General features: G+C 38.4%; 2 protein-coding genes and 1 pseudogene across 2 annotated transcripts; 2 read left to right on the forward strand and 1 right to left on the reverse strand.

Moving 5' to 3' along the window:
* Positions 1 to 25,163: 25,163 nt before the first annotated feature.
* On the forward strand, positions 25,164 to 189,058 carry NOX4 (NADPH oxidase 4). Its single transcript, XM_008153612.3, has 18 exons — positions 25,164 to 25,407; positions 26,040 to 26,135; positions 50,603 to 50,713; positions 52,300 to 52,384; positions 54,998 to 55,095; positions 58,469 to 58,496; positions 68,619 to 68,691; positions 74,104 to 74,184; positions 95,823 to 96,039; positions 99,194 to 99,358; positions 99,763 to 99,825; positions 112,631 to 112,691; positions 139,861 to 139,942; positions 163,366 to 163,485; positions 165,341 to 165,449; positions 171,407 to 171,475; positions 173,015 to 173,115; positions 187,227 to 189,058. Exons 1-18 carry the CDS (start codon positions 25,351 to 25,353, stop codon positions 187,345 to 187,347), a joined length of 1,737 nt encoding a protein of 578 aa, XP_008151834.1. The 5' UTR covers positions 25,164 to 25,350; the 3' UTR covers positions 187,348 to 189,058.
* Positions 183,522 to 184,367, forward strand: LOC103297014 (glutaredoxin-3-like; annotated as a pseudogene).
* Positions 189,059 to 206,455: 17,397 nt separating the features above from the next.
* On the reverse strand, positions 206,456 to 275,578 carry TYR (tyrosinase). The gene is made up of 5 exons (XM_008153615.3): positions 274,745 to 275,578; positions 264,459 to 264,675; positions 240,931 to 241,078; positions 213,162 to 213,343; positions 206,456 to 206,685 (listed from the first exon to the last, which is right to left on the reverse strand). Exons 1-5 carry the CDS (start codon positions 275,561 to 275,563, stop codon positions 206,456 to 206,458), a joined length of 1,596 nt encoding a protein of 531 aa, XP_008151837.2. The 5' UTR covers positions 275,564 to 275,578.
* Between the last annotated feature and the right edge of the window lie 12,780 nt (positions 275,579 to 288,358).

The raw sequence follows: 288,358 nt of genomic DNA on the forward strand, positions 1-288,358 counted from the left end.
TATGCCTCGGCCCCACCACCATAGCTTTGTCCAGAAGGATGTCCAGAAGGAAGGTCTCTTGGTCTAATTAGCATATTACCCTTTTATTAGTATAGATTTTTTAATAAAAAAATCTATACTAATAGATGTCCGACTGCCAGTTTAGGCCCAATCACACAGGCAGTCGGACATCCCCCGAGGGGTCCCAGATTGGAGAGGGTGTAGGCCGGCCTGAAGGACACACACCCCCTCCCAGTTGAAAGTATTGTTGAAAGTATTACATATACCCCTCTTTCCCCCCAGTGATCCCCCCACCCCCAACTCTGCTTTCAGTACCCTATTGTCTGTGTCCATGGGTTAAGCATTTATACATACAAGGTCTTGGGGTGATTACCTCCTACGCACCCACCCTCCCATGCCTTCTTTAAGTAAAGTTTTAGATCATGAACACAGGTGTATCTTTAAGTGGAAAATTATTTGAATAACAAATTAGGAAGTTATAAAAAGTAGAATATGTCTTAGATATCTTCTTGTTGAGTCTTCTTGTCTTCTTACTTAGTCAATGAGAGCACTGAAGTCCTGCAATTTAATGAAATACTTCATGTCACACAATTCATTAAGGACCAATCTCATTTCCTTTTCTGTTGCTCTCTCTATTATACCATACAACTTAGTATTGGATTATCCAATTTGGCAGAGCAGTGATTTTAGATTTTTTTCTTAGTGGTGGGGAGGTGCTACTCCAGGTTCAGAGGTTGGACAAATTCAGTGTTATTTATTTATTCCCTTAGAAACTAAAGAAAGTGGACTACAAACCCAAAGGGAGGCCATTGCTTTTTACTTTGTTTTAGGAATGAACAAAGTTTAAATCCTGAAGTAGAATTTTCACAAATTAGGCATTTTCTGGATCCAAGCCAGTGTTTTTCAAGTAATATGCATAAGAAGCATGTAAGCTAGGTGTATATTATTACTAAGATGTACAAACGACCCTTTTTCAGAAAAAAAAAATGTATTGATACCAATACTTTGAGTTTATAGAAAGTTCTTGTTTGTGTGGTTTTTTTTCTTCTTCATTTTCTCTGACTTTTACATTGGTGCCTGCTATTATGTATCAATACTATTCTCAAGTATAAAATGGCATCTGATTCAGTACAAGTCATATGGTTTGCTACTAAGTAAAATAAAATCTTTCATGTTGTTTTGCAAGAAGCACTGTGACTTTGGGGGCCTCTCCCATGTGCCCAGTTTTGAGAACGGTTGATCTGGAGCAGAAGTAGTTTCTGTCTATGACACTCATTGTCAGGCAGAACAGGATTCCAGGGATATGGAAGAATATCTTGTGGACTTTATATTTTTGCCTAGGGTGAATCTGCCTATCTGTAGTGTAGACAACTAGAAGCTATATCCTGGCACATTTTTTAGACCTCTGAACAGCAAACATAAGTTTCTTTGCTCTGCATGACTTTTGAGGAACTTTATTTTCCTTCTTCCTAGTAAGTAGCTCAAGTTGTCAGGCTGTGTAAAATCTAGACCATGTGGGTGTCTCCTAGGGTAAGTCCAAGGGCAAGATTGGCCATCTCTTTCCTGGCTGAAGGCCCAACAGGTGCTGTGCACAGTGGCCTCTTCATGCCTTCTGATAAAACCAACATCTACTTTCTTCGTTAGAGCCACAGGCTTTGGGGAAGAATGCAGGAAGACGTTTTTACTTACCCCTCTGTGGGTTCTAATTTTCTTAATTATTAAAGGTTGTTCACATTTCTACTACCAACCACCCCCAGGTCATCTCTTTGACTTTTGAGGCCTAGCAGTGTCTGGCAGAAAGGAGGTGGGAAGTTTGAGGCGACATTGTACATCTTTACACAGAGTGACATCAGAGAGATGTTTAGTTGGTTAAAATTGGGAGCCACGGACACACCCATGGTTTAGTTCTCCCTCCAACCCCTGAATGACTGAGTCTGAAATGGTTCACTTTCTGTCCCAGTGGTTCCTTTTGCTGTGCTTTGAAAGCTGACTCCTACTGCTGCCTTGTTTATTTAGCTCTGTTTAAACCTAGTAACAGCGTTTTTGAGGCCATGATGGTTCCTTCAGGTAGTTTTGCACATTTTTTCCCCTGAGTCATTATGTATTCGTTTTACAATTGCTGTTCATTTCTCTGATTTGTAACTTCTCCATGGCCTCCACTTTTATCTCCACCTAGTGCAGTGGTCGGCAAACCGCGGCTCGCGAGCCACATGCGGCTCTTTGGCCCCTTGAGTTTTTAGCAAAGGCCAGCTTAGGAGTACCCTAATTAAGTTAATGACAATGTACCTACCTATATAGTTTAAGTTTAAAAAATTTGGCTCTCAAAAGAAATTTCAATCGTTGTACTGTTGATATTTGGCTCTGTTGACTAATGAGTTTGCCGACCACTGACCTAGTGCAAGTTGGGTTTCCTAGATAGGCAGACCAGGCCTAGACAGAAGGGTTTGTCTGCTTTGTAATTCCAGACAATTGCTGCCCCTAGAAGCACCATTACAAATAGCAGTTGGGGCTGGGCAAGGCAGGCAGCCCAGACAGGCCCCTGCCAGTTTATGACATTGCCCTTTTGTTTCTGTGAAGTAAAATCTCATTCCAGAATGACACTGTTTTCAATTAATTGTGCTGGTTAATGTCTAAGAGACACTGTCAGTTATATTAGTAATCAAGATATATTGTGTCTTTTGTGCTTCCATTATCTTTCGGGCATGTAATTCTGTTGGAAAAAAAATGTAATTAGGTTTGCTCAGAATGATTTATTCTTTACAAATATATTCTGCTTATTGTTTCTGATTCTATTATTTATTTTTCTGTGGAAAAGAATTATGGCATTCATAATTTCAAAAAATGAAAGCAGTATAAGAGACATATTTTTATAAAGTCCTGAATGACGTCATGATCTGAATTTGTATCCGAATTACACTTTTTGAATACTAATTTAAAAAGACATTACTTTTCCTCTGTGTTGGTTCTTCCTGTCTGGGAGACTGTGTATATAATGGAAACCTTATGCAGTCATACAATCATGGGTTTAAATAACTCTATTACTTTGTTGCTTTGACAAGTGGCTTAATGTTTTATAGCCTCAGTTTTTCACTCTGTAAAATGGGGTGAATAATAGCTACCTTTAAGAATGGTGTGAGCATCATATAGTACAGCATCTATAACAGGCCTTCCAGGGTGCCTGGTAAATTGTTGCTATTAGTTTTCTTCTCTCCTGTCCTTTTTTCTGTGACTTTAGCCTCATAAATCTTCCTAAAGAAATGCCCTTATTTGGGCAATCTCTGATCAAGTCTGAGAATATGGGAGTCTATGCCATGTCATTTGTTACATAATTATGTTTTATTTCAGCAGCTAGAATCTGGCTCAGTCCTGGGCACATTACAAACATTATAGTGGGTTTGTTTGTTTTATTTGTGTGTGTGTTTTTTGTAACTCTTGTTATTTTCTCAACATGAATAATTTTAGATAATCTAAAGAAAATATGGTTCAGAAAAAAATGGTGCTAATGCTTAAAGTTACCATCAAGTATATTGGCAAGCTCTGAACAAAGAGTACACGTGTGACCTGGCTGTCTGCCCACAGGCAAGCCAGAGAGCAGCACTCTTCAGAGAGCTAGCACTCACAGGACACATCACATCCTTAGTTCAACATACCAACTGTCGGCCTTGGGCAAGACACTTTTGAGCCTCAGTTTGTTCTTCTACATGATAAAGCTTTGGAGTTGAGTGATTTATATAACTGCTTTTTATTAAGGTTCTGTCCTAGCCGGTTTGGCTCAGTAGATAAAGTGTTGGCCTTCGGACTGAAGGGTCCCAGGTTCGATTCTGGTCAAGGGCACATGTCCAGGTTGCAAGCTCGGTCCCCAGTAGGGGGCACACAGGAGGCAGCCAATCAGTGATTCCCTCTCATTATTGATGTTTCTATCTCTCCCTTCCTTTCTGAAATTAATAAAAACATACTTTTTAAAAAATATTCTTAGATCTAAGGGTATCCTGGGGATCAGGGGAAGGTTAATTTGTATACCAATAGTTACTGCATTATACCATTCTTAAAAGCATGTTTATTTGATCTTCCTGATTGCATGTATTCTAAATGAATGAGTGCTTAGCAGAAAAATAAATCTTCTTCTATATAAACTGACAGACACAAGGTTTAAATTGGTTCAACTGAGAAAGAATGCTTAACTATTTGGATTTTTATTTCCAACTTGTTTAGATTCTTTGACCTTTGAATTAAACTGACTTTTCTAAGGAATCCTTTTTGTTTTTAAAGTCCCATTACTGACATTTTTTGGGGAAAATAATTTCCTCTAGAAGTTTACTTCTCTTGAACTCAACTATGAATTAGGTAGTATTTACTGTGTGCAAAATACTAAGCTGGTCACTGCAGAAAATAGAGAAGAGTAAATGAAAGTAAGTCCATTAAAGCAGAATATTACATAAGAGATATTCTAAAGTGAGATAATCCTAACTCTTTAGGGTACTGAGGCAGCATGGGATAGTTTAAGGATGAATTTTAATGGAAGGTCATTTATATACCTTCATACACACACACACACACACACACACACACACACACACACACATACACACACACGTGCACACGCACTTTTAATTTAAGACTTAAAAGATGAGTTACAGGTAGCAAAGAGTTACTGAGGAAAGAAAGAAGGAATTTCTATTCTTAGCCTGGAGAAAAGAGATTTGCTTTGAAAGCAAGGTGGGGCTTGAAGGAAAGGTGGTATGTGATAGAGCTACTTTGATGTGTTTGAGCTGTTGCCATGTCAAAGAAGAATTAATCATAATCTCTATTGCTTTAGAGTTCAGGATAAGAAGAGAAATTAAGATGATAATTAAAGTCAGGGGATTTTTACACAATATCAGGAAGATCTTTCTAATATCTGGAACTGTCTAAAAATCAATTGTCCTTAAAATGCAGCAAATTCTCTGAAATTGGAGTTGCTCAAATAAAGATTGTATGACCAGTGCTTAAAGTAATAAGTCTGTTTCTGCATTAGTTCAAAATGTAGCATTCTTTTAACAAGTGCCATGAAATCTAATTAATGCTTGGACTTAGACTAGGGATTGAATATATTTTTTCATTTATTCAACAATTATGTAATGAATACCTAGTATACACCAAATTATTATTTAGATACTAAGTGAACAGAGGTGTTTAAATTAGTCCTGGTCCCTATCCTTAAGCTTAAATCTAGGAAATATCAGTCTAGGGAGCAGCAAGACATCATATTAAATACTAGAGGCCTGGTGCACAAAATTTGTGTATGGGTGCGGTCCCTTCTGGCTGGTGATTGAAGTGCAAGCATCTGGCATGGAAGGGCAGGTCCCAGCTGACCTCTGGGCCCTGGGCAGCACTTGGGCCCTGGGGCCCCCGTGCACGCCCCTCCTCCTGAGTCACGATGCCCGAGTCCCCACGTGGAGATGCAGTGAGCACAGCTAGACACCACGGGCCAGGGCACAGCGTTAGCCTCTGGGCAGCCCAGCAGCACCACATGGAAGCCAGGCGGGCAGCACACTCTCTCCCGGCCAGCCTTGCAGACTGGCTCCTCAGTGAACCCATGGGGAGTCCAACCGGCCCCTGCAGTCCCAACAGCTGTAGGCCGGCTCACCTGGAAGAGGCTGCATGGGTGCAGGGTGGGTTCCTTGTGGGCGCCTGGCACTTGAGTGCAGTGGCTTCCCCAGCATGGGAGCCCTGGCGTCCCGGGGGAGGGTAGCAGGGGGAGTGAGAGCAAGCTTGGCAGACACCCTGAACACTTCTGTCCCTGTCACCCCCACCCCCAGGATGCCCACCATGTTCCACATTGCCCCCTGGTGGTCAGCACATGTTATAGCAAGTGGTCGAACTTCCGGTCTCCCGGTCAGAGTCCCAGGGGACAATTTGCATATTAGGGTTTTATTATATAGGATTCCTCATTTGAGCCCAGCCGGCATGGCTCAGTGGTTGACCAGCGACTTATGAGCCAGGAGGTCACAGTTTGATTTTTAGTTGGGGAACATATCTGGGTTGCAGGTTTGATCCCCAGTGTGGGTTGAGCAGGAGGCAGCCAATCAATGATTCTCATTGTTGATGTTTCTCTCTCTCCTCTCTCTCTCTCTCTCTCTCTCTCTCTCTCTCTCTCTCTGAAATCAATAAAAATGTATTTGAGAAAATATTCCTCATTTGAAAACTGTTCTGAGACATCTTTGTGTTCCTTAAGGTGGCTTACAGTACTGAGCTTTCCTTGAATGAAAGAAATAGTTTATGAATGAATACTAGATTTAAATACTTCTTACATGCTTGCTCTTTGGTCTGAAACTTGTCTTTATGCCTCCTCCTTTTACTTTGCTGCCTAGTACTTACCCTATAAGACTTAGCTCAGGTGTCACCTCCTTTAGAAAGTATTCCCCTAGACAACTGATTTTTGTTTGTTTGTTTGTTTTTCTTTAATATATTTTTATTGATTTCAGAGAAGAAGGGTGAGGGAGAGAAATAGAAACATAACGATGAGAGCAAATCATTGATTGGCTGCTTCCTGCACTCCTGCCTACTGGGGATCAAACCTGCAACTTGGGCATGTGCCCTGACCAGAAATTGAACCATGACCTCCTGGTTCATAGGTTGATGCTCAACCACTGAGTCATGCCAGCTAGGCCCCTGGACAACTGTTGATGCTCTTCATAGTTTCATGTTTCCTCCTTGGCCAGTGCTGACCCAAGATGAATAGTTATTCTGTGCAGCATGCTTTGACATTTGTTCAAAATAAACTCTCTAAATTTCTGTTAGTCTTTTATTTGAGAATAGGAGAGGCTGAGGCAAGCGTAGAGACAGATTACCCTTCTCATATCCAGTGACATCCTTCTCGCTTTCATTTCCAGTAACGCCTACATTGGCCACAAATTAGGCATTTAAACTACTCAAAATTGCTCCGATTAAAAAAGCTCTAATTTTGTAATTCTCAGACCACAACCTCCATTGTTTTGGAGATCAGCTTTTGAATTATTTACATTAATAATAATTTTGCCATCCAGAATTCTATAGCATTCAGTTACTATCTCAGCAATTTTCTCTTTATCCAGCAGCATCCTCTTCCTCCCCTCTTAGATATCTGCATACATTATGTAATCCATGGTTTCTAGCACCTTTTTCATCTCTCTGCCCCCTTGCATCTGTGCCCAGCAAAGCATCACTCTTAAGTAAAGACAACTCTCTCTCTGGGTTTCTGGCTGCATGATCCTAAAATTTACTTAAAAAACCCCCGGCACAACAAAGCAGAGAGCTTGCTCTATGATTTATGACTGCCCGTTTTAAGTATCTCAGTAGGGCCTGGCAGTATTTCTGTGTTTCTCTAGTTAGCTATCTTTTTTTATTTCTAAAACTACTATTTTAAGCTTTCTCCATTTTTTTATTAAACTTTTGATCTCTTGCCTCGCTTCCAGCAATTTCATCAGGTGAACCTTTTTCTATTTTGCGGAAAGAAGTGGAAGCCCTCATAATGGGACAGTTTCAACTTCCTGTTTCCAAATGTATAAATCTTCCTGCATCCCCAACATCTTTTTCTCCTTCCATTCTGTTAAAGGATATGTCCCTCCTGCAATTAAACTCTCCCTGTGGATCTCATTCTCTTCTACGTTTTTAGGCAAATTTCCTATCAGCTAGTCCATTTATATCTTATACTTTTTGGTACTATTTACCTTTCTATTGGATCCTTAATAGCAACATTTAAACACATTCGCCCATCATTAAAAAAAAAAAAAGTATCCCTGGGTTTTCTCTTGTCAGATACTATCCAATTATATTCACCCCTTGATAGTGAAACATCTTTTAAAAAATACCCACTTTCATTTCTTATTTCCTATTAATTTCTCAGTCCATTCACTTCTGATTTCTATCCCTCAGTGAAAACTATTTCTGCTAAGCTCTCCGATGACCCCTGTGTCAGTTATACCAGGAGATCCTTGCAGGCCTCACTTTATTTGACTTTTCAGTTGCTTTCCATGTGCTCGATCATATACCCTCTTACCTTGGCTTCTTGACAATAAGTGCTTCTGTCCCATCTCTACTCCCACCGACCTCTGCTACTTGTCTGACTACTTCTCAGTTTCCTTCCTTTTGTGTGCCATATGCTGAATATCTCCAGTGCTTTGTCCTGGGCCTTTTCCTGTTCCCTTTCCCTCCTTCCTCTTCTCTTTTCTTTTTATAGTTTCTTGACAACTTAATCTGCTCCTGTCTTTTTAATTCAATATGCATGTTAACAACTCCTAACATTATAATATATATGAGATGATATATATTATAAATCCCAAATATCTCTATTAAAATTTAGACCTCTGTATCCAAATGCTAGTCAACATTTCCCTAAATTGAAATAATCACCCCCCCCCCCGCCTTCTCTAAAGTGATCACTCCTCCAGTATAACCCAGCTTAGTATGTGTTATCTACATCTATGCCCCAGAATATGGAATGACCTTTGAAATCTCACACTTCTTCAACTCCAGTATCCAATGAATCACAGTTTTGGTTGATCCTAGCTTATATAAATGACAGTGATTTTAATAGGGTTCTCTTAGTTAAAATGGAAATAAATGGACATATATATAAATGCATATATATATATATATATATATATATATATATATATATCCATTTATTTCCATTTTAACTAAAAGAACCCTATTAAAATCACTGTCATTTCTCACCTATCTGCTACAATACTCTGATCTGGGCTCCTTTATATCCACAATTGCTAACAACAGTATTCCTCCATGGTAGAGTAATGTTTTCAAAGCAAAACTGATGACATTGCATCCTTACTTAAAATGCGTATATCTCTTCCTATATATCATTGTACAGAGTCCAAATTCATAATATGTTTGTCTTTAAGGCTTCAAATGAACTGATCTTGCCTACCTCTCCAGTCTCATTTTGTGCCACTGTCTCCCTCATTCTGTGCTACAGCAACACTGGTTTGATTTCAACAACTTCTTTGGGCCAAGGACCCCATTCCACCACAGAGAATTTGCTCATGCTCCCTCCTCTCTCTGGACTTCCCCTCTGCTCTGACTCCTCTTTGCCTGGCTATTGTTCTTTAGGTTTCAGCTTAAACATTTCTGAATCAGAGAAGATTCCCTAGCACTCTAGAGTAGAGTAGGTTTGTTTATTTTAGATCTTAATATCATTGTCTGCCTTTCTAGGTAGCACTTCCCATAAATGCAATTAATTATTTAGTATTATAATTATTAATATAGTCTCTGTCTTTCCACTTGGATGTAATCTCCAGAAGGATAGGGATTTTGTCCGTCTTGTTCATTTATCATTAACGTTGATCTATCATGGTGCCTAACACAAAATATATTGCTCAATTAATATATCTTGGATGATTTTTTAGTGTGATAGAATAGATTGAAAAGAATTTATGGAGTCACAAAACTCTACAACCAGAAAACACCTTTGTAATAATCGAACCCATCCTGCTAATGCTATAAATCAAGAATTTAAAGCTCAGAAAGGTTAAATTGTCTAAAGTAAAAAAAAAAAAAAAAATTTGTGCAGGGTCAGAATGCAGTGGTATCTTCTAACTCCATCTTTATTGCTCTGACCAATATATCACACTGCCTTCCTATTGTAGCATTTTCAGTTTTACCATCTGATTTTTCACTTATTGAGTAAAACAATAGCACATCCAATACTAATGAGCTCAAAGGAAGAAATGCATTGTGATAATCAACAGGAAAATGAGTGGCAGCTTTTCCTTCCATTGTGTTGAATATTGTGGCCCAATTATGCTATTCCCCTTGTTCTTCACACACATTCTTTATTTATATTCTGTTAGTAACCATATCAATGAATATTGCCACTCAATAATTATGAAAAGTAAAATTGCATATTTTCCTTGTTTAGATTAAGTTTGTGTGGAAGAGGTTATTTGAGGATTTATTTCTGTGTGACCTCATAATATTTTGTAATACTGTACTGCAGTATGGAATTTGCCCCTGAAAATTTGGCTGTGGGACAACCAGAAAACATAAAAAGAAAATTTTAACTCTTTTACAAGAAAGCACATCTCCATTCTTACAGACACTTAATCTACTGTTGTTCTAAATTTTCTGTTAAAATAAACAATTAGAATTTTTTAGGACAAATAAATAGGGATCAAGGGCATTTTTTCATTGAGATAGGATAGAAATGATTAGTAATTCAATTCAAATCTTGATGAGAAAGCACAGGCCTAGACCCTAGAGAAACAAGTATAATTAATAGGTAATGCAGGCAGAACTATTGTTCATTAAAAAAGCTATTTAAATCATACAGCCATTCTTACTTTGCTATTGTTATTATGTGAATTATTTGACTAATTTATGAAAGAAATATGCATTGATTACCATGTCAGGCATAGGATAAATATTCAGAATATGAAGATTAAGATATAGTCTACGACTTATCAGTAACTTAAGGTATAATGAAAACTTTTTGGCGAATGTTAATATGGCTATGTTTCTCAATATCAAAAATATTCCTCCATTATCAATTCATATTTTTATAATCTAATTATAATACTTCGGGTATAGCCTAAAATACTGAAACATAAAAACACTAAAAATATAGTGGATCCATCAAGGTGGTAGATATTTGTTCTCTCTCATATAGAAATCCATCCTATCTTGGCTAGCAGGGGGTTTGCTCCAGATAATTCAGGGAGCCAGTTACTTCTATGATGCTCCACTATCCTAGAGTGTGGTCCTAATTCTCCTGCAAAAAGACAGTTCAATGGCCCATCTTTGTTCTAGTTCTGAGAAAGAGGAAAGGGAGAGAAAATGAAATGTAAGCATTTTTTTTTCTATTTAATGGATGTAACTAAAAGATTGAACATACCACATCTACTAACAACTATTTGTCTAGAAATTTGTCATCTCTCTCCTACCTTAAATGTAGGCTAGGAAATGCAATATCTGTCTGAATAATTCTATGAGTTAAAATTCTGGGGCTTCTATTATTAAGTGAACTAGGAGAATGAATATACATGGACAATTAGCAGTCTCTATCACAGTTTTGCCTTCTAGCCACCTAGGTATCTGTTTACCCTTATCTTTTCTCACAAATATACTCTAACCTTCTATAAGGGAGCTGACTTTATCCTATATAATAATAGACAAATATGCAAATTGACCATACCTCCGACACACCCACAAGCCACGCCCACAAGCCACGCCCACCATCCAATCAGAGCGAGCATGCAAATTAACCCAAACCAAGATGGCTACAGCCACAGAGAGCAAGTTTTCCTAGGTAACAGAGGAAGCCAAGCTTTCTGCCAGCCATTGCAGGCCTAAGCCTCCACTCAAGCTACAAAGTTTCAATTATAGAAGGTAAACAAATTCAAACAAATGGCGGCAGGATGGAGCTTGAGAGAGCAGGCCAGGGTTGGTGCCGGCAACAGGGGAAGCAAAGCTTTCCACACACCCTGGCCGGGCCCACCCACTTAAGGCAACAAAGTTTCAATTATAACCTCAACACAAATGGCTTCCGGCCTCGGAGGGAGCCCCAGGCTTGGCTCTGCTCCAGGCTACAAAGTTTCAATTGTAGAAGGAAAATAAATTCCAGATACCAGGGCCTCTGCTTGCATTCCCAGGGGGCGTGGCCGGCCTGCAAACCACCACAGGCCCCTCGCTCAGGCCGCCCCACGCCCCAAGGGTATCCCACCCTGATCAGGGACACCCTTCAGGGCAAACCAGCTGGCCCCCACCCCTGTACCAGGCCTCTAATAAAAGAGTACTATGCAGATTGATCATCACTGCAACACACAATATAGCTGCCCCCATGTGGTCAAAGATCCTGCCCCCATGTGGACACAGGATGGCCACCACAAGATGGCCAGCAGGAGAGGGCAGTTTGGAGGCACCTGGCCTGCAAGGGAGGGCAGTTGAGAGGGACCAAGCCTGCAAGGGAGGGCAGTTGGAGGTGATCAACCCTGCAGGAGAGGGCAGTTAGGGGTGACCAGGCTGGCAGAGGAGGGAAGTTGGGGGCAAACAGGCTGGCAGCAGAGTGATTAGGGGGTGATCAGGCTGGCAGGGAGAAGTGGTTAGGGGCAATCAGGAAGGCAGGCAGGCAGGCAAGCAGTTGGAAGCCAGCAGTCCTGGATTGTGAGAGGCAGGCAGAAGCGGTTAGGGGCAATCAGGAAGGCAGGCAGGCAAGCAGTTGGGAGCCAGCAGTCCTGGATTGTGAGAGGGATGTCCGACTGCCCGTTTAGGCCCGATCCCAGGGCCTAAATGGGCAGTCGGACATCCCTTGAGGGGTCCCAGATTGGAGAGGGTACAGGCTGGGCTGAGGGACAACCCCCCTCCGTGCACGAATTTCGTGCACCGGGCCTCTAGTACTATATAAACCTGGAGGACATGCTAAAAGAAATAAGCCAGATACAAGAGGATACATATTATATAATTTTGCTTATATGAGATCTCTAGAATACTCAAACTCATAGAGAAAGAAAATAGAATGGGGGTTCCAGGGGCTGGGGAGAGGAGGAAATGGGAAATTATTAACTAGTGGTCCAGTGCATGAAATTTGTGCACGGGGGAGGGGGGGTTGGGGGAGGTGTCCCTCAGCCCAGCCTGCACCCTCTCCAATCTGTGACCTCTAAGAGGATGTCCGACTGCCGGTTTATGCCCAATCCCATGGGACATCCCTCTCGCAATCCAGGACAGCTGGTTCCTAACCACTCACCTGCCTGCCTGCCTGATCGCCCCAACCACTCTGCCTGCCAGCCTGCTCACCCCAACTGCCCCCCCCCCGCTAGCCTGCTCGCACCAACTGCCCGCCCCCCGCTGACCTGCTTGCCCCAACTGCCCCCCCCCCCCCCGCCAGCCTGCTCACCACCAACTGCTCCCTCCCCCTCTGGCCTGATAGCCCCCAACTGCCTCCCACTGCCCCCCACTGCCAGCCTGCTCGCCCCAACTGGCCCCCCTGCCAGCCTGATCACCCCCAACTGCTCTCACCTCCTGGCCTGATCACCCCTAATCACCTCTGCCTTGGCCCCGCCACCATGGCTTTGTCCGGAAGGATGTCTGGAAGGTCTCCCAGTCTAATTAGCATATTACCCTTTTATTAGTATAGATAGGTACAGAATTTCAGTTTGGGAAGATGAAAAAGTTCTGGATAGATGTATTGAGGTTGCAAAACAATGTTAATGTACTTAATGCCACTGAACTGCACAATTAAAAAATGGTGAAAATGATAGATTCTAAGTTATGTATATTTTACCACAATGATTTTTAAATAAAAAAGAAAGAAAGAAACATCCTTTCATGAATGTAAAGAATGTGAAGTTCAAAGTAGATTTGGGTCCACAGCACATGTTAAATTCTCCTGGGTGGGAGCTATGAAAGCTTCCTGCTGGTAGAGTAAGTTCCTTAGTTAATTCATCTGCCTAGCTCTCACTTATCTCCCTTGTGCATGTTTCCCTGTGGCTTTGGTTTTGTGTATTTGGAAGATTTCCTCTGTCTACCTTCCACAATAGAAGGGGCAAGAAAGAGCTCATTCTTCTTTGGGAACTTTCGGGAACTATTATGTTAGAAATTTAACAAACATAGGCTCTTGTACACCAGACTTGTGACTTCTTTGGTAATGAAATTCCTTCAAAACTTTAGCAGCCATTTTGTCTGTTTGCTTCTATTCAGGTCCATGTAGATAGCTACATTCAAATACCTTTTTTGGACAAATTTTCTTAAAGCCTGTAGACCAGGGGTAGGGAACATCTGGCCTATGGGCCATATAAGGCCTTAGAGATCATTTGTTCTAGCTGTGCCAAGGCATTAAGCGTGAGTTAATTAAATGTTTGATCAAACATAGCAGGCTAGTTTTTAACTTGATAATTTTGTATGGTCCAAGAATCTATACTAATAAAAGGATAATATGCTAATTAGATCGGATGTCTTCCGGACGTCCTTCTGGACAAAGCCACGGTGTGTGGGGTCGGGGGCGAGGTGAGGCAGAGGCAGTTAGGGGCAATCAGACTGGCAGGAGAGGGCAGTTAGGGGCGATCAGGCCAGCAGGGGAGGGCAGTTAGGGACCATCAGGCTGGCAGGGGAGCAGTTAGGGGGTGATCAGGCTGGCAGGCAGAGACAGTTAGGGGCAATCATGCAGGCAGGCAGGCGAGCAGTTAGGAGCCAGCAGTCGTGGATTGTGAGAGGGATGTCTGATTGCCGGCTTAGGCCCGAATAATCTTATACTGACCTTTGCCTTTAGCCTGGCTCTGATGACAATCTCTTGTCACACTCTTTAGAGAATCTAAGAAGTCAACTTTCCAACCCTCTAAAAGCATTTTAATCCATTAAATTGCATTTCAGAGGCAACAAAACTCAGCATTAATAACACTATGTTCTCTTCCATCTCTTTTTGCAAGAGGGTCACTTCTTGTCTAACTTTATCTCATGTCTCTTACAGCACTTTGATAAAAATTCCAAGTAGCAGCCAACATACAAAAAACTGACTTGCTTTCTTGAGCCTATTCTCCTAGAGCTACCCCTTGGTAGTAATGTGGTCTGTTTCCAAGTTACCATATATTTTTCAGCCCCATGACAAGAGGTACTGACCTCTTTCTAGCCTGAGTATTGTCCTCTCTACCTGCTTCACAACTCACTATACTAATGCCTCATAGTTTGATCTTTATGATGACTGTATCCCACTCACAGGAGCCAATTTCTATAATAATACAGTACAAGTGAAGCATATGTAACCTGAATTGTAGTGCCTCAAATAAAGCAGAATTTTTATTTCTTTCTTGCACAAGTCAAGAAGTAAGCCGGAGGGTAGCTATGATTTACCCACAAAATCATCCAGATTCTTAAGATCTTATTTCTTTCTTATCATTGTAAGTATTGACCTTGCTTTCATGTTGGAAGCATATTTCCAAACTGTGGGAAAGGGAGGGGAAAAAAGAATGTGACAGAGAAACATCGATCAGAACGTCAAACCTCAGGGAAGGTAGGGGAGTGTGGGGGTAAGGGGGAGAGATCAACCAAAGGACTTAATATGCATGCATATAAGCCTAACCAATGGACACAGACAACAGGGGGGTAAGGGCATGAATGGGAGGGTTGAGGGGGGGAAATTGGGGGAATAAGGACACATGTAATACCTTAATCAATAAAGAAATTTAAAAAAAAGAAAAACAAACAAAAAAAAGTATTACCAATAGCAGCTCATTAGTAACTGGAAGATATGCAACAAGGTTAACAGAAGACAGTTAAACACAATAAAATCATTATTTCTGCCAGTAAAAAAAAAAAAAAAAAGAATGTGGAATGCAAGCAACTTCTTTTGTGATAGAATGAGATGTACACATCCTTTCTGCTCACATCCTGTTTGTAGCAACATGGTCAATGCCTACTCCTGGCTGCAAGAGGAGTTAGAATGTGTAATCACTAGCTGGGCAGCTATGATCCAGCTGAAACTCAGGGTGATTTATTACTAAAATGAACAAGAGAATAGTAAGAGATTTGCACACTCTGCCACTCCAAAGAAATCCCATTGATGTAGAGACATTTGTATAGCAAATAATTATGTCATCATGTAATAATTCAACATATGTAAATTTGAACTAAGGAGTATAAAAGATCAGAGGAGGCATAGTGCTGCCTTCTGATTCAAAAGATGCTCCATAAAAATAATTTTTTAAAATATATTTTTCTTGATTTCAAAGAGGAAGGGAGAGGGAAAGAGAGATAGAAATATCAATGATGAGAGAGAATCATTGATGGGCTGCCTCCTGCATGCCCCACACTGGGGATTGAGCCTCCAACCCAAGCATGTGCCCTAATCGGAAATTGAACTGTGATCTCCTGGGAATTGAACTGTGACCTCCTGATTCATAGGTCAATGCTCAACCACTGAGCCATGCTGGCAGGGCCAGAAAAATAAATTTGATGGAACTTGGAGAAAAGGCAAAGAGTAATTAGGATGCAATTTTTTCTCTTAACCCAAAGATTCAATTGTAAAACACAAATATGTAACTCTAAGATATAAGAACATTTCGTTTGTTAACATTTGATACCTTGCTACATTTTTCCAAAATATTGATTATTTCTCATCATAGGCTATATACATAACTCTAAATGTACATGTAAATATTTTAGTTGCTGTGTCAATATAAGAGTGAGTCAATATGGGAGAATGAGAATAAAAACAAAAAATACTTTGAAATGTACAGTCCCAAATTCTTGGAGACTAGGGAAAAGATTTTCTGAAGATTAAATTGCATGGAAAATTATCGAGGAGAAGGTAGACAAGACAACAGTCAGTTTTGTTCTTTTCTTCTTATGTTCCTGAACTTGTTTTCCATCAAACTTAACCTAAAACCTTTGCTACACTCTGAACAATTAGAATAAGATTTGGTGAGTGTTGAGTTTTTCATTTTGAAAATAACCTGATTTGTTATTTCATGCTAGACTTTCATTCATTCATTTATTAATTTGTTAATTAATTATATTTTGAGCACTAACTGTGTGGTAGGTTTTAGGTAATGAAGAAAGGTTTCCAGTCTTCAATGTGCTCACAGCCTCGTTGGAGAAACAACTTAGAAAATACATAAACAAATGCAGCCTGGTAACTGCACAGTGGATAGATGCTCACATGCAAGAGGTTCCTGACCCAGCTGGGAACAATGCACATGGGCCTTTAAGAGGAAATAATACTTGTCTTGAGTTTGGGGACTAAGTGAGTATCACTCGGTAGGATGTGCCAGGAATCGAGAATAGCATGCACACATGGGTGAAGATGTGAGAAAACAGGATCTATTTGGGGAAGAAAAATAATTAAGGTATGGAATGCCATGTCAGTGTAGAAGAGGGGATATCAGTGTTTAAATATTATTGGAGGAGAAGTTGGGAAATCTTTTCCTCCTGGCTTTCATTTCTTTAATTCAAAATAAATACTGAGCTCTTACTCAGGTTCCAAGCCCTAGCCCTGTCTCTGAAGAAATAAAAATAAGCAAATTCAGACATGTACTATCTTGGGGTGTTCCCATTTTATAACAGAGATTGACAATCAAATAAGCTCATGAATGAATATATAAATGCAAGCTACCAGGCTGTGCAAAGGCCTAGTGGTATGGCGGGGAGTGGGGGGAGGAGGGATGGGAGGAGAGAGGTTGATGAAAAAGGACTGAGAAAAGGGCTCCAGCTTCCACTCTAATCAATTAAGTGAAATTTTTAGTGCTCTCCAAAACCTGTTTTATTCTGATGTTTTTATGATTCTAAACTTTATATCATTTAACATGAATTTTAATAGTTACAATTTTTTTTTATGCTCAGAAAGTGAAGTGAGATGAAGGAAGAAGTTCAATCTTATTTCCTCAATATTTCAAAGCTATCTGAGGAGGCAACTAGAAACATGGGTGCAGGTGTTAAGAATATACTATTTTTAAAAATATATATGTTTATTGATTTCAGAGAGGAAGGGAGAGGGAGATAGAAATATCAGTGATGAGAGAGAATCATTGATCGACTGCCTCCTGTACACCCCACACTGGGGATTGACCCTGCAACCTGGGCATGTGCCCTGACTGGGAATTGAATTGTGTGACCTCCTGGTTCATAGCCAGACACTCAACCACTGAGGCACACTGGCTGGGCAGGAACAAACTTCCGGAATACTTCTAGTTCAAATTTTAAGAACAATACAATAACACAAACATCCTAGAATTATTCTGTTAATGAAAATGCCTTACAGTAAAAAGAACAAATAGTATCATGAACAATAGACAGGATAGTCTTTGAGGATATGCGCTGCTTTGACAGTACAAAAGCCCGCTGGTACATCCCTACACACTTCGGATGATTGGAGAGAGTCGAAAACTACAGCTCCATGTGAGGTCTAAAGGATTACAGCTCCGAACACATGGCGGCCCTAGTTCCGAAATGACTACATGGGGAGAGGAGGGAGCCGGGGTACTGGCTTCTGGGCATTACTGCTTAATGCCTTGGTGGCTTGGGCAAGTTAGTTATTCTCTCTGTCCCCAGTTTCCTCATGTCTCGTGTGTGAAAGTAGGGTAAAGATAAGAATGACTCTTCTAGAAGGCCATAGAAGAGATTTGAGGATTGAATAATAAAAAGTCTATATTTTTATTATATGTACGTTGTATAATATAAAGAGAGAGAGAGAGAGAGAGAGAGAGAGAGAGAGAGAGAGAGAGAGATGAATTCCTATGGAAACCATAAGTGGTCAGTATTTATAATTTTTTTATAAAAATGAATTTTCTTTAATAAATATGCCGTGTATGTAATTTTTGGTTTTCATTTAAAATTTTTTCTTTACTTGCAGAAAAATTTGGGTAGGATAGTCTATGTTGGGTTTCATTTTTTTTTTTTTCTTTTTGAAATTTTATTGGTCTATTAAATCCAGAAGTTTGGAAAAGTGTTCTGTTCAAGACAATTCTGAACAAAAGTTCATCATAGTCAGTTTTATTCAAGAAACTTTTATCCAGAGTCTTTATTCTGGCATTCTTAAATTGTCTTCACTTTTGTAAGCATTATTTTCCAACATAGTATCTGATACTTGAGGGCATAAGAGCCTTTCCAGCTGCTTAGTATTTCTCAAGGAGCTGACCTAACTGTGTGAGTACATGGTAGACATTCCTGAATGATTTTGTATAGAACTGACAGTGAGTCACTATCTGGAACTTGTCTTTGGGCCATTTCTCACTGTTCCCCTGGGGGGCCAGCCCCCTTTCCAGTCAAAGATCTCAGGGACTTGCTGCAGTTTCCTTTTCTCTCACTTTCCCTTTTTTAAATCCTCACCAGAGGGATATGTTCTTTATTGACTTTAGAGAAACAGGAAGAGAGAGAGACATGGATGTGAAAGAGAAACATCTGGTTGCCTCCTATATGCACCCCGACTGGGATGGAACTGCAGCCTCTTTAGTGGTGTACTGCATGATGCTGCAACCACTGAGCCACCTGGCCAGGCTTCCTTTTCTCTTTAATGTAGCTGCTAGTTCCTAGACCTCTAGGATTCTCTGTGTACTCCACTGGTTTGCTGGATACTGGGACAGTCTTCCTATTTTCCTCCTTTCTGTTTGTAAGAAAAACATACAGATTCATTTTTTTAGTTCAATACTAACCACTTCTGATAATCAGATATCAGATAATAAAGATAATAAACTCCAGTCAAGTCACAAAGCTTAAGAAATCTTACTGAGTCTTAACAGGCATGGTTCTGTTATAGACAGTTAGACATGAGCAGAGCAAGGACTATAGGCTAGGTACAGAACTCAGGCTTTCTGCCCTGGATGCCTACCAAGGGGCAAAACTGGGAAAACAAGAATTTTCCTGCCAGGGTAACCAACCCTTCCCTAGCAATAACACTGGTCATGCAGTTTGGACCCCCCCTGACCTTTTCCTCCCTAAAGAAAACATCTAGACCTCAGTTGTATTTCAGCTCCAGGCCCAGAAAAGCAGCAAAACTAGACAAGTGACACCATAGCTGCCTCAGGACCGGATGCATTGACTAATGACTCCCCGCCCTGGTGCTGACCAATCAGTGGAGACCAGGACCCTGACAGAGCGCACCTGGACAGCTGAGGAATATTCTATTAATACGCTTCCCTGAGACCTCCCCTAAGATTTCAGCTCGCAAGAGAGAGTACTATGCTCAGAATGAGGGACCCAGTGTGTACTCTTCCCGGTGGAGCATGCCAATGAGTTCCCTTTCTCCCTTCTTTCCTCTCAGGGGCCCCATAAGGCTTGAAACCAGGGGAGCAATGGGCAGTGGCGGCTCATCCCCGGCTAAACCCTAAACCTGTCTCCAGGGGCCCCTTTTCTTTGACTTCTCAGTGAGCCAGAGCAGCCCAGCCTAGGCTCTCCTCTTACTCCTTCTGTGCACCTTCCTTGTTTCAGTATTTTTTTTTTATTGTGGCCAATCAGTTCTTACTTACTTTGCCATACTTTGTCTCTTGATTGAAATCTTTCCTTCAAGAAGACGAGAACGGAGATCTCACGGTCTCCCTGGTAACAGTCTATACTTTTTGACTTCTTAACAGAAACGCTAACTCGGAGTCCTAACTCTTATTTCTTTTCTTTTTATTGAAGTACAGCTGATGTACAATATCCTATTAGTTTCAGGTGTACAACATAGTGATTCTACATGCTTATCCCTTACGATGCAATCACCATAACATGTCTAGTAACCATCTGTCATCAGACAAAGTTATTATGATGTTACTGACTATATTCCCTTTGCTACATATTCCTTCCCCTGACTTGTTCATTTTATAACTGCAAGTTTGTACCTCTTGTTCCCCTTCACCTTTTCCACCCATCCTGCTACCTCCTCTGGCAACCATTAGTTTGTTCTCTGTACCTATGAGTCTGTTTCTGTTTCACTTTTTAAGATTCCACATGTGTGAAATCCCACAGTGTTTGTCTCTCTCTGTCTGACTTGGCCTAATATCCTCGAGGTCCATCTATGTTGTCGCAAATGGCAAGATTACATTATTTTTTATTTTCTAAAAAATCCTACTCTAAGGCTGGCATGTCTAATCATGGAGAGAAAGTTAACATCAGTTAAGTCAATTTAGAGGCTGTAGTAGGCTGCATAAATGACCACCCAAATATATCAGTTCCTATTCCCAGGAACCTGTAAATGCTAGTTTATAAGGAAAAGAGTTTTTTTGTAGGTGTGATTAAGATAAGGATCTTGACCTGGGGAGATTATCTTGGATCATCTGGGTGGACCCTAATGCAGTCAATCACAAGTGTCCTTATAAGAAAGAGGCAGCTGGTGGTTTGATGTGCATACAGACAGAAGAGGAGAAGGCAGTACGACCACTGAGGTGATGTAGCCACAAGCCAAGGTATGCCAGCAGCCCCAGGATCGGGAAGAGGCAAGGCACAGATTCTCCCTTAGACTCTCAGGAGGGAGTGTGGCCCTGTCCACCTTGATTTTGAGCCAGAGGTCTGATTTCAGGCTTCTGGCCTCCAGAACAGTGAGAGAATGCATTTTTGTTGTTTTAAGTCACTCGGTGATAATTAGTTACAGCAGCCGCAGGAAACTAGCATAGGTTCCCACTTGTCTCAAATGCTTATCCTGTGACCTGTGCTGTAGGTGACATCATATCAAGGGGTCCTTTTCTGCTAGGTAAGTGTTATCAAGCTAAGAAGAAACTTTTCTTACATTCCTGGAAAGTTACACTTAAGAAACTAGAGTGTAAGAGGCACAGAAAGAGGGCAATATACTATTCATTCATTTAATAAACATTCTGTAAATTCTTGCTATGTATCAATCATTGGCCTAGATCCTGGATTAAAATTGAATAAGGCAGGATCCTTGTCCTTGAGGAGATCAGTTGATGAGGGAAAGTAGATGCACGTATAGTACAATTAAATTATTATGTGAAAAATGCAGTAGTGATGGTAAAAACGAGGGAGGGTCCTTATGACTTTAAACCTAAGGTCTAGAAATCATCTCTCTCTCTCTCACACACCCTAAGAGGGAGTGTGCCCCCCAAAATGTATCTACACTTTGAATAATTATAAAGACACTGTTAAAATACATTTCATTTTCAAAGTGTAATAGAATCTATAGACATTGTATGTATACATTTTGGGGGGACACCTATGTCCCTCAGAGACCTAGCCTTTCCCTGGATAGTCAGTAACTACCCCCCCCCCCCGTGCCCCCTTCCCCCCCCACACACTCCATTCCCAGCAGGAGACAACAGCTGGTACCTAGACTAAGGGCCATTTAGTGCAGATCATTGGCAGGCTAAAGATAACATCTTGGCCTAAGTTATGTTTCAACTACTGGGCCCTAATGTGGAATGATGACCTGGCTACTTTCTCAGGAAGTGGGGCAGAGGGACCCAGAAAAGACCTCAGAATTGTCTCCAAGACCTGAAGAGATGATTATTACACTTTTATGTCACCTCTGACCCATCAGCTCCCATCACGACCCTGAAACCCTTGTGATTTTGCCCTATATAATCTGTAACCTACACCATCCATCTGGGAGTTTGGGCTTTGGAGTGTAAGCCTCCTGCCCTCCGGAGTAGCACCATTCATAATAAAATAGCCAGTATTTCTCCACTGCATTTCTTCACGTTCGGTGTGTGGCTCTGCCGGCTCCAGGCGGAGGAACTCCTGTTCTGTAGTAATCATGTGTGTAGTGTCTTTTGGACACACTGAAGAATGCAGAGGTGACAGGAAGATTCTGTGTGAGATGGAGGAGAGGTGGCTTAGAAAAAGCTTCATGAGAAAGAGATGTTTCTGAGCTGACAAATAAAGAAGCATAGTAATAAAAGCAGACAAACATCATTTTTTTTCCTCGTGGATTTCATGCGTGGAAGGACACTGTCTACCAAAAACAGAAAGCTTCTGTGTTTATTAAGCGATAAGCAATAGATTAAGAACATCTCTCACTGCCAAAGAGAGTTGATCAGCAGCATAGGATGATTACTATTCTCGTACCATTATTTCAACCAAGAGAAAGGTATTTGTCATTTGATTTTGTTTTTCCTACAAAGTTTTTTTCCGGACAAAATTGTGATATTTTTCATTATGTGTTTTGGAATACTGATATAGCTGCAGAGCTCTCTCCTCATTGCGTTCATGGACAGGCCTTCCCATCTTGGGAAAGACAGCGTTAACTACTTGCACTATACCATCTGGCCTACAGAACATCATATTGGAAAGAAACTCCATAATGAGAGTGCCTATCTAACAAGGCAATAGCTCTGTCTCCTGGGGATACCTTCCAGTATTGTTTCCTTGTAAGGCAACAGAAACAGTCGGATCCTGCGCCCCTCTTACAGACCTCCTATAAAATAATAGGGATACGTATAACAAATCAACATTTGTCTAGCATTCTGTCATTTGACAAAAGGGTTTCACAAAAGTATCTGTTTGGGGTTGTTTGAGATACAAGCAAATACTCTTTTATCATTTCAGGCAAGTGTCTTTCTCTATTTATTTTTTCATCTTTATTGCAATATTATTATTCTAGTGAACATAATATTTTTTCCAGCGTTATTGAGATTATTGACATGCAACATTGTGCTGACTCAATACTTGATACACATATTTGGTGAAATGATTGCCATTCTAGCTTTAGTTAACACTTCCATCATCTCATATTGTCACCATTGCTTTTTTGTGATGAGAACATGGGGGATCTACTGTACTCTCTTCACAATTTTCAAGTATATAATACAGTTATCTATAATCACCGTGCTGTACATTAGATTTGCTGAACTTCTTCATTTTATAACTGGAAGTTTGTACCCTTTGACCAACATCTCCCCCTTTTCCCTACCTCCTCAAGAAAGTTCCTTAATCTCTTTTAGCTTCAGTTTCCTTATCTTTAAAGCTGCTATGGTGAGAATTAAGTGAGATTTTGTATATGAAGTAACAAGGACAGGGCCTGACACTTTGTATACAGTAAGAACTAGATTCTTTTTATTTCCTTTATCCTGGAAGTAGGTGACATTTTTTTTTTTTTTAAATAAGGGTGTTTTGGGTTTTTTTAATATATTTTATTGATTTTTTACAGAGAGGAAGGGAGAGAGATAGAGTCAGAAACATCGATGAGAGAGAAAACATCGATCAGCTGCCTCCTACACACCCCCCACTGGGGATGTGCCCGCAACCAAGGTATATGTCCTTGACTGGAATCGAACCTGGGACCCTTGAGTCCGCAGGCCGATGCTCTATCCACTGAGCTAAACCGGTTTCAGCAGTAGGTGACATTTTAAAATTGTCTTTTATTCTATTCTTCAATTGCTTCACTCCTCTCAACTCATGACAAGAACCAACCCATTTTGTAGACCCTCCCACCTCCTATCTATTGAAATTATGGCCCTGAATGGTTACTCAGGGGTATAATTTGAGGAGCACCAGTGTGTCCCAGAATTTCCTCCAGTGGTGATACCTCTTGGGTTCTGTGTGTGTTGTTTTTCTGGCCCTTGCTTAATAAGAGCAGAATGCTATTTACAAATAATATACTCTCTTACTCCAGGAAGATTTGAGGCAGTTTTCAGGATTTAATTATGTATGACACAAGAAAGCCCTATATCAAAAAGAGAGGACCTACTATTAGAAAGAGAACTTGGTAAAATGTAACTAGGATTTGATATGGATCATTCAAGTTTTGAATTAAATCAGTCATTAATCAGTTCATGGAATTACATGAGATAAGCACATTGCATTTGGCAAAGGAAGTAGGATTTTGTGAAAATTTAGTTTCAATTTTATATTATGCATGTGTTATAAAATGTATTTTGTTTAAAAAAAGAAAAACGCTCGAAAGCCATGGGATTAGGCTACGAATGGTTTACTCCTTCCACCACTTGTTACTGGACCATGTCGGGAAGTTCCCGATGTAACAGACATTTATTGAACACTTATTTTTCACCAGGTATTCTTCTAAATGAATGCTTTCTTCCTCTTCCCTAACACTGATATGCAGTGTAAGACAGATACCCTGTGTCAATCCACACTCTTCTCACCCCTCACCTGGCCGCTGTCTGATACAAGTTTGAGAGGATTCCTGTTACTAAAGTAACTCTGATACTAGGTAGTAAAATGTAAACACCTAAATAGAGTAAATCTGAGCTCCCCTAAAGCCCCTGAGAATCACATCCGCTTTAACCATCCATGCTCTGATTTTTTTTTTTTTTTAATTCAGAATTTTCTTAAAAGCATTGCATCCCTGTGGGTTGGAGTAGGGATGGGGGACAGAGAAGAGAAGGGTGGAGAGAGGCTTTAGGTTTGAGTTGTTGAGCGTGGGCGGGAGAAGGGGGACGCTAAGTACACAAAAGACTTTTTCCGTCCTTAATGTCGTTACCAAGGCTCTTTGAGTTGAACTTTGTTGGAAAACGACCTGTCAAAAAGAAGTAGGTGTGTGTGTGCAGGAGAAGGCAGGCCAGGTCCCCACGTTAAGGAGGACTATCTGTCTCCGCATCTTGTCTTTCAGAACTGGGCAGGCTGGGCTGCGGGCCGCCTCCAGCTCCCAGCTCCCAGCTCCCAGCCGGGACACCCTGAGCAGCAGCAGCCACAGACAAAGGGGCCGAGCGGCGGGCCGGGGAGCGCGCGCTCGGAGCGGGGCCGGGGCCGGGGCCGGGGCCGCCGAGTGGCCCGCGCAGACCCGCTGCGTCTGGAGCCGGAGCCGCGGCGCCCGGAAGACCCGGCTCGGGGCGCAGACCCCGCCCGGGCTGGCTCCGCGCCGGCCTCGCGCTTCCACTCGGTCTTTGACCACCGCCCTCCGCCTCCGGCCCGGCCCGCCCCCGCCCGCGCTCCTGTACCCACGGCCCCGGCCGCCGCCGCTCCTTCCCGGGCCGGCGGGCGGCGAGCTCGGCGCAGCGGGGCGGCATGGCTGTGTCCTGGAGGAGCTGGCTGGACAACGAAGGGGTTAAACACCTCTGCCTGGTAGGATGGCGGGCAGGCTGTCCCCGCGTTTTGTCTCTCGTGGAGAGATTTTGATTCATTCTTCGAGCGTGCGCGGGTGGGAGGCTGGAAGTGGAAGTTTTGCCTCGGATTCGAACATTCTCAACTCAGAAAACTTGCCGCGGTTACTACCTGGAGATCATAAAGATGCCACCCTTTCTCCAAAAGCCGGAGACCTTTCCTCTACCCCGAGGGGAGAGCGGCTGTGGAGGAAGGGAGAAGGGATCACTTTAATGAACTCAGCTCTTTGTTAACCCTTTAAACATCGTCCCTCCTTTGCTCTCTGCCCAGAATGCTTCTGCTTGATGGTGTGTTTTAACAATACACATCGCTGGGGACCTGGTGATATCACTCATTTCCGAGTCCCGTTTTTTTGTCCTGCAAGGGATGTCTGCAGATCATTCAGGAGACCTGTTGACAGCCCAAATGCTTCCTCTTAGGTGCAGGGGCTGAGTGAGGTCAGATGTGTTTTTCTTGGAGTGGTTTTCAGATTGCTTTCCGCAGTTACTAATTGAGGTTCCATTGAAAGTATTGTGTCCAAGGAATGTCCTTAAGGTTTCCCTTCATCAGGTTATGTTTACTTTTTGTTTTCTCTCTCCTTTTGTATGATGTAGCTGATCTGGCTGGCCCTGAACGTCCTGCTTTTCTGGAAAACCTTCCTGCAGTACAACCAAGGGCCAGAGTACCACTACCTCCACCAGATGTTGGGGGTAAGTGGGAGTTGGGTGGCCCAGTACAATGCATTCAATGGAGGCAGCGGACCTTGCTGCAGTCCTTGATCAGTTCTTCCATTCATTAAAGAAACATTGGTGGTTCACTGTGAAATATTTGCTAATCTCTCAAGTGGGTGAAGTTTTCTTGATTTATCATTTATACTTGTCTGGATTAAAATGACTGACTCTTTCAAGTACCAAAGATAATATCTGCTAGAGGGAAGTGGGTGAAGCTGTCAGACAGGCTAGTAGTGCCTAAGAAAAGTTGCTTCTGCTTGGCAGCTAGCTGCAAAGTGCCCTGAAAGATCTGCTTGGCCAGAGGGACCAACCGATGACAGGTTTTACTTTTCACTAATCAAGACTTCAGCCTGCCCATAAGCTCATGCAGAGGATTTCTGTAGTGTTTCCGTTCTAAGTCTCACAAAGTATGTGTCAGTGGCAGTATTCACTGACATTGAGAAGTGGGTAATTCTTAGTAATTTATTTAAACCGATGATAAACCGGGCACTTTATAAATATTTAGTTTGAGCCAGGAAACTATTCTCCCCATTTTACACATGGAGAAATACAGGCTAAGGAAACAGAATGGCTTGCTCAAGTCCCTCAGATTTGAATGAACTGCTGTCTGGCCTTTTGCTTCTTTCTCATACTACACAGATTTTCTAAACCACTTCACTGGCCCATCTCAGATACTTATGCCACTGGTTAGTATTATTATTCTTTATTAGGGCTGCCCAATAGAAATATAGCATGAGTCATAAGTAACTTAAAACTTCCTAGTAGGACATTTAAAAAGTAAGAAGCCAGTGGCATTAACTTTAAGAATATATTTTATTTCTAATAATATATCCAAAGTAGTATAATAAATTGAAGTACTCAACATGTGATCAATATTTGACAAAAAATTGTTAATGAGATATTTTATATTATTTTTGTTTGTTATATTATTTTTGTTTGTTAATTCTTTGAAATATAGCTTTACACATATGCCCGTCACAGTTCAGTCACTAAATTTTCATCAGAAATACTTGACCGATGTTTAGAAATCAGAAACTTTTACAGATGATATAGTGGATTCCCATAATCAAGTTGTTCAAAACCTATTTAAAGCTTTTCAAGTAACACAAATGATTATAAGTTTTTAAATTTTAATTTATGTCAATAACATTTATAATATTAAAAATTTAGTTCCTTGGTGGCTCTACACCAAGCCATCAATCAGTTCAATAAAAAGACATCAGAATATAGGTAGTCCTCTTGCTCCCCCTCTTCAAAATAGGAGCTGATATTGGAGGATAAGTTGTGGGCTTTAATTATTGATATTCTAATATATAAAAACCCAGGGTCCATAATGTCCAAAACGACCAAAGACTGACTGGCATAGAAACCGACCAATCAGAACAAAATCTGGGTGAACTGTGAGGAGCCAATGGTTGCCTAGGAGGTTAGAGCTTTTGACGCTGACTGGCATAGAAACCGACCAATCAGAACCTAATCTGGGTGAACTGCAAAGGCAGAACCTAAGGTGGGGGCTGAGGAGGGGTTTTAAGGGCAACAGCTGTTTGGTGTAAGGTGTAAGAAAGTGGTTTAATTTTTTAATGACTAGTTTGGCAGTATAGTGCATATGGCTGGCTATCAGTCCGAATATAGGGGTTATGTGTTTTTGTCTGCCAAAAGCATCTCCTCCTGCTAAAAACGAAACTGCCCTCCCCTGCAACTTGATCTCGCCCCCAAATGCCCTCCCCCCATTTAAGCAATCCTATCCTATATAATCTATCTATACTAATAAAAGGGTAATATGCTAAAGACCAGGTCAACCAGCCATCTTCCGGACGTCCAATTTCCTTCTGGACAAAGCCATGGTGGTGGGGGCTGAGGCAGAGAGGGCAGTTGGGGGCGAGATCAGGCCAGCAGTGGAAGGCAGTTGGAAGTGAGATCAGGCTGGCATGGAGGGCAGTTGGGGGCTAGATCAGGCCAGCAGGGGAGGGCAGTTAGGGGCAATCAGGCAGGCAGGGGAGGGCAGTTAGGGGCAATCAGGCAGGCAGAGGCAGTTAGGGGCGATCAGGCCGGCAGAGGAGGGCATTTGGGGGCGAGATCAGGCCGGCAGGGGAGGGCAGTTAGGGGCAATCAGGAAGGCAGAGGCAGTTAGGGGCAATCAGGCCGGCAGGGGAGAGCAGTTGGGGACAAGATCAGGCTGGCAGGGGTGGGCAGTTGGGGGCAAGATCAGGCCAACAAGGGAGGGCAGTTGGGGGAAGATCAGGTCTGCAGGGGAGGGCTGTTGGGGGCAAGATCAGGCCAGCAGGGGAGGCAGTTGGGGGTGAGATCAGGCCGGCAGGGGAGGGCAGTTAGGGGCAATCAGGCAGGCAGAGGCAGTTAGGGGTGATCAGGCTGGCAGGGGAGAACAGTTAGGGTCAAAATCAGGCCAGCAAGGGAGGGCAGTTGGGGGCAACCAGGGCGGCAGGGGAGGGCAGTTGGGGGCGAGATAAGGCCAGCAAGGGAGGGCAGTTGGGGGCAAGATCAGGCCTGCAGGGGAGGGCTGTTGGGGGCGAGATCAGGCCAGCAGGGGAGGGCAGTTGGGGGTGATCAGGCAGGCAGAGGCATTTGGGGCCAAGATCAGGCCAGCAGGGGAGGGCAGTTAGGGGCGATCAGGCAGGCAGGCAGGCAGAGGCAGTTAGGGGCAATCAGACAGGCAGTCCAGTGAGTGGTTAGGAGCCAGCGGTCCCAGATTGTGAGAGAGATGTCCGACTGCCGGTTTAGGCCCGATCGCACAAGGATTGGGCCTAAACCAGCAGACGAAAATCCCTCAAGGGGTCCCCGATTGGAGAGGGTGCAGGCTGGGCTGAGGGAACCACCCCGCCCCATACATGAGTTTCGTGCACCGGACCACTAGTGTAACTATAAAAACATCTCTGACTTTTCCCTAATCTGATGATGGAAGCCTTTGAAGAATGAAGGTAAAGGTATTTAATTTTCAGAACTGAGGTATCCATTTTTATTACTAGGGGGCTAAGAGACTGTTCTAACCAAAATTAAAGAGTAAGAACTGACAAGGAGTCCAGATGGTGTGGCTCAGTGCTTGATTCGACCCAGAGGTCACTGTTCGATTCCAGGTCAGGGCACATGCCTGGGTTGCAGGCTCAATCCCTGGTGAAGGGTGTGCAGGAGGCAGCTGATCAATGATTCTCTCTCATCATTGATGTTTCTATCTCTCCCTCTCCCTTCCTCCCTAAAATCAATGCAAATGTAGTTTAAAAAAAAAAAAAAAAGAACTGACAGGGAAAAGAAGATCTTACATGATGGAAGATAAAATAATATTGGAATTAATATGTCTTTGTAGAAGTTTTATCATGATTGTTTTCCCAGACTGATTTGACCCTGTCCTGGAGGCAACTTGGTCACGGCTGGTTTATGCCTGAGTTAATGTGCTAATCAGACTGTGTACTTCCTAGAAGATGTTTAATTATGACATGCTGTGAATATTGGAATCTTATAATTATCTAAGAGGGAAAAACAGTCCTTTGAGGAAAGCCAAAACAATATTCAAACAAATGAAAAAACCAAACAGTAACTTCTTCCATCTTCCTATAGCAACTATTTTAAAAATTCCATTTATTGGGGTAACATTACTTTTTAAATAAAGGACTCCATTGATTACTTAAGATTAAATCTGTTTTTGAGATTTATTTATTTTCAAGTATTGGAAAATGTAGTTGCTCGTACTTTAATGGAAGAACTAATATGTTGTGACCAACTCTAAAAAATTAGTTTCTTAAATTTTTTGAAATATCAAAGCAGTTTAACTGAGAATACTTCCAATAGAAACCTTCACATTTATATTCACCTATTTGAGTTGTATTTCTGACATTTTAACAATTAAAGGATATCATTTAATTGATATAAATATTTTAATTTGAGAAGAGAATGAGTTTTATGGTACCAGATTCAATATGTCTTGGTTTTATATCTTTCCCCCAAAACTAACATATGTGTATGGACTATTCACTTTTAACCTAGTTATCCTTATAATGCCATAATGAGAATGTAAATTTTTTTTTGCTTTGTCTTGCAATTATTATTTTAGATCTTTTACATGGTTATGAAGATCTTTTTTTCTTTTTTAAAGCTCTAATTGAGATACCTATGTTAATTAGAGGAATGTCTTGAGCATTTAGTGTTTTGTTTTGTTTTTCTGATTTCACAATGGTGATCTTTCTCTGGTCAATCATTATCCTTTAAGTGACTTAGAAACATTAACTAATTTACCCTCTCAAGAGACCTAGAAGTTATATCATAATTAACATATTTCAGAGACAGAAATCTGATGTCATGTAAGTTTCTTAAGGTCAGAGAATGGAGTCTATGGACCAATGGACCTCGTATTTTAAGTCAGTATTGTTTTCACTGCTGGCCTAGGCAGCTTTAATTCTGCTGAGAAGGAATACATGCCTTCTATCAATTTCAGAAAAGGCTTGATCATTAACTTTTCCCCCTTTATTGCACAGAGTACTCTTGTTTAAATTTGGGATAGTTTTAACTAAGTGTATTTTTTGTTTCCTTTTATTTTTCAATATTCTGTTGTTTGAAAACAATTTACTTCTATTTATTAACAGGTGAAATAGTTTATATTACTTTGATACCATCATTATATTCTTAATCTGTTTAAAATAGAGACTCATAGTCTAATTTAGGAGAGAGCTTTAATATCTTAGATTTCTTCCTCATTTTCACAAATAGAAAAATGAGGTTGAAGTGATGTACTCACTATCAGCCACTGAATTAGTGGGTTTGTTACCATTTTGATCTGTTCATCCTGTCCGTCCAATATTCAGTCTCTTAACAATGAACAACTCTATGAACCTATGCAAGAACCTATTAAATTATATACTTAATGGACCTCTAGCTTTTCATCTTATGTGAAATGATATTTAAAGATATTTAGTAATTTAAGAAGTTAAGGAAAAGTACTGATTTATCCCTAACATAACATATTTTCAGTATTCCAGTTGTTTCAGACTTGTCTCAGACAAATTATTAAGGAAATATGAGACATTTTTATTTAAATAACTCCAGATTCTACAGTATTTTAGCATGTAATGTTTAACCTCTTTGTTTTATACAGCTAAGTGGCCACTGTATAATCCTCTTTTATCAACACCATCCAAAACAGCATAGAATTGGGTGTTGGAATTAAGTTCAGAGATTTTCAAATGTCCCTTCTTCATTTCATCCTATCTAATAAAAGGGTAATATGCAAATTAACTGTAACTCCGTCGCAAAGATGGCGGCGCCCATAGTGGCCGGGGCGCTGGACGCTGGTGGCATCGCCCCAGCGATGCGCCCCAGCATCCCGCACACCCCAGCCTGTGGAGGGAAGAAGGGTGGGCCTCTGGCCAGAGGCTGGCCGGGGCGCATGGGACCCTGGTGTCATTGCAGGCTGGGTTGAGGGACACACCCCCGTGCACAAATTTCTTGCACTGGGCCTCTAGTTATTAATATCAATAACAGATTACATTCATTGAGAACTAAGTATCAGGCATTAATCTAAAAGTTTTGTGTTGATTAATTTATTTAATCTTTCATCCATCCTATGGAGTAGATATTTTAAATTTTGTAGCTAAGAAACTGAATTAGAAAAGTTCTGTGACTTGCTAATCAGTCACAGAAGTAGGACTCTAGCCCAAACATCCCGGTTCTTAACCACTGTGCTCTCAGTTTCTTTGCAACAATAGGCTAAGCCATGTGGAATTGCCATTTGATAGAACAAAAATAATTAAGTATCAAACATTTCAAGTGGTTCAACCTAATTACAAGTATTATAATTTATTAATCACATTCTATCTGCCACAATTCTTTGTTGTCTTTTTATCATCTAACATTTTAAGGAACCTCTATACTGTTTTCCATAGTGACTGCACCAATTTGCATTCCCACAAACAGTGCACAAGAGTTCTCTGTTTTTATTCTTAAGCTTGAGACAGACTTGCACAGTGAGTAGGTATCCTGATACCTATTGCATTAATTTGCTGGTGCTTCCATAACTACTAGAAGTACTACAGCAGTGGTTCCCAACCTTTCTAATGCCGCGACCCTTTAATACAGTTCCTCATGTTGTGGTGACCCCCAACCATAAAATTATTTTCGTTGCTACTTCATAACTGTAATTTTGCTACTGTTAATGAATCATAATGTAAATATCTGTGTTTTCCGATGGTCTTAGGCGACCCTGCTAGTGGTTCTCAACCTGTGGGTCATGAACCGCTGCTGTAGAGCCTAAGTAACTCCAGTCTGCTGTAGAGCCTAGTAACTACAGTCTGGGTGGCTCAAATAACAAATTTATTTCCTCACAGTTCTGGAGGCTGTATATTATATGCTTTCCCCTGGGGAGCACCTAGTCTAAGGGAGAGGAGCCTGCTGACTTTCAGAATGTTATAGGGACCTTAGGGAAATGTAATAGGGACCTTGGGGATTGTTCTAGTTCATTTCTCATTTGACAGATCAACTTGGTATAGTTAAATGTCTTCTTTATTGACTCACTGGAAAGTTCAATGTGGTTGGTAGGTCTTCTATCTCTAGTCAGTGTTTCTAGTTCATCACACTAAGCATTTCATTGATCACAAAATTGATTTTTAAAGTGCCCAGGTAATTCTGGGGAAGAAAATCAAACAACTCTAATTCCTTTCTGACAAGATCATGGGCTTTGGAACTACACGGGAGTTTGAATCTTGGCTCAGGCATTTATCTTCCTTTATGATTGTGACAAATTATTTCTCTGAGCCTAAGTTTAAATCGTCTATAAAGAAAGTCAAGCTTAAACCTTCCTCTTATGTTAGTGGAGGTGAAATGCTTAGCACTTGGTGCATATGCACTTAGCAAAAGATAGCTATTATTGTAAAGACTAAGTAATATGATTTAGTTTTAATGTTAATAATACTATTAATAGTACTAAATCATAATATTATAAAGTATTTATGTTTATAAGTAAAACATTAAAAGAATTTATAGAAATGTAAAGATGGAAGGAACTTACTCAGCATATAGCAGATGGTAGGACTGGGAAACATTCTTTCCTTTGGCTGATCTCTGGCTGCCTCCCTGACCCTGATATCAGTTATCTGCTAAAATTTGTAACTGGCACACATTTTATGGCAACTTGGTTACGATTGATGGGTGGAATTTCAGTTTGAAGTAGAATGCATTTCATTCAAAGGAACATTTATTAATCTTCATAAAACCTTGGAGACTTCAATATATAAACAAGGGAAATAATGCCTTTCACAAGTTTATCGTGAAACCTAAAGAAAATTAAAATAAATAATAATAATAGTTAGAGTCGACATTCATTAAAATGTTCTCATGGGCTAGACATGGTGTGAAATTTTTTATACATTCAGTGTCAGCGCCTTATCTAATCTACAAGGTAAGTTCTATTACATAAGAGGAAACTAAAACATGGAAATTATAAATAACTTTCTCATGGATTACAATTCCTAGCAAAAAGCCCATTATTTAATAAGAGACCCCTTAATGCTGCTTTTCTTTTTTCTTCTCTCTTCTCTCATCTTGTATAGCCGTATACAGTTCACTTAACATGTCTGTAGCCAGTGAAACGTGATGAAACTAACCCCCTTATCTCAGAGTGCTGTGCTGAGGATTAGAGGACTTAATGGATACAGACCTACTTTGAAGAACTGAAAGCATCACATATGTTTTTTTAAAAAAAAATGGTTGTTATCACATTCTTTTCTGTTTTCTGTTCATTCCTCCCAGATTTTAAGGCTCCAGCCATGGTACCATTACCAGAGCTCATCTAGGAGTCATAAAAGACAGTTTGGACAAAGGAACGAGATTTCATATTCATGACAGAAAAGCGTTACATGGCTCTTAACATCCAATATGCTTTACACTTACAGTGATTACTACTTATGTGGGATCCAGAAGGCCTGTGATGTATTGTAATGAATAATTTTGCAAAGGCATGAACTAAGAGTGAGGCCTTAGTAGAAAGGTAAATTGCCTAGGTGGTAGTGAGCATACTTCACCTCTTCGTTTCCATGTCTTAATGTAATTTTGTAATGTGAATCTTTGCTTAGGCATTTATCTTCCTTTATGATTGTGACAAATTATTTCTCTGAGCCTAAGTTTAAATCGTCTATAAAGAAAATCAGGCTTAAACCTTCCTCTTTTGTTAGTGCAGGTGAAAAGTAGTTGATGAAAAGTAGTTTCTGTTGTATTCTAATAATGGGACTAAAACAAAGTAGATGGAGTAAGGAAAAGATGGACATTTCATGATCACTAGAATTAGTTTACATTTTTAGAAATGGGAAAGTTGAATTTGACAATGACTCTTATCTATGGATAAATAAATCCAATACATTTTCTACAGGGTGGAAAATGCATACTTTTAAGGGTTTCATGGATTTGGAAATTGTTAAAGGTCTCTGTACACATCAAGAATATTAGCGGTCTGATGTAGCTTGAGACAAGAAGAGATGAGGAATGCACACAAAGTGAAAGCATTTTATATATCAGATTTTTTAAAGTGGGTGCATTAACACTATTTAATTAATGAAATGATCTATGGTGAAAGCCTTTCTGACTATATTCCTTTTTCCTATGATAGGATTTTCAAACAGTTGATTTAAAAAATTGCAAGTAGTTGTGTTTAATGTAATCTGGAAAGCTCAGGTCCATTGGAGGATCTGAAGTGGCAGTGATTCAAACAAGCTTCTTTTTCTCCATGCTATAATTTTGATTTTCCTTTTTAACTTCCTGTCCCCCCAAATACACTCTCTTTTACATGCCTTCCAGTTAGCATCTTATCCTGAGTGAACCCCATCTCCTATGGATTCCAAGGTTCATGAGGGTACCCAAAAAGGAGACTGTTGTGGAACAAGAGAATAAGAACCACCTATTGAGAATACAGATGAGATAGGATGATGAGTGCTTTTACCTCCCACTGATTTTCCTTGGCCAAGTTAGTTTAGATAAGTTACTTTGGGTCTCTTTGAGCTTTGTTCATTCTCTTGGTTTGAAAAGCGTGGGCCCAAAAGCACATTTATAAAGCCGACAAAGGTGAAGATACATTTTTCTTTTTCCTTTTTTTTTTTTTTTTTCATAGCTCAGAATATCTAAATGGAAAACCAAGCAAATATCATCAGTGGTCTATATTAATGGATTTCCATTGGAACACAATGACTCATATTAAACCACAGGAATGTAGAACTTCAGTATAAAAGTTCTACTGGACAAATGGCATTTGCTGTTTGGCATTGTTGGAATGACATTTGTTACCTACGTGGAATTTTTCTGGGGGTTGGGCTTTGGCTTGTTCTTTGTGGAACCCATCACTGAACTTTTCAACTATTTTGATCTTGTACATTTTTAAAAATGTAAAACAGCGAGAGAATGACTCAAATGAAAATCTTGGAAGAGTTTAGTTTCCTGGATCATAATGGGTCTACAAGACTTCCTTAGTTTTGGTTTGCCTGAAGAAAACATGTCTTAGATTGTACTGGTTTTAAAGCTTGAGTGTGTCATGCTTAAAGAAGAAAATGGCTTTTTTTAACCTACAGGTTACAGATGTATACAATTTAAATTGTTAAAAGTTTTGAATAACATTCATTCTATTTCTAGTTAAAACCCAGTGTCTACTATTGCTTTTTCCTAAGCATGAAGCAACTATTAGCTTAAATTTCAAATATAGTAATACCTGTGAAAATTCAATGGCAACATTATAATGTCGTGAAAAGAACCTGGATTTTGTACACAAATTGACTTAAGTTGAAATATCGACCTTAACTCTTAGCAACTATGCCTTTAAGTAGTTATTCAAATCTTCAAAGCCTTAGTTTTCTCAATTTTAAATTGAGAATTATATTATTAAATTGAACTATGTGAAAATTACAATATTGAAACATTTTGATTTACCAAAATGGCCATTTTGCATAGTTTCACCTAATTTCTCTCTGGTAGGGTTTTTTTAAAGAAGGGGTTTAAATAGGATGAGGAAAAAGAAATGAGTATGAGCACCTAGAAAAGTGTTACTTTCTATTTTTATTTTATTCATTCATTTATTTTAAATATATTTTTATTATTTTAATAGAGGAAAGGAGAGGGAGGGAGAGAGAGAGAGAGAAATATCAATGATGAAAGAGAATCATTGATTGGCTGCCTTCTGCATGCCTCACAGTGGGGATTGAGCCCACAACCTGGGCAGGTGCCCTGACTGGGAATCAAACCGAGACCTGGTTTATAGGTCTACCCTTAACCCCTGAGCAATACTGGCCAGGCTCATTCTTTTTAAAAATTTTTATTTTTCAATTGTAGTATATATTCATCCTTATTTTGTATTAGTTTCAGGTGTACAGCAATATTATAATATTACTAGAGGCCCGGTGCACAAAAATTCATGCAGTCGGCGGGTGGGGGGGTCCCTCAGCCCAGCCTGCGCCCTTTCACAGTCCAGGACCCCTTGGGGGATGTCCACTTGCCAGCTTAGGCCCACTCCCCAGGGAATCGGGCCTAAGCTGGCGGTCAGACATCCCTCTGGCAGCCTGGGAGCCCTCCAGGGATGTCCCACTGAGGCTTAGGTCTGCTCCCCGAGGGAAACGGGCCTAAGCAGCAGTTGGACATCCTTAGTGCTGCCGAGGAGGCGGGAGAGCCTCCTGCCACCTCTGCTGCATTCGCAGCCATCAGCCCAGCTTGTGGCTGAGCTGTGGGAACACACTGACCACTAGGGGGCAGCTCCTGCATTGAGCATCTGCCCCCTGGTGGTCAGTGCGCATCATAGTGACTGGTCATTCCTAGTCATTCCACTGTTAGGGTCAATTTGCATATTACCCTTTTATTATATAGGATTGACTATATTTTGTAACTACCAATTTGTACTTCTTAATCCCTTCACCTTTTTCACCTATTCCCCCAACTCCTCTCCCCTCTGGCAACCATCAGTCTGTGATGGTTTAGTCTGTGAGTCTGAAGACATATGTTTAAATACTCTATGTTTATGAATCTGTTTCAATTTTGTTTGTTCATTTATTTTGTTCTTTAAATTCCACATTATAATTGAAATCATATTTTATTTGTCTTTCTTTGATTGACTTAATTCACTTAGCATAATATCATCTCTAGGTCCATTCATGTTGTCACAAATGGTAATATTTCATTTTTATTTGTGGCCAAGTAATATTCAATTGCATGTATGTAGCACCACTTTTTTTATCCACTTGTCAACTGATAGGCTTTCGGGTAACTTCTATATCTTGGCTATTGTGAATCTCTGCAATAAGCAAAGGAGTCCATATATTCTTTTGAATTAGTTTTTGGATTTCTTGGGATATATACCCAAAGTGAAATCACTAGGTCATAAGGCAGTTCTATTTTTAATTTTTTGAGTAACCTCTATACTGTTTTCCATAGTGGCTGCACCAGTAGTACACGAGGGTTTCCTATTCTCCACATCCTCCTCAACACTTGTTATTTGTGGATTTATTGATAATAGCCATTTTGATAGGTGCTACAGGGTTAATTAACTCATACAGTTCAATACCAAATTAACAAACAGTCCAATTTAAAAATGGCCACAGGGCCCTAGCTGATTTGGCTCAGTGGATAGAATGTCAGCCTCCAGACTGAAGGGTCCCAGGTGCAATTCCTGTCAAGGGCACATGCCCAGGTTGCATGCTCGATCCCAAGTAGGGAGCGTGCAAGAGGCAGCTGATCAGTGATTCTCTCTCATCATTGATGTTTCTATCTCTCCTCCCTTCCTCTCTGAAATTAATAAAAAAATATATTATAAAAATAAAAAATGGGCAAAGGACCTGAATAGACTCTTTCCAAAGAAGACATACAGTTGACCAATGGACGTATGAAGAGATGCTCACCGTCAATAATCACCAGAGAAATGAAAATTAAAGCAACAATGAGATATCACCTCACACCTGTAAGAATGGCTGTCATCAATAGTTTCCTTCTTTCTAATATAAAGTTGTAGTAAACAAATTTATGATGATGCTAGACTCATTTCTTTCAGAGAACATTGTTGAAATTAAGACTGTTTTTATGTTGAAATCTATTTGTTAATGTTTGCTAATCACCAAAGGTTTCCAGTAACTAAGTTTATTTCTAATTTGGAAAAAATTTGAAAAGATATTTTACCAATGACACTATGATCTTTTTTTCTAATTATAATTTCAAGAATATCTAAGCTCACAATTAATTGCTTTTCATTTTGCATTGGTTTTTAAATTTTAGCTCCAAATTTCTTGGTCTTTTTAAAAATCTTCTGTCAAGCAAACCAAAGATTCAGGTACACATGAGACTAATTTCACAGGACACTAGAGGCCCGTTGTGCACTCTGGGGGTGGGGGGTGTCCCTCAGCCCGGTCTGAGCTCTTTCACAGTCTGGGAGCCCTTGGGGATGTCCAACTGATGACTGATGGGTTAGGCCTAAGCCACAGGTGGACATCCTTAGCGCTGCCACAGAGGTGGGCTGCTGCACGCACCAGCCATCAGCCTGGCTTGTGGCTGAATGGCGCTCCCCCTGTGGGAGAATACTGACCACCAGGGGGCAGTTCCTGTGTTGAGTGTCTGCCCCCCTGGTGGTCAGTGCGCATCATAGCAACCGGTCGTTCCCCCATTCGGTCGATTTGCATATTACCCTTTTATTATATAGGATTAGCAGCAAATCCTCTCTGTAAAAACAAAAGATTTAAAAATACCTAGGTTTTTTATGTTAGGTACAGAGGATTTAAACTTATAACCTCAGTTCATAGCACATTATCTTCATGGGTCTGTTCAAGGCTCCTGTTTACTTTTTTCTTTATTCATTCATTTATTATTTCATTATTTATCACACTCCAGGCTCCAATTCCTTTCGCCCTACATTAGCAACCTTTCTAATAATGTGCTGACATGTCTTCTTCTATTGGTGTTTTATGCACATGTTTCTTTTAATCCAAAAATTTGATATTGTGCATATAACTCATTTTGTTTCTTGCTTCTTTTCACCCAGTATTACGTTTTCAAAATCTATAGCTTTGCTTCTTATAGCCGCCTCATAATCTATGGTTTGTATCTGCTACAATTTCTTATCTATTCTTCGAGAAACTGAACATTTAAATGATCTCAAATTTCCTGCTACTTCAAATAGTGTCATGATAAGAAATATACTCATAGTGTAAGTATTGTAAGGTAGTTTACTGGTTTTATAATGTAAAGACTTTGCCTATCAGGTTTTATTTTTTTTTAATTTTAATTAAATTTGTTGGGGTGACAATGGTTAATAAAATTATAGAGCTTTCAAGTGTACAAGTCTATGATACATCATCTGTATATTGCATTATGTGTTTGCCTCCCAAAGTCAAATCTCCTATGTTACCATATATTTGACAACTTTTATACTTTAACTTCCCCCACCTTCCTTTTTCCTCTGGTAACCACTATACTGTTCTGTGTCTATGAGTTTTTGTTTTTCTGTATTATTTGTTCATTTGTTGCTTTCAGTTTTATATTCTACATGAGTGAAATTATAGGGTTCTTCACTTTTTCTGTCTGACTTATTTCACTTAGCATGATATTCTCAATATCCATCCAAGTTGTTGCAAATGGCAATATTTCGTCCTTTTTTATGACTGAGTAGTATTCCATTGTATATATGTACCATATTTTCTTTATCCAATCATCTATCAAAGGACACTTTGATTTTTTCTATGTGTTGACCACTGTGAATAATGCTGCAATAAACATAGTGATATACACTGAGTTGCCAGATTATTATGCATTCAGAGATCATAATAATCTGGTCACTCAGTATATATATATACTGAGTGTATATCCTATATAATAAAAGGCTAATATGCAAATTGTCCCCTCGACCAGGAGTTTGACCGGCAGGCAGGCGGGCCAATCACCCATGTCCCCTCCCCCTGGCCAAGCTGGATGAACCACACTCATGCATGAATTCATGCACTGGGCCTGCCTGCTGTTTTCCATACTGGCTGTACCAGTTTACATTCCCACCAGTAGTGAAAAGGGTTCCTTTTGCTCCACAATCTCTCCAACATTTATTTGTCCTGTTGATAATAGACATTCTAACAGGCATGAGGTATCTCATTGTAATTTTGATTGCATTTCCCTAACAGCTAGTGAAGTTGATCATCTTTTCATATATCTTTTGCTGTCTGTATGTCTTCTTGGGAGAAGTATTTGTTCAGGTCCTCTGCCCATTTTTTTTGTTGGATTGTTTATATGTTTGATGTTCAGTTGTTTGAGTTCTTTATATGTTTTGGATATTAACACCTTATCAGTGGTTTTGTTTGCAAATTTATTCCATTTAGTTGGTTGCATTTTTGTTTTGTTGATGGTTTCTTTTGCTGTGCAGAAGCTTTTTAGCTTGATATAGTTCCATTTGTTTATTTTGCTTTTAATTCTCTTTATGGTCAAATTCATAAAATCCTCTCTCAGACCAAGGTACATAGTTTAGTACCTATGTTCTAGTCTATGTAATTTATTGTTTCAGGTCTTATATTTAGGTCTTTGATTCATTTTAAGTTGATTTTTGTGTATGGTGATAAGTAGTCTAGTTTCATTCTTTTGCATGTGACGTTACACTGTTTCCCAGCACCATTTATTGAAGAGTCTTTCTTTTCTCCATTGTATGTTTTTGGCTCCTGTGTCAAAAATTATTTGCCCATATACATGTGCATTTATTTCTGGGCTCTCAATTCTATTTCATTGGTCTGTATGTCTGTTTTTCTGCCAATATCATACATTTGGATTATTGTGTCTTTGTAGTAAAATTTGAAGTCAGGGAATGTGATATCTTTAGCTTTTAATTTTTCCTCCCTTAGGATTGCTTTGGGTATTCAGGGTCTTTTGTGGTTCTATACAAATCTTTAAAAAATACCATGAAAATTTTTATAGAGGTTGTATTAAACTTATATATTGCTTTGGGTAATATGGCCATTATTTTTATTATTATGATTTCAAAGTATACTAACCCATTGGTTTTATTTATTGTGTATCTTTATTATTTGTCCAGTTCTTTATGCTTAATTGATAAAATATATTACACTTTAAAAAAGTGTAATATATTTTGGTGATCGGGCCTAAACAGGCAGTCGGACATACCTCTCACAATCCAGGACTGCTGGCTCCCAACTTCGCCTGCCTACCTTCCTGATTTCCCCTAACTGCTTCTGCCTGCTAGCCTGATCACCCCCTAACCATTCCCCTGCCAGCTTGATTGATGCCTAACTGCTCCCCTGCCAGCTTGATTGACCCTAACTGCCCTCCATGCAGGCCTGGTCACCCCTAACTGCCCTCCCCATGAGGCCTGGTCCCCCCCAACTGCCATCCCCTGCAGGCCTGATCCCCCCCACCCCAAATACTATCTCTTGAAGGCCTGAGTCCCCCCAACTGCCCTTCCCTGCAGGCCCAGTCGCCCCCAACTTACCTCCTCTGCTGGCCTGGTCTCCCCTAACTGCCCTCCCCTGCAGGCTTGATCGCCCCCAACTGCCCTCCCTTGCAGGCCTGGTCCCTTCCAACTGCCCTCCCCTGCTGGCCATCTTGTGGCAGCCATCTTGTGTCCACATGGGGGCAGCCATCTTTGACCACATGGAGACAGCCATCTTGTGTGTTGGAGTGATGGTCAATTTGCATATTACTCTTTTATTAGATAGGATATCATCTTACACTTGATTTGCTGTATTGTTTTATCAGGAGTGGAACTAGTGTGAGCCACTGCATGTTGACCAATTAAACTCTGAAGAGTTTGACAGAAGAGTCTAATACTTAAATTCAATTCCCCTCCCCCTCCTTATCTGTAGTTTTGCTTTCCACAATTTCAGTTAACCATGGTCAACTGAGGTCTAAAACTATCAAATAGAGAATTCCAGAAGTAAACATTCTTAAGGCTTAAATGGTACATCCTCCTGAGAAGCATGATAAAATCTCTCTTCTGCTGTGTCTTGCTTGGTATGTGAATCATCCCTTTGTCCAGAGAGTGCACATAGTATACGCTCCCTGCCTGTCAGGCACTTAGTAGCTCTCTAGTCTAGGTTATCAGATCAACTGTTGTGTTATTGCTGTGCTTGTCGTCACACAACCCTATTTTAGTTAACAGTGCTCCATTCACATAATTTTTATTACAGTATATTGTTACAGTCATTCTGTTTTATTATTAGTTATTGTTGTTAAGCTCTTACTATACCTACTATATAAGTTAAACTTTATCATAGGTATGTACATACAATTGTCTCTTGGTATCTGTGGGGGTTTAGTTCAGGACCACTGAGGATACCAAAATCTGCAGATGCTCAAGTTCCTTGGTTAGCCCTCCATATCTGTGGATGCAAAACCCACGGTACAGAGGGCCAACTCTATGGAGAAAAACATGGTATACATAGGATTTGGTACTGTCTGCAGGCTTAGACATCCACAGAGGGTCTTGGGATGTATCTCCTGTAGATAACGGGGACTACTGTATGTGTGCATCATGAAGTTTAGGTAAATTGTCTGTACCTAATGATCCATTCAGTCATTTGGAATGAATTGACCTTTTGCACTCGGATGTCAAGTGTGACTCGACACGGTTAGCATCAGTAGCAGCTCGAGAAAAAAACAAGCGAGTGCAAAGGGTTAAAATGTTTTTTTTTTTTTTTATCTCATGAAGAGACATTCATGAACTTTTGGATATACCCCAAGAGCTGAATTGGTAGTTTATTTTGGGATTAAAAAAAAAAAAGAAATAATTACTCCAGTTATTATTAACTGCTTTCTGGTTGTTCATTACATGTTATTCATTACTGGTTTTATATGAAACCTTATCAAAATAGCTAGGTAATCCACTTTTGAAAAAGTCCTTCATTGAAATGTCATTTTTTAATTCTTAAGTGCAATCTTGTTCTCATGGAATGCCCATTATATTCTAAATTATTCAAATGGGTGTTGCTCAGTTTCATAGAGTAAATCCCATTCTCCAGAATGGTGGGAGGTAGGGAAGTGGAAGCAGAGTTGCTATCCTGGGCAATATGGTATGATGGGGAGAGCAGGTCTTGAGTTCTGATCCTAGATATGAGCTAGATAGGTCTCTAAATAGTCGTCACTTTTTAGTTCTGATTCTTTTTTTTCCTTAGTTTTCAAAATGAGGGCATTGAAGGATCATGTCATAGGCTCATTCATTAATTCATTCGCTTATCATACGTTTTTGAATACCTACCAGCTACTAGAACTTTCTTTGAATTCTTTAGATACATTTGAGTGGAATAAAGCTCAGCTTCCATAGCTACAACTATAGCATCACCCTTTAGAGCTGAGGATGGGAACAATACTGGAAAGAGTGATGTGCAGGAAGCCATGCCAGAAGAGCAATTAAATTCTGGAACTAGGTCTGGTTTGTGGATCACCAGGGACTAGGGTGATGATAATAGCTTCAGTTGATTTGTTACTATATACCAGGCATGCACTAAGTACCATATAAGCTCATCCTATATAATAAAAGCCTAATATGCAAATCGATCGAACTGTGGAATGACTGGTCACTATGATGTGCAAACGTTCAATGCAAGAGCTTCCCCCAGCCTGCAGGCCCTGGCCAGTGAGTGGGTGGCACCAGGCCAGCCAAGGCGGGTGCCAGCGGGGGCCCCCCGATCACCCTGCAGAGGGAGACAACTGGCGGTAGCAGTGGGGGGTGGGGCCGGCAAGTGGGTGGTGTCAGGCCAGCCAAGGTGGGTGCCAGTAAGGGTCCCCTGGTCACCCCGCCAGTCACCCCACAGATTAGCCCTGACCGCTGGCCAGGTCTATGGACCCTACCTGTGCACGAATTTTGTGCACCAGGCCTCTAGTTTAATATAAAAACACTTTGGTGTGGATGCAGTGTCATCTTTTTTTTTTTTATAGATGAGGAAAAAAATGGGCAAGAAAATCACCTAAGGCCACATAGCTAGTAAAGGTGAGTCAAACTCAAATTTGTCTAATGTCAAAATATAAAGAGTGATTGCTAAGCCTGGTTGTACCTCTGGAGGGCTCTGCTCCAGATCTCAGGAATCAGAATTTCAGGAAGTACAGCAGAGGTATGTTTATCTTTACACAGTCCATCAATTGATTTCAGTGTACAGTCAGATTAGGGAAATCTTGGGTAAAGATTTGCCTAAAATTATAGGTAAAGGTGCTTGTGGGGTAAAAGTATGAGAAACTGAATGAGTAAGAAAGTGTTGGAGTTTGGAAAGAACTCCAAACAAGGTGTCTGCATTCACATCTCTGTTTGAGGGAGTGAAGTGCTATTAGGGAAATGATGAAGAGCATGCAGGGAGGCCTGGTTCCAGCCCTTGCTTCTTTATAAACTAGGGATGTAAGTGGAGGCAAAAAGAAGGTTGGACTGGTGACTTGTAAGTCCTCATGAAAGAGCCACAGTTCTGTGATTATAAAATAGGTAAGAATTAGGTATTGTGTAGGCTTCATTTGGATTGAATAAATATATTTTCTTGGGGGAAAAAGAGTCTAAAAATTGACCTTAATGAGTACAAATTTACATAATTTTAGACAAACATGAAATACCAAATCAGAATATAAAAAATATTTTATAAACAAACCTCTATGGTACTTTTTATCCTTATTTTTTCCCTGGAAGTGATTAATTATTGACTTACTAAGAGATATCTAGAAAAAATGACTAATTATTAAAGTTTACTATTAATACTGCTCTGGCCTTTTCAAATCCCTTTAAATAATAATTATGTATTGGTATTTGCATGTAGAATGTCATATTATATTTTCTCCAATTGTTGAGAAAATGCCCAGTTGAAAGAAAAATGTTCACTTAAAAGTTAATTTGCCAGAAAAGGTACTTTGCAACTTCTCTCTAGAGTAAACTATCTCAGTAGGATTTTGTTACATTTTAATAGCTTTGTCAAGAACTTGGATGAGAATGTAGAAAATGTGATTGTAAAATTTTCAGCTAAGGGAAATTAATAAGAAAATACATCAGAATATAGGATTCATAACAAATCCTATATAATAAAAGGGTAATATGCAAATTGACCAAATGGCAGAACGACCAGTCACTATAATGTGCACTGACCACCAGGGGGCAAATGCTCAATGCAGGAGCTGCCCCCTGGTGGTCAGTGCACTTCCACAGGAGGAGCGCTGCTCAGCCAGAAGCCGGACTCATGACTGGCAAGTGCGGTGGTGGTGGCGGGAGCCTCTCCCTTCTCCGGGGCAGCACTATGATGCCCGACTGCTGACTTAGGCCAGCTCCCCATGGGCCTAAACCAGCAGTTGGATATCCCCCGAGGGCTCCCAGACTGCAAGAGGGCGCAGGCCAGACTGAGGGACCTCCCACCGCAGTGCACAAATGTTGTGGACCAGGCCTCTATTCTATAATAATAAAAGGGTAATATGCTAATTAGACCGCACATCCTTCTGGATGTCATTCCTGGATGAAGCCAGGGCCAGAGTGAAACCCGTGTCCTGAGTGCCTGCCAGCAGCCAGAGGGAAGCCACCTAGGTCCTGGGTGCTTGCTGGTAGCTGGAGTAGGGAAGCCCGGGTCCTGGGTGACAGAGGGAAGCCGGTGCTGGCAGCCCGAGGAGGGAAGGGGCAGGAGGGTTAGTGAGGGATGACCAAAGGACTGAACAAGCAGGCTGCGTGGGGCGACCAGGTTGGCAGGGGGGTTAGTGAGGGACGACCAAACGATTGAACAGCAGGCTGTGAGGGGCGACCAGGCAGTCAGGCAGGTGAGCGATTAGGAGCCAGCGGTCCAGGATTGTGAGAGGGATGTCCGACTGGATCCCCAGGATCGGGCCTCAACCGGCAGTTGGACATCCCCCGAGTGGTCCCGGATTGGAGAGGGTGCAGGCTGGGCTGAGGGTACCCCTCCTCCCTGCACGAATTTCGTGCACCAGGCCTCTATTATAATAAAATGGGCTAAAGCTAATAAGTTCTTGCATTTATGTGTGCTCTCTCATACCTCCATTTTTTTCCTATAGGATAGAGGAGGTTATTGCTTAGTAATATTTCCTGTGAGAAAATCTATATGTTGCAAACTCAAGATGAGCCATTATGTGACAGTTACCCCAGACTGAATAAGCAGACCATGTCCTTAGTGAGGGAAATGATGATCTTCAGTGCTGCTGTGTCCATTTAGTCTGCGTAGAGCATGTAGTGTCTTGGGAAAGGACACTGAGATGATAAGGGAGTCTTAAAATTGTCAAGAAATTTATAAGCACCCAATTTGTTTAGCATAAATAAAACAAAATTGGGCTAGGAAATCATTCCACTTTTCTCTTCAATGTTTGAATGTCTGTCTTGGGAATATCTAGAGTAACCTAGTGAGTGGAAGTTACAGGGGCAGATTTCGTCTAAGTGTAGGAAAACAAAATAGAAGATTTGACCGTGGGATAAGCTGCTGTCTCTGGGAAAATGCAACCTTCAGTCAGGGTTGTGGGTAGACACTGGGTGGATAGTGGGATGTGGGCTAGGCTGTTTTGTGTGTGTGTGTTGTGTGTGTGTGTGTGTGTGTGTGTGTGTGTGTGTTTCTCCAACTTTATAAGTATATTTTAGTGAATCAGTTAGCAAAAATAAATTTAGTAAAATATTTAGTCAAAACTGAACCCCCCCTTTTTTAATATCAGACTTAGATATAATCGCCATAAAATGTAGTCCATGTCTCAAACAAGGACTTTTGTGGTGATTACACAAGGTAATATAATTGCCAAAATTACTTACTTCCAATTGGTTCTCCACACTTCATTCAGAGTAATGATTACCAAATACTAGTCTCTTCATACCACCTCCCTGCTTAAGGCACAGTCACTCTGCATTCATTTTAGGATAAAGCTACCCATTCTTAACGTGGCCCACAAAGTCCAGCAAGGTCTACCGCTACCTGCTTCTCCAGTTTTCTGTTGTATCACCCTCCATTTCCAATTCAAACATGTCGGCCTTCTAGTAATTTCTCAAGTGTACACAATGCTCCCATTTGCTACACATCAGTTGTCATGCTGTTGTTTTTTCTGCATGGATGGCCTTCTTATTCCTAGATGACGCCTGCTGTCACCCTCCAGGCCTCAGTTCATTTTTAACTTAAGCAAGGAAGTGTTTCTAACCTTCCTACTGAGATCTCATGTCCCGTCACACATGCTCATACTCTGTATTTCTCATTCACAGCATTGACCACTGTTACAATTTACATTTGATTATGCACTATTTGATTCAATATCTGTTTTTCCTGCTAAAATATAAGCATCCAAAGGCATTTTCTGTTCTTAGTTCACTGTTGAACCCCTGGTACCTTGCAATATGTGCAAATCACACTGAATGTGTTGAGTGAGTAATGTAAGTGGAACACTTCCTATAAAGTACTGAAGAGAACATTTAGAGAAAGAATGGGATATGGTGACCCTAAGGCGATAAATTCATTTTATATAGTGCTTGCATTTTTAAAGACTTTTTTTCACAAAAGTCCTAAGAGCTAAATATATCACATTATATTAACTTTACAGATAAAGACATTTTATCTTTGTCAACTTTACAGATTAGGGTAGTTAACCAGATCAAGACTCATAGTTATTAAATGGAAAATTTAAGAGAAGAAACCATGAGTTTGAGATTTTTAGGAAAATAACCAACCACTTGATATACCCAGGTGTTATATTTATCACTTGCTTCAAATGGCATAGTGTCTTACAATTTTTTTTTTAATAGGACTGTCTTAGTTTGGGCAGCTATAACCAAATACCATAGACTGAGTAGCTTACACAACAAACATTAATTTTTCACGGTTCTGGAGGCTGGGGAGTTCAAGATCAAGGTACCAGCAGATTCACTGTCGGGTGAGGGATCTTTTCTTGGTTTGCAGACAGCCATCTTCTTGCTGTGTCTTCCCATGGAGAAGAGGGAGGAGAGCTCTGGTCTCTTCCTCCTCTTTGCGGGCATTAATCATAACATGGGTTCTACCTTCATGATCTTATCTAACCCTAACTACCTCCCAAAGGCTCTACCTCCACATGCCATTGCATTAGGTTTCCACATGTGAATTTTGGGATACAAACATTCCGTCGATAGCAAGAACTAAGCTATGTTTTATTAATATCTATCTAAATTATAATCATAGTTTTAAAAATTACATATGGTATTCTCCATTATATTTTAGAGACCTTGACAGGTAGGATTTTAAATGTGAAAGTAACACTGCCATCTAGTGACAACTAACCTGAATGAAATTTGAAAACTAGACTAGCTGGTTAAGGTCCCAAGGAATGGTGAAGCAAGTTATTCCCACAGAGTGGGAAGGGCACATAACTTAGGCAGTCATTTCTTTTCAGAAACCATTTGAGGCAGCTTATTCTTAAGGAGGTCATGAATGAATAATAAACAAAGCAGATGCCCTGGTTTGTAGAATGTTACCCAGGTAGTAAGCCGATGATTGTGCCACTTGACTTTGATCTGTCTCCATTTTCCTCACTTTCACCACAGCTTCTGAATGAGGGAATTTGTACTCTGATAACCTAACAAAATGTCTTCATCTTAGTTTAAAGAGCTAAGCACATTCAAGAACAAACATAGATGAGGAAATGAGTCCTTGGTAAAATTTCTGGTTAGATCTTACAGCATCTAAAGGAAGAAGTGGAATGCCAAAATAAACTTCATCTATCCCAAGGGAACACTTAGAGCCACTTTGAATTAAATTGCTGAGTGATTTAATGTAAACAACATAATAAAACACTCCAGACACACAAAAATAGTTAGAAAATGAAGTATAAGAATTTTCTTTAACACATTGAACCACAAAGGAAATTTGGATAACTTATTTATATCTCTTAAGTCCTAAATTTAATATGGTAGATTTTTAGCTGATGTATTTTAAATGAATTATTGTCCTGATACATTAATATTGCCAGCAAAAATATTATCTAAAATTCCTTGAGTTAAAAAATTTTTTTATGTACAGAAGCCAGATCAAAAGATATAAAAATTAATCTATTTCTCTGGAGGCCTAAATAACAAAAACCCATCACTTTCAAAGGATAATTATATTTCTGACTAAGGTGAGAAAATTATATTTAACATTTTTAAAGATAGTCTGTAGAGGATTATTCTATTTGTCCAGTTACTGGTACACGTAATGAACAGTCTCCCTAAGGTGTTCTGACTTATGGTGTAGAAATAGCCTAACTGGAAATATTAAATTTTTTATATAAGTCAATGAAAATTATTGGTTTTCTGACACTACTTATTACCTGGTTTCCCCTTCAGGAATAATATTTCATATACTGACAATAAAGAATGTGTAACAGACTTGCTATTTTGCCAAGAGTTAAGTTGGGAATCTCAGGGCACAAACCATTTTAAGATAAGAAAAACATCTGAGTTGCACTTATTTCTTAGCCAATATCCTTAAAATAATAATTTTATGTTTATTTCTGGACAAGTGTACAGATATGATCTCGTCTCTTGTTTTCATGTGATAAACTGTTCATATGAAGAATGTGGGTAGTACCAGACAATAGCAGATGACAATCTAGCAAGAACTGGATTAAAATTAGTTGCCAAAAAGTATTGCATCAATACCAAAGGGGGGACAGATTTTTTTTTGGAAAAGTGTGTTGTGCAATGTGGTTTTGATTAGCTTTGCATGAGACACAGCTGATCTAGGACCTCTCCTAATTTTGGGTCAGGGTCAAACTCTAGAGTTGTGCTGACGATGAAACCTGAAAGATGGGTAGTTAGTAAGGTAAAGAGCTTACAAGCAGGTGGTGGTGTGGAAGGGGGCTGCGTGGAGGCTCAGAGTATTCTAGAGAGAATATGTCAACTGCAATTGGAAAAAAAAAACCTTAAATATATATAGAAAACATAAACATAAAGCTTGGTTTGAAGTTCTTGGTATCTAATCGATGAACAAAGGATTCAACACTGCAATAGTGTGGAAGTGAAGAATATACGAGGCTCTCTAGGGCCATGGTCGGCAAACTGCGGCTCGCGAGCCACATGCAGCTCTTTGGCCCCTTGAGTGTGGCTCTTCCACAAAATACCACAGCCCGGGCAAGTCTATTTTGAAGAAGTGGCATTAGAAGAAGTTTAAGTTTAAAAATTTTGACTCTCAAAAGAAATTTCAATCGTTGTACTGTTGATATTTGGCTCTGTTGACTAATGAGTTTGCCGACCACTGCTCTAGTGCTCTTGGTACCAGAACAGCATGGTGGGGCAGAACAAGAAATTGACTTTGTGCTGGAAGAATGTACTCAGGCGAGAATAACAGTAGTAGAAATGAGAGGTCTAGCTTTTATGGCAATGCAGAGCAGAAGAAACCAGTTTCTCTTGGGGTTTTGGTGAGGGGAAAGTGGGAGGTTATTCAACACTCTTGGCATTTACCACAATCCTTAAAGGGAGCAGGGTGAGGTCTGCAGCATGTTTGCAGTTTACCTGTGCCTTTGGCTGTGTTTTTACCTTGGCTTTATTTGTTCAGCTAGGATTGTGTCTAAGCAGAGCCTCCGCATCTGTTCTTAACCTCAACTGCAGCCTCATCCTGTTACCCATGTGCCGGACACTCCTGGCTTACCTTCGAGGATCCCAGAAGGTAAGAAACATAGAATTCTAGTCACAGATTGCAGCATACAAATCCAGTGCAGCAGCAGCAGGTTAGTCCTGCTTAGTTCTCCTGGTCTGATTTTCTACTAGAGCCATTGCTTCAAGAATGACAGGAAAGACCATGTCACCTGCCAAGATCATTAGTGAACTATTCCAGAAAACAACACTAAAGGCAGAGGGTCATCGAAAAAGTTACTAATAGTGGCATTAAGTGCTATGCTAAGTACTTCACATATATAACTGTGAAGTTTCACAGTGATTCTGTAATCAGACATTGCAGATGCAGAAGCGGAGGAATAGAGGGTTTAAGTAACTTGAAGATCATGAGACTAATGAAAGGCAGAGCTAAGATCAGTCCTCATTCTGAGCTCTTTCCACAGTACTCTGCCTCACCGCGATCCTGTTTTTCATTTAGTTCAGTCCCCAGGAGCACACTCAAGCCCTGTGGCTTTTGAGCAATGCATAGAATGAGTATTAGTGTTGGTGGCAATTTATCTCTTAAAGTACATACCTGTTTTGAGCCACATAATAGGCTTACACAATGTCTTGATTAAATAGTGGTGTCATGTGTGGATATTTAGTGTTGTAAAATGAAGGATTTAAGAGAACAGACAAGCACTTTGAAATCCTTTTTGTCAATTATCCTTGTGTGAGTGTGTGGTGTATGCTGTGGTTATTCCTTTCTTCTCTAAGGTGGTAAGACACTGCTGCATAGATACTGATATTTTAAAAGGAGTTGTTAATGTGAAGTCACTTTGCTGTCCTTTGAACTTTATATGACTGGATTTACTACAGTAAAACTTCTCAACCTTTCCATGTGATTACATTTGGAAACTCTACTTTCGTGGAAATAACTCTTGGTTGCCTACCATTGTAAAATGCTGGGTTGTGATCTCTGCGGCTGACTTTTGGCTTGGCATGAAGAAAAAGGAGATAAATGGTAGGAGAAGACAATTGCCCAACTAAGACTCTCAGTATTTAATGTCTTAAAGAATTGTCCCTGAGTGTGAAACATAGTTATTCAAAGATGCTTGACATTTTACTTTTCTTAAGATCAAACAGGCATTTAAAACCATAAATGAAATTGCTTTCTTTAAAAAAATAATCTTTCTTTATTTTTACTGCAAAAGGAAATCATATATATCTATAGTGAAATTCAAAAATTCCAGAAATATCCGAAGTAATCAGTGAAGGTTTCCCCTAGCATTTCTCTGCCAGGACAACTGCTGATTACAATTTGGGGTAAATACCTACGGATAAGTTAATATAGAATGCTACTAATTTTAAACAATATAGGATTTTATGTTTTATAACTCTTACCTTAACAATAAATCTTGCACATTTCTCCATATCAATAATAAGTCTGCTCACATTCTGTTTAATGGTTTGAGTGTTCCCTTGATTAGATATATCATAATTTGTCTCACTGATTTTTAACTTGATATTAAGCTTTTTAATAATTACTTCTGTCATGTTTCTAAAACATTGATATTATAAAAATGCTGCAGTGAAAAGCTTTGTACACATACGTTATTCACTGCATCGTTTTTACAATAGCAAATGGTTGTCATTTAGGTTCCAAGCAGGAGAACCAGAAGATTGTTGGATAAAAGCAGAACATTCCATATCATCTGTGGTGTTACTATCTGTATTTTCTCAGGTGAGGAAACCAAAAGCTGTTAAATATTATGTTATAATCATATTTTATAAATGGTATTTTTATTATTCTATAAATTATTTACTGTCACAAACTCGTGATTTTCTTATGCAGCTTAATTTTCTCTTCCATGTTTTTAAAGAAGGTTGTCTATTGGTGCTACAAAAAATACGTGTGTCTTATGCTAAGTTTGACCTCCAAGCTGGTAATGATTGTTTCCTAGAGGTAAATAATTTAATTTAAAAAGATTGAAAGAAGCAAACTAAAAGTTTTTAAGCTCTAAAAGTAATGATATGATAGGAGGGTAACTGCATCAAAATTGGATTGCAAAATGTAAATTCATTGAATATGACACCACCCCAAATTATATTTGATAAATATTTCTTTAAAAATGATACTTACTTAGAGGAGCATATTTCAAAAATTTGTGGAAATTCGTCCTGCTCAATTCTAAGTTAAAATATAAAGTGAGAAACTTTTGTTTTTTAAAAATCATTTTAAAATAAATTTTTATCCTGAGTATTTATATAATACTTTAAATACTTTGGAGCAGAAAGTAATAAATATATGATTAAGTGCATAGACTCTGGAGATGGATTATGTAGGGTTTATCTCCAGCTGCCCTTCTGGCTGGAGAACATGCATATGAAGTTCTTAGGGTAGAATTTGTTATGATAGTTTACAGTCTGAGGGGTAATTATTTCAGTGGCATAGCCCCTGACATTTTCATCTGGTTGTTATTTGTAGAATAGATCTATTTTGGTGCTAGTGACCTTTGGTCTGGATAGTTATGTAAGGCAATTTTGAACCAGGAGTCTTTGGATACAGCTATTACCAAGATATATTAGACTTTAAGCTTTTTAATAATTACCAAGCATTTCTTTACTTTCTCATTCCTGAACATCTGTCTTCCCATTGGTAGTCGCCCCCTTTGGAGGTGAAAGATGGAGAGAGGCTCCGGGATGGGATTAGAACTCCGATACAGCCAAGTCTAGGGATGGAGTATGCATCAGGAAGAGATGAGGGCCGAGGGTGTGATAAGGGTTAGGGATGGATTAGAGCTAGGGAGGGGGATCATGAAACACTGGCACATTCATAGCTTCATTTGTTCTCAACTGTACTTGTATTCAAATATTTGGTTCAGTTGCAGAATAACCACAACTGAGGTGGTGTAGAGTATTGCCATGAATGAGCATGTTTCCCAGGGGGTCTGCATTCTGCCCCTGGCTAGTGGTCTGACCTTAGCTAAATTACCTTTCTAATCTTAGTTTTCTTATCTGTAAAACAGGGATGATTCTACTTACCTCACTGTTTTATTGTTAAAACTAGAAGCCCGATGCATGAAGATTTGTGCTAGAATGGACTTTCCTTTCCCTGGCTGCTGGTACCACATTTCCACTCTGGCCCAGCCCCTTTCCGCTCCGGCCCCGCCTTCCCATGCTGCCCAGAGGCCCTGAGAGACCAGGGGGTGGGACAGAACACCCCCGTCACTTGGTGCCTGTGTATGCAAATTAACCGCCATCTTTGTTGGGTTAATTTGCATATCACTCCTGATTGGCTGGTGGCATAGTGGAGGTATGGTCAATTTACATGTTTGTCTATTATTAGGTAAGATTACATGGAAAATCTATACAAAGTGCCTGGCATAGCTTTCTCCCTGCTGACTAAAATTAGAAGCTTTGAATTCTTTTGACCTAAAAGGCCTTATAAAGAAGGTGAATGTATCTCATACAGCTACCACCTAGAACTTTTATTTAGGAGAATTCAGAAAGAATGGCTATTCCTCAAAGGAAGCCTTTATGTTTTTGACCATTAAGTATGTAGTTAACATATAAATCTTTAATTTTAAATAAAGGGAATTGTTTTACTATTAATTTCTGAAATGCTAAAGCTATAGGTGATAGTTTTGCTTAAATAATGTTTTATACCTGTGCCAAAGTTGAGTCTCACTTAAATGTTCTTTGTTTTATTTATTTGAAACTTTGTCATTGCTTGTTAATTAATCCACTTTAGTTCCCTGGTCACCTTTTTGTTGCTGTTGTTAATCCTCACTCGAGGATATTTTTCCATTGATTTTCAGAAAGAGTGAGTCCCAGATTGGTGAGGGTGCAGGCTGGGCTGAGGGACACCCCCCCACACACCCCCGCATGAATTTCGTGCACTGGACCTCTAGTATATATATATATATATATATATATATATATATATATATAGATAGATAGATAGATAGATAGATATAGATATAGATATAGATATAGATATAGATATAGATATAGATATAGATATAGATATAGATATAGATATAGATATAGATATAGATATAGATATAGATATATATAGATAGATAGATACATAATATATATAATCTTGACTTACAAAGGTTCTTTTATTTTAGCCTTTGAAAATTCAGTTTCTTTACTTGATTTTTAATATTGAAACTGTCTGTAATTAAGATTGCTTGTGTCTTTAAAACTCCCCTTTTAAATTTAAAATTTTATTGCTCATGAAGCTGTCAAAGTTTGATCCTGTATTTACTTAGAGGAAAGAGCTGACTCCTCTTCATAGAACATACCTGAAAATCAACCCCACTGACTTGTGCCTGGTGCAATTCTGTAGGTGTGCACGTGGCTGCCCACCTGGTGAATGTCCTCAGTTTCTCAGAGAACTACCGTGAGGATTTCCTTGAACTGAATGTAGCAAGATACCGAGACGAGGTGGGTGGTGTTTGTCTCCTCATTTTTCTTCCACTCGTCATGAGATGACTGATGAGGGTATGCCATTTTCACAGAAAATTTGTACCTTACTGCTTCTTTTGAGTGCTCTTAAATGCAGTTGTCAACTTGAGTTTTATTCCTTTTCCATTGGAAATATAGGTAATTACTGTTTCACAGTCTCTTCTGCTGGAAATGGGAGTTGGGCGAGTGTCTGCTTTTTATGATGTGCAGTGTTCAGATGGTTGCCACTCAGGCCTGCCTTCTGCCTCCCAACAGCTTTTGTCTAATTCCTGTCATGCAGCGGAGACTGTCCACAGTGCCATTCCAGGGTAACAATCCTTAACTCAGAAACTATGCTTGGGGGAAACAGGGCAGAAAAACAGGTTGATCATTTGAGGGTCCTGGATAATCAGGACATTATTGAGTTTTAATGATTCATTCATTTGTTTTGTTTTTTAATCCTCGAAACAGGTTGACCTTGAGCTGAATTCTGTAGCAGGCAATACCTGTCTTAGGGGTGCCTTTCTCCATGTGCAGCTGCCCATGAAATGAAATTATGTGTGGGAGGGGCCAGGCCACAGCCTGATGAGCAGCATATGCACAGCCCTGGTTGGATCTCTGTTGCTCAGTACTTTCATCCTGTCCTCAGGCTGCCCTTGCTTCATGCCAAGACGGCATTAAAGCCCCACAGCTCCGTTTTCCATTTGACAGAACCCTACCTGTTCTGCTAAGTCTGGTAGTGACTTAATGAGTTATTCTCCTCTCACTCTGTTTTCTCTTCCACATAGCACCAGTTTTAGCTAGATTAATACCGCTCATATGTTTGACCTCCCTCCCAAAACAAAACAAAAAAATAGCAAACATAGAAACAAATCTCAAAACCCAAATCGCAAGCAGCCTTTGATAAATCCTTTGACTATAATAGTGTTTTTGAAGCCACCAGTATGATTTAATTGATCTGGTTTGGGGTCAGGCATTGTTATTTTTTCAAAATATATTTTTTATTGATTTTCAGAGAGGAAGAGAGAGGGAGAGAGAGAAAGATAGAAACATCAATAATGAGTGAGAAGCATTGATTGGCTGCCTCTTGCATGCCCCCTACTGGGGATTGAGCCTGGGCATGTACCTTGATCTCCTGGTTCATAGTTCAACGCTCAACCACTGAGCCACACCAGCCAGACAGGCATTGTTATTTTTAAAGAGTGATTGTAGTGTGCAAGAACCACTGAAAAGTCCAGTTTTATAGCAGGACAATGGAAGCTCTTCCATGTAATGATTTCAGATTAGAGCCACCACTTCCCCATTTACCACTGCATCCATCCATCCCTCTATCCCCTGCAATTTCCCGTTTTAGCTTTGCCTTCTTTGCTTCTCTCTTTTGTTTTATAATTCATATGTCTTTAATAACTATACTGCTTATATTATTTTAAAAATGTAATATAATTTTGTTTAATATTTCAATACTTGTAGTCATTAAATTTATTTTTTATTTTAAAAGGGATATATGCTCAGTGTAAAATACTTTAAAACTCCCAAGTACATGAAAAGTAAAAGTTTTTCCTCCCAAAATAGCCACATTTAATAATTTTATGTTTTCTCTTAAGATATTTTAAATGGTATTTTATGACCCAGATTTCTCAGCAATTTACTTGTTTCCATAAATGTATGTAATGTGGCTTGCTATATCACAAATATATCTTATTCCCTTCTTATTAACAGGCTATTATATCTTTTTAGCCTTTTCCTTATTCACAGATTTTTAGGTTGATTTCTAGTTTTTCTTATGACCCACTCACCAATAATTTTTTTTTTTTTGGTACATTACTGCTAGGCATTTTCATAGAAGTAGCATTTGGTTTCAAAAGCATACTCATTTTTAATTTTTAATGGACATTGCCAAATTTCCTTTCAAAAAGGCTTCACCAGTTGACACACTTCTACCAAGTTTATCAGAATGCTTATTTCTACACCTCACTTTAAAAAAAAAAAAAACATTTTGCCAAACTGATGGATGAAAAAAGGTAACTAATTTTTAAAATTTATATTTCCCCTTTCTTTAGTTCCTTCCTTCCATTGTCCCTTTTTATCTCCCTTTCCTCTTTTTTTAAAATAAATATTTTTGAGTACCTTGTAGATAAAGGCAATGTGTGCTAGATAAAGATGAAAAATACAAACACATATGTTGCATGAATATACAGATATATTCTTCTATGAATTATCTCTGAAAAGGATGGGTTTGTGCCCTTCACCTATTCTTCTTGCCTTGTGCTTCCACTCTGCCTCCTCCAGGTCTTCAGTGACCCATACTTGAACTTGTGATGGTGGCAAATTCTTGGCCTAGTTGAATCTGCTTCATCTTGTCATCTGTGAAACCATCTCTTACTCTCACATTCCATCTTTCTTCTGTGGCCATATTAATTGTCCCATCTTCTGAGTTTCCATAGCTATTTATCCCACTTCATTCAGCTCATCTTCTATTTATAGCAGTTTTTTAAACACTAGGTTGCTCTATGTTACACTTTAGCCAGGTGTAGAAGTCAGTTGACCTAAGCTGGATGAGGAGCTATTCCTAAGCCTGTGATCCGTACTCAGTTCCCCTGAAATTGTATCATACAAAGCCTTCCTACTTTGTGTATACCTGGCCTGATCCCAGACTCAGTGGAAGCATAGGACAAAATTCACAAGTTGAGCAGTATCAAGCACCATTAGACTGAAAAAAATAAATCCACAAATTTACTGGGGATTAATCTAAGTTTCCCAGAAGATAGAAAAGCAGTTGACTAAGATTCATTACACCATGAGATAAGTAGTTTAAATAAAACACAATATTAATGTTTTATATTTCTGAGTAACGGGAATCTTTTTATCCTCACTACCTTTTACGATGTTTGAAACATAAATTCTCAATTAGTAGTCTTTGCACTGAATTTACAGTGTACAACCCTTCCTGGATGTTTTATCACTTTTGATTACCACTGTCTTGACACACTGTAGGGGTAGTTTGGTAATCATGGTATTAATGTTTCCACATTAGAGCCAAAAATATTGAGTTTCAATTTGGTCAAAGAGTGGACTTCAGACCACAGCCCCTGGCTTTTAATTAGCCATCAAGAAGAAAGCTTAAGCCTTCTCATTCCTCATCCTCTCATTTCTCAACTCAGAGATGGATAGACTTCTCTGAGTTGAATTTATACTTGTTATAATCTCATTTAGCATCATGAAACCATTACGAAACTTGAGTCTTATTTCCATTGGGAGAATAGTATTTTAAATACTTAATACATGGATCTTATACCCAGCCCAATTCCTTATAGAATTTGATATTACCAGTGTTTTATCTTTCAGTCAAATATTTTTCCCCCCTTTTTCTCAGGATCCTAGAAAACTTCTCTTCACAAGTGGTAAGTTGTTATTCATTGCTCTTTCTTAAAATTCAGGAAAATTTTTGAAAATAAGCATCATCAAATTGTATGGCAGTTAGATGTATGTTAAAATATAACATATAGATGTTTGCATATCAGAACAAATATTAGGAGGAGTTCAAGCATAAAGTTGCAATGACAACAGAGGGACAAGGCAAATAGTTGGGGTTAGAATGAAGAACAAGAATAAGCAAATACATTTGTTTTTCATATGTTTTCCCAATGAAAGCAATATAATGCCATATGCTTATTGAGGACCTGCTTTGTGCACACTGCTGTGGCAAGTACTGTTGGAGATAATACATGTGGAATAGGTTCCTGGCCTCAAGTTGCTGGAAAGGAACACCAAGCACTCTGAGCATCATTGTAGTTCTGATAATTCAGTAATTTAGTAGGGTATTTTATAACCTTAAAACCCATAAAACAGAGGAGAAACAGTCATTAAAATCAGTTATTTTTCTTGTAATGTGTCCCCTTTTTTATTTGTAATTTACTTTTTCTTCTCAAGCATATTGTCCATGAAATCTCAGTCTAGACTGTTAATTTGTTATTCAAACCACATATGAATATCCAAAAATTTTGTTGTGATATTAGTAAAATTCATTCCAAAATTCTTCTCTTTTCAACCTTACATTTGTACCAATGAAAGGAGAAAACTGTATTTTGGAGGATTTTTAGCACATATTTCAGGGATTAGGACTTGTGGGTAATGGAGATAGTGTATCATAAAGGCTTGGCTATAACATCCTACTAAGGATCAGAGTTGTGTATGGAACTGAGGCATGACCCTGTCAAATGCATTGTTTTTCTTTTCAATAATTTTATGATGAAAAAGAACAAGAAATCAGGTGCTTCCCCATCCATGTCACAATTATATGGATGTTTAGATTTATAAAATACTAGAGGCCTGGTGCAGGTGTTTGTGCACATGTGGGGTCTGGCCCACCCGCTCTGATGGGAGCCCATTGGGCTGGTGGGGGCAAGGAGGGGTCGCAGGTGGTTGGAGGCTGGCCCTGCCCCTGATTGGGGTGTTGGGGGCCGATCGGGGGCCAGGCCAGCCGGGGGCGGGTGGATGGGGGGGGGCGATCAGGGCCCAGATCAGGCTGGTTGGCTGCTGCAGTGTGCGTCATAGCCACCGGTTGTTCCAGTCATTCTGGTCGTTCCACCATTCCGATTGCTGGTCTTTTATATATATAGACTAGAGGCCTGGTGCACAAAATTTGTGCACGGGGTGGCAGGAGGAATCCGCCTCAGCCCAGCCTGCACCCTCTCCAATCAAGGACCCCTTGGGGGAGGTCCGACTGCCAGTTTAGGCCCCATTCACAGGGCAGCAACAGTTAGACATCCCTCTTGCAATCTGGGACTGCTGGCTCCTAACTGTTTGCCTGCCTGCTGGCATAATCGCTATCTAACTGCTCCCCTGATGGCCCCCAATTGTCCTGCTCTGCTGGCCTGATGGCCCCCAACTGCCTTGCCCTGCTGGCCTGATGGCCCCCAACTGCCTTGCCCTGCTGGCCTGATGGCCCCCAACTGCCCTCCCCTGCCCACCTGATTGCCCCTAACCACCTCTGCCTCAGCCCCCACCACTGTGGCTTTGTCTGGAAGGAAGTTAGATGTCCAGAAGATGTCCAGTCACCTAGTCTAAGTAGCATATTACCCTTTTATTAGTATGGATGGTTACTGAGCAGTCCATTCTGGGGAACATGGGGAAGTGGCCTTATGACTCAGAGACCAGGGACTCGACAGGAAGCTGGGAGGTCTGGTCTCACTCAGCAGAGGATGGGCCTGGGATCATGGGTAAGGCCTGGACTGTGTTTAGCTCCGAGGAGCCTCACTTCTCCAGGCACCACTTGCTCAGTGGCCTCCCACACACACCCTGACATGTGTTCAAACACGCAACCTTTCAATGTACAGGACGAAGCTCCAACCAATGAAGCCACCTGGCCAGGGAAGTTATTCTTAGCTTTTATTTTATTTTTATTTTTTACTCTTTTTTATTAAATCTTTATTGTTGAAATGTTTACATAGGTCCCCTTTCCCCCCATTAATCTTTTCCAGCCTATAACCCCCTCTAAGCCCTCACCACCCCATTCTCTGTGTCCAGGGATGATGCATATATGTATGCAGACCATTGGTTGATCTCTTCCCACTCACCCACCATCCCCCGCCTTCCCCGCTGAGGTTCCACAGTCTATTCATGCATCTGTGTCTCTTTTTGTTCATCAGTGTATTTGGCTCATTAGGTGTTAAAAGTGCTCTGGTTGTGATCACTTGGGTTTTCTAAAGATGCAGTCATATCACGTACAAATCTTTTTTCTTTTTCCAAATTTACTTGTGGACACATTGGGAATATAGACACCAGAAACAGAAGTCTGTGAATAAGTTGGGAATAGGATGCTTTTTCTTTCGTTACGTTGTGTATGTGATCCTGTGCTCCCACCGTGTTGAGAACACTGAGTACTCTGGCTGCAGGGAAGCTCTCATTGGCAACTCATCCACATAGAGCCATAGCCTCCCTCTCCATCAGCCGTAGCTCCCAGGACAGACGCATGCACCCCTCAGCAGAGGTGGGGGCACTTGGCCACCTCCCTGCAGGCTTGCCCCCTATCATCACCCGGTTGGGGCCCACCTTCTGCATATCACCCTCTTGTTCCTACTCCCAGGCCATTCCATGCACTTCCTCTCAACCAGCCCCCTCTCTCCTCCCGTCATGTCTGGAGCCCCAGGTGCTGTCCCTGCGAGGTCTGTGACACTCCCTACCAAACCATTTCATCTCATTCTTTCATGGTGTCCAGTGTTTTTTCTGCCTTGTTAACTTGGTTTGAATCTGAACTGAAATGGCTCCATCTTCTATTCCATTTGTGTCCTTTCCACACCTAAGTTAATGCCGTGTCCTTAGTATGTGGCTATGAGATGTCTCTATGACTGAGATAGAAAACCTTTCATGTTTCTCTTTCCTTTTCTTTCATCTCAGGATAACTGAGTTCTGTGGTTTGTGTGGGACCGAAGGCTCTGGGAATTCAATGCTGAGCCCTCTGAACTCATTTTATTCTTTATTGTATCATTTAATTCCTGGGGTTGAATTAAACATGAAAATAGAAGAAAATATACCCTTAGATATACAATCTGAGTTATTACCCGGAGATTTCTGCGGGAGCTGACACTGAGTTATGAGACCCATGTGTTTATTGGTCAGTTTCCTCACCTATGGAATGAAGGTTGAACCTGCCCCTCGGATCCTTTGGAGGTTGGATATGATGCATCAGAGGGATTAACTGGTGGCTCGGAGAGTAAGATCAGAAGTCAACAGACACTTGTTTCCTTTACCTGGACAGAGTTAGAAAAACACAACTCTTTATCATAACACCTGGAAGGGCTATGCCTGTGGGAGGAGGTGCAGGGAACCGGGGCTTCCCCCTTGCTTCTGCCCCGCCCTCCCTCCCTCCATCCCTGCACTGGCCCAGCCGCCATCAGGGAACCACCCATCTCTCAGGAAGGAGCATGTGCAGTTTCTTGCAGACACTGAAGCAGCTGGGGAGTAGGGAGGTGGTGGTTTTTTCCCCCTGAGGAGGCGCTGAAGTCCTTGTTGAAGTCTCTGCTCTGGAGCCTCTCACAGCTGTGAGTCCTCGTCCAGGAAGGCTGTGTAGTGGAGGCTCCACGTGCCTTTCAGAAGAATGTCAGCTGGGGCAGGGTGCAGGAGGTCTGCCTTGCGCCCGCTCGCCAATCCCCAGTCCTGCTTCGATGCCACCCAGCCCGGTTCCCTGTGGCTCTCCATTGGCCATCCAGCCTGATGGGAGCCTGTGGGCCAGGGGTGGGGGAAGTGGAAGGGAGGGACCAAGAGGTGCTCCATCCACTTCCTGATTACCAGTAGGCCTTTCTTGTCATAATGACCCTAGGCTTTTGGCCTGGAGCCAGCGCGGACACCCAGCTACCCACCTCCAGGTCTGTGGCAGCCTCCCTCAGCGGCCGCGGAGGGGCGGGACTCCCGCCCCTCTCAACGGCCAGATAGGCCACCCCGAGTCCCGCCCCCCAGCCTCCCACCACCCAATCGTGGATGTAGAGGAGTGATGGTAATTTACATATTACTCTATTATTAGATAGCATATTTTGTCTCTGGCTTATGATATTTGCCCCTTGCAAAGTATTTCACCTTTTTCTTTTTAGGAATGCAATTTAGTTTTGTTTACAACTTTGCTCATTGAAACATAATTTTATTTAAGTCCTAAGAATTAGATGAGAAATGGAGGGGAGAAAAAGCAGAAAAATAAAACCTTATGTATGAATCAATGTATTTTTTGGTTCATATGGAATAATGTAAAATAAATAAATAAAAACTTTGTTTTGATATTATTTTCTGCAGCACACAGCATAGTTGAAGCCTTGGAACATTTGAAATGTTTTAAAAAGTTTAGTTCACAAAGATATAAAAATGTTCTTATATGATAAAGATGTTACATTAAGACACTTAGTATAATTAATACGTCTATATAAACAGGTGATCTTTCCACCTATGCATGAAACCCCATCACCTCTGCTCTTTCCCAGAGATTTTCATGAGTGATATTGGATTAAGTAGAGATGATACTTAAAAACACAAATTTCCTGGCTCCATCCTAGAGAGTCTGTTGGACTGGGACTTGGCAATGTGCTTTATTAATCTTCCTATTGACCTTGGGAGCTTCTGTTTTACCCTGATGGAGCATCTCAACAGACCTCTTGAGCATAACTTCTCACTGTCACCTATATTTGCCAATTCTCTTAGCTTACTGTCTTTTTATTACCTGATCAACGCCTACTCAATCTTTAAGTCTCAGCTGCCTTGCACAAATTCCTCCCGAATTCCACTAGGCAGAGCTGGCCTTTTCTTGGTCTGGGTTTCTAAAGATACATAGTAAAAATATTATGTTGTCAAATAATTTATTTCCTTACATATGACTGTCTTTTCCACTTGAACATGAGCTTTTTCAGGGTGGGACAGTGCTGTCTCAAGGGCATGCAAGGACCCAGGCAAATATTTTTGTGGAGTTTCTGTCAGTGCAAAACACATGCATCACCCAAAATCAGCATGTCAGCATCATTTGGTGTCTCAGTCCACATCATTTAGTGAAAGCTAGCCATCCACTTCCCAGGGGTTCAGCTTGGAATGAGGGTGGGATCCCCCTAAGCATGAGTCTAGAGCTCCTTGGGCATCTGATTGACCCCACTGAATAGTAGCAGGGAAGAGAACAAGGCAGAATCTAAGGATAGTAATGGGATAAGTGGCATTGCTTTCTACAAATAGGCTTAATCTAGTTTTGTTTTACTAATACATCTCTGTCTAAAACTGTTTTATAGCTATCTTTGAATTTTGTCAGGCATAGCGCCTAGAAAAAATTTAGTTCCTGATGAAGAACTGCATACATGCTTTTAGCTGTTCTAGTGATAAATTTTTTTATTGATTGACATGTTTCTTGGATTTTAATTTGTTTAATGTTACATAGTCTTTTCTCTCTCTGTCTTTAAAACTTTTCAATGTAACCTAGGTCTGAGAAATTAAGGTTATTTTATAGAAAATAAAGGCAGTGCAAGTGACACAAAATATGGTATAGTTAGACTCACTAAATAAAAAAATGTTTAAAATATTCTAATTAAGAATTTAAGAAATAAAATAAATGTAAAAGATTAGATTACTCAAACACTCACTTAAAAATACTACCTATCACCAAATTTGGTAAATGCACAATATGCAATTTCTATTAGAAAAACCCTCATAAACAAATACAATTATGGTTCCAGCTGGAAAGAACAGGATAATAAATACAAGATGGTATATTGCTGACCACATCTGGGTATGAATGAAAATGATCTCTTAGTTTCTTCTAGAAATGGCAGTATAGTGAAATAATTCATTTAAAGGCTACAAATTAATGGATCTAATATGCATAGATAAAAAGCACTAAGAATAAACATTCATGCATGTCTTTTACCAAGGAAACAAGTATAGGTTTTGCTCCATAAGTTGAAGGACTCAAAGAGTTCACAGTGTACTTCCACTTTGGCAAGTAACTTTGCCCAGTGAAGTTATACTAACCCAGTAATTTCCAGCCTGTGCTTCCTGACTGTTGGACTATGTGTAGGAATAGAGGCTAATATTCTCAGCTTTAGCTAAGCTGTCATTTCAGGCTAGGTTACCTCAAAAACACATAATGCTTAGCTCTCTTTTAGCACAAAATGCCCTAGTTGCAATTACCTGTATGACTCGTCTCCCAGACTAGAATGGGATCTCTTGTAGAGAAGGATTCATTTTTTCTCTGGTACACTATAGATGCCCAGAAAATATTCACTGAAAGAATAAAAGCCACTTGTTTAACTCTACTATTTGATGCATAGGCCTTCTCTACAATATCCTAGATAATTTTTTTGCCAGACTCTATTTGTTTAATTCCAGTGACCAAAAAAATCATAATTTCTTAAGATATCACCCCACTCCTTCTTTTGGATCACTCTAATTGCAATATTTTTTTTTTCTTGCTAGCTATAAGTAAGTTTTTCTTCTTCATTGACCTGAAGTAAATTTTACTTTGTAAATTATAAACTCTGGTCTTTTTATACTTCCGGGAGATAGAAAAAAAGATGAATTTTTTGCATAAAAAAGATAACTTCATAAGTCTGAGAGAACATTAAAAAGCATTGAATTGATTCTCCCTAGTTTACAGATGAGATTCAGTGAGATCACAGTTTGGCCTAAGGGACAGTAACAGGGTCCTGATGCCAGAATAAACATACCATCGTTCAAGTTGTCTGGGGTTTCTAGTTCATCTTTAAATGACTGAGGTCAACTGTTTTACCCTCTCTAAGTCTTTTGGATATATTTTTCATCTTCTGTTGTAAAAGGAGTTCTCTAGTTAAATGTTTGAGGAAATATCTGTTCAAATTTAAACTGGTTTCTTGACTTGAGCACTTCTCAGAAACTTTAATACACTAATGTGCCCTGTGACTTCTCAAGGAATGGTTTTAAAATCCTTAAGTAATATATATTAATATCCCAAAGAATTAATGTTCCAATAATACACTTTGGAAATTATGCCTCTATTTTAAACACACTCAGTTTTTTTCAGGTATCCTCTTCATGAAGTGGTTTTCAACATTCCATAATTAATCTTGACATGTTTAGAACCACATAGGAAATCTTGTATGTAGACACAGCAGACATTAATGAATATCTGGAATAATAAAATAATAAATCACTGGAAAGGCCTTCAGCTACAGATTTCACATTATGGAGCCACCTGGGATTCTATCATTTATTTATTCATTTGGTCAAATAAGGATCTATTTTAATTACTTGAAGCTAGAAAGACCTCTTTTTTCTTAAAATTTATTGAGTTATAATTGAAGTACATTAAATTATACATATGTAAATTATGCTACTTTATTGGTTTTGACATATGTTTACACTTGTAAAACCATGACCAAAATTAAGGGAACAAACATATCTATTATTCTAAAAAGTTTTTGTACCCCTTTATAATGTATCCTACCCTCTATCCATCCTAACAACTAATCTGCTTTCTATCTCTAAAGAATGGTTTGAATTTTCTCAAATCCTATCTAGTAAAGAGGTAATATGCAAGTTGACCATCACTCCAACACAGAAGATGGCCGCCCCCATGTGGTCAAAGATGGTCAGCCCCATGTGGACACAAGATGGCCACCACAAGATGGCCAGCAGGGGAGGGCAGTTGGTGGGGGGGACCAGGCCTGCAGAGGAGGGCAGTTGGGGGGGACCAGGCCTGCAAGGGAGGGAAGATGGGAGGGACCAGGCCTGCAGGGGAGGGCAGTTGGGGGGAACCAGGCCTGCAAGCGAGGGCAGTTGGGGGCAATTGGGCTGGCAGGGGAGGGCAGTTTGGGGGGACCAGGCCTGCAAGAGATGGCAGTTGGGAGGGACTAGACCTGCAGGGGAGGGCAGTTGGGGGGGACCATGCCTGCAGGGGAGGGCAGTTAGTGGGAGGACCAGGCCTGCAAGGGAGGGCAGTTGGGGATGATCGGGCTGGCAGGGGAGGGCAGCTGTGGGTGATCAGGCCAGCAGGGGAGGGTAGTTGGGAGGGACCAGGGAGGGCAGTTGGGGGGGACCAGGCTGGCAGGGGAGCAGTTAGGCATCAATCAGGCTGGCAGGGGGGTGGTTAGGGGGTGATCTGGCTGGCAGGCAGAAGTGGTTAGGGGCAATCAGGCAGGCAGGCAGGCGAGCAGTTGGGAGCCAGCTGTTCTGGATTGTGAGAGGGATCCCAGATTGGAGAGGGTACAGGCTGGGCTGAGGGACACTGCCCCCCCTTGCACGAATTTCATGCACTGGGCCTCTAGTGTTATATAAAAGGAATCATAGAGCTTATATTATTTGGGTTTCCTTTTAGGTGGATCTGGCTTTTTTCACTCAGCATAATAGTTTTGTGATTCATCTATGTTGTGTATATATCAACAATTCATGGTTGTTGTTGTTTTTGTGTGTGTATTTTACCACTGATTACTTTTCCAGGTCAGCTAATAATACCGCAATTGTTTATCCATTCATCTGTTGATAAAGATTTATGTTGTTTACAGATCTTAACTATTCAAAATAAAATGCCTATGAACATTTTTGAACATGTCTTTTGTGGATATTTATTTGTTTCCCTTGGGTAAATATCTTCGGAGTGGGAAGACTGGGCCATTTTGTAAGCATGCTGTTCTTTTTAAGTAGTATTTTTCTGAACTATTAGTTTTTTAGTGTAACCTAGTGCGGTTATCTTACCCCTAAGAAGTAAGTCCTCACCTGGGGCGATGGGAAGGTTGATGGGAAAAGAAGTACCCTGGGAAAGAAGTGGAGAGAAGAGATGGTTTGGATTAGGCACATCATCAGGGAAAGGCAAGTGTGGTTTGGCTTCCAACTTTGTGTATTGGGAAGAGTAAGAAAGAGTACTAAAGTATTAAGTATCCAAAGACTAAATCCCTTATTCCTCTTGTGGCCCTTTACATGTAGAAATTTATTTCTACTGAGATTTCTAAATTTTTCAAAGATTCTGACCCTCTGGGATCCTAATACAGTAATGTACTGTATTGCTCTTATTTCGTACCCAGCTTCTCTGCTTCTGCTACAGTCCATGATAGCCTTTCTGTTTCATAGGTGGTTCCTTGGCAAAACAGAGAAGTGGGGAGATGTCTATATTTTTGGAGACAGAATTGTTTCCTTAGCTTTTTTATGAGGATTTAAGATGAAATCTCTCAGCTAGGACAGTTAGAAGTTAGTGTTGCTTATATGATTTTAAGAATAAATAAAGGTAATTTATAGACAGGATTATTTTATTTGGTAGTAAAAAGGTAACATGGAATGAGAATATTTTGGTTTTAGCTCTTTTTGATATAGAATATTGAGCTATTCATTTTAGACATGCTATACGAGCTAACACTGGATTTGTAGTAATCTATCATGTCAATATTAATTTTAAAAACTAACATGTTTGCACATTTAAAAATTGTTATGTCATATCAGAAGGGCTGATTTCAGCATGTTTTCCTACTAGAAGAAATATTTATGCAAGGGTTCTGAAAACAACAGCACTGTTATTCTTTTTCTTGAATTCCAATATTTTTTGTTTTATACTTGAAGTTGTGGTTTTTAGGAATCTTTAGGTTTTCTTTATTTTTTAAAATTCATTCTAGATAAGAAGCCTAAAAGAAATTATTTGAAATTGAAATGGAAGGAGCTCCTAGTTACATAAAAGAGGGGAGGAGAGAGTAGGAGTTTAGTGCCATGATAGGGATAACCAAACCAGTAAGGGTGTTGAATATTAATCATGTACCATGTATTAATTACTAATAGTTATTGTAGTATGTACCTGTAATATTTTTGAAAATACAAAAACAAACCCTCTATTAAAGGTAGAAAGGACTATTTTGTCTTAAGTTCCTTGAAATTGTGCTAATTTTAAAAAGTGCTCTTTTGAGAGAAGACATACAAGGAGGTATCTCATTTGAATCGGGCTTCCCAGAGAGCAGCATAATACTTTGGATATTAAGGCAATGATTTTTGTACTTTTTTTCCTCAGTATAACTTACGTTAAAATGTACTTATGTACATTTTTATAGTTCCTGGCCTGACAGGCGTCTTAATGGTATTGGTGCTGTTCCTGATGATTACAGCTTCTACATATGCTATCCGGTGAGTGTCAGAGCCACAACCTCAATATTTATGGGTCAGTTATTTCATTTTCTTCAGATTATCTTCATTTTCATGTGTAGAAAAACTCTTGATTAACCAGAATGCTTAGCTAGTGTAGTATTCCGATGAATAGACTATTGTGGGTAACTAAGAGTGATGTAAAGACATTTCTATATACATCATTTCCTGTTTTGGAAAAAAGAATCTCTGTTTTGGTCAAATAGTCTAGGTTGGTAAGGAATTGTGTATGGAGACTTTTTAAACTAAGGAAATCTAAGTTCTTCAGGGGCATTCTTCTGGAGAATCATGTGTCTATGAGACATGGAATTGAATTCAACATGTATGCACAGGAACATATCACTTAAAATTGGTTTACAACTCATTTCCTGCTATGTGTTTGTTTTGCTGTAATTTAATGTAATATTCCAAACAAAGCTTTGGAGAAATAGTTAGTTGACATCTGCTAAAATAATCAGAAATATCTGCATTCACAGTATTTTTCTAGTTACGAGATTTTTGAGCAATTGCAGACACACATTTTTATGAACACTTTCACATGTTCTTTCTGGTGAATACATCTGTTTTACACAATATTTTACAGTATCTTATGGTACTGGTGAAACTTCTTGCTTAAGAAAGCAAAAAGAAGAAACAATATATAATCTTTAAAAATAGTCATTCTAATTTTTTTAATATGCATTTTCTTTTTTTTTTACAGAGAGGAAGGGAGAGGGATAGAGAGTTAGAAACATCGATGAGAGAGAAACATCTATCAGCTGCCTCCTGCACACCCTCTACTGGGGATGTGCCACAACCAAGGTACATGCCCTTGACTGGAATTGAACCTGGGACCTTTCAGTCTGCAGGCCAACACTCTATCCACTGAGCCAAATCAGCTAGGGCTCATTCTAATTGTTGAAGTGTGAAATATAATGGAAACACACACACACACACACACACACACACACACACACACTTTGAAAGTAATTGTCCCCCACACCATGCTCAAATGAGCCTCTTTGCACTTCTGAACACATCTATGCTCACAAACGCACACCTCAAAATCTCACAAGCAAACTCACCAATCAGATTAACACTATAAACTTCCTGGTGTTATGTCTGTATACTTCATTCTTCCTGCTTTTGCTCACTCATGCCCCATGTCATACATCTACCAAAATCACTCTTTTTCTCTCCCTTTCACACTCCTGATCTCTGTCTTTTCAAGTCTGCATTTTACTAAAATTGGATCATTTTATTATATGTGCTATTTTAAACCTGCTTTTTTCTTAAATCTTGTTATGAACATTTTTCTCTTTACTAATGGCACACATATTACCATGTAGATATACATTACTCTCTCAGCCCTCTATCATTGTATGTTTCAGATTGATTCCATTTTTTCAGTATTTCAATTGTGATACAAACACACTCTCCATAAGTCTTTGAATACTTTTTAATTATGTCCTATGGAAAAATTTTTAGATGGAGAATGGCTGAGTCAAATGGTAAGCCCATTTTTATGACTTTTTATAAGAATTAAAAATCACCTTACAGAAAGGCAAATCTCTAACATTAGTGCAGCAGGGTGCCAATTTGGTGGGAGAGATTTAATTTTAGTTAGGTCAATAATTCAAAAACTTACTTTTTCAGTCAGGTTTAGGAGTTCTTGAAGAAAAATTAGGGTATCTAACATATTTACTTATAAGATTAAAGTATGTAAATATTCTATATCTATAAAAAGAATCCTTAATTGAGAGATAGTGTTGTAGAAAGGAATATAAAGATCAGCTTCTGTTCTCAACTAAGCCTTTACATAAATAATTTGGTGACTGTGTCTTAATTGTTAATGTTTTCATTTGTTTAAAAGAGATTATAAAACTAACTCTGCTTTTCTTCAAGCTTCTTTGTGAGGATCAGAAATTCTTAAATGGATCATGGAGATAATCTTTTACCTTTTCTCTTTACTAGTAAGGAAATAAAACATTAGAGAAACCAGGTGTATAAATATGACTTCATTATTTGATTTCTGGCATTGAATGTAGTCTAATAATTCACCAAAAGGTTCAATATGGGTCAATTATTAATATAAGTAATATATTCTTCTAACAAAGAACAATAATACAAACATATTTTCTCATCTCAATAGACTCAGAAATGGCAGTTGTTAAATCTGAACTCTCATCAGAGTTAACTAAAAGTCAATTTCCTTTTTAGAATTAAAAATGATAAAGGCCAGAACTGAGTTCATACTTACAGTGAAACATGAGATACATTCCTATGAAAATTATGAAACAACCAAAGTGATGTTTTTAATTTCTTTAAAGGATGGCATTATGATAAGAAATTAAAGATTTAGAATTATTAGAAAGAATGCAACAACAAATTATCATTACTTCTAGAAAGGTAGGTATAATTGCCTAGCCAGAAAACTCAAGAGAATTATGGAAAATTTTATTTATATCAACTAAAAGAGTTGAAATGGGTAAATGATTACAAAACACATATTTTAAAATAGCTCTTATATAATAGCTATTATCAGTTTGAAAATTGAGTAAAATAAAAAGATAGCACTGATAATCCCATCTAATAAAAGAGTAATATGCAAATTGACCGCACCTCTACCACACCCACAAGCCACGCCCAGCAGCCAATCAGGAGCGAGTATGCAAATTAACCCAACCAAGATGGCTGTGGCCACAGAGAGAGCAGGAGGCTTGGGTTTCCCCGGCAATGGAAAACCCTGGTGGGCCCAGGCCTCCACTCAAGGCTACAAAGTTTCAATTATAGACGATAAATAAATCCCAACAAAAATGGCTGCGGCCTTGGAGCAAGCAGGAGGCTTGGCTCCGCTCAAGGTTATAAAGTTTCAATTATAGAAGATAAATAAATCCCAGCTACCAGGGCTTCTGCTTGGGTCACCAGGGGCGTGGCCGGCCTGCAAACCACCACAGGCCCCTCACCCAGGCTGCCCCACGCCCCAAGGGAATCCCCACTCTGATCCGGGACATCCTTCAGGGCAAACCAGCCGGCCCCCACCCGTGCACCAGGCCTCTAGCCTATCTAATAAAAGAGTAATATGCAAATTGACCATCACTCCAACACACAAGATGGCTGCCCCCATGTGGTCAAAGATGGCCACCACAATATGGCCAGCAGGGGAGGGCAGTTGGGAGGGACCAGGCCTGCAAGGGAGGGCAGTTGGGGGTGATCAAGCCTGCAGAGGAGGGCAGTTAGGGGTGACCAGCCCAGCAGAGGAGGGAAGTTGGGGCAACCGGGCCTGCAGGGAAGGGCAGTTGGGGGGGACAAGGCCTGCAGGAGAGGGCAGTTAGGCATCAATCAGGCTGTCAGGGGAGTGGTTAGGGGTGATCAGGCTGGCAGGCAGAAGCAGTTAGGGGCAATCAGGAAGGCAGACAGGCGAGCAGTTGGGAGCCAGCAATCCTGGATTGTGAGAGGGATGTCCGACTGTCCATTTAGGCTCGATCCTACCGGGATCGGGCCTAAACGGGCAGTCAGACATCCCTTAAGGGGTCTCAGATTGGAGAGGGTGCTGGCTGGGCTGAGGGAGAACCCTCCCCCCTTGCACAAATTTCGTGCATCGGGCCTCTAGTTTTAACATAAACATAAACTATCTACAAATAAGTTTATGAAGAAACTAAGTGAAAGTTATATAGAAAAAACACAACCTCACTGAGAGAAATCAGTAGAGATTTGAATAAAGACTATATAATGCAAAGATGCAGTTCTTCCTCAATTACTTTCTAAGTTTGTTGCAATTCCAGTCAAAATCCAAGATAGGTTATGCTGTTTGATTATTGAATTTAACAAAGTGATTCTAAAGTTCATCTGAGGGAATATCTAAGCACGTGTTCCAAAAGAGGAATAAAAGGGGGTATGTGGCTTACTAAACATTAAAATGATAAAGCTTCCATAACTGAAAGCATATAGAACTTGCAAAAATAACCATGACATTGAACAAATGATAGAGATGATAGAAAGCCTTGTTAATAAACTTTGTTGTGTATAAGAACCTACTGAATAATAAAGGTGCCATCACGAACTTAGGATGAAAATAAAGAGTAAGTGAATGAAATTCAACATAATTAAATTAGCTATTAAAAAATCACAACATCAAAATTTTAGAAGAAACTTTAAGTCTCTATCAGATCTCATAATGGACAAGAAAAATATTGAAAATATCTGACTTTCTAAAAATAGGTAAACTAAAACAACATACGTTATAAAAATTGAAATGTAAACATGTTATTTGACAAATTATTACAGTCATGTGGAACTAGTACAGTCTTAAATTTTGAATAGTATACTCTACTCATAACAATTCAGGAAAATTCATTATAGAAATGGATAATTATTATGAATCGATAAGTAATAGAAGAATTAAAAGTGTGTAACACACAAATGAAATAATACCCAATTCCACTTACACAAAATAATGAAAACTTATAAAGTAGAACATGGGTTGGAGGAAAAAGGCACTCCTAAAGTTGGATTTGTAATTAATAACCATGTTTTCAGAGAGCAATGGGCAATGTGTGTCAAAAACATTGCATATGTGTACCCTTTGATCTAGCGATTCCACTCATAGGAGTTTAAATTATAAAAGAATTAGATATGTGCAAAAGGCATATGTGACAAGGTTGTTCGTGACCTTGGTTGTGATAGCAGAAACCGAATTAAGTAAATGTGAATCAATTGGCCATTGCTTAAGTCAAGGGTTCTAAAAGGATCTAGGGGTTGTATCAGAATCCTCTCAGAAGTTTTTACAAATATCTGCCCTCCACCTCTAAGATTCTAATATAGGAATATCTACCCGGACATATGAAATAAAATAACTGTTAGTTGTTTTTTTTTTTACTTGTCTCAAACATTCCATAGATTGTGTTTATCATACTCCTTTATTTTCAGGCTCGTTGTTTTCCTGCAGGACAGTAGCACCAAGGTTATACGTTGTCCAGGAAAAGAATATAAAACTTTAATGAGCATTTACTTAATTTCTCTCAATTTGAATGTTCTTTAAACTACTCTCTAAATATTTATTGGAATAGGAACATTAGTTGTTTTAGAAGTCATTTGAAAATTGAGAATATTTATAGAAAGGACAGCAAATAGATATAGGAGCCGAGTATAACTGCTCCTTAGCCTTACATCATATCTTTAAAGTAAACCTTATTTTAAACTTTTCACGTCTTTATTTCAAATTCAAAAATATGATAGTGTTATGTATAATTTTTGCCAGTTGTCTTTGCATGGTATGTAAATCCTTTGACATAATAGATAAATCTCAGATGAACTCATATTTGAACTTTCAATTGTGACATGTTTGAAATGCACACTCTTCAGTGAGATGGAATATGAAGTGGCATTGAAACTAAGTTATTTGTTTGTTTTCAGAGTTTCTAACTATGACATCTTCTGGTACACTCATAATCTCTTCTTTGTCTTCTACATGCTGCTGATGTTGCATGTGTCAGGGTAAGTTATAAAAAATATTTTTAAAAACCATGTGTGTCTAAAAATGGGGTAATGAAAGATGCATTTGCCGGAATTGTCATTGGGAGTGGTAAATTATTTGGTTACTTAGAATTGAGGGTAGTGTCAAGAATGGAAGAAATACCTTTATTTTTAGCATAGCATGTTTAATGGAACTAGTATAAAACTATATTAAAATTGAGAAACAGAGTTACTTTTCCCTTGGTGTTATAATTTTTAAAGCCCCTGTAGCTATATCATGATAAATTTTTTAAGAAAATAAGAAGTAAAGAGTTTCCAGAAGATATTTTAGTATTAGAATTTCCAGAAATTCCTTATGTCTCACTGCTGTGGAATTTGTAATGATGGAGTTACCAGTTTTTAGTTTTAAAAGGCCTAGAGGCAATAATAGTTGCAGGGAGCCAAAGATTTACAATGACCAAAGACAAGGATGTGTCAAAACACTAGAAAATCACCCAGGGAAAAAGGAAAGTATTCTAAGCTTGTGACAAAGAATATAACCCAACTATTCTGAAAAGTATGTGGACACAAGCAGTGTTCTCAAAAGTGTGGTGCTTGAAATAATCCACTAGGTCAGAGGATGAAAATGATATATTTTTACGTATGTATATGTGTGCATGGTCACCAGAGTGGACTTTGGTTTTGTTTCAACACTCACACCAATATGACACAGTAGGCCATTGTCTGGTGACAGATTCACTTCGTGTAGCAGAAGGCAACACAGAATGTCAACAGGATAATGCCAGGTGCCTTTTCAGTGGGAGTCTCTATTATTGTTCAGAAACCATTTTCCATCTCCTCTCCCTTACCCCCAATGTGGTAACTCTGTTTTAAGATGACAAGACCATATGGATAGACCTGGACTACTTTGCCTTAGATAAGGCTTACATTCCGCAGGAACCAGTATCTTGGTAACAGCCCAGGTCTCCTCAAGGGATGCCTTCAGTTGCTAGAGCACACTGCACATATGAAGCTGAGGTTGTGAGTCCTAAAATGATTTTATAATTCACTCACAGTCCTTCTGGTCCAGATGCATCCCACCAATAATAAATAGTGTTGCCTGGTACACATCTGGCATTCCCCATTTATCTTAATCTCAGATGTTCCCAGGAGAAGTGTTGGAGAATGGTTCAGACCTGCTGTTAATTCTTTCTTCAAAGAATGTTTTATAGTGTACTTTGTCAATATAGGTCATATACATAAATTGTATATTATTTCCAGGGCACATGTTCAAATCCCCCCCGCCTCCTCCTCCCTGATTTTGCAGACCACTGGTTTAGAAAGCAGTATTATATGGATCTCTGCCTCATAGGTCCTGGTTTGATTTGTTCTGTACCATAGATCTAGACTATATAATTGCAGAGCATCAGAAACATAGCCACACATTGTAATCCCGACTTCCAGATAGCCATTTCTGCCACACAGGAATGGCCGATGGGAGCTTTCTCCTTTGTAGGGATAACATTCTGTGGAGAATTTGAATACAAGGAAAGAGCATGGTAGAGAAAATCTGCTTTATATTCTATTCTGTTCTTTAAGTGGTCTGTTTGCCTGCCCAGAGCTATTATCATAAAATAGACTATGAGTAAGCAGATGCTACTGATGAACAGTAATTGAAAACAATTACATAGTACTTACTAGATGCCAAGTATAAATTCAAAATTATTTAGATGCTTTATCTCATTAAAGGACCATGATTTTTTAAGGGTAAATAATAATGCAAACCCTTCTCTTTATGGGGGGGAAACTGAAGTTTAGAGAGAGTAAGTAACTTGTGGAAGTTGACTCAATGACAGATTCTGGTTTCAAATCCTGACATTCTGACCGAATAACTTACGTGTTTTTTTGTTGTTGTTTGTTTTCTCTTCACTATTAGAAGAGCTCAGTACTTCTGAGAATTTGGTCTTAGATTTTTTAAAAAAGGGTTAATATCTTGATTTATCTGAGATTGTGATCTCTTTCTCTCACACACAGATCTATAACAGATTAAGAAAAATGCAGTTATTTGTTATAATTTATGCTATCTTTGGCCTTTATGTTATACTAAGTTAAAACTCTCAAAAAAAACCACCAAAAAACTGTTTCCTTGCAGTTCAAAACAGAGTCCCTTTTTAAAGGCTCAGAAGTTCAGACTTAAGTTTAAATAGATTATATTGCGAGTTCTTTCTCCATTGTTTTTGAAAATTAAAGAAGGCATAGTTAAATTTTGATTTTATTTTTTTTTGTAGAAAAAGGGTCATGAGCATAAAGTGACTTTATACAAAGAAATAATGAAAGGACTCTATAGGCTGAATTAAATGTAATCATACCAAGTGAAGTAATAGTTTTTTACATATTATGGGTAGAAATGAAAAAAATATCCTAATACTAAAATAAGTGTTATGCAATAAAAACACAATACTATGAGCATTCTAGAGTGAAGATTTTTAAATGAAGTTTAATTTTTAAAGTATAATTGACTAATAAAATTATATTATTTACAGTATACAATCTTTAAAGATAAATAAATAAAATATTCAGTTTTATGATATACATATGTGTTCTGAAATTATTACCACAAGCAAATGAATTAACACATTCATCACATCACATAGTTTTTTTTATCTTGTGTATGTGTTTTCTTTTATTTTCTGTTGAGAATGCTTAATATCTGCTCTATTAGAAAACTTCAAGTATACAATATAGTGTTATTAACTATAGTCACCATGCTGTACATTAGATCCTCAGAATTTGTTCTTATTATTAAGAGTTTATAGCCTATAAAGCTTAATTTTGAATAAAAGCTTCTAGTGCATGACAAACTATTGATAAGTTGTGCAGCTTTCTCAAAATGGACATTTCTCAAAACGTTTTTTTCATTGCTAAAGGCTCTCTCTGTAAGTAAATATCTTGAAGTTATTAACATCTGTGCATATTTTGAGGACTTACACGAATCTTTACCTATGAAATGTCGTGATAACTTCATTCTTTAGCTTTTGGTTACATGAGTAAAGTGCAGTTATTCAAAACAGGTTACTTGGATTTATATTGAAATTGCTGTTAAACAGTATAATTTAAATTTAAACAGGAAATCACTGTTTGCTGATCATTTACTCCTTTTTTTTATCAATATGCTCAGTACTATAGTAATATAGAATAACAATTTAATGTGTGATCTTTAGTCTCCCAGCATTGGTAATTAGTTTGAAATTTAAATCAATCAGTTGAAATAGCTAAAGATAACTTTACACTAAATATTTTACACCTGTAAACATTTTATTTTCAAGAATTCTATAATTTAGGGCATTGAAGGATCAATGTGGGTTAGAAATTTTAGAAAACTTTATGCTTTAAGGATGAAGCGATTAGAAATTGTGTGCTGATTTCCCTAAGCAGCAATTGCTTCATATGATCTTCTAAGGTCACTTTTATTTTCAGAGAATCTCAAATTTTGAAGGAAGCTTAAAGGATATCTTGACCAAGACTCTATGAATCTCCCCTACAATATGTCTAAGCAAATATTCTGAAGAGCCCATTCTGTCTTTGGGAAGCTGTAATTTCCACAAAGTTCTTTATATTTTGAACCATAATTTAATTTCTAGATAGATTAAAAAAATTTATGACTCTAGAGGCTATGGAAACTGAATCACTCTCCTCTAAATTCTGTTCATTTGTTTCTTGCATGATGATATTTCAATCTCATCATTATTATAAAGGTGTTCCTTTGAATGTATTAATAGTAAAATTCATTAAGCCCTTATCATATATCTTACTAATGTTTATCTCATTAAATCCTCCCAACAACCCTGGTAAAATCTGCTGCTGTTGCTGCTGTTGTTATTCCTTTGAGAGACCAGGGACAGTGAGAGGTGAAGTAACTTGCTAAAACTCATGGCAATTAGGAAGAGCTTGGGTTTGACCCCAGGTATCTGATTTCTAAGCCCACCTTTCTAACCCACTACATTATGCTGGCTGCAGTTTGCCACGGCTTCCCTGTATTGCTTTTAAATATATATTTTATTGATTTCAGAGATAGGAAGGGAGCGGGTGAGAGAGATAGAAACATCAGTGATAAGAGAGAATGATCATTCAGCTACCTCCTGCATGTGCCCCACTCGGTATGGAGTCCCCAACCCAGGCGTATGCCCTGACTGGGAACCTAAGCATGACCTCCTGGTTCATGGGTTGACACTCAAACACTGAGCCACACTAGCCAGGCCCCTGTATTACTTTTAAAGCTGGGAACAAAACTGAATGCAGGCTCTTTGGGTATGTCATCTGATGTTTGCAAAATGGAAGTCTTACCTTCTTTGTTCCAAATATTGCAATCGGTAATATTTAAGATCCTTGTTCCATGATTATTTGTGCCCTCGGGTTCACCTAGTTTGCATTGCTGTTACTTATGTTTTAGATTTTTTCTTCATTATTTATAAGCCAATCAATTGCATGACACTTGAAAAAAACACATTTTATATGCACTAAACTCAGATGTTACTTTTCAATGTTCAATGGATCTTTTAAAAATACATTAATTTTCTTCAAAAGATTAGAATAGCATGGCCATTAAACAACACAGTACTGAATAGCTGCACGATCTTGACAGATAATGTTTTCTTTTTCTTATCTAGTAGACAGGCTCAATAAAATCACCTACATCACAGGGTTATCTCAGGTTTATATAAGTAAATGAAGAAATGTAGGCAGAATACATACATACTCAATAAATACTAGTAGGAAAATAATTATACTTGTACCAATGCTAATAGCCGTATAAGGGAAGAATCTCCACAGTTAACTGTTTGAAAAATCAGTTTATTTTAATTCTTGAAAAAGACATAATAATTTTTTACATTTCTATTGAATTATTTTGGGTGACATTGGTTAATAAAACCATGCAGGTTTCAAGTGTACAATTCTATAACACATCATCTGCATACTGCATCATGCACTCATCCCCAAAGTCAAGTCTCTTTCCAATACCATTTATCACCCCTTTGCCCACTTTCACCTCTCACTAACCCCCTTTCCCTCTGGCAATCACCATACTTTTGTCTGTGTCAGTTTTATTTATTTTTTCTTAACCCCTTCCATCATTTTCATCCAACTTCCCAGCCCCCTCTCCTCTGACAACTGTCAGTCTGTTCACTGTATCTATGAGTCTGTTTTTATTTTGTTAATTTTGTTGAGTAGATTCCACATATAAGTGAAATGATACGGTATTATCTTTCTCTGACTGGCTTATTTTACTTAGCATAATACTCTCCAGGTCCATCCATGCTGTATGTAGCAAAAGGTAAGATTTCCTTCTTTTTTACACCCGAGTGGTATTCCATTGTGTAAGTGCATTTGGGCTGCTTCCAAATCTTGGCTGTTGTTAAGTGAAATAAGCCAGTCAGACAAAGACAAATACCTTATGATTTCACTTTTAAGTGGAATCTAAAAAAAACAAAGTATACTAACAACTGAAATAGAAATAGACTCATAGATGCAGACAGCAGTCTGACAGCTGTTAGAGGGGAGGGAGGTTGTGGGGCTGGCTGAAAAAAGGTGAAGCAATTAAGCAAAAACCAACAACTTATGGACACAGACAATGTTATGATAATTACCAGAAGGAAAGGAGGAGGCAGATGAAGGCGTGGGGGGATAAATGGTGATGGAAGGAGACTTGACTTGGGGTAGTGAACACGCAATACAATATACAGATGATGTATTATAGAATTGTATACCTGAAACCTATATAATTTTATCAACCAATGCCATCCCAATAAATTCAATAAAAAGAGAAAAAGAAGAATATTCTTTGAAAGAAAAATAATTTGTATAATATTGTTAGGTCTCAAAATTCAGTTGATTTTTAACAATAAATGTTTATCTTGGGATTTGCAAGACAGCTTCCTCCTGAGGAATTTTTTTCTTCTAATTTTTAATACATCTTTCTAAGAGGTTGCTATTTGTTTGCTATATTATAAAGACATTTCAATTCATAAGACATCTGGGGGGAGAGGAGCCAAACTGTTTCCTCTTTCCAGACATGAATATAATTGAATATTTCTTTCTTCATTTTCATTTGAAAAATCTCATCAGGAGGAGTTATATACTGCTATTCTCACATACTGATAAAAAGGATATTGGAGGGAAAAGCAGTGATGAATGTCACAGAGCCTCAGCCTACAGAGCCTAACCCTATTCCTCTCAAAGTCATGTGAAGGGAATGCATTGTAAATGAGATTTGGCACTCTAACCTCGCAATCTTACTGTAATCAACACTCCCACTGGCTTTAGATCTGGAGTGCTTTGTGGGTAGTAACTGTATTTCATTTTTGTATTTACACAGCGAGAAATTATAATGTGATAATTCTGAAAAAGACAAAAGGAAGGCCCTGCTCAAATGTATGAATGGCGGTGAGAGCCAATTAATAGTGTAAATAATCTCTTGTGCCAGATCTGCTGGGCTTCTCATAAATGATTACCTGGACTATTCCTTGAAACAGAACTCTCTGCCATTTGGGATTACTTGCTGGCAAGAGTTTGTTTTAGAGCATGATTTAAATTCTACTTGAATCACTCTGTCTAGGGGAATTTTAAAGGAATCGTTTTCTATGTGCATGTTTCTAAAAAACGTGTTCCTTAAGCCCAGGGAACACTGTGGGCAGCCTTTGTCAACCTTCATGGGCCAGAGGCACTGTCAGCTTCATAGGAGTTGAGCCTCAGGAGTTAACCAGGGTTAGACAAATATTTATGAGGATAGGCTCATTGTAGGCTCTGCATGGCTCCTAGGAGGAGGAAATTAAGAATATACTATTGTAGGGCAGAGGTGTCCATGCAATGTAAGTGTTAACAGTCGCTGATTCCCAAGTATCTTCTCTTTTAGAAGCCATTTGCATTATGGGCTCTTTTCACCCACATGGACATGGCGGGAGAGGCTTGTGTGAGCGTCCTACTGGGAAGAGGCACCTGCTCTTCCTTATAGCATCGAATGGGAACTTGGTGAAGCCCAGGGTTGTGTGTTAAGCAAATTCTATTCTAGTCCTGCGGGAGAAAAATTTCTTTCCCTGTATTTTCTATTCAGTTTTCTTTTCCTTGCCTCCTGATTTGAAGTGACTACATGATTAGTTGTTCAAAGCCAACACTTCTGAGAATGAAATGGGATACTGTTAATTAAGCTGTGGATGTGGATAAACCTGTACCTATGGTTATTCTAGCTATTCCGAGGCATAGAGGAAAGTCCTAGGGAGGTTGGTGGACTGCTTTTAAGTTAGCCCTAGGGCCAGAAACACGAAAGGAGACATTGCCCTGACCGGTTTGGCTCAGTGGATAGAGCGTCAGCCTGTGGACTGAAGGGTCCCAGGTTTGATATCGGTCAAGGGCATGTACCTTGGTTGTGGGCACATCCCCAGTAGTGGGTGTGCAGGAGGCAGCTGATCAATGTTTATCTCTCATCGATGTTTCTAACTCTCTATCCTTCTCCCTTCCTCTCTATAAAAAATCAATAAAATATGTTAAAAAAAAATAAAAAACTTTAAAAAAAAAAAAAAAAGGAGACATTACCTCAAATATTCTACATGGGTATTTGGGAGTCCAGAGCCTTAAAATAATAGACACAGTAGATTTGCCTAGTTTTGTCCTGCTTTAGAGATTTTAATTGGATGTCCTCTAACATGGTAGGCAGAAGGTTGAGGATTTCTGTGCTCATGATTATGGCTAAATCTTTTGTATACCATCCATCATTTACAGATGATCTCTTCTGAATACTTTATAGATGCTTAATTTCTGATACATTGACATAATTATTATAAATTTGATGCCCATTATTTCTACCATGAAGTTCTGTTTCTTCAATAGAGTATGTGCTTTCAACTTGGATTCATAATCTCTGGGAATTATTTAATGGATGCAGGGAATCTATGGATTTATGAAATACAAACACATATACACTACATATACATGTATACCTTTATATGATTAAGATATATTTATATATTCTCAATTAATAATATATATAATCTCAATTCCCAAAGGTGTATGTGGCCCAAAAGAAGTTAAAAAATAATTTAACTGAGTAAAGCTTCTTAAAGATAGATATTTTACTAGACTGCTAAAATATTACATTAACATGTATCTCTAGCTTAAGTTTTATACATAGTTAAAACCAATGGGTTTGTGGGAAAAATAGGAACCACTGGATCAATTTTGTTCTCACATGAAGGCAACTGTAAGAGAACTTAGAGGACAAATATATATATGGACCTGTAAATCATACTGCACCATAATTTTAGAGGATAACAATGATACTATTTATAATAATTTCCAAGGTTTAGATACTAGAGGTCTGGTGCACAAATTCATGCACAGGTGGAGTCCCTTGGCCTGGCCGGCAGTTGGGGCTGTTGGGACCATTTCGCCCAGTCCTGATGGAGCCAAAGGGGCCTGGCCAGCCAGGGAGGGACCATGGGAGGCCCCAGGGCATGTCTGACTCATCTCACCCAGTTCCGATTGGCTGGACCCCAGCAGCAAGCTAACCTACCGGTTGGAGCATCTGCCCCCTGGTGGTCAGTCGACCATTTGGTCAGTCGACCATTTGGTCGGACACTTAGCATATTAGGCTTTTATAAATATGGACTAGAGGCCTGGGGCACGAAATTCAGGCATGGAAGGTGGGGTCCCTCAGACCGCCTGCACCCTCTCGCAATCTGGGACCCATCAGGTAGGGTCCCTAGGCCTGGTCAGCAAACAGGACCTACCAGGGCTTTCCTTCCCCTGGCTGCCGTAAGCTAGCCCCACCCCACCGCTGCCACTGCTTGCCATCTGTGCAGTGCTCCTCCCCCTCCCCCGCCACTGGTCAGCTCTCTCTGCAGATGACAGGCATGGGGTGTGATCACTTGGCTGGCCTGGGCCTCCCTTTGTGGGGCGATTACTGGCCAGCCCCACACACCCACTACAGCATTGCTGGCCGGTGGCCTAGGTCTCCTTCTGTGGGGCGATCGTGGGGTGATGGCAAGTCCCCCGTCCAATCGCATCGCACCCACCTTGGCTGGCCTGGCGTCAGTGCATGTCATAGTGTGGTCATCTGGAAGGTCATCTGGATGGTCTTTCTGCTGTTTGGTCATTCAGTTGATTTGCATATTACACTTTTATTATTATAGACTAGAGGCCCAGTGCATGAATTCATGCACGGACCGGGTCTCTCAGCCTGGCCGGCAATTGGGGCTGATTGGGGCTGTGGGAGGTTGGCTAGCCAGAGGGAGGGGCCGCGAGAGGTTGGCCAGTCGTGGGAGGTTGGCTGTGGGAGCATACTGACCACCAGGAGGCAGCTCCTGCATTGAGCATCTGCCCCCTGGTGGTCAGTGCATGTCATAGTGACTGGTCAACCAGTCGTTTGGTTGTTCAGTTGTTCAGTCTCTTAGGCTTTTATATATAGAGATGTTTCAGGTACTGTTCTTGGCTCTTTATGTATATACATATACATATGTAGACACACACATTTTTATTAAATACAGCACTATGAAGTAAGTATTATTATTGTCCTCATTTTACTGGTGAGAAAAGGAAGCACAGAAGGTTAAATTAGTTACAGAGAACAGACTGATAGCTGTCAGAAGGGATGGGGTAGGGAGGCCTGCATGAAAAGGTGAAGGGATTAAGCAGTGCAAATTGGTAGTTACAGATAGCCACAGATATATGGATTGTAGCATAGGGAATATAGCCAATAATATCAAGATAAATATGTGTAGGGCCAGGTGGCTGCTTGAGATGGCAGGGAGACCACTCTGTGAAATGCATGATTTGTTTGTTTGTTTGTTTAAATATATTTTATTGATTTTTTACAGAGAGGAAGAGAGAGGGATAGAGAGTTAGAAACATCGATGAGAGAGAAACATCGATCAGCTGCCTCTTGCACACCCCCTACTGGGGATGTGCCCACAACCAAGGTACATGCCCTTGACCAGGAATCGAACCTGGGACCCTTGAGTCCTCAGGCCGACGCTCTATCCACTGAGCCAAACTGGTTTCGGCAATGCATGGTTTTCTGGCCACTTTATTGTACATCTGAAACTGGTGCAGAATGGTATTAAATGTGAACTTTGATTGAAAAAAAAAAGTTTTTAATGACTACCCAAAACCACCCAGTTAGTACATGATAGGGCTTTGGATTGAACCCACAATCTGACCTCAAAATATAACCATTTAATTCCTACCATTTTATTGAATTATTAACTCATGGTTTAGAAGGTGTTCTTGTTTACACTGAAATACATTCATGTCATGTGAATATCTAGGCTATCATTCCAATTTATCTATATAAGCTGGTGAGTGTGTATGCTTATGCTTGTGTGCTTTGAGTAAGAAATCAAATTTTGTTACAAGTTATATAGCTTTCAAGATTTTGAAGGTGAAATTTTGTCCTACAAGGAAACAGAGAAGGAAATGCCCTCTTTTTAGTACTGCTTTATAACTATTTATATATGTATTGATTGATTGATTGATTGATTTCAGAGAGGAAGGGGGAGGGAGAGAGAGAGAGAGAGCATCAATGATGAGAGAGAATCATCAATGGGCTGCCTTCTGCATGCCCCCTACTGGGGGTCTAGCCCACAATCCAGACATGTGTCCTGACTGAGAATCGAACCATGACCTCCTCGTCAGCACTCAGCCACTGAGACACACTGGGCAGGCTATAATCATTTCTTAAAATGTACAACCTTGTCATGGCACATAATACATTTATTAATAAAAATAACACTAAAATCACATTGATGTGTTATTTTTTATCTCTATAATTCTTCTTCATAATTTGGAAATAATAATTAAAAGGCTAGATTCTGGGCTAGAGCCAATAAAAATACAGTGGAAGAGCCACTCTTATCAGTATTATTTATTGCCACACTGTGTCTTTGTATCTCTTCATTCAGAGTACAGATTTTCACACCTTTTCAAGTCTATTACAAGCCTCAGAGGGTACTTGCAATGGCTACCAACATAAAATAAGGATAAGAATGGGAATTGCATAAGAAAAAAGAATGAACCTGCCTATATACTCCTTGAAAATGTCCAGAGGAAAGATCAGTTCACATAAACATCATATATCCAGAAGTGAAGAATATTATACACTATATAAAATCTTAGGTAAAAGGGAGAAAGTCAGGTTATAGCTGATGCTGCAATTGAGTAGTGGAAAATTCCAGTGTTCTCTTCTGCCTACTCTCATCATGTATCTGTGAGTTCCAGTGTGGAAGAGAAAACACAGCAGAGTGATGTATCCTAGATGAACTAAAGTGTTTTTGGGATAGGGATGTTTTTGCCTATCTCTATCAGTTGAATCCCTTTTACAAGACATCACTCACTCAGTATTTGCTGACGTGGAATTCTATTAATTGGATCTTAGGTAGGAATGTGTTGTCCTTTTATGCCCTTCCAATTTTCTCCAATTCTTATTGCAGATAGTAATCCTACTTAATAAAAGAGTAATATGCAAATTGGCCCTAACTCTGCTACACCCACAAGCCATGCCCACCAGCCAATCAGAGTGAGTATGCAAATTAACCCAACCAAGATGGCTACAGCCACAGAGAAAGTAGGAGGGAGGCTTGGGTTTCCCCAGTAACAAAGGAAGCCAAGCTTTCCCCTGCCCTGGCTGGCGTAAGCCTCCACTCAAGGCTACAAAGTTTCAGTTATAGAAGGTAAACAAATCCAAACAGAAATGGCTGTCGGCCACAGAGCGAACAGGAGGCTTGGCTCCGCTCCAGGATACAAAGTTTCAATTGTAGAAGGTAAATAAATTCCAGATACCAGGGCCTCCACTTGGGTCGCCAGGGGGCGTGGCCGGCCTGAAACCACCACAGGCCCTTCACCCAGGCTGCCCCACGCCCCAAGGGAACCACCACCCTGATCTGGGACACCCTTCAGGGCAAACCAGCTGGCCCCCACCCGTGCACCAGGCCTCTATCCTATCTAATAAAAGAGTAATATGCAGTTTGACCATCACTCCAACACACAAGATGGCTGCCCCATGTGGTCAAAGATCCTGCCCCCATGTGGACACAAGATGGCCACCACAAGATGGCTAGCAGGGGAGGGCAATTGGGAGGCACCAGGACTTCAAGGCAGGGCAGTTGAGAAGAACCAGGCCTGCAAGGGAGGGCAGTTGGAGGTGATCAACCCTGCAGGGGAGGGCAGTTAAGGGTGACCAGGCCGGCAGAGGAGGGAAGTTGGGGGCAAACAGGCTGGCAGGGGAGCAGTTAGACATCAATCAGGCTGGCATGGGAGTGGTTAGGGGGTGATCAGGCTGGCAGGCAGAAGCGGTTAGGGGTAATCAGGACGGCAGGCAGGTGAGCAGTTGGGAGCCAGCAGTCCTGGATTATGAGAGGGATGTCCGATTGCCTGCTTAGGCCCCATTGGGATCGGGCCTAAATGGGCAGTCAGGCATCCCTCGAGGGGTCCCAGATTGGAAAGGGTACAGGCTGGGCTGAGGGACACTCCCCCGCCCCTGTGCATGAATTTCATGCACCGGGCCTCTAGTCTTACCTAATAATAGGCAAACATGTAAATTGACCATACTTCTGCTGCGCCACCAGCCAATCAGGAGGGATATGCAAATTAACCCAACAAAGATGGCGGTTAATTTGCATACACAGGTGCTGAGTGACGGGTGGGATGCAGGCATTCTGCCCCACTGCCGGTCTCTCAGGTCCTCTGGGCAGTGTGGGAAGGTGGGGCTGGAGTGGAAAGAGGCGGCTTCAGGGCCTGAGCAGAAAGGGGCTGGGCCAGAGTGGAAAGGTGGTGCTGGCAGCCAGGGAAAGGAAAGCCCATTCTAGCATGAATCTTCATGCATCGGGCTCCTAGTAAAAAATAATCTGTGTGTTTTTTAAGTGTAACTTGGATTTCCATTTTGGGACTGTCACTTATATTTAGTGTTATCTAGGTAATGTTATTATGGCAACTAGTATATCAATTCCAATGCTAGAGGAATTAGCTATTAAGTCTTGACTATTTTGGTTGTATTCAGACTGGCACATTTTTGTTGGGGATTTTTCTATACTTCTGTGATTAAGAATTATTTGAATCATAGAAGGAAAAATTAATTTCTCTTTGCTTTCTTTCACATTTTGGTTTTTGAAATTTTCACTTAAATATATATATTGAATTAAATTCCAGAGGAATTGTCTTTCCTATATGAAATTCAAATCCCCTCCCATAATAGTATTTACATATTTCCCATATGTTAATACATATAGTGTTCTAAAACTATGACCTTTTAGACATGTGTGTGTGTTTCCCACTTATAATTTCCTACTCATGGGATTAATTTTTGTTTTTATGTAAAAAAAATGGTTTATTTTTGCTGATATTTTATTCTGAAAGCTAGGTGGGGGTGGGAATTAAGGTTACATGGTATTTTCTTCCTTAATAATACCATATGTATAGCTAGATATACTATATACAGAGCATTTCCATGTACATAAATTCATTTATGCTATAAGCTACATATTCTAATGAATGTTAATCTTCTAAACTGAGTTTACTTTATTCCCACTTTAGGGTAGAAATAGTGAGCTCCAGACCAAATATTTCTTACATAAATTTGACCTCAGTTTTTCTCTTGGGACATTATTTATAATAACAAGTGGTTCCAGCTGGAAGTACAGGATGAGGAAGTTGGGGAGGAAGGAGAAGGAACAAGGTCTACATTTATTTTAAGAAATGTTTTTAGTACATTAGTGTTCTATCTCTCACTGCCATTTTAGTAAAGCCTGAAAGCAGAGGGAATGCTAAGAAATATTGGATCCTTGCCTATTTTTTTTTCTTCCCAAGAGATCAAAATCTTTATTCTTTTATACTAATGAATCAGAGAGTAACGGGTACCCTCTCTCTTTTTCAGCTGAGGAAACTTAGTAAAATGACCAATTTTAATTCAGACATTTCAGGAAGGTTCATGTCTTTATCCTTTGCTCTTATACTGCAAGGTTTAGTTTTGCTGGCTGCCTAGTATCTGTGGCAGACAATTTGCAGGGTTCAGTGCAAAATGAAAATGCGGGGCCTCTTGATAAAAAATTAAGCATTTTAACTTAGTGACAACAGAGTATTGAACCAATCACGGGACCTTTCTAAGAGCTGGGTCTCCGGAGACTGCACAGGCCACACCCATGATGCTGGCCCTGTCTGTGTTGCCCCGTCTTGTATCAGGGTAGTACCATCAGTAAGAACTAGACACAATGCATGTTCAACTCAGGCTGCAGGATACAAACACACTCAGGTGTCAGTAGCAAGAGCCCAGGAAAGAAGGTAGCAGCAAGAGCCAGTGGGGATAAGAGTAAAAGCTTTGGTTTGAGGGGAACCCAAGTGCTTAGGGTTTCCTTGAGGCACTTTAGGTCCCCAGTTTAGGAAATCTCTCTACTTCTAGATGCTGCTCTAAAGGTTGCCAGTTGGTTCCCAGTCAGTACACATACCTAGATTGCTGGTCGATCCCCAGTCCAGGTGTCTGCTGATGTTAGAATTGGCCTAGGGTCAGGGCAGTGTTAAGATCTCAGATTGGACTTGGCAATATTGGAGGGTGAAGAGGAATGATGCATGTTGCAGACTGAATTTTTTAAAAAATACATGTTTTTATTGATTTCAGAGAGGGAGAGAGAGAATCATTGCTTGGCTGCCTCCTGCAGGACCCATACTGGGGATCGAGCCAGCAACCCCGGGCATGTGTCCTGACTGGAAATTGAACCATGACCTCCTGGTTCCTAGGTTGATGTTCAACCACTGAGCCACACCAATCGAGCTGCAGACTGAATTAATGCTATTTCCTTACAAAGGTGAATGAACATACATGTTCCATTTTACTAAATACCATATGCAAAATCTAAACATGTTTAAAGTTAGAATATGAGTTCAAACTCACTTCTGTGTTTGGTATAGCCAGATGACTTGCCAGGCAGAGTGGCTCAGTTGGTTGAGTGTTGTCTTGTGCAGCAAAAGGTTGCCTGTTGATTCCCAGTCAGGGCACATACCTGGGTTGCTGATTCAATCCCCAGTCCAAGTACATACGAAGGCAACCTGTCTATGTTTCCCTCTCACATCGATGTATCAATGTTTCTCTCTCTGCCTCTCTCTGTCTCTTTCTCTCTCTAAGTGTACTAATTAAAACAAACAACAAAAACACACAAAACAGATAACTCCTCAATCATGTGTTTCAACAACAACCATCACAAAATGTCTATACATTCACTAATTCATTAAATGAATATTCATTGAACCATTTCTATAGATTACAGGCACAGTTATAGCACCAGAAAAATAGCAGGGTCACAGGAAAAATTCTTGATCTGAAGTCGTGTACATTCCAGTGGAGTACAGAATCCAGTGAATTCCATTAGGTTTTGAAATATAGAATATGAGTGTATTTTCTTAAGCTCTTTTTTTGTATTTGAAGCAAAGTTAAAAGAACTTTGAGAAACAAGTTATCTTTTTCTGTAAATAATAGAAACATTTTGACTAATAGAAACCAGGTTAAAAACTAGGTTCCTCATGGGACAAGGATTTTTTCTTCACTTTATAAAAGCACCACAAACAAAATAGCGTGAATGACACGGCATTTATTAGAAATTTATACACGCAATTAAAGTAGGAATGATTTTGTGATTCTCCTTTCAGCAGAGGTGGTATTTTGTAATATTCAACTTTTGCCACAACGTATTTTTTATGAGTTATATGCTGTAACCACTAGGGTTTATTCTGAGTACTACATTTTTTATTATTTTTATCACAGCCATGGGAGTATAACTATAATATATCTTCAAAAAAAGGGGAGAAAGAAGAAAAACCTACTTTTGAAACATTGTTGAGTGTTGAAAACATATCTTGAAACCCTTATGTGCAAAAACAATAGCATCCTCAAACTTGTATTTAGTGCACGACAAAATCGTTGATTTCTCCTAATAGAACACCAGGAATTCCAAAGAGACTTCAAAATCTCTCCTTTGGAACATAGTACACTATTACTAAAAATAAGTAATAAGCATTCCTGTTCTCACATGCTCTGTGAGCCTCCTTTCCCTGCCCCCAACTGTATCACTGCCTTTACTTGGCAAGATTTTCTGTTTACCATTCACTACCATCCTTTTTTCTTTCTGTTTTCTACTTTCAAAGTATATATCATTTAATTATGAAAGATACAGTACACATATGCAGGAATGTTTCCTGTATTTTAACTATTAGATATATGTGTTATATTCAAACAAATTATATGGTTATTTCTATTCACTAGAAGTGCATTGAAGGTTTCTCATGTGCAAGAAACTTGCTGGAAGGCTCACAATGTTTTGCAATGAGTATGGACATAGGGGGTTTATATAAATGAATAAGACGTGATCCCCTCTTCTAATTTGGGAATAAGCCACCTGCTTTGTTCATCTTGCTCCCTCATATTGCAATGTGATTCTCCTATTCTCTAACCATTGGAACCTCTACAGCCTTCATTACGTCCTCCAATGAAGCCCTTTCCAGAATGTCATAATCAAAGTTCATTATCTCATTTACCCTTAAGAGGTCACTCTATCTCTATATGGCATTACTCATTTTGCTTTTTTGTTATTGTTGCTGTCATGTCTGATTATACCCATTATAGCTGTGGCTATTCAATTTAAATGAATTAAAATGAAATAATAAGAAACATTCAGTTTTTTGCCTGCACTAGCCACATTTCAGTTGCTCGATACCCACATGTAACTCATGGTTTCCATATGGGACAGCACAGATTTAGACTCTTTTCACCATCACAGGAAGTTCTATTGGAAAGCAGTATGTTAAATCATAAGCTTCTTGAAGCTAGGGGCCATATCATTTAAATTAATAAGGTTCAAAACAATAAAATAATACATGTAAAATATGAATATCTCTGTGTTGATGTGGGGCAAGAAGAAAGATCAGGATTGTTTGGCATGTAGACACAGAGCTGCATGATACTTAAAACTCTGTTGTATTTGAGAAGATAACATTAAACTCAAAAGGAAGACAAGTAAGTTATATCTGCATGAATTATATTATGTAGGTACCAGTTATTCAAAACAATCATAAAAACCACACACATTCAATTTGAACAAATGTGGTCATAATGAAGTAAATGGATTAAAGAGGTATTTGATTTTCATCTACCAATCCAAGTATCCAGAATATCTAGTTTACATTCCTATTCAAATTTCTTCAGAATAAAATTATTGAAATATAATTTTAAAAAAGTAGTATATTTTTAAAAATGTATCCTCTAAGAATTCTAAAAAATTCTGGATTATTACCCCCCCCCCCAAAAAAAAGCACTTCTATTTTTTACTAGTACCATGAAAAAGTAACTTACTGTGTTTAATGAAACCTGAAAAATAACATAAAAGTATTGGTTTGATGGTCATGTATTTCCATACATTTTTGTTCAGTGCATACACTGGTCTTTAATGTCAGAATATTGTCCATAATCAGGATGGGAATTCTGCAGGACGTAGGCCTGTTGCAGGCGCATGGCCTTGGGCTCTGACTTGGCCACTGACTGACAGTGTGGTCTTGGGCAGATCACTTAAGAGCTCCAAAAGTTTTCCCTCATTCAAAGATGGGGCCACTGATCTTTACCACACACATTGGTTGTGAAGTTTATGAAAATAGGCATTGAAGCATCAAGCACCTCTTTGACATGCCCAATGCCTGTCCTTTCAGTGCTGAGCTCAAAATTTGCCAGCGTCCTTCCTTGTGAACCCATCTGTATCTTTACCACCTAATTTAGCCAAATTACCTGCGATTCCATACTTGATTTTTTTTCATTACATTTTTGTTTGTTGTCATTGTCTGTCTATAGACCTTTTCTCTTTTACATGTCAGTTTGATGGCAACAATTACAAACTGAGACAAAGAAAAGAACACTTTAATGGGGTTTTATGACAGAGGTAGCCTATGCCATTTACCTCGAGAGTAGCTTAAAATAGCATAAGTCCCTCAGGATTAAAAGGGATTCTAGAATATTATGGGCCACTTTGTACACCAAGAACAGCAACATTGCTTATTTGACTGAGCTGACCTGAAGAGTTGTACTGCATAGTGGCATTTATCATTCTAAGAACCATTAGCTCACGGGGTCATGTTCACCTGAACAACACTGTTATGACTTTGGAGAAGGAATAAATAACATTCCTTTGCCTGATGTTAATTAGCCCCCATCCAACACACACACATACACACACACACACACACACACACACACACACACATTCTATCTGACCTTATTTCCAGGGTTTTGTTCATTTGAACTCCTTCCTTTGATTATTACTTCTTTAACCAATTTGCTTGGCATGATATGGAGTTAGGGACATGAGGTTTCTGAATCCCATGTTTTGACTACTACTTAGTTAATCTCTTACCAAAATCTCTCATCTGTGTAATAAGAATAAAAATATTTACATTGTATAATAATTTTGTTTTGAAATTTAAGTGAGAAATAGATGTTTAAAAAATTCCTGACATGCTTTCTTAATAAATATTAATAATTCCCTACTTTACCTTTTAAAGAGGGAAGTTGTTATGATCTAATGAGAGAAGAACATAGAATTTGAGTGAGACCTGGATTCAAATCTTGGTTCTGCCACTTATCAGTTGTGTGTCCCTGGGGTATATTTTTATCTATTAAAATAGTATCTCAATTTGTAAAGTGGGAATAATAATTTCTACTTCATGCATAGTTGTGAGAATAAGGTGAAATGTATATAACTGCTCTGTACTAGTCCTGGTGTCTCCCGTACATTAATAAGGTATTACTAAAACACTCTATTCCAATTATTATCTGTGGTCTAACTTAGGTTTAGCTACTTCCAACATATCTTCTACTAGATTATAAGTTTCTGGAGGGTTAGGGGTTAGATTTGACTCTTTTTTGAACTTTATAGAACCACCTAGACTAGTACCAAGTGTGTTACGCCAATGTTTGTTCAACTTCTGGCTAGTAGAATAAATGCCTGAGATTTTTGGCCTGCTCATTCATCAGCCCCCACCCTCAGGATGGCCAATAGGAGCATCAGGTTTTAATAAATCATTATTTGTAATGGAAGCTGAGTCAAATTAATGGGTTTTCCAAGCATAATGACATAACAATTACATGATCTGACTAGAACTCTATGAAGGATTATGTGCTTGGCTCACATTTATATATTATCCACTAATTTATTCTGAACCTAGGCCCTGTCTACTGCCTTACTTTTAAAAATGCATGTGTGGCCTAGTCATGTTTATTATGAAACTAGAGGCCCGGTGCATGAAATTCATGCACGGGGGAGTGTGTCCCTCAGCCCAGCCTGCACCCTCTCCAATCTGGGACCCTTCAAGGGATGTCCAACTACCCATTTAGGCCCGATCCCAGTAGTCGGACATCCCTCTCACAATCCAGGACTGCTGGCTCCCAACTGCTTGCCTGCCTGCCTTCCTGATTGCCTCTAACCACTTCTGCCTGCCAGCCTGATCACCCCCTAACCACTCCCCTGCCAGCCTGATTGATGCCTAACTGCTCCCCTGCCAGCCTGTTTGCCCCTAACTGTCCTCCCCTGCAGGCCTGGTCACCCCTAACTGCCCTCTCCTGAAGGCCTGGTCTCTCCCCAACTACCCTTCCCTGCAGGCCCAGTCACCCCCAACTTCCCACCTCTGCCAGTCTGGTCACCCCTAACTGCCCTCCCCTGCAGGCTTGATTGCCCCCAACTGCCCTCCCTCCAGGCCTGACCCCTCCCAACTGCCCTCCCCTGCTGGCCATCTTGTGGTAGCCATCTTGTGTCCACATGGGGGCAGCCATCTTTGACCACATGGGGGCAGCCATATTGTGTGCTGGAGTGACTGTCAATTTGCATATTACTCTTTTATTAGATAGGATAGAGGCCTGGTGCACGGGTGGGGGCCAGCTGGTTTGTCCTGAAGGGTGTCCTGCGTCAGGGTGGGGATTCCTTTGGGGCATGGGGTGGCCTGGGCGAGGGGCCTGTGGTGGTTTGCAGGCTGGCCATGCCCCCCGGTGTCCTAAGCAGAGGCCATGGTATCTGGGATTTATTTATCTTCTATAATTGAAACTTTGTAGCCTTGAGCAAGGCCAAGGCAGGCCAGGGCTGTGGAAGCTTGGCTTCCTCCATCACCCGGGCAACTCAAGTCTCCTGCTCTCTCCAGCTCCATGGCTGCTGCCATTTTTGTTGGGATTTATTTATCTTCTATAATTGAAACTTTGTAGCCTTTAGTGGAGGCCTGGGCCTGCCAGGGTGTGCAGAAAGCTTGGCTTCCTCCATTGCTGGGGAAACCCAAGCCTCCTGCTTGCTCTGTGGCTGCAGCCATCTTGGTTGGGTTAATTTTCATACTCGCTCCTGATTGGCTGGTGGGTGTGGCTTGTGGGTGTAGCGGATTGATGGTTAATTTGCATATTACTCATTTATTAGATAGGATACAGCCCACTACTTAGATGCTCCTGATATGTACCATGCTCTTTAACAGTGACTAGTTATAAGGAAGAACATAAATGAAAAAGAAGAGAGAAAGAGAATTAAACATAAGCAGAAGGGTAAAAAAGGAGATTGATCAGATAGAATAGGTGGTGCCTTCCACCATGACTGTCTCAGCTATTGCTTTTCTAGCTTTTATATGTGGAGCTATTTAGTATCATTATTTATGATATAGTTTTTGTGGTTTTATAATAGCATCTTCATAAAATCATTATAACTGTGATATACTAAAAATATACTTTATTAATGTACTAAAATTAATTACTTAGGAGCATGAAGGGTAATTTTAAAACATACCCTTGCCAACTAGAAAACATAATTTTAGAAATACAAATTTCATTGTCTTTGAAATAAAATGGCAACACACTGAAAAATTTCCATTGCTTTTCAAAATTGTATCTTTGTGCAAAAAAAAAAAAAAAAGATATTCTGTACAATCTATCATTTGATGCACTACCCCCATGACATAGATCTTACTTTATTCCTTATTGATAAGAAATGCAGAAAACAGAAAGTTGAATATCATATCTTAGAGTGTCTCAAAATGTGGAGCAATCTGAATAGGATTTTAGGATTTTAGCCTGTCTGATTTCTTATTTTGAGCTTTTTATGTGATCTTGTTTATGGAGAAATAAAAAACAAATAAACAGTTTATGGTCTGATTACTATGTATTAATTGTTTTCAGACCATAAGAGATGCAAGCTTCTAGTTTTCTGTCATGTTTACTTAATGTTTCTCTGGAAACCAGTAAGGCCTTATTTTATTCAATCTTAGCCAAACCAAATATGATTCCTGTGTTTTTTCATTTGTGTTTGAAGATATAGCAAAATACCCTTCATTATAGTGTTTATTGAACTGAAACTTGTGATTATATGAATGCCTAATGGATTTGGAAAAAAGGCTGGCAAATTAAAAAATACTTAGAAAGATCAAATGTGTTTGTCCCTTCCATTTATTTGTGGCATTTTGGGTGTGGGAGTTAGAGTTGAGCTAAATTTTCTCTATTGCTCTTAAGTAAGATATATGAGAAACACTTTGGATAGATACTATGTAAAGTTAACAAGAAGAGTTTATTTTCTTATACTGTTTCCTGATTTCAATTATTTTTTTTTCACCTTCCTGTTTTTATTTTTTTCTTAATTTAATTTTAGAGGATTGTTGAAGTATCAAACCAATATAGATACACACCCTCCAGGCTGCATCGATCTTAATGGAACCCGCTACCGGAATACTCACTTACCTGAAAATCTCTCAGAACATGTTCATGAATCTTTTCCTGAAGGGTTTTCAAAACCAGATGAGGTTACCCGGAACACATCTGTGAAGATTTGTCAGGAAGAGCCCAGGTTTCAAGCTAACTTTCCACAGGTCAGATTAATTTTATGTGTTTGATGGTCTCTGCAAAGTCAATATTTCCATAGCAATCGGTCAAACATGTTTTTGAAGGTACATAAATCAATTATTCTTACAGAACATTTTAGAATGTTTCAATAGCAAGTTACTGCATTACATGATAGGCAGCTGACAGTTCAAGGAGTAAGACCTATGGCATTATGGAATATAACCGACCATATGACCTTTGCTTACTATGGCACTGGTGTTTGCCACAAGAAAGATAAAGATATGCTCCCCATCCATTGGGAAAAATAGGTTGAATATTAAAAACAATAGTGAAAGAACTAATACTAATAATATTTATCATAGTATAGTAAACTGTTATGGTACAATATTATGTACAATATTATAAGTAATAAATTAAAAATTTATTGACTGCTTAATATTATCTGCTAGGCAGATATTATCTGTTAAATGCACTGTATACATAATTTTTTCAATAGTCACAATAACTATTACTATAATCCTCAACTATTATCATCCTCAATTTTCTAATGAGGAAATTGCTGCTTGCATATATAAAATACCTTGAGCAAACTCTACAAATGAACCTGCAGCAGAAATAGAGTGCTAAACTAGGTCTTTGAGTAAAATGTTTAGCTCTTGGAATACTTTCCCAAGGGCCATATGTTCCCTCAAGGCTGTGGGAGCTGCCCAGGTGGGAATTATGCCCTGTAATCTTTGTCTGTACCAAGTGGAAGTAGGGGAAATAGTGATGTCGAGTGTCTGTTTTAAGAAGAAGAAAGTAAATTAGAAAATAAAGGCAGTCAAATACAATGTGACAGAAAGACACTAGACTTCTGTGTAAGAGTATAGAGATATTATATTATAAAGTTGCACACCTGAAATTTATATCATGTTATAAACCAGTGTTACCCCCAATAAATTTAATCCTATCTAATAAAAGAGTAATATGCAAATTGACTGTCACTCCAACTCACAAGATGGCTGCCCCCATGTGGACACAAGATGGCTGCCACAAGATGGCCAGCAGGGGAGGGCAGTTGGGAGGGACCAGGCCTGCAAGGGAGGGCAGTTGGGGGCGATCAAGCCTGCAGGGGAGGGCAGTTAGGGGTGACCAGGCCGGCTGATGAGGGAAGTTGGGGGTGAGCGGGCCTGCAGGGAAGGGCAGTTGTGGGGGACCCAGGCCTTCAGGAGAGGGCAGTTAGGGGTGACCAGGCCTGCAGGAGAGGACAGTTAGGGGCAATCAGGCTGGCAGGGGAGCAGTTAGGCAAAAATCAGACTGGCAGGGAGTGGTTAGGGGGTGATCAGGCTGGCAGGCAGAAGCAGTTAGAGGCAATCAGGAAGGCAGGCAGGCAAGCAGTTGGGAGCCAGCAGTCCTGGACTGTGAGAGGGATGTCTGACTGCCCATTTGGGCCCGATCCTACCAGGGTCCCAGATTGGAGAGGGTGCAGGCTGGGCTGAGGGACACGCCCCCCCCCACCATGCACGAATTTTGTGCACTGGATCTCTAGTTTAAAATAAAAGAAGAAAGAGGAGTCAAAAAGTAGAGTGATTTGTTGATGGCTTTGGAATGTGTGTGTTAGTCTTGTGTTTATTATTAATTCTCTAGATTTCTATTAAGCTTTACAATATCCCAAACTTTCTTGCAATATGTTAGGAAGGACAGGTATTGTGACTCCCATTTTACCTATGTGCAACTTGATGCTCAAAGGGTAACTGTCCCAAAGTTGCAAAACCACTGCTGCATTGCAGAGCTTGTCCTGTGATGCTTACACCTGGTGCCAAACTAAATGTCAGGAAAAGGCATGATCTGTCTGCAGGGGGGAGGAAGGTCCGGGGTAACTGTGTAAGTACGTTTTAAAAAGTGACCATTAAGGTAAGTTTGGATTAGGAGTCTGCAAGTGCTGAGGGAAGTATAGTGTGCAGTTGTAGGAGAAAGCTTGGCTACACAGCCTTCTGGACTCCCAAGAGTATGCAGGGCAATCTCTCCAGCACACGTGCAAAATTGTTACGCTTTCCAGATTCTAAATATAATCTTAGATGTTCATGTTAGATTTATTATGTGAAAGTAAGTTGTAAACAACATGCCTCGTCGATACCATATTTAAAAAATATGTTCACATATTTTACATTTTTTGTATGTGCATTATGCATATACATTATGCATTAAAATATCTAATTTTATTTTAACAAACATTGAACTGGTACATATTTTTTTCTAAAATCATCTTCAAATTTATTTGAGCTTTAACTTCCTTTTTAAAAAATGTTTTTTACTGATTTCTAGAGAGAGAGGAAGGGAGAGGAAAAGAGGGATAGAAACATCCATGAGAGAGAATCATTGATCAACTGCCTCCTGCACGCCCCTCACTGGAAATCAAGCCCCCAACCGGATCATGTGCCCTGACTGGGATTAGACAGGTGTCCTCTTGTCTCATGGATTGACACTCAACCACTGATCCACTGTGGCCGGGCTTAACTTCCCTTTTATCTCTCTTTAGAGAAAAGTATTATCTAAATGTATTATATATGAGTTGTGTATATAGAAGGATATAAGAAACAATGTATGATTTACTGTTAATGGTAGTTAGACCCTGAGCAACTGTTTGAGGGTAGGGTCTTGATATTACTATACCTTTTATTTTATACTTTACTTTTATTTGAATAACTTGCTATAAGAATCTGTTATTTGTTTATACTTTATTTAAAACTAGAGGCCCAGAGCACAAAATTTGTGCACAGGAGGGGGTGGTCCCTCAGTCCAGCCTGCACCCTCTCGCAACCCAGGACCCCTCATGGGTGTCTGATTGCCAGTTTAGGCCCAATCCTGCAGGGATCGGGATCAGGCCTAAACTGGCAGTCAGACATCCCTCTCTCAATCCAGGACCGCTGGCTCCTAACCACTCACCTGCCTGCCTGCCTGATCTCCCCTAACCACCTCTGCCTCGGCCCCGGCTGCTGTGGCTTTGTCCAGAAGGACATCAGGAATGACATCTGGAAGGTTGTTCAGCTGTCCGGTCTAATTAGCATAGTATGCTTTTATTACTATAGATAACAGATTACAATATTTTTAATGTAGTGTGTGAAATAAACAATTAGACAAGATATAAAGAGTCTTACAATGCAAGTATTTTTTAAAGTGCATTTCAAAAATTCTCTGTAGACTTGGCTTTGGATTTCTGGACCTTTGTGCCTGTATTGTGCTGAAAGGCTTTACAGGTGCATCCGGAGTAATAAGCCAGTCACCATCATCTCTGTCATCAGTCACCCCTCAGATGTCATGGAAATTCGAATGGTCAAAGAAAATTTTAAAGCAAGACCTGGCCAGGTGAGTCATTGTTCAGCAACTTTTAAAATACCTTTTATTCTTAAATAAAAATTGCTATTCTTGGATATTTTTTCCATTGATTTTTTTAGAGAGAGTGGAAGGATGGGGAATGAGATAAAGAGAGAGCAACATCGATTTGAGAGAGACACATAAATTGGTTGCCTCCTGCAGGTGCCTTGACCAGGACTGGGGATCAAACCTGCAACCCAGGTATATGCACTTGACTGGGAATCAAACTTGAGACCCTTCAGTTTAAGGGCCAACGCTCTAACCACTGAGTGAACCAGCCAGAGCATAAAATACCTTTTATTCTTATGTAATTTTTGAAAATTAGCATTCAAGTACCATATTAGAAAATTAAAACTTCTCTCTTGGTCATTTAAAAATTGTTTGTTGCTTTTCAGTATATCACTCTACATTGCCCCAGTGTGTCTGCATTAGAAAACCATCCGTTTACCCTCACAATGGTAAGAAACTTTTCTTAATTTTTTTAGAATGAAATGCATATCTTACTTTTTTATACTCCACCTCATTCTAAAAGTCATTCAAGGCTGTCACAAGATCCTTTTTAAGGAGGCCATCTTTTTGCAAAGAAATATGATTATCTGTACAGAAACTTTGTAACTATTAATTATTATTTTATGCTATTTTAACATTCAAAGAGTAATATATTTAAAATTTATTAAATCTTTTTTACTCAAAATGCATAATTTTTATATAATTGCACTTTTTCTTTTGTGGATTATGTACCAAAATATAATCTGTGCATGATTTTCTTTAAAGAGACTGAATTTCTTTAAAGAAATTGAGTTGAGGTAGAAGCATAAGAAAACCCAGGCAGTGTTTAGACAAGAAAAAGTCCAGTGTAATTGATACCCATCCTGTATATGGGGGAGAAAAAGGAAAATAAGGTAAAAAAAAAAAAGTAAAATGGAATAATAATGGAGGGGGATAGCTAAATAACAGAATCACCAAATATTTTAGCACATTGATTAACATTATTTTATGCATTCCAAAAATGTCATGAGCCATTATAAAAAAATAAATAATGCACAAATAAATAAAATAGGAACTTTTCCTAATTTTCCCCTTTTCCAATTATTTTCTTTAGAGTTTAACATATATTCTTCTAGACATTTTACTCTATAATTTGGCATATATAGGTGTTTGGCATATTTGATGACTGATTTGTTTTATAATTTTCTCTTTCACTCAACAATATACTATGGGAAACTTTTCATGTTACTTTTTATATGCCTCACTCTTGTTAATGACTACATAATATTTTATAAATTATTTAATATTCCCCATGGATTATAGGGATTAAGATTTTATCCCATTTCTAACTAAGGCAACAGAACAGGGACCGCATGTTTCAGTGTGTGCTTAAGATATGCAAATAAAATTGAACAAATTATAGGGTGGGGAGACAGATAAATAACTGGTTTGACACCAGTGCTGAGATGCAAGGTTGGGTTTACTAGGATGGAAACTGCTATAAATTTGATATGCCTCTTGAGAATAGTACTTGTGGAGAGAGCTAGGTCAGAAAAATCTATATTTAGAGGATAAAAGAAACAGAAAGGGAGTGTCAAATGGTTAGAGAAAAAAGTGAAGTTATTTAAATAAATAATTTCAATTCTTTAAAGGAAAATATTTCATCATTGCTTCAAATTTTGCATTCTGTTTATATGTAATACATTATTTATTAATGATTAAGAGAAAAGCATGGTGGTTACAAAGGGGAGGGAGGTGGGGGGATAGTAAAGGGTAAAAGAGGTCAAATATATGGCAATATAAGATTGACTTTGGGCAGTGGGCACACAATACAATATACAGACGATGTATCATAGAAATGTATACTTAAAACCTATATAATTTTATTGACCAATTTAATTTGAAAAAAAAGAATATGTGGTTTGGCATCTAGTGAAATAACTAACAACATTCTATTATATCAAGAAATATTTAAGTTCAGGAGGGAGTTGGATGAAGGCAAAGAGATTGGATGCTTAGAATTCTATATTCATGAGTTTTTATTTGACCATATGTGCACCTCCTCTATATAGGCTAGGAAATGGTTTGTACCCTTCCCAGATTTGGAGGAATTAATAGCTGGCTCACTTATACTATCCCCCAAGGAACGAATCCTGCTGCTGTCTAGAAAGGAATATGAGTAGAGAAAACATTTTTAAGCTAATTTTTACATTATGCTGTTTTGTTAATTTACTATTGTTGACTTTAAACAGACAGCAACCAGATATTTCTCCAGCAAATTGGATTTATTCAGGAACCACAAAGAACTGCAATTTGGGACATATTCTAATAGTGAACCACATGCATGTTCAAAAAACAAAAGTGATAAACTTTCTTTTACAGAGGAAAAGGGAGTTCAGAGGGGTTATAAACAAAGACTCCATTGAAGGAGACTGGGAGTTTGAAGTGTAGTGGCTTTTCATTGGTGAGTTGTAGCAGTCTTTCATTGGCTGAGTGGTTGCTGGGCAAGGAGAAGATCCTACTTCTTCCTGTTGGACATGGAAAGTATGTCTTTTCCTTTTTGGGGTGATTGGCTATAAGTGGTGAGGAGTGCTCCTCCTTTGGGCCCTCACAACTCAAATTTAAGTGAGGTTTCTGTTTATTAATCACACTCTGTTTTCTTGCCAATTCCCTTCCTTTTGTCCAATTAGTTCTATTTGGCACTTACATGTAAAATGCTTCTTAAACATTTTCACTAGAAAGGGTTCCTTTGAAATAAACAAAGCAAAAAAGTAATTTCCTATGTGCTGATTCTCACTAAAAAGTGTGTACATGCCCCATCTTTGTCAAAGATAATAGTCCCTACTAATTAAATGCTTAAGAAGTTCCTTCATAAACGTTGAAAATATTATATTGTTTAATTCTTACTATATTTCTATGACATGTGTACTACAAACTATATTTTATGTAGAAAACAACGTGACTGCAAGAGATTAAATAAAGTCACACTGCTAGTTGGTGGCACAGGTGAGATACAGACCTGCCTGGCTGAAAGGCGTGTGGTCAGCTATTCTGCACAGTCTCTCTCTTGCCTCACCACTCATTGGTGTTCAGAGCATTCATATTTCTAAAACTCTTATTGGTTTTAGATATACTTGTTGTTGGTGTCAAACAACAAAAAAGAATTACCATTTAGGAGAAAGCTGTACTGAAACTACCAAGAGGCATTTTCAAGAGAAATATGCAATGGAAAGTTTTGGATTTTCTGTAGTACTAAGCTCTTCAAATACTGTGGAGAGTTAACAGTCAAATAAGTTTCCCTGCTAGAAAACTGTGACAGTAGAAGGGAAAATCAAATCTATAAAATATGCAATGATCACAAACTCTGTAGTTTGAACTTCAACTCATTTTTAAAATGGAGATTCAACTTTTAAAACTGAAAATATGAGAAATAAATACAAAAGAAAAGGCACAGAAGCACGAAAGTAATTTTCACAATTTCAGTCATGGGAAAGCTAAGTTTTGAGTACTGATTTAATTAGATACCCAAAGGTTGGAGTTTTAATTACTTCAGGTGCTTCAGCATTTTTACCCTTGACATTTATTTTCCTACACAAAGACATGATACTTTGGTGGGTTTTCCCAGGACATTGTGATTGTTTTCTGCTATTGCACCTACAAATCTCCTAGGGCAGAACCAGCAGGCACATGTTTGGTGACAAGACTGAGGGAGAGAGGAGGTAATCCTATACTATTAGAACATGGATTTTGGAATCCTAGACAGTCTGGGTTGGAGGACTGGAACCCCCACTTATTAGTACTATATCCTTGGGCGAGATAATTAGCATGTTTACCTTTGGTTTGCTTCTTTATAAAGTGTGGGTAATAATAGTGACTTCTCTATGGAGTTACATTGGATAGGAATTTAAAAAAAAAAGATATAATAAGTCCTAATCATGGAGCTTGGCATATAGTAAGTTCTCAGTAAGTTAGAAATTGTTATCCACTGTCTCGTCCACATTTTACCTTTCATAATTTGGTGACACCTCTCCATTTTTGTTACCACTCCCCATGTCACCTTTGCTATTTTGCTTTTTATTTTTATTTGTTATGGTTGTTGTTTTAGATAATGAGTGTAGAACCAAGACAGGATTAAATTGAATTTTTTTGCCTCATTCTGCAGCATGAACTAACTGACCAAGCTCTGGCCACAGTCTGGTTTAGAAGCAGTTATTTCGGGGACGGATGATTTATTTGCCTCTTGTGGTTTACTAGCAGTTAGGATGAAGGATGGACCTTTATTGGCTGAAAACCTGGGTAGAATTTTACGTGTTGTTCTTCAACTATGTATTGGATCTCTAAGTGTTTTCCAGCTATGCTCTGTAATTGCCAAGTTTGGATTTTCTACCAAAACAAATATTCTATTAAAGTATGCTCTCATCTAATTTAGATGTAGGACTCAGATATGATTTTAAAAAGCTCAAACTTAAAACATGAAAACTACTGCTTACTATAAAATGTAGCTTCTCTTAGTATTTAACTGAGACAGACATTTATTATGCTTATTGATATGTTTCATAGATTCTCAAAGAAATAATACACAATCTACTTTTTTTATGGTGGTAATAGATTGAAGCTTACATAAATATATCTATATCCATTCCTTATTATTCTAATTCAGATGTACACATGACTTTCCTGACAGCTGTATTCTAAATTGTGTGACTCATGACTCTTAAGCTTGGATAACCTAATTTCACATATTTTTCCATGAGTCAGAGGCAAGTTTAGCTGTTAGTTTGTTATTGTCTGTACTCTAACATAGCATGCCTTCACTTGCCATCATTGTTCTGCTTTGTGTTTTTAATCTCTCAACCAGTCACTTTGGGAATAGTCTTTCCAGTTTTCAATGAAAACCAGACAAGAATGGCCATGCATGGCTTAAAGATTGAAAATATTTATTTCATTTCATGGATTTAAATATAAGCAGGAAAGCTGCTTTAGTGGTTTGGATCTTGTGTCTTGCTTTCATCTATCTAATTCTTAAAAATTGCTTTCCTCTAGGGCTTTACAAATCTTTTGCTTAGACAGCTTAGAAACTCAACTAGGATAGATGACAGGTTAGCAAGGCAATAAAGTGTCTTAACTATAGACCATGCACAGTGGTGGAAGTTGCCACAGAAGGTCACTAATGTTCATGAAATATAACGGGACATCTGAATTCTCTGAAAGTTAAACATCATCTAATTATCAAGTCTGGCTCTTTTCCAGGGAAAAAGAATATATTTCTTCAGTGCATAATGAGAGCCTGCATGATAAATATGAACTTTAATCAGTCAGTGTATTCAGAGCAAACCTGCTGTTTAATAGTAAACTTGATTTATTCAATTGGTATTTTTGGATGCCTCCTTTAAACTAGGTATCAAAGAGAAAATGATGGATAAAAGCCCTTTCTTGACTCATATCTCCTTCCAACCTCTCCCCCATTTTTCAGTTCTTCAGTTCCTTTTCTCTCATTCTCTCTTAAATTCACCAGTGGCTGCCCACAGCACTACTAAAACATTTCCAAGGTCAGCATGACTATGTTATTGCTAAATCTAATGGTCATTTCCCAGTTCTCAATGGCTTTGACTTCTCAGGAGCACTTGGCACAGCTAATCACTTGCTTTATTAACATGTGTTGTTCATTTTGCTTCCAGTACATCCACTCACCTGGTTTATCTTCTATTTTTTCTGACTCTTTTTTAAAATTTTTTTGCTGTTTCTTGTCATTCCCATGACCTCTAAATATTAGAACACTCCAGTGTCCATTCCCTGAAACCTTTTTCTCTCTGGCTAAACTCACTTCTCTGGTGATCCCATTCAATCTTTTTAATACATCTGTGTGTTATCATCTCCAAAATTTATATTTCCAGCTCAGCTTCAACTCTAAAATTCAAGGTCATATATCCAATTGTCTACCCCAAACTTCCACTTGGATTTCTAAAGAAAATCGTAAGTTAGCATGCCTAAAATTGAATTCTTAATCTTTAGCCTTTCAAATCCATTCCACCCATACTCTTCCAACCCTCTTCAGTTAGTGCCAAATTGTTCAGGCTGAAAATCTGGATGTAAACTTAACTTGTATCCTTTAAAAAAAAACACACACACAAACACACACACACACAAAAAAAAAAAAAAAAACTACAGTCAACAATCTGTCCACAAATTTTCTTGCCTCTACCTTTAAAATATGTCCATAATTTTCATACACCCAATCCACTGCCATCTGCATATCCTCCTAGTTGGTCTCCCTCTGTCTGCCCTTACTCACCTATCAGGTAATCTTAAGAAACAGCCAGGATGATTATTTTACGATGCAAATCAGATTATGTCATTTATTTGTTTAAAAACCTGGTAGTTTTCACCCTGAGTTATACTTGATATATCTTGGCTTGCATCTGTGTGAGTGTGTGTGTGTGTGTATGGAAGAGGTGATGTCAGAGGTCAGTGTGGCTAGAAATACACTAAGAAAAAGGAAGGGTGGTAGGAAATAATGTCAGAGAATTCCTGAGGAGTCAGATTATGTGGGGTTTATAGGACATGGACAGGGTTTGGCTTTTACTTTGAGGAGGGAGCCATTGGAGGGTTCTGAGTAGAGGAATGACATGTCTAGCTTAATTTTTAACAGGATCACTCTGGCGGCTATGTTAATATTAAATGAAGTGAAGCAGGAAGACAGTTAGGAGGCTGTTGCCGTCATCCAGTTGAGGCATGATGATGGCTTGGCCCAGAGTGGAGCTGGTGAGAAGTGTCAGATTCTTAACATATTTTAAAGTTAGAGTTAATAGGATTTCTTGATAGACTGGGTATGGAATGTGAAAGAAATAGAAGACTCAAGCTTATCGTCAAGGTTTTTGGTCTTAGCAACTAGAGCTGTGTTAACCGAGATAGGGAAGGCTGTGTGGAGAGCAGATTATGAGGAGAATATCTAGAGCTCAGTTTTGGACAGGTAAATTTGAGATGGCACTTAGTGTGCCTTTAAAAAATATTTGCTGTGCCCTAACCGGTTTGGCTCAGTGGATAGAGCTTCGGCCCGTGGACTGAAAGGTCCCAGGTTCAATTCTGGTCAAAGGCATTTACCTTGGTTGCGGGCACATCCCTAGTAGGAGGTGTACAGGAGGCAGCTGATCGATGTTTCTCTCTCATCAATTTTTCTAACTCTCTATCCCTCTCCTTTCCTCTCTGTAAAAAAAAAATCAATAAAATATATTTAAAAAAATATTTGCTGAGCTAATGAATAGCAGGCATTTTCGCTCTACTTTCCACAGTACTAGTTATTCCTGCATCTAGAGCCCTTTTTGTCTCACCTCTGCTTATCTTTGGGTTTGTGGATGGGTAATTGCCTGGCTTGTACTTGCAGTGAGGTGGATCTGGGGATCCAGTTAATTCCATTTACAGACATGAACAGTTCTTTTTTTAAATCATGAGCCCATACCCAGCCTCTTTTTGAGACGTAAGATTTCTCATTATCCTGTGGGGAAGATGGGCTTGCTTCTCAAAGTGGATCTCCTTTTTGAAGGTAGACTAGTTAAGTGAGGAAATGAAGGGGCAGGGTCATGTTTTAGTCGATCCATGTTGGTTTAGGTAGATTATTAGAGTGGATCAGGAGAAACATGGAATATAATGTTGGAAAGAAATTGGAACAGATGTGGTTGGCCAGATAGGAAGGAAAATAACTGGGTGTTTATCTATAGGGGGATCACAAAAGGTTAACCAATAGGAGATTGCTATGATCAGACCCTTTCTTTGGTAAGATTATTTGAAAGGACTTGAAAATTGATTGAATGCTGTCAGGAAGAGAAATACCTGATATTACTCTGGGGTTTGAGGCTCTGCTCTGATAAGGATTTATAGGTTCTATGGCCAGACATAGGAGAAGGAGAAGGAGAATATAACTTGAGAAGTAAAACAATTGCAATTTGAGATATATTACATTTAGAGTGAATTTCTGGTGGGAATGTCTAGCAGGAATAGAAAATGTGGAAGAAAGAGCTAACAATAAAGCCCTGACAACAATGATTAAAGAACATTATGTTCTGTGATCATTTCCTCTTATTTAATAAATTTAAAAACAAACACATTGTGGCTTTTAAATTTCTTTTCCATGTTGAGTAAATCCTTGTGCAGTGACATCATTTTTACATTCAGTTCCCAAATGTAAGATAATTACATAATATCTGTTTATATTTTTGAGGGACTGTTATAAAATCTTTTGAGCACATTAAAAACTCAACACCATATTGAGCAAATAATTTGAAGGAAAAGCTTTTTTCCCCATCCAGGATAGCAAAATACACATTTTCTCAGATCTGTTGTTATAAATTTTGTCACTTTATTTTCTTATCCTTAACTAGATGCTGTGTATTCTGGTAGTTATAGTAAGGTCTACAAGAGCCAAAGCCCATTCTCTTCATCTAGGTAACTTACATGAAACTAAAGGAAGACTCAGCAATGTTTTAATGTTTACTTTTAAATTTAACATTTAAAATATTTAAAATTATAGGCATTGTAAAAGTTAATAATAAATTTTAAAAAATAGATGTGTATGAAATGAGTTCTTACTTTCTATCTTTAATTTAATTTCCCAGAAGTTAATGTTGAGTAATAAAGTATTTTATATTCTCTTCAACAAATTTCTATGTATAGAGAAAAAACACTAATATCCATTTTTATTTTAGTGATGCGAACTTAACTACACATACTGTCTTGCAACTTTTTAAACTGAAAGAATTGGCATAAGCATATATTTCTTTATTAATGTTCTGGGAGAAACAAGATAGGCATGGATATTAATACTTTATTATTTCTTTCCTTTGAGAAATTTTCAAAACACTCTTAAAAAGATAGTAAGGCCCTGCTGGCGTTGCTCAGTGGTTGAGCATTGACCAATGAACCAGGAAGTCACAATTCAAATCCTAGTCAGGGCACATGCCTGGATTGTGGGTGGGCTGGATCCCCAGTGTGGGGCATGCAGGAGGCAACTGATCAATAATTTTTCTCTCATCATTGATGTTTCTATCTCTCTCCTTTCTGAAATCAATAAAAATGTATGTAAAAAAACAAATCTTTATCATTTAAAAACAGAAGATAGTAAGAAAACATTAAAGAATCACTACATTGTACCTTAAGCAATGTTAGTGTATATGAACATTATTTTGGCAAAGCTACTAAAATGTGATTCTGAGATCTTTAGTCACTTTCAAACCACACATACTGAAACCCTTCTAAGTTACTCTGTGCAGGCCCCCTTCAGATTGGAGGCTATCTGATTGGCCAAAGTCTCTCTTAAAATCTGTCTTCTTAATTCTTAACTAATCTGAGGAAATTTCTAAAGGCATCATTCCCAAGAATTTGAGAGAAACAATATTGTGTTTTATCTTTTCAAAGCAGATCAGCCTTAAAAGCTATATTAATGCATTTGGCCAGCTCTTAGAAGAAGAAGCTTTATAGGCTCCTACAAGACCTGAGGAGATGTTATATTAAACATCATATGTAATTATCTTTTACAATGTCTGTGCTGAAAGAATAGAACAGGGCTATGAATACGTGGAAAACGTAAATGTTTTCCTTTAGAATAATCCTATATAATAATAGACAAATATGCAAATTGACCATACCTCCGACACACCCACAAAGCCACGCCCACAAGCCACGCCCACCATCCAATCAGAGCGAGCATGCAAATTAACCCAAACCAAGATGGCTACAGCCACAGAGAGCAAGGTTTCCTAGGTAACAGAGGAAGCCAAGCTTTCTGCCAGCCGTTGCAGGCCTAAGCCTCCACTCAAGCTACAAAGTTATAATTATAGAAGGTAAACAAATTCAAACAAATGGCGGCAGAATGGAGCTTGAGAGAGCAGGCCAGGGTTGCCGCTGGCAACAGGGGAAGCAAAGCTTTCCACACACCCTGGCCGGGCCCACCCGCTTAAGGCAACAAAGTTTCAATTATAACCCCAACACAAATGGCTTTGGACCTCGGAGGGAGCCCCAGGCTTGGCTCTGCTCCAGGCTACAAAGTTTCAATTGTAGAAGGAAAATAAATTCCAGATACCAGGGCTTCTGCTTGCGTTGCCAGGGGGCGTGGCTGGCCTGCAAACCACCACAGGCCCCTCACTCAGGCCGCCCCACGCTCCAAGGGTACCCCACCCTGATCAGGCACACCCTTCAGGGCAAACCAGCTGGCCCTCACCCCTGTACAAGGCCTCTATCCTATCTAATAAAAGAGTACTATGCAGATTGATCATCACTGCAACACAATATAGCTGCCCCCATGTGGTCAAAGATCCTGCCCCCATGTGGACACAAGATGGCCACCACAAGATGGCCAGCAGGAGAGGGCAGTTGGGAGGCACCCGGCCTGCAAGGGAGGGCAGTTGAGAGGGACCAATCCTGCAAGGGAGGGCAGTTGGAGGTGATCAACCATGCAGGTGAGGGCAGTTAGGGGTGACCAGGCTGGCAGAGGAGGGAAGTTGAGGGCAAACAGGCTGGCAGCAGAGTGGTTAGGGGGTGATCAGGCTGGCAGGCAGAAGTGGTTAGGGGCAATCAGGAAGGCAGGCAGGCAAGCAGTTGGGAGCCAGCAGTCCTGGATTGTGAGAGGCAGGCAGAAGCGGTTAGGGGCAATCAGGAAGGCAGGCAGGCAAGCAGTTGGGAGCCAGCAGTCCTGGATTGTGAGAGGGATGTCCGACTGCCCGTTTAGGCCCGATCCCAGGGATCGGGCCTAAACGGGCAGTCGGACATCCCTTGAGGGGTCCCAGGTCCCAGATTGGAGAGGGTACAGGCTGGGCTGAGGGACAACCTCCCTCCATGCACGAATTTCGTGCACCGGGCCTCTAGTACATTATAAGATTAAGTCGAGCTAGATGTACACTTAGTCACATGAAGACAGACCTTTTTGCCCCTATTCTATTTTCTTGGCTTAGATCTTTTCATAACCTAAGATAGTGAGTTAAACATCAAGTAACATGTGGACAATCATATTGGTAGCTTGGAACTCTGTTGGGATTCTTGCTTTCTGCAAACTACAACTTTTACTGCATAGATATTTTGGTCAGTCTTAGATAGTATGAAGTAAATAAGCTGGGTGGTTTTTACATATCACATCATTTTATTTGTAGATTTACTAATGACAATACTGATTGAGCTCAAAATTATTAAAAACCAGAATGTAAATTAAATAAATATTAGACTCATAAGTGAAATATTTTAATAGTATATATTTGATTTATTTTAATATTTCATATTACTGCAAGCAGTAACAATCCTATTAGAAACACTAATTGCAGAATTATAGTTTGGAAATCTATGTTACATTAATTCCCAGCTCTGAACATATATTAGATCATGTGCTTTTTAGTTTGTTTGTGATTTGTCATGAGCACATGATTAATACCTACATTTTAATTTATTTTTTTCACTGATATCCAAGCTCCCTTACTTCTGGGATAAATCATTTACATATATCCATGGTATTTTCATCTTCCTTTATTTCTTCTCCTAACAGCCTATCTGATCTGTGTTAATTGGTCACCACAATGAGCTTGAGGATCTTAGACTTGCTTTATGTAACCCATTCTCTCTCACAGGGGCCTTCAGAACCACTGCCATTTTCTTACATCTTTGCTTTAACTTCAGCCCATATTCCCCCTAATATATTGTTGTACATTGGTTCAATTAATCTTCAACCAATATGTTTTTTTTCCTCCTACTCCATTTGATTTCTCAAACAACCCTTATCTTTTGCCACATCTTTTTTTTTAATGGAGATAGTGACCTTTATAGTTAAGAACTATGTAGTTAGATAAATCTGGATCTGAATTCTGCCTTGTCTTTTGACTAGTTCTATGATCTTGAGCAAGTTAATATTTTTAATTTCAATTACTCTATTTCCTTAACTATAAAAGACAACTCTCCAGGGTTATTATGAGATTTTGAAACGGAAGCACTTAGCACTGTCCTTGGCACATGATACTCAATGACCACTGGGTAGTCACACAAAGGTGATCTCTTATCTATAACCTTCAGGTTAGATGTATTTTTAGAATTCAGAATTTTGTGGATTTTAAAGGGTATGCACATTCCTTATATAAGATCTCTAGTAGGATGTGAGGCAGCATTCTTAAACAAATAGACATTTCTGTAGGGAAATACTTCTGTTTGAATTTTTATATAGAAGTATTAGCCTCTCATCATTACCCATCCATCAATTCAAGTCAGTTATTGCCACCGAGCTATAAAAATACTCATTTTTCAGAACTGTTGAATTTTAGAATTGTGAATAAAGGATTGGAATTCTGGAAAATTAAAGGAGATTCTGCATTTTCTTATTGTGAACTATACTATTCTCTCATTTTTACTATCTGGGCATTTTCTAGATTTTATAAACATGGGCCACAGATACATTTTATTATTTTTGTTACCATAACTCACTCCCCTCCCCAGGTGCCCCTGCCTGGGAATATCACTCCAGGTATCTTTTTTTTTTTTTTAATATATTTTATTGATTTTTTACAGAGAGGAAGAGAGAGGGATAGAGAGTTAGAAACATCGATGAGAGAGAATCATCGATCAGCTGCCTCTTGCACACCCCCTACTGGGGATGTGCCCACAACCAAGGCACATGCCCTTGACCGGAATCGAACCTGGGACCCTTGAGTCCGCAGGCCGACGCTCTATCCACTGAGCCAAACCGGTTTCGGCTCCAGGTATCTTCTGAGAATAGCACTCCAGATAGCTTCTGGGAATTAAAGGAATGAAAAAGAAAGAAATGGAATGCTTTCAGTATCAGTTTCCTCTTTGGATATTTAAGTCACATTGAGAATTATATTTTTCTTTTCTCCAAAATTTGTTAGAATGTGAAGCATATGATAAGATCAGAAGAGAAACAGACATCAAAATTTTTAGTGTACATTCTGCCTTTGTAGTAAAAGCTGTGACCTCTTAAATATTTTAACTCAAAAGATATTTAAGCAAGATTTATAGTAATATATAATATACTAGCAGTTTGAGACTATATTAAATTGTTTTATTTAAATACTTATAGGTTTTTAGAGAAATTTATATTGTCATATTGACTAGTTGACATTGCTCTTTATTTCTACTAATGACTATCTCTATACATTTTTATTCCATTGCTTTCTGTTTTATATTGATTTGGGGGACTTGCTATGAGACTAAAAGTTGCAATTCAATCATACCTGATAATACATAATTATTATTCAGAATTGATTCTAGTACTTATTTATTTATTTTTTTTAGTGTCCTACTGAAACCAAAGCAACATTCGGGGTCCACCTTAAAATAGTAGGAGACTGGACAGGTATGTAGAACATATTGTTTTAAGATACATGCTTTGAAAAATAATGAATCATACAATAATTTGTGTTTAAGTAGTAGAATTGCCAGCATATATAGAAATGTATATATGTTCTTAAGCTGTTGTTTGTTTTCTTTACTTATACAGTTTTTATATTTATGTCTTCTTCTTATAAGATGCATTTTAGAATTAGAATATTTCGGATATTAGTAATTTTTATTTTCAAATCTTCACAGCAGCTTTATTTGCAATAGCCAAAACCTGGAAACAACCCTAATATCTACTAACAGCTGAATGGATAAAAAAACAATTGTGGTATACTCATATAATGGAATAATACCTAATAATACTAATGAACAAACTATAAATACATGTAACAAGGTGAATTAATCTCAAAATAGTCATGGTTAATGAAAAAAAGCCAGAGTCCCCACGCCTTAGAAAGTATATTACATAAAATTCTAGAAGATGTAGTACATTTTAATAATGTATTATTCACTGTGTTTGCAAATCACAGGTTTCCGCCTACTTGTCAGATGTACTGGCAATAGTGGGAACACTAAACTATTTTTTTCCTTTGTTTTAGACAGCATTATTTTAAAATTGATGGTTGGTTTAACTCTTAAAATAATTGACACTTGGAATTTATATCACACAAATCTTCCAGTCCTTGCATAACCTTTCCTGTGGTAACCACCTACTACATTTCTGAAATAGTGGTCAATCTTAATAGCAGGCCTATTGGTGGTAGTATTTTACTCATTTGTTCAATAAATATTCTTTTTATTATTTGAGAGGTTATATTAAGAGTTCTATGTAGATAAATGTTCATTCTTAATATTCCCTTGACTGTTTAGGTTGATTCCTCAAAGGAAAAGATGCAGGCACAAACATGAATGCAGATGTAAATAAAGGTATCAGAACATGTAGTCTAGGGCTATAAGAGAAGCTTCACAGAGAAGATACAATTTGAGCTGAACCTGGAAAATCAGGGAAATGAGGGAAGAAGTAGGTCGTTTAAGTGAAATTCACAGCATTGTCAAAAATCAGGGAAGATAATGATTAAACCATATTTAAGAAGGGTAAGTCAATCAGCCTAGCAAAAGCAAAGATTTTGTTCTAGGGAATAGTATAAAAAATCCTCTTAGGGTCAGCTTGGTGAAGATCTTGAATGCCTATACAAGATATTAGAATAACATAGAGATGCTAAGGAACCTTTAAAGAATTTAGAGCATCATAATGAAAATAGTATTAACGTTTTGCACTCAGATGTCGAGTGTGACTCGACACGGTTAGCATCGGTAGCAGCTTGTATGTCGAATTGTATTGAACGTATCAATAATTTGAAATATAAAAAAATCCAAATAAATAAGTTTGTATGAAAAGAAACTCCAGTTTTTTATTCTACTGCCACGCTTTGTAAAATCTGGGGTATTTAAAAAATTAAATCCCGAGTAGAATAAAGGAATCGAGAAAAAAGCAAGCGAGTGCAAAGAGTTAATAACTTGCTAGTTGAATCAGTTAGAATCAAGAGAAGACTATGGTGCTGGAAGCTGGAGAAGAGTCAATGGAGGAGAGGGGATGGAAACTGGGGAGTAGAAGGAATGGATTTGTATGCTCAGGTTGAGAAGTTAACATTGAAAAATTGAAGTAATTTTTGCAAAAATAGGAAAGGACAATATATGTATCCTATATAATAAAAGGCTAATATGCAAATCGACCGAACGGCAGAAAAACTGGTTGCTATGATGTGCCCTGACCACCTGGGGACAGATGCTCAATGCAAGAGCTTCCCCCTAGTGGTCAGGGGGAGCGCCACTCAGCCAGAAGCCGGGCTCATGGCTGGCGAGCACAGGGGTGGTGGTGGGAGCCTCTCCCTCCTCTGCAGCAGTTGAACATCGCCTGAGGGCTCCCGGACTGCGAGAGGGCTCAGGCCAGGCTGAGGGATGCCCCCTGAGTACACAAATTTTGTGCACTGGACCTCCAGTTGTATAATAAAAGAGAAATATTTTAGGAAGAAGAACAATTGAAAAGCTTATATCACACAGTTAAAAAATCCTATCTAATAAAAGAGTAATATGCAAATTGACCATCACTCCAACCCACAAGATGGCTGCCCCCATGTGGTCAAAGATGGCGGCCCCCATGTAGACACAAGATGGCCACCACAAGTTGGCTAGCAGGTGAGGGCAGTTGTGGGTGATCAGGCCATCAGGGGAGGGCAGTTGGGAGAGACCATGCCTGCAAGGGAGAGCAGTTGGGGGTGATCAAACCTGCAGGGGAGGGCAGTTAGGGGTGACCAGGCTGGCAGAGGAGGGAAGTTGGGGGCAACCGGGCCAGCAGGGAAGGGCAGTTGGGGGGAACCCAGGCGTGCAGGGGAGCGCAGTTGGGGGGGACCTGGCCTGCAGGGGAGGGCAGTTAGGGGCAATCAAGCTGTCAGGGGAGCAGTTAGGCATCAATCAGGCTAGGGGTGATCAGGCTGGCAGGCAGAAGTGGTTAGGGACAATCAGGAAGGCAGGCAGGCGAGCAGTTGGGAGCCAGCAGTCCTGGATTGTGAGGGGGATGTCCGACTGCCCGTTTAGGCCCTATCCTACCTGGATTGGGCCTAAACGGGCAGTCGGACATCCCTCGAGGGGTCCCCGATTGGAGAAGGTGCAGGCTGGGCTCAGGGACACAAACCCCCGTGCACGAATTTCGTGCACCAGGCCTCTAGTGATAGTATAAAATTCTTTGTCTATAGAAAGGACAACTGGCTTGGTATTGGAAAGTTGAAGAAAATGGAGAAATATGTAACATAGGATCTCATGGGAAAACAATGAAGTTAATAAAAAGATCTTTGAGCAGTATTGACCTACTTGGAATCATTAAAAACCAGGCTTGGTTCATGTGGTAGTATTCAAAGAGCTCACGATAATACAGGGTTAGAAAAACACTGGTATAGTTTGGAAACAGTAATTCTTATGACAACTACTTGATATAACCACGATTGTTTTGTATCCTTTGACCAAGAATGAGTGAAGTTCTTTTCTGGTTCAAATATCAGTATGGTAAGGATTAATTTCAGTAATGAATGGTAATTGGTAGAATTCTATATCTGAAGGGAAACAAGCAGAATGAAGGTATAATTGAATTCATCAGTGTAAGCAGAAACTTCATGATAGCTTATTACTAATTATTGCTACTGAGTTACTTCATATTTTCTACTAGAGGCCCAGTGCATGACATTTGTGCACTGGGGAAGGGGGTGTCCCTTAGCCCAGCCTGTACCCTCTCCATTCTGGGACTGCTGGCTCCGAACTGCTTGCTTAGCTGCCTGCCTGATTACCCCTAACCACTTCTGCCTGCCAGCCTGATCACCCCCTAACCACTCCTTTGCCTTCCTGATTGACAACCTAACTGCTACCCTGCCGGCTCTATCTCCCCCAACTGTCCTCCCCTGCCAGCCTGGTCACCCCCAACTTCCCTCCCCTGCCAACCCAGTCACCCCCAACTGCCCTCCCCTGCCTGCCCGGTCACCCCCAACTGCCCTCCTCTGCCTGCCCGCTCACCCCTAACTTCCCTCCTCTGCCAGCCTGGTTGCCCCTAACTGCCCTCCCCTGCAGGCCTGGTACCCCCCAACTGCCCTCTCCTGCTGGCCTGGTCACCCCTAACTGCGACCTGCCCTCCCCTGCAGGCCATCTTGTGGTGGCCATCTTGTCACCACATGGGGCTGGCCATCTTGTGTGAGGGTGTGATGGTCAATTTGCATGTTACCTCTTTATTATATAGGGTTGTCAGTAGCTCATTAAAATAAATTCTCTCATCATTTATTTTAATATTTATTAGGAATACTTAATAGTTTAAATTTTATCCTCTTATTTCATGTCCTATGTCATTGAAGGATAAACAAGATCATTTTATTCAGAGTTCATTTCCAGTCAGTTGCTTTTCAATTAATACAGACCTTCTTGGTTGTTGACTTTAAATATTTGTTGTTTTGGAAAAAATGTCAAGCATTCATGCAGAGAACCCCTAAATAATTGTGCCACTATCTGGCCTTAAAGCAATGGAATTATAATTATGGAGCGAAAATGGGAACATTGCTCCTGAGATCAAGGATCACTGGTTTTTATTCTGAAAGAATTGATTAAAACTCAGTTTTAAGTGCAGTAGTTATAGGAAATACTAAGGAGATACTTAAGAATTTGAATGTCAAAGTTTTACTTTTTAAAAATCAGTTAGAGATATTCCACAGTGACTTTTTCTTCCCTGAAATATGTTCTGCCTGGGCAGGTCTATTGAACAGCTTTAAGACCACCACATGCACAATTTTTTCAAGATTAATCAACTACACCCAGCTGTAGAGTGTCCATGAAGCAAATGAAGCAGCTATATAGCACAGTATAAAAGTTTAGTATTTGTTGTTTAGCCTTTTATTTTACCCAGGCCTGTACTTGCATCTCCTAAGTGTGTGACAGACTTATTGAAGTTTAGAAGTCTCTTCAAACCTCTGAAGTAGTTCAGGTTTTTCCCTGAAATGATAATGGTAGAGGAGGTGTAGTGAATTATCCAAGTAGATTTCTCTTTGAATTGAATTAATATTTTGCTGTTCTAGAATCAAAGAAAGATGTATGGTGACAGATTGCCATGTTAGCTTGATCTAACTGTTCAAAATAGCTTAGTACTTACTTCATTAGATATCATTTTTGAATAATGTCTGAAATAATGTTAGACCATAATTATTTTAATCATCTAAATAGCAGCTTACGCTTGAGGGGTCTGAGTTATACTATAAGAGCATTATATACCTAATATCCACATGTAATTAATTAAAAAATATTGTCATTGTTTCATTCAATAATTAGTGTACTGACAATAACTGGATAAAAATGCAACAAAGAACTCATAATAGCTTTTTCTTAAATCTTGGGTATCAATTCCCATATTTTCTATGGGAAAATCTTGCTATAATCAGAAGATATGGTTAACTTTGAGAATTCAAAGTGGGAAAACAGGGCCATATAATATGGATTTGCCTTGATCACATAATACATTGATATTTATAGTACAACTAGTCTTAGATAGAGCTTTAGTTAAAGGGAGGGCCAAAAAGGAGGCGATAACTCTATCTCTACTTACTTCAGTATCACTCTATTAGTCAGGCATGTCTCATACTTCATCTAGCTGATTGTTTCTTAAAAGATTAAAACATGTGTGACGTATTTAAAGTGTTTTGTTTTGTTTTCCATTTTGGGGAACTCCAAATGGAGTTAGTATGCCAGTTAATGACTTATTAAATAATAATAATGTCTTTATTTTATAATGACAGCATATTTTGGAACAGTTATGGCATCCACCTTACACTATTTATGTCTGTGACTAGCTTTTGGTTGCTGCAAAAATGAAAAAATCCAAAGTACTCCTATTGAATACTGAGCTGCTTTTTAGGTACATGCCAAAAGGGGAGCTACAAACTAAGTTTGAACATATTGACTTATTTGAAGAACATGGATTATATTCAAATATATGAAATATCATGAGTTTTACATTATTCATGTTCACACATTATAAACTTTAGTCTAAACCCATAATAAATATGAATTATTTAATTGCAATATCTGCAAAGGAGTGACTAGAAATACTGTGTTTCTTGTTTGTTTGCTTTTTGGCTATGGCCAGAAAATTATAATGGTTAGACATTTGTGGAAGATAATGTTTAAACTATTTGTTATTTTGCCAAATAATCAAATATTTATTAAACACATACTATGTTCCAGATTCAGCACTAGTCTCTGGAAATTGACTAAAACTAAAAAGGTCTCTGTTCTGATAGGGTCTGTATTCTAGTCAGTATAGATCTCCAATAAACAAAAAGAACAGATCAATATGTAACATGTTAGAGGGTGATAACTACTATGAAGAAAAATAAAGAAAGGTAAGGAAGTAAGAATGATGAAAGGAGGTAGTGCTATTTAAATTGGGTGTTTAGTTACAGACTTTTTGAGCAGACATGTAAGTAGGTGAGGTGACAAATAAGGTAGATTTCAGAAAGAGGTGTATTCAGGCTAAGGAAACAGTAAGTGCAAAGTCCCTATCACTTTTTTTTTTTTTTTTTTACTTTTTAATTTAAAATTTTTAATTAAAACATTTTATTTTTTTTCTTAGTTTTTATCATTATTTTGGATATTCCAGGAGCAGCAAGGAGGCCATTAGAGCTGGAATACAGACATTGAGGGAGATAGTAATAGAAAATGAGATCAGAGAGGGTATCTGAGGGTATCTGACGCTATAGGAGGAGTTGGTTTTGAAGACTACATATGAATGAATATTCATTTTGTTCTAATATATACTATCTGGGGGTTGGCAGGCTGAGGTTATTTTTTCAATTTTTTGGCTTATCGCTTTTGTTAAATTTATTGGGCTGACTGGTTAAAAAGACTGAATTTAGGAGGAAGGTGGAAAAAAGTGAGAAATCTGAACATTGCAATAAATAGGTCAAACTTTTTTAGTTGGGTGGGTGGGAATGATAGGTCATATTTGGAATGGTGGTTCTATATATGGGTTCTGGTAGCTTCACCTACCCCCTATGTCCAATTAGTCCCAATGGATGGTAGTAGCTTCCTACTACTCTCTGGATTTCTTTACCATTTTTGACTTGGCTTCTCAGTACTTCCCTCATTAGTCACTATTTCCCTGTGTTAAATTCCTTCCATTTAAAATATGTAGAGTCATTCCAGGTTTGGCTGGATCCAGACTATTGTAGGAGGTCAGCAGAGTGTTTCTGAACAGAGCACTGAATCCAGAGGAGTAATATATGGGGGGATAAGAGGACATGCAAAAAATCCTTAAACAGTCAAATGTTTGTGTTCAAGGACTGGTAAGAAATGCAGTAAGAACCGAGTAAGTGGAAATGTTACAGGGAATAAAGTCTGAGAAATACCCATGGATCACATAAGATAGATACTTGCAGATACCAGTTTTATTACAAATATTATGGAAACACATTGGAGGATTTTGATTAGGGTCTGACTCACATTTTAAAGTGGTAACTCTGGCTACTATATAGAGAATATGGTGGGAGTGGGCCAGAGTAGAAATTAAGCAATGAGGATTTTAGCTAAGTAAGTGGACAGTGCTGCTGCTTATTGAGGTAAAGAACACTGTGGCATATATTTGGGGTGGAGGGAGGGCAAGAATGGACATTCACAATTCAGTCTTGCACATATTGAATATGAGATGCCTCTTAACTTCCAAGAAGTGAAGTTGAATAGGCATTCCCATATGTGAGTCCAGAGGTCAGGGAGAATTCTGTGTTAGAAATCTAAACCTGGAAATCATTAGCACATTCATGGACTTAACACCTTAAAGCTGGATAGGATCATCTAGGGCAGGAATTCTCAACCATGTAAGACCCAAAACCTTGCTTTATAACATCTTATATGCCCACTTTACATTCTTAATAACAATATACAGATATTATATCTACAAATATATTATAAAAATAAATATATTGTGCTAACCTTATTATAAAGAAGCTATTAAAATGAATAGTAAATGACAATAGATGGTATAAGCCAGGGGTGGGGCAGGAACCGGGTGGTGGGGGGCAAGAAGGGGAGAAGAGGGGGGAACATCTATAATACTCTCAACAATAAAGATGAAAAAAAAATAAGATAAATAGTAAATGATTTACATTCAATATTTAAAATTTCAAGCATGACCGCACTAGAAGTCATAATGAAATAAGTGACTTGTACCCACATACAGAATTATCACAAATAAGACAGTTCTAAATACAGGCTCCCAATGTAATTGAAACACTGCATTCTTTATGATGTGACTTGCCAAAATGGCGAACATCTTTTGGTTAAGTTCTAGACACAGTAGCATACAATATTACTGCAGTTCACATGGTGGTTGTACTCCTGGAAATTTCAGTTCATGTTTATTTATTTATTTTATTTTATTAATTTATTTTTAATCCTTAACCAAGGATATTTTTCCATTTATTTTTAGAGAGAGTGGAAGAAAGAGGGGAAAGACAGAGAGAAATATCGATGTGAGAGAAAAACATCAATTGGTTGCCTCCTGCATGCACCGCTACTAGGGCCCAGGTCAGGGAGGAGCCTGTAACCAAGGTACGTGCCCTTGACTGGAATGGAATCCAGGACCCTTCAGTTCATAGGCCGATGCTCTATCCTCTGAGCCAAACCAGCTAGGGCTCATATTTAAATCATTTAAAAACTTTGCATTTTCTATAATTATTCTCATTTGCATGGGTGCCCAGCAAGTCATTTGAAAATGATGTAGGAAATGAGACAAGTCCTTATCCTACGGTATTCTCCACAACATTGTAGGATATAAAGTGTCTCTGACTCCTACTCTCAACTTCAGTAACTTCTGATCATCATTGTGAGAACCAAATCTGGTCCTAAGAAGTGGCATTGTCTTAAGACATTTCCTAAATTGGTACAAGAGTAACCATTTTAGGAAATGTGTATAGAGAGCAGAAATATAACAGAGGACTGGGCCCTTGGACTTTTTTTTTAATTTCTTTATTGATTAAGGTATTACATATGTGTCCTACCCTTGGACATTTTGACATGTAGAGTTCAGCAAAGGTGACTAAGAAGGAGTGGCCACTGAGGTACAAGGAAAACCAGGAAAGTCTGAGTCCTGGACACCGTAGGTCAGTGTTTCAGAAACTGAATTAATGCCTGAATTAATGACCTTGAGAATTGTGTTTTTAGTGGAGTGTTGAGAACAAAACTTGACTGAAGTAGGTTTGAGAGATAATAGTAGTAGAGAAGGGGAGATGGTAAGTATAGACCAATCCAGTGGTATGTTGGAGCCAGTCCTATGAGCTTATTGGGTCACCGGGGGCTTCTCTCCCAATTCTATGTTCAGTGAAGTCAAGTTTGGGAGCTTTCAGTCATTCATAGTGTGATGATTTATCCCACAGAAATAGATCAGTACCATAAAGTATGGTTTAAAAAATGTAAGACCTGGCTATTAAATCTTTGCTAAAGCACCAATGGATAATTTCTAAGGAATTTGGATGTAAAATTACATTAAAAATAGAGCAGAAAATAGAAGGAAGAAGAGAAATCCTATTTCTTATCACTGAGATTGAGGATGGGGCAGAAGAAGGGAGAAGGTGCCATGTACCATTCAAAATAGTGAATTGATACATGAAGCATGGAGGCCCTTCAGGGTTGTGCCAAGATGTCTACTGAGATACATGGTCCAAACTTTAAAGTGAGACAAGCCAAAATAATTATGAGGTGTCCCTCCCCCACCCCACCCCCCGCCTCAGGCATGATCCACTTCTTCAGATTAGCTATTAAGCAGGTGGGGAGTTGGATTTACTAGTAACCAGCATTGGTCTACTCCTGATTAAATTCACTATATTTGTCAACTCCATTCCATTCTCTGCACTGTCGCCATAGGAAATTCAAAGCATGAATCAAATGAAATCACTTCTCTTGCTTCAAATACTTTAATAGCTTCCCATTTCTCCTAGCATAAAGGTAAAAATCCTTCGGGTAGCCTGGAAGGGCCTCCCTGCTCTGGCTCTGTCCAACTTCTCACCTGGACTCAATTTGTTTTCTTGTCTGCACAACAGCAACGCTTTTGCTTCGCTTGCTTCCTCTCACCCTATTTTTATCCTTATCCATATGTTCTTACTCTCCACCACCCCTGCCCACCCTACCCACACATGTACCTAGTATATTTAAATGACATCTCAGAAGTAATTTTGTCTGAGAAGCCTCAATTTTTGGTGTTATTTCTTATATATGTTGCCACCACTGTATTTCTTTCCTTAAGAGCACTTATCTCCATTGGTAACTATACATTGAAAGTGTGAACATTGATGTAACACATTTTCTCCATAGGCTATAAGCGTTATCATTGTAGGGACTTGTATCTCTTTTTGCATACCAGTGTACTCAAGGGCCTATTAAAAAGATTGTTCATAATAAATGTAAATATTTATGAAGGAAAGGGAGAAAGTGGGAGAGGAAGGGAGGACAGAGAAAGGGAGAGAGAGAGAGAGAGAGAGAGAGAGAGAGAGAGAGAGAGAGAGAGAGAGAGAGAAGGCATATCCTCTCCTTCATGAAAACTCACAAGCTAGTGGGGCAGTGGTCAGATACATAAGCAAGTGTAATACTGTGCCCACCAAAACGGAGGATGCCATGGCATCTGTGAGGAAGATTTGGGAGGCTTTTCAGGCTAAACTGAGGATTAGAGATAAATAGGACTTGTTCAGAATGGGAGATTATTCCAGGGAGAGAATTAGCTTGAATTAGTGGCTCAGAAGGTCATGAAGTACTAGGAAGATGTCATGGTGTTGGAAGGCCAGGCTGGGATGTTATCCAGAGGTCATGTCATGCAGGAGCTTGTGGGAATTACTAAGAAGCTTGGTCTTTCCTCCTAAAGATATTGGTGAAAAATGGAAGGCATTTTAAACAGGAAATGAAATCAAATGTACACTTTATATGGGTTACCGTGAAGGCTTTATGCAGATTGGAAAGGAGAAAGACCAGGTTAGAAGCAAAGATGCCAAATTAAAGATTTGTCATAGTGCCAAGGAAGCTGAGGAGAAAAAAGTTCTGTGTAAGAAATGAACTAGGACCACACAATAATTTTGTGAGTGGCATTACTGCTATTATAAAAACCATCTTATTGGGAAAATTCAAGGGAGAAGTTTGGGGATGGTATAGACTGCTTTGGATTACTGAACAAATTAGAGACCAGAAATAGAGAGTTGGTAATAAAAAGAAGCACATGGCAAATGGGCTATTTCTAAAGTCATCCTGTTTCTAAATTCCCCCAAAACTCTGAGAGTGATTGAATGTATACTGTTCTGGCCTGTGATTAGCAGAGAGAGACAAGTTAGCAAATACATATGCAAATTACTTGTGTATCCATCCAGGTAGATCTGGGTCAAAATGAGGATTAACATATTATATTTTCAAGTGTATATTATTTATATAGTGAATCACTATATATAATTCTAAACTTTTGTGAATGTGGAAATAATTGCAGACAATTAACTTGATAGAATTTTGCATAACTTATTTACTATTATACTAAGTCAGTCAATGAATATGAGCTGGTGGTAAATTCTTCATAACCTCAAAAATCAATGAAATTTTTCTATCAGGGAAATGAAAAATTTATATTATAATTTAAGTGACCATCTGTTCTCAGGATAGAAAATAAATTGTTTTCTCCTTGGTTTCTCACTTTATGAACACGAAATCTATGCTATCATTTTTTAGTAGATGACAGCTCACTTATAATGCCACTGAAAATAAAGAGACTGCTTAGTAAATGATTGGAATTCACTATTCATAAAGTTTTATTCCAGGTTAGTAATTTTACAACTCCCAAAATGGAGAAAAACACAAAATTTTTATTTTCTGGCCAATAAAAAATGTTATTTTTTATTCTTGAAAATAAGCAGATTACATAATTTCTGGGCCTAGAAATAGAGTTATTACAGCAAAGTGGTTTGTTTTTGTAGATTGTTATGTTTTCATTAAGATTTGTTCTGTTCCTAAGAGAAGTTTGAATTCTCTATTATCTACCATTTTCTGTTTTATTTTACTATATAATATGAAGGAAAATAAGAATAGTGAGGAATTTTCTTGGTAACGTAATTTCTCAAGCAGTGTCAAAAATATGACAGTAATGCAGTAGGTGGCCAGGAAGGCATATGTCATTTTAGTGTTAATGGACTAAATAATTTCAAAGAAGGCAGGAAGGCAAGGGTTTTGTGCCATTATTATTATTGTGGGGAACATTTTTAAGTACTCATTTTTATATGCCCTTGCTAAGTAAGAACTTTATAAATTAAGTAAATGAATATAGTTCCTGTTCCCTAAACAAATTGTAATTTTTAAAGCAAAATTGTGACTTGGTGGATTATAATGAAGCAGATAGGGTTCTTTAATATCATCCAAATGAACATACCAAACACATTACATATCTTAATACCAAAGAAAGGTACTTATCTTCTGTGGATTCAAAAGGCAATTGAGAAAATGAACTTTGGGAATAGTGTGTAGCAAAAATACTACTCCTTTAATGATTTTTGAACTTTAACAGAGAAGGAAAGTGGGATTTCATAAACATATAATTAGTATGGGGAAATGAAACTCTTCTATAAAATGAGATTTTTGAGAAAACTTGAAGGTGACAATTAAATAATGGATATGGAATGCTAGGGAACCTAAAGAAATGTACCTAGACTGAGTAGTACAGTAGTTAGTGGAGTTAGTAAAGAAGAGTTAAAATGGTCTGTTGCAGTGTGAGGAAGAACTTAAATGTAGAAGGTGATTTTATTTTTTGTTGTCATAGTATTGAGAAACTAGTAACATGTCAGGGTGCAGCTATCCACATCATTATGAGGGAAGAAAAAGAAGAGAAAATTCACACAGAAAACTTTGCATATCCCAACGTTTTCTATGATAATACCTAGCAGAAAGTTATGCCTCCAATTGGAGCAAATCAGAAAATGTGTTTTAAATGTGGGGCTGTCCTTCAAGAATAGTCAAGTGATTTTCCTCCTTTCTTCCCCCTCTTGTCCTTTGTGACATAGTCCTCTGAGCTTCCGCTGGCACAGTAACAGTGCAGATCTCTTGTTGGTGCTGGAATGGTGGACTGTTCAGCAGTGGTTTGGGGTATTGTGTCCTCTCTGGGTGAGATACAGCACTCAACCATAAGCTTTCAAAGTTGGCAGTGAGCATAGTCAAAAAGACAACCAGGGCCAACATCCAAACCCAATGGAAATGGGGACTCACCTTTTTTTTAAAATCTTTCTTTGAGGTTTGTGAATGCATTTACATGAATAAATATTCCTATTCCTGCTTTTCCCACAGGGCAGGAACAGATGGCAGTATTTTTCCAAACCATTTTTAAAAGGGGATTTTTACTTGAATTTATTATCTATTTGTTAATTATTTAACTAGACGAGTTGGTTTTTACAATGAAAACCTCTCACATTCCCTGAGCCTCTCTAATATATTCATTTGGTGATATTATTATGTTTTCCATATTAAAAAGAAGTCACAGGAAAAAAAATTTGATATAACTTTAATGAGTATTGAGAATCAAGCAATATGAATAAAATGAAAGATATTTTTTTTTAAATAGAATAGTTTAGAATGACATGCTGTGTTTCTAGATAAAAAGCTGAATATGGTGAAACTGTTAATTCTTCCCAAAATAAACTATAGGCTTAATACAATTTCAATCAAAATAAAAACTCAAAATAAAAATATAATATTAATACCTATTTGAAAAAAACATAAGAAAATAATTAAAAATAACAAGAAAATCTAGAAAATCTTGAATAACAAGATAGGACTGGCCCTATTAAAATATGCTGTAAAAGGAAATAAAATTTACAAGCAAGCTAAGAATTTACAAGGCTAAATAATGTGCCAATGAACATGAAGCTATGAAGTGAATGAACTGGGGTTTGAACTCAGGCTCATCTCATGCAAAAGCAGGTGCTAACTTACTATACTGCCTCCTATAAAGTGCAAATAGTATAAATACTATGATACTAGAGCAAGGAATATGTTAACAAAAGAAAATAGCCTAGAAATAGACCTTTAATGTATGAAAATACATATCATATGATAAAAGAAGCTCCATAAATCAATATGAACTATCCTATATAAAAAAAGGCTAATATGCAAATGGCGGAAAAAACAGTTGCTATGACGTGTACTGACCACCAGGGGTCAGACGCTCAACTCAGGAGCTCCCCCCTACTAGTCAGTGCGCTCCCACAGGGGGAGCGCCACTCAGACAGAAGCCCCACTCAGGGCTGGCAAGTGCAGCGGCGGTGGCGGAAGCCTCTCCTGCCTCCACAGCAGCACTAAGGATGTCTGACTGCCAGCTTAGTTTGACATCCCCTGAGGGCTCCTGGACTGTGAGAGGGCTCAGGCCAGGCTGAGGGACTCTCTGGAATGCACAAATTTTGTGCACAGGGCCTCTAGTTAGTTTATAAATAAACAATTGGCATTTAACTATTAAAAAATTAAATCTTTAAATGACAAATTACTTCCAAATAGGTTAAGTATTTTAAGTTTAAAAGTTAATTTATAATAATAAAAGCATAATATGCTAATTAGACTAGACATCCTTCCAGATGACCTTCCAGATGAAGCCGGGGCTGCCAGGGAAGCCCGGGTCCCAGGTGCCTACCAGAGGCTGGAGGGAATCCCATGTCCCAGGTGCCAAAGGGAAGTTGGTGCTGGCAGCCAGGGGAAGGAAGGCCTAATCTTGCATGAATTTTGTGCATCGGGCCTCTCGTCTGTAAATAATCACCAATCTCTAGAAGTAAAAGACCATTCTATCTTGGAAGAATTCTCAGGGAAAAGTAAGTACATTTAACTATATAAATATTTAAAAATTATGTTAAAAATAAAAAATGAATTGAACAGAAACATATATAGAAATTACCCATTAATATCTTCATTATATAAAGAGTTACTTTAATTCAAAAAGAAATAAGCTGAGAAAAGAAATGTATACACTATTTGAACAGAGTAAATCATACTAGTATTGAAATAAATGTTAATTAGAATAACTATATACTATAGTCCACCTTTCAATTAACAAAGATTTTCTTTGTTGGTAATATCCATTACTGGTTGGATGCAAAATGTTGACATTTTACTCTCAAAGATATATAATTAGGGTTTTTTAGGAGAAAACAACATATTCTGTCCTAGGAAATCTTAAAATTTATATAAGCATGGTAAGGTTCTCTTGCTTGTGCTGGAAAACAGGTTAAAGTAGGAGCTTTCTGGGCAGGACAGGGTGCTGTAGGAGGAAAAAAACAATGATTGCAATAAAAGGCATGATGTCATTAGGACACAATCTGATGTTAATGCAACTGAGCTTAGAATTCACAGTGAAGTATTGGGAGATAGGCTACAGAAACATGGAGTCATTTTTTAAAAGAATATTGAGCATCAAACTGAATAAATTAGACTTATTCTGTATTCTACAGGAGATTAAGAATCTCTATTCCAGCCCTCCCTGGTTTGGCTCAGTGGATAGAGCGTTGGCCTGTGGACTGAAGGGTCCCAGGTTCGATTCCTGTCAAGGGCATATGCCTGGTTGTGGGCTCAATGCCTGGTTGTGGGCTCAATCCCCAGTGTGGGGCATGCAGGAGGCAGACAATCAATGATTCTCTCTCATCATTGATGTCCCTCTCTCTCTCTCTTTCTCTCTCTCTCTCTCTCTCCCCTCCTTCCTCTCTGAAGTCAATAAAAGTATATTTAAAAAAGAAAAAAAAAAGAATCTCTATTCCAGTACCTAATCTTACTATGCTGAAATTAAAAAATGAAACTGATTATTACTGGTAGGCATAGTCTGTGAAGGCCTCTTCAAGGAATGGGAATCTGAGCTGGCCCTTAAGTCTTGGGCAGGTGTAGGTTAAAGGAAGGACAAGCAGTCCTGGCATTGGGGATGCCTATGTAAAAGAAAACCAGAGGGGTCCAAGAAAACCCAACTTTGTTCAATGAAACAACCTAACAAAGGAAGTGAATTCATATGTTTGCTTTTCCCTAATGCACCATTTTGTAGGTTTGGGTTTTGACCAGGAGGTCCTGCATTTAAGAACAGAGAAGACTGTCACTTATGGTTGGTTTTGCTAGGTTTCAAAGGACCATACATCATATGCTGTTGATTTTGTTTGCCCAGGGTTTTTGGTTAGAACTTTATAAAAACTGAAAAGAAAACCTCCAGTTTCTTTGGATCTTGGATAAAATTGCCTGTTTCTTTTTGAATATGTGCACGCAGCGGGTATTCAGGGTTTATGTAGAAGGCAGGAAATGAATTAGCATCAAGCTGAGCCTGGATCACTTTGAGGTGTTCCTTTTGTTGAATGCCTACATTGTTAAAAATGTGCATTTGCTGTGACAAATGAAAATATAATATTTTCCTTAAAAGGTAGATTGTGGAAAGCTTAGTAGCAATAATGTGTCTATCCAAAAATACCTTTGTTCTTTGCTTTCACTTTTCTTGAAACTCTGTTCTTTTCTCCACCCCCCCTCCATCAATTTTTGTTGTAGTTTAGCCTCAGTGGCAACAGAAGAGAATTTATATTTTATAAGAAAGCGAGCAATAGACATTGATTCACTGATGTATTTAGAGGCCAAGAAGTCTGGGGTTCTTTCAAAAGCTGCTTTTGATTTTTTAAAAATAGTATGTTTAACAAGTAGGAGCCAGAATAATGAGTATTAAAGAAATGGACTTTTATCGCTGTGCTTCCTCTGAAATTAAAAAGATCCATTAAATAATTTTCCTTTGTGTGTTACTGCATGCTTACCTTCAGACCTTACAATGTTAACAGTACCAATTGTGGAGGCATACAGATTGTATATGACCCTGCTGTGTTTTCCTGTTATTATGTAATCCTTAGGCAAAAAGAAAATAAAGGAGGGAGGAGGGGTGAAAAGGGAGTACAGTATTTTCTCTCCCAAGAATGAGGCAGTATGATGCAGTGAAAAGAATACTGGACTGTGAGGTTTTTGGGATTTGTTTTTGTTTTGTTTTTTAATCTTTTTGCCTCTTGCATATGACCTTCATCCAGTCAGCCAACTTGTCTGGCTTTTAGTTTCTTCACCTAAAATATATTACATTGAGGGAGTTGTTTTCTTTCTCAGCTCATTGCTGATGTGAAACTGTATAATGCTTTTCAGAGAAATAAATTCTAGAATATGGATTATTTAATTCCACATACAGTAGGAATGATAATAGATTAATTCTGGTAAAATTGAGCAGATTTCACAGGGAATATGGTGGAGGATATGTGCCAAGTATAGGATTTTTATGTTTATGTTTCTATCTCCTATTAAGGTTCTCATTCATTAATTAGCTCTGGTTATGTATTAATTGTGCTCATCAGGTTCTCATCTTGAGTTGCAAAGGGCAGTCTTGTTTTTTTGTGGTTTTTTTTTTTTCTTGTATAAAACATGTATGACATTCTGTATTTTATATTTCTTTAACATTGACCTCAATATTTATGGAGAAGGTAGTTTTTCTATAACCAGAGCTGATTTTTTCCCTGGAATTGCCGTCCATTTTCATTTGAATTTTATCAATAGAAGGTTTATCTATGTCTTTAAGAGGAAATGTTCTTGTTTTGCAACTAGATTTTTTGATTTATCTAAAATAGTATTAATTTGAATACCTTTGAGGTTGCTTTGAAAGTATTTTAAATAGCAACTATTGTTATTCAATACTGAGTTACCATGGTGATAAAGAACATTCACTTGATTTAAACTTCTCAGAAAAGGAAAATGTATACTCTATATTTTTCTAGTTGGTTTAGATGTTTTTCACCAAGTCTGCCCTTTAATTCTTTTGCTTTTTATTTTTTGAAGTGATTTGGTTTTCTAAGATTAGTGTGCATATTTCTTTTCCTAGGGAAAAGAATACATCACATTTTGACAAACCATTAATTTCTTTGAATCCCTAGAATAGCTTTTCATTCCCTTTTTAAGTAATTTTGTAATTACATTCTAAATTCTTTTACAAGTAGCTGTAATGGCACTGCTATTCTTTTGTTGTGCTGACATTTCCTTGTGGTAAACAGGGCTGCCCTTGAGAATAAGTGTGTGGCAAAGAATAGGTACTTAAAAGTTTGTTGAGAGTGGATAAATGAAGGATGGTTTAATCAATAACATTTCCTTCTGCTCAAAATTCTAGTCTGACTACTAATTTCAAATTCTCTGCCATAGATATTAATATATGGAAAGCAGCAAAAATGTTAGCAAAATTCTTCACTTTGTCTAGCACCATGTATCAGAAGGACTTCTTTTTTAGTTCCTTTCACTTTTTAAAAATAAAGCTTTGCGATTCTTTTATTTTTAATTACCAGTGTATCCAGGCAAAGTTGGTTGTTCTGTTCTTTTGGGCTCTTGGAGTATGCACATAGCACTTATTTGTTTTTAGTGTATGTATCTTTTGATAACACATATGTGTTTTTTCCTGGACTTTTAGCATATTAAGGACCTAACTTGGTATCTGATATTTAGTACATGATCAATAAATATTTGCTGAATAAATAAATTTTAGATGTGCATGTTCTGTTGATATATTTAAATAGTATTTCCTAAATGTTATGAAGAAAATTAATTTGTACCTTCTCTTTTAATCTGTGTGTGTGTGTGTGTGTGTGTATGTGTGTGTTTCTGCATGACTTGTTGTGTCCTCCTCAGCAGGTAGAGGAGCAGACAGCCATAATGTAGAGACTGTGAGTCACAAGTACCATTGAAGATATTTTTATGTTTGTGATAATATACTATACACATCTATCTTTTTAAAAAAATGTTTTATTGATTTCAGAGAGGAAGGGAGAAAGAAACATCAATGATGAGAGAGAACCATCTGCCTCCTGCATGCCCCTACTGGGGTTGGAGCCTACAAACGAGGGCATGTGACCTGACTGGGAATCAAACCATGACCTCTTAGTTCATAGGTCTACATTCAGCCACTGAGCCACACCGGCCGGGCTATACACATCTATCTTTTAAAAAATTTCTTACTCTTAGATAAGCACTATACAAAATACAAACAAGTTATCAATAAAACAAAAGTTAATGCCTTTTTTCTTTTTTTAAAATTATATTTTTATTGATTTCAAAGAGGAAGGGAAGAGGGAGAGATAGAAACATCAATGATGAGAGCGATTCAATGATTGGCTGCCTCCTGCACACCCCCTATTGGGGATCAAGCCCACAATTTGGGCATGTGCCCTTGAGCAGAATCGAACCTGAGACCCTTCAGTCTGCAGGCTCTATCCACTGAGGCAAATTGGCCAGGGCCCCTTTTTCTTTTCATCTGAAATCCTTAGACATATTCACTCTTGACTCTTTGGTGCATATACTTATAGACTTCTTAGATAATTGTAGATGAAGTTATCTAACGTCCTAGAGAGACTGGAATGCTGGAGAGAAATTTATGACAGCTTGTCAACCCCTTAGCTAAAGTCTCATGAAGAATTCTTTCACTACAGCTTTGAGAAATATATTAATGACAGACATTCTGGAACTCTGGAAAAGTTCCGTGGCGGCTGATTGCAAGCTGAGAATGACAAATGAAAGAGGCCATCACTGAAGCAGGCTCCTTGAATGCAGTGGAGAAGATGAGGTTTCTGATAGGCAGGGGCTAAGAGGCAGCACTTAATTGATCGAGTTGAGATGGGTGTGGTTACCATAATGGGCAGCAAGGCTGAAACAGTGATCAGAATGGATTGATGTGTAGAGATCTTCGGTGTTGACTGACTGACCATGGTGTCCTTATAATTCAAATAGATGGATGACCTTGTAAATTATTATTTAATTTGTACTAATGAAAAAAACACACACAACTCTAGTGTTGGCAAATAGAGCCATGACCTGAATCATCTCAATAGAGAGGCACAACCCTTCATCCATTTCCCAGACTTGAGTCAGTTCATAGATCTGAACCCCTTTAATAAAGGGGTGGTCAAATCCCTTAGAGAAAGGACCCTTGTACATGTCACTATAGTAGACCCAGTAAGGGCTTATGGAAAATTAATGGAGTTTTGGTTTTAGTTCATGTTACCTTTGGCCCAGTTGTTCCCTGAATCCACCTCAATTCCAGATTTCATAATTGGACTAAACATTCGTTGCCACTCTCAGAATTCCCTTATCCATACACCTTTTTCCCCTCTTTTATATTATTTTTTTTTCTTAATTTATTTTTGTTGTTTTGTACTTTTAGGTAGAAAGGAATATTTTCCATGTTTTATTGTTAGTCTTAAATTGACTTTTTCATCCATGCCACTGTTTCTTCTTAACTCTAATAGTTACACCCTATTTTGTATTTGTATAAAATTATTAATGTGTATGTGTTCAGAGACCTCACTCGCAGCCTTTACCAGCTTACTTTCTCCCCTAAAATTACCTTTCTTAAAGAAAAGAATGTCTTTGGAACTATTTTGGGTTTTTGTGATACAATAAGGGATGGGTAGAAAATGACTAAAAGGAGAAGTGAGAAAGAGGAATTTTTATTTCTTTAAAATTAAATCCAGTTCCTTCTGGATTTAATTTTAAAGAAAGAAAGAACAGGGAATTGAGTTAGAGAGGAAAGAGAAAAAGAGAAATAAAACAGGTACCTGTCCTTACTAACTGGAGAATATAAGCTAGAGACTGTAGGAGAGTAAAAGCTGCATTTCAGTTGATAATGATGAGATACACAGGGCATGGTGCAACTGGCTAGTATACCTCGTGGACCTACAGGGATACCAGCTTATTTTCCCCCCATTGGCCCAGACTAGATGTTGTTACTTGTACAAAGGACTCTGTGTCTGAGAGCATTTCATTTTAACAATGAGCACCTGTTTTTTCAACACAGGTATTAGTTACATTACCTCTGAAAATGGGTGGGAAAGAAATGGTTTATTCTGACATAACTACGTGCACATGAATCTCACCTAATAGTAGCTGACAACATGATAGACACTCTACCTACAGGTTGGGTTCCTCAAAAACTGACTTTGAGAAGTAATTTACTGGTCAGTGAATGTAAAATGCGTATTAGGTATCAACACCTATGGAGGGAAGAGGAAAGAAGGGAGACTGGGTGGAGGAAGGAGCTGAACAGCCAGGCAGGCTCTGCAAAGCCTGGACCAAACTGGTAGGAAGCTCTGGAGCAAATGTTGCCCATCAGAGTTGTCTGTATGGAGCTAAAACACCCTGCCTTGTTCAGTCACTGGATAGGAGCTTTTCTTGGAAAGGTATTTCCCCGGCCCCTGAGGCAGACCCTGATGTAGCTAACAGCCACAGCCCACCTGCTTATTGCACTCCCCACAGCTGGTCAAGTACTTAATTGAAGCAGAATTTTTTTTTTTTGGGGGGGGGAGGGTTCTCCTCTATATCAACTATTGCACCCCCAGCATATTTTATTAATAACATTTAATTAAATTCTGAGATGAATACTAATTTTAAGCAGGTTGCTAAAAAGCATAAACCAGAAATGTCCCAGGCAAACCAAGACATAGGACCACCCTCCCTCCGTATCGGTGACTTTGGCAAGATTCCCTTCCTGTCCTTAAACATATTGTTCTTCAAGGGATTCAAATTAAAATGATCACTGAACTCATCTGACACATTTGTCAATTGAAAAAAAAAAAAGGAATTAAGAACAGAGATGAAAAGTTGGTAGAGGACTTACTTTCTGACCTCCAATTTGATTTCTTCTATTGTAACCTGCTGCTTCTAAGTACTACAGTCTGTATGAGTAAAGAAAGATGTGTTCTTTGGTAGACCCTTTCTCATGTGTACTCACTTATAACACTGCCTGTATTATGAGATAACTCTGTGTTTCTTGTAAAATCATATAAATATTATGGTGTAATCATTTACTGATCTTGTTTTAGTTTTCAGTTTAAGTATGAAAATAGTGTCTATTGTTTTTTGGCAACATTTATTCTGTAGCTCCCTATGTTACATTATACTAGTCATTATAAAACCTAAGGTTACGTCTCTAATGGGTCTGCTTCAAGTTCCTCAAGGACTACATTTCAGTGCTTTTTGGGAAAAAAATTAAAACTTGCAAATTTAGTACAATATGAGCAATAAGAGGAAGAGAAGAAAGTTTGTATCTATTAATAAAAATGCCAAGAACTTCTTTTTAGTTTTTTTTAGAGCAATGTTGTCACTCTTTAGAGATGCTATCTGATTTTCTTTACTTGCCCATTATAATCTGGTATTCAAGAAATTAAAATACTCATTTTCATGTGGAGAGGCAAAGGTAAGGATTTACTTGGGAGGAAAAAAATGACTAGGAGTTGGTAAAACCTTGAGTTCCTCCAGCAAACAATTTCTTAGGTTCTTGTTAAAGGTATTAATTAGGTGGCTGTGATCATGTATCTAGACATAAATAACTTTTAGATTATAAACGAATAGCGTAATCAGCGTCACCTTTATGTATGTACTAGAGGCCTGATGCATGAAGATTCGTGCAAGAATGGGCCTTCCCCTGGCTGCCGGCACTGCCTTCACTCTGGCTGGAGCCGCCTTTCCACCTTCCCACACTGCCCAGAGGCCTGGAGTGGCTGGGGCAGTGCAGAACGCCTGCGTCCCAGCCCGGACCACTCTGCGCCTGTGTATGCAAATTAACCTGCCATATTTGTTGGGTTAATTTGCATACTCACTCCTGATTGGCTTGGTAGGCATTGCAAAGGTACAGTCAATTTGCATCTTTCTCTTTTATTAGTGTAGATTCTGTATTTAACTTTTTCTTTCTTCCTTTTTTTTTTTTTTTATAGTGGTAGCAAGAAAATTTTATTTTATTCTCAGTCCAGGAATATATTTGCATACCTTTTTGTCATGTTATGCAAATCCTTATCTCATTTGCTACATTCTGAATATTGAGGAGGATTACAGCTGGGCTATTTTCCACAAAGGGGAAAATAAAGAACTTGTCACAGTAAATGTGCAAAACAGTTGGATTAAAATTGGAGAGTATTTTATTTTCCTTGCCTTTGTTTTTAAATAATTAAGTATAATGTCTCACAATTGATTGTTCAGGGAACCCAAATTCATGTAATTGTGTGCAATATGTTAACCAGTTCTGGTAGCCTCAGAATCATTTTGTTGATTGAATGAGAGAAAGGAAGAGTGGGTGAAAGTCTACAAAAGCTTGTGCTTGTTAAGGTATATCTCCTACTGTTAGGAAATCCTGTTCAGACATTCATCACATCATTAATTGGCTCATCAGAATATCACTATGTAGAAAATCTTCTCCTTCATTCAGAGGCTTTAATGACATTGTTTTAAGAAGCCCTGTGAATGGATCTAGCCCTAATATTTGGATAACTACCATTTTCTTAAGGAATAGACTTTGGACTTACCAAGAAAGCAAATAATTTGGTTGACATTTTGCTTAAGAGAACAGTGTTATTTTAAAAGTTTTGCTACTTAACAAATGAAACATCAATTTATTTGGCTCTTTTTCTTATGACCAAATAAAGAACAGGATACTAATTAGATAATAGGCATAATCTGGGAAACTACAGAAGGACTAATGTAAGGATTATGAACAATTTTCATTTGGATTTTTCTAAGAAAAATTTTAATCATTTATTTTTATTCTCATGAACAAATAAAGCAATTATATCTTTATGAGTTATGAGATAGAGTTAAGTCTCCACATTTAAGAATTTATTAATATAATAAAAATAGAAATTTTTAAAAGAACATAATTTTCAGGTAGAAAAATTTGAAAACATTTATTCACAAAAATATATGCATCCCTATGTTCATTGCAGCATCATTCACAGTGGCCAAGACATGGAGACAACAAAATGTTCTTCAGTAGAGTATTGGATAAAGAAGATGTGATACATATATACAATGGGATAATACTCAGTCATAAGAAAAGATGAAATACTGCCATTTGAGCCCAGCCATTTTGGCTCAGTGGACAGAACTTCGGCCTGCAGAATGAAGGGTCCCGGGTTCCATCCTTGGTTGCAGGCTCCTCCCAGACCAGGGCCCTGGTCAGGGCACATGCAGGAAACAACTAGTCGATGTGTTTCTCTCACATTGACATTTCTCTCTGTCCTTCCCTCTCTCTTCCACTCTCTAAAAATCAATGGAAAAATATCCTCTGGTGAGAATTTAGAAGAAAAAAAAAGAAAAGAAATACTGCCATTTGAGCCCTAGCCGGTTTGGCTCAGTGTATAGAGTGTGGGCCTGCAGACTGAAAGGTCCCGGGTTCTATTTCACTCAAGGGCACATGCCCTGGTTGTGGGCTCAATCCCCAGTAGGGAACGTGTAAGAGGCAGCTGATCAATGATACTCTCTCGTCATTGATGTTTCTATCTCTCTCTCTCCCTCTCCCTTCCTCTCTGAAATCAATAAAAATATATTTAAAAAAAGAAATATTGTCATTTGAGACAACATGGATGGACCTTGAGAATATTATGCTAAGCAAAATAAATCAGTCAGAAAAAGCTAAGAAACATGATTTCACTCATATGCGGGATATAAAACTGAAATTCATAGACACAGACAACAGTGTGGTGGTTACCAGAGAGAAGGGGGTAGGGGATAGTAAAGTGTAAAGGGGGCCAAATATATGGTGATGGAAGATGATTTGACTTTGGGTGGTGGGCATACAATGCAATGTATATAGTTCATGCATCATAGAAATATACACTTGAAACATATAATTTTCTTAACCAATATCTCCCCAATAAATTTAATTTAAAAAAAAATAAAGAACATCATTTTAAGATACTGTTTATATTTTCTGTTCATATATATAAATTTTTTGACAGTCATGATAGCTACTCAAGGATCTTCATTTTCTCTTGGTATTCCTTGCATTTATGATATTCAGATTAAAGGATGTTCCAAATGTAGGAATATTAATTATAGATTTCATAATTTGGGTAGCTTTGTAAATGACCTCTTATATGCTACTTTGCTCTCTGTGTATGTGGGGGGAGTTGTTTGTTTGTCTTATTTTGTTTTGTTTTAGTCCTATCACTGAAATGTTATCTTCAGAGATTTTCTTCCATATTTACAATCAAATGTACTTTGCGATTATATAAATAGGGAGTAACCTATAGCTATATTATATTATAGTTGTTTTCATTAATAATTCTGATTTTTCTTTGCATTAAAATCAGTTTGGGAATCACGCAGTAATATTTTAATTCATGTTTATTATTTACACCTAAGGATATGTCATATTCAATATAGCTGTTTGATTGAGCAGTTCTTTATAAAGTTCATCATGTATGGTGTTGGGTCATGGGCTTTATTTTACAAGACTTTTTATATAGGGGATAAATGGAAGGTAACAAAGAGAAGGAGAAACACTAAAAATAACTCAGTTCATGAAAATCTACATACATTGGAAAGTAGACTGAAAAGTAAGGGCAGTATCATCAGAAGAATTACTAGACATTTCATTGAAATGAATTTTAATTCTGTTGATTAAAAATGACAATATATCAGTCAATAATGTAACTTAATTTTTTAAAAATATGAACTCAAATTAAAAAGTAAGTATACTTAAAAGAAAAAAAAATAAATTGTATTTTCATGTGAACTGGGGAGTAAAACCACCTGTCTTAGATTTTTTTAGTGTTTTATAACAACTGTTGGAGTGGTGAAAACACAAAGAACAGTAGAAGTCAGCTAAATATCTGATTCAGCATGTTTTAATAAAAATCCACATCCTGCTTCTCAGCCATGATGCTCCCAAATGTGTAACATCTAACTATTCAGTAACTGGGAAATGGCGAATGTCCTCAAGTGTAGATTTTCAGTGTTTTGTGGAAATTGCTCACCTTCAGTTAGGGACAGATTGACTGAAGCCTGGAGTTCAGCGTTACGCTCTGTCTCAGCCTGATGCTGTGATTGTCACAGCTGAAATACAGGTCCCCTTGTTTCTCATGGTTGATAGCATTTGGGATCTTCTAAAGACACTGTGATTAACCATGGAAAACAGTTTTCTGTATGTAGCAAAAATTGGAAAATGTAAATATTCTTTCAGCTAACACTTATCTAGCACCTTAATGTGAATGCATCAGATAATGTTCCATATTCTAGTGACACTGTACCATAGATACTAGAATATGTATCTACCATATAACAATAAATATGTAGTGTGATAAATTCTGTAAGAGTGTAAGCACAGAGTATACTAGGAGTAGAGTAGGAACATCTATTCCAGATATGGTAGGAGGAGAGGAAGAATGCTGGGATCAGGGAATCCTCCCATTAGGGATGCCTCTAGAGGTAATGAATAGCTCTAGTCCTAGATACATGGGATCCGTATTAGAGTGGTAGATTACACAGTGCAGATAACTGTATAGTCTAACTAGATCTAAGGTAGGACTGGGGATTCTTCCTTTCACCGCTTTGCTTTCTCTTTCTTTTTCATTTTCTTTTCCCTTTTCTTCCTCCTTATCTCACTCCTCTCTCTTCCTCCCTCGCTCCCTCCCTGCCTTTTTCTCTTCCTCCCTCTCTTCACCTCCTCCCTCCTCCCTTCATTACCAACTGCATAAGGACAGAATTTTATTAATCAAATTTTTGGCTCATGGGCTAATATTATCATGGGACAGTTCCTGGCTTTCATTCACTCATTCATTCACTCATTTATGATGCTGTGCTTAATACATGTGAAATATTAATAGCTATACCTTTGCTTTTTTTTATCTAATTTCCTTACTCCGCCTAAAAGGTAGTTATTATCCTGAGTTGTGTATATCATTCCTTTTATCATTGGTTTGTTTGTGTGTTTTTTCATATATCACATACCTAAACAATACATTGCTTAGTTGTTGTTTATTTAACTCAACAAAAGAATGATATTATTCTATATATGTATTCTGCTGCTAGTTTCCACTCAACATCATACTAATATGATTCACTATGTTATTTGTAACTGATTTCATTCAGTTTTATTTCAATTAATATTCCGTTGTGTGAATATACCACAAATTGTCCATTCTCCTGTCAATGGGCAGCTCAGTTGTTTATATTGTGCAGTTTTGAACAATGCTGCTATGAACATTTTTTACTTGCTGCCTGAGACCTATCTGAAGGTTTCCTCAGAATATATATCTGGGAATGGAAATATTGGCTCATAGTGTATGCAAGGATTAAACTTAAAAGATAATGCCAAATCGTTTTCCCAAAGCTATAGGGCCAACTTGCATTCCCACCTGAAACATAGAAAGCTCACATTGATACACATTTTTTCTAACGCTTGGTCCTGTGAGATTAATTTGTCAATTGCATGCCATGGAACGTGAATGCTATCTAATGGTGTGTGATTTTGGTTTGCTTTTCACAGGTTACTAATGAGATTGTGCATCTCTTGGTATATTTATTGGTCACGTATATTTCATCTAATCTTTCAGTGATAAGATTTTATTGGTTTATACTAGTAAATACTTGATATTTTTATATTCGCAGTTGTGATACTTTAATCATAAAAAGACATATGGTCATTAAAGTGAAGTAGATATAATATAGTAGCATAGAGAATAGTGAGTGACTTCTAATAAAGGATCACAAATAGTTAACAAATGTGAAAGAAGAGGAAATAACTCTGTTTTGAAGTTATTTTCATGACTTTCTTTACAGCTTGGTGTTCATTTTTCTTTTGACAGAACGATTTCGAGATTTACTGCTTCCTTCATCTAGTCAAGACTCCGAGATTCTGCCCTTCATTCAGTCTAGAAAATATCCCAAGTAAGCAATAGGAGTGACTGGGTATTGAAAAGGGAGTGGGCAAGTAAGTACTGGGAGAGATTTGGGAGGACAAAGACAAAATGTGTTCTTTCTTAAGATTTCTGAAAAAGCCAGAATAACTTAGCCTAATTAATGTGGGCATCTTTTACAATGTAATGTCCCAGGCTCTGCACAGCTGGGTCAGAGAAAAAAAGATTTGCTTACAAGTGCAGCCAGCTGTGGCTGGGAACTGTTGAGAGTGCAAACCAAACTGTCTGCGTCAGTGTCTGGCCGTGTGTTTCTCTTTGCTTGATGCTGTATCAACAGACACAGACACTCTGAGTGTCCATCTGGTTTCCTGTTTCTATTCTTTAAATGCAAAGGATTTATTCATATTGTAATAAGTGGCTTTCAAATACCCATGTGCTAGATGTGATTTTAGCAATTTCCACAGATTCCTCTGTACTGTCTTCATAGTTATGAGAAGGGTTATCTCCTGGTCCTTTCTCAATGGGGGCAGACCTTGACTCTCTTAGATGCCACAGGTGTACTTATTGGTTGAAGGAATAGTCCTTCATCTTTCCAGAGAATAAGGAGTTACCAGGGATTTTTTTTTTCCAATTAGGCATCCTCTTCCTTAAGGCTGACAGATGCTGCTCTCTTGATCCTTCCTGGGGAAGCTTCAAGCTCCCTCTCCTCTATGAATGTCTGACACTATTTACTAGCTAGTATGCAAGAGGCTAAAGAATGAATAAACTAATATCATAAATAAAAAAGAAAGGTCACTAACTTAAAGAGCTAAAGCTTGGCTCACACATTTTTCATCAAAACTAATCACTATGCTAAATGAGTCCTTCTTTGATTGGTTGGGCAGTTTATTTAAGTATTCACTGAATTTCTCTTTCTAGGATAACTTTTCCCCCTAATACTTAGCTTTAATAATATTTACTTACCTCTCAAAACAAAAATAAATATAGAATCCAAATTATCTGTTCATTGTTTTAGATATGAATCCTTATTTAATCTCTAGCAATAATCTTCCCATTCCCTTACAACACACAGGGACATACATGGGCCTGGATAGCCTGGTATTAATACATTCCTCTTCCATGTACATATTAACGGGGAGGATGGAGGCGCGTGAAGTGATGGATGCATGTCTATCTGCATTTTTCCCCAAGGCTGCTATTTGCAGAGGCCAGTGATGCCTGCTTTTCTGCCTCTTAGGCAACTGCCTGCCTGATACTTTTGCTTAAAGAGGGGAATCACAGTGGTTTCTCAGCTGGTGACCTGTTTGCTGCTATTTCCCTAGGTTTTCATAGCTGCGTGGCCTTACATGTTTGCTTCTTGTTCTTAGGTTACTTTTCGGATAGTGATGTGATCCATTCTAATATTTAAGAGAGACACCATGTGACAATCTTTTGCCAATGTCTGCTCCTTGGCGTAGATATATTCTTTTTGATATCTGTGGATTAAAAGAATAAAAACCATCTATAGATGCCTCACACACCATATTACAGCAGTTGAGAGTGCGGACTCACCAGCTGATGTGACCTGAGACAACTTAACCCTCTGTGCCTCAGTTCCACTTGTGTGCAAAGGGGTGTTAACAAAACCTACACTCGGGGGTTTTATAAAGATTAAATAAATTAAACAAAAAATACTTAGAACCCAGTTTACACATAGGAGTACTCCGTTCTAACTGCAGGTTTTTTTATTATTCATGTAAAATTGCGTACAGATTTAACTAGGTTTGCCCATTTCCAGAATCTTAGGGAAATAGATTATTGATCCATCTTGGAGAATAGCTTTTATATCAGCATAACTTTTGCCAACCTGCCCTTATTAATACATAGGGAAGTTTATTTATTCACTATTTCTAAATTATCACTAACTGCTAGTGTGACACACTTCTTTGGTGACCATTTAACATTTTTATGAGGTTCAGTTCTCTAAAGCATCAAATGAAAGCATGCTAATTAAAGATTTCTGGGTCTGAGTAATATTTATATAAAAATCCTCAATTAAATAGAGTTTGTTTATTTAAGTTAAATAATATTAAACTTCACGACTTCCCATTGCCCATTTAATGTCTAGTTTGGCAGTAGAATTTTAGAAGGTGTTAGTGGGAGAGAGGGGGGATAATAGAATTCTATCTGTGCTGTGCCCAGGGAGTGTTGCGTTGGTCCAGGGAAGGGCATGGGCATGGAAGCAATGCCCATGTGAAAACTGCCAGGGAAGGAGAAGAGAGAGCTATGGTAAGGGCCAATTAACAAATACAAGTGGGCAGGGATTTGTGTATGTCTCAATCTAATTTAAACAAATTTTGGATTATTTATCCTTTTAAATATCCTCCTTTATTCTCTCATTTATATTCACTCTCAAGTATATTCTCATTTATTCATTATTGAAGATAACTAAAAACAAAGGAACTTCACATTTTTTGACACACAAAAATTTCTGGAAAACTGAACATTTAATCAAACCGTTATTATTTGTTGCTTTTATCTCAGCACAGTATACCTATTTATTCTGAGATCTTTTCTATGAATATAGTCTTGCTTAGTGAGAGATGTGTTTTAAGAGCTAAAACATGGGTGAAGAAGCAAGTTATTTGCCCTGTGTTACATAGTGTCACAGAATGATATTCACAGAGCATATTGTAGCCAACCTTTCGGTGAGACGGTGAGACTCACTGGACACTGGTTAATGTAGCTGATGAAGGGACTGTGGTAATCTGGATTGGGGTGGGTTCTCTAGTCAGCATAGTATTTATAACCTAAAGCATCTTGTTACCAAGCGACACCTAATAGATAAAGGCACACAGTGAAAGGTAAAAAGTATTCTTTATATAAAAGGGGGAAAGAGAAAAAAATAAAAAAGGAAAAATAATCCTGAAGAACTAACTAGTCCTTGAAGTGTGTGTGTGTGTGTGTGTGTGTGTGTGTGTGTGTGTGTGCACCCACATTTTAAGGGAAAGCCATTTTTAAAAATGTTACTTGCAATGGTGCTGGGAAACATTTTTCTAAAACATAGTATTCATTAATCACATTATTACCTTTGTGAACTTGCACTTGACCCACTGCTAAAGCCAGGCACGTCCATTCTAATCAGCATGTAACTGAGGACAGTGTGACATGAAAATTCTCAGAGAGTGAATAGGGGTGGACGTTCATGAGAGACAGAAAGAGGCAGGTGATCTAAAAGAAGAAAATGCTGATTTATTAATTAGAGGGAAGAAATGGAGATAATGAAACTCAAGTTTTGTTGATCATTCCTTAGATGGTGTCATTGTTAGTAACTTTGAAGGACTTAAGGTTAAAATGCATTTAGACTAGAAGGCAGCTGCAAATACCCCTATCCTTGAAGATATAAAATGGTTTAGGACATTTGGCATACTTTTACTCACAAGTGACTTGCAATCATTTTAGCAGTTAGGCCAACAAAACATGATCCATTCACTCTGGAAAGTTTAAACATTGTATGTATAAAAATACTGTGAAAATACAGGAATGAAATGTTGCATATCTCTGTTTGGTTCTCATAAAGATCAAGTTGTCTTTATGCTTAGTGTCAGAACTGTTTAGAGAGAGGAATATTATTTAAGACAAATTCAGAGCTGTTCCTGTTTGTCTTGGTTTGACACCAAAGAACAACCTTGATTGCTTGAGCAATAAAAGCAGTGTCTTAACTCAACGTCCTTCCCAATGGGCTGCTTAAAATAGGCTTTAAACAGTGATGTTGGGCAATATGCTTAAACTGAAGAGCCTCAGATGACCTTCCCTGATTTCATCTATTCTCCAGTGCATCTTTCTTTTTTCCTCAAAGAAAGTTTGAGTTCATCTTTTTCTAAACAACCATCCCTCTTCAATAATTTTTGTTCAATCTCATGTCTACAGTACTAGTATATTTAACTAAGTTATTACCATTCATAATAAAAATAATAGCACTTAATGAAAACTTTTACATACCAGGAATTGTGTTAAGTGCTTTAATGCATTATTTCATTTAATCCTTACCATTTCCCTGTGAGTTAGGGAGTACTATTTCCCCAATGTTCAAATTGTACATATTAGGAACAGGGGTCTCCCATTGAAGAGCAGGATTTCACACCCAGGTCTCTTGGGCCCCCAAACTATACTTAATTGTTCTATACTACTCATTTATTCATTTATTCATCTGTCCATTCTTCCATTCATCCATTCTTCAGGTATTTGTTGAATAATTACTGTGAACCAGAAGCAGTCACAATTACTGAGAATCTATAATAAAAAAAGCATAATATGCTAATTAGACCAGATGTCCTTCCAGATGACCTTCCAGATAAAGCCGGGGCTGCGAGGGCCGAGGCAAGCTGCAGCGGCTGCAAGGGCCAAGCCCCTTGCACAAATTTCATACATCGGGCCTCTAGTATTAAAATGATTAGGACATAGTATGTGGTTTTGAGGGGCCTGAAGTCATGGGGGAGGGGGAAAAGCAGAATCAGAATTAAATGGAGAAATTAACGATAGCAATGTGATAAGATGTGCTCATTTTAAGAAATGCACTAAATTTAATGAGAGAAGAAAATAGAAAGTGCCTTCCTGTGTAGTTTATTCATATGAAGTTGAATTCCCCCTTAAGTAAAATCTTGAAAAGTGCTGTGTATGAAACCAGATGAAGAGGCTTTTTAGATTGAGCAGAGAACATAACAGCATGAGGAGCCATGGAAGTGCATGGTTCATTGAGACATCACCTTCCTGTGGCTGAAAAACTATGTGTCTGTGTGTCTGTATATGCACAAACATATATTCAAGGAGGGGTGTAGGAGAAATGAGGGCAGGGACTACTTTATGAATTCCTGTGTTGTCATTTAAAGGAGCTTAGATTTTATTGTGGAAATAGTAGAGAGCAATGAAAAAATTTTAAGCAAATGAGCAAAATAATTAGATTTGCATTTTCATGATTTATCATGGAGCCAGAGAGGGTCATACATAAACAATGGGGCCAGCACACTAGCTAGTTGACAATTTCATACTCAGGAGGGAAGTGATAAAAGGTTAATACTGTGCTAATAGTAAGAAGGAAGAGCAGATAGATGTCTGAGAATGTTAGGCATAATAATGTGAAGACTATTGAACAAGAGTGAGAGGGAAAGTGAATGGGATGAAAAGGAGAGGGGAGGGAAGGAGAAAGGATGGCACACAAGGAAAAGGTTCAAGGAAGGAGTTCAAGGTTTTTCACCTAAATTGCATCAGCTTACTGGACCCATGGCTGGGAACAAGTGGCAGGTCTCTCTCAGCATCACTTTTTCTATATTTCAAATGGAGATAAAAGTAGTAGTATGGGAAAAACTCCCCCTTTCTCCTTTATTCCTACATACAATACTTCTGACACCAGATTTGAGGGTGTGTATTTTTCCACACCAACCAATTATTTGATACCAGCTGGGTATCCTGCAATTTAATTTAATTCTGACACTAACTGGAGTTAGCGCAGACTCCACAAAGAGCTCAGTTCTACAAGACTGCTCATCCCCACATCAATGCCAATCGCAAGTAGTAGGTCCACAGGTTACCAACAACTTCTGTCTGAGTTGGCCACAAATCAGAAGTTTTTACAACTCCCTCCTTGGATTCAATCATATCCTGAGCAGAACTCAGGGAAAACATTTAACTGATGTTTACCAATCTATATATATAAAAGGCTAAGTGACTGACCACCTGTTCGTCAGACCGACCCACCAACCAGCCGGTACATATGGCGCACACTGGCAATTTAAAAATAAACATTAGCCAGTCAGAGAAAGATAAATATCACATGATCTCACTCATTTATGGAATATAATGAACAGCATAAACTGATGAACAAAAACAGATCCAGAGACAGAGATACATCGATCAGACCATCAAACCTCAGAGGGAAGTTAGGGGAGGGTGGGGGTAAGGGAGAAAGATCAACCAAAGGACTTGTATGCATGCATATAAGCCTAACCAATGGACACAGACAACAGGGGAGTGAGGGCATCATTGGGGGGATGGGGAGTAATGGGGGAATAAGGACACATATGTAACACCTTAATCAATAAAGAAATTTAAAAAATTAAAATAAAAAAATAAACGTTGACTTGCACATGCACAATACATATAAAGCTCTTGCTGGCGCCAATCACATGCATTTCGATCTGTCATTGTCAATCGTGAATTTGGTTGACACTTCTATTATAGAGAAAAAGTGAAGTGATATTAAAATATTTCTTCTAATTAATTTCCTTTCAATGAACACGAATCCGTGCACCAGGCCACTAGTTTGTTATATAATAAAGGATGCAGTGAACAGCAGATAAGGATATAGATAGGGTGAAATCTGGAAGGGTCTTGAGTAAGGGAGCTTCTGTCTCTGTGGAGCTGGGAGTGCACGATCCCCCTGGCACATAAATATGTCCACCAATTTGGAAACTCTCTGAACTCAATACTGTTGGGATTTTACATGAAGGCTTCATCGCATAGACCTGATTGATTAATAGCTTTATTTCCAATCCCCCTCCCCTCTCCAGAGAATAAGGGGTGGAACATTCCAAGTTTCTAAGCATGGCTTAGTCTTTCTGGTGACCAGACCTTTTCAGGAGTTCCCTAAGAGTTGTCTAATTAAAACAAATGACATTCCCATCACCTAGGAAATTTAAAGAGATTTAGGAACTCTGTGTCAGATGCTTCCACCACTAAGGTAATTACAAAGGTCTTAGGAGCTCTGTGTCACAAGACAGGGACAAGACGTAATTACTGAAACAAAAGAGTCTCCTAGCACCCCTATTTATTCAAAAGGGTTCTGGGATCTCTGTGTAGGAACCAGGAGCAGAGACCAATAACCATATTTCTTATTATTTCACCAATACCTTTGCTCTAATGTTTGCTTTTAGGAATACACAGTACCTGGCATACTTCTACCTTGTAAAGTATTGTGATCGTTAAGTAAAGTGAGGTAAAGTACTTGGCCTTTTGCAAATATGAATTCTCATCACTGTCCTCATTCTCAGCTCTGTTCTACCTCTTCTCAAAGCCCTGGCTTACCTCATGGCAGGGGGAGGAGTTCTGCCTCATGGTCTGCTTCAGAGTCTTCACTCTAGGCTGGATCCTGTCAGGAGGATAAGTTGTTCTGCCCGACTGAGATGGCTCTGCCAATGGGATCTATTTGGAGAGTAACTAATTAGGGAGGAGCTCTTTCTATGGTGTACCAGCTTGTGCATGGTACACGGCTATTCTAGTCCTGTGTCCACAATCACTGCTACTCATAACAATTCTTTATAATATACATACTATTTTCGTATTGGCGCTTCATTAAAGGATCCCTGTCTCTCATCTTCTCATCCTTAAACATAGGTTTGCTTTTGTATGATAGGTGATATTCCAACACCTGGCTGGCAAGAGATATAAAGAGTTGATACTGTGACTAGAGTGTGAAATGCAGTAATGAGGATTCCCAATTCTTTTGATATTCACAAATCTAGGCAAGCAAGATGTCAGAATGAAGCTGGTGTATCCATTGGAAGTAGGTCCCAGCCCCTGGGCTGGGATTCACAAGTACAGTCCTACCATCAGAATTTCAAAAGCAAGGAAAACCACCAAAAGACAAACAAACAAAAACCTCAAAATCTGCCAAAACTGAGCACTGCTGCAATTGTAAGGATTTTGACTCAGACATATGATAAGTGAAGAAGCGCTCAGTGCAAGGCTAATGAGCATGCAATCAGGATGCTTCAGTACTGACAGAACTCATTCTGGACTCAGATGAGAACTGGTTCAAGGATAAAGCCAAGATGAGCTATAGGCAAGGTCAGGAAGCTGACATCTCAAAACAAGCTGAGGAAGTAAACACTTTCTAGGAGAGAAGCACGTGTGATGCTCCATCTAGTGCCTTTGAGAGCTGTTTACCTTCCCTGTTCTGTCCGTCCTACAATCTCAACTGTCATACATCAGATGGTTCTCATTTTTTGGTATTATTGTTTATCTGCTTTGACTCAGAGATTATCTATCAGTTGAGAGAGAAAGTGGCCCAAAGTTCTCTGTTAAAAATCTTAAAATCCCATTTTAATGGTCTTGGATAGAAAGGCCTCCTTTGTGCATCAAGTGAGTTAGTTGTAGCTCCTAACAGTGTTCTTAGCTCTAGACAAGCGAGGTGTTACCAGAGTTAAACCATGATTTCAGAAATAATGTATGAACACTGTAGCTTAAGTGACTATTAAAGTAGCTGTTAAAAGCCTGTTTTATATTACATTTACCAATTTATAATGGTTAAGATAGTATAATTTTGATAATATGTCTGTTTTATAGGAATTCCTTGCCAAAAAGTTTTCTCCCTGCAGATCCTAATTCAAGGCTTCTGTTTGTAAGACCTTGATTGAATGAGTCAGAATTCCAAGAAACAAACATCAATTAAAGTGGTTTTCCAAACAATGTTGCTTTTATTTATGCATGAGATTGCATTAAGTAATGATCAAACATTAATTACAGAGATTTCTTAGCATTCTGCTGGTGAAGTTTCCTTTCTTAAGTTGTTCCTGAAATCCAAACAATGTGGACTGCTACCTCCCACCTCCCACCAAGTGAATTCAAAAAAAGTGAAGGACTTATCCTAATTACCATATTTAAAATCACCACCTCAGCCAGCTCACTCCCTGCCCTCCTTACTAGTTGTAGCACAACATCAGTGTCAGGCGGGATATGTTTAGAAATACTGATTCTTGGACTAATGGACTCAGAAAACCTGGGGTTGGGGCCCAGCACTCTGTGTTTGAACAAGCCCTCCAGGAAATTCTGATGCATATTAGCATTTGAGGACCACCAGTGAAGGGTAGAAACATTTTGAAGACTCTAAGACTTTTGAACTCCACCCCTCCTTCTTGTGTTTACTGATATGATTATCTTCTGGGAATGGAATGGTTTAAGACTGAAATGCCACCCTCTCTGGGGGAACAGTTAATTCCATTCATCTTTTTCGGAGATGAAGAAAGACTTGTTGTGAAGGATGACCTTGAACCCTTCCAGCCTGCAAAGCAGGGTTTTCCAGGAGTTTTTGATTTTTTTGTTATTTTCCAAGGTGTGTTATTTCTAACCAAAATAAGGTATAATTGACTATAATTATTAATACGTGATTTTTTATGGATATGAGCTTTGGAGTTAGATGCACAGAAATTTAATAATAGTCTTTCCCCTTAATAGAAAATGGCTTTGAGCAAATTACTTAACATATTTGAGTTTTAGTTCCCACTTCAGTAAAAAGGAGGTTAAACCTTTTTGGGAAAATTTTATGTGGATTAGGAGTGAAAATGTATATAGAACATTTAGTGTAGGCCCTGGATTAAATTAAATATTCAATAAAGAGTTTCTATTTTTCTTATATCTCATTTTAGGTTTTGAAGGTAAGAGTCTAAGATTTTGATTTTTTTTTTAAATTACAACTTTTTTTTTAACGTCCAAGCTAATCAGATAAAGATAAAGGCAAATAATTTTCCCCAAAAATGTGCATTTACATTAGCATTAAATGGATGTAAATTATAAAGCTTTATTATTAATAATATCGAATATTTATCAAGTGCTTACTGTGTTTAGGTCTATGTTAAAAGCTTATCAAATGTGTTAGCATTCAGTTACATAAAACAGAAACGTAGTAAAAGTGATGGGAGCTTATTTTTCTCAGGGAACTAAAAGCACCTAGATAAGTGGCATGGTATCGGTAGTGCCAATATGCTACATCTGAGATGTCTCCGGGTCTCTTCTTTCCCTTTAATTATCTCAAGTTGGCCCCTTCACCGTCGTGTCCTTATTCCAGGCAGAAGAAAGAAGAGCAAAGGGCATAAAAGGTCCATACAAATTGAGCCAACCTCCCTTTCAAGAAACTCCTTGTATCCCCAACACAAACATCTACTTAATCTAATTAGTAAACAGTGTCTTATTTTGGATATTTCTTACCTATCTTCCATTTCAACCACTGTTTTTTTTCTGTTGATATTTAGTGATCTTTTTTCTAGGATAGATGTTCTTTGTCCTACTAATGCTGAAGGCATGGATTATGTGTGGTTTTATTTGCAGTTTTTGTTTGGAGGAAGATTCATATTCAGGTAGCAGACATTATCCCCAGCATTTGAAATCACTAAATTATCACTTTTTATAAAGTCTCAATGAAGATAATATTCACAGAAAACAAAAGGAAAATAGAGCAAAAAAAAATCTCATTTTCTTATTAAATTGGTGGAGTTACCTGAAAAGATTCCTGAGAGCACAGCTTCTCTGACTTATGTGCATACGACTAACCTGAGATCTTAATAAAACACAGATTCGGATTCAGGTAGGTAGGGCCTACAATTCTGACTTTCTAATAAGTTCTCAGATTAATACTGTTGGCCCAAGAACCACACTTTTATAGGAATGTACCCCATCATATTGGCCAAAGCCTAATGAAAGGCTTTTCATTCCTTTCAAGGACATTTGTCACAAGGGAAGAGAGAAGTACTCAGGATTTTAAGCAGAAAACAAGAGAGTAGATAAAAGAAATCTCTCTCCTCATAATCACCTATCTTTATATATATATATAATTGATTTCAGAGAGGAAGGGAGAAGGAGAGAGAGATAGAAACATCAGTGATGAGAGATGATCATTGTTCAGCTGCCTCCTGCACACCCCCTACTGGGGATCAAGCCTGCAACCCAGACATGTGCCCTTGACAGGAATTGAACCAGGTACTCTTCAGTGCATAGGCTGATGCTCTATCCACTGAGGCAAACAAGATAGGGCAACCTATCTTTGATTACAAAGGAAAATCTGAAAGCACACCTTTCCTTTGCACTGAAAATCTTAGTTTATTTGCATTGAATTATATTCTACATTGTTTTGTACTGTTTATTTGTTCCATTCCACTTTTTTTTCTCTTCCTCAAACTTCTCTGTCTCTTTTTCTTTTTTTCTTTTGTCTGTGAAGATGTGTAATAATGATAGAGGCCATGGTCTATTTCTTATTTAAGTTGAGCTCTCTAAACTAATGGAAAAGAAATGGCAAAACAAAATATACTAGCACAAAGAAAGTTGGGTTTTGAAAGTTTGTGTAAGCTAAGACAAGCCAACAATTAAGATAAAGACCTGCTATATATGCACTTGTTTTCAGGAGGAGAAGTTGCCATGTAGGAAAAGGCGGGTGCCCGGCTGGCGTGGCTCAGTGGTTGAGCATTAGCCTATGAACCAGGAGGTCACGGTTCGATTTCTGGTCAGGGCACATGCCCAAGTTGCTGGCTTGATCCCCAGTGTGGGTGTGCAGGAGGCAGCCAATCAATGATTCTCTCATCATTGATGTTTCTATTTCTCTCTCCCTCTCCCTTCCTCTCTGAAATATATATATATATATATATACACACACACACACACACACACACGCACACACACACACACACTAGAGGCCCGGTGCACGAAATTTGTGCACGGAGGGGGGTTGTCCCTCAGCCCAGCCTGTACCCTCGCCAATATGGGACCCCTCAAGGGATGTCCGACTGCCTGTTTAGGCCCGATCCCACTGGACTGCTGGCTCCCAACTGCATGCCTGCCTGCCTTCCTGATTGCCCCTAACCTCTTCTGCCTGCCAGCCTGATCACCCCCTAACTTCCCTCCTCTGCCTGCCTGGTCACCCCTAACTGCCCTCTCCTGCAGGGTTGATCACCTCCAACTGCCCTCCCTTGCAGGCTTGCTCCCTCTCAACTGCCCTCCCTTTCAGGCCGGGTGCCTCCCAACTGCCCTCTCCTGCTGGCCATCTTGTGGTGGCCATCTTGTGTCCACATGGGGGCAGGATCTTTGACCACATGGGGGCAGCTATATTGTGTGTTGCAGTGATGATCAATCTGCAGAGTACTCTTTTATTAGATAGGATAGAGGCCTGGTACAGGGGTGGGGGCCAGCTGGTTTGCCCTGAAGGGTGTCCCGGATCAGGTGGGGGTTCCCTTGGGGTGTGGCAGTCGGACATCCCTCTCACAATCCCCCCTGAGCTAGGGGCCTGTGGTGGTTTGCAGGCCAGCCACGCCCCCTGGCAACGCAAGCAGAGGCCCTGGTATCTGGAATTTATTTACATTCTACAATTGAAACTTTGTAGCCTGGAGTGGAGCCAAGCCCGGGGCTCCCTCCGTGGCCAGCAGCCATTTGTGTTGGGGTTATAATTGAAACTTTGTTGCCTTAAGCGGGTGAGCCCAGCCAGGGTGTATGGAAAGCTTTGCTTCCCCTGTTGCCAGCGGCAACCCTGGCCTTCTCTCTCAAGCTCCATTTTGCCACCATTTGTTTGAATTTGTTTACCTTCTATAATTGAAACTTTGTAGCTTGAGTGGAGGCTTAGGCCTGGACAGGGCAGGTGGAAAGCTTGTCTTCCTCTGTTACCTAGGAAACCTTGCTCTCTGTGGCTGTAGCCATCTTGGTTTGGGTTAATTTGCATGCTCGCTCTGATTGGATGGTGGGCGTGGCTTGTGGGCATGGCTTGTGGGTGTGTCAGAGGTATGGTCAATTTGCATATTTGTCTATTATTAGATAAGATATATATATATCTGGAGGGGAGCTGGGAAAAGGATGGAATGAGTGGTTTGAGGGGAGTAAAGTAAAATATTTGAACCTAAAGCCTAAAGGCATATAATAAGTCACAGAAAATAAAAGGATTCATTACCATCTAAATAAACAACAGTTCAAATTAAACTCAATCTATAAAATAGCATTTTTTGTTGAAAAGACTGGTTATAGTGCAAAATTCTATAGATTTAAATTCAATCTTAGAGTGTTTATCTGAATATATGCCCTCTAACAGCTTTCAGAGGTAATATTATTTCAGGCAGGGTTGCACCTGTGTTTAAATATATGTTGGAGTGGGGTGTGAAATTTAGCTGTTACACTTAAAAGTTCTCTAAGGGTTGTCAGTTTATAATTCATGTTTACAGCTAACTACCTAGTGGAACAGTTTGAAGAGTTGGGTAGCTTTTCTTTTATTTGAAATAGTGCATATTAATATATGTTTCAGGTTTCATGTTAGCAGATCAATCCTACATTAGCAAGCACAAAAAACAAAATCAAAACACAAAAAACATTTTTTCTTTTAATATTCTATAAGAACTAAGTCCAATGGTGAAGATCTATCTACAGTATGTGTGTTTAAAAGTATAAAATAAACATAATATACTACATGCTCAATAATACTCTTGGTGTTGTGAAGATCTAAAAGTCTCTAACACACACAAATAATTTATTTTTTATTATTTAATTATAGTAGACATTCAATACTATACTAGTTTCAGGTGTACAGTGTAGTGATTAAACATTTATACAACTGACAAAGTGATCTTTCCAATAAGTCTAGTACCCACCAGGCACCATACATAGTTATTACAATATTGTTGACTATATTCTTTATGCTGTACTTTACATCCTGTGAATATTATCTTACTGCAAATTTGTAGGTCTTAATACCTTCACCTTTTTCATCCAGCTCCCATTCCCCTCCCATCTGGCAACCAACAAACAAAACCAAACCCACATTTATAATTGTTAATGCATGTTTTAAATGGTAGGTAGGACATGAAGGAAATTGCTTGGAATTATAAACCATAACAAATTTATTTATCCCCCCAAATATAAGGCTGATTTTAATGGGCAATGTGTGGAGGACAGAGATAAGTCCTGGATTCCGGGACAGTTGGGGAGCAAATCAGAGACCCGTGCAAATTGCCTAAACTCCTTGAGTGAGACATCATCACCAAATAAGGTAGAGATTAAATAGTCTGCTCTGCAGGAGAGTTGGGATAATTGACTCATTTTGTCACTGGCTCTGAGAAAAATGGAAATAAAAATCTCCCCTGATATTTAGTAACCACAAGCTCCATCTCACTTGAGTTGGAACAGTGAATTCATAATATGTAGCCCAATAAACCCAGAGACTAAAGTTTAGTTTAAAGTGATTTCAGATTTATGGTGTTCTCCTGTTGCCCAGAAGAGGAAAATGAAAATGCTCCTGTAGGGGACACATTTTAACTCTCAAAGGATTCCTATACATAAGGCACCATGGAATATGAGCTCTTATTTTTTAAAATGAGGGAACAAAACACCATGAGCACATGTTAGTAGAAATCATATATTCAAAAAGTATAAAACACATGCTTACTATGTCTAAGGAAATAAAACAGCATTGAAATAATGATTAAGACACATGGGACAATCACATTTCTCAAGGTACTTTTGAAAAGAGCCAACAGAGCTTCTAGACATAAAAGATACAATATCACAAACTTAGCTGGTTAACATAGCCATAGTGAGAATGAATGAGATGCAGTACAAAGAGATTAAGATATGGAAATTATGAAAGAAAGGTTGAGAGAGATATAGTGGAAGGAGTGAGAAGTTTCCATATTTCTTTACATTAGAGATCTAAAAGGAAGGGAAAGAGAAAGTGCATGTAGGAAATGTACTGTTTGAAGAAATAATAGCTCATATTCAGGGTTACCAATAAATCTCAAGCAACATAATAAAAATAAATTCACCATGGGAAACATCATAATTTACTTATAGAAAACTAAAAGCAGAGACTAAGGCAATGTAAAAGTAGTCAAGACAAGAAATGGGGAGGTAAGAAACATGAAAAAGTGAGACATACAGTATAAGATAATATTTTGGTAAGTAATTCAACATAATTGAACTAAATTCTACAGTTTAAAAAAATGCCATCGATTTCTAGGTGTTAATTTTGTATCCTGCTATATTGTCGAATTCATTTATTAAATCTAGAAATTTGTTGGTGGAGTCTTTAGGGTTTTCTAAGTACAACATCATGTCATCTGAGAGTTTTACTTCCTCCTTTCTAATTTGGATGCCTTTTATGTTTTCTTCTTGTCTGATCACTGTGGCTACCACTTCTAGTACTATGTTGAATAAGAGTGGTGAAAGTGGGCATCCCTGTCTTGTTTTCGTTCTTAGAGGAAATGATTTTAGTTTTTGCCCATTGAGTTTCATGTTAGCTGTAGGTTTGTCACATGTGGCCTTTATTATGTTGAGGTATGATCCCTCTGCTCCCACTTTGCTAAGAGTTTTTATCAAAAATGGGTGTTGGATTCCATCAAATGCTTTTTCTGTGTCTATTGATATGATTATGTGATTTTTTTGGTCTTTTGATATGTTTATGTGATGCATCATGTTTATTGATTTGTGAATATTGTACCATCCTTGCATCCCTGGAATAAATCACACTTGGTCGTGGATCATCTTTTCAATATATTGCTGTATCTGATTTGTTATATTGTGTTGAGGGTTTTAGCATCTATGTTCATTAGGGATATTGGCCTGTAATTATCTTTCTTCATAGTGTCTCTATCTGGTTTTGGAATTAGGATAATGCTGGCCTCATAAAAAGAGCTTGGAAGTGTTCCTTCCTCTTGGATTTTTTGAGGAAATTGTTGTTAGCTCTTCTTTGAATGTTTGATAAAACTCCCCTGTGAAGACATCCGGATCAGGGCTTTTGTTTGCTGGAATTTTGTGATTACTGCTTCTATTTCCTCAGTTGTTATTGGCTATTTAGGTTTTCTGATTCAGTTTTGGGAGATTGTATTTTTTTAGGAATTTGTCCATTCAATCCACATTGTCCAGCTTGTTGGCATATAGTTGCTGATAGTATTTTCTTACAATCCTTTGTATTTCTGTGGTGTCAGTTGTTACTTCACAGCTTTTGTTTCTTTGGTTCCTTTCTTTTTCTTGATGAGTCTCTTTTTCTTAAAGGTTCATCCATCTTGTTTATCTTTTCAAAGAACCAGCTCTTGGTTTCATTGATCTTTTGTATTGTTTCTTTTTAGTCTCTATGTTGTTTATTTCTGCTATAATCTTTATTATTTTTCTCCCTTCTACTAATACTAACTCTGTGCTTTTCTTGTTGTTTCTTTAGCATTTCTCGCAGTGATGGTTTGGTGGTGACGAACTCCTTTAGCTTTTTTTTTTTTGGTCTGGGAAGCTTCTTATTTCACCTCTATTTTGAATGATAGCCTTGCTGGATATAGTAATCTTGGTTTCCATTACCTTGAATAATTCATGCCATTCTCTTCTGGTCTGTAGAGTTTCTGATGAAAAATCAGCTGTCATCCTTATGGGAGCTCCTATGTAGGTACCAAATTGCTTTTGTCTTGCAGCCTTTAAGATTGTCTCTTTGTTTTTAATTTTTGGTATTTTAATTAAGATGTGTCTGGGCATGGGCCTGTTTGGGTTCTTTTTGCTTGGAACTCTCAGTGCCTCCTGAACTTCTATGACTTTTTTCTTCATCAGGTTAGGGAAGTTTTCTGCCATTATTTCTTCAAACAAGTTCTCTATCCCTTGCTCGCTTTCTTTCCTTTCTGGACCTTCTATGATGCAAGTATTAATGCTTTTCATGTTGTCCTATAGCTTTCTTAAGCTGTCCTCCTGTTTTTTAATTGTTTTTTGTTTTTCTTTTTGGTTCTCTGATTGAATTATTTTTTTCTAACCTGTCTTCTAATTCACTGATCCAATTCTTGGCTTCCCCTAATCTGCTATGTATTCCTTCCAATGTGTTCCTTTTTACATCTACAGCTACATTTATCTACATCTGATAAATTTCTTACCTTCATTTCATTTAGTTCTTCTCTGGAGAATTCTCTCGTTCTTGCATTTGGGGCTTATGTTTTTTGTCTCCCCATTTTGGCTGCCTGTTTGGGTTTATGTGTCTATGGATTAGGTAGATCTGCTAGGACTCAAAATCTCTAATGCAGTACAATTTCAAATGCTGCTTGTGTCTGGCCCTGAGTACCCTGCTTGAAGTTATTAGCAATCCACAGCTTGTGGCTCCCTCTGCTTGGCCTGGGTACCTTTGAAAAGGACCAAGATGTACACTAAGGTCTGCTTTTCCTAGCCCTGGGCTCAGAATTAGTTCAGGTAAACACTCAAAGCCTCCTGAGACCCACCTCTGCCTGAAGACTGATGGTGTTGTCTTGAGTAGTCTCAGGCTATTGCCCACAGTTGCGGGGAGAGGTTTTTCAATAGGGAAGGGGGTGGGTAATTTCTTCTGTCTACAGGCTGATTGTTATTTTCATTCTCTTTTTGGGCTTCAGAAACTTCACAGGGTGGAGCAAGCGGTTTTCCAATTGGGTAGGGTAATTGCTTTTTACCAAGCAAAAAGCTGCCTGGATGATAAAGTTCTGCCAGACAAAGATGTCCTCTGCAGTATGAGGGAATGACTCAGCAAAGGAAACCAGGGTGTCTGGCTTTCAAGTTCTAGCCCCTGGCTTCTGCTCACACAGCTCCACTGGACTCTACCATCCCTCTGCCAGAACCCAAGATGAGTGGCTGCACACAGGATTTTGTGTGTTGGCCCTTTAAGAGGGTGCCTGCATTTCCAGCTGTTCTTCCTAGCAGACAGCAAACCTGCTGCTTTTCACAGTCAGATGTTATATGGGCACCTTTCTCAGTTATGATGCTCTGGTTTTGGGAGCCAGGCTTGGGGTTTAGACTAAGGTGACCAGATTTTAACATTGGTAAAGCGGGACAACATTGATTGGGGGGGGGGGGGGGTTTGATTAATGTAAGTCTTATGTGTCACTTTCAAGGCCGGCACTAGACGTTTTGCCGCCACTATAAAATATAAATAATACGAGTACTGTCTGCTAAATTCAAGAAAATTTATGTATTTATGAAATAAATAAATAAATTACTTACCTAAATTATCTGAATAGCTGATTTGTAATGACATCACTCGTTTAACTAGCTTACTAGCACGCAGTACGATGTGTATCGTCTGAGAGACAGTTACAAAATGTTTTCGTCGTTGCCAATCCCCAAAAATGCCATTGTTCATTAAGTCCAAACAATGGTGGTCGAATTCTAACAACTGATCAACAATGCGAACTTTGATAAGCAGTTCTCGATAATCAGTTCTCAACAATTATTTGTTATTATTAAAGTTTAACATTATAAAATTAACAAAAATAATATAAAACTCATATCCTGGCTAAATAGCCACATGCCCGCCGAAAATCATATATTCCCTTCCCCTTCACCGCCGTTCCCTAGTTTGTCATGCATTCTTTCCAAAAATCGGGACTTTTTAAAATGCCGCGGGACGTGGGACAAATTGTTAAAAATCGGGACTGTCCTGCCAAAAGCGGGACGTCTGGTCACCTTAGTTTAGACCCCAGAGTTCTCAGTGGGAACCCCCTCAGCTGAAATATCTCTCTGGAACTTCAGTTGCTATCTTTGGGAGCCTGTCCAGCCCTTTTGTGCCTCCGCCCTTCCTACCAGTCTCTATGTGGTCTCCACTTTCCATCCCTGGTCATCAGGGTTCTCTCCAGCTAGTCTTCAGTTGATTACTCAGGATGGTTTTTCTGTATTTTAGTTGTAATTCCAGTTTGGTCCTGGAAGTATATCAGTGTAGTTTCCACTTACTCTTCTGCCATTTTGGAATCTCCAAATTACTGAAAGGTTATTGCCAGCATGACTAGGACAAGAAGGACCTTTGTAAATCTCTCCCATCACTCTTAATTTTCCTAGATCACCCTGTGCTTGTAATTTATGTTTCTGACCCTTAGCAGTGCTTGTCTCAGTGATGCTGGTCCAAAGTCAGTGTGTCCACAGCTTCAAAAGGCCAAACTGTCCAATATCTATTCTTTTTAATTAAAATGTTTTTCTTAAAACACTTTTATGACTTCTGACCAGCTCTCTCCTCAGATTATCTAACAAGTTCAATTTTAATTTATTGTGATATCAGTGTGTTTTGGGGGATGTGATAAGAAGGTTGGGAAATAAGATTGCAAGAAGTGTTGGCTGTATTTTTAATATACAGGCAGTCCTTGGGTTACGTCGGACTCGGCGTACGTCATTTCGTGGTTATGTTGCCATCTCCCATTTATTTATAAAAAAGAAAAGTTCCATCATTTCGATGTATGTACATATGTGCTTTATGTTTTTTATTATTTATTTACCACAAGTAAAGGTAAGGAATTGTTATCTTTCTTTTACATTTTTTTTTTACTGTGTCACTTCATTACTGCTGTGTATGTGCTCCATGTGAGTGACGTAGGTGCTTATGTAGGTGTGTTCCGACTTACGGCGAAAATTGCGTTATGTCGCGCTCCGTAAGAACAGATCTCCCACATAACCCGAGGACCTACTGTAGTTGAATTAATTTGTAGCTCATAGATTTCTCCACTGAGAAAAGATTTTATATTACTGGTGTATCAGCTCATCAATGTTACTCATTAAAACAATTCAATTCATTAACATTTAATGGATTCTACCTTCAAGGGATTCTACTTTCAATATTTCAAAAAATGTTCATGTATTTCTGAATGGGCCAGGGAAGAGGATTCCTCCTTTTCTTAGAATGCTCTTAGATTCACAGTCTTCATAAAGAAACTTTTCACTAGTCATCAACTGAACTTTAAAAATGCATCAGGTTGATCTCCCCTCCACTGTGTTGCTACAAGATTTGAATAGTTGCCTTTACTTTCTGAAATCTTGTCACAGATATAATGAGAGTAGTAATACAGCATTCTTTTAAAGACAAGGTAGTAAGATAGAGAAAAATTAAAGGCAATGGATTTTGCACATTAATCAGTTTAAATATGTAAAAAGTGATTTAAGTAGTTCCTCTTTCTGCCTCCCTCAAAAACCCAGGTGTTGCCAAGTAATCAATTATTAGTAGCTTCATTTTCACCCCTCCTCTCAAAAAATCAAAATTTTATTTAATCTTGTGCAAAAACTTTTCCAGTGGAAACAACAGCTGATTCTCTAAGGTTCTTTAATGCACATCCCCATTTACATTTTTCATCTCCTACTGAACTTGGTCCATTTCTTGTATTTATGTTGGACTTTTCAGATGGCATGACAGTGGACTCTAGGTGCTCATTAATGCTTTAACAACAAAAAATTCTGATCATGTGGCTCTCTACACTTATTAGCAGGCTTTTTCTGTGTTATCTAACTGCTCCTTTTAGAGATGTAGGAAATGAGATTTAGACAGGGCAATTAACATACTGATGATCCTGGCCTTCATAAGTGACCAGAACACTCTGAGTTTTTGTCCTCTTGTCCAAAGTTATTCTGAAACACCGAAGAGTAGCTGTATGGGGGGTATCAGGAGGATGTGTGTGCGGGCATGTGGGCTGGAAAACAGACAAATAAGAAACATCTCTTAATCCTTTGCTGGTCAAATACAATGTCCTGTGTCAGATTTTTTGAAAGCAGGCATGCATAGAGAAGTGGACAGCACCAAGATTACTGAGGACAGGAGTTACACTTCCTAGTTCCAGAGTTTTGCATATAGAAGATACTTGATAAGTATTTGCCAATGGAGAATGTGTTAGATAATCACATCAAAGAGTAGCCCTCTACAATGAGGGGGATTTTTGTCTCTTGTTCACTGCTAAAATCTCCAGTATTTGAAGAGTGCCTTTTATAGGTTAAGTGCTAAAATATTTGTTAAAGAGCAGGAATGGCATGGAATGGCCCAAACAGAGCATCAGTCCTGACAAAGGAAAATTCATAAACACAATTATCAGTAGCCTGAACAGACAAACTGAGTTGAAAGTTCCTGAGAAGGGTTTAGCTCATGTACATATATATATAAGCCAAGAATGCTTTGTTTATTTGCAATTCCTGTTACTTTTCCCAGATGCTTTTTTATCTTGCTGGAAAGATTCTTCTCCAGGTGCTTTTATATCTAGCTCCTTAACTTCATTTAAGTCTCTGTTCAAATGGCACATGCACAGAGAGATTTTCTCTGAGTATCGCTTTAAACGTCTATGCAAAATGTAAAGTGTATACAAAAGTAAACAGAATAGTATAATGAACTTTTATGCACAAAATGACCTAGCTTCAATAATTACTGTTTTACCTATGTTAAAAAGCATATATCACTATGTAGCATTATATCATATATCTTTATTTATGAGCTAGCCCCTTTCCCACTACAGTCAAAGATCCATAAGGTCAGGGGCTTGTCCTACCTTTTTCACTTCTGTATCCCAGACACTTTGAACAGTATCAGGTACATTGCAAGTGGGGAAAAAAAAACATTTGTTGAATGAAGTAATGAATGCTTAATTAAGAGAAGATTGCACTAAGTCTAGTGGATTCAAAATAGTTGTAGAGATTTATAATAATCTTATTTTTGCAATTAGAAGTACTTAGTTTTAATCCCAATTTTGTTGCTTAATGTTTTATGTTTTAAATTTGCTCACATGGTGGAAAGTGGTAGAATCAATTTACATATGTTGCTTTTGAGCTACTGATACATTGAGATTTCTATTAAGAATCCAATATGTTGTATCATTAACTTTTAAATATATGTTTGTTTGTTGAGTAAATAAGCTTTAAAGTGAGAAACAGATATAATAAGAATTAAGCATATTGTGAGTATATGATCTATCAGCAGTTTGAGAATTTTTGCTATGTTGGGAACACTACTTTAAGCATTTAAACTTTGAGTCATTTTTTCTTGAGGTACAATAAGTAGTTTTTTAAATGGAGTATTTTTTTAAAGCACTACACTTGCACGTTTGCAGGATTTAAGTATGCACTGAATATGTACTAGTAGTAGTCAGGAGGGTCTATGTTCTGCTGCAGTAACTAGTTAACCTTGAAAAATCCCTGAAAATGTGGTGAAACACGTTTATTTCTTGCTCATAAAGTGTCTCCTGAGAGTCAAGTCACCTTCTAGGACAGCTTCCTTCAAGGGTTTAGTTGGCTTTGTCTTCTGGTCAACTCATTAGTTCCCATGAGAGGGACAGAGTTTTCCTTGCCTCATTCCAGGAGTAACTGATATCGCTTCCACTTACAGCCCAGTGGTCAGAATTAGACATAAGGTTCAATATAACTACAAAAAGCCCAGGAAGTATAGTCTACTGAGTACCCAGAAGGAAAGGAAACCAGATCGTGGCAATGACTAGTAGTATATAACATGGACTACATGGCATAGACCTCAGAGGTCACAAGACTATCCATTCATTCATTAATTCATTTAGTAAACATTTACTAAACACTTCACTGGTAAGCCCATATATGCCTAATCTTAAGTGATCTCTTGCAATCACTCCTAGCAATGAGAGACATGTATATCATAAGACTGACAACATATATGTGCTTTTTAGGACTGTTATTATTTTTTAGCAAAGTTATTTTTTTACAATAGACAAAAAAGCTTTAAAATGGCAGTGCCCTCTATACGTGTTTATTTTTCTTTAACATAAAGATATCTGGAACTAGGTAGCCATAGAGGATTTGATAATTCTGTAGTCGTAAAAGATAAATATTTAGACCATCAAGTCAACATTTTAGACACCAGGAAAAAGGAAAGAAATGGAGAGTGATAAAGAGATGTAAATTTCACCCTAGCCAGTTTGGCTCAGTGGATAAAACATTAGCCCATGGACTGGGGGGGATCTCGGGTTTGATTCTGGTTAAGGGCATGTAACTTCATTGCAGGCTCGATCCCATCAATTATTCTCTCTGTCTCTACCCCTCCCTTCTAAAAAATCAATGGGAAAAATATTCTTGGGTGAAGATTAACAAACAAAAACGAAAGAGAGAGAGAGAGAGAGAGAGAGAGAGAGAGAGAGAGAGAGAGAGAGAGAGAGAGAAGGAGATGCTACTTTCAACTGAGAGCTTCTTCTAAAGAGCCTTCCAGTTTTTCTAATTTCACTCACATTTACACCACGTTAACCAGAACATAGTCACACAACCAAAATAGATAAGGGAGCCTGGGAAATGTAGTGCTTTTGTCAGGTACTTTGCTTCCCTGAATGAAATGAATTTTTTGTTACTAGGAAAGAATGGGAGGATGAATATTGAGTTAACATTTGGAAAATATTTTTGCAGTTAAGAAAGATTCACTCTCTCTCACACACACAGTTAAATATTTAATGACAAGTAGAGTAATTCAAGATTCCTTTGAGACTGTTCTTCATCTGTTTCTATACTAATACAACCTAACTGGGGCAACAGGAGGAACTAGATTAGTTTCTTTTCTTTCTTCCTAGTACTTTTCTGTTCAAATAGTAAATGTTTTCGGTAACTACTTCTGCTACTGACTTTGCCATTAAAGAGAACATTATTTGTTGAATATAGACACCATAAAGCAGTTGGTATTTTAATTTAGTCAAATATAGTAATATAATAGTATCAGAGCTTTAACTTGTTAGCTATCTATCATGGTCCAATATATATTTTCTTATATGATTAATTAATATTTCCCTCAAAAGAGGCATGCTTAGAAACAGATGTACTGTTTTAATATCGACAGTTCATAAACAGCATTTCTTGTTTTTAGGCTTGTCACTATGAGAAACAATAAAGTAAGACCTGAACCATCACAAAGCCTAGTAACTGGATTCAGCATGTTTACTACGTATAATAGAAAATTAATTTAACTTATTTTCATCTTTTCCACCTTTGACTTCCTCTCCATAGGCTATATATTGATGGTCCGTTCGGAAGTCCATTTGAAGAATCATTGAACTATGAGGTTAGCCTCTGTGTGGCCGGAGGCATTGGAGTAACTCCGTTTGCATCAATACTCAACACCTTGCTGTATGTCATTTTGATCTATTTTATTCATCCAAATAAAGAACTGTCGATATTTTAGACATCTCTCTTTTAGTGTGAAGTAACTCCTTACAGAATCCTTGTACTTGCTATTGAAGGAACTTCATTTACTGATTGATGAAGGGAATAATTTAGTGATTCTCAGTATGTGGTTGTTGGCTTTCAGCATGATGTCTTGTGAAATATGTCAGTACTACAGCTCTGTACTCCTCTGTCTTTATCCTTATTAAAATTACTCCACCAGCCTTCATTTCTCTACTGTCTCATCAGTGTTAAGTGCACTACTTACCCATCTGTCAACAAATATTTTTGAGCACCTATGTGCCAGTCTATCTTATAGGTAGGTACAGGTAATACATCAATGAGTGAAACTGAGCCCCTTCCCTTAAAAGGCTTAGTTCAAATGGGGGAGATAAAAATAAACCAGTGAGAAATTCATAAATAACATTACTTAAGAAAATATTAGAACTATGATGAGAAGAGATATTCGTGGGATATAGAAGTAAAGGCCAAAGCTATCGTAAATATGGTCAGGGAGAGCTTTTCTGAGATGACAGAATGAGCCCATCATTCCTTGGTCTATTACTCAGTAAATTTAAAACAAACAGAAGAACCCTAGCTAGTTTGGCTCAATGGATAGAGCATCGGCTCAAGGACTGAAGGGTCCTGGGTTTGATTCCAGTCAAGGACTTGTACCTCGATTGCAGGCTTGATCCCTGGCCCCAGTTGGGGCATGTGCGGGAAGCAACCAATTGATATGTCTCTCTCAAGTCCATGTTTCTCTCTCTCTGTCTCTCCCTCTCCCTTCCACTCTCTCTAAAAAATCAATGGAAAAATATCCTTGAGTGAAGATTAATAAAATTAAATAAGCAAATAAAGTAGACAGAAGACTAGAAAATTTCAGAGGTAAGACTGCTTAACCAGGAAAGACTTTTACAGTTATTTTTGTCCTGGGAGTATAAGAAAAAATTGATTAATATTAATTCTCATGAAAACACAAACAAAATGACAGTAGAAAATTATTCTCAAATCTATTACATACATTCACTTACAAAACATAATTTGCATTAAAAATATGTTTTATGAAGTACCAAAAAAAGAACCAGTAAGTTGAAAGGATATGTTTGAATGATGTTTTATTTCAATTTTAAATTCTTGATATAAATTTGGGCCTTTTTAGAGGCTCTTAGAAAAATAACCATATTGCATGCTAGAAATCATTTGTTTCTGAAAACATATTGCAAGTTACTTGGACACCTAAAGTTAAGAAAAGAAAAGAATATTTTCTTAACCTCAAGCCTACTTCCTAATTATAAATAGAAATCCAGACTTCGAATCATGAGTTACTGGAATGCATTACATAGTAGGTAGTTATGAAATCTCCTTCTTTAATGATATTAAGAAAGGGATAAACAACCGATTTCTGGAATGGTGTTGGCTCCCTTTGCCTGGAAGCCAGGGCAAGAATGATGAGGACTAGACTGGAGTCCTGCCCTGTGATAGAATTCACTGAAAATAGGGAACTTTTTCCCCCCTGAGATATAGGGCTAAGAGTATTCTGATCCAGGAGTTTAGTTTATTACCTTCAACTGGAAATGGGTGATATGCATATAATATTCACAAGTATGGACAGTGAATTTATGGAGCATATCTTGTCTTTGAATCAGAATATTCATTTTATATTCCTTTGAGAATTACAGTAAGTGCTATGTCTGATGCTTGAATGTAAATGGCTTTTTTTTTCTGTTGGTTACTTACTAGTGAAAATAAAAATTTCAAAGATGCAGGGATTCTTAACTTTTTGCCATCCTACTCATTATTGTGTTATTTTGTCTTAAAGGGATGACTGGAAACCTTACAAGCTTAGAAGACTGTATTTTATTTGGGTGTGCAGAGACATCCAGTCCTTCCGTTGGTTTGCAGACCTACTCTGTGTGTTGCATAATAAGGTAAAATTAGTTTTGTTTCCAATTGTTTAGTGTTTACATTTAAAAACATAGTTATTATGTTTCAAATTGCTAACGTACTAAATGATTGCTATAGAAAAAATTAAAATAAATGTGCAAATAAGTAGTTAGAAGGAAAAATCCTTTAAATTAAAAAAACAACACAGACCTAACACTTGTTACTTGGTACACATAATTTTAGATACTTATATCTATGATTATGTGTATGTATCTGATATGTTTTATCTGATATGATTGATAAGTTCTAACATGAAATATTTTAACATAGAAATGCATGCATGCACTATTAATGTAGGCATATATATGTGCGTGATGTATGCAAATGCATGCATAAGGAGTGGTGAGGGAAGGCAAATAGAGAGAAACATCAGCAGGCCATTGCTAGTACATTTCCCATCTTTTGTTCTAATAGCTGTTAACTTTTATCTTCACCTTCACTATTCCAAATGGACCATCACCAGACTTTTGGCACATTATGCAGAATTTCCAAAATCCCAAATTCTAAGTTTTAGTTCTTATAAGTATGAAAGCAGGCATTCTTCATCTCTCCTACATTTGACCTTTTATTTATCTATTAATATATCTCTCTTTATTTTTTCAAGCTGTACAAGTAATACACATTTTTTTGCATCTTTGTTGCAATTTTTTCCAAATAATTCAGATAAAGCAAAATCTTTCCTTACTACTTTCCCCACCCCAATCTATGTAACAAGAGGGAAGTCCTGAGTGTTCTATAAATTCTAGCATACTTTGTATTGCTTTTGGAAGTTGCTTTCTTAAACTTATGACTATGTCTTGGACATTTTTAATAATAGTACATATAGAGTTACCTCATTCTTTTTACTGTTATAGAGTATTTCAGAGTATGAATGTGTCTAATTTATCTAACCATTCCCTCAGGATGGGTATTTATAATGTTATTATAAAAAACATGGTGATGAATATTATACATGCCATTTTGTACAGATATTCACCCATTCAATCAGTCATTCTTTCACTCATCAAATACTTATTAACTGCCTACTATGAAGTAGAAACTGTTCTGGGACATGGAGCTACATCAGAGATCAAAATAAAAACAAGTTTCTGATCTCATGTGATTTACATTCTAAGTGGGGAAGAAAGACAATAAACCAATAAAGAAATGGGATGACTGATTCTGATTAGGGCAAAGAAGGAAAAGAAAGTGGGGTAAAGCAACAAAGAGTAAATGATAGAGGGCATATTAATGTATACTGAATATTCGGAAATGCCCACCAACATTGGTATTTGAGCAGAGACCTGAGTAAAGTGAATAAACAGGCAGATATCTTGGGTGAAAAATTTTAGGGCAGAGGGACCCAACTTCACAGGCAAGCACTCTGATGCAATAGTATTAGACTGGAGCAAGATGAAAGTGAGCTTTGTGGGCAGAGCAGAGTAAGCAAGAGGAAAATTAGTATGAACAGCTATCAGAGAGGTCTTGTGTTTTCTGGGAAAAGGACAAATTACATAAGGCCTTTGGATTTTATGTAAAAAAAGAGATGCATTCTGGAACTATACCCATAATAATTGAAAGCAGTGACTTGAACAGATATTTGTATACCAATGGTCATAGCAGCATTTTTCACAATAGCCGAAGATGGAAACAACCCAAGTGTCTATTGATGGATGAATGGATAAAGAAAACTCTGAGTATACATAAAATGGAATAGTATGCAGCCTGAAAAAGAATAGAATCCTGAGACATTTTACAATATGTATGAATCTTGAAAGTATTATGCTAATTTAATTAATCTAGACACGAAAGGACAAATATTATCTGATTCTACTTATATAAGGTACCTAGAGTAGTCAATTTCCTCGAATGCTGGTCACCAGGGCATGAGAGGGAGGGCAAATGGGGATTTATTGGTTAATGGATACAGAGTTTTAGTTTGAGAAGGAAAGTTCCAGAGAGGGATGGTAATGATGGTTGCCCATCAGTATGAATGTATTTAATGCCACTGAACGGCATATTTAAAAATGGTTACAATGGTAAGTTTATAATGTTTACCACAACTTTAAAAAAAGGACACATTTCTGGGGCACACCAGGGACCTGCTGAATCAGGAGTGGGGAAGGGAGAGATGAGTAGCCACTGCAAGGTTATGAACGAGACTGATCTGACTGCTGATCATCTTGGGAATGTGTGTGAAAATAGCAAATCCTGGGATACTGCAGTTTCCAGAGAAGCAAAAGGTGTGTAATGGCTAAGAAAGGAGACTGGTCCCAGTGGCCAGTGAGGTGGTAGCAAGAGAGAAAGTGAGTTCTGTCTTTGAGGCTAAGGAGGGAAAAATTGTCTAGAGGAGCAAACTCATCACTTTCCAATTTGTGAGTATTTTTTCTAGGTTGATGCCAGAAACAGGACTTTCTGGAGTTGGAAGTTGTGAATGAATTTAAATTTTTAAGTTATACTGGCAAAACTCCCCCAGAAGACACTAAAACAATTTACATTTGGATGATGTTAAAAAGAAAAGGTTTTTATTTTCTGTTTGCAACTGGTAACAATTTCGTATGTGTGTGTGCACATCTGAGAGAGAGAGAGAGACCGAGAGAGACCAATAGCAATAATGCATAGTGACTTTACATACAGTCTCAGTGAGAGTAGGTAAAAGTATTTTTGAAAACCATATGAAAATATAGTCTTCTGGCACCATATGTAGTTATCACAATATTATTGACTACATTCCCTATGCTGCACTTTACATCCCCATGACTATTTTGTAATTACCAATTTCTACTTCATTTAAAAAAGGTTTTTCTTGATTTCAGAGAGGAAGGAAGAGGGAAAGAAAGATAGAAACATTAATGGGAGAAAATCAATGATTGGCTGCCTCTTGCACATCCCCTACTGGGAATCAAGCCCACATTAAAATGATATATGCATCCTCATGTTCATGTCAGCGTTATTTACAATAGCCAAGATATAGAAACAACCTAAGTGCACATCAATAGAGAATTGGATTAAAAAATGTGGTATATATAGGCAATGGAGTATTACTCAGCCATAAAAAGAATGAAAGCTTACCAGTCTTGACAACATATATACAGACGTAGAGGATATTATACTAAGTGAAATAAGTCAGAGAAAGACAAATACCATTTGATTTCACTTATATCATTTTAAAATTAGTATCTAACCACCTGAAACTAATATGAAATAATATTGAATGCCAACTATAATTGAAAAATAAAAAATTCGTATTTTATTCTAGCCCACACTTTCTGAGTTGAATTTTCAATCCAAATACTTTTAAGACATATTGGATGGTGTGCTGTATTTTGCTTATGCCATTAATTACTAAATATAATTGCAATATCAATTTTTAAAGTTTTATTCTCACTTATTTGAAAGGGTGTTTTTAAATACATTTTAATTGATTTCAGAGAGGAAAGAAGAGGCACAGGATGATAGCAACATCAATAAAGAGAGAATCATTGATAGGCTACCTCTTGCACACCCCATACTGGGGATCAAGCCCACAACCCAAGTATATGCCCTGACCAGGAGTCAAACCATGACCTCCTGATTCATAGGTCGGTGCTCAATCACTGAGCAACACTGATTGGAGTGGAAGGGTATTTTTAACTTGAAAATTAAATTAGATATTTTAACCTAAAAATAAGAATATGTATAGTCTTTCAATCTTCCAACTGTGAGTTCTTTTGCATCATTCTAGAATGCCTAGAACATAACTATCTAGCTGCCCTAGCCATTCAGTCTTAGTGTCAGACTATCTGAAATGATTACAAAAGCTGCACCTTAGGCGGCTCTTGCTTGACTGGATTGTCCAACCTGGTGATTTTAGAAATGAGTGCAGGGCTAGATGTCAGGTGATCTGGTACCAACTCTGTCAATAACTACATACCTCGCTTCAAATTACTTCACTTCTATAGATCACATTGGGGAAATAAAAAAAGAGGAAGCAGGACTACATCAGGCATTTGGAGTCCCACTTAAAATGGAACCGTGCCCCTAGCCTGTTTTGCTCAGTGGTTACAGAGTCAGCCTGGGAACTGAAGGATCTTGGGTTCCATTTTGGTCAAGGGCACATATGTAGGTTGTAGGCTGAATCCCAACCACCTGGGTTGGGGTATGTGTAGGAGGCAACCAGACAATGTCGCATGGATTTTTTTTCCTCTCTCTCTCTCCCTCTTCCTTCCATTCTCTCTCTTTAAAAAAATCAATGGAAAAAATATCCTCAGTTGAGGATTAACAACAAAAAAGATAAAATAAAATGGAACACTGGCTCTACTTCATACTGATTCTGAGACCTTGGGTAAATTACTTAACTTTTATAAACCCTATTTATGCCTTCAATGTACAAATGAGGATAACAGGACTTAAAGTCTGATGTGAGATTTAGCTTATTCAAAGAATTAATAAATGATTGCTATAATTCCTATTAGTAATCTATAAAGTTCCTTTCAGGAGTTACATTATGCTATTTTTTTTATTTGTGAGAAAAATAAGGAAGAGTGACAGGCAGGAAAAGTAAAATTGAAAAGCATAACCTTTGTGCATGACATTATAACCCTAATCCATTTACAGGATTGTGTTGATCCATGTATTTGTTATTTTTATTGCTCTCTGGACTTGAAGAAAATTGTTGCTTTAGTATGTATTATTACTTATCTTTCGTATGTATTATTACTTGAAGAAAATTGTTGCTTTAGTATGTATTATTACTTATCTTATTACTTATGAGAGAGAAGTTAAAATGGAGACATTGAAATCATTAAGAGCATTATTCAAATCTTCATAGTTTTTCTGGGGGCTGAGGGCAACAAACACCAGTTTTTGAGGTAGGAGTCTTTGAGCAGCATCCTGGTAGGCATTTAAGATAAGAATCAGCACAAAACATATATTTTGTGAGATGCTACCATTACTGGACTTGGAAAACCCTCAGTTTCTTCTCAGTTAAAATCCATGAATCCTGACTCAATTCAGAAAGGGCCTTAAAATGAATTTAGCATTTAGATATAATTTGAGTCAGCTAATGGATGGGATATTACTAGTGATTATATTTTAAAAGTATTATGGTGCTCTAGTTTCATTTTTTTGCATGTATCTGTCCAATTTTCCCAACACCATTCATTGAAGAGACTGTCTTGACTCCATTGTATGTTCTTGTCTCCTTTGTCAAATATTAGGAGGCAGCCAATCAATGATTCTGTATCATTATTGATGTTTCTATCTCTCTCCCCCTCTCCCTTCCTCTCTGAAATCAATAAAAATATATTTATAAATAAATAAATTAATTAAAAGAAAAAAGTATTATGGGTGCTGATAAACATCTCATCACTTTTAAGGTAAAATATATTTTTATTAGGATTTTATAATTCAGTGTTGCCACCTGTGAAATAATGTCCTTCAACCATATCATTGTCCTGATGACGACGCTGAAGCCGAGAAAAGTTAAGTAACTTGCTAGAAAGCTGTGGGCCAGGTAGTCATAGCAATAGAAATCTCTCAGTTACTTCCCGCAGGCCCTTAAGATTGTAAAGGGTGCCAGAGGGGTGATGAAACCCTACTTAATCACTCCCTATCAGCAAAATGACTTCTTTTGCATTTCTAAAACATCTACTTTGAGTCCCAATATATAAGTTTGTTTTACTTTCACACCACACAAGGGGTGGGCAAAAGTGGGTCTACAGTTGTGAGTATGTAAAACACAAGTTAATAAAGCTATTGTAATAATCAAAACCTTCATTTCATTTTCCATAGGAACAACTATAAACCTACTTTTGCCCACCCCTGTATATGTGTGCAGTTTGATATGTATTTGCTTGTAAATATTGACTGTGATTAGACAAGATACATTTTAACTGATTCTAGAATCCCATGTGTTAGAATAGGAGGAAGTCTGAGTCTACAGAAATAATTTCAATGTCTCCTTACTTTTATGTCCTCTCAGCTTTGGCAAGAGAACAGACCTGACTATGTCAACATCCAGCTGCACCTCAGTCAAACAGATGGGATGCAGGTATGTGGCTGGATGTTACTGTAAATGAAACGAGTCTCTTGATAACAGGAGGTTTACTGCAGGGCTGTGCAGGGAGAACATTTCTGCAGGTGGTTTGAAGAGGTTTCCCACAGGAACGCCTCTTGGAATGTGTCCAGAAAACTCATGGCTTGTCCTTAAAGTTAACCCTATAGGGTGTCCCCCAAAATGTATGCACACACTTTGAATAATTACAAAGGCAGCATTTATTAAAATACATTTCATTTTCAAAATTGAGCTACCAGCTGTTAAAGTGTGTATACTTTTTTGGGGGGGAGCTACCCTATATTATGCTATTTTTGTTTTGTCTGTTTTGGGGGGGATTTTTTTGTCCACCTCACAGGGAGATAGAGCAGACCTTTCGAGTATTTCCCCTCTCTCCTCTTCACTATTGCCTCAAGTTCTTTACCTATAGAGGCCAGACCATAACCGAACAGTCTTGTAACTGTATTCATCAAGAGGAGGTCTTGTGGGGGGAAAAATAAGGTCACACACAAAACAGTTTTATTTCCCCTCAAGGGAAACGAAAAAGAATAGCAACGGCTATCACATTATTTATTCACTGTGTGAGGCACTGAGCTAAACAATCAGATACACAATCATAGAATTCCAGCAGATTCAAGAGGTAGGAGATATTGCTATCCCATATTATAGATGAAGAAAATTGATGTTTACAGACACCATGGAGAGCTGCACCATTGTGTAAATCTGGGCGTGACTGCTTTCACACGCTTTATTTTAGTATTTTCTATCATACATTTTCTGTAGTATTTTGGATACAAATTATGAATGCTTGTCAGTTACTTCAAAACTAATCTAACCCTATTTTTTCTAGTCAGGGTTCTTCCCTACTTGATATGTAAAAATATTTTATTTTACTACTCTCGTGAAGCAGGTCGGTATCATTACCTTCATGGTGTTGCTCTAATGAAGGTATAGAGTATACACTGTATTTGGTTCTCAGTTTGTCTGCCTGGGACTCAGACACTTATTCCTCTCTTCTCACTTGACTCTGATTCTTCAGATCTCATATTCTGTTCATTGCAAAAACCAGTTCATTTGAGTTATTTGTTAATAGACCTGAGGTTTGGAGCTCTTCTGTCTTAGGTTGTCTTGTCTAAGATTATTTCCCCAAATTTATGATTACAGTTTGTAGTATTTTACCCATCTAAGGTGCCAAATATGACAACTGTATTTGTAGTGCAAAAACAATTCAGTAAAATTTATGTGCTGAGGCCCTTTTTGAAAGTAGGCAATTGGAATGCATTCTTCAACATTGCAGTTATTTAAAAATGAAGCAAATCAGCCATTTGTAATAATGGCATTCAAGAAGAGAATGGATTTTAAAGGAAAACAGGAAGGAAATTACGTTCTAACTTACTGTACTTAATAGGTTGCTACTTATATTCTTTATATCACAGCAATTTGGTAGGAAGCCACAGCACCAGCAGAAATGAGGTTAGAGAAATGGGCAATTTGCCAACTCTGTGTCATATAAATATAATGTTTTCTTTGTGGCAGAAAATAATTGGAGAAAAATATCAAGCACTGAATTCAAGACTTTATATTGGACGTCCTCAGTGGAAACTTCTGTTTGATGAAATAGCAAAATGTAACAGAGGGTAAGTGCAATTACTCAGCAAATTTGACATGTGGCTAATGATCAAATTAAAATATTCCCAAGTCATTACATGGAATTTTTAAGATGACTTAGTAATGGGTTTACAAATTAGAAAGCTACTTAAACACTCAATTATCACTATCAAAAGAGGAAGCAAGGCAGGGAACACCTCACGAAAGCGTAATGCCAAATAATTAAAATTTGGCTTAGAAATAGTGTATAAATTATTTATGAACTAGACTCTTCTACCTACTTTTAAATTTACATAGACCCATATTAAAATGAATGTTCATTCCCACAGCATATATCAGGTGATCATGGGAAAGTTCTTCAAGATCATGTTGGCAAACAAGGGAGCTCTACAAATATTCTAACAATGCATGTGCTTAAAAATAAAAAATTTTGTACCTTTTTACCAGAATGAATACATTATTTGAAGCTCTTAGTTATTATTTGCAGTCTCTAAGTCAGGAATATTTTTAAACAAAATTATTTTTCTTGGGAGCTATAATTGTAAAGAATCTTAACATAATGGACTATCTATGATCGGCAGAGATTGCTACTGAAGGAAAGGATTCACTTTAGGGCATAAAGTAGACAACCCATTTGTTTTCTAATCTAAAAGCATTTTGAAAACTATATACCCATTCATACATTTTAAAGTTGGCATTGAAATAGTTTCATCGTAAGGTTAAGTAGTTGCTAAGGCTGTAATTTCTAACATATTGCAGATGTTGGCATTTTAATATTAATGTCACTATTTTAAACATATCTACTGGAATCTAAATATCATAATTTCTGGATACCAACTTCATATATTGTAAATATACAAATAAACTTTCATTCGCAGTTGGAAATTATACACAATTCTTTTCTGCTTGAATTTGTATTTCAATTCTGATTAAGCTGCAAAATTTCATCAAATTTCAATATATTTTTATATTTGAACTAATTATTTTGTTTGTTGCTAAATAAACATATTTCTGCAACAAGAATGTGCATAAATTGATTATTTAATGCTTATAATTTCATATGACCCTAAGGTTCTAGTGTTAATTTTTTTTTATTGTTTGAAGTATTACAAATAGTAGTACATATGTCTCCTTTTTCCCTCCCATTGACCTCCCCCCGGCCTCCCCTACCCCCCAGTACATGCCCTCACCTGCCCCCCCCCAGTGTCTTGTATCCATTGGTTATGCTTATATGCATGCATATAAGTCCTTCGGTTGATCTTTTACAGCACCCCCCAACCTCTCCTGCCTTCCCGCTGTAGTTTGACAGTCTGTTCAATGCTTCTTTGCCTCTGTATCTATTTTTCCCCCCATTTTTTTCCTTTAAAAAACCTTGCCTCTGCAGACTAGAAATAAACATATAATAACAAAAAATGTTTGAGTCCCAATTTCAATGTCCAACAGTTCTGAGTCCCTGTTTCAATGCCAAACAGTTCCTTATGTGTACATGTCAGCAATGATATCTGGATGGTGGGCACATGGTGGCAATACAGGTCCAACTCTCTCTGGTTTGGTCCTAGGCAACCTGCAGCAACACCTTGCTGACTGCTAGTATGACAAGGTGTCGTCAGTGTCTTCCATCTCTGGACTGTTTCTCCTCTTGTCTTCGTGGTTGGAGCAGACCTGTCAATTCCTCTCTGTTGCAGGAATCCACATGGTCTTGGAGTTGTTTTCTGAAAATATACAAACATATTCTCGACCAAAAGTTAATAAAGGAATCTTTTCTATATAATTGATTTGGGATCCTTTTTATTTTTGCCCAAACGATTTTCCTTTGTCTTATTTAGACACCATGTGTGTTTTTCATGGGTGTCTTGCTGTTAGCATTACAAATGAAAATTAATTTTGTAAAGTAAAAATTTTCTAGATGTAATTTACTTATAGGATATTTTTCCTTACATGATATTACCTTACTATCCCCCCTTTTTTTGATTAATGGAGGCTTTTGTAAATTTTATAATGCAGTCTTGATAACTTTAAATTTTAATTTTTTGCACAAAAATATGACTGCTTTAGGTTCATTGCATGTTCAGGAATTTCACCATGAGATGAACTACCAATAGAAATTTTAGTTACCACTTTAGGAACAGCTTTTTGTCCAGTACAATTAAATTTTCTTGAATATTCACTTATTTCAATTAGCCTATTTAAATTAATCTGAAAAGTTGATTACTATTTTACTGTGAAATTTAATACTCTACCAACACTCTTAGTTTACCCTGTAAATATTAGTGGAAAGGATTATTTGCATTCTTGAGTAGGCCCTGAGCATTCCTGGTGCTAGGCTGGATTTAGATATAGGGCAGCTGCTGTTGGCCAAGTCTCTTTCTGTTACCTGGGTCCCGATCTGAGCTGGGCCAAGTCTCTGTTTGTCACCTGTGTCCCAATCTGAGCTGAGCGTGGGAAGCAAAGCAGCCATGGGGGCAGGAGACCTCCCTCAGAAGGGATGAGGGTTCAGACCACTGCAAGGTTGGGGGGGTGAGGGTCTGTGCCCCACCACTGTTGACCCCCAAGTTCTCTCCTGATGGCCCCTCTGCAACTGTGCCTGTCTTAGGTTGTTCCTTCCCTGAGGAATCTTACCTATCTCTGGCTAACAAGTCATCCTCCGGGGCCAAGCAGGGTGATGTGAGGTTCGGTTCTGTCTCCTTGGTAGCCTATGCCCCTATTGCCTTCACGCCCAGCACCTGCCTTGGGATCCCCTCGCCTGCTGGTGGGGCCCCAGCACTGATCACATATCTCGGGGAACTCAGGTTTCGTGTTAATTATTTTATCATTATAATTATTAGTATATAGTTGATTAATTCACCATTTTAAAAAATATTTTATAAATATAAAAAGGATATTTGATTGTAAATGAATGAGACAGCTTATGAGATGAAGATTTTTTTTTTTTTTTTGCGGGGGGATAACTTTTTAGTTATTTCAGAGAGAGGAAAGGAGATGGAAAGAGAGAGAGAAAAACATCAATGATGAGAGTGAGTCATTGATCAGCTGCCTCCTGCATGACCCCCACTGGGGATCAATCCCACAATCCGTCTATGTGCCCTGACTGGGAATTGAACTGTGATCTCCTGTTTTTTAGGTCAACACTCAATCACTGATCCACACTGGCCAGGTGGAGAAACTTTCAATAAAATCCCAATTCATGAATTCATGATGTATTGAAAGAATCACTGATTCATCATGGTGTTTGTCTCCATCTTCAGAGATTTTGTTTTAGCAATTATGGTGTGGAGCCCCAGAAGCAAAATTTAAAAAGGAACATACACTGAGTGGCCAGATTATTATGATCTCTGAACGCATAATAATCTGGCCACTCAGAATATATCCTATATAATAAAAGGCCAATATGCAAATTGTCCCCTCGACCAGGAGTTCGACCAGCAGGCAGGCCGGCCAACCGTACATGTCCCCTCTCCCTGGCCAGGCTGGCTGGACCCCACCCATGCACAAATTCATGCACTGGACCCTCTAGTATATATATATATATATAGATAGATAGATAGATAGATAGATAGATAGATAGATAGATATGTACTGAGTGGCCAGATTATTATGCATTCAGTGATCATAATAATCTGGCCACTCAGTGTATACTCATGTACTTCAGATTTTATCCATGTTTGAAACCACTTCTGTATTCCCTTCCCTTGAAGAAGTAGTTTGGGGTTGAAGAGGAAAGCATTATTTAGAAAACAGAGATCCTTTGTAATATGGAATAAAATAAAAGTCAACCCTGTTTTGGTTATATTCCTTTTTATCTTTCCCCAGTATCATCCACCTATGTGTGATCATCTTGTCAGACTGACCTGGGTCTTGCTGTGCACCACAGACGACTCATTCCTCTTTGGTGACATTTAACTGAACTCTGAGAAGCATTCTTTTATTAGTTTTCATAGTATACTGTTGAAAACATTGATTTTGTTTGTTTGTTTGTTTTTGCTTCATTCTGAAACCAAACCCCAAAACAATAGAGGATCATTTACAGGGTATTAGTCTTGGATTATTGATTTCTTTGGTTATTTCTTAAGAATTTGCATTTGTTATGCTGTTCATGATTTAGAGGGATTTTGTGTGTTTTTTCATTTTCTTTAAACAACAAACTGGTTCAAGTTGGTTTAAGATGAGCAGATGTGCACCACCTACTGTTCATATTCTGTACAACTTTCACTTTCTGTATTTGCTCTGGGCAGGCAATTGAAATGCATTAATTTTAAAAAATATATTTTTATTGATTTTTATAGAGAGAAAGAAAGGGAAAGGAAGGGAGAGAATGCAAGAGAACAGCATCCATCAGCTGCCTCCAGCACGCCCCCACAGGGGATCAAGCCTGTAACCTAGGGGTGTGCGCTGACTGGAATTGAACCAGCAACCTTCCAGTGCACAGGATGACACTAACTAAGCCATACCGGCCAGGACAACACATTATATTTGTAAGGGATTTTTATGTAGCATAGTTTGGAAAAGAATGAATCAATATCTTAAGGGTTCATTAACTAGAAAAAGGTATTATTTAAATAGAAGGGTTCATTTTAGATGTGTAATTTTGATTAACCTTGTGTACATAAATTGCATAAAGAATATATAGAGATAGGAATAAAGAAGAAAGACATAAATTAAATAAGTTTAATACTATATGCTGGGCTACAATTTAATGTTCAGAATATTAAACCAGTAGGTATTAATGTAATAACTATATAGAATACAAATTTAAATTGATTAAGCAATTCTTGGCATACACACACACACACACACACACACCCCACATACACTTAGATATATACACACTTATAAAAGTACTAGAGGCCCGGTGCACGAAATTCGTGCACGGAGGAGGGTTGTCCCTCAGCCCAGCCTGTACCCTCTCCAATATGGGACCCCTTGAGGGATGTCCGACTGCTGGATCGGGCCTAAATGGGCAGTCGGACATCCTTCTCACAATCCAGGACTGCTGGCTCCCAACTGCTTGCCTGCCTGCCTTCCTGATTGCCCCTAACCGCTTCTGCCTGCCAGCCTGATCACCCCCTAACCACTCTGCTGCCAGCCTGTTTGCTCCCAACTTCCCTCCTCTGCCAGCCTGGTCAACCCTAACTGCCCTCTCCTGCAGAGTTGATCACCTCCAACTGCCCTCCCTTGTAGGCTTGGTCTCTCTCAACTGCCCTCCCTTGCAGGCCGGGTGCCTCCCAACTGCCCTCTCCTGCTGGCCATCTTGTGGTGGCCATCTTGTGTCCACAGGGGGGCAGGATCTTTGACCACATGGGGGCAGCTATATTGTGTGTTGCAGTGATGATCAATCTGCATATTACTCTTTTATTAGAAAGGATAGAGGCCTGGTGCAGGGGTGGGGGCCAGCTGGTTTGCCCTGAAGGGCGTCCCAGATCAGGTGGGGGTTCCCTTGGGGTGTGGGGTGGCCTGAGTGAGGGGCCTGTGGTGGTTTGCAGGTGGGCCACGCCCCCTGGCAACCCAAGTGGAGGCCCTGGTATGTGGAATTTATTTTCCTTCTACAATTGAAACTTTGTAGCCTGGAGCAGAGCCAAGCCTAGGGCTCCCTCCGAGGCTGGCAGCCATTTGTGTTAGGGTTATAATTGAAACTTTGTTGCCTGAAGCGGGTCGGCCCGGCCAGGGTGTGCGGAAAGCTTTGCTTCCCCTGTTGCCGGCGGCAACCCTGGCCTGCTCTCTCAAACTCCATTCTGCCGCCATTTGTTTGAATTTGTTTACCTTCTATAATTGAAACTTTGTAGCTTGAGTGGAGGCTTAGGCCTGGCAAGGGCAGGGGGAAAGCTTGGCTTCCTCTGTTACCTAGGAAACCTTGCTCTCTGTGGCTGTAGCCATCTTGGTTTGGGTTAATTTGCATACTCGCTCTGATTGGATGGTGGGCGTGGCTTGTGGGTGTGTCGGAGGTATGGTCAATTTGCATATTTGTCTATTATTAGATAGGATATATTTATGCCCTAGCCAGTTTGGCTTAGTGCATAGAGCGTTGGCCTGTGGACTGAAGAGTCCCAGGTTCGATTCCAGTCAAGAGCACATGCCTGGGTTGCCGGCTTGGTTCCCAGTAGGTGGCGTGCAGGAGGCAGCCAATCAATGGTTCCCTGCCATCATTGATGCTTCTATCTCTCTCTTCCTCTCCCTTCCTCTCTGAAATCAATAAAAATATATTTTAAAAAAGTATGTGGGGGTAAGGGAGAGAGATCAACCAAAAGACTTGTATGCATCCATATAAGCCTAACCAATGAACACAGACAACATGGGGGTGAGGGCATGAGTGGGGGTGGGGGTGGGGGGGAATGGGGGAATAAATACATATGTAACACCTTAATCATTAAAGAAATTTTTAAAGGTATGTATTTATATATAAATACATATACATATATACATATCTAATCTAATAATAGACAAATATGCAAATTGACCGCACCTTCGCTACACCTAAGCCACGCCCACCAGCCAAGCCACGCCCACCAACCAATCAGGACGAGTATGCAAATTGCCCCAACAAAGATGGCGGCTGATTTGCATATCAAGACAGTGTCGAAAGAAGCCAAGAGCTGCAAAGGGGAGTAAAGCTTCGAAGAAGCAAGCAAGCCAGGAGGGCGGGGGGAGGAGAAGGGAGGAGCGAAGTCAGGGCCGTGGGCGAAGGGAAACGAAGGCGGGCTGGAGGAGAAGGCGGGGCCGGCGGCAAGGGCGGAGCGGAGGCGGGGCCGGGGGCGAAGGGAAACGAGGGCGGGCTGGTGGAGAAGGCGAGGTGGGCGGCAAGGGCGGGGCGGAGGCGGGGCCGGGGCTGAAGGGAAACACGGGCGGTCTGGAGGAGAAGGCGGGGCTGGTGACAAGGGCGGGGCGGAGGCGGGGCCGGGGGCGAAGGGAAACGCGGGCGGTCTGGAGGAGAAGGCGAGGTGGGCGGCAAGGGCGGGGCGGAGGCGGGGCCGGGGGCGAAGGGAAACGCGGGCGGTCTGGAGGAGAAGGCGAGGTGGGCGGCAAGGGCGGGGCGGAGGCGGGGCCGGGGGCGAAGGGAAACGCGGGCAGTCTGGAGGAGAAGGTGAGGCGGGTGATAAAGGCGGGGCGGAGGCGGGGCCGGGGGCGAAGGGAAACGCGGGCCGGAGAAGGCGGGGCGGGTGACAAGGGCGGGGCGGAGGCGGGGCCGGGGGAGGAGGCGGGGCCGGGGGCGGAGGGAAACACGGGCGGGGTGGAGAAGGCGAGGCGGGCGGCAAGGGCGGGGCGGAGGCGGGGCCGGAGGCGGGGCCGGGGGCGAAGGGAAAAGCAGGCTGGCCGGAGGAGAAGGTGAGGCGGGTGGCAAGGGCGGGGCGGGGCGGAGGCGGGCGACAAGGGCGGAGCAAAGGGAAATGCGGGCGGGCTGGAGGAGAAGGTGAGGCGGGTGATAAAGGCGGAGCGGAGGCGGGGCTGGGGGCGAAGGGAAATGCGGGAGGGCCGGAGGAGAAGGCGAGGCGGGCGGCAAGGGAGGAACGGAGGCGGGGTAGAGTGCAGCAGGAAATCCCATTGCAGGAATTTTCCTGCAACGGGAAAGCTAGTATAATATATAAGTACATGAGTATATGTATATATATATGAATGCATATACATTTAAAATATAGATTGAAAATATAAAACTTAATTTGAACAAAAATTGAATGAATCTATACTAATAAAAGGGTAATATGCTAATTAGACTGGTTAGACCAGACATCTTCTGGATGTCAAACTTCCTTCTGGACAAAGCCACGGTGAGGGGGGGCCAAGGCAGAGGCTGTTAGGGGCGATCAGGCTGACAGGGAGCAGTTAGTGGGGGACCAGGCCGTCAGGAGGGCAGTTAGGGGGCGACTAGGCTGACAGGAGGGCAGTTAGGGGGTGACCAGGCCAGCAAGCAGAGGCAGTTAGGGGTTACCAGGCCAGCAGGGGACCAGTTAGGGGGTGATCAGGCCAGCAAGCAGAGACAGGGGGCGACCAGGCTGGCAGGGGAGCAGTTAGGGGGCAGCCAGGCTGGCAGGGGAGCAGTTAGGGGGCAGCCAGGTTGGCAGGGGAGCAGTTAAGGGGTGGCCAGGCCGGCAGGGGGGAAGTTAGGGGGCCACTAGGCCAGCAAGCAGAGGCAGTTAGGGGCAATCAGGCAGGCAGGTAGAGTGGTTAGGGGTGATCAGGCAGGCAGGCGAGCAGTTAGGAGCCAGTGGTCCCAGATTATGAGGGGGATGTCCGACTGATGGTTTAGGGATGGGGCCTATAGGGATGGGGCCTAAACCATCAGTCGGACATCACCCAAGGGGTCCCAGATTGGAAAGGGTGAAGGCTGGGCTGAGGGATCCCCCCACCGTGCATGAATTTCATGCACTGGGCCTCTAGAAATATATAATTCTTCAACTTAGTCTTTTTCAGATACACCATATATTGTTCATGAAATGTTTATGGCATTATATCTCAATACTATTCTAGAATATGGATGATATGAGCATTACTATCCTGTATGGATATTTAGGTTGTCTCCTGTCTTTTAATGTGACAGTAATTATCTTTGTACATACGTTCTCGTGCCCATCCGAGAGTATTGCAATAGGTTAGGATCCTTAAAATGGAATTGCTGGATCAAAGGGTGTGCACATTTCAATACTGTCCTACCAAAACACAAAAGCAAAATCAATTTATACTTAATTTACTTTGCACTTGTGTATGAGAATGGTTCCTTCCTTGCATGACTTTTAAATTTGGAAAATGAATATGACAGTATTATATGATTAAGGAAGGTGAAGGAGCTTTTGAAGTCACCTTGCCTTCATCATTATTTTACAAATGAAACTAGGATCCTAAAAGATAATGATTAGTTTAAAGCTATGGATAATGAGTCAGAATTCAGACATGAACCCATCTCATAGGTCGCCTTTTCATTGTGCTGATAATTTCTTCTGTTGTGTAGTAGTTTTTAATTTGATGTAGTTCTACTTGTTTATTTTTGCTTCTGTTGTTTGTATTTTTGGTGTCACACCCATGAAATCATTGATTAGACCAATTTCAAGGAGCTATTTTTGTAGGTTTTCTGTGATTTTGATTGTTTCATGTCTTACATTTAAGTCTTGAAATCTTTTTGAGTTAACTTTGTGAGTGTATAAGAGAGGGGTCCAGTTACATTATTTTGCATGTAAATATTCAGTTTTCCCAGCACCATTTATTGAAGAGACCATCTTTTCCTCTTAGAGTATTTTGACTTTCATTGATTGGGTCTATATCTAGCAATTTACTATTGCTTCCTTTTATTTGTTCCTTCTTTTCTATTTTTTTTTTCCTTTCCATTGTGTACTTGCTTTTGGACTGAGTATTTTTTATGATTCTGTTTTTTTTTCTCCTCTAGTGGAATATTACCCATACCTGTCTGTTTGCTTTGAGTTATTACTCTAAGGCATTGTTTTCCAAACTGCATTCCTTGGATCCATATCACCTGGGAACCTGGGAATTGTTAGAAAAGAAAATTCTTGAGCCCTCTTCAAGATCTGCTGAATCTAAAGCTCTAAGGATGGGGCTCAGCTATCTGTGGTCTGTGAAGTTGCTCAGGTGATTCTGATAAAGCTGAAATTGGAGAAACATTGTTTTAGGTTTACAGTATACATCATTATCTCATCACAGTATACTTCAGATAGTGTTACACCATTGCATGTACTTCCAGTGTCCCTGCATCTTTTTGGCTTTTGTTCTTATTCATGTTACTTCCAAATTTGCTTTAAACTTCAAAATGTATTGCTATTGCTTTTGTTTTAAACATCAATCATATTTTAAAGAGATAAAAATTAGACAAAATATACATTCTATTTATTCACTGATTCACCATTCACCATTTTGGTCCTCTTAATTTGGGGGGTGGAGGTGGGGATGGGTGCAGTAGATTCAAATTTCCCTTTTGATTTTATTCTCCATTCTGAAGAATTCCCTTCAATATATTTTATAGTGCTGGTTGGCTGGCAATAAATTATCTCACCTTTTGTTCGAAAGTTTGTATTCCATCTTCACTTTTGAAAATTATTTTTGTTTGGTATCAAATTTGTTTGGTATAGAACTGTCTGGCAGTAGCAGTGTGGTGGCTGGGTGGCTGATGCCACAGTGGCAGCAGTGAAGGTCATCTCAGCACAGCAGTTTGAGGAGCTGCTGTACCTCAGATGTCCCCCTGTGGTTCATTTTTGTCACCATGGGCTCCACAGTGTGATCAGATGAATAGTGTGATGGCAGGCTTAGCCAAAGAATACCTCCAAGTTTCATTTGTGAAGTTGGAAGCTCTACCTGAAGTATCTAAAAAATATGAAATTATTTCTGTTTTTCAAGAATTCTGAAAAAAATTACTGATTAGATGGTGCACATGCACCAGAATTGACCAAAAATGTTCGGCGACATGCACCCATGGGCACCTTCCCAACCCAGTGGTCATGAGCATCGAAAGAAGACCTCAACCTTCACCTAAAGAATTGAACTCATGCTGCTGCCTGCATGATGTTTATGAAAGGGACTCTGCAGGAGCCTCACTGTGGTTTCAGCAAGCAGATGGTGGAAATTGTCAACAAACACAATGTTCAGTTTAGGAGTGTTGGTATCTTCTCGGATGAAGAAGTTCATTAGGGCCTCCAAACCTATTTCAATTGGCCCCCCTCTCCCCAGCTCTAGGTTTCTGGCAAGCTCATAGGAGGACTTAACATAGTGAAGAAGCTGAAAGCATCTGAAGAACTAGATACAATTTGCCCCAAAGCTCCCAAAGTAGAGGCAAGGCTCACAGTCCTGACAAATAAAGCTTCTGTGATGCTCCATGCAAGGAAACACACAGGAAGCTAAATGTGGATTCAGCAAACAAATTCAATAGGACTGATATTGAAAACGGGTCATTTGATATACTGGAGGATGGAGAAGTTCTGCAAGGATTGAAAACATATTCCAATTGCCCAACCTACCCTCAGCTGTATGAGAAAGGGGAGCTTGGAGGGCTGAACATGGTTAAAGACCTGAAAGAAAATGGTGAATTGATGCTGCCACTGGAAGGACAAAATAAATGTAAGATGTGGTACCCAACTAGTGCAGGGAATAGTTACAGTGGAACAGCGTATGAGTCAATCCTCAGACATGGACGAGGAGGAGAAAAGCCTTCTTCCCCAGTCTGGCTCTGTGTACCGCAGAAGGTTGTGCTAAATAAATGTATGCTATGTTTTGTTCCACCAAAAATAGAATACATTAAACATCTTCAAATTCAATTTTTTAAAAAAGAATTCTCTTGGTATCCAATAGGTGACATTTTCTTTTTTGTCTTTCAGCACTTTGAAGATAGCACTTCATTGCCTTCTGACTTGCATAGTTTGTGAAAAGATGTCCATCTTTCATCTTTTGCTAATTATTTATAATGTGTTTTTTTCCCCCTCCAGCTGCTTTTATATTTTTCTCTTTGTCACTGGCTTTCATAGTTTTACTATAAGTTGCCTTATGTAGTTTTCTTTTTGTGTATTCTCCTTGGGGGTTCATTAAATTCTTATTCTTGAGTCAATGTGTTTGTTTTCATTCAATTGGGGGAAAAAAATTTATCAGTTACTCCTAAATGTGTTTTTTTTTCCTTTTTCCCTTCTGTCATCTGTCATTGTTGGGACCACAGTTACATATAGTTTAGACTAGTTGACATTGTCCCATAGGTCACTGAAGCTTTGTTTTTTTTTTGTTTGTTGTCATCATTTTTTAAAATATTTATTTCTCTGTATGTTTCCATGTTGATAGATTCTAGTGCCGACTTCATGCTTACAATATGTTTTCTTCTTCAGTGCCTAGTCTTCTGTTAACCCATAGTATATGTATAATTTTAAATACTGCCATTAATCATTGCAATTTCCATGTAGGCCTTTAAAAACCTTCTATTTCTCTTCTCATTGTGTTGATTTTTGTCTTTAAACATATGAAGCATGATTCCCATCATTGTTTCAATGACCATGTCTGATAATTCCATCATTTCTATCATTCTGGGCCTTTTTCTATTGACCTACCTTTCTCCTTGTATTAGTTTGCTAGGGCTTCCATAACAATATCCTGAAGACTAAATGGATTAAATAGTAGAAATTTATCTTCTCACAGTTCTGGGGGCTGGGAATCTAAGATCGAAATGTCAGCAGGGTTGATTTCCTATGAGACCTCCCTTCTTGGCTTACAGATGAGCACTCTCTTATTGCCTCTTTACATAGACATTTTTCTATTCATGTCTCTTTGTATATCCATATTTTCTCTTCTTATAAAGACACTAGTCAAGTTGGGTAGGATCTACTCTAACAGCCTCGTTTTAACTTAATCACATGTATAAAGGTCCTATCTCCAAATATAGCTACCTTCTGAGGTACTGTAGGTTAGAGATTCAACATATGAATTGGGGTGGGACACAATTCAGCCCCTAACACTCCTAGTTATAGTTGATAATTTCTTGCTTTATTCATTCCTTATAATTTTTGATTGAATTCTGCACACTATGAAGTTTAGATGTCAAATGCCAAATTTTGATTTATTCTTTTCTATATTGCTGGATTTGTGTTTGGCAGAATGTTTTGTTACTTGGGTTAAGTTTTTCAAGGATTGCTTTTGAGCTTTGTTAGTATAGGTCTAGAGCAGCCTGCAATCTAAGGCTGATTTTACCAATATCCACTTTACCTTTTTAACAAGTAAAGTGGTACCTTTCTAGAACACTCACTACCCATTGCCCATGTATTGCATATAGATCTTTCCATTCTGGCTTATGGGAATATGAATTATTCTCAAGCTTATGTAAACTCTGAACTGCACTTGACATACTGCTCCCTGAAAGTTCCTTACTGAGATTCATATGATTTTTTTTTCTCAGACATGAGCAAATCAGTATTGAACCCAACACTTAAAGATACTCCTCTATAGATCTCTAGAGCTTCTTTCTGTAGATATCTCGTCCATTCCATATTCTGCTCTAAATTCTAGCTACTTTGGCCTGCACAAATGCTGTTTGTCTCCTGAACTCAGCGAGACCACTAACCAGTGCTGCAGCCAGTAGCTTGCCTCCAGGCAATAAGCAGAGACAGTTTCTGGATCCCATTGTTTTTTCCTCTTTCTCAGGGTTCACTGTTCTCTTCTGCCTATTGTCCAGTTTCTGCAAATACTTGTTTCATATATCTTCTTTTTTTCAAGGTTTTTAATGCTGGAGGGTAAATCTAGTCCCCAATCATAACTGCAGGGAAAGTTTTGTTTTCATAGTTCTTTGATGTATTTTTCAAGATGTAAAGTTATAATAAAATCATTTTTCAGTATTTATTATAAAGTTTTTGTACCCATTTAAATGAATTCACTGTCTTTTTTCCAGCACCAATTATTTTCAGACAGTGAGGACATACTGTATTTGTCTAAGATATATGAATTGTTAATCATGTCTCAGGAAGAATTCCGGCAAGTCAACAAATATGGAAGAAGATTATTGTGAAATATTTGTCATTTCCTGGGATTTATTTAGACTATTTGTTAAGGATATGTATAATTTATCTACTAAACTTTTATGTTAGCAAATAATAAAACCTGCTTGGCATTTGTTATAATTATTGTAGTGCATAAACGAAAGAGAAAATGTATCCAGATTAATGTTTTTTTCTTTCAATGAGGATATAAATCAGTAACTTAAAATTATCCTTTCAAATCAGTAATGCCTTTTCTTTCTCTTCTCAAATTCATCACTGCCCATGCAAATTTATGGAACCTTTAGGAAAAATATATATAAAACAACTATAAGAGAACATTGACATGATGTGGTGTGGATGAACATTTATCAACTGCTGCTGTTGGTGTAGTTTCTGCCCTCGCCAGTGGCATGTAATGAAAAGGTTAAGGCAGACTGCTCACTCTCTGATAATAAGCAAATATGTGCTCAGAGTTACATTCTTTGAATTTTCCTGAATTCTAGTATGGAAAGCATGAGGTAAATAAAATATCTCCTGAGTGATCATCTACATCTGAAAATAACTAAAAAAAAATTGTTTTTAGTAGGCCCAGCAGCAGGAAATTAACTTTGTTAATACCTTACACATGCTCATAAAGCGTACTTCTTGTTACGTTCTGCCAAATTTTCCACCTGATTTTCCATTTTCTCCCTCTTCCTTCCCAGGAAAACAGTTGGTGTGTTTTGCTGTGGACCCCGATCAATTTCTAAGACTCTTCGTAAACTGAGTAACCAAAACAACTCATATGGGACAAGATTTGAATACAATAAAGAATCTTTCAGCTGAAAACCTGGGACTTAAAGAAGGAATGAGTGCAATTGCTAACACTTTGAAATTCAAACAGCTATCCTCTGCCAAAGAATAGCAAGGCTTTCTTATTTATGATTATTTAAAATGGAAATACAGAGAATGAGGCAAGATGACAGGTCACAGTACACCAAAGAGGCCCTGAAGAATATCTGATGTGATGATTCACTTTTCCAGGCTAGAATTAAAACTATTAGATGCCCACTGTTGATTTTTATGGCAGATTCAAGAACTCCCTAGTGAGGAGCTACACTTTCTCACTGTGAGGCTGATAGATAGCCTTGGTCTTCTTTAAATTGTTTTTGGTTGAACAAATGGAAGATTGAACAAAATTAAAAAATTCATTGAAACTCAGATTACATTTTTCACCTAAGAATAACAGAGTGGCTTTGATTTAGAAAAACTCCAGGCAAATATATTAGATGTTTTAAGATACAGCATAAGACTCTCTATTGATACGGGTACTTTGTGTCAATATCTAATTTTCCTCACTACTGAGCTAATACCTCTACTTGATGTCTTTAGACTTTATGCTGAATGAATCTTTTACAGATGTATCTATTTTTATATCCCCCCCTCTTCTATCTAGGGAAATCTTCCCTCCCTTGGCATGCATTAGGCATAATTATTTAATCAGTCATATTTACCCTCAATTTATTTAATCAATTACTGCTGCATAGTAATGAGGAAATATTATTGCTATAAATTATAAAAGGATATAGATCTAATAAGTTTTTTTCCACTTTTCAGCATTGTGATCTCTGTTATTTTTCATTACTTTCCCCCCAGCATAGTTTGTCTTAGTTTTCAACCTCTTTTTAAAAATACATTTTTACTGATTTTTAGAGAGAGAGAGATAGAAAGATAGAAACATTGATGAGAGAGGAACATCATCATCGATTGGCTGCCTCCTGCGTGCCCCCTACTGGGGATCGAGCCTGCAGCCTGGGTATGTGCCCTGACCAAGAATCGAACTGGAGACCTCTTGGTTCCTGGGTTGATGCTCAATCGCTGAGCCACACCCGCTAGGCTTCAGCCTCTTAAGGTACTTTGTTTATTTGCACTTTGAAACCAAAGGGCATCATGTCGGTCAGTGGTCACTGAGATAGATACAAGATCTCTCTTTTGTCACGCATTGGTTATGTTGAAGATATTTAAAGTATAGTCACATCCCTAATAGGAAATCTGTATTTTACTTCCTACACAAGATGAAATATTTCATTAGTTATTCAAGTTCAGAATCCAGCAATATTATTGCTGTACCACCTGGTATTCTGGGTCTCCATAGGGAATTACTGAGTTTAAAGTCATTGTTAGGCTTACTCTGTGTGATCCTATCAATTCATGTTCCCTGGCCATTATATTGGCCCACAGGAAGACTCACTTCATTACCTTAGGAATTAAGGCATTTTTACAGTTTAGTGATTTTGTTTTGTCGACATTTATCAGTTGCTATCAAATATAGCACATTGCTGAAATCAGCACCATAACTTCTCTTGCCTTTGTTAAAATTTTGCATGATGTAATATAAGTTGATAGATGCTACTGTCATTTTTTTTTTTTTTGCTCTGATTTACCAATAACAATCAAGCATGTTGTACCATCCAGCATTGAATTCCCATAAACATATTACTTACAGATATTTCTTCCTCTCTTTGGAATTCTTTCTTCTCCCTTCTGTGGAAGGTGAGTCAGAAAAAGACATGGGAAATGTGCAATGTTCCTGCAGATTTAGCTCTGAAGACATAGTTAATAAATAGTACATCTTGGCAACACTTTCTAAGTTAAAAATAATTTTCATAAAAACACATAATAGAAAGAACCAGTAAAAATAAATTTAGTACAAGCTTGATGTGCAATACTGACTCTTTACTGATCATAATTTATTGAAGTGATTATATTAATACACCTAATTTCACTAAAACATGTGGAAGATTTTTCAAAGAAGAAGTAATCTTTCGGAGTGAGTAGGTCTGCTATTCTAGATGAGCCTTTTTGCCTATTTTAAATTCCAGGTGATATTCAAACGTTGTGTTAACTTAGGTAATTTTTGCTTTTGTAGACAGGAAGGCCTGTAGAAGAGAGTTATTTATGTTTTGTTTTGAGGCAGCCTTTCTCTCTAGCTAATTATTGTCACACAGTTCTTAAAACAGTAATTTTAGTGGCAATAAATGTTAAAACTGAAATGGTATCCACAAAATCTCTATAAATTTACTTTATCTTCCCAACAAATAAAGGAGGCAGAGTTTCTTCACCAGATAATTCAAGTTTCAGAAACATCTATTTGAGTGCGAATCAGCATGAACAGTCTTAGGGGTTTATGTTCTGGGGCTTGCAGTGTCACTGGCTAATGGTGTGACTATGGCAAATCGCTTCTCACTCTAGGACTTCTCATTTGGACTAGAGCAGTAGTCAATCTTTTTAAGATAATGTATCTTTTTGAGGCCTTGATTGAAAATAAATATTCTGACATACATACAAAATATCCCACAGGCTCCAAAAGCCAGGACCCCTGTTTAAAAACCTCTGAACAAAAGTATCATCATTATAGGTATTTTAAAACTCTACCTTTGTTTTCTTTGATTTCTTTTGGAAGTAACTATCAATTTTTATGGACTATACTAAGAAACTAACTCTGTGGACAGAGAATCCAATAGAATTTTTAAAAATATGATTTTATTGATTTCAGAGAAGAAGGGAGAGGGAGAGAGAGATAGAAACATCAGTGCTGAGAGAGAATCATCGATTGGCTGCCTCCTGTATGTCCCCCTCCCCCACTGGGGATGGAGCTCCCAGCCCACCCTGACCATGGAATTGAACTGTGACTCCTGGTTCCTGGGTCTATGCTCAACCACTGAGTAACACCTTTGGGCTCTGCCATTGCTATTTCATCTTCTTGGGTCTCTTGCTTTATGCAAGGTAAGGCTTTGATTTTACATATGAATAATATAATAAAATAAATTCATACACACACACACATAAATTTGGGCCTTAGTTTTTTTAATTTTTCTAATTTCAGGTTAAACGTGAAGTGATAGTTTTTTCATGTCGTGACTTTAAATGCTAAATGGGTGACTGTGATTATACAGGCTCTTAAAACAAAGAAATAAAAGCAATGTAGACAAGGCATAGTCTGAATTGATTTACTCCATATACCCATGTTTTTTCAAACCCCCCCCCTCCAATAAAAAACAAAACACTAGTGTTTACTTGGAGCATTCAAAGCAAGTAATTGATTTAAATTATAAGGCATTGTTAAAGAGGCCCTGACAAAATGGGCCACCATTGTCATCAATAGATGATACTGATGCTAAAGGATGTTCATCATATTGAAAAGTAAAAAAAAAAATAGGTAAATTTTATTTTCGTTAAGGGTGGTTTACTCAGCTGAACAGCGATTTTTCTAACAAGCCAATAAGACACATTTTCAATGCCTACTCATGGCAAACAGTTCCCTTTTCTTATGCTATCTAGAACACTTGCATATCCAGTTATATTATAGAAACACAAATGCTGAAGTTAGGAGGACTGTTATTTTGTAGTTGATGAAACTAAGGCCCAAAGGAAGATGGTAACTTGCTTCAAGTCATCCACTGAGTTTGTCACAGAGTCACCTGGAGCTCAGCTTCCTTATCTGCTACTGAAAGGTTCTTTTCCCTTCCCCATGAAATATACATCTGATTAGACACCTGTAGTACTGTTAGTTTGATTCTCCCTGTAAACTCTAGTGCTAGCTGGAAAATAAGGTAGTGAGTTTTAATTCCAGATTCATAGCAGAAAATCACACTCTTCTTTCCAATATATCGTCTGATTCTAAATTCATTAGTCATATATTCTGCCTACTACCAGTAAAATCTATTTTCCTATATTAGTTTTAAAACATGACAATTGTGCTAAAAAGATTTTGTTCTTCAGGAATCTGTATTGGAAATTTGTAATAGTATATAGTTTCTAGGAAAAGTTAATATTGCCATTTTTAAATTCAGGTTCATAGGCAAAAGTCATAACTTCACCAGCTTTCTAACCTCCCCAGGGAACTGTTGTTATTAAAACAGATGACTGTTGTTCTCTGCTCACATGACTATACCATGCTTCTCATTCAGGAGAAAAGAACCATCTTTTTGTAAACTAGTGAGACAGGAAATAAATGATGCCAAGCATAATGAGATCTGCATTTACTTCAACCACCCGGACAGTGAGAATTCACTGACTCCTTCTGTCTAAATCTCCCCTCCATTACCCCAGCAGCTTTATTCCATTCTGTAGTATTCTCAGAAGACAGAGTTGCAAGGCTAACTAGATGAAGTTTTCCAAAGAAAAGATGCAGTAGAATTTTGATACTTAGCAAAGGGTCCATTAAGAGAGAGCAGAAAAAAGGCCTTGTGAATGAGTTGAAATTAGCAGAGTTAAATAATGTTGCTTTAGAATAGAGACCAGTAATTTTTTTAATGTGAACATACAGATTTTTATTGTTCCTTACACAAAACTTTAATTTTTGTTTGTAGAATCTAAACATAGATTTCTACATACATTTCACACTATAGCAAAAATCACTCCTAATCTTAATGCAGAGAGTTAAAATACAACTTAAGAACTGGTAAAGGTAAGAAATGCCTCATAGGGGCAAAACTAGGAGGGAAAAGGGGGAGTCGGAGACAGAAAAATATTTTAATACATCAGAACATGGTAATGCTTTTCTCTTCATAATTTAATGGGTGCTCAAATGTGTGACAAGACTGGCTATTCCTCTGGTTTGGGGAAATGTAAAACAACGTGGCATTTGGTTTGTTTTTAGAGAGCCTTTCACGTTTTCTTTGCCACTAGAATTACAGCAGAAGCTTTCATCAGAATTACAATGTTCTTTGAGAAGTTGAGCTTTGATGAGCTGCTGGTTGACCTAGAGGCAACCCGACCTTCAGATGAGAAGCATCACTACAGAACCGCTCTAATATATGTGGCAATAAAGGAGCGGAGGCTGCCGTGCATCGATTCCGCTGCACACGCCACCCATGAACACTGTCATGGCAAGGTCAGGTTTTCCCAGCTCTTCTCCGTCCACCCGGGGGATGAAACCTTCTTAATAATGCAGACACTGAGAAACAGATATTCTCTCTTGCATCATAACAGGGTATCTATTCATCTGTATCAGCACATTCATGTGAGCCTAGTTATCAATTTAGGATGACTGTATATTTTATTTTAGTGGTGAGAAATCTCCACAATGTATCAAATGAGAGCCTGGCTTGCCTGCTAAAAAAATATATGGCAGCTAACACACTGGCCAGGGAGACAGCAGTTAAATCTTCCAGGTTTTCGGCTCCAGCTAAGCCCTAAAGGAATGTAAAATACCTTGCTGCACATATATTGGAATGTGACCTGGGTTGCACTCCCTGCTCTGTGTTTTGACGTGTTGCATAGTTAATTCTCCAGAGTCCCAGGGACTCTCCGGTTCAGGAAAATACCAGCTCTTGTGTCAGTGTGGTATCTTTAACCACATAACTGGGTGCCCAGCAGATGTAATTACGTTTATTAAAGGTGACAGTTATCTGCTTACCAGTGGCCAGAGCGGGAAACTGTCTTTATTTTCTTCTCTGTTCCATAAAATTTGGTTAAAATTCAGAGTTGGGAGAAGTAGAAATCATTTTGAAAAGTGGGAATGGTTGGTGGCAGGTTACCAGTGTCATCATTTTATCCCGCTGCCTCCAGTGTGTGGCGTGAACAGGATCCTGGGTTAGAGATCAGACTTGCAGGCTTCACCCCTGCAAAGCATTAGACCACGTGCATAAAAAGGGGAATGCCATCAAGCTCTGCCTAACTTACGTGGAGGTGGTAGGGCAAGAATGTGGAGGAGAGGAGGAAAAGAGTGATGAAGAAAGGACATTTTCCTACGTAAAATACAGTGTAAACCTTAAGTGGGTTTTTGAAAACACCGTAAAAGTAAAAAAGTTATGTAAAAGTGAAAACACAGGTGTTTATGAGTCACAGTCCATTGTAACTGATTGAGTTAGTATTTAATTGTTTTCTGAGCAAATAGAGAAGCGCCCACAAACAGATCAGCACCACTGATCTGTTCTGAGGTTCTGATAAACAAAGTTGCCTGTTCTGTCCAGTGTAACTGCCTTCTGAATTCCTCTTAAACTGGTTTTGGTCAGGCCCAGTGTGGCTAGAGACAGCTGTATTGATCTGTGAGAACTGAGCTAGGAATTGCTGGAAGGCAATATAACTTACCCTGCTTATTTAAAGTTCAATGGAGTAAAAAGCAGCTGTTTATGAGACATCCTACTGAGTTAAGACTAAGGCCTATATTGTAGAACTAGAAATAATTATAGAAAAGACAAAAGCACTGCATGGAAGCTATTTTTTTCCTAGATGGAAAAAAAAGAAATTGGTATTTTTCTTACTGTTGCCAAAGATCCTTTCCATTATGTATTTTCATCCAAGCTCACATTATTTTGTAGATATTTATATTTAAATTACGTGTGTGTGTAGGAAAACAAGAGAGGGAAACCGAGAGAGAGAGCAGAAGTGTGTTTACAGTGGATTGGAAGAAAAATTGCCTGAGTGAAAAAGACATTCTGCAGTGATGTGAAATGACCCTTTCCAACGTTCATAATAAGCATTCAACCACAGCAGGTTTGCAATTGGAAGACCTATGGTCCTCCATCGCAATGGGAGACGCTCGGCCACCCAGGTGTGCAGTTGATTCCTGTCTGGCTGGACGGAATTGTGAGTGCACACCGTGCGGAAGAGGAAGCCGGAGCTCAGATTCAGTACTTGTGAAGAATTAGAAAAAGTACATTTATTTTTATATGTAATTTTATTGTTGTAAGACATACTTTGTAGAAAACCTTCATTCTTTTTGGCTCACAGCACAGTGTTTAAAAGCTAAACAAATACAGGTTGGACAAATACACTTAAAATGTCCTTTATTGTAAACTAATGGCGCACCTTTGGCCGTACTAATCAAGAATTTTCTCCAGAATTTGGGGAATGAATGTGCTGTTGTTTTGCTTGTTTTTTGAATTACTGTTGTTTTGATCCTAATGAAAGACTAAATGATCACACTAGACTTTCATGTGAAGACATTAAACAAGTAATTAAAAAAATGTTATTTTGAAAAATTTTGAAAGTGGTCTAAATTCCAAGCATGTCAACACTCATAATTTTTAACTGTATTTATCATTGGGAATTAAATAATTCTAATCTTTAAATTTAATACACTGTATTTGGGATTTTGGTTTGCTTTTTGGAATTCTCAAAATTCATACTTGTGTCCATTAAAACATCAAAATATTTGTACAATTTTATGATGTCAAATTATACATATTTTCTGCACAGAAAATTAATAAAATACAATATATTCATTATGAAGTCCAAATGTTGAGTTTTTATACTTGATCATTAAAGGTTTTACTTTTACCTAATCATTGAATTTATTATAAACTAGAGGCTCAGTGCAGGAAATTTCTGCACAGGGTAAGAGGGTCCCTTCAGCCCAGCCTGCACCCCCTCCAATCTGGGACCCCTTGGGGGATGTCCGACTACCAGTTTCGGCCCAGGATCGGACATCCCTCTCACAATCCAGGACCGGTGGCTCCTAACTGCTCATATGCCTGCCTGCCTGATTGCCCTAACTGCCTGCCCCCCCGGCCACCCTGATCACCCCTAACCTCCTCTGCCTGCCAGCCTGATCACCCCTAACTGTCCCCCCTCGCTTGCCTGGTCGCCCCTTAGTGCCCCCCCCTGTTGGCCTGGTCGCCCATGCAGCCTGCTGGTCAGTCGTTTGGTCATCCCTCACTAACCCCCCTGCTGGCCTGGTCACCCTATGCAGCCTGATGGTTAGTCATTTGGTCATCTCTCGCTAACCCCCCTGCTAGCCTGGTTGCCCCCAACTGCCCCGCCCCCTGCTGGCCTGGTTGCCCTTAACTCCCCCCACCCCCGCTGGCCTGGTTGCCCCTTAGTGCACCCCCTGCTGGCCTGGTCACCCCACGCAGCCTGCTGGTCAGTCGCTTGGTCATCCCTCTCTAACCCCCCCACCAGCATAGTCACCCTCAACTGCCCCCCCCCTGCCAGCCTGGTTGCCCCACACAGCCAAAAATAATAATAGTAGAGCAACTGTTTTGTCTGACATTTACATAGGTCGGATATGAGCAGTTTGCCATATGTTCTGTCCTAGAGACCTGTGTTTCAGTACCATCTGAAACCTATGATTTTTCTCATTAAAAAAAATAGACCAGCCCAGCTGGTGCGGCTTCATGGGGTGAACATCGTCCCATGGACCCAGAGGTCCCGGGTTCAATTCCCAGTCAAGACACATGCCCAGGTTGTGGGCTCTATTTCCAGTAGGGGGCGTGCAGGAGGCAGCCAATTCTCATTGATGTTTCTATCTCTCCATTTTCCTTCCTCTCTGAAATAAATACAAATGTATTTCTTTTTAAAAGAAAAAAAAAATAGACAGGAATTTTCTCAAAGGTCATTCCATTTTGTGTTTCTGTGTTGGCTGTAAACCTATAATTTGATAGTGAACAGGATGAATACAAATGCTTCAGCATACATGATTGTGATCACTTTTAGTTCCTAAGATAAACCTAATAAGGTATACAAAATTGAAAAGCCTTCTCGCTTCAGCAGGATGAAAAGGTATTTGCTTTAGAGTAAAAGACATCGTGGCATTGTTTCTAAATCTATGTTCTTTATATTAACTTATTATTTATTGTTTTCGCTAATCTAAAAATCTTTCATAGGTCAAATTAGATGCCACTGTGCTTTAATTTATAGAGCATTTAGAAGTGGTGACTTGCTTATAGGGTGTAAGCAGGTTACTTCACTATCTGGTTCTGCATCGCTCTCAATCAATTCCTACCACACTGCAGTCCTTCAAGTGATTTATTTTCAAAGAATTTGCTTTCCTGAGATGGTGTCTTGCCTCCCGTAGTTTGCAAAGCTGCCGCGCGTTCTCTAATGGACATTTCAACAGGTCAAGTTCAAATGCATTTGAAAGACAATATTAACAGTTATGAGCTTGCATTTATTTCCTCTGTGCATTATTTGCTTGGTGTCACAGTGGGGTCCTGAGTGCATGCTTTAATAGCATTAGGGTTGTAAAAATACTCTGCAGCAGCAGCCAGTGTGGGAAGAACACAAAAGATAATTGGGAAAAATGTTTTGGGGGGTTGCACAAATCAAGGACAATATATCAATCTGAAGATTCAAAGTTCCTCTAATTCATATTGATTACCCTGCTGTCAGGAATGCTTTCCCACAGCTCAAAAATATGAAAATGTGTGACAGTAAAAGTTCCTCATCAGACATTTTATTGGGCAATCAAACCTGCAAAGACATCTTTTTAAATGGCTTGTGTTGCAGAGGCCCTCTTTGCAGCTTGTGGTAAACATGTCATCAACTGGGAGATGTAAACAAACACCCAAGCCCTAGCCAGTTTGGCTCAGTGTATAGAGCATCGGCCTGCAGACTGAAGGGTCCAGGGTTCAATCCCAGTAAAGGGCACATGCCTCGGTTGCAGGCTCCAGGGCGAGTGCAGGAGGCAACCAATCGGTTTCTCTCACATCAAAATTTCTCTCTGTCTTTCCCTTTCTCTTCCACTCTTTCTAAAAATCAATGGAAAAATACCCTCAGGTGAGGATTTAAAAAAAAATGATGTTGAAAAACAAACAGATAAATAATAAAATATTTTTTTTAAAAAAAAACCACAACACCCACAACTTGGTTTTGCATTTCAAATACAGACCCAAGGTACTGTGACAAGTACTTTTTGACTTTAAAGCAACTGTTGATTATGACAGATTTTTCAAAGTCACCTTGCATGCATTTTAACAAGGTGATTTCTGAAATTAAATTTAAGGTTCATTTTGACAAACAATTTTGTTGGGAAGGTTGGATTAATCAACATTCAGATTTCAAGTGTTTTAAAGACCTGTCTATTTGCCTGGAGTCTCTTTTGTGGTGGTGAGAAATGGTTAATTATTTATTTTAAATCTCTAATGGGATGCTTAGGAGGGGAAAACAAACGAATTTTGGTCTCCCAACGCAGATGGAAACAATAAAAGGCCGCTGGCTCCAAATGGAATCAGCAGGCAGCAGGGCGCCACAGCCATCCTCTGAAGGCATACTGTGATCACTAAACGGCTTTAACCTGGAACCTCTGTCAGGCCTCTGAGGCATGTTTTTGGTTTGTTCTTCCTGTTTTTTCAAGCCCAGCTATAGACCTGAGAACGCCCAGGTCCTATGCTACACTTAGCATGGCCTATTTATTTGGGTCTTCGGATTAACCCAGGCTTTGCTTCTGTCTGTTTCCCTTTCAGCTCCAACTATCTTTGGTTTTGAGTTTTCCTTTGTCTCAGGGCTCAGGAAAGTCATCCAGGCACTGGCCCTGCCCAGCCACAGGTCACACTGTATGTTCACAGTCATGGTCACTGCAGCTGTTCATCACAAGTGCATTCCATGTTGTGTTTCTGTGTTGGCTGTAAACCTATAATTTGATAGTGATCAGGATGAACTGCAGAACCAAATGTCTTTATGGTAGGCTTATGGGTAGATTTTATGAACATAAGAAGTCTTTCTCTCTCTCTCTGTCTCTCTCTCATAGTTATATTCTATAAAGATGTCACACACTGAATTGGTAAATACTGAGCCATTGCTCTCAATTAGATTCTTATGTGCCTCAGATCACCTGTTATAGAGCCTCCTCTAACACATGTATGCTCTTCATGAGGCAAATGGCCTTGTTGCACTTGGGGACCATTTTAAACTGTGAAATCACCAGCAAAAAGCACAAACAAGCAAAAAAATGTGACACTATCTAAACCATGAAAAGGATACTTGATTACAGTGTCAGAATTGAAACAAGAAGGCGGAGTGGCTCCTTGTTAGACATCAACTGGGAACATAGGTATCCTATATAATAAAAGCCTAATGTGCTAAGTGTCTGACCCTTCCTTCAACCATTCAACCAGTTGCTATGATACACACTGACCACCAGGAGGCAGATGCTCTGACCGGAAGGTTAGCTTGCTGCTGGGGTCCAGCCCTCGGGACTGGATGAGACAGGTCAGACATGCCCTGGAGTCCTCCCTCGGTCCCTCCCTGGCCCCAATCGTACACTGGTGGGGTTCCGGTCCCTTAGCCTGGCCTGCACCCTCTCACAATCCAGGACCCCTTGGGGGATGTCGGAGAGCTGGTTTCAGCCCAATCCCCACAGGCCAGGCTGAGAGAACCCCACCGGTGCACGCCAGGCCTCTAGTATTATATTAATATTCAAGATAATGCAAAATGATTTAGCATACACAAAATATAAGGTTATATTTTCATTTCTTTTTTTTAACACAGTTAACTTATGGTAACAATCTGCTCTATGAAAATTTATTAACACAGTTCCTGAGGACTTATTATGCACTATTGTAAATGCTTTGCATTTATTCTTTAGAATATGTTGAGCAAAGTGCTATTTTTATTTACATTTTAAAAATGAGAAAACTGAGGAACAGAGAGGTAAAATAATTCAGACAAGATCATACAGTTAATGAGAGATTGAGCCAGAAATCAAATTAATCAAGTCTGACTTCAGATCCCCCATATGTTGAAGGTTTTTGCATACCTTTAATGTACTTAATATCACAGCCTGTGCAGTGCTAACCTCCCATTAAGAGTACTTTATCACCTGGCCAATTTTCCTTGTTAGTTTTTAAGTAAGTATTATAGGCAGAATAAGACCTCTGTACACCCCTCCCTAAAATGTTCCTGCCCTAATGCCCAGAACCTATGAATATAGGTCCTTACATGGCAAAGGAGCTTTTCAGATATGGTTAAAGGTAAGAACTTTGAGATGGAGTCTGCAGGAGCACCGGGTAAATTGAAACATGAATGTGTGAAGGCAGATCATTTTCCTAGCGGTAGTCAGTCACAGAGAGATATGACGACAAAAGAAGGATGAGAGCAATACAACATTCCAGTCTTTGAAGGTGGAGAGAGGCCACAAGACAAGGAATGCACTTAACATCTTCCATCGATTCTTGTAAACTGCGACTTTAAGAGAAACTCCCTGCGTGAAACCAGTTGAACCCTGGGCTAATTAATACAAACAAGAGTGAAGTTTCTATGGCACATTTCTGGTTACAAAAAAAGTCACCAAATTTTTCAATAAAGATCTAAAAAATTCTAACATTAGACATTAAAATAAATGTGAGCTGCACATACATTTAAGAAAGATTTATGAAAACAAGATAATTCTTTTCCAATCAGCTTAGCCCAGTTCCAGGTCACGTGGGTCGCCCAGCCTCTCCCAGCAGCTCAGGGTGCAAGGCGGGAGCCCACCCCGGACAGACAGACGCCCTTCCATCTCAGGGCGCCCTCCCGTGGACCACACTCGCTCAGACCCGGACAATGTAGACACGCTGGTTCACCTGGTGGGCGCATCGTGGGGATGTGGGAGGAAACAGGTGGACGCGGAGAAAACCCACGCAGACATGGGGAGAACGTGCAAACTCCCTAGAGGCAGTGACCTGGCTGGGAGTCGACCTTTTTCCTCCTCATCATTATAATGAAACGAGATGGAATGAAACAATGTTGTTGGAGGAGCTATTGACTGTCTCTAGAAGCTAGAAAAGGTAAGGACATTAATTCTTCCCTAGCGTCTCCCCAAAAACCACACTTAATGCGGCCGGGATTTTAGCCCAGTGGGACCCCTATGGGGCTTCTGGTTTATTGAACTACACGATAAATCCGTGTCGTTTATGCCACTGTGTTTGGGGTAGTTTACTTCAGTAGCAATGATACAATCAGCAACAAAGTTCCTTTTGATATTGGAGAAAGGTGGAAAGGTTTTAGTCTTTCTGTACTTTATTTCCAAACACATGCACACTGGCACAAACACATCCAGTCTTTACAATTCCTGTGGCAGGAGCGTTTAAAAATGACGTGATCTGATAAGGAAGACTGGCCAAATCCCAAGCAGAGTGCAGTTTGTGTTCACAAAGCAATACAAACAAGGTGTTCACACTTGACTCGGGCTTTGTGTTCAGGGCCTTCCCCGCCTTCCAGACCCCTGTCACGTGATCTCTGTGTATCCCCCACAGCTGAACCCGACTCTGCTTGGATTCACACTATTTTGATGCCCTGCGCTCATTCTTCCTAGGGTGGATTTCTGGTTTTGCTGTTTTTATTTCTGCATTATTCTCGAGGCGCACATACTTCTTCACCTAGCCAAGATGTACACATTTCTGGAAATATCTTCTTTTGGGACCAATTTATATTCATGTTATTCCCTATCTTTCTACCATGGCCTGAGTCTGAATTTCCTTCTAATTTTAGTGAGGGGAAAAGGATCCAGCAAATAAATGTTTTAATTTGAAAACTATATATTTATGAGAGGAAGCAATATTTCAAGCTCCAATAATTAGGGTCTTCAGCTCCTCTCAAAGAGAATTGCAAGTCGTCCTTCATCTTTTCATTTTCTTCTTTATTCCTTTTGATCTCTTATTTTTAGAATTTTCTTTGCATTTTTAAATCCACCCAACCCTTTTCAAAAGTACTGTGGCAATTCATTAGAAAAACCATAAAATTATTTATATGCTTTGACTCAGAGATCATACCACTGGAAAATAATTTAAGAGAAATCAGATGCCAAATGTACCAAGATATTCCTTATAACACTAAACATAATTTAAAAGCTAGGTAAAGCCCAACTAGTAGCAAGAACCTGGTAAGTTATGACACATCAACATAATTGAATACAAACAACAATGAAATTTATGAATCATCTAGGAGAAACTGGATTCAGATCTCACCTAAGTTACCTAAACTACTGAACAGACATGTAAACCTGGGTAAAGCACATCTCCTATGGAAGCCATAGGTTCCTCATTTGAATACACAAAAGTAATACTTTCATATTGAAGCATAGTGGTCCCTCCTTTGGAAAACTGCTGTTTGAACTACTCTGTTATTCTTAGACAGTCTCTAGTTCCGTAGGTCAACTCTGTTATTTTTAGACTGTAAAATAACTTTGTTTTTTGCTTGAATAGAAAAGATAAACTTAACTGTCTGACCTTGCAAGCTAGCCATCTAAAGGGGCTGATACACTATATTAATTCACATATTCTGCCAAGTGTTTGTTCAAGGTTACAGGAGTTTGATTAGATATAATATGTACTCAAAGTTACAAGTTGTCTGTATAGATATTACAGGTGTTTAATTCGATATAATATGTATTCAAGGTTACAAGCTGTCTTACACAAAGAACTAGAAGAATATAAAAAGGAAATACTCCCTCCTGTGTTTGTTCAGAATTTGACAGAGGTAATCTGCTCTGAACCTGCTCCCAATAAAGATGACTCCTAACTAATTGGCTCATTAGGCGTCTTGTCCAGCTCACTGATTTGCGATACCATAGTATCAATAATATGAAGATTAAATAAGTTTACATGTACATGAAGCACTTAGTACAGTTCTTGGAGCATCATAACCAGTCACTATCTTGTAACATCTTTGTTATTTATTTTTAAATACAAAATTAGAAAACTGTATGATTATGATTGTGAAACCTGCAAGAATTGGTAGGTAAACATGAAGTTATATGAATACTTTCTTACATTGCCATTAAGAAAGCAAGGCACAAAACAATTAGGTAAACATGGACTATATAGAGTTTTAATAATGCTTTTATTTAAAAGAAGATACTAAACTATTCCTATTTAAAAGTTAAATAGTTTAATGATTTGGAAGTCCTTAAGGCCTCCAGTGGATGTCATAGGCAATTTTATCTTCTTTATTTTGTACAAACTAGCAAATGCTTTTGAAAATAAGCAACATGAAGTTAAAACAAACAAACAAGCAAAAATCGATTTTTACTTGCATTTCAGCAGCTTTCAGAAGAGTTTAATCAGAAGGGGAGTGGAACTTTGTTCTCCTGATACATCCTCCAAAATAGCACAGGCTCACAATAGGTGGCCCCAATGAGGCCCTTTTATGGTGACAAAGAAAAGTGTTCCTACAAATCAGAGCCCATATAAACAAGGAAAAGGCTATTTTAACGCATTCACAATCAATGCCACTTGTCAGCCTGCTAGAGACAGTGGCTGAAATGACTTGTACCCATCACATATTTATTTTTACAGATGGAAAATTATATATTCGACGTGTTGGAAAGGTTGGGTACTAAAAATCCTTTTTTTATGTAAAACAGAATGAGGAACAAAAAAGTGGCAGCTGCTTATTTCTTTGTGACAAAATGTGACTTATACTGTGAAAAAGGGTAGAGCCGAAAATGGATCAGTTTATAAAAGCCATATTATAAAACAATGCCACAGAATATAATGTTAATTAGAATTAAGTAAAACCGCCAGGTGTCTTGAAATATCAGTCATGTAATTTTGATACCTTATTGAGGAAACCAAGGTATCAAATGTGGTGATGCTTTTATAACAAATACTAGAGGCCCGATGCATGGAATTCATGCAAGAGGTTTGGCCCTCAATAGCCCTGGCTTTGTCTGGAAGGTCGTCTGACTGTCCGGTCTAATTAGCATATCACACTTTTATTATTATAGATTGCTGCTACACCTGTTACCTTGAGCATCTATAGCAGGGGTGGGAAGGTCCAGCCCCTGAAATCATTTGGTCTGGTCCTGCCAAGGCATTAGGGGTGAGTTAATTGAATATTTGACCAAATATAGCAGGCTAATTTTGAAGTTGATACTTATATAATTTATATAATTATAAATATCCCAATGGCCCTTGGCAGAAAAAAGGTTCCCCACCCTTCCTCTGTAGAAACAGTATTTTCTGTTGAAGTGCAGTGATAAAGGAGGGAATTGCCTTGTGATAGAGAAAAGAATGACTTTATACAGATTCCTGTCAGTGATCATGAAAATTCCTTGAGTGGATTATATTCAAGATACTTTGTAAAAACACCCCCTGGACTAAAATTTCACCTTCAAATCAAACCTACCTAAGGACTTGTGTTCTGAGATTAGGCTGAAGGCAATCACATTCACGGTTACTCCTTCTCCAGCGTCTTCTGCAGACCGTTACCCAGATTTCCTTTCCCACTCATTGTTACCTGTTTTATTTTTTTCCAGTTTCTCTCTAAATGCAATCTACTCCTCAGATGCCCTGGCTAATTTATTCTAAATGTGTTTTTTTTCTGGTTATGCACCAAGTTGAGAATAGACTTCCCAGTATTTGCCCTGGTCCCACAGATCCCACTGAGTTAATAACTATGCGGCTCCTCATTCCATGTCTCACTTTTCTCCAGTAGGCATCAGAAATTAAACAAGATTGCCAATGGTAAGTCCGACAACTAATGAGAGTTAGGAGAGGAATACTGCTCTATGACTGAATTTATTAGCTATTAGTAATATCTAAGAGCCAGTGACATCACGCCAGCAATATTTGTACATTTCTGTGTATTCTAGATGAAAATTAGCCAAAATCATATGTGTATGATAGGATGATGTCTGCTTTTCTTTGAAATTCAAACTGGGACTAAGTGAACTGTAACCATTTAAAATTATGTAATCTTGGTTTAGATCAGTCTTTTCTAGATAAAGGCATTTTCAAGAGCTAATTTTTTTTCCCAGTCAATTCCTTTTTAAATGCTTTTTTAAATAATCTGAACACTAAACCTCTGACTTTACAGGGATTGTAGAAAATTTTAGGTGAAAGGTACCATACAGGTGTGTTCTCTTAAATATACTCCCAGAGATGCAGAGGTTTCTGCATCACAGGTTTCCTGGAGCCTGGATTGGATCATTCTGTCTTTAAAGCACGGATTTCAGAGTGGAAAGACATTGTTCAGAGATGACACTGAAAATTAAGTAGTCAAGCTGAAAGAAAAATATAAAATGCTGAGCAGACAAATACCAACTAGGTAGAAAGGAATTAAAGATAATAAATTATTTATTAATTTAAAAGTAAATAAGGATTACTATAGACTCAATACTTAAAGTGTCTTTATAGAATTCATGTTGAATTAGCCATCCAAAGTATATGTGAAAAATTACAGTGGCAACCACTTACTATTTTCCAAGAATGTTGATTTTGGTTTTGGAAAGCTCTGAGTATTGGATGGTTTTTCCTTTTATTGCACACTTATAACTTCTATCTATTGGTTCTTGTCTTTTAAAAAAATATCTTTATTGTTGAAAGTATTACATAGGTCCTCCTTTTTACCCCATAAAACTCTTCCAGCCCACTCTCCTCCCCTCCTCCCCTAGGCCCTCACATAAATTGGAGTATTTTTAGAAATTCAACTGGACCAGTTTAAATCAAACAGCAGGATTATCTAGACATCCTAATGTAGGGTCTTAATAGATAAGAAAAATAGCATTGTTATTTAACTATAATTGCAGACAGACTGTAATTGCTCTTAACCTTGAAATGTTTTGTAGCATTTTATACATTATCTAATTAAATAAAATTCTTCTTAAGAGACAAAAAGGCTCTTCATAGGATTATTATTGTCATTGTTGTTAGCAAGGAAATGGCACCATACCTTGGTTCAACAACCTTGGTTCTTGAGTTTTGGCTAAGAAGGAATTCAGAACCAAGACTCAAATACCAGCAAAAGTTTATTTAGACAGTCACAGAGGTAGAAGAAGAAGTGAGCCAGCTGGGCTGTGTGGGCTCATGAAACAAGTTACAGAGGGAAAAGAAGGGCCCTTGGAACTTAGGAGGAAGAGAGTAAAAGTACTTGCTGGGAAGTAGGGGGAAAGGCACAGGTGTTCTCCAGAGAGAGCAAGACCCAGCACTGGTCCTCCTCTGAGGGTTTTTATCCTTTTCTAAAGGTGGGGATCAGAGGGGAGGTCCCAGAAGAGCATCTCAATGAAATATGCATCAGTTTTTCAGGTGTATTTTCTCAGGGTCATGGTCTCTACTGATTGGTTGGCACTAGGGTAAAGGGTCATTAGTCATGTGACCCTGATGTCAGCCATGGTGTCACTTCCTCTGGTTTTGCTGCTTTTTTGGAACTGGAGCTAAAACACAACTGAGGCCTAAATGTTATCTGTAGTTTGTCTAAAACTCAGTCTCTGTGGTCAACAGACCCAAGGCTTTGTTCTTAAGATTATTTGATACAGTTCAGAACCTCTTTGTTCTGAGGATTTAGTGCTTGAGGGAGTAATTGTGCAAGGGCTTTTATGGGAATCCTGTGAGGCTATTCTTTGGGCCCCTTGTTCCTCCTCTAATGGGTCTATCACATGATTAGCCACTTGCTAGGGGAGGAAAGGTCAGGGGAGGGTCTGAATCACATGACCAGTGAGATGAAAGGTCAGGGGTCTGAACTGCATGATGAGCAGTATGCCAGAGGAGGAAGGTCACCTAGGGGGAGAGGTCTGATCTTTCCAATTTTGCTAGTTGCCAGACACCAAGGGCTTTCTGCCCTGGTGACTTTGTGTACCTGGCCTATTGTTCCTGCTCTGCTCATGCCTATCTACTGCCTCCTATACTGTCAACATATTTAACAAGCACATCTTGAGACAGGCACATAGCCAGATCTGTTGAAGGGCAAGGCCCTTGTTTTCAGTGACCTTCAAAAGCATAGTCAGGACTATGGCAGGAAAGAGCGGAAGGTTGTTTTATATTTGATGTTTATAAACATTTTGGAGCAGGACTATAAAATGTAAGGGAAACATGATGCTTTCTGAGAAAAATAAAAATGCCTTTCTCAAGCTCAAAGAACTCAGTATAAATGTGTTACTATTTTATTAAAGTCAAAGACAATAAAAAAGAAACATCATTAAACAATGAGAAGAAAAGAATTAAAAGGATTCCCACATTTTATAAGTTTATCCAGATACAAGTAACAGTTATTAATGACCAAATAGCATTCTTTCCTTGAAAATATGGGGCTTGAGGGAAATTGTCAAAAGGATGAACAAAAACCAGCAAGGCCATCACGGGTGTGTTCTATCTGAGATAGAAGAGGGGTACACTTTGTATTAGATTACAATTCAGATAATGGTCTTCACAGACAAACACCAGGGATTTCTGTTGAGACGTGCCCTGGGGACTTGAACAGCGTTTGAATCAGCGTGAGGTCTGGGTTTTTGGCCCTGCTCTAGTGTCTAAGCCTTTTATAAATGGCTCTGGTACATCAAGCTCTGGTAATCCTCCTTTTCCATGAGGAGTGGCTGCTGTTCTTTAGAGAGCTGCTTTCTCTTTCGCCGACGACGCAACAGGCTTATGAGCCCTCCCAGCATAGCAGTGAGGACAGACCCCACTACAGCTGCCCCAATGAGCCATGGCCAGATCCGCCTTGCTTGTTCTAAGTAGGGCTTAATGTAATCTTGAAAAAAGTCTGGATCTGAAATAGAAAGACATTCAAGGTTTTACAATTGTTGTGGTCATCATCATCATCGTCATCATCACCCTTGCATAATACTTTGGAGCCAGATGTTTGAGTTTGAAAGTCAGCCCTGCTACTTACCAGCTGTAAGAGCTTAGGGGGGTTATACCTATATTCCTATGCCTTAGTGTCTTTATCAGAAAAATAGGAAAGCAATAATATCACCTTGTTGGAATGTTTTAGAGTATATAGATAATATATAATCTGTAAATTACACAGTGCCTGTCCCCAAGACAGTTGACTAAAACTCTTTGAGCTATTTATTCTGCTATTTGTCTCCATATTTCTAAATTAGAAGCAAATATTACTATCTCTTAATTATCAAGTTTATATCTGGAATTCCTCAAATGTAAATAATGAGTTTGGTTCTCTTACAACTTTTAAAAATTTTTTAAATTCTCTATTGTGAAAGTGTTACATATGTATTCTTTTTCCCCATTGACCTCTCCCCACCCGCTCCCACCCCCAGCACTTGCCTTCACCTCCCTACTGTCTGTGTCCATTGGTTATGCTTATATGCATGCGTACAAGCCCTTTGATCGATCTCCTACTGCCTCTTCCCACCCTCCCCTGCCTTCCCTCTGAGGTTTGTCAGTCTGTTCAATGCTTCTCTTATAACTTCTTTTTTTCTTTTTTTGATCTTTTCAATATAAAAATATCATGATTTTTATTATTTTTAGTATTTAGATATTATTCACAGTTGAACCAAGTATTATGCTATGATTACATTTCCATTCTTACATTATTTTTCCTGGGAGTTAATAGTTTATGGTATCCTTTTGTTTGATTTTAAAGTACCCATCACTATTTATAAGATACTCTAACATATTCTACATCCATTTTGTAATACAAAGGAAAGAAGAGTGCATATTGGGCTTCACCTTGCAGCAAATTATGGCTATGTGACTCAAGTGTTGAGCAAAAGTAATATATGCAACTTTTGGGTAGTTTCCTTAAAAAGAAATGGTACGCCTCTTTATTTTTGCTTAGCTGGAATGCGGTTAGTGTGTTGGTGAGCCAACATGGACCATGTGGTCCAGGTTAAACCCTAGGTCTTGTGGAACTAGAGGAAAGAAGTGTCTCTGGTTCCTGAAATTATAAAGCGGATACTGGAGAACATACCAGGACTGTTATTTGAGCAATACATTAATTTACTTAAGTCTTGGATATTTGAAACTAGATCTGCTCCCTCTCCCCACCTTCCCACCCTTGCTGATGCAGGAACTATAACCTTCCTTTATGACCTATTTCCTTGGCTAGAGACAGTTCATATGCGGTGGACCATTAGCTTAAGATGGGCCAATCAGAATCATTACTCAGAATTCACTGTGCTGTGATTGCGAGTCTGGTGGCTCAGGAGCTGATGACAGACTTCTCAACATGTGGAAGACAGGATGAAGTCAACACACTCCCAAAAGCAGAGACCAGAGTCGGAGAATAACAATAGTCAGAGAATGAGAGAGGCAGTCTTTAGGGTGCTTCGTTCCCTGCTTCTCCCTGTCCCTCAGTATGGGTCTAATTTCTGCCTTTCCTTGAATGTTATAAACCAGTAAATTCCCTTTTCATCTAAGCTCATTCCTATGGAGTTTTTGCCTTTTGAATTTCAAGAGGTTCTAATTATTTTTAAAAGTTAATTATATGCCTACTACAATAAAGACAGAGAAGTATCTTCACATATTCTGGAGTTACAATTATAGGTAAGACATATAAAGTAGAAATAAGATCCACAAACCAAGGAGAAAAGGAATTTTTGTTTAATAAACTAATCTTAGAAAGAATGGGTAGGAACATGAAGTAAAATTTAAAATGAGAGTCTCACTGTTACCCATAAACTTAGTAAGGCTCAGAAAAATTGAAACAGGGATATTGTTTTTTAATCGGGAATTTATTAAAAACTAATTGTATACTAAAGCCCAGTATTCATTCACAGAAGATAAAAGTGCAGCTCCTGCGGTGTGAGTGGGGCTAAAGGGCTAAAACCCTGTCCACTGCTGCTGGCTTCTCCCCGGGCACTGTCCTTTAGCCCGCTGTCACTAAGACACCTCTAAAACACCTTAGAACTTACTAAGCATAATTTGAACAATATAGCAATTTAGTGTTTCTTCTCATCAGGAAGGGACAATCACTTGCAAATGGCACACATGAGGTAAATTATTAAAGAAGATTTATAAGTTGGAATTATAGTAATTTAAACAATGGAAGCAAACAAAGGTAAAAGAAAAAAAATTAAAATGTGAAAACTTTATTCATCAGTTTTTAATGTATTTTAAAATTATTTTGAAAGTGGGACTGCAAATGCTTAACATATGTTGCTATTAGTCACTTTAATATATAGTGCATTGAAGATATCTGACAAAATGCAGAGTAAATAGAGGTTACATAGCAAATATGATTTCCTTTCCTTTATTTTAAAAAATTTAACTAGAAATAAATAATAAATGCTGTTGAGCCCTTACTACGACTTGAGTCTCCTCTTCCTTTACTCCTCCAATGGGTTTGGTTTTCTTTCGGTAAAAGGTACCCATTTGGACATGAGGAAAGGAGCAATGAGGTGGAACATGTGTGTAAAAGACATGTGTGGATTAAGGAGAACCTTCTCTTCCATGGAGTAATGGAGAGATAATTGGTTTGGAATATAATATTTGCCACTTACTAGCTTTGTGACTTAAAATCAGTCACTTTATCTTTCTGGTCTCAATTGACTCACCTACCAAACAGAATATAAATGACATAGCAATTTATTTTCCCTGCTGTCTCATATCACTAGATTTCACTGTATAAGAAAAGCAACCATGAGGTTCCTTCTGTGTCTGGCCCTGCTCCTATTGTTACTATCTCAGTGAATTACATCATCATTCATTATTTTCACAGCCCAGAAAGCTTAAAGGCAACCCTAGTGTGTCGTTCCTTCTCACCTCATATAAAAATCCTTTTTTCAAGTTATGTACATTTCCTTTTCAAAATAATATCAAATTCTTTAGTGCCTTCTGCCTCCTTTCCTACCACCACCACTGCAAGCCAAACTGCCTTCATCTCTCGCGTGGACACTTACAATAGTGTTTTCACTGGCCTCCCTAAATATGCTTTGCTACTGCTACAAACTTTCTATATGCTGCAGGGACAGTGATCTTTTGTAAACAGACCATGATCTGTTTAAAATTTATTAAGGCTTCCAGTATTCTAACATTATGGCCAAAATCCACAATCAAGAGGAGCCCTTTATCAAATAATTAATTCTTCCTCTCACACTGATATCCTCTGAAATGTCGCTTTGTTGATCTCTTGAATTGGGACATCTCTAAATGAGTCATTAGGTAAGTAGTTGTTTAAGGCCTTTCTATTCCATTAGAATGTAAGCTCTGTACAGATAGAGGCTGTGTTATTTGACACTGTCTCTACAGTATCTAAGACTACATCTTGTTCAAGGTAGTTATTAAACATATGTATGCAGAAAGGATAAATAAATCAATAAAACCTCTTAGAAAAAAACTAGTGTAATAGAAGACTGGACACATGTAAAAATACATATCTAAAAATGACCTGGGTGTTAAGGGGGATGACATTTTTCTAACAAGCTTTACTTATATTGGTTAAGAGATACCACTCTTCATGATAAATATCACTTACACTCAAACTAATTAATTGATTTCACTCCATACCAGATACCAGTTGGTACTTAGGAAAAGCTTTCAAGATATCAATTCTGATCTTGTAGGGCTCCCAGCCAAGGTGGAGAAGGGAAATATTTATTCTTAGGAAAATAGCCATGTAACTCTAATAAAGGAATGAATAAACATGGCTACATATATGTATAAATGATTTGATATATGTGAGTTTGACAGATGAATAAATAGCATCAGAATTTAGTCAGAAAGAAGAGCATATTCAAAAACACGAGTCAATGAAAGAGTCTGGCATGTTCTAAAATGGAAATCATAAAATCCTAAGTGGTGACTCTTTGGAAAGCCATTATCAATATGCTGCCCTCATTATGTACTATGGGTATTTACACAAGAAAGGGAATGCATTACATGAGATTCCCCTCTTTTTGACCCACTCCCCTTACCACACCTCCACAGTTTGCAAAATCCCCTGTTCTCTTAAGGTTTTCAAAGATATGATCTTCTCTGCCAGCCATTTCAGCATGCCTTCCATTGGCTATGATATTCAGATAAATCAAAATAGGTCAGTTGAACTCACATCTGTTCAACTAGTGGTTCCCTGAAGGAGAGGAAAAGGGTAAAATGCACATTCTTTTGTTGGCCCTAAAGTGTGGTTCTGCTATGCCACATACTGGATGGCCTAGGACAAGTTGTTTATATTCTTTAAGCCTCTGTTTTCTCACCTTGAAAAGGAAAAAGAAATAACAGTACCTACTTATTAGTATAGTTATAAACGTTAAAGGAAACAATGTACACAGCCACCTAGAGGAGTTCTTGGAACATAAAAAAGCACTATGTGTTAGCTACTGTGGAATAACTACATTTAGCTCCTCAGTGTAATTTCCCATAATTCATACTCCTCAAATAAGGGAATTTAGCACTCGATACATATGATATCACTTTCCACCTTTGTTCCCTGCTCCTTTTTACCTGCAACCTTCCTGCTATTCCTTCAAGGCCTTGTCTTGTCTTTCTAGATGGAACTACTCAGAAGTCATTGTTTTCTTCTCTGTGAAGGTTGTGACTCTTTTACTACACTTAACACAGCCTGTGTTTCATGCTTTCTTGCACAATTGTCTGACTTTCACATTGAATTTAGAGTTCTTTGAAGTCTGGAACTAGGTCAGTCATTATGTCCCTAAAATCTAGCGCAAGAGGTAAGAAGTTGATAAAAGTCACTCATTTGTTCATTTTATTCATTTTTGTTTTCACAAATTATCAATAAATATAATAAAATGTCAGTGCTTATTGAATACATCTTACCCACAAACCACATGCTGTTTTATAGCTTTTGGATGTTGACCTTCTTAGAGTGGAAGCATTGTGTAGTACAGTGTTGATATCAGACTCCTCCACATGTTGGTGTTTAATATTGGGAAAGTCACTTAAATTCTCTTCATATTAGTATCCTCACTTCTTGTAGTGATAATGATACTTACCTAATATAAGGTTGGTTAATGCATGTATGGAAGCTGCATGTAGTAAGCTCTCGAGTGAGGGGAGATATTACTATCTGTTCATTATCAAGGAGTTACTGATATAGATCTACTAAAAAAGAGTATTTAAAACTCAGATCTAATTACAATTCTAGAGTTTTATATCTCTGTCTTAATCATAGCATATTATTATTATTACTAGAGGCCCGGTGCATGAAATTAATGCATGGGTGTGTGTGTGTGTCCCTCAGCCCAGTCTGCACCCTCTCCAATCTGGGACCCCTCGAGGGATGTCCAACTGCCCATTTAGCCCCATCCCACTGAGGACTGCTGGATCCCAACCGCTCACCTGCCTGCCTAATTACCCCTAACCGCTTCTGCCTGCCAACCTCATCACCCCCTAACCATTCCCCTGCCGACATGGTCACCCCTAACTGTTCTCCCCTGGTGGCCTGGTCACCCCTGACTGCCCTCCCCTGCAGGCCTGGGCCCCCCCCAACTACCCTTCCCTGCAGGCCTGGGGTCCCCCCCCAACTGCCCTCCCCTTCAGGCCTGGTCCCTCCCAACTCCCCTCCCCTACAGGCCTGGGTCGCCCCCAACTGCCCTTCACTGCAGGCCTGGGTCCTCCTCAACTGTCCTCCCCTGCAGGACTGGTTGCCCCCAACTGCCTTCCTCTGCTGGCCTGGTCACCCCTAATTGCTCTCCCCTGCTGGCCTGATCGCCTACAACTGTGTTCCCCTGCTGGCCATCTTATGGTGGCCATCTTGTGTCCACATGGGGGTGACCATCTTTGACCACATGGGGGTGGCCATCTTGTGTGTTGGATTGATTGTCAATTTGCATATTACATCTTTATTATATAGAATTTGGGTTTAAACAATAAAATGTCCAGATTTTTTCTTGGTGACCCAGCAGGAAGTTCCCAAAGATTACTTCAAAACTGCTACATGCAGTAGGCTCCTTAATCAAAACATCTGTATGAGATATTCTGATCCCAGTATTTCAGGTTAAAAACTGAGATTCATGGACTTGAAGTCACACAACAGTCAGCAGCTAGTCATATTTCAAGCCCATTTTCCCCACTGATTTTAATTCTAGTCTCTTTCCATGGCTTTCATGTATGAAATGTCTATTAAGCAGAATGAATATGAGTTGAAACACCCTTGGAACTTGGTTCATGTAATAATACATTGGTAATAAGTTTAGGGCTGTAATGCACTTTCCCAATTTAAAGCATTTAGTGATAACATTGTACAAACATAAGGTTTTGTATTCTCGCAAAAAGAAATCGGTCACACTTTATTCAGCAATTTATGTGAAAGAAATTAAACTTTACCAGAATCTTGTAGGTAGCTATAGTCATAGCCCAGGTCTCTGGATGAAATAAAGAAATCACCATTTCTGTAGAGGGGTATAAAAGGAACCATGTAGGACTCCCGGTTATGTCCAATGGGTGCGTTGGTTGCTGGATAAACTTCTTGAAGAGGACGGTACCTTCGAAGCCATTGCTCAAAAATACTGCAGAGGAAAGGATTGTTCAGACTCATAAACATATTATTTATAAAGGAAATATTTGGATTTCTTAAAGTAAAATAACAAGACATATCTTAAAATCCCAAGACATGGAAAGATGCCAAAGACATTTTTCATTTTTTGAAAGTATTCTGTAAAGCACCATTTCATGCTGTCAGGCCCTGATGAAACTCATTCGTTTGAAAGAAATATTAGAGAAAACTTTGAAACAGGAATTTTTTTAGAAGATAAATGAAACTTACATGACAAGTTTAGATCCTTCAGAATGCTGCAGAACAAGGGTAATTATTGGTTGAGTGACAATTGAGTCATAGTTATAAATTAAATATGTTCCCGTGTCAAAGAAAGTTAGCCCAAAGAAAGTATGTGCAAAACTAAATTGAAATTCATAATGGAATTGTTAATTATTGGTCATTTTTTTTTTTTTGGTCATGGTGGGGGACCTTTCATTATTTCAACCTTCTTGTTATGCTTAGTGATGTATATGCTTAATGAATCTTGGAGGAGAAAAAGCTCATTTCCCATGAGAGGCTAAAAATACTTACTTAGTTTCCCAACTCCTCCTAAGCTAGAGTTTGACCACATGATCAATAATCAGCCAATAAGACATACCCATCCAAGACTTTAAAACAACACATACTGATACAAAGAAGCAAGGAGTATTGAAAAACAGGTGAGTAGTGGTCAGTGGCCATTGCAATAACAACATCCAGTTTTTAGGGTCAGCAAGGCCAGATGTACCAGGAAAGTTACTGTCCAGGGGTACCCTCTGTTCTCTAGTATCATTTTGGCAGATGACTTGGCTGCTGCCCTCCTCCCTTATTCCCACCTGTTTTTGAACCTGCTTCTCCATAATTTCTTGACCTATCCAGTATCCTCTCAGCAAAGTCTTTTCCTGTGTAAATCCGGGAAGTTAGTTATTCTTGCATTCAATTAAAAACTCTGGAGCAATAGCTAAATTATTAAGAGACCACAAAGGTCCAGTAAGAATGAAGTAGAAGCTGAAGCTCTAGCAGAATTTACAGTGGGTCATTAGTAGTGTGACAAGGAGAATGCCTTTGGATTATCAGGCTATGTAACACGGAAGGAAGAACACTAAATCTAGTGTCAGAGAACTCCCAAGAGTGATAGCTCTGTGGTTTAAGAACTGTATGACTTTAAGCAAATCACTGAAACTCATGGAGACTTAACCTTCTCATCCTTAAAATCAAAGTAATAATATTTGTCCTATCCATTTCCAAAGGGATTATTCGAGGTGATGGTTTTTATGAAAGTGAAAAATAAGTAAGCTGTTTTTACTTAGTCTAAAGTAGGAGGTAAAAGGCTAGTACATGATCAAAGGGTGGAGTCTTTTAGGAATGTGATGCTTTGAAACAGAAATTTAAAAAAAATTTCAAAAACTCCCACACACACATTTTGAACAGTTTGAAAGACAATAAAGAAGGGAAGAAGGAGGCCAGACAGCAAGAGTGGTGACCATTTTTCTGTGATGGAAACACTGATATTTGCATAGGGACTCTGACTTCAAATGCTAGTTCTGGTCAAAGTTGATTTTTAATTGTGAATTAACTGAGGTATCCGCAGACCACAGATAGACACTGAAAATATCCATTGCTCCCTAAATTGCTCAATTATTAAATACTAGTAGCCCATTTGCAGGAAGAATCCTGCAAGTGGCCGCGTGGGCTGCTGCTGCCGCTGCCGTTGCGGCCGCCATGCCTGCACCTGAACGCAGCTGCTGCCAGCCCCGCCCCGCCCCGGCTTTCCCTCTGGCAGCCACCTTGCTTTCCGCTTTTCCTCCCTCTTCCTTCTAAGTTGTCTTCAGTCTTCACGCCTCCCTCTCTCAGTGTATGCAAATTAACCGCCATATTTGTTGGGTAATTTGCATACTCACCCTGATTGGCTGGTGGGCGTGACTTTGACTGGTGGGAGTGGGTTGGGCATAGCAACAGTGCGGTCAATTTGCATATTACTATTTTATTAGGTAGGATGTTGACTGAGTACCTACCATATGTCAAGTTTTGGAGAAACATGAAACACTACAAACCTGAGTTTTGTTGGTTGTGACAAGGGAAACTTGTAAAATTACTTAACCTGTTTGACTTTCCTTTTCTGCATCTTCAAAATGAGAATAATATTTATGACATGAAAGTATTCTGAGAATTAATTAAAATAACCTAGGATACATGACTGAGTGCTTGACAAATGGTGAGCAGAAACTGTCATCATCCTTCTTTCTCCTCCTCATTATTAATGTTATACTGGAGAACTTTCCAATTGGTGAGAGACATGAGACATGCTATAACAGAGATGCTAAAGCCATGTATATATGAGCTGGATGTTTAAGAATGGTTATTATTTTGCTGGACAGAAATGTGAAAGGAGAGGATTCAAGAAGATTTGTTGTTCTATGTGTGCCTCTGTTAGCTACAGTAATTAGAAACTGGCTTAAAAAATAAACCCCCAATTCTGTTCAAGTCCTAAAATGTTATGAATTAGTCTTTTTGTTTTAACTTCTACATTGTTCTATTCACAAGCATTATTTATTCATAATACAGGGTTGGGCAAAAGTAGGTTTATAGTTGTGAGTATACGAAACCAGAGGTTAGTCTTGCATTATTATTTATTCACTACTGTATTATTTTTTATACGAACAGCTATAAACCTACTTTTGCCCCATCCTATATACAGTTCAAAGAAATATAAACAAGCAAAAAAGAGAACAACAAAAAATTACATTTAATTGCTCCATATTTTGTTATATCTAGTTTTAAAACTATGTATATATAACATTATATTTTAACAAAAATAATTATACTATAGATAATGTTTTAGAAGGCATTTTATTTGTACTAGACAGTGTTTAATCAATGTTTATTGGTATTCAAGTGGTAATAAATCTATTTTTTAATGGGAAGGAGGTTCTCTGATAATTAATCTTTCCCCCACCCCTATTAAACTGACTGATTTAGAAACAGCCCAATATACAATGAGCTAATAGACAAGGGCTCAAGGCAAAAATTGTGCCTTTTGTCAATTGAGAAAAATGACTACTATAGTTCAATTTATAAATCTTGCTTCTGCCAAGAAATAAAAAATTCTTTACCTAGATAAGACAAGGACATCAATTCTTAGCACCAAAAGGTTTAATAGATGAAATCATTAATGTGCTCACCCACCTTATCAACCTTTTAAAATGAAGGTATTAATCTTGATTAAATTCTTCATTGGTGGTTCTCATCATTGGTTAATTTCATTGAACCATGTCTAAAGTGGCTCACTTTGGAATACTAATGTTTAACTTGGATAATCACACTGCCATTTTTTGGGGGGAAATATCCTCTTACCAAAGATTCATTTAAACTAGGGAGACCTCATTTAGTCTCCAGATTCTGGGAAAGTCTTTGATGGTATCTTAAATCAAGATTTGAAGAATGAGTATTTAGAGAAATGGTAGAGGTGTTCCAGAAGACTAGAATATATTTTGCAAAGGGTTTTTGATGAGAGGTACATAATAAGTTCAAGAAACTAAAAACTGACCATTATGTCGATGGAGAATAAGGAGAAAATCATTCAAAATGAGGCTACAGAGAATAATAGGACCTGAATCATGAAGGGTAGCGGATCCCACATGAGAAATATTTGTAGTTTTTCCTAAGAGTAGTAGGAAGCCACTGTTTGTATCTGGGGAGGTGGGTATTAACATAAACAGATCATAATTTAAAAAAAATATATATATATATTTATATATATATTATATTTTTTTTTTCATTGATTTCAGAGAGAAAGGGAGAGGGAGAGGGAGATAGAAACATCAATGATGAGAGAGAATCATTGATCGGCTGCCTTCTGCACACCCCCACTGGGGATTGAACCTGCAACTCAGGCACGGCACGTGCCCTTGACCAGAATCAAATCCGGGACACTTCAGTCTGAAGGCCCACTCTCTATCCACTGAGCCAAACCAACTAGGGCACAGACCATAATTTTTAAAAGATTACAACAGATTGCATTGTGGAGAAGAGCTGATGGGCACTAATAGTTGATGTGCATGGAATAAGGAAACCAGTGAGAATACTATGTTTAGGCAAAGAGATGATGTGTGGCTATCTAAGCAGTACAGCTGAAGGAGGAGATGTCCCAGAAAACTCCATGTTTTCTGGCTTATGTTGTGAGAAAAAATATTTTTATTTCCAAAGATGTAGCTCGCTGGAGAAGTGTTAACATCCTGAGCGTTGATGTGCTGTGCTTGAAAAATTCCAGTGGTGATGTCAGGTTGGCGGCTGGATATTTGGGTCTGGATTTCAAAGCAAGATTTACTCTGGAAATATAAATTGAGACCCTATCAGCCTGTGGTAAATAAGTGAAGCTATGAGCGCAGGAAGACAATAAAAATATAAGAAAATATGGGGTTATTTTTCTCAGATGTCATCTTTCTGAAAAACCAAGGTAGGTGAAGTGATAATCACATTGTCTTTGAAAAGTACACCTAGGGATGTCCCCAGAAATCCAGGCAAAATTCTAGTTACTCAAAACATACTGAGTGGATTCCTATCTTTTCACTTCTTTTCCATTATTTTTTTCATCCCTATAGCCCTAGTTTTGAAACATATATCCGTTGAATCAAACCTTAATTAATAAATGACAATAAGTATCTTCATTTAAACTTAGAGAACTCCTTCAAAGCCTCTCAAGTTAAAGAAATCTACTCGTGTAGAATGGGGATGGAACTATTTATTTTAACATAGTTATGAGAACCAAAATGAAATAAAGTAAAAAGTAGAATAATAACACTTAAGGATAAAATGAAAGAATATTCATAAAGTGCTTGGCCTAGTTCCTGAAAGGTAGTAATTTATGTTTTCTTTCCTTCCAAACCCCTCATTTTACAGAGTAAATAATTCTAATCTAAACATCACAGGTAGTTAGTAACACAACCAAGACTGGAATTGAGTGGTCTATTGCTAATTTTAGGAAATGCACTTGCCTTCTGTGTGTTTACATAAGGTGATGGAAGTGTTTGCTCTGAAGTTGTGAGAATGTATGTGTTTCTACCAAGGACTGATGTGCAGATTATATTTCTCAAAGGCAACTTGGAAGGGGCTGTGCTTGACCTTCATCTTGAAATGCAAGCGCTTTGTGCGTTAATTACACAGTAATTACCAAAAATGTTCCTTTGCTCTAAGGACTCACAGGGCTCACAGTTTATACTCAGGGAACAGAGATGAATACAATACAAAAAGATCAGGAAAGGGTGTGCAGGAGCCTAGCAAATACAACTAAAGAGAGAGTGGAAACAAAAGAAACAAGTAGGCAGAAAAAGAGGAACAGAGAAAGAGTAGATAGCATCTGAGTGGGGAATGGGTGGTGTATTAATCAGAATTTTTCAGAAAAACCAAGCCACAAGAGAGGAGGGAGGGAAGAAGAGAGGGAGGGAGGGAGGGAGGGAGGGAGAGAGGGAGGGAGGGAGAGAAAGAAAGAGAGAGAGAGAGAAGGAGAGAGTCACACAGGGAAAGAAGCACAATCCTATCTAATAATAGACAAATATGCAAATTGACCGTACCTCCGACACACCCACAAGCCACACCCACCATCCAATCAGAGCAAGTATGCAAATTAACCCAAACCAAGATGGCTACAGCCACAGAGAGCAAGGTTTCCTAGGTAACAGAGGAAGCCAAGCTTTCTGCCAGCCGTTGCAGGCCTAAGCCTCCACTCAAGCTACAAAGTTTCAATTATAGAAGGTAAACAAATTCAAACAAATGGCGGCAGAATGGAGCTTGAGAGAGCAGGCCAGGGTTGCCGCCGGCAACAGGGGAAGCAAAGCTTTCTGCACACCCTGGCCGGGCCCACCAGCTTAAGGCAACAAAGTTTCAATTATAACCCCAACACAAATAGCTGCGGGCCTCTGAGGGAGCCCCAGGCTTGGCTCCGCTCCAGGCTACAAAGTTTCAATTGTAGAAGGAAAATAAATTCCAGATACCAGGGCCTCCGCTTGCATTGCAAACCACCACAGGCAACTCTTTCAGGCCGCCCCACACCCCAAGGGAACCCCCACCTGATCCGGGACGCCCTTCAGGGCAAACCAGCTGGCCCCCACCCGTGCACCAGGCCTCTATCCTATCTAATAAAAGAGTAATATTCAGATTGACCATCACTCCAATACACAAGATGGCTGCCCCGATGTGGTCAAAGATCCTGCCCCCATGTGGACACAAGATGGCCACCACAAGATGGTCAGCAGGAGAAGGCAGTTGGGAGGCACCCGGCCTGCAAAGGAGGGCAGTTGGAGGTGATCAACCCTGCAGGAGAGGGCAGTTAGGGGTAACCAGGCTGGCAGAGGAGGGAAGTTGGGGGCAAACAGGCTGGCAGCAGAGTGGTTATGGGGTGATCAGGCTGGCAGGCAGAAGCGGTTAGGGGCAATCAGGAAGGCAGGAAGGCAAGCAGTTGGGAGCCAGCAGTCCTGGATTGTGAGAGGGATGTCCGACTGCCTGTTTAGGCCCGATCCCGGATCGGGCCTAAACGGGCAGTCGGACATCCCTCAAGGGGTCCCAGATTGGAGAGGGTACAGGCTGGGCTGAGGTACAACCCCTCTCCATGCACGAATTTTGTGCACTGGGCCTCTAGTAATACAATAATGTTTGACCAAATGGCTGGATGCCATGCCTAGACACATTGACACATGATATTAACCAATACAGGGACTATCAAGGAAAATGCCCCATCTTAGAAGACACTGGAACCTTAGTTTTGAAAACAGAATAGCAGAAGTCTGGGTACGGTAATAGAAGGAAAATGCCGTGTAGGGAGACTAAAGCACAAAAGTAAAGAGGTTTTTTCAACAGGGCCTTGCAAGTAGTTCAGAAGGGCTACAAGTAGGGATGTACGTGGGTACATGTGGCTAAACCAAGACAGTGTAGGGGCTTTCTACACATTATGAAAGGTAAGAAGTCTGAATATTAGTCAGAAATCTATGAAGAGCCAGTGGAGGATTTTAAGAAGGAGTGAAGTAATCATTTAAAATGAATGTATAATTAAATGAGCCAACAGCTGAATTTGGAGGCCGAAAGAGCAACCATTGAATAGATTCATGACCTGCTGTGCTGTGAATACTGGAAATATTTAGAGCCCCCCTCTGAGTTTGAAATAACAATGTGCCAGTGGGTCCTTTTGTTCATGCTCCTGGCTAATGCTAGAACTCATTTAAGAAGTATTTGGAAGTTTTTAAAAGAAATTGGACACTTTAAGAGCATAGATTGTCAGGGCTGACTAGTTGCAAATGAAAAGCCTATTATACAGCTAAGAAATTCAACCGGGCCCAACCTCAATTGGGTATAATTTCAAATATATACTCGAAAACTTATTAGCTTAGTTGTGGAAAGGGCAAACTAGTCTTTAGGGAATAGGTAAAGGAGTGAAAAACAGATTAAAATCACTTAAGCTAATGATGAAACTTGAGGGAATTTAGCATAACAACCAAAATGTCAGTGACAATGAACCAAAAAGCACCAAAGAACTACAAGTCTAAGGGAAAAAGGCCATTTCAGAGGGTCCCTGTTCCTTTTCCCATCAACACTTATGGGTGTCATTAAGTAGAAGGCACCCTGCTATGAACTGTTTTGTGAGCACATTAAAAGCAAGCCACAGTGCTCCCCATGTGATTATAATGGGCAACCCTGATTGAGAACCACTGCATTAAGCAGAAATTGCACTCAAATCAAATGAGCCAGGCTGCACTCACAGGAACATAGCGAGTAAGAATGCATTGGTGAAAAGGTATCACAGAGGGCCATTCCTCCCAGAGTAAGTTGAATGTATGTAGGGAACAGACTATTCATTGAGCTCTCAATAGATACTACTGATTGACCTTCAAGTCCTCAGTGCTCTTACCTATGACATGGCAATAATGCAGCTTACCTGTCCCCTGTCACTAAACTGTCCATTTATTTATTCATTATATATTCTGTCTTGTATTCACTACATATCAAGCTCCAAGGACGGAGAAGCATGGATCCCTGCCCTCATGGATCTCACCCTATGATGTAATAAAAAGATACATACATTTCAAAGTGATGTATGTAAACGACACTCCTGGAGGCATGTGTATAAAATCTATGGAACTACAGCAGGAACAGCTGATGGTCAAAGTGAAGGAAAGCTTCACAGCAGGGATGTATTTAAATGTGGAGAGTAGATAGATTATGGGGAAGCATTCCATTTAAAACACAGACCCACAGGGAGCCTAGACACTGATGCAATTGATAAATGAAAGTGGTTTTGGTGGGTCAGAATGAAATATAAGAAGTGCAGGATCAATAGGAAGTGAGACTGAATAGGTGAGAAGGGTCATATTGTGGAAGACCTTCTGTATACCAACTGGGGTAGGTAGTTTGGACTTGATCCTAAGAGTTAATTTGCCACCTAAGTAGTTACTTTCGATAAAGCGTGACCATAATTGGATTTGAATTTTAGAAATATAATTATAGTGGGTATGTATATTATATTATACTAGAGGCCCAGTGCACAAAATTTATGCACTCGGAGGGGTGGTCCCTCAGCCCGGACTGCACCCTCTCGCAGTCCAGGAGCCATCATTCAGACATCTGTAGTGCTGCCACGGAGGCAGGAGAGGCTTCCACCACCACTGCTCTGCTAGCCAGCCATGAGCCTGGCTTCTGGCTGAGCGGCACTCCCCCTATGGGAGCACACTGATCACCAGGGGATAGCTCCTGCATTGAGCATCTGCCCCCTGGTGGTCAGTGCGTGTCATAGCGACCGGTCGTTCTGCTGTTGGGTCAATTTGCATATTAGTCTTTTATTATATAGGTTTATATTATATATTAATAAATTAAAATGCATTCCATTTATTGAAGATCTACATTAAATAATAACTGATCAAAATTTATTAGTTCCATCTATTGGAGATCACAGTGTATCATTAGACTAAAAGTAATAAGGCAACTTCTGTATAAGCAGACAACTATTACTTTTCTTAAGAAGGTTAGCCTGCCCCCTTCCTTCCAAAATTTCTATTAATTTAACATAAACTTTTTCATTAGTTTCTGTTTTTCATTAGAAAATACTTGTGAGTGCCTGGCTGCTGTGGCTTAGTGGTTGAATGTCAACCTATGAACCAGGAAGTCACAGTTCAATTCCCAGTCAGGGCACATGCATGGGTTGTGGGCTTGATCCTCAGTGTGCGGTGTGCAGGAGGCAACCAATCAGTGATTCTCTCTCATCCCTCTCCCTCTCCTTCTTCCTCTCCCTCTCCCCCTTCCTCCCTGAAACCAATACAAATATATTTGAAAAAAAAATTCTTCTGAGGCTCTCATAAAATAATATAAAAAGAGCCAGTGAATTTAGTAGTAATTCCCATGTAGTAGGTACTCTTCATACTCTTTTTCCAACAATACTGCCAAAGTTATTAGTAGCAGTAGTGAGAGCATACCAACTATATGTCAGGTACTATTCTAAGTATTTCTCATCTCATCAAACAATCCTATGAGATATGTTTTATTCTTGTTACCCCCATTTTACAGATGGGAAAATCAAATAAAAAGAGGATAAGAAACTTGCCCATGGTTACACAGCTAGGAAGTGGCAAGTAGCAGAATCAGGATTCAAAACTAGGTCGTTTAATTGCAGTACATGTTCTTAGCTTTAGTGAAATATCTCCTGGCAATAGTATTCACATTAAGACACATGAAAAATAAACAAACAAACAAATGAAAGGCGGGAGTTTAAATAACTTTGCTCAGTTCATTTAATTATATGGAGAAATGTGAGCAGACAGGAACAAAATAACAAAAATACATGGGTGTCAGCCCAAGGCATTTGGAATTACTCCATATGTAATGAGAGTCACTGTTGCCATTTGAGAAAGATAATGACATGAAAAAAAAGTTGTGCTAGAAATATTTATAGGGAAGTGTTGTTCAGGATGGAGTTTATATTGGAGAGATTGGAAAAAAGGGACTAACACATTGGTAGCTAAGTACCTAGGGCCTATACTAAAAGTGTAAGAAAAATCAAAGGTAATATCTATAAATAAAACAAGAAAGCAAAGAAGGTCACAAATGTTTGAACACTAGGGGTGCCATCTGGCAGAAGGAAAATTCAGCATGAGCTCAAATGCTTCTTTTTAATGAACAGCGAACATCCATGATACCTAGGGATATTATTGATGTACAATTATAGAAACTTAAGGAACACAAATACACAAATAAGTTATAGAGAAATAATACTAGTATCACTGGAAATTTAGATGAGAAAAAATATAATGTGTTCAAGTCTTGCCTAAAAAACAAGATCATACAAAACAGCTTTCAGAAATCAGACTCATCTGGATTGACAACCTGACATCTTACTAGTAATCACAGCAAATGATTCTGACTACTGGAAGGAAGGAGCCCACAAAAAGATAGGTCAAGGCCCGAAAAAAAATGTTCTTTGTGTGTTTTTCTCTAAAATAGTAGCTATATAACCACCTACCTACCTTTTATTTTATTTTATTTATTTATTTATTTTATTTTATTTTATTTTATTTTATTTTATTTTTATAGCCAAATATTCATCTATCAATATTTCCAAGTCTTTTCCCTTTTCTGTTCCTCTAACCTTCTATGCCAGTTGTGAACATTTGACAAGTGCATTTCTTACAAAGGTCAGTGATCTGAGTGTCACCCATTCTGTAGTCAAAAATATAAACTGCCACTTCAGGAAAAGAACTTTGTTATTCTGTTTGACTGTATCTCCCTCCACTATGGGGAGGGAACTGCTGCAAAGGAAAGCATCCCTATCTTCTGTGCTAAGAAATAATGTCTAGAAAGGCGAGAAACGAGTGAAGCCCATGAAGCAAACAATGAATAACAGAGTATAGACAGTCCAAGGAGCAAGCACAGACCATCTCAGGAAGAGTCAATATAAACTAAACTTTAAGGGTCTATGACAGTGAGGACTTTGGGATTTCTGTAAATGTCCCACGTTGTCATCACTTATTTCCTATTTTCCCAAGCGATTATAGTAAAATTCATGAAATGAGGAACACAGCAAGGGAAACAGGGACCACAGAGACACATTCCACTCCATAACCAAGTGGCAGAAAACAGGGAATGAATGCTGAGGGCTGGAACAGACTGGGCAACCATACTTGCATTTTTTTTTCCCCTTGAGGCCAGCAGCTAATAGTGTGTGGTACCTGGACATCCTTTTCATAGAACAGAAGCCTTGAATTTGGCACATTTTCTATGTGAAATCGGGGTCAGTGTTTGTTAATCCCCAAACTCCAAGTCCCCAAACAAAATCCAGCAAATATCTCGGAGTGGCTGCCATGAGTCTTGTACCTAAAGACCTTAGAAATAGTGTTCCTGCACTTAAAAGCACCCACAGTCTGGAAGGGAATACAGATACACTAACAAGCAGTTTTAATAGACACTACAGTGAAGATAAGTAAAAGACAATAAAAAGAAGGATGTGATCAGCTCTGACTGATGGGAAGGAAAAAGAAGTAATATTTGGGCTGGAGCTTGAAGAGTTGCTAGAGGCTCAGTTGGTGGATGGAGAGGGAGGGACAACCTCGTAGAGAATTTCAAGGAAGAGATAACAGTTTGCACAGTGGTCCTCTGGAATAGTAGCACACCCCCCACGATTCCATTTAGGAATTCTTGATTCTCCCCAGCTGGGGGATAGGTGAGTGTACTTTGCCTTCAACTTTCATTGACTTCATCTACTTTTCATTCTCTCCTCAAAGGATCTTCACCACTTTCTCTGCATTTAGAGACCTGAACATGCAAATAGGAAGGAAATTCATAATTAATCATGATATACCAAAATACTGGGCCTCTGTCAGTCTTAAGAGAGTGAAAGAAACTTTGAAAAATATTTTACTTGCCTTTCTCTATAGAAAGAAATCTCAAGGGAGGGATATCTGAGGGAATTTATATTTGAGGAGAAAATAGATGTTATAGAATAAAAGTTTATATTTAGAACATATTGTAGTTATGAAGCTATTCTCTTACAGATCTAAATGCACCCTCCCATCTATAATAATAAAAGCATAATATGCTAATTATACCAGACAGCCAAATGACCTTCAGATGTCCTGGACAAAGCCATGGTGGCGGGGGCTAAGGCAGAGGTGGTTAGGGGCGATCAGGCAGGCAAGCAGGTGAGTGGTTAGGGGCAATGAGGCAGGCAGGCAAGTGGTTAGGGGCAATCAGGCAGACAGGCAGAGTGGTTAGGGGTGATGAGGCAGGTAGGTGAGAGGTTAGGGGCAATCAGGCAGGCAGGCGAGTGGTTAGGGGCGATCAGTTAGGAGCCAGCGGTCCCAGATTGCGAGAGGGGTGTCCAACTGTCGGTTTAGGCCCAATGCTGCAGCACATCCCCCAAGGGGTCCCGGATTGCAAGAGGGTGCAGGCTGGGCTGAGGGGAACCCCTCCCCCTGTGCACGAATTTTGTGCACTGGGCCTCTAGTTATAAATAATAAGGTGGACAAGTTGATAAGTTCTGTTGATTTCATTCAGCCTCTTTCTCAAGTTGCAACAGTGTTTTCTCGATAAACCCAGGTAAAAAGTAGCCATGGTGACAGAGGAGGCTAGGCATAGGCTCAACAATATAGCTCTCCTTCTCACAAAGGCTGACCTAGCTACAACCATTCTACAGTGCCAAATATGCTAATACTGGAGACCAACTGTGAGGTTCTGATGACACACCATTCCTTGGGAGCAGGGAATAATTCACTCACCTGATGCATTGATTGTATTGGACTCCTATCATCAGAAAGCACACAGTAATTGCTTTCACCAGAATAGATGAATATCTGCATATGGATTTGCTTCCTCTGTAGATAAGGCTTCTGCCAGCATTACCATGGACCCATGGAATGTTTCTTTATTATCACAAATTCTACTCAACTTTGCTTCTAACTGCAGAATGCATTCCACAGCAAAAGCATTGCAACACTGTGTTATTTCATATGGAATTTAGCTTAACCATGCAATCCATTACCTAAAAGCAACTGGCCTAATAAAAGAATGGATTGGCCATTCAAGATTCAGCTGGGGTACCGGTTGGTTGAAAACATCCTGAAGAGTTGAGTCATGTCTGACAAAGGCAGTATATGCTTTGAATTACTGACAAGTATTCTCCCATGTGCATTCTCTGAAGGTGCTAGAAATAAGAGTGGAAGTGGGAATGGTTCCTTTCACAACTACATCTTATCACCCACATACAAATTTTCCCCAGTCATTAAAACTTTGAAATTGTTTGCTTTTTATTGTGTTTTTTTTTTCCCAAGTAGGACTACTTCTACAAGGATACATAGTAATATTACATTGAATTTGAAGTTCAATTGAAGGACATTTTAGGTACTGCATGCCACTGAACATGTGTATAAGAAAGAGGGATACTATACTGGCTGAAGTGATTGATCCTCATATCAAGGTACTAGAGGCCCAGTGCACAAAAATCATGCACGGGTAGGGTCCCTAGTGGCTGCTAGGTACAGGCTTGGGCCTTCCTTCGTTCCGCGCTGCCCCCCTCGTGGTCAGCACATGTCATAGCAAGTGATTGAACTCCTGGTTGGTTAAACTCCTAAGGGGACACTTTGCATATTAGGCTTTTATATATATAGATATTTGGAGTGTTGCTATACAGTAGTGTAGGGAAGTCTAAGTATGAAATTCAGAGCATCCTCTGGGCAGTTTTAGCACTTCTGTGTTAAACAGTAAAATTTAATGGAAGACTATATATAGTAACTAAAGAAAAGGAAAATAGCTTAGAAATCAGATCCTCTAGGCATCGAAGTTAGGATCATTCACTTGGTAAAGGGGCTTGGCTAGCAGAGACACTGGCTGAGGGCAAACAGAACATGGTGTGGCTAGGAAAAAAACATGATAAAAACAACCAGGGCATTATAATCTGTTATGGAAATGAGGTCTGCAGCAGCCATGCTTATGTTCTTCCCTGTCTATTCTAAGTGTAATTTTAACACTACCTAATTTGTGTCTGGGTATGTATAGAGACATATTTTGGTATGTTAACTTTTTTCATGTCTCCTTTCTTCTGTTCTTTCATATAAGAATAATCAATAATCCTTAATTTTACAATTTTGTTTTTAGTACAGAATATCCAATATAGACTGTGACAGCATTGGAGAGTTATGTAACATCTCTCAGAGAGGGATGCTGTGAGGATTAATTAGAAATTAATATAATGGCTTTAGGGGCTTTAGTTATCGCTTTTTGGTGATAGAATGTGGGAATCTTTGTAAAGGGAAGAAAAGGTAAGCATGGCATTGGTTTAATAGGAAATTTAACCACATGAAGGTAGGAGGTTGTGTGTGTATTGATTCTAAGTGGCCGGAGGCTGGACTCTGCTAGTTGTTAGCCAGTGTTTTTTCAGCCCCAAAGATATTGCACTCTACCTCACATTGTGATACTGGGGCTGAGACTCCTTTGCTAGCTGGATCCCTGACAGACACTGGCAATAGATGAGAAGAATGAAGGGTGTGTTTCTTCTTGTTTATTTCAGCAACTTCTCTTTATCCTAAGAAGACTTGTAGAGTCCAACCTCCAGCTTTTTTATCAGCATTCCCAGAATCAGCATCCCTTCCTTTAAGAAGTTTCAACATGAGTTGGGCTATAATCCCTCCTCAGAAATCTGAGATCTAGTTCTGTAAGAAATTGCTCAATTCCTGCAGTATCAATACCAGCTCACTAGAGCCCTACTCAGAGGTTGGAATTTCTGCTCCATGAGCCCCCTCTTTTAATACCAAGTAGTGCCATGAGATACCAACAATAACTGAACAATGTTTCCTCATCAGAAGTCTGAGTCCAGTTCTGGGAAGGTCCTCCAAAAGTCACTAGAATCCAGTACCTATAATCATTGCCTTATCTTTCTCCAGCCCTAAGACTGGCACTGCTTCCTCCAGCTCATATCCCTTTGTTCTTTTGTGGGTAAGCATGAGGCTTGGTTGGAAAGTTTGTAAGGAGGACATTCCAAGAAAAGGGAAGTGTGCGGAAGGCCACCCACCCTGTTTATTGGAATTCCAACTTAGAGGAGTGCCAAAGGCGATGCCCCTAATTATTCCTTGACCTTTCCAAACCAGTCTGTGCACGTGCAGACCCCCAGGTGTTTACTTGGAATCCTTATGCTTAATATTTGGGTGTCCTTGCTTAAAGGACACTACAAACACATGTGTCCTCCCAAGATTACGTACCCTACCAATTGTATCTAAAAGATAAACTTTATTTCAAACTGCTGCTACACTAAAAACCTAACTAGACAGACAATCAAGGCTGTGTGGTTCCTTTAGCCAGGCAGTCCCTTAGCCCTCTCTTTCACAGCAAACATTGTGTCAGAGTAATCCATTCATCTGTCACTCAGGGTCTACTGGTCAGCCCCGGCATTCTTTCAGTTTCCTTTTTCACTTTTTATTTCTCTAATTTATTTAACCTATTACTGTATTAAATTTTCTCCATTAAAATGAATGACATTATTTCTATTTTCTCTCATAAAATCCTGACTAACAGAGAACACACACACACACACACACACACACACACACACACATCCTTATTGTTTTTTTATAACAAACTATAAAAAATTAAGTTTTTCTTGGCTAATTGGTGATAGATTAATATTTTACAAAGATAAGAAAATATTTACATATAAAATTAAGAAAACCCAAGCCAGTAATTATATTTAGATTTCACACATTTTACACATGAAACATATAGTCACATACTCAAATTGTACCAAACATACCTATAAGTTTCCCAATAACAGAAGCATACATCTGCTTTTAAATTTAAATGAAAAATTACACACATCCTACAAAATATCCAAATTTGAAAAAGTATATAAATATTCAGCATGAGGGGAGTGTATAAATAAATTGTTGTATAGAAAGTTCCTAATTGTTACTAAGAAATTTGGAAGTGAAATTTAAATAATTAAAGCGAATCTTTACAAATGGGTAATAAATGCCAAAAAGGCATATTTTAAAATGGATTGATTGAAATTACCTGAAAGAAAAAGAAAAAAAAATTAATTAAAAAACAACATACCTACATACCTTAATTGCACTTGCAAAATTTTGAGTGTTCAATACCGTAAGTGCAGACTTTGATCACTCACTGGCTTTCTTACTCATATTGCATCCTGATGACATAACAACCTATGAATATTAGTTTTGAACCATATGTGTGTCAGTTGCAGATGCCAAAGATCAGAATACAAGTAAAAGATTACTATTAAGTAGTATTTTCATTTTTCTTCTTTGTTCTGCCGCCACATGGGCTCATAGGCTGCCTAAGAAGGGAAACACAGCTCTTCCATATGAATCCCACAATAATAACAATGCACCGTGAGAATTATTCTGCGTGCTAATACTAACTCGTGAACTTTGATTCCTACGTTAACACCACTCCTACTGAGTGGTCCCTCTGACAGCAGCCCTGAATCAGCATCTGATCACACTGACAAGTCTTAGCTTCATCAGTTGCTCTTAGGATCCATTCCTCATTCCCTAGTCTTTGCCCCAAGGATTTTGCTTGATTACTTCCATCTTGACACTTATCACAGACACTGGTATTGCCTTCACTTTGTGACTGAGAAGAGAGGAGAAAATTAATACTTGTCAGCAATCAGTCTGCTTCTGCTTAAGAGGCAGAGACCGTCATTCCAATTTAACAGTAAGAAAAAAAAATTGCAGTTTGAAAATCACATTTTTGCCTCATCAGAGAGCTAGAGTCACAGGGGAAATGAGGCAAACAGATTCTAATGGGTGGCAAGACATGTTGAGGAAAGCCAGGATAGGTGATCTGTTTCAACTTTGGCAGAATATGAAAGGAAAGAGTAAAAGCCACAAAACTGCATCAGAGGGAAACTAGTTTCAGCAAATTAATTAAGCTACCTGTGGGCTATGGAACTGTTTAGAATTCCTAGGAATCTAAGACACAGTGAGAATACACAACCCTTTCCCACCCTTTTTCATTGGCCTTTACTGAAACCCCATGGGAAAGAATGAGAGGCAAAAGAGAAGACTCGTGGGCCTGCCCAGGTCTGAAGGTGAAGGGCAAGTGCATTTGTGCTCTAGGCTCCTTGAGTGCAGGCTGTTCATTGGCTGCTAGTGAGGGAGAGGCAGAAAAACTTCTCAGATCACAGACCTTTTTTTTTTTTTTTTAATATATTTTGATTTATTTCAGATAGGAAGGGAGAGGGAGAGAGTGATAGAAGCATCAATGATGAGAATCATTGATTGGCTGCCTCCTGCATGCCCTTACTGGGAATTGAGCCCACAACACAGGCATATGCCCTTGACCAGAATGAAACCCGAGACCCTTCAGTCCACAGGTCGACACTCTATCCACTGAGCCAAGCCGGCTAGGGCTTTTGTTTTGTTTGTATATAAAGAAAAAATATCAGCTGCTAGGAAATGGGAGGAAACATTTGCACCTACACTCCAGTTCCTGCCCTGTTTCCAGGCAAAGATTAGCTGCCTCTGGGAGGGAGCTAAGAATTCTGCCACCAAACTCCAAGCTGTGCTAACTGACACTAGGCAAAACCCATAATATGAATCTTGAAACTTGTCTGCTTGTCTTTTTCTCTGAGATTAATGGGGTTTTGCTGATGCTTTTCTTGAGGGAAAAGTACTTTAAAAAAATCACTTCCCCCCTCTCCCCCCCGCTTTAATCAATATATAGGTATCTTTCTCCTGATGGATTGCTTTTTGTAAGGACATGGCTACAGAAAACCCCTTTCATTGCCACCATTTTGACATTTTTGAGTTTAATAATCTGTCTTTCCAGAGTTTCCAACAGATTCTCATCCACGTTGTTATTTCTAGATTATTGTGACATTTCGTACTTGACAACAGTTATCTCGGGCCTTCTTAACTCCAGGGTGAAAATAACATTTGTATCATACATCCTTGGTTTTCTCTGTTCTCTGCTTTGTCAATCTTATAAGCAGAATTTTTTTTTTATATATTTTCAGAAATCCTTATGTAACCTAAAGTATCTTAATAAAAAGTCATATAATAAAAAGACATTGTATAAATAATTTGACCTATGAGGTTCTCAATATACCCTTTCCTATGGATATATTATATATCATCATGATTTGATTAGTTTTCTGTTAAGGAAAATATGGAAAAATTTACTCTACAGAATAATATTTTAGAATTGAAGCCATATAGATTTTTTAAAGCTTTCTAAAGCATTTCAATGTACTTCACTTTTAATGTGTTTTTTCTCTCTCATTTCTTAAATTTCTCTTAAGTTAAAATTCAGTCAGGTATCTCTTATTGTTAAAGAAAAGAGGCCATTCTAAAACTCTTTTTCTTAATTATTCTTCCTTTCAAACAAGTTGCTGTCCTCTCTCTCAGTTGTATTTTGTCATCCCAATTTTAAAAGCTTGGTCTAATTTGACATTTTTCAATTCTTATTCTATATTTGTCCTACTACAGTTTGAATTATTTTCACCACCTATTATGGGCTGAATTAGTAACGTCTGTTATGACTAGCCTATCTAAATTGGAAACTTTCCAAGTAATTCTTTATAAAATACATATTTTATATCAAGCTATAGTACTTAACTGAATTTTGTGCTTATTTCTTTACTTTGTGTTTTTCCTTACTAGAATATAAGAATCTTAATGTCAAGGACCTCAGCTGTCTCATAATTTTGCGCTAAGAACTTTTGTATGTGTTTATATAATCATTCAAATGTACAAGTTCAGATAGCTGCTAATATTAGCAGAATTTTATGGCTGAGAAAAGGAAAGCTTAGGGGACAGTAAGCAGCTTGCTGGAGATCATGCAACTAGATATAGCAGCCCTGGGATTCAAAATAAGCATGTCTGATGCTAAAATCTGTGATCTTGATTACATGATTTATTGATTCCCAGTGTCCTGATTTCCTGATTTTTAATTTATTTTAGAGCCTGCTCATCCCTTAGACCTGATATTTGCTGCCATTTCAACAGTTCTGACCTTTGGCTCTCTAATAATTATGGTGAGGACCTTCCTATAGTCATGTTGCTCTGCTTCCCTTGGTTACATATCCCCTGTCACATTAAAAATTCCATTCTGATCTCTGGGGCCTCCTACCTTGTACCACAAGACCTGGACACATTATTCCCTCTACTTGGCATAATACTGTGTCCTTGGGAGCTACCCTCTCTGGGCCCTGATGTCCTTATTTGTAAAATAAGGGGTTTTGATTGGTCTTAATATTCTTTTTTAGATTTAAAAGTTCCACAAACATCAATGACAACTCATGTTTCTTTATCCTCTTTCACTGGGATTTTTAAGTTGTCAATATACTTTAATTTAAGCAATTTAATTTTCCTAATACTAAAACATATTAATCTGGCAAAGACTTGGGAGATTTTTCAAATTGTACAAGGAACATGTTTTAGATTAGCATATGGCTTCTTTATCAACTAATAAAGAACAATTCAATTCCTTTAGATTAATATTTTGTTCCACAAAAAAATAAGTTATCAATTATACAGCACTTTAGTAAGTGTTTAATGAATGTTTCCTATGTGCTAAGGTCTGTGTTAGGTGCTTGGGTCTGTGCTAAATGCAAGAGATGATCAATACATAGAGCCAGTCTTCATGGAGCTCAAGATTTAGTGGGAGAAATAGATAAACTTACAAATAAGTCCAAACAAAGCAGATTGGTGGAAGAACTCAATTCAACAATAGCAGCAAGAACAGAAACAATTGTGAGACTGTGGATAAGGATGACTATAATGGCATAAATGCTACTTGTTCTAGGGCAGTGGTTGGCAAACTGCGGCTTGCGAGCCACATGCGGCTCTTTGGCCCCTTGAGTTTTTAGCAAAGGCCAGCGTAGGAGTACCCTTATTAAATTAATAACAATGTACCTACCTATATAGTTTAAGTTTAAAAAAATTGGGGTCTCAAAAGAAATTTAAATTGTTGTACTGTTGAAATTTGGCTCTGTTGACTAATGAGTTTGCCGACCACTATTCTAGGGAATTAATTCACCTGCTTTAGAAAACAGGGAGCATTTTTAAAGTTGGCCACAACCCAACAGTATGAAAAGAAACCAAGAAACAGACAGATTCTCCTCGGCCATCTGTCTGATTCCTAGAGCAGGCTTGAAGACATTTCTCTGGTTTCTGAGCTCACCCGCTTCCATAACCCTGGGATTTTTGCCTTTCTGAGCAAGCTCAGCCTTGCAATCCCCAGCAGGCAAGCAATCTGCTGTTCGTTCCTGCAGCTGCGGGGATCTGCCTTCTGCCTGGACTATTTCTGGGCTGCCAAGTTGGTAGGCACTTGGCTTGTGGGCATGGGGTCAGGGCAGCCTTCTTAGCAGGATGGCCCAAGGGATGCTTGCGGAGCAGAGTGGAGGGGAAGCCTCAGTGGCAAATACAGCCAAGAAGTCATTCCAGAAAATGTAATTAATCTGTAGCGAGGATGACGCAGGCTTGCCATCCCAGGAATCTTTTGCTTTAGATTCGTACCTCACTGGGATTCCCATGCACTTGAGAGACAAGCTACAGGACAGCCAGTGAGGTGCTGTCAATATTGTAGAGCACTGAGACAATAGTGAATAAAGAACAAAAGTACCTTAAAAAGGTTCCTTATACTCTACTCTCTTTATAAGAACGAGTTTATATATACAAACATTTCTCTCTCTAAATCCTTTGTGAAGATCACGGATTCATATTCTGACATGTTACTCAAACTCTCTGTGTTTCAGTCCACTCATTCATGAGATGGGGTTGACAACACTTGAATGGTAGGATGCCCTAAGTATTAAATGCTTACGATGCACTTAGCATTTGGTGCATAGCAAACATTCAAATATCAGCTGCGTTTTTAGTATTTTAGTAGTGTGTTAATTATTGCCTATTCCCTGAAGTTTCTTTTAACCTCACACTTCTATGCCTCCCTTTTCTATGAATTGACTGTTTTTATTATCAAACTTCACAGGTCAAAAATCCTACTCATTCTTCATAAAGCCGCCAGTCGTAAGAGTGTTCCAAACAACAGAATCTAACAACGGATTACCCATTGAATAGCCCTTCATTGCCAGGTGTGGTGATAGGTGCTGTAGTCACAAGGCTTGAAAAGACTGCTCTTTGGGGTCCTGACTTCCTTGGTGCTCTATTCTTTGCTCCCACATACTCCAGCCCGTTAAACCACTATTACTGCAGAAGTTACATTTTGTTATTTACACACCTAGACTGGGAGGCATTAGGTAGGGAGGAATAGTATTAGTGACTGCTGCAGCCCCGTGCCCAATACAGCACACAACACATAGAGGACAATTAATGTTTGTTGAATTAAACGAGTAGGGAACCTTTTTTCTGCCAAGGGCTATTTGGATATTTATAATGTCACTAGAGGCCCGGTGCATGAAATACATGCATTCAGGGGTGGGGGTGTCCCTCAGCCCGGATTGTGAGAGGGCACAGGCCAGGCCGAGGAACCCCACCGGTGCACGATTGGGGCCAGGGAGGGATGCGGGAGATTGGCCAGCTGGGGAGGGACCGTGGGAGGGCTCCAGGGCATGTCTGGTCCATCTCACTCAGTCCCAATCGGCCAGACCCCAGCAGCAAGCTAACCTATCAGAGTGTCTGCACCCTGGCTGGTGGTCAGTGCGTGTCATCGCAACTGGTTGACAGGTCAACTGTCTGCCCCCTGGTGGTCAGTGTACATCATAGCTAGCGGTTGAGTGGCCTTAGCATATCATTAGCATATTACGCTTTGATTGGTTGAATGGCCTACCGGACAACCGGACACTTAGCATATTAGGCTTTTATTATATAGGATTCCTGGGCCATAGAGAATTATTAATTTAAAAATTACCCTGCTATATTTGGTCAAATATTTAATTAACACCCCTAATGCTTTGGCAGGGCCAGACCACATGATTTTGCTCGTCTCATATGGTGCATAGGACAGACATTCCCCACCCCTAAAACAGATGAATGACCACAACATGCAGGGGCCTGCCTGCTTTTGTCCAGATAGGCCCGTCAAGGAAATGGAAATCTTTCCAAAGCCCCCTTTCTATTGCTTTGACATTTATTTACAAGGCTCCATTCAGCACTAATGTTCACCTTCTTTCCTGAGGAAGCTATAGCCATAAAAGCTCCTCATTCCCTTGTGAAAACATCAAGCTTTGCTTGAGGGGTGTTGTGCTGTTAGGTTGGTTTAAAGTTTCAAATGTTTCTGTCTTTATCATGCCCCAAATCTGATCTTCTTAGAGAAGAAGAGTAAACAAACTCCAACCTATTCTTTTTGTTGCATTGATTGCTCCTCAACACTCTCCTTGCTAAAAAGTTTTGGTATTATTTTGCAACCTTGAGAAGAGCACAGAGTCCCTTGTCAGACCTTAATCTGAATAGTAGAGAAAAATAATTTTAACTATGAATTGGTCTTATCTATTTGTCAGTTACCTATTAATCATAACTAAAAGCATGATTAAGCTGTCACTAAAAAATCTGCTCAAGCCCTGTAATTGTACTAATGCATTCTACTGTCATTTTTTTTCAAAAAACATTACCCAGAGTATTGTAAAGTCCAGAAAGGACCTTGGAGCTTTAGATCAATTCAATCTTTTTATAGATAAAAATACAAAAAGTTAAGAACTCTGAAGCCATGAACAAAAGATTGAATGAAAAGAACCATACAAAAACAACTTCTGAATAGCTAAAAGCATACCCCTAAAACTTTATAAGATAATTAAGAACTGCAGAAAGCATTGGTAATATTTATGACAAAATGGCCAATTAAGAAAATTATGAGGAGCCTATATAGCTCAGGAATAAAAAGACACACAAACCTAATACAAAATAGCGGAAAATGTAAACAGACATTTTAGAAAAAATATATTCAATAACATACATAGGAAGTAGAGAAATTCAAATGAATATTTTTCTGCTTCCCAGAGTAGCAAAGATTAACAAGGTTATAGCACCTGGTACAGGGTCACTGACACACTTTCATTCTCTGTTATTTGTGGGAAGATAGCTGGAACAATCATTTTTGGAAGGCAATTTGGAAATATCTAACAATTTTAAATGTGATAAGGTTGTAATAAACACCTTTCGGTTCGTGTTGAAAATTTGTTCTTTAGCTGCACTCAGAATTCAAAATTGTATATATATATATATATATATATATATATATATATATATATATATTATGTTTTTTAGAAAAAGAGAAACAACTAAGATGCCCCTTAATAAGTGATTACTAAATTATGACGTATCTATACAATGAAATTCTTATTTCAAAACGTGTATTGTTTCAACTAAAGATAGCAATTATAAACATGTTTCATGTTAAGAGCATCATCATATTATAATAAAATGTGTGTTGAGCTTGTGGACCATCTGAAATCTGTTTTAAAATGTCATTTTGTTCAAAAATATGAAAGAGCTAATAAGGGACATAATTTGGAAAGTGAATTTTATTTGACCTGATTTATAATACTTAATTTTAAAAAAGTTATAAAATGTTTTAAAAACTGTAGCAAAGTGTTCTCAATTTTGATGGCCTTATTTCCTTGGTTTATTACTTATCACCTTTGCCTACAGTATAAAGGATTATTTTTTATTTTTTGTCTGTATTTTAAACAGAACTGGGTGGCAGGTAAAGACACATGTGTTAGATACTTGGCTGACAAGAACATGGGGTTTTCAGAGAAGTTTATAAACCAAAGCTCACTGAGAGATGCAAGGGTTTGGGATACTCCATGTTCAAGGCCTTGTAATCTTTTTAACCTATCAAGTAGGAATAATACTAGAACCTACATTATAGACTTGTTATGGATTACATGAAACAAAACTTATAAAGAGTTTAGAATAGGGCCTAGAACATAGGAAAAATTAAATATATTTAAATTATTATGTTAGATCCATGCTCTGATTTTTTTTTTTTAAGTGGCAAAGAGAATTTGATTTAGTTTATGTAGTTTTGGTCTTTTTGTTGTTGTTGTTGCTGTTATCAGACACTTTTAGTTTCTGTCTCTATTTGCCCAACATGGGTACCTTTTGGTGGCAGATTATTTGTCCACTGGAATTTTTATCACTTTCTCTGCATATGAGCTTTGAGGCTTATTTTCTTGTTTTAAATGCCAATGCTCCCATTTTCTTCTTCAGCTCATACTTCCACTTTCTTATTGGTTTTAACGAGGTATGAGTTGTGCTTCCCAACCTTGAATATCCATCCTTGTCTTATAAGCCTTCTTTCCTTAAGGGCTCAGTTCATATATCATCCTTTTTATATAACTTTTTAAGAATATCTCCCACGACTGCAGGAATCATAATGTACCGCACTTGTTTACTTGACTATATTCCCTTTAGACTGCTTTCTCAGACCAGTGATCCTATCTCATGATTCGGTTTCCTCAGTGCTTAGAGTCACATCTAAAAGTTGAGCGACATGCTGAAATCTTAAAACATGTTCATAGCATTGAGTGATTATTACATTTTGCTTTTCAAGAGCTGCAAAACAAATTTCTTCAATGACAATGGCTTCTCCGTCGTTCCTTTTGCAGCTGTAATAAATGTAATTTGCTAAGGTTTTTAAAAATCATTTACTGATAAGAATTAATTATATGTCTACTAATTATATACTAGACAAAATACTGAGAAAAATGAATAGAATAAAAGGCATGGGCCCTGCCATTAAGTAGTTCACAGATTAGTGGGAGAGACAAAACACAAATGAGTAACATAATCAACAAGAACAATGTGAATTATGTGTCCAAAATGAAGGGTAGAGAGAGGAAGTGATGTGAGTTAATAGATGGGAACAGTGGTATGTTGGCTATTATTTTAATAACCAGCTCTCAGAATAAAAGCCTTGATTTGTAGCATTTGCCAATTTCATTGTATAAATACTCCTACCATAGCTGGTTTCAAGCTACAGCTTGAAGTCACTAAAGCAAAGTTGGGAAAAGATGTACATATTAGATCTTGCTAGCCCATGTAAGCTGGTTCCAACACACTCTGAATGGGAGATATGGTTATAGACAGACATGGTCTGGGGGTGAAATTAAAACTAGTCTTGAAGATTATGTAGAAATTAGATAACTCAAGGAAAATATGTTTCAGGTTTGGAATATAGTATAAGAATTGCATGGAGGCAGGGAGGAATGTAAAATATTCAGGCAAATACATTTAGCACATAGTGGTGCTCAATAAATATATTTGTGACTAATTGAATGGCAGCGAATAGACCTCTGATTGAAGAAATGAATCTCTGTAAAAAGACACGTGGGAGGCAAGTTCAGATGCCATAGTATTCTGTGGTATCCACAGGTGTTTATCCTTCTTTATAATACTGTTCCTTTTCCCCTCTCCATGCCCAGAATCTTCATTAGCTTGGCTGTGTCGTCTCAATGAGACACTACTTTGCTACAGGCTGATTTTTGAGTTATTTTAATAATCACACAGATATCTAGTATTAAAATAGGTTTAACCAAGAATTCTGGGAGGATGGACATTTTTAATTTTCAAAGGTGGTAGAATAGTATCTAAGAGCCTTACATCTGCATAATGGCTTTATCTCTGTTAAATAAACATGATTCCAGATATTGAATTCAGTTATAGCATTTTTTATACATTTGGTGGGCTAGCTAAAGGTCAACATTTTTCTCTTCTCCTATATAATTAAAGGCTAATGTGCAAATTGTCCCCTTGGGTGGGAATTCAAACAACCGGGAGCTCCACCGGTTGCTATGACATGCACTGCGGCTGCCAACCAGCCAGATCTGGGAGCGATCGGCCCGCCCCAACCGCCTGTGACCCCTTCCCCTAGCTGGCCTTGTCCCCTGGTTGGGGGGGTAGGGCCTGCCAGCCAACCATCTGCAGCCCCTCCCCCCAGCCAGCCAACCTCCCAGGGTCCTTCCCCCTGGGCCGGCCCCCTTATAGGCCTCGATCACTGGCCAGGCCTAGGGACCCCAGCCGTGACGAATTCATGCACCGGGCCTCTAGTAGGTAAATAAATGCTGCTGCTATCTTCCAATAAAACTTTATTTACAAGGAAGGTAAAACATAGATTTGACCCATAAGCCATAGTTTGTGATTCCTTGCTTTAGGGCATCAATGTGTCTCAGAAATCTAGAATTCTTTAAAGTTCATGAGATAACACTAAAGATTAAAAAATGCCCAAAACTCTCAAGGACAATACAATGTAAAAATGACTGAGTAAAAAGAGTTCAATCTGTCTTTTCTGGTAAGATGTTTATTTAACCCTCTCCCTCCCTCCCATATATATGGGTATGGGTGGTTATAGTATTATATTACTATCATAATTTTGGTGTTTATACACTTTCTTAAAATGTTTTCTGAATAAAACTGAACTTGGGATATTAATGAATTTCTATAATGTTAGAGTGGCCATAGAGGCAATAAAATTTTTTTCTCATAATCTTCCAGACTAATGGTCACTTTCTTATTTGATATTATGTCCACATTCCTGGAAACAAGAGTGAGGTGGAAATGGTGATGAGTAAAAATTTAGTTTTCAGTTTCCGTTTTCTTATTTTTACAACAGGAAAAAAATAGAGACTGTTATATTTATGACGAAAATGGCATCATTAGTTTCATGATCGCTATAAATCTGTGCTTTTAATTCCTTAGCTGTTGTGATAAAAGTACCTTAGAAGGGACAAAAAAAGAAAGAGCCCTACATTTGTCTATCATAATTTGATGCTTTATTGTCTTTTCTCTTCTTGAATTCTAGAAAAAGAGAGCTGACCATTCGCTATACGCTTTCTTTTCTGCTATCATGGGAGAAGGTTAATAGGGGAGAAAAAAAGAAAAAACCTCTGGGAGAATTAAATCACATTAAACAGGATGGTTGGGCCATAGTGCATCCTGTCTGGAGAACTGCTCATATAATGCTCAGGTCAATGGTTGAGATCAAAGGCTGTATCTGTTTATATGTGAAGGTCTGAAGTTGGAAATGAAGAAGTCACAATACATTGCCAGAAAGAGAGAAAAAAAGCATATGTATATATGACATATCGCAGATCAGTGCCCCGTCCAGAAGGTGTTAGATAGGTCTGCACTAGTTCTCTGTGCCCACCTTCCTGACTCCACATGCTTTAACCCTAACCACTGCCACCGAAACCTTTCAAAGATGACCACTGGACACTGAGCCTATAGCTTGACTGGAATTGGCTAGTACCTGGGAACTTGACTGCTCCTACCTCATGGCAACCTGGAGCCAATGGTTCTTTAGTATGGGAATACAAAAACTCAGTTTCTTTGTCTTAAAGCAAGACAATCTGAGAGGACACTTTATAATCTACCATGATCTGGTTGAGTCTGGGACTTCAACTGAAATTGTACTCCTCCTCCTCCTTACGGGCTTTTCTCTTTCTCATACTGGATTGTCTGTAACAAAACATTTTCATAAAACATTCAAATCCTTAGTTTAAGTTCTTTTTCTGGAAGAACCTGACCTGAGAAAACAGACCCCACCACAGCTCCTTAGCTTTTCAGTAACAGCTAATGTCACACTAGATTTTACACGAATATGCACATGATTTATAAAGAAGTGTCCACCAACCTGTCCACAAATGCATGGTGAAGAAGGAAAATGGGGTCGTTGGCAGATCCCGGCACCTGAGACATCGTTCCATTCATATAGATGTGCAAGGCATTGTGCATGCTGCTTTGAGAGGCATTTGCTATCCCAGTAAGTGGACTAGCAAATCCTGTTGGTAAAAAGAAAATTGAGGGGAAAAAAGTTAGCTTGACTTAATGATTGAAAACCTAAGTGATTATTTCATTTGTTTTATAATTAGAAGTGGAAGCTTAATTCAAAGTCATAAAATAATTATAAAATTCATTCTGTATTGGGATTCTTTACATTCTGAATACCCAGTGAGTATTTATTTAATAAATCTTCCTGGAATTGATTGGTATTAATTTGGGTACAACTGTTAGATGAAATAGGTAGAGCTAAATTGTGGTCCTTCCTATTGCTTCTGCTTATTATTCCTCCTTTAGATACTGAAAAGTAGCAAGACCTTTTAAATAATGATCAGCATAGTGATTTTCACTTCAGTCTGGAACAATACTTAGAGCACATCTTTTTAGCCTGTTATTTGTCCTTTTGCATACCAGTTCTGGTTACTTTAAATTTTGTTTTCTGGTTTCAGAGAAAATATAATATTTGTGACCTTCCACATCACTGCATTATCAACAGTCTGGGGGCATCAGGTCAGATTGTCTTTGTTTTGCAAAATACTCATTTCAAAGTTCATCAGAACGCTATTAAATTGTTCCATTCATTACATCAGGAATACTAATAGTGGGAATAATAATTTTAATAAGAGCTATTATTTTCCGAATGTTAATTGGGCTAAATGCATTTTTGTGATATATGTCCGCCAATCTACAGCAACTCTATCAATTATAAATTATTATCCCCACTGTAAATAAGAGAAAACTGAAGCTCAGAGAAGAGCTGAGTTTCCCAAGGCTACAGAGGGAGTGGTAGAGTTGGGATTTTAACTTATTTCAGTTAAGCTTCAACATTAGAGGTCTTGGTATTTCATATTCTTTCTCACCCACTCCCAGGGAAGAGGTCTAGTAAGATATTATTTGAGCCCATTCAGACAAAGCGTAAAACATAAGCAGAACTCAAGACTCTGAACTCACAGAAGTTAGAAGGAAGTTAAATTCTACACTGGAACCCAGTTGAAGGAATATGGACAAAGGCATATTACTGAATTTCAGAATTTAGAAAAATCAAGGAAGCAGAAACTGGATGATGATGATGATGATGATGTTAATGATGAAGATGATGGAGGATAGACACGGTAAAGGCACTACAATTTGGACAGGGGAAGTCTAGCTACATTTCATGCAATTAGAATTATTTTGTAATCTACCTCTTCATTTTTTTTTTTTACCTCTTCATTTTTAAAGGTACAGTTCTTGACGTTTGCATTAAATGCTTTGTGGCTCACAGTACTTCTGCTCCTTCAGCTGGTGACTTATCCCCTCCTTTTGAGCTTTTTGAAATCTTTCTGAGAGATCATAGTAACCCCTGGCCCCTCAGGAAGCTTCGCCTAAGGACAATCACTTCCATCTGAATTCGCTTGTCTATGACAACTTTTATGCATGACACTCAGTAGGTGCAGAAATTTTTCCAAGAGTTTGACATGATTAATTTATATAACCTTCAGACTGATCCTTCATCATCTCCATTATATAGACTTTAAAAAGGGACTTAGGGAGGTCATGTAACTTGTCTAAGATTACAAAACAAATAAAAAGAGTTAAGGTTGGAACACAAGCCTGTTTTATTTTAGAGCTTAAGCTCTTAAATGCATGATTACTGCCTTTACTGTGTAGCAATAAATCACATATCATGGAGGGCAAAGTTTCAAAGAGCAATGGTCTTCAAGCTTTTATTCTTGAGTAGCACCAAATGAAAATTTAAAACTACATTTTATATATGTTCTCATGTAATTTTAAGCGGATTCCAAATTGTTTTAATCATAATTATAAATAGTTTTGGAGAGTGTAATTTCAGGGATATTATAAAAAGTATAAATTTAAAACTAAGAACTTCATATCACTTTTAGAAAATATATCTTATTATCCATCATTCATATTAAAATAACTTTATTATACTCTGAAATTTTATGGGGATTCCTTTTTCACATAATTTCATGTTTTATTCTTGAAAGATTAAAAAACACACACTATTACATCATGCCTGCTGGTGTGGCTCAGTGGTTGAGCATTGACCTATGAACCAGGAGGTCACAGTTTGATTCCTGATCAGGGCATATATCTGGTTTGTTGGCTTGATCCCCAGTGTGGAGCATGCAGAAGGCAGCTACCCAATGATTCTATCTCATCATTGATATTTCTCTCTCTCCTTCTCCCTTCCTCCTCTCTGAAATCAATATATATATATTTTAAAAAGAGCCTGTACATCTTTGTATTTAGAAGAAAACCAAATATTAAATACTAATACTTATTAGTCCTTACACAATCCTATAGAGATTGGGAAGGAAAGATACATTTCACCTATAAGAGTCCTTCACTCTGCTCTGATATTTAAGTGACAAAATAGAGAAAATGTCATGGATGGGAATAATATAAAAATGTGAATAAGCTATTTTCTATTTTACTTCTTTACACAACTTATTTTTTGGATGATAAGCCATTTTGGGGAAATAAGAAATGACTACACCAAATCAGTAGCTTCTCTTGCTGAGATTTTATTCTCTTTTAGAAGAGCAAGTTAAAGAGGAAATTCTTGGCATCACATGTGTAGTAATAATTCACACGGCAAGCTTTTCAAATATCTTTATGTGATCTCATTTGAATCCCAGGACTACTTGTGATATAAATATTATTACTTTCCCACTTTTGCAGATGAGAATACTTAAGTTTGTTAAAGTTAAATAACACATCTAAATTCAAACTGATAATTGAGGAAATCAAGGAATTGGATTTGAAATATCATGGATTTCAAAACCTGTGTTTTTTTTCTGTACACTAGAGTTGGCTTGTGTCTGTACCAACTTGCTGATATACCTTAGGAACCTCCTTTCCTATGGACTATGAAATTAATTTATTGACTTGCTATTTTCACCCATTAACAGCGAGGTGCAGAATGTGTTAATGCCTCACTCTTGTCCAAGGATTCCCCGTGGATAGAAAAATCTAATAAGCCAGCAGGGACCTTGTTAGCAGTCACAGATACCAAAATGGCTCAAACCTCTTTGTGAAGAACGGTGACATGTGTTATGCCTCCAAATCCACATGCTACATTCCTATGGGAAATCCATAAACACAGTTTCAGGCTGATGATAACAATAGACAACTTCAACTTGTCAATCCATCTCTTTCTCTTTCATTTCTTTCCCAATAGTGCTCTGAGAGTGTTCGAGTTCATTCCTTTGTCTTTTAATATAGATGCCTATCTCTGACCCTTGGAGATTCAAATTTAATTGGTATAGAGTGGGGCTCAGGCACCTGGAGTTTTCAAGACACCCCATGTGATTTTACTGTGCAACTAGGGTTTAAATTCACCAATTTAGGCTAAATTTCTCTCCCTCCTCTAAACTTGAACTCACACTTTAAAAACTTCATTGAATACTAGTATACTAGTGGCCTGGTGCACGGATTCATGCACATTGAAAGGAAATTAATTAGAAGAAATATTTTAGCCCTGACAGGTTTGGCTCAGTGGATGGAGCATCAGCCTGCAGACTCAAGGGTCCCAGGTTCGATTCCGGTCAAGGGCATGTACCTTGGTTGCAGGCACATATCCGGTGGGGAGTGTGCAGGTGGCAGCTGATCGATGTTTCTCTCTCATTGATGTTTCTAACTCTCTAACCCCTTCCCTTTCTCTCTGTAGAAAAATCAATAAAATATATATTTTTAAAAAGAAGAAATATTTTAATATCGCTCTTCGCCCTTTCTCTATAATAGAAGTGTCAACCAAATTCAGGAATGACATGACAGATCGAAACGCATGCACGCAATTGGCACCAGCAAGAGCTTTATATCTATCGTGCATGCGAGAGTCAATGTTTATTTTTAAATTGCCAGTGTGTATTATATGTACTGGCCAATACAGTGGGTCACTTAGCCTTTTATATAGATAGATAGATAGATAGATAGATAGATAGATAGATAGATAGATAGATTATTTATCTGAATGAATTATTTTCTTCACTTGAATTTTTTTCCTTTTATGTTCTGATAGTTCAAAAATGCTTCTGACTTTAAAATTCCACATCACGCAATTCTTCCTTGAAATATGTTCATACTGATAACTGTTCCAAAGAAGACTCTTGAAAATGATGTTTAAAAAATTGAGGAACTACTAAGTGCCAGTTGCTGAATGTATATTTTCACACATCATCTTATGTTATTCAGTATGCTCCTTTCTAGGAAGCTGGATTTCAGATGTTGCACTTTATCTTGCCTGTTGGATTTTTAAATGTAAAAAAGTATGTAGTTAAATCTTCAGAACACAGTACATTTAATTTATTTGAGTTAATTTTATTTTAAGTTCATCTCTAACCAATTATAACATTTCATGGAGTTCCAGAGACTTAATTGCATAACAGAAACCAAAAATAAGATACAAAAATGTACATTAAGATTGAAGAGAAGTGACTGTTAGACCCACTGGCTATATCCCCCCTAATTTACTCTCCTAATGTGCAACTTAATTCAGAATCTAAGTGCATTGCCTCACAAGGTTACACACAATCATTTTAGGAGGTTGAATTTGACGGCTGAGTACTTTTAAAAGGCTTGTAATTTAAATTCCTTGCCACAGAAATATAATATTGTAAATCAAAAAAAGATTTTGGATCTAAGCTAGTCCTTAGGTATAATGAAAGCATTAATTTTCAATCCAATTCAAGTTTTATAAAATAAAGTGCCAGCTCTACAGCTGTAAATGTAATTAATTAGCATTTATGTTTGTTAGAAAATACTTTTAATTTGACTCAGGAAATTCTTTCAACTGTGGAAACAGCAGTGAAGTAAATGTAGTGGTGGGTGATTGTTTCCTACCATATAATTATGTGTTAGATGATAGTTAAGATTGCAAATGCTCCACAAATTCTGAAGTCATCAAAAGTATGGTCCTAAAGCCAGCAATACCACCTGTAAATTTGTTAGAAACGCAAATACTCTGACCCTCCTAGAAAATTATGGATCAAAAAGTCAGTGGGAAGTCTTCCAGGAGATTCTAATATGCACCAAGTTTGAGTACTACTGCTCTAATTGTCTTCACTGTTTGCACAAAGACAACGGTTGAGTCCAGCAGAATTAGTCATAGTCTTCTCCATAAATGCAATAAAGGAGAGCAACAGAACTACTTCATGTTTTATCTCCTTAAATTGTTTATTATTTTAAACACCAGATTAATTTCTCCTCTAGGTAGCCTCCATGTTTGTGTGTGTGCATTGTGTGTGTGTGCACATGTCAAGCCTTTTCTTTACATACATATTATAAATGCACAATATATATGTAAAATTACATCATCCAGTGACTTTTTTTTTAACATTTCATAGATCTTATTTCCAGTTTATAAATATACCTATAGAACGATCTTACACATCAAGAATAATGGGCCATTTTCTTCATTTAAAATGTATCTGAAATTTGTTTTAAGGTAAAATTTTATAATGGCTTTCTGTATTCTAAGATTAGATTTGTGTGTTTGGAAGGACTTGGGAACACTGAAACACACAGCAGTCATTTAGTACTCTTTGTACAGACTGAAACAAGCGAAGAGCTTTATAGCTAGACTAGAGGCCCCGTGCATGAAATTCATGCATGGGTAGGGTTCCTAGGCCTGGCCAGCGATCAGGGCCCATCTGTGGGGCAACTGGCAGGGCAATTGGGGGCCCCCCCCCACTGGCACCCGCCTTGGCCAGCCTGGCGCCGCCCCCCACCCCCCAGCTGCCGCCGCTGGTCACCTCCCTCTTGCGAGGCGACCAGCAGGGTGATTGTGGGGAGCGGGGAGGGGTCGCTGGCACCTGCCTAGGCTAGCCTGTTTCCTGCGGGCGGGGAGCAGCTCCTGCATTGAGCATCTGTCCCCTGGTGGTCAGTGCACGTCATAGTGACCAGTTGTTCCACTGGTCATTCTGCTGTTTAGTTGACTTGCATATTAGGCTTTTATTATATAGAATGTAGTATTTAAGTCATATTCTCTTCCTGCTCTTTACTCATGACTGAATTGACAGTACTTGGTATATCTTTGGTGTATTTCATTAGGTGTGCTAAAACATTAATAATATATTAATGCTAACTATGTTTTGAAGCAAAGGTAGGATAACTAACCATTCTAGTCTTTCAGTGGTTTCAGCACTGAAAGTCCTATGTCTTAGGTAGGCCAGTTTCATAAGCATGCAACTGAGTGTCCCCTACCCAGTCTGCCCATACTTGGTTTAATGATCTGCTATTGCTATCTTGAAATTCTTAATAATTTTCTAAAAAGGTGCACAATGTTTTCATTTCACACTGGGCCCTACAAATTATATAGTTTGTCCTGGTCCTCAGAAAGCCCATATGAGTCCCAGGCAAACAGATTGTTAAATACCTTTAATAAGGTTCTATGTAACAATCCTTCATTGGTTTGATTTGATAGGCCATTTCTATAATATACAAGTCAATTAAGTAATTTAAATGTATCCTATCTCATTTATATCTTTGCTTTTTAATTAGGCAAGATCATTTAATGATATCAATATGCAAGTCATAAATTCCATATCTATAATTTTTCATAATGAATATTATAGCACATTTGCATTACATGTTATAGTTCACAAAACACTTTCAGGCACATTTTCTCATTAGACATCCCCAGTAGTGTACTAGCAAAAGATTAATAACTAAATCTCAGAGGAGAAATGGGGGGGGGTATATGGAGAATATTTTGATTGGTAACACCTGTCAATTTTCATGGTGTAAATATTCCATGATTGTTAATTTCAAAGGACCAACTTAATGTCATTGAGTAAAGAGTTGGGAAAAAATGCTCTCAGTTCTCACAGCAGATGTATCAGCTCCAGCACACCATTGTATGTTCCTCACATAAGGGAGATAGAGTAAGTATCATGCTTATACTGCAGATGAAGATACTGACTTGGGTAATCTAGATGACATACTAATGGTCACATGTCTTCTAAATGGCTAATGCCAAAGTTATATCCTCAGTCTTCTCATTTCAAATCCCATGTTTTTCTCATTAGACTATTTTGTTTTTATCTTTCATTTCTATAAATTTGCATATAGGGATTATTGCTATGAATGTATAATAAGAGAATACGTATTCCATGGATAAAAAATTAGCATTAAGTAAAGTTTGTTGCAGGAAAACATAATAAAATTTTATCTGTATTAAATTAACTATAATTACTTTTAAGATGTTTTGATTAAAATCACTTGAAAATATCTGAATTTTTCACAGATGGGTTTTCATTTATCAATCTTCAATTTCAAATAGTGTCTTCCTTATGACAAAGCCTCATCTTCACAATTTAATTATAAATGAAGTATGACTCATACATTTTCTATTTCTCTTTGTTACTACTTAATTACCATTTGGCAACAAATTACTGCTATTACTGTACTTTCAACTCCTGGGTGGTAGGCATTAGGCTAAGTGTTCCCTTATGTTCTTATGAAACTTAATCCTCATAGTAACTCTATAAAGATGACAATATTCTTTTCTATTTTTTTCTAGTTTCAACAGTACCCGTGTTTTCCTTAAGTTTTGTTTGTTTGTTTGTTTGTTTTTTCTGAAAAAACTGAGGCATCTGATCCAGACCAGTTTTCTATAATATACTTGATCAGGGTAGAGAAAGCCCTATCCTGGTGGTTCCCACTCTCCCTCTTCCTTTGGATGAGTACTTTAAAATTTGTTATTGTTTTTTATTGATTTTTTTTTTTAGAGAGAGGAAAGGAGAGGGGGAGAGAGATTGATGGGCTGCTTCCTGCACACCCCCTACTGGGGATTGAGCCTGCAAACCAGGCATGTGCCCTGACTGGGAATCGGATCAGCGACCTCTCATTGCATGGGACGATGCGCAACCAACTGAGCCACAGAGTCCAGGGCTGGATGAGTGCTTCAGAAGCTTCCTATTACAGGACTTCAGATGGCATACAGTTAACTGGATCAATCATATTCCTGTCACAAAACATAGAGAAGGCTAGAATCCTTTGGTAGTGCCACCAATGTATAAGGCCAGATGTTCATCTCCGTAAAACCAATTTTTGTTTCTGTCAAATTTAATTTCCTCACTGAACTTCAAAAATTTGTAGAAGGATATAATTTCATCTCAGTGGTAGCTTTAAAAAAGCAATTCTAAGTAGAAAGTACTATCATTTTGTTACACTTTGTATATCAGTTCAATTTAGGAATAATGCTTTTTAGAAACAATTCCCTCCCCACTGGAGGTCTCAAATACTAGTCTACTCCATTTAAAATTTGTTTTCTATATGGAGCTAGAAAATTAGTGCAACAGCATGCAAGAGTGACTTTATTATTTAATGAAATTTTCCTATTACAGAGACTGCTCTAAGTAATTTACAATGTTAACTCATACAATCTTTTTAACAACACATGAGGTAGGTATTGTTTTTGTCTTCACTTTGTTAGTGAAGGACTCTAAGTAAAGACAATTTAAAATTACCAAAAGTCATCTGGCTAGTAAGAGGTAGTATGAAGATTTTATCCCCAGTAATCTAACTCTTAACCTTTACTCTCTGCTTCCTTTAAAATTAGGACACTGGCCCTAACCCAGTGGTCAGCAAATTCATTAGTCAACAGAGCCAAATAACAATACAACGATTGAAATTTCTTTTGAGAGCCAAATTTTTTAAACTTAAACTTCTTCTAATGCCACTTCTTCAAAATAGACTCGCCCAGGCCATGGTATTTTGTGGGAGAGCCACACTCAAAGGGCCAAAGAGCTGCATGTGGCTTGTGAGCCACAGTCTGCCAATCACTGCCCTAACTGGTTTGGCTCAGTGGATAGAGCTTCGGCCTGCGGACTGAAGGGTCCCAGGTTTGATTCTGGTCAAGGGCATGTACCATGGTTGTGGGCACATCCCCAGTAGGGGGTGTGAAGGAGGCAGCTGATCGATGTTTCTCTCTCATCGATGTTTCTAACTCTATCCCTCTCCCTTCCTCTCTGTAAAAAAATCAATAAAATATATTTTTTAAAAATAAAAAAATAAGTAAAATCAGGACACTGTATTTGGAAGACTTGGGGACATGACCTCCCATGTTGATGATCCCATTTTGCAGTCTATTAGCTGTATGACATTGTCAAGTTATTAAGACTATTTTGTTAGGGTATTAGAATTTGTAACGTTCCCCCTTTTCTTTTTAGCACTTTCCCTGATCTGCTTTAACTCATCCTTAAGGATTACCAGATCTTCAAGCAGAGTTTTTCTGACAGTAAACACTTGGTTAGGTCCCTCTAGTTAATAACATTCATACTTCCCTCTTTTTAATCATTTATTTCCTTTAGATTACAATTACTTATTCTTGGTTCAGTTCTTAATTAGACTGTAAGTTCCAAAAGGGAGGGATCTGCATCATATTCATAGGTATTCCTAGTGTTTTGCAAAGTGCCTGCACACCGTAGATGCTTTATAAATGTTTGCTGAATAAAAAAACATGGGATATTTATTTCTCTTTCTAAAACATGTAACTCCAGTGGCTAACATAACTTTAAAATCAGTTAAGCTAAAATGTTTTGAAATGTGTCCATAACATTCCAAGGTTTGTGATTAAGATGGATAATGGCTCTGAAGCTGGCTCATGTTTTTATTCAATAGGCCAGTCTCTCAATATCCTCCTGATGGGATACTTGACTGTATATAGAGAAAGGCCTAAGCAGCTTGTACGAAAGATATCTGTGATGTTGCTCAGCATGGAGGAGATGATAGGAGAAAAGAGGTAAGTGATTTTTCAATAAAACAAAGTATGTTAATAAAAAACAATTATTCACCACAATTTATGAAATATACTTTGGGAGATGCCAGTGGGAAAGAAGAATACACTGGCTAATAAAAACAGAATTCCATGGCCTTTTTCACTTGGATAAGTGAAAAAATATTGAATAAATAGGTAAAAAGAAGGGAAAACAAAGCAATGTCAAGTGAGAGAAAAATAAGTTATCTTTTTTCAGCCAAGAATTGAGCTTAGAATGTAAATGAGGTATCCCAGCCCCAAACTAAAACCCCTATAAATTACTGGATCCTAATGGGGAAAATACTGAAAAGGTTCAAACAGAAAGATCCAACACATTCACTCAATATGTTCATGAAACCCATTTCCTCAAACTCCTGGATGCACAACCAACTTCATGTATAGGTGTGGTCCTGTGAATGTATAGTGGCTGGTGGAATGTGGGCAGAAGGGAGGTAGGCTACTTGCAGGCTTGACCCATATATTCCTTCTATAGGATCCTATAAACAACCTGTTCCCTTGTCTCCCAAGAAGATGTAGAAGATCTATCAGAGACCTGGGGGATAGTAGAGTCAGTAAAGTGTCCATGTGAAAGGCCACTCACCAAATATTAATATCTAAACTGAATGTGTGTGAACAAGAAATTGAATGATTTTTATTAGATTAGGCCACTAAGATTTGGTGGTTTGTTACAGCTCCTATGTCTTAGTTTGGGCTACTAAAGCAAAGTAGCATAGACTGGTTGACTTATAAACAACAGACATTTATTTATTTCTCACAATTCTGGTGGCTGGCAGTCTGAGACAAGGAGCCAGGATGGTCAAGTTCTGGTGGGGGTCCTCTTTCAACTTGTAAGGTGCTGACTTTTGGTTCGTAGTGACTTCTTACATGGTGGACAGCTGACCTCTGTGGTACTACTATAATGGCACCCATTCTATTCATGACAGTGGCACCTCATGACCTTATATAATCCTAATAAAATCCCAAAGGTCCACCTTCCAATACCATCACATTGGGGCACAGGATTTCAACATAGGAATTTGAAGGGGACACAAATATTAAGTTTCTAACATTCTGGCATGTTACTCTAATATATTTCAATTCCCTAAGTTATATAATAAATGCTCACAAGTTTAATAACTTGGGATGTCTGGAGTAAAATAATATTTTGACACTTCATTTACCACAATATATTTAAAGTTTTTGAATTTGACACTTAGTAAACAGACCACTGGGTAAGAGTTCTTGATTTTAATTTTACCTATTTCAAACACTAGGAAAGGGGATTGTGTAAAAAACTGCTATTTTTTCACAATATTACTAATTCTTCTTCTCCTCCCCCTCCCCCCAATAATGAATATCCTAAATGTAGTAGGGTACATGGCTAGCTGGAGAGTACATTTTCCATTTTGCTTTTACAGCTAAATGTGGCCATGCCTGTTTGGCTATAGAGATAAAACAGAATTGATAACAGACACTTCTCACTTATTCCTTTAAATAGGAATGAGCATGTACTCCTCTTCCCACGTTCTGCTCTTCCTGCTAACTAAGATGAAGATATTAGAACAAAAGTCTAGAGCTAGCTGGGAGTTGCACTACCAATCCTGGATTATTTACCTCTGTGTTGTTTCATGAGCGCAAAATGAACATCTTATCTTTTTAAAATTATTTGGTTTTTCTTTCTTACACTATTTTCAAGTGGGTCTTAATTAATAGAAGAAGAACTAGGCTAATTCAGCAATAACCTATGAAACTAATGGCCTGTGGGATCTCAGAAGGAATACATAGAACTGCAGTTGTGTTTGGTGATTATATAAATGCTGCTGCTTATCTTGATCAGTTACCATATTGCAAGCATTTTTGCCTAATGAAACTTGTCCTTTTTATTAATACTTTCTCTTCCACTCATTTACGCACTACAGTTACAATCCCAAATTCACAAGCTTTCAAAGATTCTATTGGGAAGCCACCTTCTGAGGTCACTGTCACAAGGATCTGAATTTACTACAGGAGGACAAAGAAAAATCAACATAGTTTAAGTGAAAATTATTGATAAAAGAACAAAATTCTAATACCTTGAATAAATTCTAACAAAGATATTCTTCATTGAATATAACAGAGGCTCTCCACATTTATCAAACATCGTATTTGATACTCACATAAGCACTCAGACACAGATAGAGAATTATCTCCATTTTATAGATGAAAAAAAGATGTGTTATGTGAAGGTGAATGACTTACTCAGGGAGGGTCTCATGTCTTGAATTCAAATGATCTCTTTCAAGGATGGTAGCATATTGATCACATTTCTAAATTTTAGATTCCAGCTCTGGCAGTTAAGATCTATGTTGCTATAAAGAGATGACTTTGCCTTTTTGACATTTTTTAATCCATATAATGGGGATAATAAATAGAACTTATCACTTAGGATGTGGTTTATAAAAGGTATGTAAACTGTATACTAAAGTGCCTAACATTTAGTAACCTCTTAATAAATGTTAGCTATTTTCTTAGGTTTCGGTTTTTATGGGGATAGATTTATACTGCAGTAAAAATGCAAAACCCTAGGGAGTACTAGTCACATTATGTTTTATGATAATTTTATTCTCTAGATCACAATACAATAAAATTTGGATGATGTCCCTAAATTTGTAAAATGCAGTAACCTTAATGAATTTTAAGAACTCGATAGGTTTTATCTTCAGAAAAGTGGCATCTCACCATATACTTAGCATTGGAGATAAGCTTTTATCTCACATGGTTTCCCTTGGGTCTAACTAAAGCTCTACTATAAATTCCTGCTGAAGTCTATATTTAAATAAATGAATAATCACTTTGATCTGCCTAAAAAAAACAGTCAAGACGAAAAGGATAATTATTCATAGTTTCTGGAATGTAATCGATTGGACCAAAAAAGATGGACACTAGAGCTTATCCTTTCTATTTGTAGATACAACATTTTCATTTTAGACCAGATTTTCTCAAGTAAGTTTCTGGAAATTTATAAAACCAAAGATTTTTAAAGTCTTTGGGAAAATCAGAGACACAAGGTGATGGTGGTGGGTGGGTTTTATGGTCAATTTAGTTGGAAATATTTTGGGGTTAAACAACTCTCTGTATTGTAGAACTTCACATATCCCTTATACTGTGTTTTGAAGCTCTAAAAAGGTATGTACCATCTATTATTTCCAAAATATTAGCCTACTGATCAACTTTTCTATTTTTCTACTCTATACAGATTCTTTAAAGAAAATAAATTCCTTATTTCAAAGGACTGTTTAATTATTTACATGAGATTCCCAAAGTCAGTGACATGTAACCATATATACATACATCCAAACCAGAAATTTGACTCAACTGTAAGACTTAAAAATAAGAGCAAGACTCTTTCTTTATTAAATTTTTAAAAATTTTTTAATTGATTTCAGTGAGGAAGGGAGAGGGAGAGAGAGGGAGAAACATCAATGATGAGAGAGAATCATTGATTGGCTGCTTCCTGCATGCCCCCCACTGGGCATTGATCTCACAACCCGGGCATGTGCCATGACCAGGACTCAAACCGTGACCTCCTGGTTCATAGGTCGATGCTCAACCATTGAGCCACACCAGCCGGGCAAGACTCTTTCTTAATCAGTAAGCTAGCCTACTCAGTCATGTGGCCATTGCCTCATAAAAAAGTTTGTATTTCTTATCTTTCTATAACATAAATAATAGGCATTATGAATTGATACAGAAGTTCATTTCTTCATAAAATATGGCCATACAATAAAAAGCAACTTCTAATGCTATTTTTATAAGTGACAACAAATTAAGGATATCTAAGAAGGATAGTTCTTAAGATTAATAAATATTTTTAGCTGTATTCACAAAATTAGAGATTTAGGTAGTTCCTGGTCTACTAGAATTATGTATATTTAAGAAAATTCTCTGAAACAATCTGTAGGTTTAAGTGAATTGTACATAAATTATTGGGAAATTATTTTATTCTCTGGGACACTGATTCTTTCATTAACTTGAAACTGGCAGAAAAGAAAGGGATAATAGTTATTTGTAGAATTCCATGTTGAAAATAAAACCTGTATTATGTTTTCCCTAAGCCTGATTTCCCACATATCAATAACTGTGATATTATCTGCAATAAGTCTACAAATTGCATCTCTTAGTTTTTCTGAATCAATAAATGCCAATGTACAGAAAAGTATTGCCAATTGCTTGACCAAAGGAAGTTTCTTAGTATGGTGGCCCCTTATTTCAAATCCATTTAAAAGTAAATTTCAAATATTCACCTAAAAAGTTTTGTCTGTATCTTGTTGAGTAATTTTTTCATTAAGCTTTGCAGGCAAATATAAGAAATAATAGAGATCTCATTGCCCTTAATTTCATTTACCCCAATAGTAACACATTGAAAAACTATAATACAGTATGACAGCCAGGATTTAAAAAGTCAAGGTGTAAAACACTTACATATCAAGCTAGCCTTGCAGTTTTTGAATATACTCCACTGCATTCATGATGAAAAATTCTTTCTATATGCTACTAAATTCTACTTGTTAATATTTTGTTAAGGATTTTTACATCTACTTGCATGAGGGTAGTTAGTGTGTGGTTTTCTTTCTTTTCTATTTTTTGAATGATATTTTCTTGTTATCTTTAAATTATTGATTTCTGGCTTGATACTGTTATGGTAGAAAAACACAAGCTATGGTTTCAATTATTTTTTGTTGACGTTTGTTTTATGGTATAGAATATGATCTACCCTAATATGTGGGTGTTTTTTGTTTGTTGTCTTTTAGGATGCTCAAAAATGTTTATTCTTTTGTTGTTGGGTGAAGTATTCTATAAATATCAATTAAATAATTTTGGTATATGGTGTTGTTGAGTTCTTCTATATCCTTGTAGATTTTCTATCAAGTCCTATTAACTGTTGAGAAAGGGGTATTAAAGTCTCCAACTATAATTGTGGATTTGTCTATTTTTTCTTGCAGTTCCATTAGCTTTTGCTTCATATATTTGGAGCGCCAAAAAAATATGTACATACATATTTAGGATTGCAATGTCTTCTTGGCGTAATGCTTCATTTATCATTATGTAATGTCCTGCCCTGTCATCTCAGTAATATCGTCTATTGATTGTCTTTTTTCACTGAAGTATGAGATTTTCTTGCTCCTTATTCCAATTTTATATCTGTGTGAGGCTGGATTTTCTTCAAGTTCTTGAACCAAACACCATATTATAAAATATTGAGTATAGAAGCATTCATAGAATCCAGATGCCTTCTTTTTACAAAAAAATAAGGCAGTGCCATATCAATTACTATTTTTTGAAATATATTTCATGTTATTTCTACTAGCATGTAATGATTAATTTTTGTCATTTTAATCAATAAATAGTATTTTCAAATTTTCTCAATTTAAGTTTTTAAAAATGGTGAGTAGCTATAAATATAGCCCACATAAGCAAAACTTTGTTTGAGTTCTCCACATATTGTACGAGTTGTAAATAGATATTGAAACCAAAATATTTTAGAAAATATTTTAGATTATTCACTGTAGAAAATTACAAAGCAGTTCTACAAATTCATGGGATATAGTTAATTTATTTTTGGTATCCTGAGTCTCTCATATGTGCTAAATGAATAAATGCATAAAAATAGAATTTTGATTTTTCTCTTAGTGTTTACTGCTAATGAGTGGTGGCATCTTTTTCCAAGATTTGTCCCAAAGAAGTAAGATCTCTGTATGTACAATGCCAAATTCTATACATAGAAGAGGTGCATTATTATTTTGCTCCTTAAAAATGTTCTAAGGTTTTAAGTTGAATTATTGGGAAAATGAGATTATGCTTTAACAAACAGTCATTTTCCACAACAGTGAATTCAAATGATGAAAAAGTAAATGAAAGCTATCTATTATTAATAAACACATGTCATAAAGGCTAATAACCTATGCTAAATTATAAGGAAAGTTGAGAAGACAATTGTAGATTACAGAAAAGACAGGAATAGGGAAAAGGGAGAGATTTCTTGTGTAGATAGTAGGAGCTAGGTATTATACATCTTCACAATAGCCTCAACATGTAATTATTAAATACATTTTTTAAATGAGGGAGGAGAAAAATAATAAATAAAAAATGAATAAAATGAGGGAGGAGGTGCTCATAATGTTAGAATTGAGACTTAAATATAATACTGTATGCTTTCAAAATCAGTCTTTCAATGCACTTTATTTTTTATAACTATATATTTTTATTGATTTCAGAGAGGAAAGGAGAGGGAGAGAGAGAGAGAAATATCAATGATAAGAGAGAATCATTGATTGACTGCCTCCTGCATGCGCCCTACTGGGGATTGAGCCTACATCCCGGGCATGTGCCCTGACCAGGAATCGAACCATGACCTTCTGGTTCATAGGTTGATGCTCAACCACTAAGCCAAGCCAGCCAGGCGTTTCAATGCACTTGAAAGGGCCCTTCTCCAATGTGGGGAATTCTCTCTGTTTCTCTCTCCCATGTAGCTTCCTAAAATGGTGTTTGCCAATACCTAATACCAACACCTTTTATTTTTACTTTTTAAGTTTTATCCATTTTACCTTTTTGAATTTTTATTCAAATACTATGTGTCCATTATAAAGTTGTATGGTTTTTTTAAAACTGTGTTTTTCTGCGGCAGTTTTTAGTTCTCCAAAATTCTAGATGACTTTTTCTTTAAAATTAATTTATTGGGGTAACATTAGTTAATAAAATATAGGTATCAAGTGTGTAATTCTGTGATACATCATCTGTATATTGCATTGTATTCCAACTGCTAACACCTTTTAATTCATAGCAAAAGTGACACGTGCCTTAAATAAATTACTTTACTTTCTTAATATTCACATTTGGTAAGAATAATTTGCATGCCCATACTACTAATAGAATATGGAAGAAATACATAAATATATGGAAATTGAAACTCTTTTTTTTTTTTTACAGAGATTGCTCAGGTTATATCATTATCATACTTGCTGCTAAAAATTTACTGAGTATCAAGGAATAATATGCCCAAACTTTAATCTATTTTTTAAGTTGTTATTTTTTTCTGAAGAAAAACACCTAGATATCAAAACAGTGTCTTTGAGTCTAAAGAAATCTGTCTCTGCAAAAATTAAAATGTCCCCTAATGTTCACACAGTCACAGTCTTTAGCAGGTCATCACTGCATGCTGACTAGAGAGTTTCTAAAAACCAGATAAAATAAATATATTCTGGTCTTGCCACCCTTCTGCTTCGGGAAACAAGGCATTGATTGAAAATTTAACAGGCATTTGTGTCTATAGAAATTATTATTCACTTTCTTTTTGTGAATCTAGTACAAATGTATTAACTCTTTCCTGAGAGTAGCTTCTGCCCTCCATATATCAAGCCCTTCATACACATCAAAAAAGTTTTCTCCGTCATATAGCATCCACTATTTTACGCGAGACTTTAAAAAAAGTTAATGTAACCTCCTGATTAAGGAATCACATTAAAAATAAACCCACTTGGAAAGTGACACACAGGACAATTGTTTGAATTTCCTACATATTACAGGGAAGGTCCTATTTGCCCTGAGTAAAGAGAGTAAAGAGAAAAGAGATTATCTTTTGAGTCAAATGAGTTGAGTCATCTCATTCAAGGGTAAAGAGACAGATTGTCACTAAATTCATTGGAATAACTACTTTACTGAAGATGGTGTTTTAGTTTAATCAGTGAATATTAAACATTGTGATACTGTTGTAAGGATTAAATAATATAACATGAAAAATTAGAATGCATAGTACATAAAGATTGTTATTGTAGCGAATATGATCAGAATTATTGTCTTAGAATACCAACAAGATTGGCAAGGTGGTAATTCTGGGGAGTCAAGTAATCCAGGCTTGGAAAGGTTTTTCTGGTCTGGACGAATTCTCTATCAAAACCCCCACCTCTCTTCTGAGTCAGTGTACACCAATCTATACCAAGCTACTCAGCTTCTTCATTTGCTCAGAATCGGTACAGATATGTAGGAAAGGACTTGAGTATTCCCATCACTAGAATGTCTCACCCTACTTAAATAATCTCTTTGGCATTCTAGTTTACATAAACAGTTTCAACTGAATTTATTTTTTAAGTCATTGTGATCACTTCTGGATGTCCAAAGAAAGTCCATTTCTCAGGCAGGGCGTCTGAAAAATAGGCCATCCTTTGAGACTTCATTGTGACTTGCCACTAGTCTTTCTCCTCAGATATATACACTGTTACCTTAAAACTTCATTCAAAATTTCAAATCTTCCATAATCTTTCATTAAAGTTCAGAGCTGATTTACCACTTTCTAGACGACTCCTCAAGAAATCCTAGCAAATGAAGAGTTAAGATATTTCCAAGTGACATACTTGACAGTCACTATAAGTAAGAAAAGGCTGCAGGAAAAAAAATTTCCTATAAAACACTAATAGCAAGTTTTTAGAAGTTATATGAAGACAAACTCATTTTTGTTTTTTTTAATGGGGTATAGCTTAAGAGGAGAAAACAAGGACAGATTATTAGAAATCAATGGCAAATATTTCAGAATCATTCTCAATGTGTCGCTCACCTTTCTACCTCATAATCAGTCACCAAAGGCTTCTAGTACTCTATACTATAGAGTATACAAGAGTTTCTATATCCTAACCAACTCATCTTCATCCTTATCCTACCTAATAAAAGAGTAATATGCAAATTGACCCTAACTCCACTACACCCACAAGCCACGCCCACAAGCCACACCCACAAGCCAATCAGGAGCAAATATACAAATAAACCCAACCAAGATGGCTACAGCCACAGAGAGAGCAAGGTTTCCCAGGCAATGGAGGAAGCCAAGCTTTCCGCCTGCCCTTGCAGGCCTAAGCCTCTTCTCAAGCTACATAGTTTCAATTATAGAAGGTAAACAGAGCCAAACAGAAATGGCGGCAGCCACGGAGCTGGAGAGAGCAGGCCAGGGTTGCCCCTGGCAATGGAGGAAGCCAAGCTTTCCACCGGCCCTGGCCAGCCTAAGCCTCCACTCAAGGCTACAAAGTTTCAGTTATAGAAGGTAAGCAAATCCAAACAGAAATGGCTGCCGGCCACAGAGCAAGCAGGAGGCTTGGCTCTGCTCCAGGATACAAAGTTTCAATTGTAGAAGGTAAATAAATTCCAGATACCAGGGCCTCCGCTTGGGTCACCAGGGGGTGAGGCCAACCTGAAAACCACCACAGACCCTTCACCCAGGCCACCCCACACCCCAAGAGAACCCCGACCCTGATCTGGGACACCCTTCAGGGCAAACCAGCTGGCCCCCACCCGTGAACCAGGCCTCTATCCTATCTAATAAAAGAGTAATATGCAGATTGACCATCACTCCAACACACAGTATGGCTGCCCCCATTTAGTCAAAGATCCTGCCCCCATGTGGACACAAGATGGCCACCACAAGATGGCCAGCAGGGAAGGGCAGTTGGGAGGCACCAGGCCTGCTGGGGAGGGCAGTTGAGAGGGACCAGGCCTGCAAGGGAGGGCAGTTGGAGGTGATCAACCCTGCAGGGGAGGGCAGTTAGGGGTTACCAGGCTGGCAGAGGAGGGAAGTTGGGGGCAAACAGGCTGGCAGGGGAGCAGTTAGGCATCAATCAGGCTGGCAGTGGAGTGGTTAGGGGTGATCAGGCTGGCAGGTAGAAGTGGTTAAGGGCAATCAGGAAGGCAGGCTGGCGAGCAGTTGAGAGCCAGCAGCCCTGGATTGTGAGAGGGATGTCCGACTACCCGTTGGACATCCCTCGAGGGGTCCCAGATTGGAGAGGGTACAGGCTCTCCCCGCCTCTCCGTGCACGAATTGGAGAGGGTATAGGCTCTCCCCCCCCCCTCCATGCACGAATTTCGTGCACCGGGCCTCTAGCCTTAAAATAAGCCCTCACCATCTATTGTCCCCCATTTCATCTTTCTTCATTCTGCTAAGGCCACTAGCTTCATATATTTCTGAAATAGAGGTAGAATCATATCAATTTACTGCTTAAAACCTCTCACAACTTTAATTGTCTATAGCAATATTTCATAAAACAAGGTATTTAGACATATTCTTGAAGATATGAACATTATATCATGATGTTTAAACATTGGGTTTTCAAATATTTCTCTTTTACAGGGAAGATATGAAAGACATTTGCATAGCACAAACTTTAGTTTCCTAATTCTGTAGGGATCTGTGAATGTATACTTAGGGGCCTATATATATATTTTCCCCTCCAGCAATAAATCCAAGAGGATACATAAATAACTTCAGTAGACAAAAACACAACAGCTTCTCCACCCAGGACTGACTATGAGAATTTTTCTTTGGGACATACATTTCACACTGCTCGCAAGGCCCACAATAAAAAAGGGCAATAACTGTGAGGTTCAATCAAAACCAATCATTCAATTCCACCTGCCTTTCTGGAGACAGCAGAGGGCAAGGGTTGCCTTTGCTCCTGCTTCTCTAGTCCTGCTCTCCTCACAGCTACATCTACGTGGGCTCTCCTTATAGGCCAAGTCATCCCAACCCCAACTCTGTCTGGGGTTTGAGATCAAATGCGCATCTCTCACAAGCAAAACTTACTTCCGGATATTTGCCTCTAATATCCTTCCTTCTCCATTGAAAGACACCAGTGTTTTTTGGAGATGTGGCTGATTCCAGGCCTGGGGCATTATGAGTACAAGATGACTTTATAATATTTTGTTATACTAGAGAGAAGGTGCTAAACGTAATGATGGAGATATAAACTAGAGACATAAGAACCATCTTGAAGGTGCACTCACAGGTGAAATCTGGGACCAGATGAGCACCAATGTGAGCTAGATAATCAGCATGTGCCTTCAGATATGACGCCCTCTGAGAAAGACAGCTCAGCTGTGTAGAATTATGGCTAAGAATACATTACTTGGATCCAATCATGAGGACATATCAGACAAACTCATACTGAGGAAGATTCTATTTTAAAATGTGGGGAGGGACTGTACTCCCCAAAATGTCAATCTTATAAAAAAAATAAAAGGGTGTGGAAATAGTTCAGATTAAAGAAGGCTAACAAGCATGACAACTAAATGCTACTTGACCCTAGACAGGATCCTGTTACAGAGAAAGAAAAAATGTTATAAAGGATAGTATTAGGTCTATTGAAAAAAAAAAAACACCTGGAATATAAATATCAGATTGGAGTAAAACATTCTATCAATAGAGAATTTGCTGAAATTGATAACTGTTCTGTGGTTATGTAAGGGAATATTCCTGTTCTAAGGAAAAACACATTGGAACGTCCATGGGTAAAGGATTCTGCTCTATGTAACTTACTTCCAGTGGTTCAGATTGGGAGACAGGAGGAAGAGCAAACAAGATAAAATATGAACAGTCAGAAATCTGGGTGAAGAGTATATGTGTGGGTTTTTTTGGTACTATTTTTACTGTTGCAATTTTTCTGTAAGTTTAACATTATTTCTGAATCAATGTTTAAAGAAAAGACTAAAAAATGTTTCCCTGGTGAGGAAAAGCCCTTGTTAGATCAAATCAATATTTTCTAACTTTTTCCTACCAGTACTATTGGTTTCATATAACAGATATAGTTAAGCTAAGCAGTAGGTGAGGTGCAATTTGAAGTACCTTAGATATTATGTGTGTATTCAGTTATCAATATTTATTGAACACGCATCATGTGCCAGATAATGTGCTATAATACACCTTTTCTCTCCTCAAGAAAGCATACTTGATAGGTGTGAGTGAGAATAAATTATTGGAAAAGAAGAAAAGAATTCACAAACAGTTTATTGGCGACAGCAAATTATTTGCAATAAACTTCATCTCTGTGCATTAGAAACTCATTTGAAAGCCGCAGGCTAAGCTGACACAGCTCAAGCCATTTTTCTGTTTTGATTTCAGGCCCAGAGAAGTGAGGCTCCCCTGCTGTATTTTTGTGACCAGCCCATGTTCCTTAGAAACAAAGTTCATGCTTTCTCCAATCTCTTTAAGTATGAAGCCCCTCTTTGCAATGTCATTAAGTCAGCATTTGTGGTCCTGTTAAACCCTGCACTGTCCACGGGGATACCCAATCCTCCCAGATGGTGACTCAGTTTTTGTGTGTGCTTTTGTCTCAGCTTGTAGTGACTGAGACTCCTGGGTACCATGAGACTCAGGGGTTGCCTTCGCATGTGTTATTGAAGGTCCAACTTTATATTGTCCATCTTTGAGAAACTCATGGACTCTGGGTCATCAGAGTACAATGGAAAGGACTCTTGGATTTTGGCACTTGGCAAATCTAAGAACAGATTTAGCTTTGCCCCCTAACACATGGGCGATAGGAGCCAAATTACTTAATATCTCTCTTAATCCCTTAAACTGGAAATAATGATGCCATCCTCGTCAGAGGGTGATTGGAAGAATTAAGTGAGATAGTGCTATGCAAATGTTTAGCACAGTGCCTTGTACATAGTAATTACCTTGAAAACGTTAGTCATGCATATTACTTTAGGAAAATAATCGGACTTTTTATTTTAACAGCTGGCACCAGGATTTCTCTTTAGGGTGATATTCTCCTTGTTGAAATTCTTCTCGGGGAGCATTAGGCCTGGAGTTGTAGATTGGAAGGATCCAGAGAAGTGAAAGAGACAGGAAAACTACACTACATTGTCCAGCAACAGAAGTTAAAGGGTAACACAGCAACCAAAAGGACAAAAACAAAGCAAGACAAAAAGTTCAGGATAGCAAGGTAAGGAAAGAGAGCAAGGTTTGTCTACATGGCTGGTGCCAGCGTTTTAGGAGGGGGACCATCTAGTGCAAATCCTGAGTTGTTTCACTTGCCACAAGTCAGTACCCGATGTCTTTCCAACCCTCCAGTTAAGTCAGTGCCTTGGATTAATATTCTTGGTTTTTTGTTTGTTTTGTTTATAGGTTTGTTTCCATAATGAAAATCGAGGTGAAGGAGATGGATCTCATGCCTAGGCAGCCCTGAGCAGAGAAGAAGGAACAGATGCTGGAGGGAAGATGCAAGCAAGATGGAGAGCTCTGCAGGAGAAGTAAGTAGGACCCAAAAGAGACCACGAAAAGGAATCTCTGATGGAGCAAATAATCTTCAGGGATACTGGGATAGGAGCTTAATCCCATGTGTGGGTTTTATCCTTGTAATGGCTAAAGGGATGGACTTGCCTCAAAGATCCTAGTGTCCAATATAATTTACACTAGATAAAATACTTAAACTAAGAAAAGTGTAATAGATCTACAGTCCTATATTTATAATCCCCCAATACAAAAAAAGTTCTGTAAATGTATTATTTTGTTTGGCACCAATACTCTTTTAGTGGAAGGACCTGACTTTCTTTGCTATTAGGCTGCCGTTGTCTCTGTTTATTGTCATAGTGGGTACAGTCATACATATTGCTGAAGAGTTATTGATGTGTTGGATTATGGTGTGCTGCCCAGACTCTGCTAGGGTTATTGGCCACTGACATACATGTGCCACATGCCCTTACTCAACCCAGAAAATACTACATTCTCAAGCCCTTCTGCACTTAGGGTGTTGGATAAGATTGTAAACATAAATTCAGAAAAAAAAAAGAAATTTTAGATGAGTGAAAAAGAGGGGGATTACCTTCCAGTGTATTTCTAAAGCTCAAGTTGGCAGTTTTATCCATGGGCCCCGATTCATACTGGGTCAGACTCAGGCAAAATTCCACATCAGCAGAGGACGGGAGCCTCTGGGTCCTGCCTTTGTCGTGGTTTCCAGGGTTGCGCAGTAATGGTCCCTCAGCAGTGCCATTGCACAAAGCCTGACGGCTGTTGTACTCCTCCAGTCGGCTGCAGATGACCTGCACAAAACACCTGATGTTAAAGGAGTTGTCACCACCTCTAAGTCAAAGGAGAAAGTTGGACGTTGAAGTTCCGGGTTACCATATTTTGATTGCTAATCATCAGGAGATTAATAGTTTAAATTGTTGAAGGAAGCAGCTTTCAGAGGGTTGCTGAGTAAACCATGAAAGTTAAAATCTAGAAAAGAATTGTAATATTTCATCTTCTTAAGAAAACATGTTAAATTCCCTATCAAATGGGGATAATATTAACTACTTCATGTAATTGTTGTAAGATACTTATTTGATGAGAAAATTAACTTGAGAAATATTTGTTAACTGTCATGTGACTTCACTGGTTTTATGCCCACAAAACCAGGCTTGGCCTAGAGTTTAGGGGTCTACCCTCTTCTTTTTTCTCTTTCTGATCTTCTCTGGCTATAACAACCAGTTTCATGGCTTACGTGCCCACTGTGTGATAACAACTCCCTGATTTCTATCTCTAGTCCAAAACCACTCCTCTGAACTATAAACCCATATTTTCATCTCTGACTTCATTTTTCAATGTTATCTCACATGTATCTCAAGTGAACAACGAAAACCCCAAATCTGTTCCTCTCCCTACATTGCCTGTCTCACCAACCATCCTGCAGCTCAAACCAGAAGCCCATGAATTATCATGTTTAAGCAAAAAGCTGGTGATTTGCTGTTTGATTTTTATTCTCTTTTGTCTTTCATGTTGAAACCATCAACCGATATTGTCAATTCTCCCTCCAGAGAATATCTTGAATTTGACAACCAATGTCCATTTGTTTACAAATTATATGACCCTCCTGCTAAATTCTGATGGGCTACTCTCCTCTGGGCCTAGCATCTGCCTCTCCATCCCGTGCACTTATTCATGCCTATTCCCATTCCTTGTCATGTATCTGATATTCTACCAAATCTTCAAGGCCAAGGCAATATTTTTTGGGAAAAAATAAACCCTATAGATTCTGACTTAAAAAATAATTCAAAAGGGTCTGACTCTAAATATGAAGACACTGTAAGAATCCTCCACCAAATTATTTTGTTTTTAGTTTCCTTTATATGTAGGTGGAACAGTAAATTATGATGAAAATATTTGACTAAATAAGAACAAAGTAGCACTTCCAATAAGTACAAAATAAAAATTCTAAGGGTTAAGAACATCACATTGTAATTTAATGGGCAGATTTACTTTTAGTGGTATATAAATTGATTCTTTATTTTAAATGCATTGATGAATAAGATTCAATGAAAGCAAGTAACTAGGTAGCAAGATGCAAATCCCAAATCAAAGCATAAGTGCAAGAGAACCCACCCTGCCATGCTTGACTATTCACAACAGACATAGACTTCCATAGGAGACCTGTACCCATTGAGTATCTCATCTTCTTTGTCAAACATAAACTTTATTCACTGTAGTCTCCCTTGATAAAAATTCAGTATCACCCCCCCTTTAAAAAATAATCTCCATTGGGATAATTTTCTTTTTTAATGATTATTATTGTTGATCCTCAGAATCTAGAATAGAGGCATAATAAATATTTAATGAATGAATAAACAAATCAAGGGATAAACCATTATATCTTCAACTACAAGCATGTGTTGAGCACATTCTGTTCCTAGTCCTGATATTGGTACCAACCTCTGCCCTAGAAGATATTTACAGAAATAGATCATTTTTAATAAATATATGTTGAGGCCCAACTGTGTCACAGACCATGAGGAAGACATCACTGTGTGCTTTTTTAAAATTCACATCTTGTTGGTTTATATGATTTTATACCTATTTTAATGATGAGAAAGCTGATTCTTAGTATAGAAGAGTATAAAAGGCTGCAGGATCTAAAGTCCTCTGTATGGTTAATAGTCTTATAACAATAAATAGTGAACTATTTTTATTTAAAATTTTATGGAAGTATAATAATATATATCCTCAAAAAGGCACAGATCCTGAATGTACAATTAGATGAATTTTTACAAACTTAACCCTTTGCACTCGCTTGCTTTTTTCTCAATTCCTTTATTCTACTCGGGATTTAATTTTTTAAATACCCCAGATTTTACAAAGCGCGGCAGTAGAATAAAAAACTGGAGTTTCTTTTCATACAAACTTATTTATTTGGATTTTTTTATATTTCAAATTATTGATACATTCAAAGAGTAATTTGCACTCGACATCCGAGTGCAAAAGGTTAAATTTGCCCACATAATCAGGATCCAGATCAAGATACAAAACAAAGAAAAATGCTATGACCCCAGAAGTCTCCCTCATGTCTTTCTTGAATTATTACCACCCTTCCCACAAATATAATCAGCATCCTGATATCTAACAGCATGTCTTCATATTGGTAGGTTTTTTTTGCACACACAAAAAATGTATAGATAACAGGTAAGGCCTAAAATAATATTTTGTTAGTGAAAGACTTCCTGTTTAGCTGTGTGTATGCACTTTAGTTAAAAATAATTAAAACAATCATATCAGTTTCCTGCTCCAGTGAGTTTGCAATCTATAGGAATGGAAAAGCAAATTAAATCACTATCAAATAGACCTGAGTGAGCTGTGTGCCCCAGGAATGGCTGCTACTGTGTTAAATGAGAAACACTTATAAAAGCTTTTAATTTTTGATCAGTAAGATACCAGTTATGAGTTAAAGTATGTGTGGTGGAAAATAACTGGTTTCTAAAATTGAAGTGGATGTGGGCTTCAATTCTTGCTCAACTACTTACTAGCATTGTTTCAATGAGCATGTTATCAGTTTTTCTCAACTGTAATGTAAAATAATAAATTAAATCTAACATATATAATATATAAATACTAGATGCCCTGTGAATGAAAATTCATGCACTGGAGGGGGGGTCCCTCAGCCTGGCCTGCCCCCTCTCACAGTCCAGGAGCCCTTAGGGGCGGGAGGTGACCCAGCAATCAGGGGAAGGCGACACCCCATCACACCTCTGCTGCTGCCACTGCTGGCAGCGCAAGCCTTGGCCGGCCCTGGTTACCTGAGCCTCGGGCAGCCCTGGGCAGCTGGGCAGCTGCCATCCGAGGCTTGCCTGTGCCTTGGGCTGGCCCTGGGCAGCTGGGGGGCTGAGGGGACTGAGGGACTCTGAAGGCAGGTGCATGGAGAGGCCAGGCCTGACTGGGGTGGGCCTGGTCTTGTCGCATGCCTGTTGCCCCATCAGGGTTGAGGGGACTGGGAGCTACCATCTTGTGGCTGTGGGTGCTGCCATCTTTGAGGGCAGGCATTCAATTAGCATATTCCCTCCTTATTGGCTGTGGGCACTGCCATCTTTGCAACTGTGTTAGGGTCAATTAGCATATTCCCTCTTTATTAGATAGGACAGTGGTTGGCAAACTCATTAGTCAACAGAGTGGCAAACCTCAGCTCATGAGATAGGATGTGATTAATATATTGATAGTATAATAAATAATAATATGAAATAATATAATTTGGCTCAACAGATATCAGTTTCTGGGTTTCTTCATACTTAAGCACATTCCTCAATCCTTTTATCCATGCATAATGAGAGCTTGAATAAGGAGGGAACTTTCCTAAGGTCATAGGATGTTTAAAGCCAGACTAGAAAATGAATACACATTCCTCTTCATTCCAGCACTATATTGACTACACTTATTACTGCCTGTAAATGACTCAGGGATATTTGAATAAAGTTAACGTAACTTTTGTATTGAATGTGATAAATCAAGATTCCTTTAGTGTCGATTAACTAAACATCATGGCATGTACATAGAGGAGATCATTTTCATTCCTGTTTGAATAATAAAACATCTCAGGATATTTTCAAAAGATCATATTGCCTAAAAGACTCCTACAGCAGACTTGGCTAAATTAGAGAGGATTAAATGGAACTATTTTTGCTGAAATGCCAACTGTTAAGTGACTAAGTGTTCAGATGACTGGATGTATTAGTAACAAAGAGGAAATCTACCTTGGTTCTAGAAATAATTTAAAAACTTAATCCTAAATCATTATCTTCATATTTGACACAGAAGGCAGGCAGGGAGGAGAAAGTATTAGCACTAATGTTAGGATCACATAGATCACAGTTAGAAAGACCTGGTTCCCAATATTGACTCTTTATTAGCTACATGACCTTGGGCAAAATACTTAAACTCTCTGAGTATCAATTTTTTTTCATTTGTAAATAGGGATTTGTAACAACTTTTTATGAAGGACCAACTAATTTAACATGTGTAAAGCACTTAGTATATAGTGCTAGGTATATAGCATTTAATAGTAATAGCTCTTATAATTATTATTGAATATAAGATCATTTGGGAAGCCACCAAATTGTTTTTAAATCTGGCTCTATAATACTGGTTTAATATTCATTATTATAGTAACTAAAGTTGATATATCAAGATATATTGTAATAGTAATTTCTACACATGGAACTCAAAGAATATGTCATATACTAAACTAGACATTTTTCACTAGCAGATTTCATCAAATATCATAATAATGCTTTATGATATATTATTTTAATTTTAAAGGTAAAGGTCTCAGAATAAATAACTTGTCCAGGATCTTGTAACTAAGTAAGTTAAAATAGTCTACTGAAACTCATGTTTATATGACCAAAAGATTATATACCCTTTCCACTATCTTATTGTTTCCTATTGCATTCAGTATTTCCATTAACACAGAAAACAAGCATATACGATAATTGTACCCCAGGTGTTCTTTGTTGCTGTTGTTGTTGTTGTTAAAAAAATCAAAGGTTAAAGATTCTAAATAACTTGTTTAATATCATCTGGTAATGACAGCGGACTTTGGACAAAAAATTGTTCTTTTTCTATATTTTAAATATATTTTTATTGACTTCAGAGTGGAAAGGAGAGGGAGAGAAAGAGATAGAAACATCAATGATGAGAGAGAATTATTGATTGGCTGCCTCCTGCACGCCCCCTACTGGGAACTAAGCTTGCAACCCAGGCATGTGCCCTTGACCGAAATTGAACCCGAGACCCTTCAGTCCTTAGGCCGAAGTCCTATCCACTGAGCAAACCCAGCCAGGGCTCTTTTTCTATTTTAACATAGGTGATTTATAATATATGATGGGGGGAAATAAGTGTGAAATGAAAAAGGGAAATAGAACAAACAGATATATTAATAGAGAAGGTTAACCTAGACAGTGCTCTCTTAAATTTAAAGAAATAGCAATAAACTATCATTTATTAAAAGCTTTCAGGAGCAAAGATTCTTTTTATGGCATTAGAGGTTTTAACTGGAAAATAAAAGTAAAACATGACATTCCACAAAATCTTTTTCATAAAGAAAAAAAGAGCTGTTATTTCACTGAGCTGTTGCCATGGTTACATAAAACTCATGACTGTCTGCTAAAATGTGACTTTTTTTTTCCTTCCCTCTGTTTGCTTCCATGTGATGTACTTTTCACCTGATGAGTGAATTTCCTGGCCACATTTCACTCATGTCTATCATGGAGGAAATGTTTTTTCCTCTTTATTTTAATCAATCAAGACAACTACCCCTGATCTACCTTTTCTTTTTATAGCTAGCTTTTCTGCTGCTTGCATAACACTGGGTCTAATTGTGTTGAGCATAGGTATTTGTACTTTAATACTATTAAGGACCCCTCCATCTCTGGAAATAATAGACTATTTTAATTGATGACAAACATGCTTTTACTTGAAAAGATTTGGGCACTAAACAAACAGAAAAATGAACAAACATACAAAATATATGTAAATTCTGAATAAAAGCTTTCTAAGGAAACTAACATTAAGTACCTGATTTTTAATATAATATTTTCTTTCATAGAAATCCCTACCATTAAATATCATTAATCACTTTAAATAACACTCAGATGTGTTGTAACTCACTTGGTCTTCTTTATTGTGTGATCTCTCTCTTTAGTTTTCTCATGCACACACACAAACACACACATATAGAAACCCAGGGAGAAAGAACTATACAAAATGTCTTCTTCCAGATTTTGAGTAAATTGCAGCTTATAATGGCCTGTTGTATCCTTAGCCATAAGTATCTAATGCTATAAAGAAAAGTGTAAGGTTCTAACGAAATCCAGTCATGCGGAGTTTCATTTTTAATGTTTGTTAGCATTGGAGTTAACATTTCTGTGAGTTTTAATTTTGTTCCATTCAAATACATTTATAAAGCCCATTCCATGTATAGAGAGTATTGTCCCAGGCTTTGTGGATATAAAAATAGATGAGAAATGGCCTCTACCTTGGAGCAGCTGACAATCGGGTAGAAAAATATAGGTTTAAAAATAATGGCATGCTGTGCTATAGATCTGGACTAAATAAGTAATGGACTAAATGTACAAAATGTAACGATGCTAGCACAAAGGGGTTAGAGTTAATTCTACTTGAACAATGACATAGAATATTTTTATTATAGTATGAATGAAGGGACTACATTAGTATATCTGCTCCAATTGTCTGTACAATTGATTTTTAAGGGAGTCAAAGTGACTACAACTCAAATTCTACATCCATTAATTCCATGGACGGCAAACTGCAGCTTGCGAGCAACATGCGGCTCTTTGGCCCCTTGAGTGTGGCTCTTCCACAAAATACCATGGCCTGGGCGATTCTATTTTGAAGAAGTGGCATTAGAAGAAGTTTAAGTTTAAAAAATTTGGCTCTCAAAAGAAATTTCAATCGTTGTACTGTTGATATTTGGCTCTGTTGCCTAATGAGTTTGCAAACCACTGCATTAATTAGTGGCTTATTTGGAATATAATTTGATTCTAACTGGGAACAACATGGTTGACTTGAAATTGCATTGGAGTCGGAGGCACTGCGTTTTTGTCCTCACCTGTGTGACCTTGGGCAAATCATCCTGCCCTTTGGGGCCTACCTTCCTATATAAAATACGGGCACTATACTAGATACTATTGAAGGGTCTCTTAGTCTCAGTGTTCACAAATGTTGTGAATCTCTAAAACCTCTATATTTCCCCCTTCCTTTCAATAAAAAATACTGAAAGCAAGGAGGGGAGGGGAAATGGAGGCTCTGTGTCAAAGGAACTATGAACCTAGCTAATTTGGAAGGTATTAATTTGTATGAAGACTTTGTGATTTTATCTCACACAAAGTAGTCCAGTTCTTGATTTGTGTGTTCAGTTCAGGCAAAAGCATTGGCCCCTGTGGTGTGTTTATTACAGAACCTGAGTTTGTGAAGTGGAAGAGATACCAGAACAATCTCATGTTAATTAAATCGGTGATTCTCAGTGCTGGCTGCACATTAGAACCGCTTGAGAAGGGTTTAAAATACAATTCCCTAAACTTCACAGTGGACCAACTGAATATGATTTACTGTTAGAAATTAGATGTGTGGAGCCCGTGCAATTATTTTTTAGTTTTGTTTTGGTCTTTGAAGCTCCCTAAATGATTTCGATGCTGAGAACTACCGAATTAATCAATGTAAATAACTGATCTTGCCCCCAGTTTAGCTCAATGGTTGAGCAGCAGCCCATGAACCTGGAGGTTACAGTTCCATTCCCAGTTAGGGCACATGCCAAAGCTTTGGGCTCAATCCTCAGGAGGGGTGTGCAGGAGGAGGCAGATTGACAATCTATGTCTCTCTCTCATTGATGTTTCTATCTCTCTATCTCTCTCCTTTTCTCTCTCTAAAATCAATTAAAATATTTTAAAAAACTGATCTTAATTTTAAAAAGACTATAACAGGAGAGGTTGTGTGAATAAATGGAAACAAACAACTAGAATTGGTTTTCATCGTCACTTCGCACAGTGACACCACTCACAGTAGGTGAATGCAAATGTTCATTCACTTCACCTTCCTTATTTAAACTACCATTTGCTTGGTTTTCTTCAATGGCCTTTGTCCACCCTACACCCTATTTCATTTTTAACACCAGTTACTACAATTATAGCAATTTAAACATAGAACTACATTGAACCTAATGTTATAGCAATCTAGTTCAACACTTACTTATTAGACCCAATAATTTTTATGTAGAAATAAAATTGGCTGCAATCATAAAAGCAAAAAAAAAAAAGGAACAATTTTCCACTCAATAATTAATAAATGATTTGAAAATAATTACAAATATAATTCTGGGTATTACTAAGTAGCATGCATCTCATGTAATTATTAGTTAATATCCATCTATTAGATGTTATAACTTTTTTTTTTTTTTTTGGTAATTTAGATAATCATCCAGACTTTCTGGGTCAAGTGAAGCTGTATAGTTAAGGAGAGCATTATAACTCACTGAAAACGTCACATCCAACCTTAGCAATATTTTAAGCAGTAAGAGCAGTTGTGAGAGCTAGATGAGAGTTTTGCACTTTATAGATTAAGGCAGGAGGTCTGAAGGCTTATTGAAATAGATTTCTTTTTCCAAGCACCTCTTTTTCCAGACTTTCCTACACAAGTACACTCATTAATCTTGGTAAATAGCTGACATTACTGACCACAGGTATTATACAGCAACCATTTTTCAATGAGCTTTAATAGGCTCCATTGGAAAGTGTGTGAACTTAGTTTGTGTTGCAGGGGTTGGGGGTGTGGGGACAGGTGGGAAGCCATCCACATTTGGAAACCGCAGGGTGCAAAGTGCAAATATAAGATTCTTTGCATCTTGTTTAAATATTGGACTTAGTTCCATAAAGCACTGCTAGACAAAACAGTTATAATAGAAATGTTTGAAATACAAGCAGAAAAACATTCCTTCTACCTTGTGGTTTAAAATGATACATAATTAAAAGCATATTTATTTGGTTACCTTTAGTCCCTAATTCAGAGTGAAAAATTCAGAAGAGGAGAAATAGATATTAAATTTCAAAATAGCAATCTCTTATCTTGTACCTCTAAGTGTGCACACTTTAGGGAGGGGGGAGCTAATTTCTTCTGCAGCCAATTGAAAAAAGTCAGACAGAATGGGCCTGATCCTTCGGCTAAAGACACCATAACAGTGACGTCCTTGAAAATAGTATAGAGTAGCCATGACGCCAAGCTACCTGAGAATAAATCTTGTCTCTGCTACTAACTAGCTCTGTGATCTTGCACAAGTTACCTAATATCTTTATACCTTAGGTTTTTAATCTTTAAAATGGGAAAAGTTAGTGAAACGATTAAATCAGTTAATGTACAAAAACACAACAGGGTTTCACACATGCTAAATGCTCAATAAATATTAGCTATTTTTGTGTTTTTTTTGTTTGTTTGTTTGTTTGTTTGTTAATTCTCACCCAATGATATTTTTTCCATTGACTTTTTGAGAGAGTGGAAGGGAAGAAGGCAGGGGAAGAGAGTGCCCATCGATGTGAGAGAGACAAATCCATTGGTTGCCTCCCGAACTCACCCCGACCGGGGCTAGAGATTGAACCTGCAACCCAGGAAAGTGCCCTTAACTGGGAATCAAACCCCAGACCCTTAGGTGTGTGGGCTGATGCTCTAACCACTGAGTAACACCAGCCAAAACAGTTGTTTTTATTATTTACCTACTTGAGCCTTAGGGTTCTTATATGTTTTTTAAAAAGAATATTTAATCTAAAGAATATTCCCCCAATATTCATGACTATTAATCTCCAGACATTTAGCAAATGATGATACTTCCCCAGGACCCTCCACTAAACATTCTAATCAAAGGGTCTGGGATAAGGCCAGGGATTTGTACTTTTAGTATGTGCTCTGTATGAATTTCGTTGTGAAGAAAATTTTAGAAACACTGATGTAGATAATTTATTTAATCATCTAAATATTCATCCATTCTTTCAACAAATATTTAATAAGCCCTTACCATTTGCCAGTCATCATCCTAGGTGCTGGGGGATGAATCAAATACTCTGTTTATTAGAACTTAGGAACCTGGTAGAAGATATCAGATGAATAAGCTCACAAATATCTATGTAACTACAATTGTGAAGTGTGCGTTAGAGGAAAAATGCAAGGTATGTTGAGAATTCTTAATAGGAGGCCTTTTCTACTCTTGGCAGAAGAGATGTGGAGGGAGGCTTATACAGCCCTACCTGAAGAAGTGATTACTAAGTTTCCTTTATGCTCCGATACTGTATGTCCAGCACACCTTACCTGCCAAGAGGAGAAGAAGGACGCTGGGCTGAGAAGGTTAGGGTTTGCTGGATTGCGCCCTCCCATGAATTCATCTGTGCAGATGTCACAATTTTCAGCATCTCTCCAATCCCAGTATGGAATGGTGAAGTTCTCATCCCCTGTCAGCTCCTGGATGTCCTTTTCCCACAGCAACAAGAAGAGTCTGTGCCAAGGCAGGAAACCCGGTGCTTCATGAGCAAAATCAACGTCTCTCCAGATTTCAGACCCCCCAAGCAGTGTGTCCATGGACACATAATAGTGCATCCAGACAAAGAGGTCATAAATGCTGATGTCATTAAACATGGGTGTTGACCCATTATTCATTTGGCCATAGGTGCCTATGGGGATGACATAGTCTGGGTTGGTAGTACGCTTTGCTAAATTGATGTAGGCAAGAAATTTGTTCTTCTCTGGAACACTCAAATCAAAGATGTTCCTTCTCACCAAGAGTCGTCTCTCTGTGCAATTTGGTCCCCAAAGGCCAAACTTGCAATTTCCACAGTTGAATCCCATGAAGTTGCCAGAGCACTGGCAGGTCCTGTTATAGAAGACAGAGGGCCAAGACTCCCGGTCATCCACCCCTGTGAAGGGGAATTGAGGCCCATGTGGTGCATTGGACAGAACAACGTCCTGACAGGATCCCCGGCCGGAAAGCTGGCCGCAGGGACTCCCATCACCTCTCCATGGTGGGCAGCATTCCTTCTCTATCAGGTTCTCGGAGGACGCACAGGCTCGAGGGAATTGGCCTTCGGAGGTCTGGAAACTCCACAGCAGGCAGTACAACACAGCAGGTAGCATTCTTCCTCTAATCCTCACAAGGCCAGTTTGCACTGTGCAATTGAGCAACACAGTTTTCTGTCAGCTAACCCTCCAGTGACTATCACATGTTTTGGCTAAGTCCTATATAATGCCACTCCCACCTCCAGCATCAAACACTCTCAGTCTTTATCTTAAGCTTTCATCTTCTGAAAACCACATGACTAACTTTTCTTTGGAGTTGGCATGTATCCCGCAAGTGGGATAGCCCTATGTTAAAGTGAGAAACACTCTTCACCATTAATAGTTTCTTATAGTTAGAATGCTAATAAAATAATATTATTAATAATAGTAATGCCTGATCTGTGTAAACCCAGTTCACTGACTATGAAGTGAATGATGTTTTAAATTTGAAAACAAGAAGTAGTGTCAGTAACAGAGCATCTCCTATTAAGAAAATGCAGGAAATGTTAGATATAATGGTTGTAAGGTAGATGCTTTTCAGAGACCATAAATAGAATAAGCCACAGCATTTGCAGGTCAGCTTTGAAAAAAAACATATTTTCAGAGCCTAAAGATTATTTCTTATATACGACTAGGGGCCCAGTGCACAAATTTGTGCACCTTGAAAGGAACTATGGACTCTGAGGCTGCAGTGGGCAAAGGGGTGGGTCTCGGCCCATCCTCGGCACTCCTGCCCAGCCCCTCCGCCCACGGCCCCAGTCCCCTCTCTGCCAGTATCCCTGCTGTCACTGCCACCACTCCCATGCACTGACGGCGCCATCCCTGCTTGCACCAACTGACAACGCAGACCGATTGGGGCCCGCATCAGCAGGACCAGTGCCATCAGTGTGTGCAACGGCAGCTGCTGCCCCAATCACCCCTCAGGAGCAGAGGGAGATGGAGAAGCCCTCAGGAGTGATCAGGGCCAGCAGCTGCAGCTTGCACCCACTGACGGCACCAAGCAATTAGGAACAGCGCAAGATGCCGGCAGTGGGTGAGAGCGGCGGCTCTAGCACCAGCTGTGGGTGCAAGCGGTGGCTGCTGGCCCCAATCACCCCTCAGGAGCAGGTGGAGGTGGAGAAGCCCTGAGGGGTGATCAGGGCCAGCAGCCGCCGCTTGCACCCACTGATGGCACCGAGCAATGGGACCAGAGCCAGGCGCCGACAGCAGGTGTGAGTGGGGCCGGCACTGGCAGCAGGTGCAAGTGTTAGGTGGGACCAACGGTGTGTGGGAGCAAAGAATTTCCAGAAACCACCAGAGGCTAGCCCCAATGACAGTGACCGGTGCCCTGTCTTTGTCTGGCACCCCCGCTCACCTGCTCCACCATCTTAGCGTGGCAGATGCCCACCATGGTCAGTGCACAGCATAGCGATTGGTTGTTCTGTTGTTCAGTTGTACCAGTTGTTCCGTCTATTTGCATATTAGCCTTTTATTATATAGGATTGTATTGCAGCTTCTTTATTTTCTATAAAGCATCAGAAGACAAAATTTTTCTGCTATTCCTCCCTGATTATCTTGGTGCAGTTGGCTGCTTGCTAGCTCTCTAAGCATTCATTTTCTGACAATTCCTAAGGATAAGTCACTTTGATAAGCAGATGATCTCTCTTATTTTGACTATTTAAAATTCCAAAGGAAACTGTTTTTGTTTTTAATGCTGTAGCCATTGCAAAGTTTTCAATTTAGTGAGTGAATAAAAAAGAATTATTATATAGGGTGTCCCCCCAAAAAATGAATATACATTTTAACAGCTGATAGCTCAATTTTTAAAATGACATGTATTTTAATAAACCCAGCCTTTATAATTATTCAATGTGTGTGTAAACATTTTTGGGACACCCTATATTTATTCTAGAAATATTTACTGATCATATAAATTCTTTCAGGAATTCTTTCTCTGGGTGTATAGTGAGCTGGATAAATTAAAATGCATGAATAAAAATATAATTTTACCTCTTACACTAGTTTTCAAATGAGTAATATAGATCATAAATACCTGCAACTTTATATATATATATGTATAAAGAATATATATATATGTATATATATATATATATATATATATATACATATATATATATATATTTCAGAGGGGAAGGAAGAGAGAGAGAGAGAGAGAAACATCAATGATGAGAGAATCATTAATTGGCTACCTCCTGCACACCTCCTACTATGGATTGAGTCCACAACCCAGGCATGTACCCTGATCCGGAATTGAACTATGACCTCCAGTTGACAGGTCGATGTTCAACCACTGAGGCACACCAGCCAGACAGTACACAAGACTTTTAATGGTAGGACATCTTGTGAACTGAGGATCCTTGAAAGAATTGCATAGTTGTTTTTTTTTAATAATATTCAAATTTTACTTAGGGAGGGCCTTACATGGTGGTGATAAGTTAGAAAGACTAATGAGAATTGAGACACTGCTTCAGGCAGGCAAAACTATGGAGGTGGGAGCTGTGTTTCATTGGCAGAGTTAGAGCATTGGATTCAGATAGGCTCCCCATGGAGGGCTTAAAAACTAACTAGTTTGAAGTAAGGTGAGTTAAAGAATTAGAGGATAAGAGTAGTCAAATCAAAGTTGCCTCTCTGAGATGTCTCGCTTTCCTTATCCTACTCCATACGAAAAGCTGGGTGGTCCCAGGAATATAAAGAACAAGTGAGAGAAGTGAAAACTCTGAGGAAAGCAGCAGTGTCTGGGCTCTTGGCTGCAGGGTTCTAGGGAAGGTCATCATTATCCTGGTGACCTTGGAATATCAGCCTTGTCTACTCTCTTCCTTTTCTGTTGGAGTGGATCTGGTGAAAAAATATCAAGGTTCCTCCATACAACGCTCATGAGACTCAAAGCAGCCTTTTTGGTTGGAAAGAGCAGTGTGTGGGTGAGGAGGAAGAGAAGAAGTTTCCATGGAAATGCTGCCTCTGGCTGGGATCACATGCTCTCCACAAGGAGGCTTAATCTTTTTTCTCCCTCCTTTCACAGCCACAAAGAGATTAAAACAGGGCTTCTTGTCTCTGGGGAGTCTTGAATCTGTATTGCTTTTAACCACATGGGGCCTTTTGTAATTCTGTTCCATCTACTTGCAGACAGAATTCAACTTCTCATGTTCAACTTAATGAAGAATTTTGCTTTACACTTGCCCCCTATCAGGCTTCTCAGTGAATAACTTAGAAAGCCTCCATCACACCCCTGGGCTTCTGTGTCTACATCCCCAAGTATGTTTTCTTAGTCTTCAGAGTGTGCTCAGAGGAATGGCTAAAATGTAGTTTGTCCTCTTAATTTCTTTTACAAGGTTGATTTCTTTAAATTAACAGACCTTGTTGTTATTCTGAAATATAGGACACTAACTCCTCTGGCCCATATGTACATGTCTTATTGTCAATACAAACTTCTTAAAGATCAAACCCTATAGACTGGTTACTCTCTGAACTATAGTTATACATTCTCTAGGTATCTCTCATTTATAGAATTGAGTGTCCTATTGAAACCAAAGTGCTGTGATCAGGTCCAAGTTTGTTGTCTGGCAAAAATCAAGAATGAGTTCAGAGAAAAGATGGTAAGAAAAGCAAAGTTTAGTGAAAGATAAATGGACTCCCTGCAGCAGGGAGCAGCAGGGAGGGGGCCCAAACAGGTTGCTGGATTTGATTCTTTGACTAGGGGTAGATTTATGTTTTGCTGGCTTATGATTGGTTCTTACAAAAAATTCTGCCTTAGCGACATCCATACATTTTAAAGCTCATGTCTCTGGCATGCACCCTTCTTCCCCACCTAGCTGGATTGCCTTAGCAACTCCTACCTCACTGGGTCTTGTCTTCCCTGCCTATGGTCTCATCCCTGATACCTAGCCCTCTTCTATCTCCTCACTATCCTTTTCTGGGGATTATTATATGAGTCAATCCATCAGTTAATGCAATACTCTATTAACCAGAATTAGGAGCTCAGTAAATACTTTGCAAATATTTGTTGAGCATCTATTATCTGGCATATCCTGAAAGATGGGGATGCCATGGTAAGAACAACAGAGAGGTTTATACCTTGTGAAACATGTTAATGTCTATGAAAATAATATTTTAATTTTAGTAATTTTAAATCATATTTATAACTATGTACATAGATTTTAAATAGTTTTTAAATATATTTTAAATGACTTTTTAAGCTGTTACTATAGAAAAACAGAACTGTGAGGGAAAATGGCAGGACCTACCTAATCTCATGAGTTAGAGCCAATTAAGTTTTTCTGGGATTAGTCACATTTCAAGTGACCTCTGAACAATGAGTAGAAGTCTGGTTAGTGAAGAGGACAGTGGATATAAGAGCATTCCAGACAAAAAGGGTATATCATAAGCAAAGACCCCAAGTGGAAGAAGCATGCATGTTCAAGGACATTTAAGATGGCTAAAACCCACAAAGCTATGGAGATGTAATATAAGTATGGAGGTATACTAGTATATATAGATGAGAGCATAGTCCTTAAAGGATTTAAAGTGGAGTTTTGAAATTATCATGTGCAAATTAAAAAATTCTACTCAAGCTGCTGAGATGACAACAGATGTGGGGGATGGGAGCAAGAGTAAATGTAGAAATAATTGTTAGAAATTATTGGAATAATCCAGGCAAGAAATCATGTGGCTTAAACCAGAGTGATGATTCCTGAGATAGATGAAAGTGAATGGATTTAAGAGATATATAGGTGATGAATTCAAGAGGAGTGAAAGGGGAAGGGGAACAAGATTTGGAGTTACCATCTAGGTTTCTGGATTGTGTCATTAACTAAAGTAAAAAATAACCAAGGGTAAAATGTTCATGGGAATTGAATATGGGTTCATTTTAAACATGTTGAATTTGAAAGTTTAAGCTATTGTCTAGCCACAAACAATTGTCCTCTATTTTCTGAGGTTTGCATTGGTCATTCGCACACTCACTGGTTTTGACCTAGTCAACCTGCTCTTTTCCCTCACTATGATAATTTATCTCTGCTTATTTATTTGATGATAGTTTAAACATTCTTCTCTAGGTTTGTTCAATTTTAATAGTAGCTACAATTTATTGAGTATAAGTAATATAATCAGCTCAGTTTGAATAACTCCCATTTTAAAAACAACTTTTACTGTGGAAATACTTAAAATAGTCAAACTAGAAAAAAATAATGAGTTAGCCTGTACTCATCATCAATATTCAACAACTTGAGTTATATATTTGAAATCTGTATGGTTTTGTGAACTCATGTCCCTCCGATAAATTCATTTAAAAAATCATCAACTATTACCTTTCTCTAGGCATTGTTTCTTCTGTCCCACCAAAATAAAAAGAAATTCTATAGTATTTTAAAACAAACTTCATATTTTCTCTATAATCTCTCAGTAAACATAGTTAACAAGTAAGGACTTAAAAATATAACCACAATAGCAGTACAGCATCTCAGACAAAAAGAGAGAACAATAATTCCTTAGTACCATCTAATTTTAAGTCTATGATTAATTTACTTTATCTTAAGAAAAACAAATTATTTTTTGTTTAAATTTCTTTATTAATTAAGGTATCACATATTTGTCCTCATCCCCCCATTCCCATCCCAAACCCCTCCCCAGAATGCCTCCACCCCACTGTTGTCCTTGACCACTGGTTAGGCTCATATGGATGCACATAAGTCCTTTGGTTGATCTCTCCCCTTTATCCCCACCCTCCTCTACCCTCCCTCTGAGGTCCGGCAGTCTGATCCATGCCTCCTTGTCTCTGGGTCTGTTCTTGTTCATCAGTCTATGTTGTTCATCATTTCCCCTAGATGAGTGAGATCATGTGCTACTAGAAATACACTTATAAGAACCGAAAATGAGACAAGCAATAATGGTTATGCTGAAAGGCAAATGAATCAGTCTGTAGTGAGTTTCTTTCTGGGCCAACAGTTCTTTTGAGTCCCTATTTCAATGTCAAAGAGTTCCTTATGTGTACATGTCAGCAATGATATTTCAGTTTTGGATGGTGGACAAATGGTGGTAATGCAGGTCCAACCCTCTCTGGTTTGGTTCTGGGTAACCTGCAGTGATGCACAGCTGCTGACTGCTAGTATGGCAAGGCCACATCAGCGTCTTCCATCTCTGGACTGCTTCTCTTATGTCTTCATGGCTAGAGTAGTCCTGTCAATTCCTCTCTATTACAGGAATCCACATGGTCTCAGAGTTGTTTTCTTTAAGAACAAAAAAATTTTTAAGATCCAAACAAGGTCTATACATTGCTTTCAGTTAATGTATTTCTTACGTTTAAAAATATCTGGGTTTTTTTCTTCTTTTTAAATGCAATTTATATATAGAAGAAACCGGATTTTGTCCTGTAGAATTTCCCTACTTTTCAGGGTTGCCTAATTTTATCCCTATGGTATCACTAGACATGTTTCTTTATCCTGTATTTTCTGTCATCTCATAGATTTTTCAATAACCATATTTTGCATTTTCTATAATTAGGAATTAGATCTAGAGAGTTGGTTAAATTCAGGGTCGATTTTGTTGTTTTTGATAAGAGTTACTTCACAGTCTTGCTGTGCACTACTTTCTCAAAGACAGCAGAGGAACCCATTATATGGTTTTGCACTAGTAGTTTTTTAAGTTGATCAGTAGTTTGAAATGATTTCAGACTGTCTTATCTACTATATAGTTCCATGAAAAATTTTTACCTCATCGTTTTATTATTTACTGATAATTGTTTCCTACATCCATTGTTTCATTAAAAAAATACAATAATAGTGAACTTTGTACTTTTACATGCTCTTATTGTTTGTTTGTTTTTTGTAAAGAATAACTTTTCCTCTGACATACATACAAAAAAAGGAAGGGTAAATGCTCAATTCTTGTTCTTTATCAATTTCCAGAATAATGATTTGGTGCCCTACCAACCTCTAATCATAACTGATATACATATTTGTTTTAACTATCATGATGACTTCTATAGTTTTTTTGTATTTGGTATGTTTCTTTTGAAGGTAAAAATTGATACATCTTTCCCCAATATTCAGCTAATTAGTAGACATCTACCAAGCTACATTATGATATATTGGATAATAATTATTATGATTGTGTTTATGTGTATGCATGTGTAGAGTTGAAGGGAAAAATATGTAGCTATCAACTCTCTACAGTTTAAGTTTAGACTCATTCATTATTCAATAAATATTGAACATCTACCATGCCCAAGGTCCTATGCTAGATACCTGGGTGATACAAAGTTGTGTAATTCACAAGCCTCAATTTCCTCTGGATTTGAAGGTATGAAGGCACACCCTAAATTTTCATCCAAAGTCTGCCAGTTATTAGTTCTTAGGCCCCATGGCAGTAAAAATAGGGGAAGGATAATAAGGATATATTTATTATTTGTTCAATAATTTTATTTTAAGCATATACTTATGATTTGTTCCATAATTTAACAAATTACTGCCAGAGTATTCTCAGCCTTGTCACATAAGGCTCTTTTGAGTGTTTTAACATGCATTTTAACATGTTATAAAACATGTTAAACACTTAATACAAGTTCTGACACATATTAAGTACTCAATAAATGTTAACTATAATTATTAAGTACTCAATAAATGTTAACTATTATTATTAAAAGCCAGAAATTGGGTGCTCGTAGTGTTCATTGCTACAGGGTTCTCATTACTTCTAGACCTTCTCAGTGTTAAGAACTAAGAAATAACTATTTTTATTAGTTATATATAATTAGTTATGATTATTACAAATTCGCCCCTTCTTCTCTACCTGACGTTCTCACTTTCCCTTTTCTTCTAATTAAAACCTGATTCTCTAAGATACTGAACTTCGGCCATTACACCAAGATGCCATGCTTCCTTACAATTCCGACTTTAGCACATGCTCTTTGTCCTTCTAAGAATGTTTTCCTCTTTTACTCACTTGCACAATCTAGTCACACTGTAAAGATTCAACTCAGATGTCATAGCCTCAAGAGAGCTTTTACTTTTTACAGGTTTCCTTCAAGGATGGGTTGGGGACTTCTTTTGTTTTTAATCCTCTCATCGTAACCTAAGTTCACCTTTGTCATTGCAATCATCACAACACATTGCAATAACCTATTACTTTGTCTGATGCTTCCTTCAGACAAATCCTTTGAGGGCAAAAATATGACTTAATACCAAGTACCTGGGATAGTGTCTGGCACTTTAAAAATATCTCCATTAGATGGTAAATGAATGGGTTGAGGAATGGAGAGATCTATTTGCTATTCATTTTCCTTATTTTGTGAAATGTATTTTAAAGTTCTAAAATTTTAAACATGTAGAAAAAGACAAATAATAAAATGAGTACCCATAAATCCACTGTACTGATTTAATAAGTCATATCATTTTAGGCTAATAATGATTTTTTAAGATCAGATTGTACCATTTTAGAGACAGGAAAGGCAGAGTTGGAGGAAGATAGGAAAAAGTATGAATGAGACTAGCCCTCATTTTGAACATAGTATCAGATACTAAGTCAGGAGAGCAGAACCCAGCAGTAAACACAGCATAGACTGCTAAAAGTGAGAAGGCCCCCGTGAAAAGAGACTGATGGAAGAAAGGGACACATTTTGCCAGTACTCTGATAGAGGTTTAGCTAGGCAAAAGGTGAGGACCAGTATTTACCTAGGGTTTATTCAACAATCATTTCTTTGCAACATTACTTATTGGATGTCCACTTTGATCTAGGCATTTCACATAAAATTTAAAAAATGTAATCAAACAAGCCTGCAAGGTATATATTATAACCGCCTATAGTCACAAAAACTGATGTTAATAATTAAGGTCAAACCACCATTAAATTGCAGAGGTCGTATCTGTCTGTATAATTCAAAATCTCACAAATACTCTATTTTATTGTTATATTCTATGTTAATGCAATTTTACTTGCTGATTACATTTTGCAGTACTAATCCTGTTTTTATCTGATCTTGACATCATATTTTGCTTCTGCCATATTCTCATGCCCATAACTATTATGAAGGTAAGCTTTGGGTACTTGCCTTATCTTTGATAAGCTTCTAGATGTATAGATAGATGATCTTAGTCATCTCCAGTTCTAGTTTGAAGGTGGTCTTTTGCAATAAATCACCTCAATCATACACTAAATGCCCTTCAACATTGGTTCTCATAGACTGTTGGCTGATAAGCAAATCAGTGCTGAATGACTTGTATTTTCTTTGCTTCAGTTGATTGTCTATAAATTATCCAGAGGGTATTCATCTTTGACTGTCCATTTCTTGATTGTCCACTATTCTACTACACCCAGAGCTAGTTTTACTATCACTTAATGATTTAAATAGCATTAACAAAGGGCAAAATATGCATTGCAGGAACAATGAGTTTAAGTTTAGACACATTATAAGAAATGGACAAGTAGGAAGACAGAACTGTAGGGCATGCTGAGAGACAGCACAGCCAGTGTCTCATAAAAAATAATAATCTATTATTATCATAAAAGGGTAAAAAACAACATAAATAAATTTATTATGATGGGAAATAAACACATAGAACTCTTAGAAAGAGAAAAGGTTTAAAAAATGGGTCTATGATAGAGTCAGGTAGACAACTGGTCAACTCGGGATTAGAAGAGTCATCCTGGTAAGCTGGAAAACACTGGGTCACACATTAATTCAAATTAGTTCTGGTTCTGCCATGTTCTGTGACATTTTGCCAAGCACCTAACCTCTCTGATTTTAACCTTTCACAGTTCTAAAATGGAAGTGATAATGCTCGCCTGGTCCACTTCCAAAGATTGTTAAAATAATGTTGCTTTTTTTTATAGTTTTACTATAAATAACAAAGTACACTCACAAAATCAATCTCCTTGTGTCTTTTTTTTAATTTCTTTATTGATTCAGGTATTACATATGTGTCCTCATCCCTCCATTAGCCCCCCAAAACCTCCCCCCCCCCCGACTCATGCCCTCACCCCCCTGGTGTTCGTGTCCATTGGTTAGGCTTATATTCATGTGTTTAAACTATTTCATTTCAAATCTGAGTTCCCATCACAACCCACAATTTCAGATTGGTCATTTGAAACCAATTGTCTTTTTCTGAACAGCTCCTATTGTTCCTGCATATCTCGTGATCTTTGTGATAAATAGAACAAAGAGTGTAATTCCTAACATTATTCCCACCCCCACTAAATTAACATAATTAGCCTATCACTTATGGTGAAGAGAAAAAATGAACCTAGTGGTTATGCTTCAAGTGATATCTTTTCAAATGGATGCAGAATGTTCTATATAAGACAATGACTGAAAACATGTTTACCTAAATAACCTGTAGAATGCTTCCCTTCTCAATTCACTTTTTTTCAAGTAGTTACATAGATTACTGATAAGTTTAGGCGTATAAACATTTTTACCTAATCCCAACTTTTGTGCCATCTTTAGAATTTACAGTCCTGCCTATCCCTTTAAGTTAATTTTATATGGCACTTAATCTGATGGTCTGTTGACTGTTCCCAAGATTAGTTTGCACTGAAAATATAAATTTTAGTCATCTTTCTGGAAAATTTCACATTGATTACAGCAAACATTTATTTATACAGGTGGGGCAAATGTAGGTTTACAGTTGTTCATATGAAAAATAATACAATACTAAATAAATAATAATAGAAGAATAAACTCTGTTTTGTATACACTCAGTTGTAAACTCACTTTTGCCCCATCCTGTATTACCCAGTGTGAAGCACTGTATTCAGAAGAATAAAGGGCAGTCCTACTTTTAAGGAGTCAGAATAACACATATTCCTTTGTTTCATCATTTAATTAATTAATAAATATTGAGTGTTTTTATTTTTCCAAATAATGTGTGTGACAGCAGAGAATAACAGTGACAAATGAGCCATGGTCTCTGCTCTAAAGTAGTTCACATTCTGGCAAGGGATTCAGAGAAATCAAGAGACAATTACAGGACAGCTTGTAAAGTGCATGTCATTAATAATATTGAATGTGGTATCAGTCAGGGTCCTGGCAGGAAACAGCTGACACACTCACGCTGCCTTTTTGAGGGTGAGTTTCATAAAAGAACTATTTACAATTTTGGGAGCAGGGTTGAGGAAAATGAACAAGGGATAATGTAGTATCCTAGGCAAGGGCAAGGGAAGGAAACAATTACTGGAACACAAAGAAGGTCACTGTATTGACTGAGCCAGCTGGCAGGAGCTGAATCTTGCAGAAGGATTCAGGGAACCTCTGGCTAACCCGCAAAGAGGGATCTGGGGACTAAATACCCTGACCCTGACTTCACTTTCCTCTGACCTCTGATCTTTCTTTCTGTGCACTTCTGTGGATGAAGCCAAGCTCAAGCCAAAGGGGCCTGGAGCCCCTTACTGAGTTTCTTATCAGTAAGCCTCCTGGAGCCCAGAACAGGGTAAAGAAGGCAAAGAATGGGCCTAGGAGGCCAAAGGAATGGTATCTAGCACAAATGCCTACTCTCTGTTTTTCTCATAATATCATTTATCTTTGCAATGAACCTGTATGAAATGGTTATTCTGATAAAGAAAATGGGGTTCGGAAAAGTTAAATGACTTACCCAAGGATATGCAACTGATAACTGATGGATCCAGGGATTGAACACACCAGTGTGGTTACCCTATCTCCGTTCTTTTCACAAGGTCTATATTTTGGAATTTGTGTGAAGGAAATTATGGAAACACAGTGAAGACATATAACCCAGATCATCTGTGAAGGCACTTGGGGAGACTAGATTGTTAGGAAAGATTGCCTGAGGAGAGAGAATGCCTGAACCAAATTTTGACGGAAGAAGGGTATAAATAAACAGAAGAAGGGGAAGAAAGTATAGCTCAGGCACAGGGAGCAGCAAAACACAGAGATGACAACATGAATTTAAGACTTCCAGTAATTGATTATGATTGAAGAGACAGGGCAGAAGAAATGAGAAAATATGACTTCTATACCAGCATGTAAAAAATTGATATGATTTGGGGACTTTTAGGTGAGTTAAAGGCTGCATGCTATTACCTCATGGTGTATAGATATTAAAGCTTATGTGGACGAATGAGAAGAATTATGTTAGGTTAAAAAAAAAAAAGATTTATAGAAAGGCCATCACAAACAAAGACGCAAAATGCTTCTTCATTACTGAAACCCAACTCTTTTGCCATTGGAATTCATTTGTCACCCTCAGGGACTAGGCCAACATTTTCTAGAAGTTGTATCATTATAAAATGTAAAATTCTTATTACTGTGCACAGTTTTATAATACCTTTGTGCTGTAAAAGCAGCTCATAGTCCTAAACCCATTATAAATATTCTATTTATAATGGGATTAGCAAGGCTTTAGCCCGAGAGTTCTGTAATAGTGGATTGGATATAGCTTGGTCCCCATAGCATTTAGATATAAACTCTGTTATTTTTGTCAAACATCTCCCTTCACTCAATGATTGACCAATAATATAATCTTTATCTAGAGTCAATCATGATAAAAGCAAAATCAAACACATAAGTAAAAACAATAGGCTTTTGTTCAAGGCCAAAGTTTTGCCCTATACCAGCCATTAACCTCATTTTGATCCTCGGTTTTTCTTTTTGAAAAATAGGAATAATAAAATCAGCTCACAGAATTACTATGAGAATAAACTTAGATAATGTCTTTAAAATAGGAGGCTTCTAGTCCTCAGTTCCTCAAAAATCCCATTCCCATTTCACTTTGTATTTTATATACCTTTTTTTCTGAAGTTCATGTCATTATTTGACTTAAAAAGGACAGGTAAAATTTTTAAATGTGGAATTCATATATATATATATTTGAATTCACCTAAAATAATGCCATTCATTTGTCCACATAATTCCATTAATTTGTCCAC

This window comes from Eptesicus fuscus, chromosome 13 (genome assembly GCF_027574615.1).
Source record: "Eptesicus fuscus isolate TK198812 chromosome 13, DD_ASM_mEF_20220401, whole genome shotgun sequence".
Classification (NCBI taxonomy): Eukaryota; Metazoa; Chordata; class Mammalia; order Chiroptera; family Vespertilionidae; genus Eptesicus; species Eptesicus fuscus.

What these genes read in the sequence shown, in the direction of transcription:
- TYR (XM_008153615.3), bottom strand. Translation starts at nt 275,563, where the DNA reads ATGCTACCTGCTGTGTTGTACTGCCTGCTGTGGAGTTTCCAGACCTCC. An exon ending in CCTTCTTCTCCTCTTGGCAG is followed by an intron (nt 264,676 to 274,744) that starts GTAAGGTGTGCT and finishes TGTTTTGTGCAG; the next exon opens with GTCATCTGCAGCCGACTGGA. An exon ending in CTTTAGAAATACACTGGAAG is followed by an intron (nt 241,079 to 264,458) that starts GTAATCCCCCTC and finishes TTTTACCAACAG; the next exon opens with GATTTGCTAGTCCACTTACT.
- NOX4 (XM_008153612.3), top strand. Translation starts at nt 25,351, where the DNA reads ATGGCTGTGTCCTGGAGGAGCTGGCTGGACAACGAAGGGGTTAAACAC. An exon ending in CTGATGTTGCATGTGTCAGG is followed by an intron (nt 74,185 to 95,822) that starts GTAAGTTATAAA and finishes ATTTAATTTTAG; the next exon opens with AGGATTGTTGAAGTATCAAA. An exon ending in TCAATACTCAACACCTTGCT is followed by an intron (nt 163,486 to 165,340) that starts GTATGTCATTTT and finishes TTTGTCTTAAAG; the next exon opens with GGATGACTGGAAACCTTACA.